This window comes from Vidua macroura, chromosome 7 (genome assembly GCF_024509145.1).
Source record: "Vidua macroura isolate BioBank_ID:100142 chromosome 7, ASM2450914v1, whole genome shotgun sequence".
Taxonomy (NCBI): domain Eukaryota; kingdom Metazoa; phylum Chordata; class Aves; order Passeriformes; family Viduidae; genus Vidua; species Vidua macroura.
Window position 1 is genome coordinate 5,649,280 of NC_071577.1, and position 285,135 is coordinate 5,934,414.

At 48.1% G+C, this 285,135-nt stretch overlaps 1 protein-coding gene across 5 annotated transcripts; it reads left to right on the forward strand.

The window, feature by feature from the left end:
- The first annotated feature begins 5,182 nt into the window (after positions 1–5,182).
- IKZF2 (IKAROS family zinc finger 2) lies at positions 5,183–122,670 on the forward strand. Of its 5 annotated transcripts, XM_053982173.1 has the most exons (9): positions 5,183–5,401; positions 6,787–6,822; positions 8,118–8,166; positions 8,874–8,978; positions 66,844–67,110; positions 76,986–77,153; positions 99,792–99,929; positions 107,495–107,638; positions 112,615–122,670. In XM_053982173.1, the coding sequence occupies exons 3-9, from the start codon at positions 8,133–8,135 to the stop codon at positions 113,337–113,339; spliced, it is 1,581 nt and encodes a 526-aa protein (XP_053838148.1). In that variant the 5' UTR covers positions 5,183–5,401; positions 6,787–6,822; positions 8,118–8,132; the 3' UTR covers positions 113,340–122,670. The 5 variants fall into 5 exon arrangements, with proteins under 5 accessions (XP_053838148.1, XP_053838147.1, XP_053838149.1 ...); XM_053982172.1 differs by lacking the exon at positions 6,787–6,822; XM_053982174.1 differs by lacking the exon at positions 6,787–6,822 and having other exon boundaries at positions 66,844–67,032.
- Positions 122,671–285,135: the final 162,465 nt, after the last annotated feature.

Consider the following 285,135-nt stretch of genomic DNA (forward strand, 5'->3'; position numbering starts at 1 on the left):
TGGTTGTTTGTCACTGAATGTTCCCTGGTACTTTGCAATACTCAACATAATTGATACCTGTCATTTTGCCAAATTTTGAGTAACAACTGTCTCTCTGCCTAAATGCCTCCAGCAGCTCCAGTAATTTAAATAGATCCAGCACGCTTCTGTATTGGCTGCTTCAGGAGCTTCATAATTCTGTGGTGTTCTCTGTGCAGTATGGGATGTATATAATTCTGTTGGTACTGTGTTTTCCAGCCATAAGCAGAGCAAGAGTTAATTCTTATTTTTGTTGAAGTACTAAGTGGGAAGCTAGGTCATGCATAAATCCTCATTGTGCTAGGTGCTGTACAAGCAACGAATAAAAATGATCCCAGGCTCAAGGATTCTCTGTTAGTAGCTTGTGTCATAATTAAATTTTGTTAGGACACTTTAGAATTTCCCTTCCTCATAAATGAAATATCCATATACATTTATAGCTCTATAATAAAAGACAAAATCTGTACACTTTTATTGTGGATGATAAAAAAGAAAATATAATACTGTTTTCCAAGTAACTTGGATATAGCAATTGGAATATGTGAGGGTGAGGGAAAAGATCTGTTTCTTGTATACTTCTGGGTTATATATGCCTAAAGTTGTCCACTTTATAGAGAAAGGAAGAAGTATTTGTTGTAAAAATAGCCTCACACGGAGCACACTGAATTCAGGTGGAGAGCACAGAGCAGGAGTTGGTGCCCTTTTAAGAATCAAATATTGTGTCTTCATGAATAAAGCTCTGACAGTAAAGATAGAAGAAAATACAGGAACCATGTGATATATTAGCAGAATGTTTTACAAAGTCCCCCACAAAGCATCCGCTGCTCTTGAAAAGCCTAACCAGCCCAAGTGAGAAACTATTCACAAATTTAGTATTCAGATTACATACTCTGCCTTTTCAACTGCTCTCTGTACAATGAATGCCTGTACAACTACACTAACAGACACAGATCTACAGTTTCTGTGGCCTTTGAGCTAATATGAGTATTATGCTTCTCCATAAATTACATCTGCATGTCCTGAAAATACCAACTGTTTTAATAGGAATTAATCTATAGGCTTTTATCTTGGTGAAATACAAGGGGTACAGTATGTTGCATCTCTTTCAAAATTAATAGAGTATGCTCTGAAGGTATTCAAGGATGTTCATTATTTTCTTTATAGGTCCATTTATTGATACATATAAGCATAAAACAGTGCTTCATTGTAGGGAAGAGGAGGAGATGGAATAACGAATAGATTAGTGCTTATATGGTTTTTAGATTGCCCAATGCACAGTTAAGCAAAGAAAGGTCTGTGTTTGTCCTCTTCACAGTATATTGGGACTGGATCCAGTTTGTCTTCAAAGTGCCCCTTCTGTGGGAAGGGAAGAGAGGGCTCAGTCCAACAGAAGAGAGCTGATGCAGGGGTCTGCTGCTCCGCCTGCTCAGCGCTGTCCAAGGCAGCAGAGTGGCAAATCATTCCCTTCTAATTTGCAAAGTATACGTAAGTCTGGAGCTTCCGCTGTGCTGAGCTACTATTTATGTGAGCACCCAATAGAAGGTTTTGGGAGTGAATTCCTAGAGCACCTTGACCTTATACAGGCATGTAAAAAGGGAAAATTAGAAACTTTAAACCAGAATTTATATAAAAAGCATGATGGATGTTTTGAATAATAATTCTCACATGTGCATGTGCATATACACACATATATGGGTTAAATGTTTAAATATTTAGCTGAAAACAGGCTGAGCCCATCAAACCTATCAAAGCACATTGCTGTCAAATGATGAGAAATTAAACTCTCCTGTGAGACCAGGGAGCTCTGTTATCTACAGCACACAGGAGGGGAACCAGTGCTCAGGGAGAGTGAGCAAGCGCCAAGGAGGACATCACAGCTCTTGTGTAGGTGGTTGTTGGCACAGCCCGTGATCCTGGGGACAGCTGGACTTGTGTGGCAGGACAGTGTCCCAGGGCAGGCAGGGGTCCTGTGGATGGCAATGGAAAGGGGCTCCCAGGAGCTCCAGGAATGGCTCTTTCAGAGGTGTGCCAGAGGGACCTCTGTAATGTGGCAAAGCTGAGAGCTGCTCTTGGGACACTGCTCGGCAAAAGAAAAGCTCTCCTTGCATTAATTGCTGTGTTTCAGAAATGCGGAACTGAAATGCAGGGCGATAAGGGCTTGACCAAAATCATGCGGAGGCCCTCTGGTCATTGTTGGATGTGAATCTGGCTCCCTTGATCCCCAAGCCATCGCTTGGTCCTCAAGATCACCACAGCAGCTCTGCTGAGCTGGGCAATGTAAATCACTGTGGAGCTCTTGCTACAGCCCAGAGCCAAGTTCTGCCTTGAAACCAGTGATTCAGCCCAGTGTTGCTGTAGTGAGGATGCGCTCATCTCTGCAGCCCTTGGAGTCAGCAAGCTGATTTACAAAGCCAAGTCCTGCCACTTTATTCCCTGCCTCATACTCGTTCCTTGGTCACTCCTCCTTGTTTTCACAGCTTCATTTGGTTTCAAAAGCTTGCAGAGCAGCTTGATTAAAGAAATCAGAAAATATTTACTGTAGAGGATGGGTCTGGCTTTTCCCATCAGCTTCCATGGCTCAAGCAGGTTCCAGCAGCTTTGGGAGAAAAGCTGTTAGCTATTAAGTTATTACCTGTATGGAGAGCCAGCTGGAAGCTTTCAGTTTTCAACATTTTGATGAAAAGCACCATAAAAATCTTGACAACAAGACTTGTAGCATTTCAATGACATGTTTTGCATTTGTCCCTGCTTTTAATGGTCTGTAAAAGTGATCGAAGGCTTCAAAATGCTGCCGAGACCCACATCTCAGGAATTTTTACCCCCCAAAATGAAGAGGGGAAGGGGGTGGGGGGAAAGACAAAACACCAAGTGTGTGCTGTTGAGTGAATTAATTTGGACAGCTTTTGGGAATTCACTTTCCATCTGGAGGAGAGTGTCCGCAAGGAGAGTTATTTCGGCATAAACTGTTACGGTATAATTACCCAGCTCCAGCTATGCCAGTCTATTTTCTGGTGTAGGCAAGCCAAGTCTAGTTGTTGATACGTGGGCGTGGGAAACATGAAGTCTGCTTTCTAGGCTCAGCTCTGAGTGCTCTCTGTGGCCAGTCCCCTGACCTTTCAGCCTTCTTCCTATGCAAAATGAGAAGAGTAAAGTTAAACCCACTTCACAGATGTGGCATAATGACTAATTGGCTCAAATTTGTGGTGTTGGGGAGAGAGCTGTCAATTAACTGTAGTGTCTTGGGCTGGCTGAATAATTTAGCATCTTTTCCAAAGCGGGGCTTGTCTCCCTCTCTCAGGGTTGGGTGGCTCTGCTGCTATTCTACAAAGCAGAATCTCATTTGATGTGGAGTGGCAGTGCTAATAAAACCTGGGGTTCACCTTGTCTCTAACAACAGTATTGTGCTTGTGTGTAGTGAGAGCAAGAGTTAAGGCTTTTGCTTCAAGATTTTGTAGTAAAGATTTTGCCTCAAAGCAAAATTTTCCAGTACCTAGAGCCTTTGATATACAAAGAATGCAGGTATGCAGTGATGGTGGTAGTTCCATTGGCATCTGTCTGAAACTCAGTGGCAAAATGCAGGTGTTACTCTCCTTTGGTACCAATGAAAATCAAGGATAACTCTTCCCTTATTCCCATCAGTTGCTCTGTTGGGTCAAAAGGCTCAAGGGTGTATGGGCAGCCTGAATCTCAATCCTTTCTAGTGCTTACTTGCTTAATTTTGCAAATTGAAATTTCATATTGTCCCTGCATATCATGCGTGACAGACACAACCTCAGCTTCTCAATGGGCCGTGAACTCTGGTGCCTAATGATGGCATTACCAGGGTCACCAGCGCCCAGCAGTTCAAAGAGAAGAGAGCAGGACAATGCTGTTGCACCTGGTCCAGGACCCGCGGAAAGCAGGGAAAACTTCTGTGAGGAAGCATATCGAACATTCACCCTCAGACAAGTGTGTTGGGTCGGGGCAGCCCCTCAGTGGGTCTGTGGGGGTGTCTCCTCAGTGTGCGGATGTCCCCTCGCTGTGGGAAGTACTCGGGGCCGTTCCTTCAGCCTTGGCTGTAGGGCAGCGAGAGGATTTCCCTCAGGATATTAATGGTGGTTTTCACACTTTTCCCAGCACACCGACTTCTCGGGACCGGGGTGGAATGCCATATAGAGGCTTTACTTGCACCCCGGCCGTCTCCACGCCGAAACTCCGCTCACATCGGCCGTGAATGTTTAATTAAGTAACAACCCGGGCCGCCCCCCCCCCTCCCCCCGCCGGGCAGTTATAAATAGAAGTGCTGAATCATGACTCCGCCGGTCCCTCCGCCCGGCCGGCGGGAGTCCCTGGGCGGTGGCTGCCGGCGGGGAGCGGGGGGTGCCCGGCGCGGGGCCGCCCTGAGGGGCCGCGGCCGTGCCCCCGAGGGCGCGCGCGCCCGCCCGCCCGCCCGCGTGAGGCGCGGGGCGCGCACTGTGGCGGCGGCAGCGGCGGCGGCCGCACTTGTCCTGTAATCGATTGCCGAGCGCGCTGAGCGGCCTCGCGCCGGCTGCGGGCACCCGCCCCCCGCCGCGCCGGCCCCGCGGGGGCTGAGGCGCCGCGGGGCGGGAACGGGTCTGAAGGGGGGAGCGAGTGTGTGAGTGCGTGTGAGGCACTGAGCGTGAGTGTCTGAGGGACTGAGTGTCCGTGGGATTGAGTGTGAGTGCGCGTGTGTGTGTGTGTATGAGGGACTGAGTGCGAGTGAGGCAGCGAGTGTGTCCGTGTGAGGGACTTTGAGGGAAGAACTGAGTGTGAGGGAGTGCGTGTGCAGGGCTGAGTGTGAGTGAGAGAGTGAGAATGTGTGAGGGGCTGGCTGTGCGTGAGGGACAGAGTGTGAGTCCGTGGGGGGCGGAGGGTACTGAGTGTGAGGGAGTGAATGAATGTGTGTGGGTTTGAGCCTGAGGGAGGGACAGTGTGTGTCTGAGGGAGTGTGTGTGAAGGAGGAGGTGTGTATGGGTGTGAGGGAGTGCGCGTATCTGTGAGGGATTGTGTGTGTGAGAGGCAGGGTGTGCGCGTATCTGTGTGTGAGGGAGGGAAGGGAGTGTGTGAGGGAGGGAGCGAATGAGTGTGTGGCTGTGTGTGTGTGTCTGTGGGAGGGAGGGAGGGAGGGAGGGAGAGCGGCCGCCGCCGCCGCCGCCGGATCGGTTTCTCGGGGTTTGACCAGCTGTCCCAGGCTAACCCTCTGCTCTCTGAAGATGGAGGAAGTAAAAACAGGATTACCCTTAGCTACGGCTCCTCCGCCGCCTTAGTCCCCCCACAGCCAACTGCCGTGCACAAACACACCTCCACTGGGCAGAGGGAGCCGACACTAATAAACACACAAACAAAAGGGGGATGGAACTGACTCACTGCCTGCGCGGCTGAGGTAAATCTGCGCCTGGCTTCTTATTATTTCTTTCTTTTTCTTTCCCCCCTCCCTTCCTCCCCTCCTCTCCTCTCCTCTCCCTCCCCGGTCCCCCCTTCCCCGGCGGGAGGAGGGACAGCTCCGTTCCGGGGCCGGCGGGACGCGGGGCTCGGTCCGTCCGTGCGGGTCTGTGTGTGCGGAGGGTCCCCGAGCCGAGCGCGGCTGTGCAGCATCCCCGCGGGCGCCGATGACTTGTTGCTGTTAGACCGAAATATTAAAAAAAAAAAAAAGAAAAAAAAAAAAAAACCAACCAAAAAAAAAAACAAAAAAAAACCAAAAAAACCAGCCAAACGAAAACCCCCGCACGAAGACCAGAAGAAAGCAGGGGCAGAAGCCGCGGCGGGTCTCGCCGGTCCGTTACCCAGCCCGGCCCCGCTGCCATTTCCCTCAGCGCCCGCCGCCACCTGCGCGCCCCCGGGGGGCTGCGGCCTGCGGCGGGGAGAAGGGGGGAAAGGGAATAAAATGACAAGCGAGGCAGGACTTCCATGACTTTGACAGGTTGTGGCAGGGGCGGGGAGAGGCAGGATGAGCCTCGGAGCCCGGCGTCGCCCAGGGCCGGAGCGGCGCTCCGGGGAAGTTGGCCCGGGTTTGCTGCGCGGGGTGTGAGTGCGCCCACCGGGCCCCCCCCCTTCCCATCCCGCCCCTCATCCCCTCTTCTCATCCCGCCCCGCAATCCCTCCGCTCCCCCCGATCCCGTGGAATCCGTAAGGAACCGGTGGATCAAGTTTTCCTCTCTCTCTCTCTCTCTCTCTCTCTCCGCGCTAGTTAATCGCATTGCTGTAGCACCGGCTGACCTCCCTCCCTCCCTCTCCCTCTTTTTTTTTTTTTTTTTTTCGTTCTTCATCTTCCTTCAAAGTATGTGCCATTCCTGAGCGAGTTTCCCCGCCGGCTCATCCCGGGGCTTCCCGGCTCCGCATGCCCCACCTGTAAGTGGCGGGGGCGAGTTTCTCTCCCCTATCCCGCTCCCCTTCCCCGTCTCTCTTCCCCCCCCTCTTCTTCCCCTGCCTTTAAAAAAACCCATTTTTTAAAACTTTCTCCATCTTTCTGTGTCTTCAAACTCTCTCCCTCCATTCCTTGTGGAGAGGTCTCAGCAACTGGGATTTGCCATCACCAGCCTAAAAATGGTGACCAAACTTTTTCTTTTCCCTCTCCTCTTTCTCTCCGCATTGAAGAAATAAAAAAAAAAATAAAATTCAAGCTATGTTTTAATTTAGGTTATGGATGTTTCTGTGTTTCTTTTTGTCTTCCCTTCTCTTCCTCCTCCCTTCCTCCCCTTTCTTTCCTTCCACTTCATTGGCTGGGATGATCTTTCCCTGTTGCTTCTGATGTTTCTTTCTTTTTCTCAGTGTGTGCCTGCCTACCTGGACTAGGGGGAAGATAAGGTAATTTTGAAGGGCTTGAGGAAGTGGCTTACCTGTTCTGAAAACTTTTTTGCGTTTTTGTTTTTTTTTTTTGAGATTTCTTTTTAAGAGTTGTGAAAATCACTAATTGAAGAGAGTTTGGTAGCAGCTAGTCAGGTTGAAATTTAAGTGTTATGTGCTGAATGCCTTGGGAATTTGATCTGCTTTATACCAAAGAAGAGCACAGAGAAAAGTATTTATTTATTGGGGGAAAGGCAGGGAGTGGGGAGGGAGGGAAGGAAAGAGGGTTAAGGGAGGGGGAGGGAAGTGGTTTTGGAGACAAGAAGTGAAGCTGCCTGTTTTCCAGTAAGTAATGGAGAAATTCCAGGAGCCAGGGCTAAATATACTTGGCGATCAATACAGAAATGGCTCATTGTGAATAATTTAGCTGCCTGGTGCAGTGAGAGTTTTGAAACTAAAGGCAAAAAAGAGGCCATGGAGGGAGAGAGGAAATAAAATTTTCCTCTGGTCATGTCAGATTCTTAACTTTTCTACTTAAAAGAACATAGTTATGATTATTGATCTCTCCTTTTTTTTCCCCCCCCCCCACAATATATATCAAATGATAGCTAGGGGGTGTCATTCTATACAGTTACTTGGGTTTCGGGAAAGTAATAGCTTGTTCTGTGTCAGCAAAGTGCTTCCAGAAACTTTAAGATTGCTTCACACCACAAAATGCGTGATCTGGGAGTATGAAATGTGATGTTTGGCCTTTTGCTGTGGCAAATAAATAGGGTTAGAGTGAACAGGTGTGTATACAGGTGTGTGTGCACACAGAGGTGTGAGCCAAAGCTGGAACAACTGTGTCCAAGGGGAATGGACACGGGAGGGTTTATTCTGTTTAGACCAGGAGGCAGTCTTTTGTAGTGTGTGTGAAAAAAGCAATTGTTATCCATATCCTCGAAGTCTGTTCTGGCTGCAGATAGAGCAGATAATTGATAAAGCGTTACCATCCCAGCTTGAAGAAACAAGAAGAAAGTCAGGGAAGAGCTCTCAGATCAGGCAAAAATGTGAGTGGGGCACAGAGAGAGAGGTATGGTCAGACCAGGATGATCCAGGTGCCACCTGGCCAGGAGGCAGCTGCATGTCTACTCGCATAATTTACAGGAAGAGTTTGGTGATTTGCAAACGAGCACATGCAGTGCACTTGTGTGTTTCTCTAGGCAGTGGTTGCAACAGCAATAAAATGGGCAACTACTTAGGGCTTTAAGTAAGTTTAATCATTTAATGGTTGATACTGACAGGCGTCTCTGAGGGTGTACTTTTCTGCCTTGCAGCACTGCACTTTGACTATGGAAGCAGAGGCTGTTGATGGATATATTACATGTAAGTAATTATTTTGTTTGATTATTCTAAATTACTTTTCTTTTCCTACTCTCTTTTGTATAATGCAGAAACCTGAAAGTTTAGCTTCCTTGTGTACAGTGTCTGCATTGACGCTGAATTAGTAGCATTTAAATATAAAGTCTCTGTATGACTGAGAAATGTATGGGGATGGGTGCATGGGTGATTATTTCTAGGTTTAAATATTTGCTGAGGGTGAATGAACTTTGCAAATGAGAGAGTTCCTCTCCAGAAATTCAAACTGCAGCCAAAAACTTTTAATGTCTTTCCCTATGTATTTTTCTTGTTTTCTGTGTGAGGGGTTGTGCTTTGTTTAACTGTCAGTTAACCCAGAGCTTTTGGGGGAGGTCTGTATGGTGAATTACTATTCTAGTCTTCCCTTGCCCAGCCTGGATTGTCCCTGACTGCTAATGGAAAAGTAATCCTAACTTACTTAAAACCAAGCAGCTGGGACAAGGTTTGCCACAGGAGTGTGAGTAAAAGACCGGTGACAGTAGCTTTGAGAGGACTCTTAAAATCAGCCAAATGTTTACTTGGGGCCACTGAGAGTCGAGATCTGACAAGGCTCTGGAAGACCCCATCAGTAAAGGAGGGAAGGGCAGGGGCGAGCGGGTTGTGGTTCTTAATCTTTGTGTATCTCTGCTGAAGAAGGGGATACAAACTTACGGGGACGTGTGTTGTGCTCGCAGGTGACAATGACTATTCGCCTGAAAGGGAGCACTGCGGCATGGCCATCGACCTCACCTCTAGCACTCCCAATGGGCAGCACACCTCCCCCTGTCACATGGCAGGCAGTAAGTCTCCTCTTAAGCTTGTTTCTCTCTAGCTGAGGGTTGGGTTGGTCTGGTCCTCCCTAGTCCTTGGTTTGCTTACCAGGTCTTAGCCACTGCTGTTGGCATTGCTAATAACAGAGGAGGACGGGGAAGATTTTCTCTTTTTTTTTGGTTCTTGTTTGTGCTGGTGTCTCATCCAAACATGAATGGGATTACTAGTCTGAACTATCCCAAGGTGGCATTTGAGAGCTGGTCCTTACCTGCTCCAGGTAGGAAAACACTAGGCTTGACATGTGCTGGTTTTGTTTCCTCAGGTTCTGAAATCCAAATAGAAATTATTGTTATTATTATTTCTATTACTTACTTTGCTTCCCGAAACAGCTTGAAGTAGCTTTATTTGAAAACAAACAAATTTTATTTACAAAACTATAGTTGATTCTAACAAACTGAAAGGAGTTTGCTTTAGAATGTCGGGTAGAAACTGAGAGTTTAGTGAGTCTGCACAGTAAGTCTCAAGAGCTGATGATAACACTTAGAGAATTATTTTCCTGTTATATATGGCAGGTAGATAAATGTAGTTTACGCAATTTCATAAAAGCAACAATCTTAATTTTCTGTGTGTGTGAGTACCCTACCTTGTTTAAGTGTTGCTTACAGTGTTACATCAAGATATTTACCTTAATGAAACCTCTGCACTTATAGTCCAGAAAAAATGTAGTGCGCTTTGCTTTCAACATACTTAGTGTTCCTCTCTATGTGATACTAATTTTCTTTCTGGTTTTTGTGTACTACAGATACATATTTCTCTATTTAAACCAAGGGTTAGTAAAATGCCCTACTGAAATCTGTGAAAGAAAGAGAGGGCTTCTAGGATTGCTTGCTTAAAAATGCACAGTGTATTGCCTTCAGAGTCTTTCTGAGAAAAAGATGTTACTCTCCTGTAAGAATTCTTTCCTCTTGCAAATTACGGGTAAAGCACAGTTTTATGAGCCTTTAAACTGAGGGTTATTATGAAGATCTCTCAATTATATACATGTTGCTGGAGAATATGATTTCTAATACCATGGACTGAACTTTATATGACAACCACCCATAATTCAGCATCTTTAGACAATTCCAATTGTGCTGCACTGGGATTCTGATATACTTTATTGTGTTGTAAAAGTTTTACTACTCACTTTCTTCATTTTCTTTGTTTCCCTTTTATTAATGGGAAGGCTTCATTGGAAGGGAAAAAAGTATCTGTGTTTTAAATCTTCTTTATAATCTAGACTGAAAACCAAAGTCAAATTAGGAATTAAAAGATCTAGAATGAAGTCATGCAAAAGGCTTGAACACACTCAGTATTTTCATGTTCATGGTGTTAACATTTTCAATGGTTTTTAAGCTTCATTAGTTCTTTGCAACACATATGTATCTGCAGCCTTGGTGAATATCTTAGGGTTTTTTTAAGAGGGGTTTTTTGGCCTGTCATAGGTGTTTCAAATGCTTTGAGATTCGGATGTGCTGCTCTTGAAAAATTAAGGGCTCTGCCTGGGTTTCCCAAGCCAAACAAAACTGAAGCTTCTTAAATTTATTGTAATTTATTTACTCTTTGCAGGCTTAGGATTGTTTTGCAGAGAGGAAGCTTGTGCTGCCTTAAACATGGAAGATATTGATCAGAGGTTGTCGGCTTTTGTGGCAGCTGTTACATTGGTTCATTTAAGGTTTTTGGCCAAATCTTGAATCTGACATGTGTAGGCTAAATTGCCAGGCTGGGCTTTTGAGCTTTCCACCTGTTTTGTGGGGCACAGGAAATCCTTTTAAAGGTTTGGTAACTCAGGGGCCTGCACCTCTTTTTAAAAACTCTTTTGGGTTTTTTTTTTTTTTTTTTGGTATTTTAAAAGGAAAGATGGAGGTGGAATAGCCATTTGAAATATTTTGTATGAGTTTAGTAGCTCCCAGTGGATTGACCCATCATCCATTGTTTTAGGTAGAGGCAGTGGTCATGTTCTATTTCAGACTGGTTTGATTTGCAGTGGGTTGCTGGAGATTAAGTGATGTTGGCTGCTGTTACAGCAAAGCCCAGGACGTGTCATCCTGGCTGGGTAGGACTTGGGAATGGAGGCGGTGATGCAGGGAGCAGACCCCAAATATTTCGTTTCCCGATTGGTCGCCACTCACTGCCAGAAGCGCATGGCCCTCTTTGGCTGTGTGCTCTGGATGTGCACCTGCAAGGTAGAGATCGAAGTTTTGACCTTTGTTCTTCTGGCCTTCTACTGAATTGTTTTGAACCACAGCTCTTAATTTAGTCAGAATTTGTGCCTGGCTCAGAAGGAGAAACACCGAAAGAAGGAAATTTCTTGGATCTGTGCTGAAATGACTGAGTAGTGCTCTCCCAGCAACAGCAGAATTATGTGCTGGGTAAAGAGTCTTCTATGTTCATTAGCCCCTGGCAATCTGTGTTAGTAGTTCTGTCTGGATTACTGATGTTTACAGGTTCTATTCCAAAAGGGTTTGGGTCGAATATTTTGGCTGCTGCATCCTTTAACCTATTGTCATTTTCAAGTGTCTAGATGGTATTTGTAGGTTATGGACGGGGATGACACTCAATTTTCCTTGTGAATGAGATGATCCTGAAAGATGAATCACACTAAATCACCTGTCATAGCTAACTGATGATCTTACATATACCTGCCTTTAGCAGAACACTGCATGTGTGTTGGCAGATGCTCTGTTCTAAAATACTTCACTGTAGTTTTATGTAAGCAAAGATTTAAAATACATGTAAATAGTCAAACTGTAGAGGTTGATAGATCATCTCACTTTTCTCTGCAGCAAAAGATGAATTAGTGTTACACCTGCTGAGTACAGATGATATATTTACATAGCCCCAAATCTGGAAGTCCAGATTTTCTTTTGATCTTCCGTAGGAAAACTCTTACAAAGGCTGACACCCAGAGCTGGGTGTCACAGGCTTGCTCAATTAACTTTGTGTTGGTACTAGAAAGTTCCCTGCATGGCCCTAAGCCCCCCCCCAGACCCCACTGAGTTCAAGGGAGTCTGTCTTGCTCCCGTCCGTGAATGTTGAACTGGGCTCTAAACGATCAGAAACCTCCGAATAGGAACTGGCATGCTAATTAAAGGCTAATGGGGAATCCTTATAAAAGAGGCTTTAAAAAGAAATAATTCCCAGTCACCTCCCCACAATGCCACACTGAGTTCTTACTACAGTTATTAGAGATATTTTTTTCCTGTAGGTTAAAATGGACTTAGAGGAATGTCTGCTTTAGAAACTGCAGGGGCACAGTTGTTCAATTAGTTGACTCAATCATTGCTTTGTATAGGATGAAGGACACTTCTCTAAGATCACTGGCCTGGTATCATAGGAAAACAGTAGCAGCAGCTATTAGCATCTGACAGTCAGCGACAAAGGCAATTTCCCCTTAAATTAGAGGCTTGACAGTGGGTGTCCCAGTTAACTTTCTTATCTTTGCTTTCATAGACAAAAGGAGCCCTTAAATGAAACAGAGTCAGAACAATCATAAATATCAAACCCAACATCTGATGTTTGAAACCGATTAAAATTGTGGTATGCTTTCAAGAGGTGTTTATAGCAGCTTGAAGCGTTATTAAGTTATGAGAATTAATTCATTAAGAGAATAAGTCACATCGGCTGACTCTGCTGCTGAAAATAATGAGGCGCTCGCGTTTTCTGCGTGGTGGGGAACGATCGCGCTGTCTGACGAGATCACTAATTGGGACAGCTGCACTAAGTGGGAATGATTTCAGCAGTGGTGTTTAAAGAGAACTTGGGCAAGGTTTTATTGTAATGTAGCCAATACTATATTCCAAGTGGTCAGGGTGGACTGTCGGTTGCACTTTTTTTTTGTGGCATCAAAGCCCCAAATCTTTCCTGATCACTTTGATTTTTCAAGCCTAAGTTGTCATAGGACTCCTGTTTTGTCACAGTTGTGTTGTCCTGAGCAGAGAGTTACGTGTACCACGGCTGTATTGGCACATCTGTAGGGATAAAGAAATGTAATTTTGAAGCCTGACTGTTGGACTGAAACCACATAAAGTTAAAAGTTGCTCCATGCCTCAGCTCCGTGGCAAACAAGTCTTGTCACCACTAGAATTTACTCCCAGGCATGTGAGGCTGAACCTTGCTCTGGGAGTCTTTCCTGGCTCAGTATGTGTTGTGGACTTTTTAGTAGGATGAGGTGATGGAAGCTTTCCTTTAGGGAGGGTGGTTGAAGCTGGCTGGGCTGGGCTGCAGAGGGGGACTGAATTAGTGCTGTGAGGCAGTTACTACTCCCCTGATGTGTGCACTGGGGCATGAAGAATTCTGGCAGCCAAACTGCTGTGCTATGAACTGGGGTTTCAGGTCTCCATTTCTTCCAAATATCTTGGAAAGTGCTAAAAACCCGGACCTGATAACCTCGAGATGCTGAGGAATCTTCTTTCCTCAGCAGCCTTTAAGGAGTACGGTAGGCAGCATTTATTGGTCTGGGTATCTCCTGCCTCAGTGCAGGGAGGTGGACTTTTGACAGTCACTTGAGATGCCCTCTAATCCTTTGTGTCTGACTTTGCAGTCTTGACACTTTGATTTTTTTAGAGCTCAGCTATGGAATTGCTTGGTGATGCCCAATACAGATGTACCTGTGGTTTGGCAGGTTGAAGGACAGTGAAGATGGACTTTGCCAAGATGAGCTCAGACATGAGGGATGAGCTCAATAAAGTGTGGCAGGGAACTGTAAGAAGTGAGCTCCTTGGGCACTTAGAAGAGCACGGTCTTTGCTTCAGTCTTTTATCCTCAGACTTCCTGAGAATTGCCAGGGCAGTAGTAGTAATCAAAGTTTTAGCCAATGCATTTAGCTTTCTTGGAGTTTAAGAAGAAAAATTATTAAATGGAAAGGCAGTCATCAGGATTTTAACAGAAATAGAGGGGTTTTCCACGCCTAAGAAACCAAAGCTCTGCAAAGTAGTGCTACACTGTGTTTCTTGAAAAAAACTACAACCCGATCAGAGGAAAGGGTTAACTGGAAACTAAGCATTTCCTGGGATGTACCTTGAATTGTTATAGCTTTATCCACATCAGCTCAGATTTTTCACACTGGTGTGGTTAAAATAATGAAATAGTTCCTCTGATACAAAAACCAGCACAGAGTAGCCACTGAAATGAGTTGGTGTTTGAGTATCCGTAGCCCATCTGCAACGGTGAAGGGCTCCCCTGTGTGTTTTTGCTATCTTCTGTCACAGTCCTGGCATTCCCTATGGAGCCGCATACTCGGCTGCAAAAACATTCCTCCCTCTCAGTGAGTGTTATAACGAGGGTGGAGTGAAATGATCAGTTAATCTCATTAAATAGGTTTTTATTCATTCTGTTGGAAGTCCCTTGAAAGGTCATCTGCCAGGGCTTTGTTGCAGCACACACCTTTCTTGGGAAGCTTCTGTTATTCTCTTGGACTGTCAGGTTCAGTTAACTTTCCCTGGTACACACCCTGTTACAACACTGTGCTCTTGCTAGCTTTGTAGTCAGCAAATTTTCAGTGTTTGCTTCTGGAATTTCAGTTCCTTTTCAGACATGCCAACGAAAAGAGCAGTCTTCATCTTCCATGAAATATTACACTTTGATAGCAGCTGGATGACAGATACCTGTTGGAGAGTGTTCTGTGTTTCCCATCCCTGAATCTGGGGGAAGGTGCTACTGTTGAAATCAGTGGATATCTTCTCTCAGGAAATTGGTTCAAAGGCTTGTTTCCAGTTCCTGTGGGCCACAGGCTGTGTCTAGTCCTTCAGCAAAGTGATGGAGGTTTCCAGGTTGGCAGGACTAAGTTTTAGAGGTGGAAATGCAGCTGCCTGTGCTACCTTTGTGCAGTACTGAGGGTGAGCAGTGTTTGTCCTTCCAGTACCAAGAGGCACCTTGAAGAAGTGATGCCATTCTATCTAGGAGGAAAAGGCAGAGCCTCCTTTTCTGCCTTTTGCTTCAGTAATCCCAGTGAATGAAAATCCTTGAAGAACCCACCTTGAAATAGGTCTAAAATTGACCTGTTCTAAAATTCTGTAGAAAATTGAAGAGAAGGCTGAGCCACTGCTCTGTGTAGTATCAAGACCTGTTACCAGCCCAGGTGAGGAGCCTGTGCCACAGCGTGTTGTCCCTTCCCTAGTGTAGCAGGTGCTTGTTTGGAGTCCAGGCAGCTGACTGCTGCATCCCAATGGAAGGAAGCAGAGCTGGATTATCACTGAGAAGCAAGGAACATGACAGATATGACTGTGGGCTAGGTTACCAGAGGCCCAGTTTTTCTCCAAATTCTGGTCATTGTAGGGAGTCCCTTCATGTTTCTGTGCTTTTTTTTTTCCCTCTTGCCTTTTATTTTCTGAATCACAGAAGCCATAGATCACTTAGGATGGAGACTTGGATGGTACATGTTAGCCTTTGTCAAAAGTAGGATTTTTTTACAATATCTTCTTTGCTTAGGGGTTATTTTGCATTTAATTTTTGCAGCCCCACAATGGGATGCATTCAGAAGTACCTTAATACCAGTGCAGCTTATTTCCTGTCCTGCACAGGAATAATTGTGGTGGTCCTAAAGTACCCTGTTGTGGTGTGATTACATTACAGCAACCACGGAATTTTAACTCTTCCCACACCACTGAGCATTGCCAGGTCTGCGTGTGGACGAGCCCCTATTCACACTGCCCAGCAAAATGTGCCCTTGATCTGGAGCCAGGTCTACATTACTGGCTTCTGCTGGCACTGCTGTGTCAGCCTGTGGCTTTCAAGAACTGTAATCCCTCACAGGCAGAGAGATGCTGGCAGAAGCTCCAGCTCTGAGCGTAGCCCTGGCTGGCAAGGTCACCTGCAAGTGCTGTTACAGGTGTTACATTGGAAAGGACCGTAAAACAGCAGACACTGTTCCTGGAAAAGCATGGGCTTGATTGATCCCCCTCATTTCTGTGCTGATAGGTCATGTCAACTTCTGTGAATTAGAATGTCTTTTCTGGGTTTTTAAAATGACTTTTGCTTTCTCTCTGCCTCTTACTTTCAAAAAATCTTTCCAGTTTGGGGGTTTATTCTTGTAGTGCTGTGTGGCCAAGGCATAGCACCACAGAGGTAGTGAGCTCTGCATGCATTGTATGAGCTTCTTTAGCTGCTGGTTGCTCTATGTTTGTCCTGTCCAGAGAGGTCACAGGGCTCTTGGTCTTCACTTTGGTGAAGCTCAGGTTGGTGGTCAGAGCCCTGTGTCCCTGTGTCTTATGGCTGCAGGCACACAGGGTGTGGTGATTGGCAGTGGGGCTGCAGCCCAGCCTCATCCCCCATGGGCACAGCTGTGAGAAGCAGGTGAGCAGCATTGACAGCAATGAGCCATGGAGTGCCCAGGTGCACTGAGCAACCACCAAAGGGAGCAGAGGGCACACAGGTGCACTGCATGAACAGGAGGGGTAGAAAAGGCTGGGCTGAAGGACAAGAAGGGCAGATGCTTGCAGCCTTGTGAAGTGCCCTGGTGTTACTCTGTATGGGCAGGTGCCTGAAGCCTTCTGCTGTGGTAAGGTGTTACTGTGTATGGGCAAATGCTTAAAGCCTTCTGAAACTCCTCTGTGTATCGTGGCTGTCTCAACTGTGACATGTGCTGTGACATGTGGGGGGGAGGTCAGTCCTGGGGCCAAACCAGGTTCCCTCCCCCAGTGTGGATGGTGTGAATATCTGTGTCTACCAGCTGGTAGTGAAAAAAAAGAGGAGTTGAAGTGTATCATTCTCCTACACAGGTAGAAGCCCCTCTTCTTAGCAGACTGTGGGTTTTTCACAAGGCATGAGCCAAGGAATCTGATTCACTACAGACCTGTCTGCTCTCTCCACCATGGTTTCATGTTACTTGGAGAAGCTGCACAGACTGTTTTTTCTAGCCTCTTTTCCTGCTGTGGTATTGGTACCTATCACCTGTGAGGTTGCTCTGGGCACAGGTGTAGTCACTGCAGTAGGGGAGAGAGAAGGGGGAGATCAGTGTGAATATTCAGGTCCCTGCCCTGTCTCTGACTTGGAGAAGGCTTTTAGAGGACTTGGTGCTACTGTCCACCCTGAAACTTCATGCAGTGGGGTAGAAGATCCAGCTGTACCTGGGTGCTGCTGTTGTCAGGCCCTTTGTCCTGGGGGTTGGATGTCTCAAATGTTTTTCAAAGGAGGTAGGGCATGCTGAAGTACATAAACCTTGTTTATCCATTCACCTTGTTGCCTATCCCACCTATTGTCTTTTCTTGTTATGCATCTTCTCGTGTGAGGGGGTAAGGCGGGCTGTGTTTCCTCTCTGGCAAATGGAAGATCTGGGCAGGGCTTAAGGGAGAGATGCGCCGTTGGCAGTTAAACCGCATTCACGACAAAGCTTGACGTTCCGATGGGGGGATTTTCTTGTTTATCCCCTCTGTTCCTCCACTTGAACAAAACAAGTGTTAGACTAAAGGTATCCGTGCTGTGAACTTCAGCATCAGGCTGGAGTTTTCTCAGCTTCTTTTTAGTGATGTTTTCCTTGCATTCCACCCCAGCCTTTAAAACCTCCCAATTCCATCAGAAGAAAGTGATGTTGTCCTGGTTTTTCTCAAGGGGCATGTGTTGCCTCAGTCCATGAAAATTAATGTTGGTGAATGGCACAGAATGCTGGCTGCAGAGCCCTGTGATATGCTCAAGTCTATGGTAATTTTTCTCATAATTGTTCTTGGATTTGGGAATGCCTGTGTGCGAGTCTATGAGAATTCATACCTAATCTTTTCTAGACATCAACTCAGCTTTTGGACATTTTATGATTCCTTTTGCAAGCAAAGTTGCTTTTTTAGGTAATGATCTAGCCATGATGCATAAACTGAGAGAGTTTTTGGTAACTCTAGCTGTGCATCATTTAAACTTCAGCAGTGTGAATTAAACACCCGCTTTATTCCAAGGAGCAGCAAACAGGATGGTGTGAATTCCTTTATTTTGAAAATGAAAGAAGTTGCTTCTTTCTGTATGAAAACAGCAAGTCTTTTTACCCACAAGAGATGATGTTTATTCATTTAAGGGAGAGTAGCTGTTCTCTCAAAGTTGTGGATGGTTTAAAAGCTTCCAGGAAAGAGTGGCAGTAGACTGAAGACCTTGTTCTGGTTAGCATCCAGGTCTGTGATAGAGGGAGACAGCTCAGGCAAAAGAATAAAATGGTGTTTGGTTTTTAATCTTGCTTCTTGAGAAATTGATATCCTGCAGGGTTTGCCTTGTCAAGATAACGGCCCCTGAAGGAGAATAAATCTTATTAATTAGCAGTTTTGCATACTGCTTTTAATTGTTTGTTCCTAGGTACAGGTTTGTATTGCACATGCACTGTTGTGGTGAGGGGCCTGTCTCCTGCAGCCCTGGAGGGTCTACCTGAGTATAGAAATATTTCAGAATACACCATTGGGCCTTAAATTTATTCAGTGCCTTAATCCTCATCACCTTGCAGATTTAGGCATGTCCTAAATGCAGTTGTAAGTAATAGTTTTACAGTTTAATCTCCCAAAATTGGGTCAACCTTACCAGTTGTTTTGACCTTGTTACCAGCACAGGTAGTTCCTGAGTGAGTCAAATGCATCTTCGTGCAGCTGTGTGGAACAGTCTGGGGTATCAGCTTTACTTGAAACCCCCTGTTTGAGATTTTCCCCCTACCTTAAATACACAGGCCTGTCTCTCTGTCACTTATAGGGTATTATCCTTTGGATAATCTAGTCTTCTAGAGAGTAATATCACAATATTTCCTTGTTATATTGTGCTTTTTCAGTTTTAAGAGCTTTACGGAGGATACCAGTTGAAGAGATACAAATGAGTGGACAGAATTTTAGGCTGAAGAGGTGGAGAAAAAGTAGGGAAATTAATCTTAGAAGAATTGAGCTCCTGTAGGTGGAAGACAGCTTCATAATTAGTGTATGTGACTGCAAATTGTCAGAGTATAGGTATCTCTCAAGAGTTCAGAAGAATGATGTGCTAGTTGTGTATGCAAGGGTCAAGTAGTATATAACATTAGCAGACTGAGAGCTCTGTGAGTTTATTCTTGGCCTTCTATTAAATTTGTTTTCTACGAATTGCACAATTTCTTTTGCCACAATCCCGCGTACCTACATGTGAAATGCAGAGTGTTCTCATAGTCTAAATGCTATGACCCATCAGCTGCCCCCAAATTACCTAATATCAAGTAGAGAAGGTTGGCAGCCAAAGAAAACGATAGGAAAATGTGTCCAGCCCTGGTTTCTGACAAGCCTGTACATGTGCAGTGGAGTAATACAAATGGAAGGCACTTAGAGAGGGCTTCAGCCACATACAGCAGAGAAGTACAGGCTTGAAAAATTCTAGGAAAGTGCAATTCTTATGAAATGAGGAAGACAGAAAGAGGTATGGGAATTGTGCCTTGGCTGAAGGAAAAACTATTTAGCACCACCCTTTTCAAATGTCAAATGCATGGGAAAAAGTTGTTGGAAGCCAGTCTCTGCTGAGTTTGCTGCTTGCAAAACCTACTTTTTGTGAGATGTGTTGTGCAAAAGCACCTCTCTGGTCTGCCTGTGAGACCAGACATGACTCAGGCTATCAGCATGTAACATGGTTTCAGGTTGCTGTCTTACTGCTCTTGGTCTAAAATGCTGGAAAGGAGTGTTTGCTTTTTTTCTCACTTTTCAAGTGCTTCATTCATTTAATGTCATTAGTGCTATTGTTACTTAAATTTACCTTCTGACTGGTAACCATTAAATATTTATAGAGAAATCAATAGTAGTGAGATTTTTGCTCAAGTAAATATATATCACATATGTACTCAAAACCAAAGCAAACTGCAGTGCATTCCAGGAAATAATCTATAGTGCTGCTCTGTAATGTTCTTCCTCATCTTCATGTCAGGATGTTTTATCTGTGTCCCAGCTCACCCGTTCCTGCCTCAGAACTCTGGCTGTTCTTTTTAACAGCCTAGATCAAGGGAGCCTTAGGAAAAGAGTAGAAGTGTTTTCACAGTAGAAATGTGAATGATAATTGCCATAAAATTATCCAAGGTTCCTTAATGACTGGATGCAGGGAGATCCTTAGCTTTGATGATATGTCTGGTGGACAGCGCCCCAGCCAGAGACTGCTGTACTAGAGGAAGAGAATGGAACTGGCTGGAGGCAAACCCAGCCCTTCCCAGCACTTGGAAAGGGAAGAGTATTTTTGAGAGAAGGTGGTGATGTGGCAACGGAAGATGATGGTTTAAAACCATTTCAAACCAATGCCTCATAAAAAAAATAGGACTGGGCTGAAAGTGGCTTTGGAACCAGGCTTAAGTTTGTTGGAGGGGAATAGACAAAGGTGTGATATAGACAGCACAGCCAATGTGCACAGGGCAGTTTATTCTCCATATTGGGTCTCTGCAGCATTTTCTTGTGCAACTGTAGATGGAATAAATCTTTGTAGACCATCCAAGAGATGACCTTAATCAATTGTTCTGGCCAGGTGTTTTGGAAGGGGGAAAGCTTCCTTATGAGTCAGTGATGAAATTTCAATTTATAATTATGACTGTAGTTTATAATAATAATTCTAATTATATATATAAACAGTTTAACCTACTACAATGTAAAATGGTAACATTTGCTGAGCTTTGGCTGCTTTCAGATGGTGAAAATGTGCTGGTGGTTGTTGGCTGGATTTCAGAAATATTTGTCAAAATTTTGTGTGCTATGTGAACAACAAAATTTTGTGTGGATTAAGCAATTATTAATTCTCTCCCATTATCCGTCAGATAAAACTACAACTAGCTCATTAACCAAAATTAATTGTAAATAAAGCCGATCTGTTGTTGAGGAACCTAGTTAGAATGGTAATTGGGTAATGATGATGCATTTAATTTCAAACTGCAGATTTAAAAGCTACTCCTTTTGGCAGTGATAGAGCAAGGTGTTCTGAAATGAAGCCCGGTGCTTGTCACTGCCATTGTCCTCTTAATTAATGCCACCAGGACTGCCTGTGTTTTGAATCTAATTAGTGTCCCCTGCAGAGCACTTGGAAATGTCCTGATTCTGCTCACACTGAAGCCAGTGGTTAAACTATTTTGTGACCCCTGTGGGCAGGAGGTAACACAGGAGGCAGTGTGGAAGTGGTGGTGTAGGACATTATGCACTGCTGGCTTCCCTCCTGCAGCAGCACATCCTCATGTCTGAGCTCTGGGAATATTGGCTGTGCTTTGGGATTTGCTACTCACTTGCCATGGAGATAGATGTGGAGTTTCAGGCCAACAAAACTGAATTGTGACTCAACGTTTTAAAAATGATTGAGTGAGTAATTTTCTATGCAGCTTCATTACAGTATCTTTTGCCCCAAGGATTATTTACTGTAGAGTAACTTCCAGCATGTTTTCGCTGCTATTTGTAATGTTGAATTTTAATAAGAAAGGGCTTGTTTAAATAGAATAATGTTTTTATCCCAAATTGTCCAGTTCTAATGGTAAAATTGGCTTCACAAGTAAAATCAGCAGTCGTACCTGCTGGCTTATGTGCACAATTTCTTGATGATTTTTTTTCTCTGTTTTCAAAATTTATTAAATGCTATTATGAGATGAGCACAGTGTGTTTGAGTTTAGCCAACTACAATTTCAATCATTAACAAAGAAATGGGTATTGGAAAAAGAACATATCATTCAGGAGGGCCACCAAGTTGTTCAGAGGGATGGAGCACCTCTGCTATGAGGAGAGGCTGAGAGAATTGGGATTGTTCAGCCGAGAGAAGAGAAGGATTTGGGGTGACCTAGTTGTGGCAAGAAAAATTGAGAGGGACTATTTACAAGGGTCTGGAGTGACAGGACAAGGGGGAATGACTTCCCAGTGCCAGAAAGCAGGGTTAGATTGAACATTAGGAACAAATTTCTGACTGTGAGGGTGGTGAGGTCCTGGCACAGGTTGCCCAGAGCAGCTGTGACTGACCCTGGATCCCTGGAAGTGTCCAAGGCAGGTTGGAGAGGGCTTGGAGCAAGCTGGGCTAGTGGAACGTGTCCCTGCCCATGGAAGGGGGTGGGATGAGATAGGTTTTAAGGTCTCTTCCAACCCAAACCATTCTCTTATTCTCCTTGTCCTATCATTTGTAATCACTCTACTGATTTTTTTTTTTTTCCTTCTGACTTGGTTTAGAGGGAATTACAGAACTAAAGCATTGACTTAATCTTTAATGTTCCTACTTACCAGACATTAAGGGAATATAGAATAAATATATTTTACCTGTTTTATTTTTAACTTTTTCTCTGTGAGGTTTTTTTTTTTTCTTTTGTGCTTCCTAGTCCACGGGGAGAAAAACCCTTCAAGCATGTTTTAGTTACATCACTAATATTAGAACTGAGTAATCGGGTGGCTTTGGCAGCAGTCTCGTTTATAAATTGTTGGTGAGCAGATGGCTCACCAAGTTGGCATGCCAGCTCCAAACTTTCACAATCATGAGTCAAGTTTTAAATCCCAAGATTGCCTTACATACCATGAGGGTTTTTTTTATTTTTAATGTGTGTTTGTTTAATAAATGTAACTCTCGATGGGTCTTCTCATTCCTGAGCTGTGTTTTGCACTGAAGCATGGCTTTTCAGCAGTTTCTGGCTTTGGGAATGCCTTTTTTTTCTTAATTTAATGAAAGTGGAGACTTTTTAGTCACATATCTGAAAATCTTACTGCTAAGAAAAACTAATAAATGACAGTGTAAGGGACATAAAAGTGAGACTTGTCAGTTCTGGCTAACGTCAAGCAGTTCAAATGATTGAGATCATTCACAAATGAACGTATAACAACTTTTGGTTTGTGTGCACAAGTATTTTTTAGGAATAATTTGCTGGTATCTGTTATCCTGGGTATGCAGTTCTATGCCAATTTGTTTGTTTACTGAGTGCAGGGCTTAAGTCATTAGGCAGCATGGAGTACAAGTGTTACATTTTGAAATGCAAGAGTGAATATTTTCTGTAAGCAAAATGTAGCAATAAGGAAACTGGGCCGAGCAAGAGCGCCCAGACATTCGCCTTGTGCGCACAATGAAGTTCCAAAAGGGTCGGATCTTGATCCACTTGAGAATTTGGACTAATATTACTGGAAGGATTTCTGCTTTTTTTCTTTTTTCCTTTTCAAGCTATTCCTTTAAGTAAAATTAATATGCTATATGTGGGTTATAATGCATTGTGGGACCTGTTATGAAATGATAATTAGACCTTATTTCTAAATGATTCCACACAAAGTGTGCTGTTGTAAATGCTAAACAACTGTGTTTCATCCATAATCATGTAATTGGTGTGTGCAGCTAATTAGTGTGTGTTCAGTTTAGGCCCAGATTTTTTGGAAATGTCTCCTGTTCTGGTCCTGATTTAGCAAAGCTCTTAAACAGATGATTAACTTCCATTGGCTTTAATAGGACTTAAGCACATTCTTAATCAGGGCCATTGTGTCAAATCATGTCTCTTGGTGACAATCAGAACAACCTGCCAGGGCTGTAGTAAAAATATCTGTAGGTCCTTCTTAAATTTAGATTAATCATTTCTTTAATTTGTGAAGCATTTTGTTTCAGAATCTGAAACTCTGTCTAGGTACCTTTCTCTCTCTCTCTTTTTAAGCAAATGGTTATTGTCACAATCTAATTGTATGTGTAAAGTTTAAAGATTTAAACTAGCTTGGCAGGCTGTTTACATCAAATCTGTTCAATACACCTTTGAGATGGAGAAGAAGAAAATAGGCATCTGAGAGTGCCTCACTGGAATATAAATGTCAGTGCTGATAGATATCTATGATAGAAAATTTGTGTGGGAGTAATAATTTAGTAATAAAATAGGTCAAATTAATTTTTATGCTGAAGGGGATACCTTACAATAACCATTTTGTAATTTTATGTTTGACAGTTTGCTCTGCATTATGTGGATAGGTGGAGCTGAGATAATGTAATCCATTTCCAGTTGTAAACAAGATTGCTTTAAGAGCTGCAGTAGTAAGATGCATGTTGGCTGACTTTAAGCTGAAAGGTAATTGCCTCTGAATATTAATGTGCATGTGGGGATTTTGTTTTTAATTCTGGGATTTCATATTTGCCCTATAGCAGCTCTGAAGAGGCCCTTGTTTTCCTAAACCCCACTTTGCTGCTAATTGAAGCTGATGGCAAGTGTTGAATTTTGGGTCCTTTGCTTCTATTTTATGTGGCCTGTGTTCCTTGGAGAACGCTGCTTTCTTTGGCTGTTACTTTTTTTTGTGTAGCCACCTTTCAAGTTGAGGATTTTTGGAGATGCTCTTGTTGTCCTACAGCAGCTATGAGTAGTTCCTGGCACGGAGGAGGAAGGATGGAATTGTAGGTTATGGAAAAGGGGAGAAGTTGCTGCACTAACTAAATTGGAGCCTCTTAGAGAAATGAGAGTTAAGGTGCTGATCCATGTGCTCTGTAGCTGGCAAGCTTTCTCACGAGTAATTTAGGACCTATCCAAAGCCCACTGTACTCTGTGGGCGATTCTCTGATTCCACACACTAGTGGAGCAGACCCCTATCATGGGGACAAGCTGTAGGTAGTGACAGGCACGGTCTGGGGGAACATCAGCTGGGCTGTGTTTGTATTTGAAATAGTTTTAGTCATGGAAGGCTACAGCCAGATTTACAAGCAAGCTGTACCTCTGCTTTCCATTTAAATTCCAGCCCTTGGCTTGTACAAGCTGTTCCATTACCACTGCTTACAGCAAGGCCCAGCACTGGTAACAGCAGGATTGGTGTTGAGCAGGGTGTAACTGCAGCTCTGCTCTGGAGCAATCTGCAGCTGAGCAGTGCTGCAGGAGCTTGGAAATCTGTTGTGTGCAGGGTTTTAACCTGCACATGTTTTAATTGCACCAGGTGTGTGGGCTGTCATTAGTTTGGACTGTTTAAAGATGTTATAACTGGCAGGTGCCCCAGATGCCCTTCTAGCTGAGATGACTGTTCTTGAGACAGGTATTCAAAGCAGAGTTCAGCATTCCTTCTTCTCTGTGGCAATGCCAGCAATTTCTTCTAGAAAAAGAAAAGCCAAATAACAAAAAGGGGTATTTTTAGCTTGGATCGATTTGCTGATCCAGTTTAGTGCACGGTCTCACACAGTGAGAGGGTGGTGTCTGAGCAGGGATGGGAGCTCCTAGCTCTTTTTCTGTTTCTGCAGAGGCAAAGGCACTGAGCTGCGCCGATACCTCACACAGGTCATCAACTGTGTGGTCAACAAGGCAGGCAGTTGGCTTTTCTGCTGCCTCTAACCCAGTGCAAAGGGTGGTTGCCTCTTGCAGAGGGATGGGGCCAGCAGCTCAGAGGTGCTGGGTTCACAACCGGCCCTTTCACAGGTTGCCTTTATCTCACAGCTCACATTGGGACTGTAACCTCATATAACACCTTTAGTTAAACAGTGGTGGTGGTATGAGTGGGAACCACTGAACAGAGACAGACTTGAATCTTCCACACTCCTGCACCTTGCACAAACTTTGGGGTCTTGAGCTTTTTGGCTCAGAATGATTTTTTAATTTCCGTAGTGCCCCATCTCCAGTGATTTGGTCTGACACTTCCTGAAGTTCAGGGGAGTCTTGGTGGTATTTCAGTCATTTTTGCAACATGATGCTGCTTGTAGCAAAGCTGTTCTATGGATGCCTTTGCTAAAAAATTACTTAGCTACAGAAACATTTGACTGTAGGCTGGAAAGCAGAAAAAGTGAGGGTGTGTGGGTTTGTGAATGTATGTTGCCCATTAAGGAGTCTCACTCAATGCTGGGTGCTTCATTACAATGAGAAAAATAACATAAAAGGATTCTAATAGCTAATTAACTTGTTCACTAATGGATCAGACACTGTCTTAAGGGCAGTAGTTTAAAAGAGTCTGTTTAATGAAAGTTGACTGGAGGTATGTCCTGTGGCTATTACAAACTTTGTTTTATAATAGCATGTATTTTTCAGTAGCTCCTTGCCATGCTGTAATGTGGTTGGAGTGGGAGAAATTAGAAAACTGACCATTTCCCGGCAGATAGCGATAAGTTTCTACTCAGTCAGAATGCTCTATACACTGTGATAGGTTTATAATTATTATCCTAAGATTGATGTTTTTAGGGGGGAGTGTAAATTTGTGCAGCAGTAATCCATTAAGAAATCAATAATCATTTCATCCTGAAATGCAGTTTCTCTGCAACATTATAAATACACACCAAAGATTTGAAACTCTGCTGGTTTCCCCTTCTCCACCCCCCTCCTCCTGCTTCCCTGAACTCCCAAGTTCAATGCCCTTTGTTGTGTTGGAGAAGCAGTTCTGTGGTGGGACTCTTCTGTCAGGAAAAACAAGGCTGATGGTATCAGCAGGACCCTGAGAGCCAGTAATGCTTTTTAGTGCAAACTTTCTTTCCCACCAAAAGTACCCTTTTTATCTTAGGGAAATTCTCCCTCTCCTCTGCCAGAATTTCATCCCTGCTAGATGGGGATGATGAAGATTCATGCCTTGTTCCTCTGCAGAGAACAGTGGAGAGGAAGTATTATAGAAGTGCAAAGTCGTTGTATGTGTACATTTCCTTTTCCTCGTTCAGACTTGGTTCTTCATGCAACAGTTCAGAGGTTTAGCTATCATAGACCAGCACATCCTGCAGGACTTCCCTTTTTGCTCTGAATTCTCCCTAGCTGGGCAAACACATTTTTGAATTGCTGCTATAAGTTATCCCCTGATATAGAGAGCTGGAAACATACTTTATCTAGGAGTGAGGGTGATTATAACTGATAAATAGTAGCTGACCGAGGAAGAGTGGGAGTATTATTTATGTTTCTTTGTGGAGGAATAAATTATATGGGGTGAGGTGCTGGGGCAGCCTGGTTTTGATCTTGCAAGGAAAATTGTGGATGGAGCAGGAAGATGCTATTGCTATAAGCCACAAAACATGGAGTATATCTAATATTACATTTCCATGTCTTTTATTATTCCTCTACTTTCTTTTTGTTAGAGCTCATTTTTCCATTTCAGTTTAAATTACTATTATTTTTTGCCAGCTCTGCTGTTGGTTGAAAAAAGGGGCGTTTGTTAATGACACAGTTGTTTTTTAAACCCATCATAGTTGTTTAGGCCTAAATTCCCTCTTCCTCATCTGCCTTCAAAAAAGCATGCTTGGCTTGGTATGGGTAACTCAGGTATGCCTTTTCCTCCTCTGAGAACACTGTCATCCAATTCATGGATGGTCACCAGCCTCTTCAGCTTTGAGAGGGAGAAGAAACAGTATTTATCACACCTTTGCTTTTCAGATTTGAGAATGTCAGGTTATATCCAGAGGTCTAACAAGTGTGAAGTGTGAGTTTTGACTGCGATTTGGTACATGTGTACCTTGGCTTATTTGTGAATACCCACATGAATAGAATCATACGTGTGTTTTAGTGTTTGCACACAGGGAGTGTGGGTGAGCTGGTGATGAACAAAACTGGACATCAGGAAGCCAAACACTGACTCTCACCTCTGTAAGTTGCTCTAGAATAATCCAAGGCTATTGTCATGGTAAATTCTCTCACTGTGATCCTGTATGGAAAGAGTTTTCACACATGGCTTGACTGTGGGGACGCTTGCCTTTCACTGCTTCTCACTGGAAAGTGCAAAGTTGGATGCTAATAGGAGAAGACCCAGATACCAGCAAAAGAAAGATCTTGTCAATTGTGTTCAGCAGATTTTCATTCAGCATTGACTTCTTGTCTGGTGAATTTGAGGTTTTTTTCTGTAAGGCCATGAACCCTGTACTGGGTACTTTCAATAAAGAATAGTTCTTTATTTGCCTAAAACTGTCCCTCTTGCTCAGATGCTGGTAGCAAGGACTGACACTTTATGGATTTTGACTGTTACTTCAATACCTTGTAACTGGCTTCACTTCTTTGGTCTTCACACCGATTAATGCTTTTATACATCACTAATACCTAATTTTGAAAAAAATTTTTTTCCTCTTTTCCATCAACTTGTGATACAGAAGCAGCAGCTGATTGACAGCTGATTTTTTCTGCAATGGTTTGCTGAAGAGTTCATGCCAGTGACATGTGGCTTTTCAGTGAAATAGAAAGACTTTATCACAACTTCTTGTTTTACCCATTACCTTTTTTTTCCAGTGGTTTACAGAACAGTGAGTGCTAAAAGCCCAGTATCAGCTCACAGGATGCCGAGTTTAACAGATAGAGCTTTATTAGCTCTCGGTTGCATTTGTCTTTACTTCACAAGTCTCTATTTAGAATTACCTGTAAGTGGTTATTTTCCAGTGTGGTTTTCAAAGACAAACCACTTTTTTTCTTATTGTTGTTGCTGCTGGGTTCTTTAACTGCTAAAAGCTCATCACCATGTATATAACTCTTATATGTCCCACTGATAGCTTGAGTGGCAAGTTACAGAAATTGGTGTAAGTGGCTTTTTGGAAAGAAAATTCTTCAAAGAGAAATATTAAACAAACTGAACAATTAAGAGATGCCATCTCAATCAATAAGTTAGAGTTAATTGGCTGTGTACAAAGCATTTTTAAATAACTTCCCTGAATAGTCTGTGTATTGAGCTTAGAGTGCCTTTCTAGTGAGGCTATTTTCAAAGGCTGATTTCTTCTAAAAAAGGGCTTGTTTTCAAGTTTGTTTTTTTTTTAATTTTCAGACTGAATGCCATCTTGCATATGGGTCTCATTGAGTGAATATAAGATTATTTAATAACAGCTTTTCATTTCTTCCTTTGTATGTGTGTGCTTCCCTAGGAGTATCCCACGTTCTAGTGACTGCAAACTGCGGGTCTAAAAAACAGTCAGCAGCTGCTCTCAGCCTGTGGGCAATAACAGCACGTCAAATGTGCTGTATTCAGGTGTCTGTGTTACCTCATTTTTCTATTTCTGTTAACTTTATCAAAGTCTCCCAAGTGTGAGACATTGACCACAAGCCACATGTTGGGACCAACGGTCTCAAACTGATAGTTCAACTTCATACTTATAAGAGGTATCATAAACCCTATTGGAATTAAAAGGAAAAAAACTCCAAACCCCCTTATTAGTACCCTCAGGTTATGGATACATTTCCAAAAGGGTATTTTATGCCAAGCCTTCAAAACCCTCTTCGATGATGAACAGACATCATTCTCTGAACCTTCAGAGACTGGAGGTGGAAGAAGAGCTTCCTGTCTCTTAGCAAGAGCTATCTGTCTCTTTGGAGTGCCTCCCTCGGGATGTTGTAGGCCTGACTTTTAGAGATGGCAGAGATCACTAGACCACGTCCGAGTGGATCAGGAATTTGTGCAGTTGGACACTGGAAGAGTTGGTCCAAGTGGCTCAGTCAGTGGCATGCGGTGAGACAGCACCCAAGCCTCACACCTACAGAAACGCCTGTCTTCTACCTAAGAGTTCATTTCACCAGACCAGTGTCTCTTGCTTTGTGGGTTGTGTAGAGCTGTTAAATGTGTTTAATGAAGCTGCCTCCCTATTTTTTTTTTCCTTGACCCAAATGCCACCTGTAAAAGTCAAGGTAAAGGGTAAGAAAGGAAGAAATTGCTAGCGTGAAATCTGGAGAAATAAGTAGTTCAAAGCAAAATACTTTCTTAATGCTTTTCCTGGAAATTGTTCTTCCCTTTTGACCCACAAAAGGTCTTCACTGTGACTTGTAAGCTAAAGGACTGTAATTCTGGGTAATAGTTCTCAAATAATTTGAGCAGTGCTGCATTCAGACGTTAACAGGTCTTGTTCAGGCTGATTCTCCCTTGTGCAGTTGGGTAAAGGAGTGGGGACTAAATCATTGAGTAGGTATATCTTTCATTCAGCAGGAGCTGCACATGATGGGATTATTAGTATTTCTAAACTAAAGCCCCTGACAGATCCTTGGATGCTTAAAGCTGTTGTGATGCTTTACCAGATGGTTCAGAAACTCAGACTGGAATATCTCATTGGCTGGTGCTAAACAATGACATTTCAAACCCACACGTTTGTTTGGATTTTAATTTTCAGGAGGATTAAAGCTTTTTGGGATATGGGCTGTCTCTTTCCATATATATGCTCAGCACCTTATGTAGTTTAGATGCTTTTGCAGTGTCTTTATAATTCATCATATTACAGAGTATTTGGAACTGTTGCACATTTTTAGCCATGTGGTCCAGCAAAGTGCAGACAGGGATAAGTGTGCAAGTTGTTTAATGCAATGAGCGTGATGACTGCGACTGCTTTGTCTTGTATCTGGTAATTGTGTGAGCAGGTGATTATGCTGAAATGTGCCACTTTTGATTCTGTATCCCTCTGTTCTTTTCACTTCTCAAATCTTGTCTTTGAAGCCTCTGTTCTGTAAATACTAATGTGTTTGCCTAACTTGTATTCAGTGCAGTGTTGATGCTTATTCCTCTTAGAGGTTGAACTGTTCAGTCCTGACTCTACTAAATACATTGAATGAGACCCCGCTGCTCTTGGGGAGAAGATCAAAGGAAATTGGTTGGGTTTTATTCCCTTTCAGTCCCATGACATTTTGAAAACTGGATGGAGTGTCCCTCTGGCAAAATCTAAAAAAAATTTAGGGCCTTCCAAATTAGGCAGTCCTGCCTGGCTGCCAACATGTCTGTCCTGGTTAAAACTATGATCTTTCTGCTACTTCAGAACTGCCTTGGAGCAGGAATGGAAATATTACTATGAAATTCCCTTCTTAATTCCTTAGGGCAAAGATTGCTGTTTTGTTGTGTGCAGATAATACTGGGTAGAGGCAGGCTACTATGTGAAAATGTGCACAGATAATTTTGGGATCAGGGGAAGGATTTGAGATAAGTGTTTGAGGAATGGAGGACTCGTTTATAATGCTTGTTTAAACAACAGTGTTGATGTACATTCTAGAGAGCAGTGAACCAGGATGCTTTGTTGACAAGTCTGGAAGGTTTGACCTTTTTTTGTCCCTCTCTTACCCTTAACAACTCAATTAAGAGAATAGCATCAGTGGGAAAAGAGTTCAGTTATGTTCAGAAGAAAATGGACGTTTGACATAATAATTTTTGTGTTAGACTGGTACGTTCTATCCCACTGTTCTCCATATGATTCATTCTATTTGTGCATGACTGTTGCACAGAATTAAATAATGTGCTTTTTTTTCTGTTAAACAAGTATTCCCCTAGCTTGTCTCAAAAGCTGACACATGTTCATTCTTCACTCAGGGAGTTCTGCATCTGTCGACACTTCAGACATAATCAGTTTAGATTTCAGCAGCTGATTAGTGCTCACCTCTAACCAAACTTAGAAGCTGTTCCTCCAAATGGTAACAAATAATATCCTAATTAGTCCTCTGCATAATGATAACAGGGGCCGTAGCTGAAAGCTACTGCTCTCCCAGGCCTTCCTGTTCTAGTCCATTGGCCTTACAGGCTGTTGGATCAGCATTTATGCTGAGCTTTTCTTCCCCCACCTTAAAATGCCTTGTAGAGCAATTAATTATGCACCTGAAGATAGGCATTCGGCACGCAGCAGTATTCCACACACAGCTATGAAGGCTTCATTAGAGGCAGGTAATTTCTGTGTGGTTATGAAAGCAGGAGCAGGAATGCTGGGCAGCACTCCAGGATTATCCTATAGCGCCTGGAGCCGGTGCGTGTCCCTGCGAAGCTGTTTGACCTGGCCGGCTGATGCAGCCGAGCGCGGCTCACGCTGCCTCAACACTGCCTTAAATACTGCCTTAAATACGGCCTTAAATACTGCCTCAAACAGGCGCCCGCCGAGTGCACGGAGCAGCAGCTGGAGAGGGGAGGACAGCGTGGAGAGAGACTCCTCTCTACTCCAGTGCCTGGCTAGTTGTGACAGCACCAAGTTTTACCAGGAAGTTTTGTATGGGTTTATGCTTTTCTGAGTCTGATTAGCTAGTTAGCAAAACATGCCCGTCCCTGTCCATTAAACTCTGTGTACTTCCTCTTAGCTAACACTTATTTTGCACAAGCCTGGGGATTTTTTTTTTTTTTTTAATAAATCTATGTCTACAGAGGCGTAATTTAATAAGTACCACTCACCGGGATGGTACAGTAGCCACTGGCATCTCTCAGAACAAAAGTCATGTGAGCAACTATAGCTGGATTAGTGTGACCTCAATAGTAGAGAGAATTGAGGAAAGAAAAGAGAGAGGATAAGGGGGAAAATGCCTTAAGATGCCTTCAGGAAGCTGTGCAACTAAAGTTGTCCGAAGGCAGGCTGAGCCAGCTGAATACCAGAGTACATAAATATCCGTTAGTTTAAAAAGGAAGTTTTAAAATGTCAATTGGATTTTCAGGTTTGATTCAATAACTTTTTTAAACCCTCCTTAACTTTGAAATTGAGAGGGTCTATTTTAAAACATAAATCAACAGTAACAGAAAAATCACTTAAATAACAGCAAAAGTGCTGCTTAAATATTTGCTGCTGAAATGTTAGAGTGTCTAGCTACTAAAATTGGGAATGTCACAAAATCAGCACCTAAAAGCAGAGCTTGTTGCTGAAAGTGCTTTATTACTGTAGCTGTTGCTTTTTCTGTTGGTATGGGGATATTTTCTTCAGTTTATTCAGAGTTCAGTCAAAGTGGGTAAGGCGGCTAGTAGGTGGAAAAGCAGAAAGATTTGTTCTCCTCTGCAAGCTGGTGAATAAAAACTGGTTTGAGAGGTTGAGGCCAATTCCATTTTGCATTCGGAATAAGGCTGACATGAGTGATGAATTTAAAAATCACTTAGAAAATGAAGCTGTTAATTATCTTTAATGTATTAACATGTAAAACAAATGTGTGAATAAATGAATGTTAAGCTTTTTAAAAAAGTGCAGTCTATCCCCTGAGGTAATAAAAAGTGCCTAATCTACTATAAAGCTTTCATTTATTTGCAAAATCACTGGTCTCTGTGGCTAATAGTTTTTGTTTAGAAAACAGCTGAGAAATCCAAATACAAGATTTAGCTACAGTATTTAAACTGAAGTTTCCTGGTTGCTTTATTAAACTCCAACTTTAAAAGATGATTACATTGCTTTGAGTATGAATTGATTCACTATGTCTTCCTCTTTTATAAAATATATTTATCTTGGAAACAAGGACTAGTGTACACCTAATCTATCTGTGTTTTGGTGCTGTAGCTGCTATGCTTTCCTGAGAAAGTTGTTAGCTTAACAAAGATAGAAACTGATACAGCTTTTTCAGAGTGCATGAGAAAATGTCTAAATGAAAGATTGTCGAAGGCTATAAAAGATAAAAAAAGGGACTACAAGGAGGTGGCAAGCTCCTTCAGTCCCAAACCAGATTTGTTTCAAATATTCATTAAGGAATTGCCATTAAAAATGGGGAGGTGCTTATGACTCTTCTAATTCACATCAAACGACAATATCAGTGTGAAAAAATCAGAAAATTGTACAGGAAGAGTTGCCTCATTTGGGCTGGAACACTGCAAATGAGATGAAACGTGGGAGTGCGTGGTGCAGGGTCAGAGGCTGGGGACTGAATTTCCACTGTAACCTGCATGGCTGGAAATGACAGAGGAGGAATAGGCTGGGTTTAGGTGATGTGAGATGTCTTTTGGGCAGCATCACGACAAAGTTAGGAAAAAGGCACGTGCTACGATGTGATCTTGCAGGTAAAGTGTTTCCAGTGGAGAAGGGAAATATTGATGCTGTTTCACCAGCCTGAGCAGCAGAGGAGCTTGGCCCACGCAGAGATCTGCGCTTCAGCCACGAGACATCTTCTGTTTCAGCAGCTCCCTTTTCAGACTAGTCTGGAAATCTCTCTGTCAGGAAATGAAGGTCTGTTCTGCCATGTCCAGTCCACCTGGTAAAGTAAACCTTTTGAAAGGGCATGGGGTCAGACCCACTGAGCAGTACAGGAAGGGGTAAATACCAGGCAGGGTGGCAGGTTATTTAAACGTACAAAATTGTCACGAGAAACAGCAGATTAGGAATGAAGCAGAGTTACCCTTTTGCTTGTGCCAGAATGTGGGCAGCAGTCTGACACATTTCTGAATGGGATCATATGGCACGATGGCCTGATGACAGAGGGCTGAGAGTCACGTAGGGCAACGAGGCACCTTTTACCTCTGTAGGGGTCACCAATTGTGTGCCTATCTGAGCCCTAGGCAACGCCTTCCTCATCTTCTCAAATTCTCACTCCAAGGCTGGTGGCAGCCCCTCTCTACTCTGAAGTCCAAGCCAAGGCCTGCAAAGGCTGTACACGTACACCAGTGCTCCCTTTGCATGGATCACAGCGTGGCTGTGCAGCAGCAGCAATGTCTTTTCCATGTTGTTTTTGTGACTTCGTGCAGCTCCAGCTTGAGTTTCCTACCCTGTTGATTGGCATGAGCTTCAGTAGGAAAACCAAGATTTTCCTTGGTAAGACCTATGCTAGGTCTATAGCAAAGAAGCAGTTGCCTACAGGAAGTCCTGGGATATGTGAAGGTATGGTTATGAACTCCCTTTAGTTGGATGAGCTGTTCTGTATTTTACTACAGAGCTGGGGTGGCTTGGAGTTAGTGAGGACTAAAAGTTTGTTCCTCTTTGCATTTGCTTTGCCACAAGGTAGCACAAAAGTGAGTCTTCAAACCTTCTGCATTTCAGATGAATGAGTAGCAGCAGCAATCAATGCTCAGACTTATGTCTGAACCACTGGAGATTTAACTCTCCCTTGGCTGAAATTCTCATGGCTATGAGAGTTTTGGCTGAACCACATACTATTTTTCATAAAACCTCCTGCAAGTTTTGTGTGAGTATGCTGGCAAGTGCGCTTTGATTTTTATCGAAGATGCGTGTAGAGATCAAAACCCCTCAGCTGGTGCCAAATTTTCATTTGGCATAAAGTGCCATAAGTATGGATCTAATAAGGGCTTCTGATTTAGAGCATCTGATATTCTAGTTTGCTAACTACTGGTTTTGGATTTTTTTAAAATGTGCAATCATTTTTATTTAATGTAAAGCTCCATGATAAAACTTGGTTTTGTTTCCTTTCCCATGTGCTTATCATAAGAGGAAAACAAATGCCATTCTTCTGTAATACCATTGAAATGATTAATTCACTCCAATGATCAAAATTCAGTTTAGTCATTCCTTCGCTGTGAATTCTGTCAGACAAACAAGGTGTGCTGCCCAGGTAGAGGGTGAGACAAGGGATTAATTGGAGCTGGCTACCTGGAATTTTCAGACAGTAGTTAGTAATTTCAGACAGTAGTTAATGTTTTTGAGATCTGGAAATGTGCCTCTTAATGCCAAAACAGCCTGGGATATATTTTCAAAGTACAGTTCACAAATCCTGCTATCAAATAATGGGATTTATGCATGTACCTCCCATGAGGTGCTTTGAAAACATACCTTTGAGTGTCAACAGTTTTCTGGATGCACATTTAAAACTTACTGAATTCTTTAATTGCTATGAGTAGGAATTTGCCAATGCCCTTGGCTTTGATCACATCTGAGGTACATACTGGAAGGAGCTACTACAAGAGAATTTTTGGTATATATGGCCTAGAAAAGCTGGGTTTTTCTAGGAGATGTATTTCTGTAGGAACATCTACCTATAGTGCTGTTCAGGAGAGGCCATTCCAACCACCCTTACGTCAAGATATCTTGTCTGTCAGACCCGAACAATACAAACTTGTTCATGGATATATGCACTGAATATAATTTGGTGGTTTGGTGGGTTTTTGAGGGCATAAGATTCACCACAGATTAGTACGTGCTCACCCTGAGATGGGCTCTTGGAATGTGATAATTCATTATCTCATGGGTTGTGTGACAAATGGGAACCAGTCCTTGCTAATTCATTTCCATGTCTACACCTATTTTGACTGTTGGGTTACTATCACTGCAAGGGCTTCTTGGCAAGAGGAAGGAAAAGTCTGGTTGAAAAATGTTGCTGACTTTTTACCTGCTTCCTTGGAATGGAAGACAGAGCATCACATATACTTTTTCTTCTTGTCAAGGAATTTGTTTCCTGGAGGCAGTCTGAAAAATGGCACCTGGTATCCCCATGTGCAAACAGACCTCAGTGTAAGGAAGCATCCTGTAAATACCACATCAGCAATACCTGGTGCCTTCAGGATTTTTCTGCAATAAAACTGGGGGAAAATAGAACAGTTGAGTTGAGAAGGATGTATTTTAAAGCAAAAAAACAGGGAAGTGTCTTCCTTTGTTCTCTTGGTAGTTCTGTGGAATAATCACTTTGGAAGCACCTGTGACACATTAGAGGAGCTCATGATTGCCATTTAGATATGGGATATTTTAAGAGACCAAGGGCTTTCCTAATATTTTGCTAGATATAGGACATGCTATGTGATAAGAATGGTAAATTTCCTGTTTTTCTTAAACCCTCTCAGTGATCTATAGCATTTGAGGTTCTTAGCTCAGTGCAAATCAGCAAAGTTGATGGTTTTGTCTGCTTGATAGTGGTGTAACTAGCAAAATTGAGGACATTTTAGGGAAAGGAGGAAGTCTTTGGAATAATTTTGTTTCTCACTTTTCTGAAAGGAGTATCAGGTGGCCTATACTCACTGTCTTTTATTCTTTCTGAGCTCCTGGATATGAAATTTTTGCTGTTGACTGGCTTTACAGCAGTGACTGGTCCAACACAAACCACTAGATCCAGGAGCTTTGGCAGATTCATCCAGGACTGCCATTTAGTAAGTCTGCTCTAAGCTCAGTTAAAAACTTCAGATTTCTCCTCCAAGTTACATTTGCCTGAGTTAATCAGGCATTGAAACAAATCTGTGTACTTCTGTTCTTCATTTTACACTGCTGCTTCATTTCTGGACCTTTTAGCCCTGTGAAACAGTTGGCGTGTGAACGATGTCTGTCCCTCCTGTACTGATAAAAAAACTCAAAAAGGTCTCCTCAAAATTGTCTCTGCTGCTGGGAATCAACCTGCCTCCATCAGTTGTTCTTGATAATGTGTAGGGTTTGGTATTTGGCACTCCCCTGAGTTTTTCACTGGACTGTTTCTGCAATGGTAATAATATGCCCTTGAGAGAGTGAATTGGGACTTGATACAAGTTCATCACTATTAGCAAATGTCTTGGATCTCATTCTGGAAACACACTAAAAGCAGCATGGGCAGAAGGGCGGGGGGGAGAATCTGTCCCTCTGTGCCCCCTCAGGGGTGAGACCCCACCTGTCCAGCACAGGAAGAACATGGCTCTGTTGAAGCCAGTCCAGAGGAAGCCACTGAGATGATCAAAGGGATGGAGGAGCTCTGCTGTGAGGGAAGGCTGGGAGAATTGGGATTGTTCAGCCTGGGAAAGAGAAGCTTTAAAGGAGACCTTTTTGCAGCCTTCCAGTTCTAGAAGTGAGCTGACAAGAAAGATGGAGAGAGACTATTTACTAGGGCCTGGAGTGACATGGCAAGGGGGAATGGCTGCAAACTGATAGGGGTTCAGATGGGATAGTGTGAAGACATTTTTCCCTGTGAGGGTGGTGATGCTCTGGCACAGGTTGTCCAGAGAAGCTGCCCCATTGTCCAGTGGCTGCCCCACTGGACATTCCTGGAAGCTGTCCCACTGCCTCATCCCTGGAAGTGTTCCAGGCCAGGCTGGGTGGCGCTTGGAGCACTCTGGGATAGTGGAAGGTGTCTCTGCCATGGCAAGGGGGTAGGAGCCACATGGTCTTTAAGGTCCCTTACACCACAAGCTGTTCTTTGATTATATGAACATTTATGTGCTTGTTTACCTTGGAGTAATGCTCTCCTCATTCCCCAGGGCTCTGAAGACACTAGCAAGACACTCTGAAGACACTCTTGGGCTGGTACCAGACTTGAGTGTGCACCTAAGAGCCTTCTGTTGAATGAAGCTTTCTAGATGTATTAACCCCATACTTGGCTTTTTTACTGGTTCCCATGTGTGGCACTGGCATTTCTCAGCCACGTTTCTGCCATGATCCGTGGTTATGAATGGAGGACCCTCACTGACCATAGTCCTGGAGGGGGCAACTCTGTATCAGTTTCCTTAAGCCCCATCTTAAACTTGGCTAGACTTTTGTCCTTCTCTCCTCTAAAAAGCAAACATCTTTACATAGTCTTGTGACCCTCATCTGGGTTTTTTGCTCTGTCTGGTGTGCTGAGCTGTGGTTTTGAGCACTGGTGCACACTAAACCCCAAGCATGAACAGTGTAGGCACATATGGCTGTAAACTGATGAAGCTATTTCAAGCTCACATCTATCAAACATCACTTGAGATACGATGGCTCTGTTCCTTCACTGATCTAGTCCTCTTTCAATTTAATTTCATTAGTTTGCTTTTTAGCAACTGTAAAATGACGTGCAAACATTACACACTGAAGCATGGTGAGGGGAGAGTGGACCACAACCACATCTTGGTCTTGCTATACTTCTGTCCAATACATAAATAGTCAAGAAGAGCTTTTCTAAGTAAATAACTACCTATATATTTTTAAATAGATGTTTAAACTGACTCCTGGAGTCATCTTGTTATTTCATGCCAACCTGAAATATTTTCACTTTTGGCACCCTTTGGCTCCAGCCCTTATCTCTATTTACTGTATAGGCTCCTCCTTAGATCTTCTTCCAAAATGTTTCACCTTAGCTGTTGCTGTCTGGTGCAGAATCTTCTGCTTTTTAGCACTCTGAGTATACAACATCCCGTGAAATTCCTTCATGTCACTGCAGTACCATCCCTGGGAATTCCAGAGGCTTTGCTAAGCATGACCTCTTCTGCCTCGGTCCAGCTGCCGCAGTCTTAAGCACATTGCTGTCCACATTATGCTAGCATTTCATTCCTGTGGCATGCAGTTTCCAAAACTTTCCCACCACAGTTCATTTTCTGCATTAGGGCTAATAATATTACTTCTTATCTCTTTACCAGATATAAAGTGATATTAAACTGAAGGCCTTTCTAACATAATTCACTGGAAATTAAGTCTGTGCTGTAGAAATTTTGGTAAGGGGTCATTTTTTTGACAGCATAATTCTTGTGATAGATGAGAGTTAAGCTCCTTTCTATACAATAGGTTATATTCCTTGTAAAAGTTTGATGTGAATAAAAAAGGTTTTGGGTTTGTTATTCATGGGGATGCAAGTTTGTGGCATTCCTTCTTTTTTTTTTTTTTCTTTTTTTGATGGTATTATCTGAAAACAACGTAATAGGATTATTTCTGGTTTGCAGAGAAGGCATTTTTAGTGCTAGCTGATAGTGAGCCAAAGTCTCTGAAACCTTAAAGTTGTGGTTAGCAGACAGCCAGTCTAGGAAATTAGGTCACCATTACCTCACTATTCTGTTTTCTTTTTTTTTTTTTTAATTCTGTAGTATATCCTGTAGTTGACACTGCTGCTGTCTTTCCAGAGACACCCAATATGGATTGGATCCCAAGGTGGCAGTGAGAAGGGACTGAAGGCAGAGTCTGAGGCTTCAGAGGGGTGAATTCAGAGTGTGAAATTGGTGCCAGGTGTGAAGAGTAGTGGGGGATGGCTGGCTTATTGCAGAAAGGTCTGGGCACAAACTAGGAGTGTCAGTGTTGGGTCTGGGGGATTACAGAGCTCAGGGCTGGAGCTGCTTCCCTGAGGACTGTGGCTGGGCAGGGAGGCTGGGTGTGATCCTGGTCCTTGGGGAGGCAGCTGTAGCTGCTCCTCCTGCCTGAGTGGGTATTTGCCCCTGCACGCTCAGCTGTCACAGCCTCCACTGCAGCAGAATCATCCCTGTGTGGGTTGGTGGGATGAGGTGGGAGCCAAAGTAACTTGAAAACCCATACCTATTTATATAAATATAAAAAAAAATTTGATTTTTCTTCTCTTAGAAATGCTATTAGCAGAGTCTGGGAGTAGCTGAAAGCTTTATCCCCATCTGTTACACTATGCATGGCTCTTCTAAGGTGTGACCTTATCAAAGCTGGAATCAAAACACACAGTAAAACTCAAGGCAGGCTTGATCTAGTTGAGATTCCCTTCAGTAGACCATGGCAATGGGGAACAATGGATGTTCATTCTTTCCTTAAGTGTGGTTTTATCAGCAATTAGTGTGTAAAAATACTGCTTCCTGGCTTCAGGATCCTTCTCCCTGCTTTCAAATTTGTATTTGCTCACTTAACCTAAAATAAGGAAGGTTTCTACACCAACTTCAGTAGTGACCGAGCCAGTGAAGTCACAGCAGCCACGTTAGAAGAACAGGTATTTGTTCCTTGTCAGTGGGATTATTTGTTAAGTTCCAGCTGCAGATCTTTTACTGTTGAGTTTTTTTCACAGGCCAGCAGGAGAACAATTTATTGTTGGATTAGTCTTCCAGGCCCAGGGCAAAAAACCTTTCCGAGAAACCTGACATATCATTATACAGGGCTGGATTTCTTTTTTTTTTTTTTTTTTTTTTTTTTTTGATTGCTTTTCAGGTGTGTTTTTCCTGCTTTGGGAGGGCTTTCATGACTCAGTGGGAATATTGTGACTAACTCAGTTCAGGATATGTTACAGGGAGAGAAGAGACTGGAAAGGGGAAAGAGAGATTCAGTGGTCAGACTTTGTACTTGTCTCTAAGGCCCAGGCTCCAGCAGAGGAGCAGATGACTTGAGCAGATCAAAGCAAAACTGGCATCTCCCCCCTTAACCTGAGTCTCTTAACCTGACTTAGTGCCTAGGGAGAATGTTCAGCCATGCAGGTTTGGGTTTTTGGGAGGGCTGGTTGTTTTTGGGGGAGGCAGTTCCTCACACAAGTTGAAAGGTGGGAACTGTAATTTATATATTGTTGAATTAGCTTGCAGGATTTTAATAAATACTACAGCATCAGCTTTTTTTTTTTTCTCTCCTCCTTCACCTGTGACAGCTTCAGTTTGCAGACTCTATTCTTCTTGTGGAAATTTTATTGTGTGACCGTTTCCTTGTTTAGTAATACAGTGGCTTGGGAGGAAGCAACTTTATACTTTTGATCTAATTTTAAAGCCTCAGAATAGGTCATTCACTCCTCCAAACAATTTCTGAAGATTTTCAAATAAGGCATAACTTGATTTAGAAGGTGAGGAGTAAAGTGTCAGGGCCAAAACTTTGAAGGAGCTTTTATGTGTAACCTTATTGGGATTTTTAATGGGCTAAATACAGCACTGTAGGCAGAAGCTGTAAGTTGAGAAGCCCTCCATCTCAGCAGATCCTTGGGGATATGCCCTTGGGAGGGTTTCAGACTGCAAGAAAATGTGGAAAAACAAGAAGATTGCTCTGCAGGGATGGACATAATGTAGGGAGAGGTTGGGAAAGATAAATCCTTCTGGCCCCCTTCATTATGAGAGTAAAACGACACTTTTGGCTAGAAGCCAGTGAAACCTGGGAGATCTAGGATGGTGCAGACAGGACTAGCAACAAGTTTTGTCAGGGAATGGATTGGATGAGTGCAGATCTGCCTCAGCTCTGTGGTTTTTGTTCTGAATACAGAGCATTAACCCCTCTGTTCCTGCTGCTTTCCAGAAACAGAAACACGGCCGAATCCCTCGGAGCAGATGGGAAAAAAACTGCAGTGGATTTTAATTAAACTTGGAAAAACAAGCGGAGGTAGCGGAATGCTGTGACAGGAGGTGTAGGATTGCTGGAGGAGCATGTTGTTGTGATGCTGACCCTATGATACAGAGGTTAACAGCCATCCCATCTTCCCCACGCAATCAAAATTCAGCAGCAGCGTGGAGAGGGAGGGGGCTGCCAGCCAGATTGGCTCCCGCATAAGGAGCATTAAAACAAACAAACAAAAAATGTATTTTTTTAATCAAAAGAAACTGAAAATTATTTTCAGCAAGAAATGCTGCACTCTGGTGTCCCAACAGGTGATTTTGATTTAAAAATTTGACATTTTGGTTGCACCTGTGTTGGCCCACCAAGGTATGGCTGAGATGGTGTTTTCAAGGAGACAGGAAAAATGCCAGTCATCTTGAAAGCCTTAACTCTTAAATTAACTGAAGTGCAGCACATTCCTTATTTCTGTAGAAACACATTTTTCTGTAACTGCTAATTTATCAGGCCTGTGATAGGCACAAAGTTTGACTTTGAAGTTAGACTTCAAGGGCTAGTTTTGAAAAAGCTTTTGGGGTTCTTCTCCTCCATGAATGAGGCTTCTGGGCTGGCTCTAAATGAGCTGGTGTGTATGGGCAGGGAGGGCCAGCAGTGCACAGGTTTTGGCTATCAACCCTCCCAGCCCAGGGCAGCCCTGGCACTGCAGCTGTGTCCCAGCACCCAGGAGAGCAAGGGAGCAGCAGACACTGCTCAGAGGAACCTCCAGGCTGAACATGCTCAAGAGCCTGTGGGCACTTGCACAATCCCATGATCTTCAGGGGATGGTATTTAATTTTTTTTATGGAAGTTGCATGTAAACAAAACAGGGAAGAATTTTGACCTGTAAATAGGATCTATTTGGGAATAAGCCTTTTCCAGAGGTATATAATGATAGTTTTCATTTCTTCAGTTAGAAACAAATGAGGGCCACAATCCTAAAAAGGCTCACGTGGAGGCTTTATTTAAGATACACCAAGTACTGAAATTAGCCTGTAACTTCAGGGCTCTGAAGTTCAGTGTGCTCTTTTTGAGAGCCTCTGACCATGGAGTGTTTCACCTGGAAATTTTTGTGCTAACTGCTGTAAGTCCAGCCATGATATCTTTTTTGTTTCTAGAACCTACAATTTAGTGTCAAGTCCAGCTTTTTACAGCCAGGAGTTAGCAAGGAGCATTACTTTATAATGATACGAGGTAGAGCTGTCAAGTTTATTAAAATGTCCTTTTTCTAACATGGAGGAATTAGCAGTTGTGTTTTAGAATAGGAGGTCAGAATGATGAAAACACCCACGAAGGGTAACTCTGAACAGCCTAATGTCATTGAAGCTTTCGGCAACCAAAACCCCTAGAAAATACTTTACAAGATTTAAGGACACCAGGCATTTAATTTTACATCCCTTGGGATTTTGCACTGGCAATGCCCTAAGGAATGATACCATTGATAAAATTGGGATTTTTTTCATGAAACTTTTTCATGAAACTCATAATCTTTTGCTGCATAGGAGACAAAATATAGGGAAAGGGTGCTGAGGTGTTGACTGTTGTAGTACCAAGGAATCATGAATGAAATCTGAATTGCCTTGTGTCTGAAGGCTTCTGAGGGCACTGGGAAAGTGTGAAAGGAGTTGCTGTTTGCAGTCAGGTCATCACACTTAGAACAGCATCTTAGCTCCAGTTCTAATTTTATGCTCTTACTTTGCTTGCTTTCAAATATTATCAGCCTCTACCATTCCCAAGGTGCTGGTTATAAACCACACCAGACCTTTGAATCCTTGAGTCTCTTTTTCTCTATGGCTTTTCCTCCTCTGGGGTATGAACTACATGAGTGTTATCTGCCCACCTGGAGCAGATCTGAGAGGTGCTGTGGTCTGCAGGAATGAGAACTGGGTTGGAAGGCAGGAGGTGGTGAAATCTACTTCTGGATCGCAGGGCGGACTTAAGCTGCTTCACCTTTCTGTTTTATTTTCCTCCCCAAGGAAGTAAAGGGGTAAGGATGTTTCCCTGACTGCCTCCAGGATGGGTGGTGGGTAGACAGTTATTAAATCCCACCTGAATCCAGGACAGGAATGTCCTTTAGAGGCAGTTAATAGTGGCCTGGTACAACCACAGTGATCTTTCCATGTGGTTGCTCTGTGTGCTGTGTGTGTGATCTGTGCTTTCTGCATTCCTGACCATGTTTACTTGTGGGTCTGGAGAAGGAGATGTCACAAAGGTCAGCCAGCTCTGTGCATTTTCACACAGGCATCTCCAGCCCCTGGGTTTCTTGTGGGGTGCCCAGGTGCTCTGAGGACACTTCCGTGGTTAAACGTGGTCAAAAGCTGTGTGTCCACTGAACACCAAAAAGCCACTTACAGGAATCCTGCCTCTCGTTTTTGGCTTTTCATCTGCAGTTTTACTTTATGAGCACCTTTCCTCCAGTTGGGGGAAAGGCTGGGAAACAAACACACTCTCACCTGCCAGCAAGGACCACACCTTGGCCTTCCTGAGAGTCATAGCAGTCAATAATTTATTGCAGGGACTACAAATCTGTTTTCCAGTTCTGCTCAGGCAGCAACCAAAGAACTCAAACCAATTGGTGATAATGTCTGTTAGAGTAACCTCTAACCTGAGAGCAGCCATTCTTATTAAAATCCAACTAGTCTTTTCTTTTTTGTATTTTTTAAAATTCCTTAAGTAGTACAGAAAACCTGTTGATCCTTCACAGTTTTGCTATAGGAAGAAGTGATTGTTTCTCCCTCCCTTTAGATAAGGACCTGGGCTCGCATGGTGTGTTCCATTCCTGGCAGCAGGGAAAGGAAAGGATAGGACAGGACCCTCATCCTTTGCCTGCTTGTTCTCATGTCCTTGCTGCCACAGGCTGTGTGTTCCTCTTCTTCAGGTTGAGTGGTGTGACCAGGCTGGGCTTCAAAAATCAGATAAAAACCTAGAGCTGTGAAAAACCAAGAGTTCAAAAGCTAAAATTGTTTTCTGCAAGAGGATTTCTTAATTTTCTCATTTTTATGTGGCTGTTCTGGTTTAGAACCAATACATCTCTCTTGAGCAGTAACTAGCTTTTATAAAAATTACTTAAGAATCTTTTAAATTTAAGAAAGTGATTTTTCTCCATTACTTTTCTTAAATTTTTTTAAAGTCCTAGAAAATTTCAAAGCACGTGTTTCTTCAGGATATTTTCTTTTGTATTTTTTTTTTCCCTTTCAGTAAACCTGTAGATTTTCTTTTCTGTTTCAGTTCATAGGTCTTTGAGAAGATTGCTTCTTTCAGGGAGGGTGGGGAACTGTATGAGTCAGCCTGCAGGACTTCAGCCCTAGCAATACTTGTGGAGTAAGGAGGAACTCCAGCTTCTGTTAATCCATTCTTTTCCAGCAGCATGCTCTCATGCACACTCATAACCTGGGATTAAACCTGGCCTTGCTCAGTGTCCTGGCTGGAAGCTTGATGGGAAGGAAGGCTTTGCATGATGGATGACCGAGTGCAGCCCTGTGTCCTGGCATTTTCAGGGCAGATCACAACATGCCTGTAACAAGCCCTGAGTTAATTACCGTGGTCACACCGTGGGAGCTCAGGCCTGCCCCCAGAAGAGCAGGGTGTATGAGAGGGCCTGTTGTTTACTAGGCAGAGAAATGAGCTGATCAGAAAACCTTCAAGCCCCTGTCTTCAGTGGAGACTCTGTCAGTGCTTTAGGGAAAGGTAACAGGCAACAAGCTGTGGCTTCTGTGCAAGCATGGACAGGAGTCCATGGGGACAGGTCAGACCAGGAGATCCTAACAATCTCTCCTTGTCCTAATGTGTCCAAATCCTGCCATTCTCTGGACTCCTTAAACCATCCTATCCCCTTCATTAGTGGTGTTTTTCCTTTTGCTGTTACAGGGAGTTAACAGTAGGTTCTGCCTTGCTGTAGGATGCTCTGCATGAATGCACGTAACCTTGTTGTAAAGCTGTAGTATCTGGAAGCTTTCCTAGCTTAGTCTGTCTCTCGCTGACTTTCCCCTCCTGCTGTTTTTCTGTAGTTGTTTCTCTCATGGGAATGGGGGAGAGAAAAGGGTCAGTTTTTACCACTCTAGAGCAGAAGAGTGGATCTTGGGCATTACAAAACAGCATCAATGGAAAGATTTTGACTGTATGTGAAAGACAAGTGCATGTTATCTTTCCTTCTTCCCAGCTTGAGTTTGTATTTTTTTTTCCAAGAATCAATAAAGTAATTAAGATAAGTACAGGATTTTCTTCTCTCATAAATTAATCTGTAAAAGGGAGTTTTGTATAAGCAATTCCAGTAACATAAAACACTCTTGACTAAAACTTTCTCAATGCCAGACAAGGCTTATAATATTGCAAGAACATGACTTGAACATCACATGTAAAACATGGAAATGAAGGCACAGGTAAGCCATGTAATTTTAGGATTTTTGAAGGATCAAAATAAGCAAGAAAGTAGAACGGGGGTGGTGGGCCATCTGAGTGTCCCCCCACAAAGCTGGGGAGGCATAGCAATATGGTCCAGCTTTACTTGTCTGCCAAGAATGACTTGCTCTGGAGATGATTAAGGACCATTGTCTTAGTAATAAATGGTTTCAGCTGGAATGGCTGATAAAAGAATTTCCACCTTCTATGTGGAAGGATCTGTGAAGTTCTGCACTGAATAATGCCATCCACGTGGAGTTCATTTTGAGGAACTTCAGCCTTGCAGAGGTGAGGTGTCTAGTCCAAACTAGTAATTTTATCTTGTATTGTAGGCTTTTCCAGAAACCATCATCTCACAGAACAAGTGGGATGAAGTTATTTGCCCTCTGGAGACGCTTATTTCTTTGGATTGACTTCACAGGGAACCTAGACAGTGCCAGCAGGGACTTGGATAACTAACTAGCTGTTAGATCTGTAAAACTAGGTGGCATAAACTTGCTCTTGCAGCAGTAAATGGTGAAGTGATGGTTTAACTCCCCATGGGGAAGGACCAAGAGAGGTGGGAATGTGTGCCCAAAACCATTTTGGAATTTGAGTATGGTGAGGCCACCTCTCATGTTGGTTACTTGAAATGCAGTGGTTTTGATATATATGCTCATAACAGTAAGCATCTTTGTAGCAGCATCCAGGGTGCTGTCTGCTAGTGGAACGCTTGTGCTCTAGAGTGAGGAATTTGGTTAAATATACACACCACCAGATGATTATGTCTGAGATTAAACTGGGGATAAAAATGACAGACTTCGGTATGTTTGCTCAAATAACAGAGATATAGTGACTGCTGTACAAGCTTGATAGTACTTTTTATTCCTTCTGGTATGACTGTGGTACCTGGAATCCTTACCGAGGAGCAAAGTCCTGAGAATATTTACGGAACTCATAAATATGAAACACTTTCACTTTCCTCTGCTTATTTTGCTGATATGACAAACTAAACTAACCAACTCCACTGAAACATTAGCACTGCTTATGCAACACTTCACTCAGGCTTATTGCTCTCTGTCTCCCATTGCTCATCTCCATTCTGATTACTTCTTCTGTGGACTTTATGGAGTTTTGTGTGACTTTTACAGAATGGAGAAAAGGATCTCAGTCTGGAAAGTACTTCAACTTGCATCATGGTTAGAATTATGTCAAGGATCTTCCTTGTTCTTAGGTGGAAGAACACGTCCCTGAGTAGGAGTAGTGCCAGCTTTCATCTCCTTGCGGAAGTGACTGGACCAGCATCACACCCTTGGTTAGAACAGATACTCATCCACAGCTCGACTGAGTCACACTAGCTTTAAGCTTTGAGGCTTCACTGGCTGCCTCTGGACCTGTCCTTGGGCAGCACAGCTGCTTCACAAAGGGCTGGCTTCACTCGAGGAGCCTTTGTGGGTTAAGAGCCAATTTAAGATTTGCGAGGTTGTCACCAGTGATAGTACAGCCTGACAAACAGCATAGTGGATAAAAGGATGCAGTCCCTCTACTGCAGTTCTCTGCCCTAGATGAGGTGCAGAGTCCAATTTTGAAGTTACTAGGTCTGAAGCTTCTCTTGATCACATCTTGATCACATGATCATTCTTTTGAACATTCTTGCAAAAGAGCTGTTCAAAAAATTCAGGGCATATAAGGTTTTGTTTAAATGCATCTGAGGTGTTGCCTCGGTCTCCCCCTTTTTCTGTTTATCCAAGAGGGATTTCAGAGGGTGAAGTGTTGTCTTAATGATTGCTTGACTTGTGGGAGAGTATGGAATGCCAAAGGTGTGCCGAGCACCGTAATCCATTAAAAATGTGGCTAGTTTTTTCCCTGTCAATACAGAAAAACTGAAGGTAGCAGGATGTAGGGGATGTGTAAGACCTGCCAGTGCCAAATCTGGGCTTGTGAGTGCTGCTCCTGAGTGTGAATGGTAGAGAACTTGCTTTATATTAGCTCATAATAGTGTCTTGCTTTCTGCTGCCCATAGCTGTTGGGTTTTTTTGGGTTTTTTTTAATATGGAATTTTGTCTGAAAACATGAAAAGTTTGAATAAACACTGAAATATGAGGCTGGTCTGTTATCTTCAGTGTGTTCCCCACTATCTATGTTGTATCTCCAGATACATAATATTGCAGGCTGACTAGACCTTTCCTCCCCCCATGCTCCCTAATCTATCAAGCCACATCCAGACTGCTACAATTCTGAAGTTTTCTGTTATTGTTCGGTTTGTTATTTTGGGGTTGTTTTTTTCTTTTTTCTTTTCTTTTTTTTTTTTTTTTTTGAAATATGAACAAGTCGATATATTCAGTAACAAATGCCCTGATACCCAGCCAACACAAGTATAGAGCCCTGGCTACTGGTTATTTACCATTGCTTGTCAACTATTTTTTAGCAAAGTTCCCTCACTAGATCCACAGTTAAGAGAGCAACTGGGTGTTAATCCAGTAAGCAAAAGGGTGCAGAGAAGCTGCTGCAGCCTTTGACCAGCAAGGAGCAGTCCTGATAGCATCTGTTCTGCGAGAATAAGGACTGGAAATGACAAGGCCAGTTTTGGAGCAATGGTATCCGTGTTTCTCTACCCTTGAGGACGAGGGGGACAAGTGCCTACATGTGTTGGATTTTGTTAGCTGGATCCAGTTGCTGTGTTGAGTTAATGAAGGTCATGCTATTCTGTGGAATGTTGGGAAAGCAGGAGAAGCCGAAACCGAGCTGGCCCATCCCCAGGCAAACTGGTTTTAACCAGGAAAAAGTCAGAGAATGCTAAGAAACTTCTTGTACATCACCTCAGGCGGTTATGTATTCTGTTTCCTAGTTACATTTTTTTTTTCCTGGTATCAATTCCAAAACAAACAAATGGAGAGAGAGAGAGAAGGGAGAAAGAGAAAAGCATTCCTTAAAATAACCCTTTAACATCTTGGGCCAAATTCTCTTCTCCTCGGGCCTGAAGATGCAGCCTGTCTGTGCTGATACTGATAGGGAGCACCCCAGATCTGTGCTGCAATGGTTGTAAAATTAAATACTGATCCCTTTTTCTTCATTCAGAAGTAGTGCCATAGGGCTGTGGCCCATCTAAGGCACTACAGTAAATAACAGCACAGATGAGTAGGCAGTGCAGGTACAGACTTCCTGACAGACCTTTCTTCTGTCTCTTGGGTAAAACAGCACTGGGCAGGAAGGAACCCTGGCACTGTTTAGGATTTGCAGGCACAAGCTTTGATGTTCTAGCAGTAGCTTGGGTATTCAGAAGTAGTTGTTCAGCACTAGTGTTTCCTGTTGGGCTTACTGGGAGAAATGGCACGACCAAAGGGCACTCCCAGAGTGCTGCAGTTCACTGCCCTGCCTTGGGAATGCTGAAACCTCAGGCTCCAGGGCTGACTGCACATTTTCACTTCACTGGGGCATTTGCATTGCATGATTGTCATACTGCAATGCTTGAATAAACCTTCTTTTTTTGTCTGTGGGTGAGCACATCCACTTCCACTCCTACTCTGTGTTATTCTAGTCTTTCAGCTAACTTTTGCCTCCAAAAAGTTAGGGAGTTGATCATGCCCCACTTTGGAACTGACCATTTGATCTGCTTGAGAGCAAAAGAAGAAGACATTTCTCAACTTCCCTGCACCACTGCCCTCTGTGTCATCCTGTTTTGAGCTCCTCTATACAGCTCTTCAAGTGCTATATAAGGTTCTGAAAAGTATCACGTTGCTTGGCTGGGTGCTGGAGGCAGGAGGGCACACAGTCTCTTTGGCGTGCTCCAGCAGCCAGTGGAAACAAGGGTAAGCCAGCTCGTGTATGTCTTAGCTTTGGCAGGGATGATCAGAGCCGTAGCTCAGCAAGAAATCAGCATTCCCTCTGCAAGTGAAAGGTCAGGAATGCAGAAAGCTCACTGCCTTTTTAAGAAGGTTGAAAGTTTTGAAAGTTTGCCCTCTGTTTTTTTTTTCCAAAAAGAGAACGAATCGGAGGATAGCAGTCCCATTTTTCTGGTGTATGTTTGGCTGAGAATGTGTCATCTAATCTGCTTAAGAAATGGTCGCATGTAATATTTTGAAAAACTGGTAACCTCTGGGTCAAATCCATTCCATTCAGCCCTGCTGCTTGCTTGATGATTGACCAGTGGCCAGTGATGTTTGGTATCTAGCTGACATCCAAGTCCTTTCCTGAATTCTCCTGCCAACAGTTAAAGGTACAGTAAAAACAAAAGCTATCGGCAGATATTTCCTCATTAAAACCTGTGCTGCTGGGCTCAGGGCAGACTGATGAGTTCAGGCTGCTGCAATGTTTTTCAATCAAGGACATCCAAACCCAAGCTAAGAAAAGAGCAGAGCTTCACCAGCAGCAGCACATGTATCTGCATTTATATATGTGTGTGTGTGTACCTCTTCTATCAAAAGCACTGGCACAAATGCACTGTTATCAGTCTTGCTGTGAGAGTGGGTGGGAAACTATTCAGAGCAGCTTTTTCCCACTGGAAGCCTTTGGTGTCTAGAAATCAAAGCTCTCTGCAGATGTGTGTGAGTCTTGATGAGATCTAAATTGAGAATTCTAAAATCCAGATGGAATTTGTGATGAAAACAGATGCGTGATCAACACCCTTGCCAGCTTAGAAGGCAGAGGCTGCAGCAGTGCCATGAAGAGCTTGGGCTCCATCAGCCTGAGTAAGTGCTCAAAGTGTCTGGCAGATGCCAAAGGGAAGCAGAGGTTCTTCCTTCCACCTGAATCAAGGTCTGCTTCATCTTCATGACTTTCACAATATCAGCCTTGATATTTTCTGTTCGTGCAACCTCTCTTTAAAGCTGGTGCTCGTCATGTTGTTTATAGAGGATAAAATGGATTGAATTCTAGATAAGATTTTGTTCCCTGTCTCTTCAGAGGAATGCTACTTTAGCGGATGTTGTTTCTTCTTTCCAAATTACTATTAATTACCTATTTTTCCTTGAATCAATCCAGATTCTGTGTGCTTTAATCAATGTATTCTGTTTGCGATATAAGAAAAAATTACTGTAGTGACACTAAATAATTTCCCTTCTTAGTATGGTACCCAGCCATACTTTTAACATTGGAAATAATGAGTCATGGAATCAACAGCACGTGATGTGGTCTTTGTGAAAGACATCTCAACTGGCATGGGGTCATATTGTAAGGCATCAGCCTTAGAAATTTCTTCCCACTCACTCAAACAATTTCTCTATTGTGCAAACATATGTGAAGTCCTGCCTGCCTTTCTCTTCCTTGCAGCCTGTGTTAAACTTCAGTTGTCACTTGGATTTATGTTCCAAGGTTTTCTTCATCAAATTCATTGAAACCAACAGTAGATAATTTAAAGGCTGTACAGAGATATTTTTTTCTGAAGGGCTCATAAAAGAGGCAGACTGCTACTTCTAGCTTGAGCCAAAATATATGGAGTGAATATTGTTCAAGTTTCTTTGCAAGCAGATGTATCTTGTCCGTGACAGAGAAGGCACTGGCTTTACAAATGCTGGGAGTCATGTAAGTGCTCTATGTCACCCTGAATTAGGATTTGTTTCTGCTTCCATTGACTTAAGCACATGAACATTAATCTCTAACGTTAATCAATTTATTGTCTCTGAACCCCCATAAGATAAAGAATTACAGTCTCTATTTTGCAGATGAACTGAGTTGCAAGGAGATTTAGATTCCTGTTTAAACATGTGTTTAGGCACCTAAGGATGCAACTAGATGCCAAGTAAGATTTATGAAAGTGTCTTAACTGATCTTGAGTGGAAGTTTAGAGAAGTGAAGGGATTTATAAATTCAGTAAGGCACTGAAGTATCTATAAAAGCCTCGTGCTGACTTCCCTGGTCTCACCTGTGTCTGGGAGCAGAGCTAGAGCTGGGTCCTGGAGGAGCCTGAGCCCTGCGCTTGAGCACTGCTCACACCGACACACACAGACTTTTGTTCCCAGCCTTGTCATTCCATCACTGCCCACTTGCCACCCCAGGGTAATTTTCAGATGCTTTCTCTCCAGGCACAGCAGAGGGTGCAGCTCCAGGACCATGGAGGTGTAGTGGCTGCAGAGCTGCTTTGTTCTGTTGTGCCTGGGCAGCCAGTGAAGGCCTCTGAATGAACCACCTGTGCTGAAGAATGGGATAGGAGGCTTAGCTGTATCACTCTCCAAAATATTATGTAATTATCATATATCGTATAGTTAAGGACGTGCAGAGGTTTCAAATGTTTGCTTTTTTTATTTTTTAATTAAAAAAAAAAAATACTTAAACAATGCCCATTTCAGAAAGACTTCCTTCGCTCGTGATGCAGAAGACTGACTTGAGACTTGTTTGCATCCTTACAAGCTCATTCCTGCTGGGAATGAGCTTGTTGTGGAAACCACTAGGTGGAAATGACAAATAATAAATTTGTTGAAAAAGGCAGCTTGTAAGCAGGAACCAGAATGAAATTTGAGTCAAGTTAGATGAAAACGTTGGGGGAGAAAATGTTTCAGCAACACTAAAATGGCTTTTGATGTTTGAAAGTAGAAAACATTTCCATGTTTGTTTCAAAAATATGTATTTCAGCTCAAAAAGGCCAGCACTAGAAAGGGGGTGGTGACAAAACTTGAGAAAGGTTTTATTTTCTTTTTGCCCAAACAAATTTCTTGAGTCAACTCAAATGATTTTCATAGCAAATGAAACATTTCTGTTTGTTTGACCCATATGATTATTTCTTTGTGTTTGTAGCACTGTGAAAACTCTGTTTTCCCTATGTCTCCTACCAGAACTGCAAGTTGGAGACTGGAATATTCCACCTCCATGCGTGCGGGGTGCAGCTGCCTGAAATAAATCTTTAAGTTTTAAACATCTCAGGCTCTGCCTCGTGGTAGATGCTGTATTCTTACCCTGGAGTGAGAATCCCCTGTTGATGCTATCTTTAAGGAAGCTGCTGATCCCAAAGCCCCAGGCCAGAAACCTGGCAACAGAGTAGTAACAAGGCATTGTTATACGAGCAAGTCACTTTGTGCAAAGAATCTTTAGCATATATGCACGAATAAAAGTGGTTGTGAATGTTCCAGAACTTTAAAAGAAGTCAGTGAACTCACCGTGCACATGCAAGCAGATAAATCATGGCATGTGATATAGAAAATTATATGTCCCTTCTGGGAGTACTCACACTGCCTTCCTGAACCCCTCAGATCAGATTTGCCACAGGGGTAGTTGAATCTAACACGGCTGTGACTGTAGCCTTCACAACTAGAATTGTGCAGGTACATACACTTGATGGGAATGTGGCAAGGGAAAATTGAAGGTAAAGTCTACTAGACAGCCAATAAATTTCCTTTATATCTTTATCTTTTCCTTGCTTGGCAATTATTTCAGCAGGTGCTGAACTACTTTCTGCCTGCTGTAAATGAGGGGGACTCAAACGACCTACTGTAAATTCTTGATATTTCCTGTACTTATGAGAAGACATTATCATCTGAAGAACTTGTATATTTAGTGTGGATTTAGGTGATTTTTAAATAATGCCTTTTTTTTAAGCCCAAGATTGGTCATAACTAGTGTTAGGTTGCTTAGTACTCTATAACTGAGATGTGTTCATATTGTCACCAAATAGGTAACAATCTATTTTTAAAATGGTAGGGTGGAGTTGCTGCTCAGGTCGTTCCACATTATTTGTTGTAATTCAGTAGCCAGTTAATGACAGCATATCACTATTAGGTTATAGCCCTCCTAGGTTATGGTTTTTAGAACCGTAAAGCAAGAGTTGCAGGGTTTTGGGGGTTGATTACAGAGAGGTTTATTGTTATTTCTTACACTTAAATCTGCTAGGTAGGTTAAAACATCCAAGTAGGAGATCTGGAATAGCAATGATGTGCAGTTAAACACTGAAAAATGCCTACCTCTTCTACAGAGTAGGGCTATTAAAGTATTGCTTATTGTACATTAGTATTCTGTGTTCGTTACCTGCAGAGCTACTACAGGCAGTAGAGTGAGCAGGCTGTACCATTTGTGACTTCATGCTACAGCATTCTCGCTTGCCTGCACAGTTGACCCGATCCTGTATGTCATCAGGGAGGAGATGTTTAACTTGTGACACTGCTAATCCTTTCCTGAAGGCTTTTCGTTCTTCCTGCACATTGTCCTTTCGTTGCTTTTGTGAGCTGGAACATGCTTGCTCAGCCCAGTGATGAATTCATGTAATTACCTATGGATGTACCGAGGTCCTGTTGACTTTAACATTAAAGATCAGTGATTGCCTAAGTATTGCACTGAATCAGGACCCCCAGGCATTTTCACATGCGCAGGCTAACTTGGGAATTGGTGCACCTTATTGTAGTCCTCCACTGCTGGGAAGGGAGAGCAGGCTGGGGACAGCCAGGAGCACAGCAGCCAACAGGGTGCTCATCTCGCCCAGGAAATCCCCAGTCCGCACAAGTGGGATGCATGGAAACAAATTGTGATGTTAGACAATGTTCAGAGTGTGTATTTGCTTAATGCAGTTCTAGAGAGTTGGGCTGCGTGCAGCTGGGAGTTCACAAAGGCACGTGTCCCTGCAAGGAAGCTGCAGGGTACTGCTGTGTGTGTAGTGTGTACCTCTGCAGGACCCCCCTTTGCGGGAGCTCTGGGGGACAGGGCCCTTCCTGGCTCAGCCAGGTTCTCATGCAAGGGTAGGGGTGATTTGTAGGTGCTCTTGGTAAATGTGCTTGTCTCCATGTTTGTATTTTGCTGATAGAAATGCAGCTAGTGAATGCATTGAGATAGTGCCGTGTTTTACAGGGAACGTTTCAGTACTGTCAAGCCCGAAGAGTCTGGGTTGAGCTTGGTATGTGGAGGCATCAAGCCTTTTCAGAGAAGATGATTGTCCTCAGGTGGACTGACTGACATTCCTGGGAATCACAGTTATAAAAAACCTTGAGTCTCCAGTTCATGTATTGTTCCAGCCCAGTGGACACATTATATATTCCCTGCAGGGGCTCATTTGATCCTTTCTGGTACAGTTTGCACTCACAGAGTGCTCGCCCCTTAACAAGAGGGGAGATGTTGCTGTTAGAGCAGTTCCAGCCTGGGCCTCTGCTGAAGCTCTGTGGCATTGTTTTCCCAAGCTGGTGATGGAGGAGTGGACCTTTCCTTTCTCCATCCCTTCAGAAGCCATCCGTGCTGCTTCCTTAGTGCTTTGATATTCTGCCAGCTGAGGGAGGGAAGAGCCATTTATAAATATTTCTGGTAATACAGTAAGTACTCTCACATGTTTTGCTCACTCATTTTCCGTATCCAGAAATCTATCCGACCAGAATCAGTTCACTCTCTTTTATTAGCAGAAATAGATCCACAACAATTAAAATTGATTTAAAAAAAAAAAGAAAAAGAGAAGCAGCAGCAAGCACATCATATTGACTGTGTGTGTATTCACACTGCCTTCCAATCCATGGATAATTACCCCTCAGAGATTGTGTACTATGTACAGTATGATGATGGAATTATGCACTTTAAAGAGCTTCAGTGAGCCTCTTAGGATGCCAATTTCTTTCCCTTTTTCTTCTTTTTTTCCCCTTCTTTTCATTGCAGTGAGTAATGATTTTTAAGTGCACATGACCTGTCCTCAAAACCAAAGTAAGTCATGTCAGTGATGTTTTGTCTCTGGGTCTGACTTTCCTTGAACTGACGCAGTGGAGGTGTACCCATGAGATGAAGTTGCATGGTCAGGGAATCTCTTGGGATTGCTGATCCTCATTAGTGAGGGGAAAGGCAAGTGGAACTTAGAAGTGCTCATTCTGTTTAGCAGCAGGCACCCAAATTGCACTTCCTGGAAGAAAAGAGGGCTTGAACGAGGCTGTGGGTACAAATCCATAGGAAAGCAGGATTTGTTATTTTGGTTGATTGTGGGTCATCTGACCTGAACACTAAGAACCAGGGGTAGTGGTTTCTCTGAACTGGTCAGAGCCAGTTCAACTGTTTTGATTTGCAGTTTCACACACACTCACAAAATTAAAATATTGTCTATACATTTCAGCCTAACTTGTTTTTGGCAAAGTGATAAGCAAGTAAAAAACAGGGCCTCATCGTAGGAAGTGTCAAGCCATCTTAATTTTAGGCAGAAATACCAGCTCCTCCTAGAGGAAAAGAGCCAGTCTGTAAATAGCTCCCAACAGATCCTTTACCCAAGCAGACAAAAGGGTGTGACGTGCAGGAATTGCTGCCAATGCCAGATTTCATCTTTCCACTGGTAATGTGTCACCTGGGTTTGAGTTTGTCTAAGGTGTGACTTGGTGTTCGGGCAGGAGTGTTCATTGATACTCAGTGAACAGCTCCCCAGATCCTTTGCAGCTCTTGGGAGAACATCTCCAAAGGAGTTGAAAGGGGAGGTACCTATTGAACCACAGCCATGGGGACTGAGGTTGCAGGGATACTGGTCTCTGTGTTCTGTGACTGCAGCTCTATTTACAGATTTTTATCTTTTGTTGACATCTTTAATAAATGTTTGGTAACAGCAAGTGGTGCTGCATCCTGTTCCTCCAGCCTGGACCAGCGGGCTCTTGTGTTAAAGGGAGAGTTCCCAAGCACAATTTATTGCCCAAAAAGAGTCTTTTTAACTGGGACTAGAGCAGCTGTGTTGTCCTCACAGCTGCCCCACTCCTGTTCAAGGATGAATGAAGGGGAGCTTAGGAGTGCTCCCAGGAGTAGGCTGGTGTGTACAAGCCAGCCCTCTCCTGCCATCCCTCCACCCAGGGCTCTGTGTCCCAGGAGGTGCAGTGTCCTTGCTGTCCCACTGTAACCCTTGCTTCTTGCAGAAGCCAGAACTTCTTCCACCATCCACCAGAGCCTGTATGTGTGGCTCTGTGGGCTGGTTGGACACGTGGCTCCCATGGAGCAGCTGAGTTTATGGGACACGTTTGGGAAAGGCCTGAGGAGGTATCAGGTGCTTCAGTGTACACAGCTGTATGTCTCTAACTTCCCGATTCCCCTGGGTAATGGTGAGTGGTGCTCAAAGGCACTGACAGCACCTTTCCATGTGCTTGGTGATGGCCTGAGCTCCTCAGCAGCCTGAGCTGTTCCACCTCAGCCTCCAGTCCTGCAGTCCCTGCTCTGTCTGGGCACTGCAGTCCATGGGGCATCTGCTCAGGGCTCCTGGGTGCTCTGGTGAAAATGGGGGGGGCTTTTTGTGCTTCAGTGGGCAATAGGAGAAAATGTTCCTGTTTGTGTCCCTATTGTTATTGTTTTAATCTAACTTGGGGAGTCATTCCTTACTCATTAGAGATGTAAATTTTAGGTGCCTAATTACGTGTTTTACTTGCCAACTCTCTCCATCCCCTTTCTTCCATGATCCCACTACCCTCTTCCCTTCTCATTCCCTTCAACGTGTGTACATGATGAATAGCAAATCTTCTTTATAGAGTTCTTCAGGAATCTTTAGTGTAGGGTTTTGCTTTTGTTTGCTTTTCTGGTGACTTGGAGATGGCATGGTGAGAAAAGAAACATGTGAGCTAAACCTGTTGGTTTGAACATTGTGTCAGAAAATATCCATAAATTGCAAGTTACTACACAGATGTATAGATTTAATGAGACTGTGTAATGCCATTTATTTATGCTAAAGAATCTGACACATACGGTACTGAAAAAAGTTAATACTCTAAGAGTTATTTTATATTTTTCCATTGCCATCTGTCACTGCCTACATAATAATGATACAGGTGAAAGCCTAGCACTGCTTTAAAAAAAAATCAGAATGAATAGTCATTTAAATGTCTTGCTGCTTTAATAGCTGGTGTGTTTTAAGTTGTGGGAAGGAGGCAGCAGAGATACCCTCCCCCTGTTTTTAGTATATTAAAATTTGAGTTTAAACAGATTTGGATTCTTGAAGTGACTTATAAAAACAGAAAATGACTATAAACTCTACTGTCCTTTACATGTGGAAAAGTTAAGGGATTAAGCCAGATGCTGCCATCCTTGTAACATACCATAAGTGGTTCTTGGAGCAGCCCTTTCATGTGCATCTTGAGATGTGGGTGAATTTTTATGCTCTAAGTTCTGCCTTAATGGGCTGAACTCAGTACTGCTGGGATCTCTGAACTGTGAGCAGGTATTTCCAGATCCCTAAATCCTCATCCTCACCTTCCATCTCAAATAATTAAAAAATAAACCATGTAAGGACATAGAATTTTTTTTTTTCTTTAGCTGCCTCAGGTAAAAATACATGTTTCAAGGCAGCACCATGCTGACAGAAGTCAGCATTTACAAATACACTGGCTTTTAAGAGGTCTCCTTGAACATTGTGTAGTCATACTGTGGCTAGGCAGAGCCGCTTTCCCTTTTGAGTCGCGCAGGACTCCAGCGCGGCGGTGGCTGTGAGGTGCACGGGGAGAAATCCCTGTGCTCAGGCCTTTGCAGAGATCCAGGGCTGCACATGGACCTGGGGACCTGCCCATTGCTTTGCAGCAGCCACCTGCCTCCCAGGGTGCAGACAAGGTTTGGGCTCAAACAAAAACAGGTTTTGTTGTTCGTCTGCTTTTTACAATATAGTGACAAAGACAGAAAATATTTTTGTGGCAGGTGCTTATCCTATAATTTTCCATGGGTTGATGAGTTGGGGAGGTGCCTTATTTAGAGGAGGAGGACATGGCTAGGTCAGGTTGCATTAAGATGATTTAGAGTTTATATAATGAGAAATAAATAAAACTTTTCCTGAAAGCTGTGAATGATGATGTATAACTTGGTAATGAAAGCCTTTCACTGATTTAAGATAATGTCTTTAGTAGTAAAAATGCCAGAAAATGAAGCAAGGTCCTGACCCAGAGAAGTGATTCCACTGGCTTCAAACAATTTCTTCAGGTGTATTTTCAAATATAGTGTAGATTCCTAATGGAAAATTCCTTATAAATGAAATAATCATTACTGTTACAATTATGACCCTTTGTGTATGCTGGAAAGCATTTTAGGAAGTCCTGCACTTTTTAAGCAGAGACAACCATGAGTGAGCCAATAGGGTTTTGGTCTCTTCAAATGGATGTTATCACTTTATTTTTGTTTATAAGGGATGATCCATATATAGCTGTAGTATGTCAGCATTTTCCATTACAAACTTCTACTTTTTGTACCATATAGAGCGCTCAGCAGCCTTTAGGGGTGAATGTTGTGTCACCCCTCAACAAGTGTTTCTTCTGCTCCCCCATTAGAATCTGAACTGGGCTTAAAAAAGTGTTCATGGCTTCATGTTTTGAGAGACAGCGTGGTTCACTACAGGGACTGAGCCTTTATTTTTCCTCCTCTCTCTGCTTTTCTGTGTGCATCAGAAATAGCTCTACTGAAGTAAAGAAGAGCTGTGGTAGGAGAGGAGACTGGCAGTATTTAACGTACATGGTGCAGACAGTAAGAGACGCTTTCGGCCGGCAAGGGAAAGGCTGTGGGAGACCACCCACAGCACCAAACCTGCCTCCTGCACTGCACAGCCCCTGTGACATGGAACTGCACAATGGAGGGGGCCCTGGAGAGCACCTGCTGGGCACCACTGCCCCCAGCATCACCTGCCCCTCGGAAACAAGTGGGAAATCATTCACACAAAGGCACAAAGTCCCAATGGCTGCAGCATGCAGGAGGAGAGCAGGGGAGCACAAGGGCTGGGCAGGTCTGTGTAAAGACAGAGTTTGCCAGATGACATTGCTCCAAAAAACCATGTCTTGTACAACAGCAAAAGGAGAGAAAAAAGAAACATCCTGCTGCCTCTCACCCCATCAAAAAAGAAAAAAGAAGGGTAAAAAAAAAAAAGGCAGAACAATACATTGGATATAAAGATACATCCAACAATTGCTCCTAGTTTGACCTTAGGGAAAAATCTGAGTCCAAGACTATAATCTGAGTTAGCTTGAGCATCTGTAGAGGGGGCAGCAGCTAGGAGCACGGTCCTGCTGTGTTCACTCACCTTGCATAGGGATCAGGTTCTGGCCCTGCAGAAGGGACGGGGGAATGGGAAAGGCAAACTCTTCCTTGCATCTATGGGGAATTGGCAGAAACCTTGTGTTATGTTAAGCACAATATTTGTTGCACTATATTGCTTTGTAAGTACAGGCACAAAGGGAGGGGGAGGCTGGGTCATCAGGAGTACTTTTCCTACCCTGGGATATGAATACACGACTCCGGCTTGTGTAAGTGCCGCTTGCGTAGATGCATTTGTGGGTGAAATTTGGCCTGAGGTCTTTCTGGAGAGGAATCTTGCGACACTGAGCAATCATATATATTCAATTAGGATTTCATACTCTTGCCAGATGGAGGTATGCAGCATGGGTGACTTGTGGTGAGCAAACAGTCATGCCTGAAGGCTGGTCATCTGGGGAAGATTCTGGGCTAGGTACTGCCATGTTTACTTATGCCAGGGAACTCCTTACTCAGTGTCCCAGCCTTTGGACTTCAGCAGGAATCTCACTGAATGTGACCTTGTGGGAGACTGGAAGGATTGCTGGCTCAAAACATTTCTGGCATGTGTGTTACTGAAACCATCAAGATTGGGCCCTGTGATAAAAAAGATATCTCAGCTCTTAATGCTGCTCTTGCTGGGATGCTATTTGCTTAAATCAGAGCCCTTCCATCTTTAACTGTGGTCTTTTCAGCTTCATATTTGCATAAGCTTGTATGGCCATTTGAGCTTAAAAGTTGTTTCATGCATTTTAATGCTGTAGTCTTCATTCCTTGTGTCTGGCCATGGAGACCTGCGTTGGGAGAAGCCACCTGGTGATTTAGAACCATTGCTGCTGAAAGTGTGTGGTGACATCGGGGTGCTGCTCCACGTGAGCCAAAGCTGGTTGTTGTGATGGCACAGTGCGCCTGGTCAGGAGCCTGATGCAGCTGAAAAGGGTTGATTTTTCTCAGGAAGATTGGTTTTCAACCAGATTGGTGTAGCACCCAGTTCCATGATCACTGGTGCCAGTATAAAAGATGGAAGGGGTGGAGACTGAGGGAGGATGGCAACCACAGTTTGTGTCAGCTAAAACCTGACTGAAGCTTGGCTTAGCCATGCAACAGCATCCTAATTTAAACTAAACTTGGGTGTAACAGACCTGTTAGTCTACACTTACTGCACATACCACCTCCAGAAGACAAGAAATAAGTCTTCTGTTGCATTTAGTGAGAGTTTAAATTGACTTCAGAGGTAGCAGGCTTAAACTGAGATTCTTCAATGTGAAAACTAAAAATTTCTAAGGATCCCTAAATAAGCCGATCAATTCTCACTGAATTTCTGGCGCATTAAGCACCTCCTTGTGGGCTTGAAGAATCCCGTTTGTGGCATGCAGAAAAGGACTCGGCACAAAGTTTCTGAAACATTCCTTTCTCTTTTTTATTAGTTGTGAACGATTTGGTTTGATTGAACTGTTGTGAATGAACAGAACCCTGCAGAGGTCACTCATGACAAGATGGTATCACCATCTACCGTCGCCCTGGTTCGGTGGCCAAAAGCTAAATCTTTAGAGCTCTCAATAAAGAAATTTGACATCCAGCATTGGGAATGTCCGTGATCTTACATTTTGGTACTTGAGTCAAGAAAAGAGTTGGGTAATTTCCCTCTTTTGCAGGTGACATTCACCCTCATTTGTTCCATCCAGATTCAGCTTTACTTCTCTCTAAGCCTCCAGAAAGCTTCAATCTACTGTGAAAGCAAAACTGGCTCCTTTGAAATACACATTTCTGACTCTTGACTGAAACGTCTTCCATTTCAGTGTTGGAAGGACAGCACTGCCCACAGGTGCCATTGAAGAGATGTCTTCCTTTCTCCTGAGCAGCAGATGTGCTGCTGGTGCCTTGAGCAGATCTCACTGTGCTTATTCCTCAGCATCACAGCTTTGGAGTGATACCTGTTCCTCAGGTACCTGCTCATTTCTCAGGAACTAAATAGTATTTGCTAAAGCTATTTGTTTTTTAATGTCAACCTGTTAACTAAGTACTTTGTGGCTATGAGGTGACAACAGAGCTGATTCTGTGCCCTGTTCTGCCGCTGCTTGGCTGGCATTCTCACCCCTTGTGTGTGTGCCTTTTTAAAAAGGGGAGACTTGCTGGTGCTCCCTTGTTTACACATTTAATAGCTCACAGTTAAGCTGAAATAAGCTTGAAAAGAGTCGTTAACTAAGGCCCAAATTCTATCAGCAACAAGAAACTCAAAGATTAAGTTTTCTTTTACTCAAGACTATTTTGTACTATTTCAGGAGGAAAGTGTGTTTGAACATGCATTAAAGTCTCACTACACTTCTGGAGTGATGTAAACACCCTCTTTAAGGACCCTTTTTGCTACCAGAGTGCTCTTAGATTGAACAAGAGCCAGGGATCATTGTTTCCAACTTCTGGCATTCCCTACCTTGAACTTTCAAAATCCATCAAGATAGAAGGGTTCTCCCCCTTCTTCCTTTAATTTTCATCTTACAAAACACTCATCGGTTTGCCATGCCGGTTCTTAAAATTAATTGTACTACACTTACCCTTGCTGAGTGCTTTTGATAGTGTAGAAACAGGGAGTTTAATAGTATAGGGACACACCAACTCCAAGCCTTGTGATGTGTAAGAATTGGGTTCAAAACCTGTTAGAAAGTGGGTCATTTTCTGTTTGTCTGTAGCTGCCAATTAGCAATGTCATTAATCCGCTGCCTAGGAGAAGTGCATGATTAAAATAGACAGTGTCACTGACCACTGACAGGACCATGTGCACAAGGCTGTGCTGTAGCTGCCTGTCATTGTGCTGCTGTAGGTAGAGGGAAGTAACAATTTCATAATTTCTTTGCATCTGGGTGTAAAGACAGACACATCATCTGGGCTTTGAATGCTGCTTTTTGTTGTGTTCTGGACAGGGAACCTGGAGCAGACCCTGGGATTGCTGGTGCCCTACCTGGCACCCACTCTCTGGCCCCTTTGGGTAGGGAACACATTGTGTCTGTGGATGTCCTTCGCTGTGTTCGCCCACGGAGCCATCCAAGGCTCCTCGGGGGCGGCAGGTTTGAATTTTGCCTCCTCAAGGATGAATATCTGAAGCTGGGCCAAAGCTTTGTTTCCTGCTGGTGAGAGAAAGGGCGATGGGGGAAGAGGTGTGGGAGGCCTTGAGGGGTCTGGCTTGACTTGCTGCTGCTCCAGGGGCAGCAGGAAGGGGCTGGTGGTGCATGGCTGCTGCCAGGAAAGGCCAACCTCCAGCTGGAGACCACAAACCCTCGGTGACAGTGGCCAGCCTGGCTTTCCAAGGCCACAGATAAAATAAGCATTGACCTAGGACAGCAGACAGTGGAGGAGACAGAATTCCTGCTGCCTTCTCCCTGGTGTGTTGGACAGGAGGAATTTTGTTTCTTAGTGGGAATTGCGCTCTTGTTGCTTGCTTAAGAAGATGTCCAGTGCTTTAATTTAAGCTCCACCTGAGGATCAAATCTCTCAGCAAGACAGAAGGGTTTTTTTTTCCCCCCATCTCACTTTTGTGGGAAGAACATTCCATGACAGAGGATGAAATACCAGGAATGTTTTTTTTAGGTGAATCTTCCAACTTCTGGTTTGTAGCCACAATAATTTGTGGGTGAAGGAAATATTTTTATACTGAAAATTTCCCAGGAAACTGTTTAACAGGGAATTGGAGTTTAATTGGCACTTATGAGACATTAACAATAATTGTATTCAATTTGGCCACTCAGGAAAAAGTGTGATTCAGGATCAGCTGATTTATGTGCTGAACAAAAAGGGGAAAAAACAACCAAACAAACAACCCAAAAAATAAATTAAAAAGAAAGCAACTTGAATGTGTGGACTGGCAAATACCTGCCATTAGCTTTGTATTCCCAGGTAGAAGCTTTGTTGTGCTTGTCATATGTTTTTCCCCTCAAGGTGTTTTGCTGGACTGGAAAAAATAGAAGGAACGTGTATTAGCTGGAGGGAAATGGTTTGACTTCAAGTTCATGCTTTTGCAGTGAGCTGGATTACAGTTTTATCCCTGCTATCTCTTTTGCTGTCATTTTTTTTTTTTTAGGAATGTCCCAAAAACTTTAAAAAACCCCAACAAAATCCATTTACTTGTTTATGCTTTTATCAAGCATGTGAACAAGAAAAGCAAGGGAACACAGGGTGAAATTTGATGTGGGGCCTTGTCTATGATGCAGGATAGCCATCAACATCCCTTGAACATTTATTTTTCCTTTGCAGCAGAGTTCATTGTGCACCCTCAGTGCTGTAGGTGAAAACAAAGACAATGCCACTACTAAATGATTGCAGCTTCTGAGGCTGGCTGAGAACAGAGAAAACAAACTATATGCAATTTAAGTGCCTGTTTGTTTGCAAGCTGCCACACAGCCTAATACATCCCCTCCTTGGAGACCTGGTCCCAGCTGGAGGAAACTTTTCTGCAGCTACCAGAGGGTTTCTGAAAATGGCAGTGGCAGTGCTCCGTGTGCATGAGGGTGAGGGAAGGAGGAAGAGCAAACAGCCTGCACTGCTCATGGAATAGCTGGGATGTTTTGAAGGATGTAGCTTGAATTCCTTGGGCTTTGTGAGCTCGGTGTGCGTGGGGAGGCTGTGCTTCAACAAACGGCTCGCGCCGCTTGGTTGTGCTGCTTATCCTGTTGCATGAAAGCATCATTCAGCAGAAAGAAGTGCTAGGGGAAGGAAGATAAAGTAAGTGGTCTTCCCATTTGTAAGCTCTCCCAGCCTTGTTCTCATGTGTGCTGAGCAGGCAGAGCTCTGCAGCTGTGAATGGGAAGTCGTGGTGCTCAGCACTAATTGCATTCCAGTGTTTATTACTCCAAATCAGAGAAACAGACAAAAATTTATGTATGTAAGAAGACACATAAGATCCAAGACTTTCTCTTGTGAGTACATGCACAGTTATTATGTGGTTTTTGGATATTTCGTGCAGGACTGTGCCAGGACAGTGTGCAGGCTCGTGGCAGCAACCTGGGGTTTTAGATGAGGAGCCCAGGGCACTATTTCTGGCTCTGCTGTAGCTACTTGTGTGGCCGAGTGTATTAAATCCTGCTCCTAAAGCCAGCGAACCGTTTCTTTGGGCTTCATTCTCAGACTTGCTGAATGCCCCGAAAGGCTGCTATTATTAGAGGGAACTGCCATTCCTTTGCTCTGAAAGTGGGCTGTCCATAAATCACCAGTGTGTGCTTTCCATGGGGAGGTGGGTCTGGGACCTCAGCTCTCTCCCTGACAGCCCACGGAGCTGCCAGAGCTCCTGCTCTTCCTCCTTTCTGCTCAGCCCCTCCACAAGGGTAGATCCTCCCGGTCAGAAGGCTGCTGGCTGTGCCACTTGGGCTCGGCACCAGGGCAGGATGGCTTCCCATGGCTTCTCTTGCTGCCCTGCTGGGGCCAGTCCTCTCCTGCTGCCCCATGCAAACTGCCTCCTCTTGACCAGGCACTGCCTGGGGCCACATCCTAGCTGACCTCTCAGTTTGGGCTGTTGTTTACTCTTTTAAGAACAACAAATGCATCTCTGTGGCAACAAAAATATTAATTCCCTCTGTAAGTGATGCACTCAAATGTTTTGTAGTTACAGACCATTTGGATGGTGGCGCCTGTGCTGATACTGGTCTGTTGTGATCTGATGCAGCAGTGTCCTTGCTCTGGATGGGCTTTGCCATAATAGTACTTTCTTTTCATTTCTTAGCTCCCATTAGTGCTTTGATGAGTAGTGGAAGACGTTTCAACAGTTTTATGATTAAAAAGAAACATCTTACCATTGCTTGGTCTCTGGTTCCTTTACTCTGTTCATTATGCTTTCCCTGGTAGTAACATCAGTGATTTAGAATTGCAGTGTCAACATCAGTCTCTGAACCCTGTGTTTTCTGGGAGGGGAAGAAGGGAAGATGAAGGAGGAACTCTAAATAGTAGAGTTTTTTCTTCTGACATTTCCAGGCCAGCTGTTTGAAACTGTGATGCCTCAGAGTTTACTTAAAATTCTGTCATTGGGTTCGTGTATGGGGACCCCTTGGCAATTGCCAAGGAGTACATGTGGCCAGAGTTTGGTGATGCCGGGCAGGCCCAGGGCGCAGATTTGTGCTCCAGGTCCGCTGCAGTCTTTGGCACTCGTGCCAATGGCCTTAGTACAGAGGTCAAAGACTGCTTAGATATGAAGGCTGAATCACCTCCTTGTTAAACCCCTCAGCAGGATCAAGGCTTAGGGAAGCAGACACGTGGGCTTGCCTTCTGGCTGACACTGTGGATGGAGGCTCTGACTCTGGGACGGGCCTTCCAGCAGGTTTGACCAACTGTTGAGGCGTTAAAATGGGGGCATTTGGTGATTAAAACACCCCTGCACTGACACCCCTTTGTGACAATCCCAGTACATTTGTTTCCTTTAAAGACTTGCTGATCCCACAAGATCTCAATGGTTAGAGGAGGTTTATCCTGTCACCTGAGGATCTCAGAAATCAGCAGTGAGCCTGCCAGTCTTGCCAGGCAGATGTGAAAGTTCTTCAACTGCACGTATTTCGCTTGCAAATATAAATAATCCAGCAGTGTAGGCTTTGCTGCAGCCCTGTTTGCCTTGGCAGTGTCCCATTGGCGTGAATCAGAAGGTGGGAGCAAAAAAGCACTGGAGGCTCATCCTGAGACTGGTCTCCCCTCCATCAGGGAACCTGTCTGTGCAGGCAGGGTGATTGGGAGATTACTGGCACAGCCCACAAGCCTGGCTTCACTAGATCTTTGCGTTTGGAGCAGTCCTGCTTTGTTTCCTTGTGCTGTGCCTTTGGGAACCTTGCCTCTTGGGGCACTGGGCAGGAGAGGCCTGGAAGGAGCAGCTCTGGCTTTGGCCTTTGCTCCTGTAGCTTTGGCTCCTTGAGAAGAAGGCAACTCTCATGGTTCAAGTTGAGAAGCAGGAGGTTGGTTCTTAATCCTGCTGCATCTCTGCAACTTTTGGCAGGTGTCTGGGTCACATTGTACCCGAGTTCTTAAGATTTAAAATAGGGATAGAAATTAGGAATTGGAAAAAAAAAACCCAAAACAAACCAAAAGCTTAAAGAAATAGGCAGTTTTAACTTGTGATGCCATCACCACCATGAGACTCATGATGGTTTGAGCTTCAAGGCTGTGATTTAATATTGATAACAGTAAAAAGTTTATCATGGTATTAGTAGTTGGGAATGTGGAAAATACATGGGCTTAACTTCTTTTTTTTTTTTTTTTTCTTAATTTCAGCAAATTCAGTAAAGCTAGAAATGCAAAGTGATGAGGAATTTGACAGGAAGCCCCTGATTCATGAAGATATTATCAGAGCTCACGATGGAGGAAGCAGCCTGGAAGATCCCTTCATTGGGAGTAACGAGATGGTGGATAACAGAAAGATGCAGGAGCTATCAAGCGAGGGAGGAATCCGGCTTCCGAATGGTAAACTGAAATGTGACGTCTGTGGCATGGTTTGCATTGGGCCCAATGTGCTAATGGTACATAAAAGGAGCCACACTGGTAAGCAGCTGAAAGAAAATCTGTGGCGATGTTGATGTTACCTGACAACTCTTATCTCTTCTCTTTTCATTCTTGGGGTAGCAGGAGGCTGGGGAGGGGGGAAATGGGCTTCATTGGTTTTGTTTTTCTTCCTGCTTTCCAAACTCTGGTGCTGCTCTCTTGCTGGCAAGCACGGTGCTTCCTTTACTTTGATTTCCAGCCTTTTGTACCTAAAAACAGTGCAAAAGTCTGGAAATTGCTTTTCTTACTGTTCTTGACTAGAGCAAGGTGGTGGGAGTCATTCTCTGGCATGGCGTCGGGTGGGTCGTGTTGTTCATGTGTGTGCAGTGCAAAGCTTTTGAGCCTTTAAGAGGAGTCTTAGATGTTCTTCCATTGGAGGTGCTCACAGGTGGACAAGACCAGCAGCTTCCTGGGGATCTCACACTTCTTTTGGAAGTGGCTGGGCCTGGGATGAGCAAACCCTGGAGGGGACACTCATTACCCAGTGATCCTGATGCCAGGGTGGGCTTGCTGCTCACTGTGTGACAGCTTCCTCCGGGAGATCTAGATCTCAGCTGAACTCTGCCCTGGCTCCCTCACACTGTCTCAATACCATTCTGGAGGAAAGTTTCAGTGCTTGGTCCCAGCACTTGTATTTTTATTATTTTAAAATTATTCTTATTATTTTAAAATTACATTTTTTCCCAGCACTTGTATTTTTATTATTTTTAAACAACAGGCTTGTCGGTTTGAGAATTTAAGAGGCAAAGCAAACTTCTGCAGTATGCTGATTGGGCGGATCTTTGTGGTTTGAAAAATGAGGCCCTGAGCTTAAACTGGGGTATTTCAGGGGACTTATGGCTAATGTGGAAAAATGGTGTGCCCAGGAAGCTGGTACTCACTCCCCTGTGCTGCCCACTCCTCAGGTGGGAGCAATAGTCACCTCCAACAGAAGTACAGATGGTGCCAGAAGATGATGTTCTGTGGTCTTGCAGCAGTCTACCTTTGATTCAAAAAAGTGCTTAAGCTTGTGCTTAACTTTTATGAGATTTAAGCGCATGTAAGTCACCTGAAGGGCTTCAAGATACGCTTAAGTTTGGATGCACACTTAAATCTTATTAAGGTTAAGCACAGGTTTTTGTGGTGGAGCCTCAGCAGGTGTTTGTTGTTTGTAGTTTTTGGATAGTTTGTTTTTTATTTTTGCTATTATTTAATGGGGTGAGAGACTCACACTGGCTGAGATCTGTGAAAATATAAAAAGAAAGGTGGAGTTTTAGAGTAGAGTAAGAAAGACTGTGTAATCCCTTTGTAAACTTGGTAGTTTGTAGTCCAGTAGTGTGCTCTTGATGAGTAAGAAATCAATAGAATTTCTGTACAGAGGAATAATAAATATATATTACATAGTTAATCTCCTGTATATGAGTTGTATTGATAAAAACTTGACCTAAGTGTGTAATGCAAAGCATGGCAGTACCGTTTATGATGTACTCATGATTTTAGACAGGAATTACGAGAGGGGAAAAGCATTAGCTGGAGAGTCAAAACCTTGATTAACAATTTGACGTGCTGTTACTAGAAGAGGGAAAGAGAAACAAGAATGTACCCGACTGAGTCTCCAGCTTTCAACCTCCCAAAAAGTTTTCACTGGTGCTTGCATGTATCTGAGCATATGTATTGTAGGTGCATCAGAGTCCATGTATTTGAACTCGAGCAGCTAAACTAGCTGTGCTAAATTTAGATTTAGGTACTTAATTAAATGGTCTGCATTTCTGAGATACTAAATAGCTGGTGCATCTTTTAAATACAGGCAAGCTGCCTTTTTCATGTTAAAAGAAAGATGTGTAAATTCAAAGTGAAAGAAACAAAATCTCCTCTGCGTGCGGGCAAGACGGCCGTCTGCGGGTGCATGGGCAGCAATTGCATAACTGGTAGCTTTTTCCTTCGGGCTACTGCTGGTTCCTCAGAGAGCTCTGACTCTTTTCCCATCAGAGCAGAGGAGCTGGGATGTGCTGTTCTATACAGATGATTTCAAGCATATAGAAATGGCATTTCTTTTAATGCGCAGCTCGGTGCTCTGTTCTCGGTAAACCAGTTGGCAAATTTTGCAGAGGATTTTTTTTCCCTCCACTTTGTTTGTTTGTTTTTTAATACATGCTGCTACTTTGCTGTCCACAACAGAAGGAGAAGTTTGCTTGGATTTCCACATCCTGGATTTTGAGATATATTTTTAACATACTGCTGGTATCTATCTTGTAAAGTGCAGTATTTTAAAATATATTGCCACTTCCTCAGCAGCCGGGCGTGATGGGCTGGCCCCAGCTCTGGAATGAGCCCTGACCTGTGGGTAGTCTGGTTTTGCAGCCCAAGGGAGAATGGTGGAGAGAAGGGAGGTTGTCCCTAGTGAGTGGAAACAGATGACATTCTTTATCAGCTAATCCAGCCGGCATGTACATCCCTACCTCTCAGACCAATTTAAGTATGTTTTGGGAGCTGAATCCTGCTTTACTCTCCTCTTTAACTGCACACAACCAGATCTGGCCAGTTGTTTGCATTGGCAAAAACTGAAGTGCTTTTCCCTTCCCCGAAAACCTGTCAGCATTTTATGTAAAATCACCCAAAATGCTGTGGTCCATAGCAGAAGCTGTAATTTGTGTGTGTGCTGGGATGAGTGCAGCTTTCTTTGCACAGGGGATCGAGTCTTGGCAAGAAGCTGTGCTGTGGGCTCTGGCTGTGCTATGCACAGAGAGGGGCATTTCTTCAGCCATTATTCCTTTGTTCCTGAAGAGCAGTTGTCTTCCCTGCCAGATTATGGTAGTTCAGTCAAACAGATACAGGGATGGGGAAAATAATCTGTGTCATGGATGAGGCCAGAGTAGGTGAGCTCAGTGTCCCATCTCTGATCCTGGTGTGCAGTCACCCCTTCCTGTGATAGACCAAGCTGGGGATTGCCCATTATCCCTCAGATCGTGGTCCAAGTGATGCTCTGGTCTGCGGCCCCTCCATCACGGGGCCCGTGGCACTGCTGATTGTGCCAAACACAGCATTTCTCTGAAAAAATGATAATTGAGGTGAAGTGGTTTTGTACTCTGCCTGGGCACCAGGAGAAGGCCTTTCTATTTATTTGTCATTGCTGACAGAAAATAAATAAAATGCTTGGTGTGGGAATTAAGTGTGATGCAATCCCTGCATTAGTGAGCAGGGTAACCCCCTCCCTCATGTGCCACATCCTTGTGTCAGAGAAATAGCAGGAGCTGGATTTATTTCCCTCTTTTCCTATACTGTGTTCTTTTGGTCCAAATTTCATACTCCCCAGAATATTCCTCAAGTTGCAGGATCTCTATCATTTTTCTGTTACTGCCTGAGATTACTTTGTCATATTGCCATTGGATACTCCAGAGATTTGTTCTTAGGGATGGAGAGGGAAGAGGGGGAAGGAGAAGAAGCAAATCATCTAGGCTTTCTGAGATCATGAGAAGGAACCTCTGTGATTTCTCACCTCTTTATATTTTCTGCTGTGGGTCTGAACTAAAATTTCCTTGCTCCTTGTTTCTGGTAAAGCAGGACCCATATTCTGCTGTAGGCTGTGCTGATACTTCTGTGTTCTGCGAGGTCCACATGTTGTTCTCCCTTTTGCTGTCAATTGTGATCCTTTTTAATTTTTTTTTCTCTGCTATATCCCTTATCCAGTTCAATTCTAGATTTTGAAACTGTCCTAGGTTGACTGAACCAGGACAGAAATGTTTTTTATTTCTAAGGGAAGGCTGGTATCATATCGTGGAATGATTTGGGTGGGAAGGGACCTTAAAGCTCATCCCATTCCACCCCCTGCCATGGGCAGGGACACCTTACACAAGCCCAGGTTGCTCCAAGCCCCATCCAGCCTGGCTTTGGACACCTCTGGAGACTGGGCTTCCACAGCTTCTCATCCTCATTGTTTTATGAAGCACAGAGGTTAAATGCTTTCTCTGTGTGGATGCAGCAAAGCACAGCCTGGGCAGAGGCAGTGGGGATGTCAGCCTTGCCCCACTCTTACTTTGGGCTGCTGGTATGTTGCTTTTAGGCTTTTTTTGGGGTGTTAGCTACAGGACAGTCTCAGATCTTTGCTTGGACTCCACAAGCAGTCTGATACCTTACGTCAGTGAAATGAGTGGTGTGCCCATGAGGGGATGTTCAGCCTCTGCTTTAGCACCCTTAGCATTACAATTGAACTTATGAACCCTGGAACTCTGAATGCAATTTAACTTTTTTTTTCCCATGCAGAGTTCAAGTTTTTAGGACAGAAGTAATAAATGAGGAAAAACCCAGTTGTGTTGTTCCATATAAAAAGCTTGTGTGCCTAAGCAGCTAACCAGGAGCAAATTTAAACAAATGGTCATATAAACACGTTTTGATGAACTCCACTGTACTGCCTCTCTCATTTTGCTGGCAGAAAGGGTTTTTTTGGTTTAATTTCTAATTTGTAACCTACTGCAGCCTTCCTGTCTTTTGCAATGTTAATAAATTTGGCACTGAATCAAAAAATTTAAGGCTAAATTTCTTAAAGTCCAGTTTTCTACTTAGGTTCTGAAGTCTAACTTTCTGAAAAGTCATCTCTTTTCCAACTTAAGCATAAGGAAGGGAAGCTGAGATTTTTGAAATTGCTCTGGGCAGAAGGATGTGTTTCACTTACAGTTCTCAATAACTAAATTCTTCTGATAGTTTTGCCAAGTTCACTTATAAGATGTCTCTGTCTTAAGGATGCAGTCATAAATTTTGCAGAGGACAATTGGAAATCACCCAGGATTTCCCAGGAATTTTTCACAAGAGATTTGTCATTGCTGTTTTATAATAAACTGCCTTATCGGGAAGCAGGTTTTTTCCAAAAAAAAAAACCCTACTAAAATCACTGATTTCGTGTGATGTGCAGGCTGTTGAATGAATCAGATAGAACAATAAGGAGGTAATTATGGTCCCTGGAATAACAAACAGAGAAATGGAGCAAAGTCTGCTGCTTTGTGTCTCACTTGGGTAAATGCAGGTTGGAGCTGACTGCTGTCACTGTGTTGGGAGCACTGCTGATAATTCTCTTGTGTTCTGGGACAGAGCAGAATCGCAGCATCTGCAGCATCTGATGGATTGGGAGAAATGTTCCATTTTAACAAAATTAATATTAACAAAAAGTCTATTGTGGAAGGATGAAAATCGGTATTGTTAGTAAGAGCAAATACTTTCTGATGGCAGCATGGGCACAGTAATTTTGTATTAAGAGGCTGGAAAGGAAAAATCCCGTTTGAGAAGTACTTAAGCTGTACTTTGCATATCAAAAGTATCTGCCACACAAAAAAGGTTGAGTTCCCAGATACACATTTAACCAGGAAAGATATTGAAGCCCCTCTGGACCTGGTTTTTATGTAGCAGGACTGCTGCTGTAGGAATACCCTGTGTTAATGAGAACCAGTGCATTAATTTGTGACTCACTCCCCATTTGATTTCAAAAGGACAAATGTTACCAGCCAAGGGCTAGGAAAATCCAAATCTCCTTGGTTGCCAGGTCTGTGGGCTCCATATCCTCAGACAAATTTCTGTTTTAATACAGAAAATATCTCAGCTTTGCAGCAAAAAGATCAGTGTTTTGCGCTGGTTTGAGATTCAAAGAAGGTTAACTCATACTGAAACTTCTGCACGGCACTTCCGTGCCAAGGCGGGAAAGGAGTGCTGTTGTGCAGGGAAGCTTCCAATTAAGCAGAAAAGGGAGTTGGTTTGCTTTTTGAAACAACATTTGACATCTGTGAAGTCTATTAGTAGGAAGTTCATCGGTTCATTCGCCTGGTTTCAGGTTGTATCAGCCAGCCAGCACTCGTAGCTCGTGCAGGGAAGTCTCCATCCAGCTGTCATGTCTGAAAGATACTGTGAAAGAAAGGCCCATGTCTAGTTTGTCCTGTCTTCAGGGGGCCACTTCACCATTTGTCTCAGGATTTGTTTACACGAGAGCAAGTTAACCTGGGCACTTCAGATATTCATGTAACTCAAGAGCAGTAATATTTCATTACTATTTATTCATTATTAGTTTTCCTGGAGGAGACACAGCATGTTAAACAGTGAACTGTGAGATTTCACCAGTATTTTACTGTAATTTCAAGGTAAATATTGAAATAATACCTTTTAATTAATATTTTGGTTTACTGTACAATGATAAAACTCTATGGATGTATTTATTTATTAATTTAATTATTCCCTGGCACAAGCCCCTCTTACAAAGCCTTTAGGAAAGATAATACTTGGCTGCTCTGGCTTATCTTGCTTTGTCCATTCCTGAAGTAACTTAGGTAATTAAATTCCCTCTGCTGGAGAGCAAGGGGTTTTAGACATTCCTGGTTTTGTCTGGCTTTAGACTCTAAATCTGGAGTTGAAAAGAAACATCTTTTTTGTTTGGTTGGCTCTCCCTCCCCCTCTTGCCGCTCTGAAAGTCACTGAGTTGGAGGCATTTCTGCACTGGTTTAGCTCAATAATAGAGAAGAGCTTTAACACTTAAAGTAGACGAAACATTTTTTGTAGTTACGTTGCAGTCACATAGTTTCCAGTGCTGAAAAGCACAAAGCTTGCTTCTGCAAAGTCGCCTTTCAGCAGAGTTCTTTTTTTATTAAATCAGTGTAAGTACATAGAGTCAAGCAGAAAATACTTAGCCGTAAGTGATGAGGAAGCACGCCGTGCTTATAATTGTCATTACTCTCTTGGAGTCGTGTGTGCTACCTTTAATGGGTCCATAGTTCTGGGTATGTCTGTGTTAGCATCACCTCCCAAAAACACTCTAAGCACAGTCAGGGGTCATCATGTAGAGAAAAGCTTTGTTTAAAGACTTTTTGTGAGTGGATGTTTAGTTTGAAGGATGATTGATTTCAGCTTATGGATGAAACCTCTGAGTTTTCACAGAAAAGTGAGGGAGGTGAATAAGGATGTCAAAGTTGTTATGTTGTTACTGGTAAGTAATAATTCTGGAGAACAGTTCACAAAACTACCAGGAAAAGGCAGCAGGAGAAATAATCGGAACGCAGTCTTTTTAAGGCATTGAAGTGATAAAAAAGGCTTGTTTGCTAGTATCTGGGGTGGGCATCAGACAGCACAGTTCTTGGAAAACCAACAGAGAATCTTCTTGCTATGCAGTCGTTACTTCTCTGTGCACCCTTCTATTGGATAATAGCCTCTCAGATTAGCTGTGCTAAATGTAAAAGCTGCTAATCAATAGCACGAAGGTGTGACCAAAATTGCATCCCTCAAGCCTGCGGCTTAAACAAGGAGCTGGAATCGAGTGATTGGACAAAAGTGTAACAAACACATCAAAGCAGCTATTTACCCAGAATGAAGCCAGTAGGAGAAATGAATTCAGGCTGCCTTTAAATAGATCCAAAGGTTATTTAAGGTAAAGTGTGCTATTGGAGCGGATCTGTCTGTTGCAAGAGAGGAGCAGACTACGGGTGATTTTGTGGTGAGTGTTTTCATGTCGTCTTTGCCATCAAACTGTGGTGCAGTGGCTATTTGAATTCCTGACTGAAAGCTTTCAGCATCTCTAGAGCAGCCAGTTTTTGGAGGAGTAATACCTGCTCATATGTGGCCTCCAAAATGTCAGAGATAAGTGGGTGATGTACTGGGTAAAACGCAGTAACTGCATAATTTTAAATACAGCAGGAGTAAAAGGAAAGACTTTAGACTTGGTAAGAAACGTGCTACCTTCTTTCATGTTGTCATCCTGAAACTGAAGCTATCATTCCAGAATACTCAGAAATGTGTCAAAGGAAAGGGTTTTGCCTGTTTTCTCAGACAGTGAAAGCAAAACAGAAAAGAAAAAAAAAGAAAACCCATGTATTTTTCTACTGCAGTCTCTTTACAGATCTCTGTTATGGACATTTTGAAATGATAGAAAAGAAGATAATGGCTAATCAGATCATTTAAGTACAGTGTGGGAGTTTGAAAGGGAAACCACAAACTCTTTATCAATTCTAATGAGCTCGTGTTCAGTGTGTTGGAAGAAGAGCTTTATGCTGTGATTTTTTTTATTATTATTACTCCATAATGTTCTCGGTGAGACTGTAGGAACCTTAGCAGCTCCTTGAGTACCTCTGCGGCGGCCTCAGATGTGATTTCCATCTCCCACATGTGAAATAAAGTTGCAGAGTATGGCATATACTGGCACACCTTGTGCTGCCCTCCTGGCAGCATCATGGTTCTGGCAGTGATTTGAACCACTAACACAAGAATTGCTTGTGGAAATCTGTAAGAGCTCTCTCCCTGCCTCTCTTTGCATTTCAATCTCCAGATGTGTTTTGGACTTCACCCTAGACAGACACATGAACTACTTTGATACAAAGGTAGCATTCATTTTGTCCAGCGAGGGAGTAATTGTTTTAAAGCAATTGTAAAAGGCTTTGAAGAGATGTGAGGGATCACAGAATGTGTTTGTTTTTCACAAGGTCTGTGCTTCAGGCCACTGAATTCAAACTCAGAAGGTCCCAGCAGGATTTGGTCAAGATTCTATAATAGGTGATACACTGAAAAATGTGGATGAGGTTGCTTATATCTGAAATCTGATGATCAAGACCTTGTTGAGCTGGGGCCCTGCTTAGTGTAGACATTGGGTAATGCTTTAAATTGGAAGAGGGTAGATTTAAATCAGGTGTATATGGAAGAAATTCTTCCCTATGAGGGAAGTGAGGCCCTGGCACAGGTTGCCCAGAGAAGCTGTGTTTGTCCCATCCCTGAAAGTGTTCAAGGCCAGGTTGGATGGGATTTGGAGCAATCCGGGATAGTGGAAGGTGTCCCTGGCCATGGCAGGGGGTCGAGCTGGATGGGCTTTAAGGTCCCTTCCAACCCAAACTGTTCTGGAATTCTATGATCTAAAGTCCAGCTGCACTAAGGCACTTGGATAAGTGGCTAGCACAAGTGTGTGCTTGTGTTCAATTGATCTGCTCAGCAGGGCATAAGCAGGTGATTAGAGCTGACTGCCTGTGCAAGACTGCTGGAACAGTCTGACAGTCCTCAACAATGTTGATAGAGAGTATGGTTTTGATAATGTTCCAGAAGGCCTGTGTGAATTCATCAGGGGTTTTCCTCTAAATAATTTTTTTTAAGAAAAGGTGGGGTTTTTTAATGGACCCAATCCCCACTGGCTAAGGCAAATATGAAGGCTTAACATAAAAATAAGCTTTGGATGTGTGTGAGAGTGTGTGTGAACGCATGGGATGAAGTGATAGGGTAAGGTCTAGGGTTTCTGTTAGTTTTTCATCAAATCAGTCTTTTTAATTTGTTTTATGTAGAGTGCAAATTTGCTTGCTTTACAGTTTAATGGTATAAGACTTTTCTCAACTTTCAGTACTGCCCAGAGCTTGCAACCCTGATCCTCACTCGCATCCATGCCCTCCATGTCACTCTAGCAATGCAAAGCAGCCTTTTGAAAAGGGCTGTCAGTTATCAGTTAAAGTATAACGCAAGCGAAAGGTTTGGTTTGAACCAAAGACCTTAACACCTTTGCTAAGGTCCAGTTGTTATGATCAGTTCTGAATACTCATATGGATTGGACCTATATTAAAAATAAGTACAAAACCATAGAAGTAAATACTGCAAAACCACAGCTATGGATCTAAATTTTCAGCAGAGCTCATCTTTTATGAAGGATAGAAGCTCTGAGGTGAAGAACTTTCAAGAAAACCAGGAAGCATTGCTCACCTCAAGGAAAGAGCCTCAAGTCACTATTGGAGGCTTTGCCCATTGTGCAAAAGAAACGGCCTCTGCCTTTAGAAGTGCCGTGCGATGGTGGTGGTGGGGACTGTACCCATGTGCAATGGCACTGGTACAGAGTGGGAAAGTGGCCTCTGTGCATCCTCCGATGTGTGTTGACAGCTCTCTCCCTTCCCCTTCCCTTCCAGGTGAACGCCCCTTCCACTGTAACCAATGTGGAGCTTCTTTTACCCAGAAGGGGAACCTGCTGAGGCACATCAAGTTGCACTCTGGGGAGAAACCGTTCAAATGTCCCTTCTGTAGCTACGCCTGCCGGCGGAGGGACGCCCTCACAGGACACCTCAGGACACACTCTGGTGAGCCCACCTTGGCTTCTCCTCACACCTCTTCCTTCCTTTATCACTACCGTCCCAGTGCAGCAGGTAGTGAAAATAAAGTGTAGCTCTGGGTCTGTACCATCCTCTTCAGAGAGTGCAGCTCTCAACTTTGGGAAAGCCTTGATGTGAATCAGAAAAGTTGTGGTTCAGCCACACCTCTCCTTTTGTGTAACTGAGCTCCTCTGCTGATGCTATCACATTTCCCTCTCAGTGTCTCCTTGGGTGTATCCCGGCTTCACTGGCAGATTGTTTTGACATTCTGGGCCCCAAAGTGGCTGTGAAATTCCAGAGATCACAAAGAATAACTGTGGGCTCTTGGAAGTCAGCTTTGCAGTTCATACCCATTTCTTCATCTAATAAATGCCATATGCTGGTTGAGTTCAAACTTGTTCATCTCTCAAAGCCCTCTAAATTGCATTTTTGATTCAGTTAGATCTTGCTGTAAAGTCCTAGCTCATGGCAGCCACGGCACTCACCCTAGAGCTGAAGGTGCTCAAGAGAGACTGGGTTTCTCTTTCCTTGTTAAGTCTTAGGATCGTGTCTGTATCAAGTCTACATGCTATAGTTCCTTGAGAAGTTGTTCAGAGATACCTGTCTCATAGCTGCGTGCTGGTAGTCGTGTTGGAGCCCAGCAGTCAGGATCAGCTGTGGTTTTTGTCCCTGTCCCTGCACTAGGGGCTGCATTCTGCCCATCCACTCATCTGTGCAGGATTCCTGAGTAAGATCTTAACTTGCTGTATTTGTATCTCCTGAATGTTCAACTTGTGTGTTTGGGCCATTTATAAGAGGCTGTGTGTTTAATTGTTGAATGAGCAGAGATAATTGGACTGGTTGCAAGTGGCAGCATTACAGATAAACTTCTTTGAGGTGTTAGCAAATGTGTGACTACTGAAATACAGTGGTGGAAGTACAACTGCAGGCAGAAATCCTGCATGAGTTTCCTGACTCTTTACATGTATTTCTTCTCCAGAGTCAGCCTCACCTCAGTAGGTGTTTCTGTTTTAGGAGCATTGAGTTGGTCTTAGGATACAGAGTTGCTTTGACATTTCCAATAGGAAAGGGTAAGCTAGTAAGCTTCTTCAAGTAGATTTGGGAGCATGCAGGATGCTGTATCGATGGAAAATGCTGACAGAAAGCTTTCAACTTCCAGGGGAGTACAAGAGTTGGGACTAGGCTTTGAGAGAATTGCTTAAGCTGGATTTGATCTGAAAGTCAGTAGGGAAAATGTCTGTGGAACTGTGACATTTTCACACATCTGACAATAACTGTAGTTTCAACTGGAAATTTAAAAAGAAAACAGAACACAATGCAAATGTTCACAATTAAAACAAAAAGGGAGTTGTGACAAAAGCATATCCCATATTACCACACACAAACGTTGCAGTTGAAGACCTCACAATATTAATATACATTTTGTTACCTAGATACTGCCATTGACAGAGATTGTTCTTCCTGTGGGAAGAACACGTGGCTGATGGTTCTGTGTTTTGTGTGAGGATGAAATGTAAAGGTGTGGGATTTTCAGAAGGCACCTAAGCTGCTTGGCACGAGTTCCCCTGGAGCTCCTTCCCTAACTGACTTAGCCATGCTCAGTTTGTCATTTTAGGCTTTGTTTTCAGTGGAGAAAGTGTCACCCCTCTAAGCACTCAGATACAGCAGCTCTCAGCACAGGGCCAGCAGGAACAGACAAGTGCTCTCGCAATACTCTCCAAGGCAGTTCTTAGAATTCTTAGCATTCACAGGTGAAGAGTTAAAACCTGGATTACTACCCTAAAACCTGGTATCCCCCTGCACAAGGGTGAAATGCCACTCTGGCCATGGGCATGGAAATTAAGGTGTCTGTCCCTGCCATGTAAGCAAGCTGGGCTGGCTTATGCACACCTGGATCATGGAGAAGATGGGTAGATGTCCCCAAGGGACTTTAAACAGTTTGATATCAGTGTGCTCTACAAGCATTCTGCACTTTCATAAAGGACACATCAAAGTCTGTATGTAGGCCTGGAAGGTGGAGCAGCTGTAGTGAAGGTCTTTTTCAACCCAGATGATTCTGTGATTCTGCCAATGTTTACATCTTCTGCTATTTCTGACAAGAAAAGAGGATATCTGATAAAATATAGAAAGAAGAGGTTGAAAACTGTTTTGAAATATGAGACTTCAAGCCAGTTTCAATCTGGTACACTTAGTATCTACATTGAGGTGAGTCTGAATATATTTTTGTAAGAGGAAAGCTCTTTAGATCAGATCATTAGCTGGCGGAGATTGGAATACATCCTCTGAGTAAGGAAAGTACTTCTGTTTTGCACCAGCTGAGAATCTGGTGCACAATTTCATAAATGCAACACCAATTCCCTTTTTTGTTAATGTATGTATATTCTTTTCCTACTTAAATAAGAGTTCTGTTAATTAAAAAAAAAAAAAACAACCAAAAAACAAAAAACCCAAGCAAAACCCCTTGATCTTTTCTCCTTCCCAAGAAGGTTTAAAATACTATGGAAGGCAAATTATGCAATAAAGGCATTGAAGAATTCTGTCTTATCTCTTTTTTTCTCAGTTAGTTTTAGTTTGACTTGTGGATTTCAGAGCACTTTGCTTGTGCCACCACTTAGTCAGTGACATCTCACTGCTGCTTTTTAGTCAGTTCTTCCTGTGCTTAGTGAAGTTTTCACACAGTACAACAGGAAAGGTAAAAAAATAAGGAAATGTAGATACAAATAGAAACTATCTATTTGTATCTACATGAACTATGAAGCATCTCTGAGATATCTGAAGTAGCCAATACTTACTAGTAACTTAAAAATAATTACTTTTTTTTTTTCCTCTGGATTGATGTTTGTTCATGCTTTTTAATGTTATTTCCTGTTAGTTTGAAAATGTTTCTAAGCATCACAATCTACATTTTGCCTCCTCTTCTTGTGCAGAATCGTATCTTATTGTGTAAGTGTTCCCAGGTGAAGTGGTTAACAAAATACTGCTTTGTATCTGTAATGCTGCTACTGCTGTTCAGCCCTAAATAATTAAGGACTTATCTTGCAGTGATTTACTCCTGCAGTTATTTACCTTTTACGGACATACAGAGTTCTGATGAACTTTGTCTGTATTTTCCTCCCACATGCAGCTGCTTTGGTTTCAGGAATATAATGATGCCTTGAGGACATCGGTAGGATAATGCCTGGGGAGAGATTCATGCGCAGAATTACACTAAGAGTGGGCATGTACCTCAAGGTACTTATAGGACTTTCAGGTGTTGTTTTCAGAATTAACTCCATAGTTACACAACCCAGCTAATGTAAGAGAAGTGCCAGAGGGGGCTTCCAGGATGGGAATGTAAGGCTGTGGAGTGCTGGGGCAGAAGTTGGTAGCCCCTTCCTGCAGGATGCACTGGATAAATCAGCAGGGATTGGCTTCACCTTGCCTGGCTTTTGCTGTGTTAAAGGGAAAAACATCCAGGCAAAGCCAGTCTGCTGATGGCATTCATAGAGTACCTGCTATCTCAGCCTGAGACATGCCTGTCTTCTCCATCCCCTTTGGAATTGCACATCAAAACAATGGCAAAGACAAACTGTATGAGAAAAGTTCTGCTGTGGGCAGTTAATGAGCAAGTTGTTTTAAGAAGTTTTAAGGAAGGCAGCCGAATCTGACAGTCAATCTGATGGTTAAAGCCATCCAGATGTTGACCTCCCTACTTTGAAAGGTATGACAGCCTGATGCTGTTTTACCCCAAAAAGCCAGGCATCCTCAGATGGGCACATAAACTTAGCAGTTAGGTTTTGGCATGGGTTTCTCTTGTGTCTAAAATGGAGCTGAGTCAGCCCTCCCCTCATAATGCTATTATAAACATAAATGCTCTGACAGTGCTTGAAAAAGTCAAGGCTGCAGTGATGAGCATTGTGGAAGAGCCCAAAGCAAACACTGGCACCTGAGTTTTCAGAGCAGGACTTGAGCAGTAAGTGAGAAATGAGGGATGGGCTCACTTGCTAAGGAGAAAACAAAACTCAGAATCGGTTTTGACTAAGTGAGAATTATCCATCCATTGCACTAAGGATGGTCCTGTGTGCCAATTGTATAGTGCTTAAAAGGCTGTCTCATCATGTTTGTCCACACAGACTGTCCACATGGACATTAATTCTGGAATTTCCTGATTTTTCTTTTTACTTGGCAGTTTCAGTCATGTTCATTACTGTGGGAGTATGTAAGTGTTTTTCATATATGAAAGCAGTTTTACTGTCTATTTCTTCCTAAAAAAATGGGTAGTCAAATTATTTTTTTTTCACAGAAGATTGTCCTCACAATACATTTTAAAATTTGCTTTGAAGCTACTACTTTCCTGTTCAGAAAGTGTCCCCTCCAAACAATTTTTTTGCTTTTAAGAAATATTTTCTTCCCCATCTTCCTCCTGCATTGCTGCGGCATGTTGTTTGTTTCTGCCCAGCTCTCCAATAGCACTGACCTAGTGGTACCCCTTTATTTACAAAAGAAAAGCAGAAAGCCTTTGTTTTGAAAAGGAGGGCTTAGGCAAAAACTCCCAAAAGCATAATCTTAGCAAACCATGTACAGTGTGCAAGATGAAAGGCACGTATAATTAAACAGAAAAATGCCCCGTTCACAGGAACTCCTTCCGTATTTGTTGGTTAGCAAGTCCATCTTTGTCAGGTCTTCTTGTCCATGAGGACTTTCCTTTCAACCCTGCCTGGGTGGCAGTGAGCCATCCCAGGTGTGCCCACCATGGAGTTGGATGGCAGACCTGCAGAGGAGTGCAATCTGTGTGTGCAGCTGTGCTGGGAGGTAGAAGGAACCTGGTCCCCAATCCTGATGACATGCCTGCCTCAATACATGTTTGGGAGAGCCCCACTTCTGAGCAGCTCATTTTGGCTGAAAAATTGGATGAACAAGTGCTGGAATACACAGTGCTGTCCATGAGTTCCCCCCTGTGAAAAGACAGAATTACCAAAACAGTAGCAAGGATGGTTATTAAGAATAATGAAGTCAATGTTTTAAACTGCTCTTTTTCATCTTGAGGGAACTTTTGCCACTATTAACATCTCCACTCTTAAAAGGCCCAGTATCTTCTACTCTGTGACCATGTTTTTGAGGATGGGAATGTCATAATTAGATGAATCTTGTGATCTGAAGTTCTCATTACACTCTGAACTGGACTGACTCAAACACTTTGTGAATGGAGAATAAAATTCAAAGCAGACACACAGGATACTCTCTGAAAAATCAAACATGTATGTGAAGAGGCAAGGGGATATTCTGCATACAAATGCCATTTCTCCAAATGGGTTAGCAAACAGCATCTTCCCTCAGTTGTGATGAGCTGGTGGGTATTTATGCTGTTGATCTGATACTTGGAGCTCTATTTAATCAGGCAGAGCTGCTCTTCCTCTCAGGTTTTCTTATGCTGTTTCAGTTAAACTCAGTGGAATTACCCTCGTCACAAAATCATTTGGGGTTTTTCTTATCAGGCTGCGGGTTCCAAACCGCTGTGAGCCTGTGTGCAATCCTGCAGCAGCTCTGCTTCTCATTACTGCTTCCAGCACCTAGAGGCCTTCACTCCATGCTGGAGAGAGTCTAAAATCTCTGATATTCTGCTTTGCTTTTATTTGTGTGTGCGTTTTTAGAGGTAAGCTCAAAATGTGTACGGGGTAGGAGTTTGCTATGCCAGGGCTTTATGCCCTGGGGATCCTTGTATAAAATTGAATCCTCTGTGGAGCCCTCTTGTATCCCATGCTTTGCTAGAGCCCCACCTGGACCTGATCCTTGGAGTGGAGGGGTCTTCATCTCCAGAGCAACTACTGTGATAAATACTGGTATTGACTCTATGGAACGATTATCTTTTATGCTCAGGATTATCTCAGTATAGAAGCTTGGTCTTTTCTACAGAGCACTGAGAAATCACGAATCAAAGAAATCTTTGATTTAAAGATGCTGTAGGATCTTGATCATTCCAGGAGGAGTACATTTGGTCTTTGTTTTCAGGGCAACTTGTGAAAAGATATGGTTCAATCCAAAGCCAGGAGTGTTCACTTTTATGTTTTGGTCTTGAAATTCCATGAAGATTCCCTCTTATCTGCTGTAGTTTTGGAATCAGTCTTTAACTCTCGAATGCAGGAAATCTGCTTCTAACAGACAAAACAGAGAAACAGGAGGAGTGGTCCTGGCAAACAAAGGTAGATGGGCTGTGTACCAACCTCATGAATCCCTCTCTCTCTTAGGACTAGGTATCAGCTTTTCTTTTCCTCCACTCCTGTCTGGAGTGTGTGATTGAGCAGCAGGAGCAGATGCCCTGCAGCTCCCTGTATCTTGTGGGTGCCCAGGTGCAAGCAGATGAGGTGGTTTAGGCAGGAGCATCACAGTGTAAGATTCACATGGGGTTATCTCTCATTAATTGTGACCGGTTCATTCCTGATGAAATAGCCACGCAAGGATGGAAGCTTGTCTTTGGGATGAAACTGCTGACATCAGTTTTTTGTGTGTCTCCTGTCTCCCCTCCACGTTAGCAATTCACATCCTGGCATCTTTACCCGGGTTTGTTCCTCTCTGTGTTGCCTCAGACCACATAAAATGGAACAAAGCACCTGGTCCTGCCCTTCTGGGGTACAATTTGGAGAGCACAGAGGCCCCTCTCTGCTGCTGCCAATTCCTAGGCCAGCCTTGCTGTTCTGGCACAGCAAAGACAGTGCTTTCTTTTTCCCCTGGGCTTTTATTCTGCCACAGTGCTATATGTGGGATTTCATTGGCATCAAAAAAGCATGAATGTGGTAAGACTTCTGCATATAGAGCAGCAGTGCTTCTAAACACCATACCTAACCTGTTTTTTAAACATCCAGAGAGACTGTTTCTGTTGCCTCCCTAGGGAGACAATTCCACTTCCCATCTGCTTTTTATAGCTGTGACTCTCATCCTGATATTTAACCTTAACTAGTCTTTATTTTGGTGCAGATTATTGCTCTTTCTAACACTGTCTTTTGTGACTGTAATTCCTGTGCTCAGTTTCCACTATGATAGGCTGTACTCATACGTCTAGCATTGATTCTCTTCTAGTCTGTCTTTATCTTCCAGTCCTCTAGTCTCTTTTTTATTACTAATTTTGAATGTTTTTGCAACCCTTATTCACTCGTTTATGAGGGAACTAAATTACAAAGTCATTGGATGCTTTGGATACGGGGGCCAGTACAGATGCAGACCCCTTAACCTTATCTCTGCCTCAGTTGCCTGCCAGTAAAATGGAAATAAAGAGCATTTCTCCACCTAGTTGAGATGGTGAGAGGGCAGCACGTGGGAATTGTGGCAAGGTACAAATGTATTGCTGTGATGAAGGTCATGTGAGTACATCGTACTCAGTGGTGCTGGTGCCCCAGCTGCACAGTGCTGTACATGATCTCCTTAGGTTTACTTAGCCTTTGTGCAGTAGTGAAACGAGATAATTACAAAGTGGAAGGAATAATAACTTTGTATTGTTACCATAACCACTGAGGTATTAGACCCAGATACCAGTGTGATTATCTCAGACACAATAGTAAGGTGATTATTAATAATACTAAAGGACTTACTACTTAGCCTACAATTTTTGCGTCATTTCCTTAAAAACCTCTATCTATTCCATCAGCCCCAAGCCTGTGTGAAGTTGGTATGAGTTGTTGCCTCCTTGTTATCTGTTTTTCAGTGATGAGAAAATGAAGCAGGAAAACCCCCATGAGACCCAATTTGCAAATTCAGGGACCTAAGTACCAAGGTAGCTTTGTGTGCATCACTTGTCTTTGTGCACCAGAACTGCTGCGGACAGGCTGGCAGGTGAGACTCTAGTAGCTCAGGTATTTAAAGATCTGTAGTCCTTTGCTCCTTTCAGTTCCAGCTAGAAACAGTTCCCTTGTTTTTCTTGTCACCAGGGTTTGTTTCAGAAATGCAGTATTTTTATGCTCAAGTTAGCACATGTACATACAAACCCAGAATTTAAGGTGCAGGTGCTGCATCTGCAAGGATTTGGGTGTCTCACTGTGTTAGGATAAGCTGGAGGGACATGATGCAGCACACCAGGAGCCCTCCTATTCCAGAGCCAGCCACTGAGGTATCTGTAGTGGGTTTTGCAGACAGAGATTCAAGAGGTGACAGAGAACTTTTCTCATGCAATTGAGATGTAAACATGGTTTAGACTTGACCAAGGCACATCTCAGCAAAGCCAAGACCACTTCTGAGCAGCAAATATCACAACAGCTCTAAGGAGCAAACAAGTGCTGGGTTCTTTTTTCCCCCCTGAGAAAATTATTTTCAAGGTCAAAAAGCTTCTGCATATCGTCTCTGGGGAAATGAGATAGAGCATTTGGAGCTGGCCTTTGTCAGTTCTTGAAGGAGTTTGTGAAACCTTTCAGCTTGAGAATGTTTGAGCTTGGAACCCAGCAGTGGTGTGAGGCCTTCTTTCATTGATATCTTAGAGCTGTGTTACAGGGCAGTGTGACAGGGAGAACCACCCCTGGCATTTTTGACAGCATATGTTTTAAGGTGTAAAGAGGTATTTTTGCCATCTGGAAAGGAACCCAAGAGAAACTAAAGGGGGACAAAAATAACCCATAACCCACGCCACAGCAGAGTTGAGGAAAGCTGCTACTGATATATTCTCTTGAGCTCTCAGCAGCCTGTAATTATGAATTGGCTTACAGCTAAGATATTGATGGATATCACTCAAGAAGGAAAATGAGAATGTCTAGATTTTTTTACAGTGAACCTGTACTGAACTCTGTGTGACTCTCCTCCTATTTATAACCCTGTGTGAAGTTCAAGGAAACTTGTCCTGGAGGTTTCCCATGAGAGGGAACTGTGTTTTTACCTGACTAAAGCTCTCTGGATATTTTCCCATTTTTTATTTGATCTAAGTGTGAACTTTCTCCACCCTCTGCCCCTCCTTCCCTTCTGGAGTGGTTAGAGAGGTTGATTGCAGCCAGGATTACACAAGAGATGCCAGTTGCATACATGTTTTGCATAACTGTGCTGTGTTGATTTCAGACAGGGTGCCCCAAGTTCCCTCCCTGCCTTGCAACAGCAAGTCAAGATCTCTATCTTCATTCCTGAAGCTGGAGAAATGCTGGTGAGGCCCTGACTATTGAACCTTTGACAAAGAGCACCTGGATGGGACAGAGCTATCCCTGTGGAAGGGCCTCTACTTAGAATTTGTTTGGGCTCTTTGTATCAAAGGTGCAAGAGGTACTGCCACTGGGAAGGGCTGCAAGTGATCTGTGCCAGCTGCTCTGTGTTAAGGGAATGTGCTCCCCAAGCACATGTTCTTTCCTTCTATTCCAGCAAGAGGCATAAATGTTCTCATGTGCTCTGAGACAGCCAAGGACCTCTCTTAGGGAGAATCCTGACTGGAAAATTAAGACAGGCTCATCCCAGTGCTCATTCTGGGACTAGTTCAATGTGGCTTTTATCTTTAGAAGCAGTGAGGTCTGCTTGATTTCAATGAGAATTAGGAGCTTTGACAGCCTAAGCCCTAGCCTGTGTTCCAGTTCCTTTTGCCAGGAAATAGGTAGATACTTTCTTCCTCCTGCCTCATTTATTTGGAGTGCAAGTCGAGACCAGACTGGATGGGGCTTTGAGCAACCTGGTCTAGTGAAAGGTGTCCCTGCCCATGGCAGGGGTTTGCAGTGGGATCATTTTCCATCCCAAACCATTCTGTGATTCTGTGACAACAGCACAGGGTCCCCCCAGCCAAACAGAGCTGGGGCTGTTCCTAACAGGTGTTGCCTCGTGGGACAGAGCTGGCCTCACAGTTGGCCAGAGCCCAGATGATTTAAGGGCTTCAAGGTCTTTCTAAAAAAGAAATCATATGCAAAAAATACACTGCGGAGAATCTGATGTTGAGATTTTGTGTAGAAAAGTGACATGGGCCATAGACTCTCTCTCACTTGGATACCCTTCATGTGCCTGCTTTTTTGCTCGTTTCCTTGGAGACAGTGTCTTGTCTGAGAGCAGTTAGCCTTGGCTAAGAAAGGCCTGACATTTCTGGTTTGTGGGATAAAGCTGTGCTGATGAATTTTCCAACAACCACAGAGGCAGGATTTGGTACAGACATAAGCAGTTCTGAGCAGGGTTGTTATGTAGGCATCTCTAATACCTCTCTGGGGACACCAGTGAAGTCCCTGGTGGGAAAGCAGGGTTCAAAGATCCTCGAGGAGAGCCCAGCGATCCCTGTCCCTCAGGTATCAGAAACGTTTGACAAATTTCTCCCTTCCCTTTCCTTCTTCCAAAGAGCTGAGTCAGCTGGACTGGCATGTCTGGAACTCTGTGGCACCGGAGCAGGCAGTCTGCCAGCAGCATTACACACTGCATCCAAAGGAACACGTCACTCCTCTCTCTCTCTCTTTTTTTTTTTTTCCCTTTGCAATCCCCACCCTCTCCCTTTTATTTTTCCTTGTTGATCCGTGTAGGTGAGTCAGAGAAACCTGCTCATCCACAGCCTGTTCCTTCTTGCCAAATCCTGGAGCAGCACTCCCAGTTCTTGCTGGGTGTCAGGAATAGGTTATGAAAACAAAAACTGATACAGTCAGTGTACTGGGTATGGAGCCCATAGTGTAAATGCACACTGAATGTGCCACTTAGAATGGCTTCCTAACCTTGTATAGGAGACACCTTATTCTGTGATTCATATATAATATTAGTTTTATTGCTATAAAACACCAGGATGGAACAGGGAGATTATTTAAGGCATAAATTGGAGAACATCCATCTTAATTCTGAAGTTTGAAGCAATGGAAGAGTGGAAAATTTCAAGCAGGAAATCAGGTAGTTCATGGAAGTGGTTTTGACTGATGTTTTGGTATCAATTGTAGTTTTACTAATCTGAAGAAATTCCATGGATATTGCCACATTTCCTTAGAGTTTGCACTATTGATGAGTATCTGACCCCAGGAATTAAAACATCACGATTCTGGGTTCCCATATCAGATACTTACAAATAAGAGTGCAAGGTGATAAATTGGCCTTTTTATTTACCTTACAATATTTATTTAATGAGTGGGAAAGGACTGAGTGAGCAAACATGCAAGGTAACTTTTCCTCTTTGGTCAGCTGACTCAGGAGCCGGGTGTCTAACTTGGGGTGAAACTGCAGGTGTTGGTAATGCTGTAGGGCCAGGTGTGTCTCACTATCCATAGCTACATTTCCATCAGGCAGCATCAAACCTTGATTTTTGGCGTCTCGTGCTGGAATGAAGCTGTTCAGCTGCAAAGAGTAAATCATTCACCAGGAAAAGTGCTTTGTTGGACTTTTACGTGCCATAGTAAAATGTCCATGTTTGCTATATTGTGAAAAATGTATCCATTATGTTCATATGGTCTTCTACAAGCAGCAAGTTTGTTCCAAGAGCTAAAAATGAGCCAACTATGAGAGGCTGCAAGTACAGTTCTGGCTGAGAAGCACAAGATTTCTGCCTTGATCAGCATGAAATGCTGGAGTGCAGGCCCTGGGACAGGATCACACCATGGTGAAGAGAAGGGAAAGGCCATTTTGTGATCAAGATGACTTTGTGTCAGGTCAGCAAGATGACTCTTGGTGAGATACAGTCATTTCTCTGAGTTCCAGCTCAAGAGAAGAGGAGAGGAAGGTTTACTGCCCAGCCACCTTCTGCAGGGGAGGAACCCAGAGGACCAAGAGAAAGGGACTTGACAAAGGCGAGACATCAGTGTCACAGGTGGGAATGAATCTAAATTCCCATCTGCTGACTCACTTACAAGACTTTCCACACAAATTAAAAGAATAGATGTAAAAAAAGATAATGATTTTTTTTCTTCTAGGTATTGAGGAACAAGAAAATGTACATCTTTTCACTCTTGATTCAGACTTCCGGGTGAAATCACCTATTTCAAAGAGCTTAGTGTAACCTTCAGTATGATTTTTTTTTCCTCATCAAATGTAGTTAAGTATATTCAGAGTTTCCTAAATTCCCTTCTTTTACAGGAAACATTTTTAAAGTATTTCTGGATGCTTAGAAAGCTATTTTCTCTTGTCCAGCTTTTCTGTCTTTACTTTCAGCCTAAGCAGCTGCTTTTTCTTCCCTTCTTTTCTTTTTCTTCCTTTTGGTTTAATTTCACACCCATATTTAATTCCCTTACATTTTGTCAACCTCCCTTTCAGTCACAATTAGTTTCTGAATCTGTCCAGGACTTGTAGTGCAAAGCTAATTGCACCAAAAAGGAAACATCCTAAACCCCCAAATCTTTCCTTCCTCCCTCCCTTTCTACTCATTCTCTCTGCTGAACAAACCTAAAAAATCCTGGGTATTAAGAAGTACTCTGAAATGGTTGTTTAGTTTGTTTTTTTTTTAATTGAAACAAACAACTAACAACCCCCCCCAAAAAAAAACCCACAAACAAACAACACCACCACATAGGAAAAATATAGAGACTAACAGGAATTGCAGAATTTTATTACTTAGAAAAGATTAATCTAGCTGCTATACCAGACCTCGATAGTTGATGTAGAGGTTTGTGCTGGTACAGAAGCTGTCCAGTATCTCAGATTCCTCTCTTAAAGGACCTCATCATCCTTTAAAGGATACCTTTACTGTTAATTTTGCTGTGCTGAGATCTGTTTTTACAAAATGGTCATGATTTCCTCCTGCCAAAAACTGTGGTTAATTTTGACTGCGGAACAGTAAAGATCACTGGTGTAGGTGAGAAAAGTCCCACCTTAATTTCAAGCTGCTCTGCTCTGCATTGTTGGTGATAAACACACATGTTGTGAGGCAGAGAGCAAGAGCAGGGGATGGGAAAGCTACACATGTGGAAGGAGAGAGTCAGCTCCCCTGCTGTTTGACCTCATTTGACCCTGGTGCAAGACATGGCAAAACTGCCTGCCTGAACAGCAGATCTTGATGAGGGTAGCACGAAGGCATGGGCCACGCTGATTCCTGGGCAGTTAGAAAAGTGTGAATCGCAATTTTCATGTCCCAAAGGAGCCCATTAGTTTCACAGCCTGACCTGCTTTTGGAAACAAGATTTCCTTCAATGTTGGCCTTGATCAAAATAAGTGCAAACTCCCAACATCAGTGGTGAGGAAAAGAAGAGGAGCTGTCAGTATTACTCTTCCCAAGTTGCTGTTATCTTCATGACAGCTTGGTCTTAATTGTCTGTTTCCAAAACTTTGTTTCTGACAGTGACAAGAAAAGGGAAAACTTAGAGGAAGGGGGTATGTTCTTCCTACCTGCTAATACAAGACATAAAACTGAAAGGTGCCAGGTGCTAAAAGATGCTTTTTCTCATGCAGGAGCATGTAGGTGGAACAGGGGAAATCATTGCCACAGGATGAGAAGAAATGAGTTAAAGGGCTTGCTCAGTGAGTTTATGCAGGAGAAAACTTAGTTATTGTTATAGTGAAAGCTAAACATGGTGTCTCTCTATGTTTATGTAGTATAGGATACCTGGTAGCACGCTGGCACTGCCTGCTCCAAATAATTCTTAGATTCTGTTGGCTTTGTAATGCTCAGGAGTTTCTGCAGGATATGCAAAGGGGCTGCACTTGGAATAAATGCAAACTCTGCACACAGCTGATATGAATTGGCTTCAGGTTATTGCTTCCATAAAGAAATCGGGCCCAACATCTACATTTGTTTTACCCAAAGAGGAAACAAAAACCCCCAAACAAAAGCTCTTGTGAAGGGAGTGTTTGTCCAGCAGCATTCCTGATCTGCACTGAGGTGCCCACACCCTGCGCTGCCCCTGGGAGCTGTTCCTCCCCACCTGCAGTGGCAGCTGGGCTGCGATGGATAACGTGTGGATGTCCAGGCACCTCCTGACATTCCTGCTGAGCTGTGGCACTGACAGGGCAGAGAGGAACAACAGGCCAACCTAAACTTGTTTTCATTTTACCTTCTCGCTCTCTTGCTGGGGCAGGGTTAAAATGAAGAGAAGCCAACAAGCACGTTTTGGAAGGTTTGCCTTGTGAACCAATGAACACTCTTCTTTATCAAGTCAACTTTATATAATGTTAAATGTCTGGAGTGGAAAGTCACAGAGTTAAGGTTTAACCTCTTCCTTCAGCCTGTTCCCACCCACATGCAGATAGCATGGAGACATTGCAGGGTGGACTTTCCAAAGTCACCTCTTGTATTCCTTGGAAGGCCTCTACCCCTTTTAAAAGTTAGTGATGATAAACCTGGCTGCTTGTAAGTCACTTTGAAGCCAACCAGGTGATAAAACCTGGTTGGGATACTAATAATAATCCACCAATTATTTGGTGGACTTCCTAGTTTGTGTTAGTTCATCTCAGCACCAGAGTGCAATCTAAACAGAGTCCTTTTCTAATATTATTTAAACATTTCGGAATCCATGTAGAATTCCTAGCAACCCCTACAGTGCTGGGGTCTGGACCTTCTGGGACGTGTTGGTGTGGGACTTGGACAGTGCATCCGGGTCAGTGGCCTCACAGCATTAAGTGCAGAACATTTGCACTTGAAATGTTCAAATATATGTGGGGAGGGAAATCAGAATGCTTCGTTGGCATTAACATAAACCAAAAATTGAGTGTCAGGTTCCTTTTGCCAGATGTGAATGAAGGAAACAGTTAAACTGTGAGAAATACATGAGGAGAGCTTCTGTGTAGTAGAATATGTGTTTCTTGAGACATAGAATTGGAGCTTGTATCCATGAATTTCATCTTTCATAACTAAATGCAGCATTATTGTCCCTATCTGTGTTTTCCTTGATTTGGTGCATAGTTTATTTGCATGTTTTCACATAGACAGGTACATTTTCCTTTGTTTTTTGCACATACACAGATACAACATACAAACCTGCAAAGTGAACAGGTGCTGCAGGAAAAAAAATATGCTGCATCTTCTGTGCTGCAAAGGAAAAAAATGGGGTGTAAGATTCTTGCTTTTTCTTGGTTTGAATGGGTGCTGCAAGATTGCGGCAGGAGCCTTGTGAATATTTGGACAATTTAGAAGATTTCAGTAATTCTGTGACTGTGCCAATGAAATAGGAGTCTGTTTGTTTATTTGTTAAACTTCTGGCACAAAAAGGGCACCTATTTATTTATAACCCCCGTGGCAGATTGAAACATTGTTTTAGCTGTAAAATTCTGCAGATTAGTTAATAAGTAAATACAATCTAATGAATCATATAACACAGCCACTAATAGCTGGAGAATAAATTGAAACATCTATTAAAGTAATAACAGGCTACAGGCAGAACCTCTTGAAGGTACAGATAAGGACCCAACCCCTTAAGTGCTTTACCTGAGCACTGATATTTACAGATTTACTCTAGATTCTGACTGTGTGGTTCCTATAGACAGTGTAAGGATAGGAAAAGTTTCTCCTGAATAGTGCATTTACTTCTAGCCAAGCTGTAGCTTGGATGAAGTCCTCAGGGCTTATGTATAATCTGGTGTTCAGCACTGCTTGTTGTGGCATATTGAGGGAGAGCTGAACACTGGTACAGTACTCACTGCTTGCTGCTTATTTGACAGTGCTGTAAACAACTGGCAGGTGGATGCAGGTGTCAAGCTGAAGGTTTGTGCCCTGGAGGTGTTTACAGGAGAGGCAGGCATGTCTAGAGAGCACCGGGCTTGGAGGTGTGATGTTTTGCTGTTGTTTCACTGGGTGCTGCTGTCCCACATGTATCCAGCTGTGTTTCACTGCCAGCTGCAATAGGACGTGGTAGCTGTCGACAGAAATTGTTTATCATTGACTGCCACTGACTGTGCAGAAAGTCAGGACAAGCTGCTTTTTGTTTGCTGAGAACCTCACAAAATGTTGTGGCTGTTGAACAGCCACGTATATATCAATTGCAATTGATAATAATGTTGACTGAGAGGCATTGGGCCATGAGGTCATGAAGTCAGTCAAGTGCTCTATTGTGAGCTCCAAGTCAAGACCTATATGTAGGCTTCTCCTGTTGCACTGCTACATTTTAAGTTTTGAACCTTTTGAGGTGTCCAGAAACCTTATTAAGAGCAAATCTACTTGTGTGATTTTCTCTACTGTATGATCTGGTGACCCAGCCCTTTACCACATGGCCTCATGAACCCTAATACTTGGCCCAAAATATGTTAATCTAAAAGGTCCTTGTGAAATGGAGACATCAGAATTCCACCAGGTCCAGAAACATATCCACATCCCTTGAAACATACCCCAGGTATTGCTGCTTGGTCTTGGACTGGGAAGATCAAAAAATTAATGTGAAGTTTTCATAATATGACTAGAGATTTTGTTCTTCCTGAAAATTAGATTGCTTTAAGATGTCGCAGGTTGGGCCCTCAGGAGAGGATGCACTTGACAGTATGTCCATGTGTTTGTGTGCTCTAGCCTTTATTTCAGATGTATACACGTTGTGACTTCTGCATGCAGGTTGCCTTGGACAGTCTTCTACTGGCTGTGGGACTTGACCTTATTTCTGAAGTCCAGTGTGTATGAGTATTGTATGTGTGTGTGTAATCTCACAGGCAAAAAAAAAAAAAAAAAAAAAAGGCAGCGCATCAAAGAGCCCCCATGAATTTCAATTAACACATTTACAGTCATTAAGCACAGCAGTGAGATACAGCTTCAGAGTGGGAGGCAGTTCCCTTTGCAAAGCTACGTGCTGCTCAGAGCCAGCATGGGCTTAGGTCTCACTCTAATTTTTTTTTTGTGATTAGTTCGTTCAGGGGTCTGTTATTCATGTAAATATTTTTGTGTGTGAGACTTTGAGCCAGGCAGCTCTAGACAAGCCGAGGTGCAGTGTTTAATTACAGTAGCGAGGCACAGCCACCGTGTTGCGTCTCCAGAGCCTCAGCCCTCCTGCTGCAGCCTCAGCTCTGCCTCGGCCCTCTCTGGCTCTCAGATCCTTGCCACGGGGAGCTGGAGGTGGCAAGGACAACCACAGCTTTTGTTGCCACCTTCCTGCAACTATTGCACCGTCTCTTTTTTGTCCCATGTGGGGTAAATGTCATCAAGCTCAGGGCATTTGACATCCCCCTGCGCTGTTTCCCAGTTTGAAAGGACTCTGTGCAGCACGTGGCCTCACAATGCCACATGCTGTTTTAGTTCTGATTTGATTTTCTTATTGTTCCTCTGTTCTGTGCCATCCTAAGTATCTCCTCCCGCTCTTTAATGTTCACTCCCATATCTAATATAATCACAGTGTATTATTAAGTCCTTAGTTTCTCAGTAGAGGTACCAGTGCTATTTTTCTGTGTCTCCCTGCTTGTGAGTGCTCCACTAAATTAGCCTCTGTGCATCTGGCAAAGTGCACAAGTTCATTTACATGCTGTGAAGAAGGGAATTATTACCTTAATCATATGTATGAATAATTGAAGCCCAGGAAATCAGAATAACTTGCCTGCAGTCACAAATTTGTAGTGTAACCAAGAGGTGAACTGTATGCTCCCTTGTCCCAACCCAGTGCCTTAAATCACATTTCCTACCTCTGTGCTAAAGCTGATTGTGCTCTGATAAGTCCCATTCAAGGCAAAGGGCTGCTTTGTAGGCACTGTGTAACTGCAGAACAGTTCCCTTCACTTAGGCACCTTCCAGTTTGAGGGAAGACAACGATTAGTGAATTAATAAAGGTTATGGTTATGATGGGGGAATCACTGATATGTTGAGATGCTCAAATGCATCCAGGAAAGGGCAACAAGGCTGGTGAAGGATCTGGAGCACAAGACCTGTGGAGGAGCTGGAGTTGTTTAGCCTGGAGAAAAGGAGGCTCAGGGGAGACCTAATTGCTCTCTAGAACTCCCTGAAAGGTGGCTGTAGGCAGGTGGGAATTGGTCTCTTCTCTCAGGCAACCACTGATAGGACAAGAGGACACAGCCTTAAGCTGTGCCAGGGGAAGTTCAGACTGGACGTCAGGAAAAAATTCTTCACAGAAGGAGTGATTGAGCATTGGAATGCCCAGGGAGGTGGTGGAGTCACTGACCCTGGAGGTGTTTAAAAAAAGATTGGACGTGGCACTCAGTGCCATGGTTTAGTTGATAAGGTGGTGTTAGGTCATAGGTTGGACTTGATGATCTCAAAGGGCTTTTCCAACCTAGCTCATTCTGTGATTCTGTGATTCCGTGAAGTATCAGCTCAAAAGAACGTTTTAACTTTAACACTGCTCCAGAAAGCTTCAGTCAGAGAATATTGGTGTTTGCTCCAGATCTGGGTGCTGGGGGCTGAGCAGGAGTTCAGATTTTGCAGAAGTAAGTCCCACTCAGTGAACTGCTGTCAGAGGGTCTCTTGGTCTGAGCCAAAAGTAGCTGTGTTAGATGGCCATGCAGTGCACAAGTCCTGGCTGGCTCCACTTCCACAGTCTGGCCGGGGCAATAGAGCAAAAGTAATGGAAATCTGGGGCAAACCTTGCTCCTTGGACTGGGCCAGCCCATGTCACACTGACAGCGGGGCCCAGCCCTGCCCGAGCAGGACATGTGAGTGCTCGAACTGTGGCCATGGGCATCAGTGAATGGACAGGGAGGAATTCTGCTCTGCTTTGCTGCAGAGGACAATGTGCTGCCCAAACCAGGGAGTGTAGTGTCAGTGCTCTTAAAGGGAGGCAGGATTTTAGCTCACTTAAGTGCACTGCAGCTCTGAAGCCATTCCATAAGCCTTTCTCACTCTCTATGCTTGTGGCAAGGTGGTACCTGGGATGCCTTGTTGTTTCCCTTTGACTTACTTTATATTCTGCTATTCACTCCCATCTCTTTTGAGAGCAAAATGCTCTGTGAATGCCTTGCGGGCTCTTTCTCTTTCACTGACCTTTTTTATGACTGTAAAGAAGTTTCCTTAGGCCCAAGTCTGCTTTCTGTCTTGAATATTGACCTTAAGAGTTACACCATCTCGTTGTCACTGCACGCAGACTTCCCAGCTATCAAAGTTCACCCACAGGACTCAAAGTATTCCTAACTCAGAAACACCTATCTTTTATGTCCTCCTCCTCTTTCCCCTCCTCCCTCCACATGAGCATTTTAATTTCACAAGCAAAATCCATTTTGCTGTGAATTTTGATGAGTGGTTCACCTGTTTCCAGGGTAAAAATTGTACTTCAAATTTAAATGTCTTTTTCACTGTGACTGTCATAATATTTTCCATTTGAGGCTGAGATTCCACCGTGGGTTTTCTGTGCCATGTTGTCATCTGTCCAAATCTGAGCTTAAATGTGTGGAAATTCTGACATTTCAGTAAGAAATATAAAGTGGGTTTTTTATGTTCTTCAAGTTAGCTGTTTCATAGGTGTGGCCACTGGGTTTTGCCCAGCACTCTGGTCTTTCCCAGTTCAACAACAGATCGAAGATTTCTCAAGATTTCTGGGCTTGTTTGCATTGACTACGCCGTGTCATTTTTGTGAGAATAAGTGACGGTGATTTTTTATCTGATTGTTGATCCTGAAAAGCTGATAACAGGCTAATTACCCCAAACCAGGCATTTCCAGCCTGACTTTGCTTGGCAGGAGATGGTTGCGTGTGACGCCGAATGTGGTGTCCCTGTACGTGCGGATCTTGGAGAAGGCAGTTTCAAATCAAGCACACTTGGAGCTGTTTCCCAATGAAAATCGCTCTGTGGTAGAAAGACCCATCTTTAGTGGGGGTTTTGAGAGGGGTTTGGTAGGTGTAGTGCTGTTGGACTCCTTCCCCTCGAGTCAATGCCCTTTAGTCAGACTGCTTATGCCCAGTAGTCTGAGCTACATGTTTTGGGGCAAATTTTGAATATTGCTGTTTACCTACACTCAAGTATTTGACGAAGGATGAAATATTTTTTTGTAAGTCATGTGGTTTTGTGTCAGGTTGTTACGTGGAACAAAGTATGCTGTTGAGATTATCACTGAAATTGAATTCTCTAAAAGGTTTTTGCAGCTTTCTATCAAGTAATATGAAATACATAGAAATGTACACCCACTGGCAACATTCACTTCCTTTTTTTTTTTTTTTGTCATTAACTTCTTTGAGAATACAAGGGGATATTTGCAGCTGTTTCAGTGGCTTGACATTTGTCACAATGATACAATTCCTAAAATGTTGACTGTAATTGCTGCCTCAGCTCACTGAACCTCTTACCAAACAGGCTGTGAGAATTGCTGGTGACACAAACTCCTGCTCTCAGAACTGATTCCATTGTGGTCTGACCTGATCAATTGCTCTTTAACGCAAGTCCCAGTCACTCTGTGTAATTCTATAGTGTAAATCTCTGTGTAATTTTATAGTGTAATATTTTACACCTTTGGGGCTATGATGTGATTACACCTCTAGAGCCAGGGGGAAATTAACCCAAGGGAGTTGTGCTTGATACTACTCAGCTGGTGCTCACAAACTTCATTCTTTGCAGCTGTGTGTTAAGCAACATGACCAACACTTGCCACATGTTGTTTATTCTCTTATCTTCCCCCCAAAGAAGGGAACATGTCTACTGGGTCTATTTCTTTCCTTAAGGAATTATGTTCCTTAAATCCCATATTGCCTGTAGAAATCATGTCTTTATCGTTAACTTTTATCCTGTCTATTAACTTTCAAATTTTATGGAATTTTGGTAGCTGACCATCCAAGATATCGTTGGAAAAGCTCTACCATGTTTTATGTAAATAGTTCCTGAAATGGTTGCAATGCAGGGAGCAACCATTTGAAGAGGTCTAATAAAACCTCTTTTTTGACTGTTAATTATTAATTTTTTATGATATGAGCTTGTAGCAGAATATTTCTCTCGGTGTTAAATGATAATAATGTAATTAATTGTAGCTGCCTAAAATAGCTGCAAGCAATCACCCCTTTTCTTTCTGTCTTACAGTTTATCTAAGTTGCTTGATAGCTTAGTGTAGCCAAACTGGGTGGGCTAATTCAGCCCTGCTTCAGCTCAGTTAACATAATTCCTTCAATTGCACTGCATTTTTTTATTGGACACCACATTAGCTTCTAATGAAGGTGTCAGACTGACAGACATTGATGCCCTCTAAATGCACAATGAAGCATTGTAATGGTGATTATAGAAGCCTCTCCATCCTGGGGAACCTCTGGTGCGTTTTCCTGAAGGTGCCTCCAGAATGAACTGGCTGGTTTATGTTTAAGAGCTGGGTCTCGATCCAGATCATTCACATCAAGGGCAATTATTGTGGGAATGATAATGAGTCTCACACTGGGCCTCCACTGAGAATTCCATTACCAGCATCAGTTATGGCAACAGTGTAAGCAAGCGAGCAAACTAAAATGAAGACCACAACCACTCTGGTCTAAGACACACTTTCTTGAGGATAAGCCTTATCTCGAAACAAAGAAATCCACAGTTTGGATACTTACTAAAAGCAGGGGTTTTTTTCCCTTGCTGGAAGACTTGGTTGTGCCACTAAAATGTGCATACGAACTTTTTGGGAAAACCCGAAACTTTCTGCAAGCATGTTCTTTTAATCAAATTCCTTTTTTCATGTTTGAGCCCTCTGCCCAGCTCATTCTTGGCTGTGCCTGTCCCCCCACAGCTTCCTTGCGTTTTCCCATCCCAATGGTGACGATGCAGTTTGGCTGCAATTAGTACAGCTCAGATTTCATTAAGTAAATGACTGTGAAAAGCTTTCAATATTGGGACAAACCCAACAGAAACATGTAGATTACCCAACAGAGGATGTTCTCCATTTCTTTGGCCAGAAACTAAAAATCTTACCTAAGATTTTCAAAACTCTGGAAGAAGTTTGACCTTCCCCTTCCTTCAGCCAGCTCTGAAGTTTGCAGCCGATGGTGTTTTACTAGACTTGCAGCACTGACTTAATAGCTCTTTAGTTATTAGAGGATAAATGTTCATGTTCTACAAGTTTAAATTATATTAAAAGCCTTTATTAGCACCACTTGGCAAAATACCTTCTGGCTAGCTCTCTGGCCTTGGGCTAGGCCATTCTTGTGGTTTCTTAATGACATACTATGAAATGGATATAATTTATGAGAATTTGGTGCCAGGTTTTGCGTGTATTAAGAAGCATTTGCCATTTGTGCTTAATGCTGCTGAGCAAAATGAAAAAGATTAAAAACTTGAGTTACGTCTTGCATTCATCTGGCTTGATATTCATTGTACATGGCCTTTTGTATTATTATGTATATATATTTATACTATATATTTTTTTATATTATCTGCTCTCTGAATTACTGGTGCTTTTTCAGTTCTGGCACATAGCAGTGCTATTACCAAAGTTACTTTCAATTTATTTTCCAACCCTCCCTGAGTAATTTTGGCAAAGTATTCTCAATGAAAGAACTCTGAGCCACATAATTGGTTTCCCCACAGTTGGGAGAAGAATTAGGCCACTGGGGCAGCTCATTTTTGTGACAGCAACTGTGCCATGGGCCAAAGGCCTCAGAAGTTTCTTCCCCACGAGACTTGGTGCTGGGGTGTGATTCAGCTGGTTGGTATTTTCCCCCTCTCAGCATCTGTTTATTTGCTTTGCCACCAAGGCCGCCTCCTTTTCCTTCTGCTGATACAGCATCAGTGTGAAAAACAGATGGGGCAAAGCACCGGGCGGGTGGGAGGAGGCGTGTGCTGTGGGAAAACGGGCCTGGGAGAAAGACCTGGGGCTCGAGTAACCTTTCTTAGGTGTCTTTCCATCACAAGAGTTGTTTGAGGCGGAGGTGTGAGCTTTGGTGATTGCAGAAGAGGGCTGCCGTGGATCTGACCCGATGCTCTCATTCTTTCCGCAGTGGGGAAGCCTCACAAGTGCAACTACTGTGGCCGGAGCTACAAGCAGCGCAGTTCTCTGGAGGAGCACAAGGAACGCTGCCACAACTATCTGCAGAATGTCAGTCTGGAGGCTGCTGGGCAGGTCATGAGTCACCATGGTGGGTGCAAACCGCCTCCAGAGCTCCCTTGGATTTGGAGCGTCTCACGCGGGTTTCTTTCCATCTCCTTTTTCTTCCTTCCTTTCGTCTTCGCATCGCTTCCGTCTTAGAGGTTGCTTACACTCAGAGAGGCAGGAGGAGAAAAGATGGGCTGAAATCCTCACTCTGTCCAGTTTAACAGCCCTATTTGTGCTTATTTTGTTTAAGTCAGTATTTCATTTTTTAGTATGTGTACATAATGCAGGCATGAAAATAAAGCCAAGTCACCTGTTCAAATTAACCCAAAAAATCATGTCATAGAATCATAGAACAGTTTGGTTTGGAAGGGTCCTTAAAGACCCTCCAGTTCCACCCCCTGCCATCAGCAGGGACACCTTCCACTACACCAGGTTGCTCCAAGCCCCATCCAATCTGGCCTTGGACACTCCCAGGGATGGGGCAGCCACAGCTTCTCTGGGCAACCTGTGCCAGGGCATCACCGCCCTCACAGGGAGGAATTTCTTCACAATGTGCCATCTGTCCCTGCCCTCTGGCAGTGGGAAGCCATTGTCCTTTGTCCTGTCCCTCCATCCCTTGTCCCAAGTCCCTCTCCAGCTCTCCTGGAGCCCCTTTAGGCACTGGAAGTGCTCTGAGGTCTCCCTGGAGCCTTCTTTTCTCCAGGTGAACAGCCCCAGTTCTCCCAGCCTGGCTCCAGAGCAGAGGAGCTCCAGCCCTTGGAGTATCTCCAAGGCTTCCTCTGGACTCACTCCAACAGCTCCATGTCCTTCTTATGTTGGGAGTCGAAGCCATGTATAAAATGTGTGATTCTCCTCCCCTTCCTTTCTGATAGTGAGTGATAATTAGAAAAAATAAGGATGGCAGAGGTATTCAGAAGTAATTTTTTCTACCCTCTGTAATACTATCTTATTCCTCCAAAAAATGGAGGGATGGATGTAAAAATCTCTAGAGCAGTATGGAATTCAATAGTGTTGTAGAATGTAATTATAACAAAAAAAAATGTTTGTATGCATTTACATTTGCTAGTATTAATATGTTAACTAACACTGCATGTGTTAATATACATAAGGGCTGAAGATTGCCAAAAAGATTGTTGAAAGCAAGAAATGTCAAACTCTGTGAATTTGTTTTCAGAAATTTCTGGAGCTATTAGTATGGATAATGAGCATAATGTCTCAGACTGCAGGGTTGAAGGCTTCTCTGTAGCACTATATGCTAAGTGGTAGCTGTCCAAAAACAGTTATAATTTTATTCAAAATTAGTGTCTCACAAACTCTTCTAAAATGGAACTTCTTTTAACTTTTCAAAGTTGTCTTTAGATGTTTGATATTTGAAAACTTTAAATTTTTTTACTATTCAGAAAGTATAAAAATGGAATGCTTTCCATTTTGATTTAAAATTACCATATACCTATAAATACCAAAGGAAGTTAGTTTATGGGTAAATGAAAAGGCAAAAGAACACTTTCTTTTTTTTTTTCCATTTTGCTTATCATGACTGAGTGGAGACACAGGGCTTCATCTGGAAATAATTTCTGTAAAATCTTTTTAAAACCCTGAAAATGCGAGCTGAAATAAAATCTATTCAGCATTGCTACTATAGGCTATATTGTGGTGACAGAAATCTCCAAAATTTTTTAAATAGTACTTTCCCATGACCAATTTAAGCCTATAAGGACACATTAGACAGTTTTAGTACACGTTGCCAAAATATTCATACAGCTCTATTAAGTAATTGCTCTCTTTGTAGACACCCTGGAGACTAAAGTCAACATTTAAAATGTCATGGATGTTTTAAAGATATTGACACGAGTGATAATGTGCCTGAGGTGGCTTTTTTCTGGTAAAAATCAGTGAAAAGGCAGATTTCAGGGCTTTGCTCTTTGGCAGTACCTGTTGTGGGCTTGGTCAAGGAGTGGGAGGCTTAGGCAGAAATTGAATCTCTGAATTGATTCCCAACAAAATACCCACTCCTTGTGCCTGTCTTGTTAACCAGGGAGGGATGCCTTCAGTCAGCCTTTCCTTAGGGAATAACAGGAGCCTGCCCATAGCTCTGACAGCCAGGATGTTTGAGATCCTGTTGTGGAGGAGCTTCCCAAATGCCGCTCAATGTCTGGCTTTATTAGACAGTTATTTATTAAAATATTAAATCAAATTAATTAAAATTTCTGAGGAGATCTAAATCTTTTTCTAAGCTGCCTAATGCCATGACAAGAAGGGTAAGTCCTTAACCTTGTGTGCCCAAAGAAGCTGCAGTGATTGACCTTGCATTGATTTTTCTACCACCTGAAGTTAAACCAGTGCAAATCCCATGTGGACAGTTCTTTTATTTACAGCCTGACTGACTTTGCTTGGGCTTAAAATAGAAGTGTTCATACAACCACTTCACTTTTCTCAACAAAATTAGCTTAAAGCAGCACTTTGAATTCAACTAGTGCCTCTTTCTCCTCCGGGCAAATATGTCTGTGCCTCCCCTGGTGAATGTTTAAGGGGATGTTTGATCCACTGTCTTCATTTAGTTGTTTAGTGAGGGCACAGCGAGGAAAGGCAGCGACAGGGAGCTCCAGATTCAGCTGGGACCAGTCATAAATCTCAGCTCCCACCCCAGCACCACTCACATCAGTGAAGCTCAGCATGAGGGTCATGAGCACCAACCTCTAGAGGTCTGCAGCAAAGTCCTTTTTCCTGAGACTGTAAAGACACCAGGGAAGAGTACAAAAATGGTTACCCAGCTTAATGTTAGGCCTTCTACTAACCCTGAAAAAACTGTATTCGTTTCCTTGTCTCCCATGTCACACATGGAAATTATATTCCTGAGGATGACTAAGAGTATGTTTTGGAGACTTTTATTTTGCATCCCACTGGGGTGAGCTTTCCTAACTCTCTTTCCAAATTCTTGGTGTTTTGTTTTTGCTGGGCGTTTTGAAGCACTGGACTGCATTTTGGTGTGACTCCTGCTCACAACTTCACCATTGTACACAGAACAGGGAGACGTGGGGATTTTCTGATCCCTACCAACATCTTGCTCCTCCTGCTTTTAACAGCACCAGCATTGGCCAACACTAAGCATTGATCCAAATTATTTCTGCAGAGACTAATTGTTCCAGAAAACTGGAAGCAGCCCCTACAGGGTTTGGATTTTTTTCAAGCATTGTGCTCAAGCCCATCAGTTTATAGGCATGCTACAGACATCTACTTTGGTGCTTTCAATTATCTCTGTCTTGCAGATGGCTGGGTCACCTGACTGAAGCCACAGAGGGAAGCAAGAGAGGAGGAAGGAGGGCTAGTTTTTGGGGGTGGGTAGGAATATACAAATCTCTGGGTCTTGCTCCATCCTCTTGCTGGGTGCCAGTTGCTTGTTGAGCTGCCCCTCCTTGTGTTCCTGTTCCCTGCTCAGCAGGACAGATGCTGCAAGAGAGATCCCATGATTTTGTTGTTGAAATTTTTCAGCTAAGCTGTCCTGGCTCTGGAAGGAGAAATTAGTCTCTAGTCTCCTAGCTCACAGTGTGTTGGGGGTGACAAAAGGGGCAGTCCCTGAATGCCAGGAACATGCCCTTTGCAGGAAAGAACAGGGAGAAATGTTGAAGGCTAGCTATGGTTTACACCCAGTTATGTCTTCTTCTCCACTGCCACAAAGCCGAAAGTCCAGAGAAATTCTTCCAGGAATGGAGAAGGGTACTCTTTTCAGGAGAAGGAGAAAGAAGCCTAGCCCTAGGCTGTGTGAGGCTCAAAGGCCAGCTCCACATAAAACACACAATGGCCTTGTGTCTTTCCCTCTTACATAGTTGCTTAAAACATCGTTAAAATGCTGGTCCCACAGGACACTTCTCACCAGGGTCCATGGGAATATTTCCTGTCATTTCTCTGCACACACACACTTCTTTTAAATAGCAATATTGTGAGCCTTAGAAAGGAAATTGAGGTTGATGGAGTAATACTAATTTATACCAGCTGAGACTTAGCCCAGTGTCTGGTGTCCGCACACAAAATATTTATCAGCAAAACACACACTGGGTAATTTTTTTGCTTCTCTTTTTTCCCCTATTCTTTTCTTACTGGTACAGCATAAATTTTTTTAATAGTTCATGTGGTTTCTTACAAATTAAGAAGTAAAAAGTTAAGGATACTCACTATAATTGAAAAAACAATGTCTTCAGGAAAAGAAAGATTGTTCTGAAGACTATCCAAGTTCATGAATTAAGAGTTTAGCTCAGAAACAATTCTTTGTATTAACTACAATTGAGTATTGGCAGTGTCAGAGGCAGTGAACTCTTCCATGGGCAGTCCAGGAGCACACCCTGACAGGTGATAAAGAACATCCCTGAACAGAAACATACTCAAGCGTGGGGTTTTCCTGGGCTGGAAGTTTGATTTTTAGAATAAAAAAGTCTTCCTGAGCTGAGACTGTAAATGTTCAGCATAAAATGAGTTGCTGTATCTGTGTTAGTTATATCTTGTCAGCTGTTCAAGGTAATGAAGTAGGATGTACTACAACAAAAAAAGGAATTGCATTTACTGCTGAGTAAATGTGTACACGAGCTTCTACTACAGAGCAGCTGATTGTTGAGAACTGGTAGTTGTGTATGATCAGTTTGTTTTCCCTCTTTCCTACTTTGTTTTTCCTTAAAAAAAAAAAAAAGCAGGCTGGGCTATGTGTCCTTTTTTTGTGTGTTTTTAAAAGTGAAATGAAAATGAATGTATCTAGAATTGTCAATGTGATATTTAACTTTTTGGGTTTCTGAAATGTGACGTCTCATCTGTTTGGTCCAGTTTTGTGTACTGTTTAAATGATTTCAGAAACTAGACTATTTCCTTCTTTCCCTTCTCCCAGGAAATCTGCATAAAAACACAGTCTGGTAACGTATTTCCATCATAACACAAATATTGGTGTGATTCAGTGATTCTCTTGCAAAAGAGAAGTGCCCTGGATTATAGACTTAGGTTCTGAGATGGGAAAAAGTACCTTCAGCGTGAAAGATAGAAAAGAAAATGTTTTTATTGTTGATGATTTTAGTTTTAAAATGAGTCCAAGCAGGATTTTTGCCTGACTTAGAGAAGAGCAGATGTCTTTTTTAGCACTATTCATTTTTCATGGAAGAAAGGTTTCAAATTATGTGTAGGAAATTTTACACACATATGCCCAGCAGCAGAATTATTTAATTATTACCTAATTGTTATAAGACCTTACAAATGTCACTACATTTGGGGCTTATTCAGATGGCTTTTAGAGTAATCAGGAGCTTTGAACTGGTTCAGGATGCTTTGCACAGGTGTTCCTAGGAGGGATTGAGCACCTTCCTAGTACCACACCACCAGCCTTGTGTGTCCTGTGCACCAAGGGCTGGAAATCCTTGAAGTTGCACTCAGGTGGACATAGCCCATGGCAATCACATCCCAGGATTCACACCCTGTGTGCATGCATCCACTGAGCCTGGGGAAACCAAAAAGGACAGCAAGATGCCAGTTCCCAGTGAAAATCAGCAGGCATCATCTTTTCTTTCCTTGCTAAATACTTGAGTAGTGCAGATAGCTCCTGACCAAGTACAGTATTTAATTAACCTTAAAACTTTACCCTTAGCTATTAAAGTATTCCAAGCCTCCCAGTCTACACTGGGCATTAATTAGGTCACTTGAACACTGCATCCCATTTTGTTGCAACATTAGATTCATTTCATATTTATGCTTTTTTCCCCTCCCTTTCAGTGATGCCAGCAGGACTGCCTTGTAAATGAGAAACCATTGTGTTTCTCAGGGGGAGCATCCTGTACAAATAAAAAAGCAGCAGAGTAAATCATTTTACAGCATATGGTAGATTCTAAGCCTCAAAGTACTCAGCTTTCCATAGCAGCAGAGGCTCAAACGGAATCAAATGAATAAATTGCCATGTTTTCTTATTATGATGATGTCTGAATTGAGAAGTTCACCTGAGCAGATACTCTGTTTTGTAATTGCCTCGTATTTGCTCTTCCTTGCTAGAAAGAAGGCAGAGACAAGGCTTTTATCACCCCATTTTTAGTGTATTATGTGCTAGCAAACAGCTGTGTTTAGGAACAGAGGGGTGATTATTCCATGCCAGGATCCTGGAGGTAGTGCAGTTCCACGGGAGGAAGGTGGGCTGGTGGTGTTCATTTATGGCACTGTCTGGGAGAAGGTGTCTGTGACACAAAAGGCTGCCATGGTGAGAGACCGGAGGAGGGCTGGCGGAACACGAGGGTGCCAGGCCTTCTCTGCCACCTCTGCAATACCCAGCACTTTGCTGGGAGCCTGATCTAAGACACACAATGCAATGGGTTCCTCTCAGTTTACAAACTGTAGGAACTCTATGCCCCAGCACCCCGGTTTCTGTTTTTCTGCCACCCATTCTTTATAACCCAACCATCCCATTAGCACATGGCCTAGTGGCTGATCCCTCTCAGGTTTTTCTTGCTACCTTCTGAGGATGAATGCAGGGACAATTAGGCCTGGTATTAAACTCATAACAGCAGAGCAGAGCTACACACTTGATAAGATATTGCAAATGACTGGGACTCTCCAGGCCTTCTCCACAGTCTGGTACTGCTGATTAGAAGAAGATGCTCAACAAAACCAAAGGACTTTATAGGTGCTTAAGAATGACTATATCAGCAAGAATGACTGTGCAAGTGGCTCACTACCCTGGTTAGAAGCCTGTGCAATTCCTACATTTTAGTTTTAGCACCTTATTCCCTAAACCAACAAATTACAGGACTGAAATGAGTAAAGACAGAAGAAGTTACTGATTTTTTTGGTTTTGTCTCAAATACAGTATATGAGCATTCCCCCTGATGTAGTTAGCACAGGAATGCTCCCTGCTGATCCCTGCTCCCTGATGATGTGAAGTAAGATGCAGAAAACCTCTGTTTGCAGACCGTTGGCTCTGAGGGGATAAAATATTAATCAAGAAATGGGTAGTTTCTGGATCTGATTCTGAAGGGAATTTCCATGTGATGTTAATCTTGTAATTCCAGTACAGTGTGTGTTGATTTTACAGTCTCATTACAGTGTGAAGAGAGGAAATATGCTTTAGCAAACCGATCCTTCATTTGAGAACCCTTTGTCTTAGGGAACACACAGCCAGGCCCAGCAAACACGACTCATCAATGCCGTGTGTGATTTTTAATCATTGAGATTAGTGCAAAAAGATAATACTAAGTGTAATTATGCTGTATGTGTGAAGGGAATACACAAAGAATGATAACTAAAGATTTACATTGGTGACAGGTGACCATATTGAAGAGTAATGAATACAAAATGTCACCTAGAGAGTGAGTTTTCAAAAGTGTCCTCTCCTCACTGGTGATCTTGAGTGTCCAGAATAAAACAGGCCCTTTTATAAATGCTAAAATTTGGGTTTCTGCTAAATAAGATGTTCCCGGGGAGGGATGTTTTGTGAATGTGGCTCTGCTTACAGGTGATTGCTGTCTTGATGCCCAAAGTGTTCTCACACCTTGCTTTATGTTGTGTTGCACAATCAGCAGGGCTCAAATTATTTGTGTTGTCTGTGAAGTTTAGACCAGACCTGTCTGATACCATTTTTTTGGTTTTATGTAGTACCTGCTCTGGAAGATTGTAAGGAACAAGAGCCTGTGATGGACAACAATATTTCTGTGGTGCCTTTTGAGAGACCTGCTGTTATAGAGAAGCTGACGAGCAACATGGGAAAGCGTAAAAGCTCCACCCCACAGAAGTTTGTGGGTAAGCTGGAAATGAGCCTTTTATTCTTTTATGTGCTATTTGTAATAGCCAGAAGAACAAGTGGAAAAGTGGCATTCTCACAACTTGTTTTTTATACAGCATGGAGGTGGTTAAATCGCAGCAAGAAATCATGATAATTACTGAATTCATTTTACCAGTCCAGAGAATTCAAAGGTGAAATCCACTATCATGAAATGCCTCAGAAAACCTTTAGCTTTTAACTTAATGCTGGTTTTTTTGTGTTTTTTTTTAAACTTCTCTCTAGCCCTTTTGAGATTTAGACTTGTCATCTTCTCTCTCCTTGCTCCAGAAAAACAAAAACAAGCTAAGACTGTCATATAATTATCTGTCTCCATATGTGTTAAAAAAATAAACAACAAGTATCTCAAGACTTCTAATTTGTATTAAGTTTCTGGCACTTGGCAACAACTGGTCTGATAACACTGGAACAAGGAAGTAAATCACATCCCTCTTGTTGGAAGAAAAAGTTCTTGCTTCAAGTGCAGCACTCTGCACACAGTAAACTTATTAATGCATGAATACGAAACAGCATTGGGTGGCTTTTGGTTACTAGATTTAGAATCCTAGGTCAAGAATCCATATTTTGCTTTGTGTCTTGACATATTAAAATTATTTAGCTTGTAACAGGTGACAGTATGGAGAATTTTACTTGGTTTGAGCTGTAACTTAAAGCTTCTTTTTACTGCTGCTGAAGCAATGCAAAACTTCTTAGGAGGGAAGCTGAAGCAGAGATTTGTTTGGGGGAAGTGTCAGAGTCTGAAGTCACGTAATAGGTGTTTTCCTTTCCACGCTCACTCCCTGAAGGGCAGTCACACAGAACTTAAGGGTGTCTCATTCTGCCTACACTAAGGACCCTTACAGAGAGCATCACAGGACTGTAAGTAATTAGCACAGCCATTTAGAAAAATTGTTGCCCCTCAGCTAGATGGAGATTCAGATGGATTTGTTAAATCACCCCTGCAGGTGGCTGTAAGTAAGCTGCATGGCTTGGAATAGCAGGGGGCCAGCAGTGTGTAGCAGCTCACCTGGGGGGACTGACACACTGACCTGGCTGCTCTCAGTCAGCTGACCATTCCCAAATACCAGTGCTGAGCCGAGGTTAGGCCAGCAATGATCCATCCCACATGGGGAATATTGGGAGACGTCAGTATCTCCTATGATGTTATATATTCAGACCAGAAAGGTGATTTTACTTGTCCACTCATGCACCATTGACCATGTGTTGTTCTTGTGTTCGGAGGTAAATTTACTGATTGGAAATCTTTGCCTGAGAGATGCTATACTACATTATTATTATTCTCTTCAGCGGGTTATACTACTTTGTTGTTAGATAAATCTGTTTTTTTCTATAGGTGTAACATATCACTATCCATATGTAGGAAAAAAAGTACCCCCTTTCATATTTACCATATCTTATTTTTCTGATCTTTAGTGGCATCACAGTGTTTAGATTAAATAACAGCAGTCTTCACTTGGCTGCCTTTCTTTTTTTTTTTTTTTTTTGTCCCCTCCACCATGACCTCACTTTTCTTCCCAATTAAATATTGTTCAGCTCTATCAGGAAGAATGTGTAATGGTTCTGTTGCTTGCAGGAAATTTTCCTGTGCATACTGCAAGCATGGCACCTGTCCAAAACAACTTAATGGTGTTTATGAGAAGGTCATGTAAGCATAAGCTAAAATCTTTGCATGCTACATCTATCAGTGCTTTACTGCTCTTTCTGATCAGCAATCTCCAAGGGACTGTGGTTATGGACCACAGTCTCTCCTATGGCTGACTTTTCAGGAGGAAAGGAAGCAGCAGCAAATAGAATGAATTCATTTCTGAGTGAGAGACTTGGTTATATATCTGCTCTTGAGGTACTAGTCTTACCAAACCAGCTGAAACAGTGCAGGCAGAGAGTACAATTTGCAATGTGCAGGAGTGTGAGTACTTCATTTTGCTTCTTGTTCAATGAGGGAGAGGCAGACACCAGTTAAATTAAAAGCAGCCGTCTTCAGGCTGGTCATGTGGAGCAGACTCACATATTTTCAGTTGGAATTTGGAGCTTCCTCTCAGAATGTCACCGAGGTTAAGAACTGGCAGGATGCAAAAGGAGACATTTATGTGGCTTACGATAAGACCATGGTTGTTAGAGTAAGAATTAAAAATACACGGGCGTCTCAGAACAGATGAAGATCAGCCGGCTGCCAAATTACACTCAGCTTCTGGTTAATGGGGGTCAGGGAGAAACTTCCCCAGGGGTGAATGCTGGAACAGCTTCCTCCAAGGTTTCTTGGAGCTTTCTCCCAAGCGTCCAGCATTGCAGCTGCTTTAGATACTTGATGAGATGAACTACAGGTATCACAGGACAGCTGTGTCTGTGTGCTTTGATCTAGCTTCAAATACCTGTTTTGGGGTTTATTTGAATGTCATGTAGCCAAAGGGAAGGAAGTTTTTTCTTCTACTACACTAATGTAGGGCAAGGATAAATAGACTTCGAGCATAGTTTAAATGAAAATTCAGAATGATTGGTCTGATTAGCTGATTTTAAATATAGAATTGGCTAAAAAGGCATTTAATTTGGAAACTACATTGTACTGGTCTGGTATATTGGACTGTTTATTGGTTACTTCTGAGCTCTGCGTTTTACACCCTCTCCTTCCCATGTTATCATTTATTTTGCTTTTTTATGTCACACTCCATTTCTCAGGCTCTGACATCTTTGGAACTGGTTCATAATTAAAGGAATAAATAATTCAGGTCACTGGCAATTTACAGCTTTCTTTGCTGTCTGTGCTGGAGTAACTAAACATGGATGATGAAAGGAATCAAAATAAGGTTTGCATCATTTATCCAAGTAGCCCGTAACAGATGGGTAATATTTCTTCATCTGTAAAGCCTACAAAGGACTGACAGTGTGTTTGGCAGCTGGATCAGACCCTCACCAGATACATTTCTTTATCCAAACACAAGAATGACACAGGAGGCCAGAGCAGGTGACAGGTACCAGTGGGCACCAGACACACTTGCCTCCTCGAGCTGTCCTCCAGTCCCCCTTTGGCCCTACTTGGGAAGGGGCTGCACTGTTTCACAGGAGGCTGGAGCCACGTCCAGTTGCAGAGCTGTCCATCCTGTCTGTGGCAGCACAGCCATCACAGGCTGCCAGACCACAGCAAAACACTGAAAGGAGGATGTTGGATGGCAAGAATCATCCAGCAGTCGTGTCAGATTACCAGGACCATCATTGGGTACACATCAGAGGTACACACACATGCTATGGTGTCCAGCCATGTGAACAGTATTGCTGAACAGAGGAGGAATATCCATGTGCTTCACTTTAGACTTACATTTAATTACCTTGATAATCAGGGCTAAGTTCCCCAGCAGAAGTGATGCATCATCATCTCTAAGGACATCATGGTTCTTCTCTATGCATCACTTTAGAATAAGTCATGCTAAGTGGAATGAATTATTATAGTCAAAAATAAAATGCTGAGTGATAGCTGTGTTGAAATGTACTAATGCAATTTGGAAGAGATTTGGGATTACAGTTCTGTTTCTTATAGTGGTTTATACACATTGTGTTCCAAACAATTTTGGCAAAAGGTGATAGAAGAAGCTTCTTAAGTAATTTAATTCTTGAGTAGCCAAACCACTTGTAAGTAGTGACTTCTTGAATATATTAACTTACACTACTGGGAAAAAAGTCTGGTTTTATGGACCAAGGAAGTGAAGTAACAAAGACAATGAAAACCAACCAACATTATTTATCAGACTTCATAAAGTCAGCTTTAAACATTAGCTGTCAACAACCACATAATTGCATGTGTGAACACATAGGAGCATGTGCATCTTATATCATATACATATAACCTTTCCTGTTTAAAAAGAAGTTATTCCATGAGCTTTGCCTGTCCTGACTCTCCAAAGCCATCACTGAAAACGCAGTGCTGCTGAGCTGAGCCCTGGTGTAAGCAGTGGTCAATTTGTTCACCTCCAAGGAGAGCTGTGATGTGTAACGTGGTGCCCTGTGGCTGCCATAACGTACCAGCATGTGGTTCTGGTTTTGCACATCTGTCATGCCATTGATGTTAAAAGGTTACAAGGATGTGAGTTAGGATTCACAGTGATGAACCAGCCAGCTTCAGCATCATTAGGTATAAATGTATCCTGTGTCAGTGAAAGGTGCTTTTGTCTTTTGCTAAGTGAAACAAAGCTATACACCTGGTTTCTCTATTTGTTTTCTTACCTAATTAAACACTGGGAAGGGAGCGGTGTGTATGTCTTTTTTTTCTTAGTCCAAAAAGGATAGAATTTTTTTTTTTTTGAGGAAGGAAAACTGCAAATATCAGCCTCCACTGCTCCTGTAAATGGCTTTATTCTTGGCCACATGCACTCATTTAATGTTTGGGGGTTTCTTCTGCTGGTTAAAGGATTTACATATTGTGGCTCTAAAGGTGCCACCATAACAAGCCCCCCTACCTGTTGTTTGGGTTTCTCACTGTTCAGCCCTGTTGTAAGGTAGGTGTGAGGCACCTCAGATTGCGGGCCACATGTGAAATGGTCCCTTGAATTTTGGGGAGAATATGTCTAACGGTATACTCTGTCAGAACTTCAGTGGCCTCAATATTTCAATCCAGTTAACATGTATTTCCTAACTTGAAGAGTGAGCACAGTCAGGCTCAGTTGAAGATTTGGAATTGCTCTGGAAGTTGCTGCAGCCACATGTTTCACCTGGAATAAATTAAAAAAAAAAAAAAGAAAGAAGAAAGCTCTTGGTGAGGTTACTGTTTTACCCATTACAGGACAGGAACTTTACAGGAGGTCAGTAATAAATTAGAAGGAGGTAAACTTTAGACTCTAGAATAATTTCACCCCAAGTCAGGGGGTTTCTGTCCCTCCCCACCCCTTTTGCAGTGAAACATTGCAGTGATTATGTTGACTTTACTCATGGATTTGCTTTTATCTCTTAGGTGAAAAGTTCATGAGATTTGGCTATCCAGATATCCCCTTTGATATGAACCTAAGCTATGACAAGGAGGCTGAGCTGATGCAGTCTCACATGATGGACCAAGCCATCACCAATGCAATCACCTACCTTGGAACTGAGGCACTTCACCCCCTGATGCAGCACACACCGAGCACAATTGCAGAGGTGGCCCCGGTCATCAGCTCAGCGTACGCTCAGGTCTATCATCCCAGCAGGATAGAGAGGCCCATCAGCAGGGAAACAGCCGACAGCCACGAGAACAACATGGATGGCCCCATCTCCCTCATCAGACCAAAGAGTCGAATCCAGGATAGAGAGGGCTCCCCCAGCAATAGCTGCCTGGATTCTACTGACTCAGACAGCAGCCACGACGACCGCCAGTCCTACCCAGGAAACGCTGCCTTAACCCCCAAGATCAAGCCAAACCCGGCTTATGTGAAGGAAGAGGCCAAGCCTTTGGATGTCACAAAAGCTTCTAAGGGCTCTTTAAAGGATATGTACAAGGTGATCAACGGAGAAGGGGAGCAGATTAGGGCTTTCAAGTGCGAGCACTGTCGCGTCCTCTTCCTGGACCATGTCATGTACACCATCCACATGGGCTGCCACGGCTACCGGGACCCGCTGGAGTGCAACATCTGTGGCTACCGGAGCCAGGACCGCTATGAGTTCTCGTCGCACATAGTCCGTGGGGAGCACACATTCCGCTAGGCCTTCTCATCCAAAGGGGACTCGTATGAAGTAGAAGAACTGCACATGAAGAAATACTGCACTTACAATCCCACTTTTCCTCGGACATTGAGACGCCTATTTTGTTGTTGTTGCTGTTGTTGTTGTTGCCGTTGTTTAATTATTATTATTAACCTTATTTTTTGTGGACCCAACCTCATTTGCTCTGCCCAGCTTAAGAATGGAAAGAAGGAAGGGAATGGATAAAAGAGGGGTTTGTTGTGGCAATCAGTTTTTGGGGAGTGACCCGCCTTGCTTTCTGTGGGAATTGGAAGGCAGTCCGTGTCCATCTCAGTCAGTTGTACACCATGTCCTCTTTTGGGATGTCGCTCAACCATGCCAGGTGCTTTCAAGTCCCAACAAGATGCCACTCATTTGGAATTTCAGAGGAATAGGTAGAAACATTTCAGAGGAGAGCCTTTTTCTAATGTGAACATATGGTACGAGCTTTTGGTGGCTGGAGGAAAGGGGGGGAACTTTGTGCTGCAGAATGAACAATTATTTTTAAAGCAAAACTGGTAGGGAGTTAGGAGCATGAAGCAAAGTCAATATTCCTCTCAAAATTACTTTCAAGGGTGAGCTGTTTTCCTGGGGTCAGTGTGTATTGCCTCTCTAGAATGTAAATAAATGGAAAAAAAAAATGTATGTCTTAACACTGTACCACATTACAGCAGTTTAGTTTCATAAGTCTGAGGGCCTTCTGTGGTAAGTTTGAGGCTTTGTGTTTTTATTTTTCTTTACTTATGAAGCACCTTTTTTTAGAATTGTTGATATTCTGTTACTCCATGCCTATGTGTTGTCTCACTGGCTCCTTAGAGACCCTTGGGAGCCTTATTTCTTTAGTTGCACCCTAAGTTTTAAGAAAGAACATTTAGAAATAACATTTAAACTTGCTTCTAGGACAATAAGTGGCCTAGGAGTGGATGAGAGTCTGTAGTTTACTCTGCTGCTCTTCAGAAACACTTTTGGGTTAAAATTATGGATTTAAAAATTACAAAAGTACTAGTAGCAAAATTGTTCTTTAAATATAGGTATATATAGATACATAATTATGTAAATACTTTTTCATTCTACTATCACAGTGTTAACCTCTTGGCAACAGCCTAAACTAAGACTTGCAGCTGGGAAAGCGTTAGGAGCCAGATCCTTGGCCAGCATTAATCCTCTTGGCTCCATTGAATTTAATGGAACTGCCCCAACTACTTCAGCTACATCAGGATCTGAACCTTGACTGTTTTTTCTTTTGTTGACTCCTTACTTGGTAATTTGTTTAAACCACTGACTTCCTTTTGTTTGTATGTCATCAATTCTGCTTAATTTAGAAGTGGAAGTATTAGCAGGTTTTGCTGGAGAGCCTTGGCTCCTGGTGAGCACAGAAGCCTGGCAAGTCAACAGGTCACATACAACCATCCCTACTTTTTCAGAGAGAAATAAGTGGAGATGTAGGTGCTGTGTATTGGACTTAAAGATTTCATTTTTATTCCTAATTTAATAATTTCCCCATAGGGAAAGCAAATGGAGAAATACACTCTGAAGAGAGTCCTTGACCTACAGACTGGACAAGAAAACAAGTCCACTGATATGTTTTGTTTCCTTTCTTTCTCTCTCAGTAAATAACAAAGCCAGCAACTACCCAGCAAGTTGCATCAGTAAAAACTGGGCTTAAACCTACAGGACAGATTGCCATTGAAACCCAACTGTTTGTACCAATCACAATTGAAATGTTGTTGTTTGGCAACAAGAGCACAGCTTGAGAATGGAAAGATCTGGATGGGTTTAACCCCCTCAGCACACACGGTCTCCATGCGCTTGGGGGGACCTTTTCCAAAGGATAAAGTTACTAAAGTATAAAAGAGAGAGCAAGATCAGGCCATAATGAATTCCCATCTGCTCCCTCCAATCTGTGCACTTGATGCATATGCCAGTTTGCTGTTCGTTTTGAGGGTACTGGATTTTTTTCTTCTTCTCTTCCTAGACCTGGAGCATTTGAAAGTAGGAGCTGAAAGGTATTGATTGAAATCTTTTTATGGTGACATTCTTGGCAGCTAGAACCTGTGTTTAGAAAGAATACAGTAGATCATGGCCAGATTACCTGATGACTGCTTCCCAGCACTGCAATGCTATTAAGTAGGAGCTGGTAAAGTCTTGCAGTAGCCTATTAATTATAATACAATATGGAGAGAAATGTCATCTTGTGTAATGTGAGACCTATCAAGGCTGGGAATATGCAGGCTTTGGAGAGACAGATTTAAAGATCTATTCCCAACATTGTTCTTAATGTCCTTGGGTTCCTCCCCCTCCTTCTTTCTTCACCCTAATGTAGAAGAAACTGGGGCAAATGAACCGGTGCCATCCTCCAGACCATTCTTCTTGTCTTGTGCCTGGTGCAGTCAAAAGAGTTTGTGCAGGAGAAAAGCAGGGAGATGCTGGAGGGCATTGCTTTTATTCTGTGTGGCTGATTCTCTGCAGTGAGGAAGGTGGGCTTAGGAGGCGGGTGGCTGTGCTTTGTGTCAGGATGTGCCTGGAAATGAAGAAAAGAAAAAAGTGGTGATTTGCTGAGGCAGGAAACGTCCTTTAAGAACAAGGTGGAAAGAGAAAGGTCTTGGGCCTTGAGGGTTGCTGGGCTTTCCTGGGCCTCCAGAAAAACACATGCCCAAGCTAGAGAGAAAGGTTGCCGGCAAATCCCTTCAGTCTCTGGGGGAAGCACTCCGTTCTCCCCTCTGTGGTCAGTGAAAGAACATTGGGCTGTGGTTTCTTGGAATAGCTAGCACTAGGGAAAAAGTGTTTAAAATGTCTGCCTTTGTTTGGGAAAGCACCAGAATACGGGAAAGGTAGAGACTCTCTTGTGTATCCACAGATCAGTTGGCTGCAATTACATCTGCAGTTGGTTAGTGTGCACTTGGGCTCACTGATGACTCACTGATGCCTCCGGTAAGGTGTATTCTGTGGCTGTTCAAAGGATCACATGGGGAGGCCCACTGATTTTGGACCTGGCTTCAGTCAAGTCCAGCTTCTTGATCTAATGGTAGCAGCTGAGGTTTGGATGTCCTGGTATCACAGGCACAGGGAACTGGGGAGGCACTGGGGAGTTATCTTAAAGAAACTACATTTTTTGGAGAGGAAGAAACTTGAGGGGTCGTATTGATTTTTTATTATCAATGTCCTTTTCTAAACATTTACAGAAGACTTTTATCCTAGAGTTAGGAAAAGAAGAAAGATTAAATTCTAGTTCAAATTTTGAACAAAATTTTGAATTATCATGTACTTTAGAATTCACTTCCTACTGCAAATTATTAGAGAGTTTTATGTAATGCAGTTTGTTCCTTCATAAAAGTGAGCAAAATGGGGCAGCAGAGATTTCTTTGGGTGTTTTTTCTTGCTTGCTCTCTGCAAGAATTGGATTTCTAAGAAAAGCTCTTGAGTTTCGTCAAGTTCATTAGTCATTCATAGTGTACTAGGAATTTCAGTAGCTAATCCTTGGCCTCTAAATCCGTTTGTTCTGAGTATTCGGTGCTGGAAATCGAATCTGGCTGATTTTTATTGGACTCTTTTGAAATTCTTGGAATCAGGTTTCCGGTTAGAAACATGCATTTGCAAATTTAGAGTTGGCTTCCTGTGAGCATTCCCCATTTTCATTTAAAAAAAAAAAAAAAATCTGTGCGCTTCTCTGCCAGTAAATCCTTTTGCTTCTTTTACATCAAAAATGGCAATATTCTGACTTAGTTTAGAGGATTACAAGCCTATTAATTTAAAGAGAAGTGTGACTGCTTATTCTGCTCTTGGTGTGATCCATATCCTTGGAGCAAAGGGCATTATCTATATATCTGCAGTTATGACTGATTAATTTTACAGCCACCTCTCTTTGTAATCTGTTAGGAGTGCACATCAAAATATACTGCATTTTTCAGTAAAGCCTGCTCTTTAGCCAGTAACTTATGGGATTAAAATAATTTTATTCTCTTTAAAAAGTGCTTTCATCTATGATGTGATGTGAAAGGTGTCTAGGCATTAACCTGTAGTGGTCTGTAGCAGAGAGGAAGATTTTCAATGGGTTAATGGGACTGATTTTTAGTGGTACTGGTTTCTACAATGTTAGGACCCAGCTCACAAAGTAGCCATGTGGACCTAAAGTATGTTTATTCAAGGTGAAGAGATTCTCAATTGTCAGAGTTCGCAAATTTCTTTCTGTTTACAAGGGCTTCCGTAAATTTGTGCTGTCAGGCAGGAGGTCAGTAATGAAACCCAACCCTTCAAAACTGGGCTTTCATGGGGCATTATTACTGTTGCCCAGGCCCTGGGCTAGCTTGTTCTGATTTGAAAGAAGCCAGACAACAGACACTCCTTCCTCCAGAGAGAAACTTTGGAGATAACTGCAGCAAAGGTGCTTATTTCAGCCAAGGGCAGGAGCTACAGTAATGCAGCTCCCTCACTGGATAAATTCCTTTCCTTAACTCTTGCTGTGCTTTTTAATGTAATGAGGGGGGACGGGGAGGCTGCCAGAGTCACCTAAAGTCAGTGTGGGATTTTAGGAAAAGGGTGATGAAATTGGCTTTTCTGATAGTAATTCACATCTTAGCTTGGCTTAATAGCATTTAAAAACAAAAGTGGATGGCCTGTGGTCTGGGGCAGCTGGAGAGCTTGAGAAAGTACATTTTTTTATATATATATATATGGTATTGTGTAGTTAGAGATGTGCTTTATTGTATATGTGCCTTTTCCAAATGCATTTTGGGAGATCCTGATGTCGTTTGTGATATCCTACCAGACCCTTTCAGAATGCACAACAAAAACCAACCCAAAGGAAACATCCCTTCTCCTGCTCTGCACCCTCCTTGGCAGCTTGACCCGGAGAGAGGACCCTATTCAGTACTTTGCTGTGACATTTCCTGGAGTCAGACAGCTTTTAGGAGTGGGAAGGGCTGAAAATTACCCCAGCAAAGTACATTCCAGCTATCCAGCCAGAGCTGGTCTGTAGCTAGTCCCAGGGAGCACGGCATCCCCAGCACAATGCCAGGACTTGCCGTGGCAGCCCCCAGCTGCACCGTGCCCTACGGAGAGCCAGGGAAGCGTCTCCTGTTTCCTCCCTCTCGGCGCTTTAAGTAAAGCACCCTTGGAAGTGGATTTTGCTCTGCTTTAGAGTTCCCACTTAGGTCTGGGAGCAGACTTTAAAGCACTTGCTTCTTGCTTCAGCCTGGAAAAACAAATGTGGCGAGTCCTTTGGAAGTGGTTTGCAAGTTTGCCTGTCACGCTGCTGCCACCGCAGGAATTGGCACAGAGACCAGAGAAGCTCATCCGTAGGAGGCGTTCAGGGGGCTCACGAGGTGGAGCACTGTGGTGACGAGCACAGTGCCGGTTCTGGGACTTTCCCAGCGGGTTGGTGACCTGGTTTCAGGTGCAGTTGTTCCCCCTGCAAGGCTGCAGAGCTGAGTGTGCCAGCACAGCCAAGGTAGGAGGGCCACCGTGGGCAAGGTGGCTGGGCCAGCAGGCTTTGGGCAGACCCTGAGCCCAGCAACAGCCCAGAGCCACCCCCTTGGCAACGCTCTGCTGAGCCCAGGCCAGAGCAGCCAAAGAAGGGTGGTGAGGGGAGCAGTTAGGTAGAAAAGAGCTAGAATTTGCTTCATAGTGAATAGATTCCCTTATATCCAATTGATGTGTTCTGAGATAAAAGCAAAGAACCTCGCTGGTTTCCAATTTAGTTTCTAATTTGACCTCCTACAACAGCACCTTAAAAGGTGGGTTGTGTCCTTCTTGTACCCAGCTCTGAAATGTGCAGAGGACAGTCAGGAGAAGGGCTGGGCTCAGGCTTTGCCATGCTGCATGCTTATCAGGCCAAGAAAACAGAAAAACCAGTCTCTGTTTAATTCACCTACCTTCCCAGTTGATCGTGCAGATTCCTGGTTCCTGTTCGCTTCCAGCCTTTGGAAAGGTGTTTATCAGTGTGCACACTTTGAAGATAACTTTCCATGCTATCTCCTTCTATACAAACTTCTCCTTTTCATCTTGGAGCCTAATTAATCAGTGGACAGAAATGACCATTTCAACAGAAACCTGCATAGTTGTAGTTAAACTAATATTTTTTTACCGTTGGAAAAAAAAAAAAAAAAACCACAAAAAAACTGTGATATTTTGACTAGCAGTACGTGAAGTATTTCAACAGACTGAATGACAGTGAAGTTAATCAGATCATGTCTTGAGAGGGGCTGGTACCATGTGGACCCTGTTGGGAGAAAGGAAGCAGCCTGGCCAGAGCTGGGGCCAGCTCTTCCTTTCCATAGCGGGTGCTGGTTTAGGCAACTGCACTGCAGCCCAGGAAAACATTTGAGCACCATCAGCCTCGTGCCATCCCTTTGGCTGGAGCTGGACGTGCACAGGAGCTTTGCAGCTGGCCATGTGTCTGGTCACTCCCATCACCTGCGGGATCAGGGTGCAGCACAGCAGCTCTGGGCAGGCCTGGGTGGCGGCGCTGAAGGCATTCCCTTATTCCACGTAGCAGCCTTAATCCCTGGCCCTCGGAGGTACCTGGGTAGCCACAGCCTCTGTCTCTGTCACCGGGCTGGGTAAAGGACAGGGGGGAGCACGGCTCCTTACGGGCACAGCGGGGCCACTTTGCAGTAAATTGGGCCATTTAGTTTTACCTCAAGTGACATCGAGTAAGAAAAGCTTCTTGCAGGGGGTGGAGGTCACTGAGTCCCTACTATGCACTTACTGGGATTTGACACTGCTTACTGGAAATGGATGTTCGTTCCTGAACACACTGTAACAAGGGAAGGACTTTTTTTGGTTGTTTTTGTAGTCGTTCAGATTCTGAAACTGTGATCAATTATTTGACGAATTGTCAAGTGTCCTCAGAGCTTGAACACGTTCACTTCCTCACCATGTAGCAGTCTCCTCTGGCTTTCTGTGCTTTTCTCTTTCCCTCTTTTCCTTCTCGGAGCTTTAAGTCTGGGCCTGCTCTTATCTCCTGTAGCTTTCGGCTGTCTAGGGGTTTGGGGGGGGTGGTTTTGGGGGTTTTTTTGTTCATTGGCTGTACAGTCTGTTTACATATTTTTGTACTCAAGTGTAGTTTTTTATTAAAAACAGAAAAAAAAGAAAAAAAATAAGGTACATACTCTTTGTAACACTTTAAAGATCTAGGGTACCTTCGAGATGACTCTACAGTGATGTAATTATAATACTGTATATTTGCCTTCCTTTTTAGTTGGTTTTATTTTCTGTTTTGTTTTTGTTTTTTTTCCTAAAATATATATCTTTTTATGAGAAACTGGAAACTTTTAATGCAAATGTTTAGAAAGATTTAAAATTGTAAAGTTAAAAAAAAAAAGTCATATAATTTTTTTTTCCTGTTGGAAAAAATGCTTTAAAAAAAGTTTTACTACTGTTATATTCCAGGGTGGGGGTTACCAACCCCAAGTTTGCTTCTTATGCTTCATTCTTGGATCCTGCTTTCTAAAAGTGATCATTGCAGACATGGATGATTTGCTTGTATTAATTCTAAAAACAAACATCACCAACATTTGGGTTATTTTTCTGTTCAAGTGCAATACTTACCCTGACATCTTATTAATATACAGTGGTTTCTGTGTTCCTTCCTCAGCCCATACAAATCAGTGAAACAAAATGCTCTGCCCTAAATGCATTTAAAGATATGGTTCAAGTAAACTGATTGCGACTGACAAAAGATGAGAAACTGTAAATTAAGGCTAAAGCCCCTAATTTACCTCCTGCTTGTCGCTGGCATTGAAACACATCCACATCCAGAATTAAGGACATACCTGTTCTTGACTCTTCCTTCCTCTTCTTTTCTAATTGCAGCTTTTTTAAGAAAAGCACTTAATATTGGTGTTTATTAAAAATGACAAAAAATAAAAAAGATCTTTTGGTCTGATCCAAAACCCACTCAGTGGAGTGTTGGCTTTGACGATGGATTTTGGATTAGGCCTAATCTCTTAGCTAGGGCAAAACTGCCATTTACTCTAGGGAGAGATTTGCCTGCGTAAGAATTACAGGACTCATGTCCTTTATCTACCTGAGAGACCAGAAAAGCTTCTTTAGAGTTGTCCTTGTCTTATATAAGTTTAGATGGGACTTGTTTTACATATGATACGTATTTATATATAGTGTATTTTTAATGCCTTCCCTCCTGCCCCCCAGTAGACTGAAGCCGCTGTTGTGTAAATATGTATTTAGGTACGTAATAAAAAAAAGGAATAAAATCCCATTGAGATTTCTTGGAAAGGCAGTTACTGCGCATGCACAGTAGCCACTTTTGTCTTTTAAATTTGTATTTAAGAGATTTCTTTTTAATAATAACAAAGGCGAGGAGACTGCCTCCCCTTCTGATTGATTGCCAAAATCGTTGCCCAGCCCCTGGTGTCTGAGCTGAAGAAGAACAACGCGTTCCGTGGGCGACTGTGGCGGTGCCCGCTGGTCTCACCCCTTGGGCCAGATTTTGGGAGCCCCCCGTGGGCGGCTCGGCTCCTGCTGCTCACGGGGCCCGCGCTGAGCAGCGGGACCCGGGCAGTGCCCGGCCGGGCAGCGGGGCTGCGGCTGCGCCCGCTGGTCACGGCATCTCCCCCGGCCGCTCTGAGCTGCGCTCTGCCCTCCTCAGTGCTCTTTTCCTGACCGCAGCCGGCCGACTCACCTGGGAAATTACCCCTTTTTTTCCTCCCAGGTGTAAGAATTTTTAGTTCTGTGATAGATCTTCTGAGCTCAAATTGAGGAATCTTTTAAATTTAAAAAAATATATACAAATAAAATTTAAAATTACATCAGAGTTTACTCGAAAAGCCAGTGAAGACACTGGGAATTGTCTCACTTCTTTATGTGTTCATTGGAAGGTGCTCTTATAAAAGGAGTTCAGAAACAATCCCTTTGACAGTGGTGCATGTGAGCAACCCTAATGTAAACCTGTATCCCCCTGCTAAAAGAGTTTTGCCGCTATAGACTGAACTATGGGACTTGTTGTTATTTTTATTTTCTTCTTAGCATACATGCATACATATGGTTGCACATCTGTATGTGTGTGCTCTGTACCTGTGTGAGTGTTGTACAGCCATGTGAGAGTGGGAGTCCGTGTGTGTGTGCGTGTATAAATAAAAGAAGCTGCAGAAACTTTGTAATACTTTGTGAAAAGGATTATATTATAAAGGTTTGTACTGTCTTGAGTGCACAGCTACTGGAATACATGTAGGGAATCTCAGGAACAAGCATATAATTTGTCCAAGAATTATTTCTTCTCAGAAGTGTAAGTGCAGTTTTTAATTCTGTATATTATTTAATATTTTACCAATAAAAATAAACTTCTGACATGAAAGGGTTTTCCATTCAAGCTTCCTGGACACATTGGTGTATGCATACACTTTTCTTTCTTGCAGCAGGAAACACACGTGGTGGTTTGGCCCCTCCCAGGAATCGTATTTCTACCTGCTCACAAATCCTGTTAATTAGCTAGAGAGACTGGCTGTGTTATGGGTTGGGGTTCTGGGCATGGGTTATGAGAGAGGGGAGTTGAGCACAGATCTGCTTTTAACGCTCATTGGAGCTAAAGAAATGCCTTCCATCGGCTTCAGCATCCGTGAGAGACGTGTCCACGAGGGTCCTACTGTGTCAAATGGTGGCACCAGTCACCTGCCAATGGCTCTGTCATGTTTTTGAAATGAATTGGCGGCCTAAGATTTTTCTGGAAATACTTGGACTGCACACACATTTCCTTTGAACCCTTCCCTCAGCATGGGGTTTTGGCTGAGTTGGCTCTGTCATATCCAGAGATGGTGTTCCCAGTAGGGATTTGTTGGGCATTTCACATTGCCCAGCTTGTCCTTCCTTTCCTAACGCAGCTATCGACCTGGTAGCATTCGCAGTACAAACTCTTCCGACTAAATGGAAGATCTCATGAAGCTTCATAAATTGTTTGCTGTTTGTTTTACAAATCTCTTGTAAATTCTTGGTTAAAGATTAACCAGCCTCTCCCCATAATAAAAGTGTTCATCATTCACATGAGAATGGAAATTCCTTAAGATATCATCTGAATAAAAGTTAATCTTCCTTTAAGTCATGTTTGATGTATGTTGTCTCCAAGGAATGCTTCCGTTCAGTGAGCAGAATTTCCCGATTCCTTTCACACAGGATTGCTGGATTACTGATTTTGCTTCAAAAAGCCTTCAAAATTCAGTTAATGGGACAGTCTGAATCCTTAGTGCATGGAGCAGAAATCCCATTGTGCCATTGTAGGACGGAAATGACTGGCTTGATGGACTCGGGGTCCTGTCCCAAAACTTATTTGGGATGGGTGATGCTCTTTTCATCGACTTTAGCTAAGGGTCTGAGATGATCAGGGAAGAGCTCATAGGCAGGAATTAAGTGACTTTATAATCCTTAGGACTGCTGAGTCATTTTCAGGGGTGAGACTGTGCATGGCCTCGCATTATTAAGAGGCTTTTAGAAATCTCCAGGCCTTGATTCAGTGCCAGCATGGTGATGTGCCTTGTCTGGGCAAGAGTCACACCATGAGGTGCCATTGCCTTTCCCTTTAGATCACCCTGTCAGCAGCTGCAAGCAGAGGGCAGGTTGACCTCACCCATTCAACTCTTATCTAGGCAACAGGGAATCATGTCTGATCCCTCCTCTGTATGGCTTTTGCTGGGAAACTCTTGCTGTATCAAACCCAGCCTTTTCCTCTTTATAGCAACAGATGCTTTAAAATTACTCCAGTGACCAGTGTCAGCAATGCTGCCATCACCCAGTCTTCCTTTGGTCTATGGGAGGCCGGTGGTTTAAAAATACTGAATTATTTTCTTTGCTGCCACATCAAATGATGCACCTTCAGCGGTCTTTGAACTGCAGCATCACACCTCACATTGATAACTGGATCAGTCTTGTAGCCAGGTAAGTGTTTGTATTTCTGATCTACCAGTCCAGCCCTGCATTCTGCCAGTGGCCTTCTCCAGCTTTACCAAAACCTGTATCATTTTCCCAGTTAATAAAGGTTATGCCTTGTTTTCTGGCTTTGGCTTCTATAGCGCTAATATTTTTATTTTTATGCCGTACTTTCAAGAACTTACTGGAGTTTCTTCTGAGGGTGAGTTTGTTTTTAAAACGTGGCGAATCAAAGCACGTTTTCCTCCATCTCTGTGCTCAAATGTCAAATCCCAGCCCTGCCATGAATCATTTCCCACCATGACACTGTGGAATATATAACAGAGCCCTTGTTAATGGGAGACAACGCAGGGCCTCAAAATCCCATTATGAAACTCGCAATAATCGAGGGACTAAAAATAAATTTTGCTTGGATTGCAGTTTGAACATGCTTGGGTTGTTTTTTTCTTTCTTTTGAGTCGATTCTAATGTAGTTAGTCCTCAATAAACCCAGCTTTACCCTTGTGCCCTTCAGTGCTTATTTTTGTCTCCTCTTGGTGCATCATATAAACATTGTCATAACTTCCAGCATGCAATTATAAGTGTTTGTTTTGGGCTTTTTCACAGCAGAGTACCTCAGGAGCCACAATGACTTCTGGATTCAATGAAATATGAGTTGAAAGGATTACTGTGTAAATGCAGAGTCGCCTAAAATTTTAGACTAAGAATGAAAGCTCTTTTCAAAGGAATATACTTGTGAAATAGCCTTTGTGTTTCCTGTTAATTCCTGGTACAAAGATTAGGGATGGAGTCCCAGAGTACGGTATTTTCCAGGGATTTCTGTCAGTGGAGAAACGGAGCCCTTGTAATGAGACTATAGAAATGCTCAATATTATCTCATTATTTGCCATTAATCCACGCACAGCAGCCCGCCTCCGCACGCTGTAATTCCATGTTACCACCCATGTTCACATTAAAATAGGAACAGATTATTCAAGACTCCCACACAAATCGTGAACCTCTATCCCTTCTGATCTGTCACCGGCCATCCCTGAGACAGAGGAACCTCTTCCCTAGGCAAGGAGTCATCTTTAAACCTGGCAACCCAGCCCTTCTGAGCTAAATGCCTATTTTTATTCCTGGCAAATGCTCCTGTGGTATCCAACATCTGAGCCTGGATGAAACTACCCTGTCAGAACTGATTTTTAACAGAAAATTGCTTTTCAATGAACCCATTCTCTATGGAAAGTGTATGCTTTTCATAGATTTGGGGGATTTGGGGATTTTTTTCCCTCAATAAGAAAGCCTGAAACTCTAAACCCTTGGAAGGTTTCTGTACTATTTCTTTTTTTTTTTTTTTTTTTTTTTTTTTTTTTTTTTTTTTTTTGGTTTCAAGAGGAAATACTTCCCTGCCCTCAACTCCTGTTTTCATATCAGTTCAAATAATGTCAAGACACTCTTTGCTGCTCTTTCCCATTATTTTTGTTACTTTTCCTGTTTCAGGCTGCCTGCGTGTAGTTGATAGGGTGTGGTGAGGAATGTAAATTATTATTTTCATGTAGGTGTGGTAGCTATTCAGTTGTAAATCCTGTTTTCAATCCTTCTGACTATTTTATTTGTGATCTGTAATATTGATTTGTCTTCTGAGCAGAGAATGCTGCAATCTATCAGGAGCAGGGACATTTTATTCCTTGCTAAAATAATTCAAAGCACTCCCAGAAATCTGCAAGATAGGGAAAAAAAGAGATCTTCCTTGAAGCTTTTTTTTTTTTTTCCCTCTTTGAAATGAGTTGAGGAATTTGTTTCTGCGGTTGATTTGTTTTTATCAGTTAGTTGCAAAATCTGACCAGCCTCTCCTTTCAAACCCATCTCCCGTGATAACCTGCCACTGGCTGTCTCTTGATAACCGATTTTAAAAAAAAAATAAAACAAGTTAAAAGGTTCGCATCCGAACGCAGCTCAGGCTGGTGGAGGAACAGGGCTGAGCTACAACAGGCAGCTCTGCAGTTGCTGTTGGAGTCGAGTGAAGATGTCAAGCTGTTCCAGTTCCACACAAGCCGTAGCAGCCGTGCCTGGAACACAGCTGTATTTTCCCACAAGCTGTGAGGGCTCTTTGGCAGCCGCAGGCCACGGGACCGCAGATGCTCCGGCTCTCCAAAGCCTGTCCAGCTGCTCCTGCCTTGGGAAGGAGGAGCTGCTGGCTCAGGCACCAGGGGTACCTCACCCATGGAGCCGACCCTCTGCCTGAGCAGCCTGGAGGGAGCTGAGCTGATCTGCCCCATCTCTGCCACTGATGCCTCAGGTTTTAGCTCTTATATTTTTCAGATTCTGTACTACTTTAGCGTGTGGGTCTGAGCTTCATATTAGGGGATGGTGAGCTCTCTTCACAGAGCAGGGAGACAAAACAATTCCTTTCCTAGCTTGGGACCAAGGACAACCAATCCAAATCTCAGGCCCAAGAGCATAAAGAATGGTGAATTGAAGAGAGAAAAACAAGAAGGATGGGACTTCATGGACTAAAGCTGTAATTGGACAATTAACTCCAATATGCAAATGGAGCAGAACCTGTAAAAGCGAGAGACCCTGTGACTGGTTGTCCATTTTGTGACCATTTTGGTTCATCTTGGGTGTAGCCCTGGCTGGGCTCTTGTGCTGCCCAAGGTGGATCCATTGAGGCCTTTTAATAAATCCCTGCTTTATTCTTTAACTCTGTCCAGCCTCTGCTCTAGGTCAGCCTTCTCAGGCATCACCAGTGCTGCTCTCAGCCCCAGGGATGCTGCATGAGCTCCTCTGGCTGTGCCCTCCTCTGGGCCCAGCCCCTCCTGAGTACCTGTCCTGGTAACAGCTATTAGAGCCAAAACCATTGTTACAGCTTCTGCCTGTGTTAGTGCAACTTGGCTTCTAGCTGTCAGTTCAGTCTGTCTCATTTTGGGATAAATCTGGAACCTAGGAGTAAAATCACTGCTGATTTTTAAAAATTATTTATATTTTTATGGCTAGCTTTAGGCCTGTAGCATTCTTGTGCCCGAGGCTGACTAGCAAGAGTTGATGGTGTCTGTGAAAACTGAAGTTTAGGTGTCACATGCTGCACACTCAAAGCTGATGGCCTGTTCTGGCCAGTGTACTACGAAAAGCCTGGAATGCAGTTGTCCTTAGATACCTCTGCATATTGTTCTCTATCAAAAAGATCTTTTGAAGGCTGACCTGAAAACAACCCATGTCCTTGCAGCTTGAAAGGCTTCTCCTTTCCCTGAAGTGGCAGAAGTGTGCAGTGTTTGGGCACAGGTTGCATTTCCCAAGCAGTGAGTGCGTGGTTGGGATGTCTGCAGCACACACTGAGTGCTATGCTGCTGCTGTGTGGCCATCAGGAGGCAGTTAAAGTGCTTTTTCTTGGCAGTTCTTTTCAAAAATTTATTTCTTTGGTCAAGTGTTCTCTTTATTTGTCTTCAGCTTTCCTCCCCATTTCTTCCAGTAAGAAAACAGAAGTTGTCACTAGATATTAGAACACAGCAAGCTTTAAGTCAGGGTGGGTTAATGCTGATTATTTGTATGATGTTTGTTTCTAGAAGCCCTTCTGAGCTAGGTGGTGTTCTAGCACTGAGCAAAAATAAGTCCTGGCTCGCACTAATGTATTTAGCATCTAATTATAAAAAGAAACCAAGCTTCTTCTCATTTTCAGAAGTCCAAAGACCTTTCTGTAATGCTCCTTTCCTTTATTTGTCCGAGCCTGGTTATCAGATTTGGAGACAGTATTCCCATAACTGTCCCTCTGGCATTTTGCTGCTCCTTGAGACTATTCCCTTTGTAGCTCCGTATGGCTGTACACAGAGATGGATCTCCTTGTGTCCCCAGAGCAGCTCCACAGGATTGTGGAGCAGTGAGCTGAGCTCCCAGCTGTGCCCTGGGTAGCTGAGCTCAGAGCCTTGGCTCCATCCCTGCTCTCAGGGCACAGCTCCCTGCCCATAACCAGCATCGCTTGGGTGCCGGATCTGGGGCCGGGATGTGCTGAAACACGTGCTGCTCAAATGAGTCCAGCTGCCCAGCAGATCCGGATGGCTTTGGATAACTGACATCCTGATCTCTATCACATCTGCCTCATCTCTGAACGTTACCGGCTCTGTTTCTCTGGGGTTTTTTTGTTAGATCTTTTGATAAGATATTAAATTATCTGGGTCTAAACCAGATCTGCGTTGCTCAAAACACTGCAGCTGGATGATGTCCTGGTTGTCGGTCCTAGGTGAAACTCACTGGTAGAAAGATCCTTTTAATATGTGAACACTGATTTTTTGTTTTCTCCAAAAGCAAAAGAGAGGGGCATGCACTAACAGTGTCAAACAGATGCCAGTTTTACCCTGGTCATATCTGCTGGAAAGGAAATCTCTAAGCTGAAGCTGGTGTGATGCACCCTGTACAAGACACTTCAGCTGCTCTTAGGAGACAATTTTATGTAAGAGGAAATGTAAAGGACTTTCAGCGTTTGATACAGACTCAGTTATAGAAGAAACCCTAAGCTCTTAAGGAAGAGGAGGTTTTGAAGAAAACATCCCTAGCCAGTTGGTTCAGCCTCACATGAAATTGCTGGTATTTTAGTGATCTCTGGCTCACCTGTTCTGGCAGATTGAGATGATGGTAAAACTGCTCACACACTTCATTTCACTGCACAAATTACTGCCTTGCCAGGACTTCTTTGAGAGCCAGGCTGCCAATAGAGAAACCTTTGCTGTTATTTCAGGCCGATCTGTGCATGCCTAGGCAAGGCTGAATAAACCACAGATGACCTCTGATGTAATTTTACCTTTAGTCATCTGCCCCATTCCACTGCCAAGCTTGCTCACACAATCTCCTAACCTGGAGATTCTTTTTGGGGCAAAATAATGGTGGGATGAGCCAAATGGGGATTTTCACAGCACGGTAATTCTCACACCGCTGCCCTGACAGGGTACCCTCTAATTCATCATTCCCAGAGCCTTTGCACCACTTGGCTTATGCCTGAGCAGAGGGTTTAGTGCAGGCACTGCCTATCTGTGTCAGGAGGTATTTGGGCAGGAGTATTCCACAACAGCTATTTTGGGCTATTTCCCCACATTGAGAAGCTCTAGTGCTTATCTCAATGGAACGAAAGTCAAGCCTGTTCTTCTAGATAAAATGCTTTCCCCTCCAACTGCCTGATGCCTTATCTCTGGTCTTGCAGCATCACCCATAACCCCTCTCCTGACCCACTTAACTTTCTGCTTTCAGCAGAGCTGGGCTGGGGGCAGGGAGATTGATTAATGAATAATATTCACTTTCTTCTAATGCGAAAACTCTTCAAATGGTCCATGCTCATGTAATTAGGAGAGAAATCTCTATTCTTAATCAGCTGATAAATTATCTATGGGCAGACCTTTAAGAATGTATTTCAGGTAGCTTTGGTTCACATGAGTTGCTGGGTTTTAAGCATTTTTCAGAATCTCCTGACAAAGAAAAGAACTTTAATGATATTATTTGACACTCGTCACCTTGTTTTTCTTTGCCTGTTTAAAAAACAAACCAAGACTGTGTTATCTCTTTTCCATATCCGAAATAATTTCTACAAAATCAATATTTTTGCAAGCATAGTAATAAGCTAATGCTTTCCTCTTGAGCTGCAAAAATTAGATAGGGACTGAATATAGGCAGTCAAAGCAGCGAATGTGTTGACTCTTACATTCCAATTTCAGCAGCAGGTACAGCCAAGGTAAGGTTGTTTGTTAATTTATTTGGAATTAAGCTGATACTTTAAAGCCATTTCCTAGTGAATTATTTTCTATCAAAATGTTTTTATCAACTGGAACTGACTGATGTTCATTCAGATAGTTTCTTGAAGAACCAGCGTGTGTGTAGTTAAACAGAATTCAGTCTAGTTTCCTGTTTGAATTTTTTTTTTATTGCCTCCATTCTTTGCAGTGTGGCAGGGACTGCTCAGAAAATGCTCTTCTCCCTGAATGTATATGCAAAGAAGTCCATTGGTGTGAACAATCCTGTTCCTTTGTTGCCACTGGATGGTGGAACCAGGAAGGATAAAAATTCTGGCCGTTGTGGGTAAGATTGCTAAATGTGGGGACTCTGGCACTTCCAGGATGGAGTTCTGGAGAGGACACCATGGACACTGCAGTTGCAAACATGATCAGGTGGGACTGACATAAGGGCCTTCCCCCTCCTCCCCACACCAGTTTAGGGCACTGGTGAGTGCCTTAGAGAGGCTGAGCCCTGCCAAGGTACAGGTGACCAGACTCTTGCTTGACTTTATCGTTTCAGCTCCAAGAAAGGGGTGTGATCCCTTTCCCACATCCAAGAGTTGTCACTGGGTTCTGCTATGGCAAAAGCAGCAAACAAATCAGTTAATGGAAGTCTTCACAGGGCACACAGCCTCTCGTGCTCTTGCCTTTGCCTTCATGGCTGCCACTATGTGAGGTGTCACTGTCTCACCTGCTGCCTCCCAAGGACAATTTCACCACATCACCTCTGGTTTTTGAATTTTTTCCCATGCATTCATTCACAGGTGGGGAGGAAGAGTGAAGTCTGCCATACTTGGCCAGCATGGAGCTATGATTTCACTGTGCTGGCATATTGCGTTGCAGCCATGTGTCACAGATCTTTTGCTTGTCATGTCCCATGTTCTCACTATTCCCTGTCACTTTAAAATTAATTCATTGTTAATCACTTACTCCACCCAGATGATACCCATATTCTTCTACTTGCAAGGCACCACCTGATGCTTCATTTGGGGAGAATGGAGGGAGGGACAAACAAAGGCTGACAATTGCACTGTGAAGCAGTAGAATTAATTTGTCCCATATGCAAAATGTAATTTGAACAGTATGAATAATGAAGCTCTTTGGTCAGAGCACTGCTTCTCCAGATACCGCAGTGCAGTTTTTCTATACAAGGGAACAGAAAGACAAAAGGAGTGAGATCTTCCTTTCCAAGTTTGTATGGGACACTGCACTCCCAGCTCTTGGTGGATGACTGGGGGAAATTCGCATTAATCACAGAATCACAGAATCACAGAATAATGAGGTTGGAAGAGACCTCTAAGATCATCAAGTCCAACCTATGCCTTAACACCTCAACTTGACTATAGCACCAAGTGCCACGTCCAGTCTTTTTTTAAACACATCCACAGATGGTGATTCTACCACCTCCCTGGGAAGACAATTCCAGTACTTTATTATTCTTTTGGTGAAAAATTTCTTCCTAATATCCAACCTGTACCTTCCGTGACGTAATTTGAGACTGTGTCCTCTTGTTGGCTGGTGGAAGAGACCGACCCCACCTGTCCACAGCCTCCCTTCAGGGAGTTGTAGAGAGCAATAAGGTCACCTCTAATCATGGTTATTTTCAAGGGTAACCATTTCTCAGTGCCCCAGCCTGAGTCACTTCTGGTAGAATCACAGAATCATGGCATGGTTTGGGTTGGAAAGGACCTTAAAGTCCATCCAGTTCCACCCCCCACCATGGGCAGGGACACCTTCCACCACACCAGGCTGCTCCAAGCCCTGTCCAACCTGGCACTGGACACTTCCAGAGATGGGCAGCCACAGCTTCTCTGGGCAGCTGTTCCACTGCCTCACGCCCTGAATAAAGAATTCCTTTCTACCATCTAATCTAAATCTCTTCTCTTTCCGTTTGAAACCATTCCCCCTTGTCCTACCACTATCTGCCTGTGTAAAAAGTCACTCTCCCTCTTTTTTACAGCTGTGCTCTGAGTCAGGCAGGAATTTTCTGAGTCACAGAATGCTTGAGGTTGGCAGAAACCTCAAAAGATCACCTGGGACAACTCCATCCTCAGGCAGGGCCACCTAGGGCAGGTTGCCCAGGGGTTTTGAATACCTCCAAGTGTGGAATCACTGCCACCTCCCTGAGCTGCCCGTGCTGGTGTGTGACCACCCCCAGAGTTGCAAACACGTTTTTTCTGGTGCAAAGCTCCCGTTGGGAAACAGGATGTCAGTGTGGAGCAGGGCAGGTAAGATCAGGGCAGAGTTCCCCCCTGTCTTGGCCGGCCTCTGGGCTCCAAGGAGCCACCTCATCTGCCAGCCCCCAGCAAGGAAGCCTCAAACCAGGGCTGGGAACATTTTGAAACAGATTTTTGTCACCCAGCATTGTGGGGGGAGAATAGGCCCTTGTAGCTGTGAACCAGTGATGACAAGATAAAGGCACCCAGCTCATCCTCTGTACCTGTCCAAGGAATTTCAATCCCTTCCTTTCAGGATGTGGTGGAAATGGGACATTTCTCTTTCACAGCTCTCCTCACTCTTTTGTTTCCTAATGTAATGTATATGCACACCTATTTTTTAATGTGTGTATATGTAGAGGGTCTGGCAAAGTGGGATGTGCTAAAATAGTGATTTTTGATGCACAGTTTGAGGAAACACAGCCATGAAAGTCTACAGAAGGATTCCTACTGCGTTGTGTGGTTCATCTCAGGTACCATTTAGAGCCCAGAGCTTTGCTGGGCTTGGTTGATGTTTGACATCAAGCCAAATCCCTTTGTACCTTCCTCAGCTCACAGGAGGCCTTCTGCTGGCAGAGGAGTTGCAGAAGAACACAAGAGTCACCAGGTGCCCAGAGAACGCCAAGTGTGGTGCAGGAGGGGTTCTTCAGGTGGCAGCCTGGTGATCTGGTGAGTGATCAGGCAATTGACAGCTGGTCTCTGCCATCCTCCTTGGAAGAAGGGACTAAGTGTTTAATCTCTCTGGAGAACGGAAGGAAGGGAAGCCAGAAAATCCCCCACAGGTGGAATGAGATCATATCAAAAGCTGCAGAATTCCAAATGAAATTGATTCACTTTGCTCCCAAATGAGCATCTGAATCGGTATGAATCAATACAAATGGCATCAATAAATATATCTTGTTTTCTTCCAGTTTAACATCTGTTTTCAGAAGGTGTTCAGAAAGCATTTGGATACATCAGTGCATGAAATACTGCTGTCAGATAAATTCAGATTATCCTGGACCACTGCATACTTATATCACAGAATGAAAAGAAAACAGGCAGCAGAGATATAAAAGCAAAGAAACTGTTAGTGCTGATTTCTTGGGAAATGTCAGAAAGGCTGATTTGAGAAGGGGTGGTGTTTGAATCCCAGCACACACTAACATTAGTTTTGCTGCTGTTTGCCCTGAACTTCTGCAGCACAAGCAGAGAGAGCTCGGTCTCCAGCAACACCAAATAATACTGTTTTATACAATTTTGTGAATTTTACCAATAAATAAGAAGTATGACTTGGGTTTTTTTTCAGAATTTAGTAATCTCTGGCGTATCTGGCACTAGTTCTGTTTTGAAAAAGGCGGTATCGTTACCCAAATTGTAATGACTCCTGAATTCTTTGAAACCTAATTGCAGAGTATGTTAATCTGGTTTTTAAGCTGTTTTCTAACATGAATTGGTGTTGGTGCATGTTTCTACCCAATACGTGATGTGTGCCACCCAAAAAATATGAAGTTAACATGAAAACCAACCAAAAGCTGGAGTAATGAAAAGGTCAAATACATTATTAAGCATTAAAATTCTGAGAAGTGCCTGTTGTGCAGGAGATCGTAACAAGAAGAGGAAACAGCACAACACGAGCGATCTCTTGTGATAAAGATCTGGTGGGCAGAGAAGAGCAGAGGAAGTAGAGCATGTGTGGTGATTCCTGTTACAGGACGTGGCCCTCCTCCTCTTCCCCATCAGGTGGTGTGCTCAGGGCTTTGGCTGAAATATTCTGGAATTTGGTTGAACTCTAGAAATAAGGTTACGTTTTTGTTTATTTCGTCAAGCGAGTGGGAACCCTTGTTTTTATGGTTCTAGAAAGGCATCTGAGGCTGAAGTTGTCCCATCCCAGTAAAGCACCCTCTTCTCCTCTGCCTCTCAGGTCTGAGCTGGAAGGAGATGGTGCCACGCGTGCAGGGTCACTGTCGCTGTACCGTGCCTCGTGTGTACCTCAGACACCTGTGCCCTGAGACCTGGGATGGGCCTCACTGTCCCATTTTGACACCAAGCAGGTCCCCCATTGCTAGTGACAAGTCAGACTACAACAAAGACCCCTATGAAGCTCTTGTGAAAAGCTGTACATGTCTTGAAGCTTCTGTTGCCTCTTTAAAGGTTCTGTAAAGCTTGAGCAAGTTGGTGGTGTTGAGATGCACCACCTAAGGGATGAGCAAAAGTTGGCTAAATTTCCTCAATTATAAAGAAGTAAATTTTTGTTCCTGTCACTCAGTGTAATCTGCTGTGTGCCTCCACCATGAAGGCTTGGTTTTTGTGTCTCCTAATCACTACCCTCTGCCTTCACCCACAGGTAAAGCCGGTGAAGAGGGGGAGATGCCAGATGTTCCCCGCGTCCCTCTGTGCTGCTGCTCATCCTGGAGCATCCCGATGTCCCAGAGGATGAGAGTGAGAGAGCATCTCTTGGGATAGCCCGCCCCAGCCGGGCCCTGTGCCCTAGAGTGGGTCACTGGATGTGCTCCTCCGATGAGGGGCAGGAGCAGGATGCTTTTCCCCGTGCCTGCGGGTGCTGGGATTGCTGCCGGGCTCTCGCAGCACTGCTGAAATGCAGAGCAGCAGAGGGGGCATCGGTGTTTCTTGGTTTTATCTCTAGTGTAGGCACGCAAAGACAAGAAAAGAGAATTGAGGAGAGGAGGAAAGCCGTGATTGACAGCTGGGAGCGCTCAGGCAGATTGGGTGGGGTTTGCTAATTCAGCCATGCGTGCAGTCACACCGGGGAGGGGGTGAGGAGAGGTGATGGCATGGGAATGTGTCATGAAAGTCACTGAGGGAGTGAGGAGCCAGGGGAAAAACCTGCTCTGCGCCAGGAGAGGACGGGCATCACGTCAGCCATTGCGTTTGGGAAGTGCTGCTGCACGTACAGAGATGCAGCCAGGAGCCCACGTTGGCTCAGGGGAGTTTTTGACTTGACTAAAATCACTCTATAACTTGATCGACCAAAAAATAAAAGGCAAAAAAAAATACTTCACCAGCTTCACTCCCCACACAAGTTTTATCTAGCTCCACTAATAAGTTAGAAGCACAGAAGTACAGACCTGAAATGGGCTGTAGGAGACCAAGCAGTCTAAGAACACCACACAGAGACAAGAAGTTTAACTGCCATGGTAAAAAAAATAGCTTAAATCAGGGTAATATTTATTCAAGTCTTCATGCAGATCATATTCATGTATTAGTGTGCAAGGTAGGTGAGACCCATCTCACCCTGTCCTGGCTCAGGTGGAGATGGTAAATTCTGGCCGTGTGTGCTTCATCTCCCCAGCTCCCTGAAGAACACCTGGTCCCCTGCTCTGTGTCTCCCCATCCTGCCCCAGCAAAGGCAACTGCTGCAGGGCAGGAGGGGTGGCTCACCCGCCTGGCCCCGGGCTTCGTGTTAGAGCCAGCACGCAGAAGGCTTGGGATAACACAAACGGCTACTTTCGGTGCTGTCATGCTAATTAGTCAGCACTCATCAAGATAGGTGGTGGAAAACTAATTTTGCAGATCGTATCAGAGTAGTTTGTGGTTGGCTTGAACTGGTGCTTTATTCTGCAGATACAGAAATCTGCAGCATTTTTAAAAGGCCGGACTTTTAAGTTTTCTTTTTTCCCATTTACCACCAAAAGGAACAAAAAAAAAAAAAAAAAAATTCCAAATAAAAGCCTTATCAGTGCCTGTTGATTTGCTTCCTTCGATGGCTTTATTTCTCCTTTTTGCTTGCTACCTGGTGTTTTCCCTGTCTTTTGAGATCCCTGTGAAGCAAAAGGGGCAACGAAACTGGCAATGCAATATTTTCTAGCTACGCTTTGCTGTGCTGATATGAAAAGATAAAACTTCAATCCAGCCCTGAGATGTTCCTGTTTCAGGCCTCCAAATAATATTCTAACCCTCTTGCAAGCACGGACAGCAATTCCTTGCTTTGTGTGTAGGTAGCAAAGAAATGATCCTTTGCTGGCTGTACTGTGGGAACCTCTCAGCTGATGCTGTTCTACCCCTCATGCAGCTGGTTTGAAAATCCCTGGGATTTAGTCTTGAAAAAAAAAAAAAGAGCTTCCTTTTAACTCCTTCTGACTCCTTTCTAACAAGGGCTGCTTTTTGCTCAAGAACCTGCCTCTATTTTCAAGCAGAAGCTTCTCGGGAAGGATTTTCAAATTTTTTTTTTTTTTTTTTTTTGTCCCCCACCCCCCCGGATGAACGATTGGACTAATTCAGGAACACTAAAATATTATTACTCTTTTTTTTTACAGAAGCACACCTGTAATTTCTCACGGAATACGCTTTGCGGCACAAGAACCGCGTCCCCTCCCAAAGCGTATCGTTATGTAAGGAGCAGCTCAAGCTCGTGTTTCTTGCTCCATCAGACCGGCGGCTGTACGGAAACGCCTGGCTGTTTGTTTGTGTGCCGGTGCTTAATGCTCATTAGCAGGGAGACTTAATAGCGCTGCCTGGAGCCAGGCAAAGTGCGAGGCGCTCTCTGCGTGCATTTCCCCAGCTGGATTTGGCAAGCGCGGCCGGCGCTGAACCTGCGGCACCGCTGCTGCTCCTCCTGCCCGTGCGAGCCCGTGCCGAGCTTGGGTGCAGGCTGTAGGACGGCATCTCCCTGCTCCAAAGGCTCTGGGGGCTGCGTGGGCTGCTGCTGTCCAAGGGGCAGTGATGGAGCCCCAACAGTCCGGCTCCAGCTGCGTTTCCTCTGTTTCTCCAAGCCGTGATCCCCTCTGCTGTCGGCTGCTCCCCCCAGGCATCCCCTGCTCCGTTTTCTTCAGGTTTTGCTGGCTCATTTCTCCCCTAGCCTCTGGTTTGTTTTTTTTTTTTTTCACTCAGGGGATTATCAGTGTGTGACAGCGAATGGGAAACTGAGGCATCTGGCTGCAGAGTGTGTCATGTGAAATATGTCAGCGGTGCTGTAGTGCTAAACGGGGAGAAAGTATCACCAGACTGGCAGCTCAGAGGGAGATCAGGGTGCTGATAGCTCTCCTCTCTCTCCAAGCAAGAGAGATGGGCCAGAGCTAAAAATCTGACACAGCCCAAGGGACAATATGGGTTTCCCCAAGTCTTTTGCACTTAGAGAAAAAATTCAGTTAGGGAGAAAGATGAGAATCACGGAATAATGAGGTTGGAAGAGACCTCCAAGATCATCAAGTCCAAGAAGAATCACTGCTTAAGTTTGATTCTGGAGATAAACAAGGTTTAGAGGCTCAGAATCAGTCTCCCCCCAAGAAATGGTACCTGTGAAGTTGAGGTGTCTGTTGAGCTGGCCCGTGTCTGTCGGTAAGCCTGAGACTGGCTGCATCACAGGTCTGCAGAGACAATGCCCAGGGGATGTGCCTTATCCAAGGCACTGGATCCCAGCTCTGACAGCTCTGAAATCACCTTGCCAGCTGCACTGGGTGGGGGGAAACGCAGCACAGACCTTGCAAGGAGATAATATTTTAGGTGGTTATCAAGGAAGGAACCAGGCTCCAAATGGAGTCACTCATTTCTAATGTTGGCATTTTATTAGCGTCGTCCTGTTTGGGCTTAGCAAGATCCAAAGTCTCTCCCGTGGCAGGAGTGATGGCAGGTGTGAATGGCCAAGGCTGGGGTCTGGCTTTGAAGGTAAAATACGGTGTGGTGCTCCCTGCCATGGCTGAAGACTTCCCAAGGAGGGGAAGGGGGACATGGGGACACAACTGCAGAAGGGCCTGGACAAGGGATGGCAGTGTAGTGCCTTAGTGGAGAGAGGGCTGTGCATCACTTGGAACCAAGGAGAGCTTTCCTCCAAGATCCCTTGGGAGGAGAAGAGCCAAGGTGGGGGTCTTCACTGAGGTTTTGGGTGCTGCAGTTTGGCACAGAGGAACGTGGATGTGGCAGGGAAGCTGCCATGACTATGCTGAAGAGGCCAAGCTTTGGTCCAGGCATGTGCAGAAAACCGTGCCTGGGTAAATGTCTGGTAATAAAAAAAAAAAAAAAAAAAAAAAAAAAGCCAATTAAAGAAAAGGTAATAGGTCTTGGTGGGTGTGACTGGGGATTCTGCCACTTGTGGAGCATCTGGCTTTAAGTCACTTGGGAAAAAATCCATCACACTTTTCCCTTGTAGAGAGAGGAAGATCTAGAGTCCAACAACACAGTCTCTGCTGGATGGTCACACACATGAGGTCTGAAGAGGAGTGTCCTCAAGGCTTTTAGTTAAGCAGTGGTTAAAATGCAGAGTGTTTGTAGGCCGTGCTCATGGCATCCATAGGGTATTTCCATTCCAGCACCCATAGGGTGTTCCTCTGAGAAGAGTGTCTAAGGGACTTGGCCACCACAGGTTCACTCGTTTTTTTTCTGACAGCTTTGGGCTCCTCAGCTTCTGCAAACATTGCCATCATTTGTCTGGATGATGAGTGCTCATGTCCCATGTTAGACAACCGAGTCTCACCGAGGGATGGTGGCTCCTCAGGAAAAGCAGCCTTTTCTCCTGGATGAGATAGTCTCAAGTGACAATTTCACTCTGCAGAAAAGATTCACCTCATCTTCTGAAAGAGGCTGAAATTAGGTCCCATGTTGGGTAAAAATACCTTGACCAATGAGATACTGAATTAAGGCTTTTGGTTTTACTTTCTCCTTCTCCTTTTTTTTTTTTCTTTTTCAAAGGAGAAATTCTTCAGTACCCAAGTTCTTGATTTGAAAGATCAAAGTGCTGCACTGAGGAGCGAATGCAGACTCACGGGGAGGTAAGATAAGACACCTCCATCCTCATCATTCAGTGACGGTTTCCTGGTCCTTTTGTTGAGCTGGGGACACTTCCCCTCAGTGTGATGCTTAAAATTACCTTGTCTTAAGATGGGCAGCTCTTCCTACCTGTTCACAGCCCAGGGAATACTCCATCCACTCCACAGGTTTCTGCTATGGAGATCAGCCTTTTGGGAGCTCCAGTAAGTCTCAAGGCTGCAGCCCTTCAGCCTCTTTTCAAGAGCCTGACCTAGTAAAGTCAATTAAAGTGTAGCCATGGCCCATGAGAGCCTTTGGGCACACACAGATATAAAACAGAACCATAAAAACTGATGCACTGAATAAAATATAATAGCACTCATTCTGGAATAGAAGCTGATTTATTTTAACTTGACTTAATACATTTTCTTATTCTAACTTAAGAGCATCCAGAAAAGTTCCTCTAGTCAATTTTCAAGTGTCAACAAGCTGTTTTTCTTGGTCTCACAAACTCATCTTTGAAATGGGAATAACTTAGTCTCCCATATGGTGTTGAAAGCTACTTCATAGCGGAAATCTCCTGTATATTCATACAAAATTTTAGAGGAGCAGGTGGAAATTATCTGGCAATTAAAGTTAGTGCTATGGAGCTAGGACTTGGAATGACACAGCCAATCTATTCAAAGACCTCATCTCCTACTCTCAGCAGTTGGTTACGTGACTGTTCATGGTGCTGCTCCTCATGGGGGGAAAAAGCCCTTGAGGGGGTGGCAGAAGATTTCAGCTGATTTCTGATAACTGGGGTTGAGCCGATCGTGACATCTATCTGAAAGGAAATGGTTAAAAGCAAGTCTCTAGCAGCTCTGGTTCTGACATCGTTCTGCAGACTTATTGGGGTATTAATGAAGAAAAGTACGTTCTGTGAATGCAGGAAGTGGCCTCCAATAAAGTTTGCAAATTTCACAGAAAAAGGGACATAAAAAGGTCAAGACTCTCCTCAGACATTTTGTCTAATTTTATTTTGAGCAGTAGATTTCTCTACTCACTTAAAATACTCAGGTCTGAGCAATAGCACAGGATGGTTGCCACCATCCTGTGGTGGCACCAAGGGGAAGTGTTCACCACCCTCTTGCAGCAGCAGTCCAAGGTTTATCCCTCACCATTTTTCAGAATTGCTCAATATTTTCTTGACTGTTCATAGCTGGCATTAGATCACCAGCTTTTCCTCCATTGCAGAATTTACAAACTTCAGGGTTTTTTTTGTTTGTCCGGCTTTTTTCAAATTATGCAGAACTCTCCTACTTCCCTCAAAGGGTTTGCTCAAACATTCTAAATTTGACTGGAAGACCTGATTAACTATTTTACCTCCAAAGTGCATGGTAGGGAGGTATAGGCATGTGTAAACAGCTGCTTGGGCTGAAAATTTATTTGAAATATTGTTTCAAATATATACAAAAATGAAACCCAGCACTTCATGGAGACACTGTCAATGGAGAGGAATATCTGCAGCCTCTTTCTTTTAGACACTGCTCCTGTTTAAATTTCCCTCTGATGTTGAGGTGAGGAGCGTTGTGGCATTGCTGTGAAATCTCTGCTGTGCAGAGAGAATCCCAGGTGAGACCAGCTCCCTGTGAAGCAGATGCTCAGGTGACATTCCAGAGCCATTGAGGGCCTGGTGCTCAGGGAGCTTTCTCCATCCTGCTGAGGCCAGGAGGTGAGCAGGGAATTCAGTGCTTGGCATGAGCACTCTTGGAAGAGGGGTGAGCTCTGCTACTTTAAAATTAAGCAATCAGAATTAAAAGGAAACACGATTGACCTCAGCTGGAAAGTTGGTGCATTTTAAATAAGGGATGGTGCTTTTTTGCAACCTGCCTAAGAAGTTTGCTAATGCCCCTGATTTATTATAGAGGCTGAGAGAAACAGCTTTGCACAGCAGGATAAGCATGCTTTTGACTTGGTTCCAGGTATGACAATAGCTGAGAGCCATCAAAAGTAGGAAGAAAATAGCTGCCAACAGTTCTGTCTGACTTGGATGATCCTGATTTTCCTCTTGCTCTGTCAAACCCTGCTCGCTCAGTCCTTTCTGATGGAATTGAGGACGGAACGTCCTTCTGAGAGCAGCTTTTGTTGCTGTCAGCATTTAACTGTGCTTTCTCTGTAGGATATGCAGAGCCCTGGGAAGAGAACTCTCTCCTCTGCCTTCCTGTGCTTCTCCAAGAGGGAATGCTGGGTACTGAGCACAGACAGTGGGTTGGACCTCCGAGTTTCACAGAATGCCAGCAATATTCACAGACAGCAGCAATATTCAGAGACAATATTCAGGAAAAAGGTTTGCCATTGGAAGTTGCTGAAGAAATATTGTCTCCTGCTCCCGACTATGGCAACTGGAATTAGCAATTTCTTCCCTTTTCTCTGAAAAGGACAGTGGGAGGCCAGGTAAGCCTTCACCAAACCTTGGCAAGGAAATACCTGAGCTGGGGAAATTAGCTGGAAAATCATGCTAGAAAATGTGGAGTATTAGACTACAGGATTCTGGTCCGAAATAAAGCCAGAAGCAGAGTTTTGGAGGTTTTGTGACACTGGAAAGGAGTATTTTTGCAATGTTTGTGAGGGGGCTGATGCGTGGGCTGTGCAGTTGTAGAGTTTTGTTTCACATGCTCACGTGCCACTGCAGCTTCAGCTTTACAGAGCTTGTCCTCTTCTTCTGGGAGAGGTAAAGGACACATACCTGTTTGGATGACCAAATAGGTAAGGTGGTGTATAAAACAAGATTGGAAAATATGACCTTCTCACTGAAAAATTACAAACTTCAGGCATTCGGCCACTTTCCTAGTCCTTTTAGAAAACTTGGAAGCAAATGGTTAAAAGTCAGCTAAGAATATTTACCTCTAGCCACAGATTAAACAAAATGTCATTTTTTTTGCCTGTTTTTCCCCATCATGCTGTTTAAAACTGCTAAGAAATTAGTTTTGAATGAGTTTTCATGCATAATTTGGGTTGCACGCAAAGGGTTTTTTTTCCTTCTAATATGTAAAATAATTGGGTTTTGAACAATGTTGTATGTTTAAAGCTAGTACTACATGCAACTAATGGGTATGAAATTTGAAGGAGGGTGCAGATCATTCTTTGAAGGTAAAGATGCCACAGTTTGCATAAGTTCAGTTCATGTGCTTTGTCAGCTGCAGCTTTTGCTCTGTCCTTTGAATTTCCAGGACACCACCTTTCTCGGAAGGCTTATATTGAAACTGAACAAGCAGTCCATGATTTTGAAGGAGAGGATGAGGGCTTTTTCCCTTACCTGAGGAATCTGCTCTTGAACTGAAGACCACAGCCTTTAAAAGCCTGGAGTGGTGATGTCTGTCTTTCAGAAATCTATGCAGGTGTGTAACTCATTACTTTTGTACCCAAAGGCATTTCTCCATGTGTTTCTTCACTAAGACTCAAAAATTCCACACTGGAATGCAATAATATTGCTTAAGGAAACTGGAGATTGCCTTGCCTTGAAATAAATCCTGTCCCCTCATTGCTAGAAGTGCCTGAAGGCATGTGCACTCCCTGTCCTTAGAGTCACAAGCTGTTTAATCATAAACCATAGGTAGTGATGAGTAGCCATACACAACTTGGATACACTAAAAACCGCGGAGGTGGAAAGGATTGGAAGTTTCAGGAGGGCAGAAAGAGGAGTCCATGCTTAGGGCCACATCTGCCCTGGTACCCACGGACGTGCTGGAGGGGAAGAGGGAGCTGGGAGAGAGGCCCCAGCTGGGTGGAAGGCTGGGGCCTCGGGGTGCTGCTGCCCTGGCCCCTGGCTGCTGCCCAGCTTCAGCAGGGTCCAGCTCATTTGCTGCTCTTTGAAGGTCTGTGTCAGTTTTGGAGGGGATTTTTCCAGGCAGTGCAGAGTGTGAGGGTGGCTGGTTTTTTGTTGTTAAGGAGGGCAGCTTGTGTTTGTTCAGCAGCTGCTGACAGCTCTGTCTCAGGGCAAACAGGGAGGGGGACAGGACGTGTGAGTTTGGGGGATGAATCCCTTTCCAGACTATCCTGCCTTGGCCAGCAGTTTCTGTAGTTTATAGCAGGTGTAGAGTGTGTGAAGGGGTGGGGGGTGTGGATTCTTTTCCCTTCTCCCCAGCAAAATCCATCTGTCTCCAACTCCTTTCCCCTCCAAAAATCCTTGTGCTGCACTCACCTGCCCTGCACTAGGCATGTGGGGTCTGGCACTTTGCAGCCCCTCACTTTTTCTCCCTCCACACCTTTTCAAGGTGTCTCAAGTTTGGGACATAGCTCTCTTTTTTCCCTCCCCTCCTCTCCTGTGGTGGATTCATCCCAGTTCAAAGCTGGAGCTTGGGGTGGCACTGAGGTGGGCACAAGGAGACTGAACTCATGGCCCTGTGGGTCAGATTGGGCTGCCTGACAAATGTGAAGTGTCCCTGGGACACTGCATGTGCTGGCTGACAGGGAAGGGGGGACAGGTGATAAACGAGTCCCAAAAATGCTGTTCTGAGTGCACAGTAAGTGCCACAGGGCTGCAGAGTAGATCTGAAAACACAACCACTGGGTTCATGCAAGCTGTCTCTCCCGAGGCTGGGAGCAGCTCCTGCTCTCTGGCAGCCCAGAAGCAGCTGGGGAAGATGGAGTAGTCACAGTCATTCCTTTATGGCATGTCAGTAAAACTCCTGTGGGAAGAGACAAGCAGGCTGCCCAGCTTTTCACCCATCAGTGCTCTTAAAAACACAACATCCTCTTCTGAGGCCCCAGCAAGAGGGTCTGCACACCTTTTCAGGTGCTTGTCATTGGTCTTGAAGATGCAAATTGGCAGTAAGTGAGGAGATTTTGTTTTTCCTGAGGTTGGGAGTGTTGTGTCAACTCTAAATTAAGACAGGTTTTGTCTGGGCGGTATCTGACACACAGCTTTCCACTTGCTAAATCTGAAATTAAGATGTTTGGACCAAAACAAATTCCCCTTATATTGAGATATTTTAGCTCTGTTGTCTTCTGTAGGATACTGAATAGAAGCTGCTATTTAAAGGTATTTTAGTGGGAAGCATCCATGGATGCTGATGGCAGCTCTCTCCACTATCTGCTTATAGGATGCAGACATTCTTCTTCAGCTTCTAGACACTACATCTGTTTGTTAAACTTAAAGACTGGCTTTTTCTCGAGCCTTTTCGGTCTGACTCACATTGCTCAGGGATCATGGTGCAAATGCTGCTCCCTTTTGTGCAAGATCAGAGCTGGCTGTGCTCTGAACCGAGTGGTCACACTGCTCCTCCCCGAGTGTCGCTGTCCCGTGGCAGAGATGGATTAGGCTCCTTTGGGTCTTGGTGCTGACAGTCCATGTTACCCAGTGGCCACAAGGTTTGTGCAGGAGTGTTTCTTTGCTATCTAACCACACTTTTAAGGAGAGTCCCCGGGGCTTGCAGTTCACACTTGATGTTTGCTTATTTTCAAATGCAACACTTCAGCATGAAGAGGAGACCCTTAATATGGAAAAAGTCAAATTCCAGTGAATGCAACAGTGGATCTGGCCCAGATTTCTGGCCAGAAACTCTGATCAGAGTGAAGTAGCTATCCTGAAGTTCCTGCTCTCCAATTAGGAAGATGTTACGGCTAAGCAGCATTCTGGTAAACTTAGGGATGTTTTTATTAAACAGCTTTGGGACGCAGAAGTATTTACACTGACCTTGTTTTTCAACTCGTCAGAGGGCCAAGGAGGAAGCTGGAGGTTGTGTAGGAAATAATCCTCCTTCATTATATTGCTTCCCATCTGCTTGGTTAGTTTTTAGGGTTTATATGTATTCTTCTCTCAGGGAGCACTGGGGGTTTCACAGGCAGGAAACTTTATCAGGGCACTATCTCAGAGCACTTCTGTGTGGCATGGAGAGGAGCTCAGTGCCAGGTGAGGGGGTTCCTGGGGGGCCAACAAGCTCACCCCAGTCCTGTGCTGTACCACAGAGCACAGATGGATGGGGCAGGAGGGTGAAGTGGGACCTCAGGTCCACGTGCAGGGAAGTCAAAGCCTTTGTGCTGCACGAGGAAGGAGAGGTGAGCCGAGTTCTCCCCTCGGTGTCTATGGTGACAGCTTCCCAAAACCATCATCCACAGTTGTGATTATGTGCAGTGGTGGAGAGGATGACAGGCAGTCAGTACTCTGGTGGTGTCACCAGTCCTAAGCCAGGATAGAGGGTACAATTTCCCCAAGCACTTGAGAGACTCATCATTTCCACTTGGATCCTATGATAGCTCAAGGGGATGTTTCCCATTTTCCTTTTTGGTGCCCAGTAAAATGGGCAGTGAGTTAAAGCAGGAGCACCCACCACATCTGAAATGCAGAGTGCCACATGTCCACAGCCACACGGGGCTGTGAGTCAGATCCTGACAGGATCAGGTGGGCAGAAGGCTGTGAGGAGCAACCCGGGCTCCCAAATCTGGTGTGGCACTAAGCAGGATGACTTGCAAGAGGTGAGGTGACACCAGGCTTGACAGGCAAGCACCTGGTGGTTCGTGTGTGCTTTAATGAAACTATTTATAACCTTTTGGAAAATGTAATTAAAAGTGAAATCACCCATTTGACTTATGGTTTATTGGTCCCATCTAATTCAAGTGGGAGAAGAATTTCCAGGAGAAAAGTGCTGCGGTGAGTGCAGGTGGGATCCCAGTGAAATGGGATAAATAATGCTGGCTGCAGGAAATGGGTGGAATGGTTTCCTGTCACACCCAGCATGCTTCTCCTCATTGCCACCCCCAGTGAGTGGAGGCAGGGTCAGGGTAGTGCTGCACTCATGATGTGATCCTTGGGCCATTCTTGGAGCTGGCAAACACGTTTTTGCCACCCTTCTGCTCAAGGGACAGTGACCTGTGTGTGCTGCAGTGTTCTTGACCTCTTTTATTGAAGGACCTTGAAATGAAGGCAATGCTGAGTCCTTTAGCAGTAGACCTATGTGAGTTAGGAAATAGCCTCACAAAAGCAAAAAATCATATGCATCCCATTCTATAGCGTTCCCTACTCAAACTGGAATACATTATAGGAGTTTAAAGGAACAGGGAAGCACATGGTGTGGAGCCATGGAAATTATGTTCATCAGCCTTTTCCTATACAACCTTTGCCTATCTGGCCACAAATGCCATGCTGTTGCAACAGGGGAGCTGGGCATCACTAGAACAAACTAATTTTCATTTCAGGATTGCCCTCACAGGGGTTTTTTCTGCTCTGCCAGTGCCTGGTGTTTCACCCAACACCTGGCTCCAGATAATTTATGGAGCCTGGAAGATTTCTGCTCCCGTTTGGAAAGCTTGGGTTTGTTAAGGTGGCTGCAGCGTCACTTGGCACGAGTGAAAACCTTGCTAAAGCAGGAGACAAGTAACCTCTCTTGCCTGGTTCACGAGTTTCAAGGCGGTGTTGGACTCGCTGAGGAACAAGGGGTTTGTTAGCTCTTACTGGCAAAGAGAGTTACTCCATTCTGTGCCCATCTTCTCAGAGCCAAAGCAGTCATGGCACCTCATCCTCCAGTACCAAGCCATGTTTAGCCTTTCCCATGGCTCTTCCCAGTTCTCCGTGGGCAGGCTGCTCCAGACTAAAGCAAAGCTTGGAAGGAGCGTGAGGGAGGGCTCTGCAAAGCTGCCGTGGCGGAGCAGGGAGAGCTTTCCTTGTGCTTGCTGCAGAGCTGGGCTCCTGGCACCCCCCTCCATTAACCCCTGCTCTCACACCTGTTCTCGCTCAGGAGACACTTCTTGCACCTCCCACAAGTGCACATGCTTGGGCTCCAAGAGCCTCCCTGGATTTCGGACCTTCGTGTGATCGGAATGAATTAGACTTGGCTGAGGGATGGGATTATTGCAGACCTGTCACTTCACAGTATGTTCCTGTTACAGCCCACACTCGTGTCTGCTAGTATTTTAAAGTAAACTTTAATTAGCATTTTCCCAAGAGTGTGAATAAATTGTTTTATTGTTGTTTTGGTGTTGGTTTTGTTTTAAGGAAAAGAGTGTTTACTCACCAAGGACATGTTTCCAAACTCTCCATCCGCACCGGTCCTGGTTTTTATGGTATCTCATCACAGATGCCTGGAAAGCTCTGCGTGGGGCTGGTGCTGGGAGCAGGGCTCCTCAGTGGTGGGGTAAGATGTGCCCTGGAGGCCCATGCAAGTGCTGGAGTATTTCTGAGTCATGTTGGAGCAATGCTGTCAGACTCCTGATGGCCATGTCTCACCCATTTACTAGCAAATTTCAGGGGAGTTTCTCCAGCCTAAGTAAAGCTGTGTCTGCCTTGGTTTGGTTACCTGTGGGCTTGGCTTGGGCTCAGTGACCTCAAAAGTCCTGATTAACTCCTGTCTAACCGAACCCAGCAGCGCTGGGCAGATCTCCTCTTATGGTAAATAACATCTGAGATGCTCTTTGCAGGGGATGTTGAGCATGTTGTTTTCCAGCCCTCAGTCCAGGAAGGGTGAAGCAGGTGCCTGATATGGTCCAGAGATCTGCTCAAAGACAGCAAAGGAATGGAAAGGACGTTTTGTGCGTGGCTGAATTCCTGCAGAATTACTTTACTGCTGAAAATAAGCACACTAATAATGTGTGAAGGTTTCTACCCACCCATCCCATCTATTGGATGGAATTTGTGAAAGTGGTGGAATAAGGGATGAGCTACAGACCTGTTTGTCCTCTTTGTGGGGAGAGTGTTAACAAAGGGCTGGGAAATGGAGCTGGGGTGTTACCTGTGAGTGCTGGCACAGACTGGGATCCCCAGCCCATCCCACCAGTTTTAAAAGGTGCTGTGAGGAAGGTAAACCCACTGCCTGGAATAATAGAGGCAGGGAGAAGTAAACCAGCAACTGGGGAAAAAAAAATAAAGAGCAAATTTAAAAGCCTGGGTGGTAAGGAAAAAGTTTTGGAGGGAAAAGGGTGCTGCCTTGGGTGAGCCACGAGAACTCCACTGGCTTTTGCATTGCAGGAAAACACACTTGAGCAAATGTGCTGGTGTGAAGTGTTCAGGCACAGAGACTGACTCCTTTTAGCTTCACCCATGCATGGCTTCGGTTCCACCCATCTTGTTTAAACAAATACACTCGCTGGGGATGAGGCAAGGAGAATCCTGTTCTCCGCTCGCGTCTCTTCTTCCCTCTGCTCCTCCAGCAGGGACACTCAAAACACAGATGGAGATCAAGGCGTTAGGTTTTAACAGATCCAAATCAATTTGATGTGTCCTTAAAAAATCCCACAGTCATTTCCAGTGGCATCGGCAGAGCTGCTAACAGCTGAGCGTGTGCCCAGTCACTTGTTGCTGCATGTACTGGTTTTTCTCATCATGAAACCATTCTTTCCCTGCCATGTGAAGACTCCAAGTGTGGCTTTTTGGTGGCAGCAACACAGGAACGTCTTTAGAAGTTGCAAAGTGGGTCATCTGGAGTGTCACCATGGGAGCAGCAAAACCGGGTTGTCATCTTGTGCTTCTGCACAGGCCTTGTTCCCAGCTGCCTGGTGAGACCTCTGTCAGGGAGTGCCACGTACAAAGGCTCCATGCAGGTGATCAAAAAAAGGATCATGGATAATGCCTGGGAATCGAAACACCCAACTCTCTGACCTGTCAGTAGTGAAAATGGGCTGCTCAGGCCCTTCCAGCAGCTCTCCAGAAGGCACAATCTACTTATCAAAGGAGACCCCTGTGCCTTCTGGGAAGGAGCTGGCCCCCATTGCTTCCTCATATGAGACAGGGGATGCAAGAGAGCTGGCAGCCCACGCTGCACTTACCCACTGGTGTGTGGCAGTGACCTCATTTGTGTGAAAAATACATATTTGGTGACTTGCAAAATCCCGAGAGGCTTCAAAATAGGAAGGATTATTCTTTTTATGCCACTTTTCCTTTATTCCATCCCCTAGGGCCTCATAGTGGGATGGTGGGAACAGATCTCTGTAATCCAAACTCCCATCTGGAGCAGGACTGTCTCCAATACCAGTTCACGTCAGCTGTGGCTTTGGCTGCCCAAAGCCTGATCACTGCTGTGGGTGTGGATGTCACCACTTTCTGGGTAACCTGTTCCAGCTCTGTCTACCCTCCTAGGCCATTTTTTTTTTCATAATATCCAATCTGAACCTCATAAGCCACAATATGTGGTCATTGCCCTTACCTGCCAATTCCAAGAGCAGTGGCCCTCTCATCATGACACCCCCCTGTCAAATCCAGTGGGCAGGAACCTGTAGAATTTAGCTCCAGTTTTCCTTTTTTACTGCTTTTGTGTTCAGGAATCACTCCTTTTACTCCTGGGCATTGCTACTGAAGGAGAAAGGGGTTTCCTGTGGCCATGACCTCCCCAGCTGGGGAAGAGCAGTGTCAGGCTCAAGCCCTGAGGAGAGGTGGGAATGTCCAATCCATGCAAATCCATAGGGCAAGCTGTTTCTCTGAAGAAAAGTTCATTTGCTTTTCCCTGTGGCTTAGCCTACCAAAACTGAAGAGAGAGAATTCAGAAGTTATTTGCATCAATTTTTAGTATAAAAGATTACAAGGGACTGAGTGCTGATGCACATTCCAGGTCTCTCCTATTATCTTACCCTTCTCCTGACTCGCCTGGTCTGGCTGCTTTGTGTTGCTCCATCCTGGGAGAAGCAAAGCACTCAACACGTTGCTCACCTCTCCTGTGACCTCTCTGATGCCACACCTTTGTTGGATGACAGCAACAAAAACAGCACAGAGAATTCCCAAAAGGGTGAGGACTCCTTAATCCCTTCAGAAAACCAACCTGATACTTCGTGGGTGGGTCCCTGCTAGTCTCAGGGTAAATTAAAATCTCCTTCCTCATCCACAGCTCCCAGCCTTTCAGACCACACTGAATGCAAAGGCCAATCCCATGTGCCTCTGGCCCCTCTTGCCTCCTTGTTTGCAGAGGTGGTGCTTCATGGGCACAAGGGTCTCGCCCTCTTAAAATCCCAGCTGTCTTCCCTTTTCCTAATTCCACACCTGCCTGTCTAATCCATGGGTCAATTGTTTGCCTGGAAGCCAGCAAGACAGTCCCCTCATGTCCACCAGCTTAGCTCAGCTGACAGTTTTGCAGCTTCTCCAGTGACCTCCCTCCATGTTTTCCACAACTCTGTTTCTCTCTGGACTGAATTCTTTGTCTATTTATTTAGCATCTTTCTTCCATCCTGTGTTTTGCGCAGACACATCACCATGGTACCGAGGTTCCCCGTGGTCAGTATTAGATATTAATCATTGAAATGTTGGAGGATTTGTCTCCATTTTCAGAGGAAAAGGATAAAAGAATTCAGTTGTCTGTGTTATGGGATAGATTGTGAGTGAGACCAGCCCCTGTTCCTGTCTAGTCAGGCCATCCTTTCCATTTGGGGCTTAAAGAAAGACACATTCCATAGGACAGACCCCAAACCCTATGTTATGAAATCTTGATGTTTTCCTGGCTTCCCTGGATTTGTAAGGCTGTGATTTATCAAGCAAGAACACAGCAAACCAACACCTTGTTCTACAGCCTCACTGCAGGGATGATTCATATGGGCTGCTGATGGCACCTGAGACTGCATTTTGGCTGCTCTTCTGGAAACAGTGAGCCCTTTGTGGATATCTGGTCATTAGATGCTGAATTTTTGTTTGCTCCCACCTGAGCTTACTTCAGGCTCAGATGCCACACATCTTCATTAATCCTCTTAGCCCTCCCTGATTTGGTTGCACCTTGTTACCTGAACGAAAGGAATTTGATAATGCACCGCTGGAATGAGCTGCAGTGATCTGACATCCCAGCCCAGAAACAAACAACACTTTCTCCAAAGAAAAGCCCCACCAATTTCTCTGTCAGTTGTATTTACCTGGCACACTCCCAGCCCATCCCAAGGCTGGGACGTGTGCTGGGCAGTGCCCAGTGGCTGCTGGCATGGACTGGGGGCACACAGAGGGGCTTCTGTGGGGCTGGATGGGGCTGTGGCAATGCTGAGGAGCAAAGTCTCCAACGCACAACAGCCACAAAATCTGTCTGAGTTCAGCAAAGCACATTCTGAAAGCTTGGGCTTATTTAATGGGGAAAAAAAAAAAAAAAAAGGGAAGAAAAAAAAGAAGGAACCTGCTGGAAAAGAGGGGTTTCCAGGCTCCATGGATGTGGGAGGTGCAGACAGCCCAGACCCCATCGTGTCATGGGATTCCCCACAGGGATCCTTTCTGCCCTCGGCACACAGTCAGTGGTCAGGGCTGTGCCTTCACCTGCAGCACCTCAGGGATTTCAGAGAGAGGCCTTTACCCCTCTGAATTTGATGGCTTAATGGTTATGGCTTGCTTAGGGTTTAATGATATATAATGATGTAATACTTCTCAGTTTTAACAATTTTCCCTGAAAGGCAGGGGTGACAGTAAATACATTTTGCTCTCAGCTTCTACGGCACGGCAGCTGGTTGTAGCCTGCATGATAAAGCCTGTCCCAGCCCTGTCTCCCAAGGCATGGCAGGGCTAACCTGTGAATCCCCAGTAGGGAATTCCCTGCTTGTCCAAAGGAATTGGGAATTTCTGAAGGATTTTAGGTGCATGTGAAAGGCATATGCACAAACAGGAATTCACCGAGGTTCTTCCCAGCAATCTCCTTAAACCTTTCAGAATAAGTGAAACTTCGGTGCAGCAATAGGAAAAATGCAACTTTTTCAAAACTTTCTGCAAGGCTAGCAAAAATTTGTCCTTTCATAACAAACCAGCTGCATCCTTAACCATTGGAGAGCCTGTATCCCTCTGTTTTGGTAACTAATATCCCATCCCTGGTGTGTTGTTTCCATCTTCCCAGCTGCCCAGAAGCCAATGCTGCTGCAGAGTCTGAGGGCCAAACCTTGGATCAGCTTGGCTTGGTATCACACACACCAGACATGCAATGGCTTTTCCTCATCATGACTCATGAAAATGGGTGTGCCCTCAACTTCTTTTGGAGCACTTAACTGGAATAACTCAAATGGAGAGGGAACACCTTGTACCTTGCCTTGTGTGCTTGTGCTGGTCTTGCCACAGCCCTGGAGGAAACCCAGGGTTCTTGTCCTGCCTTAGAGAGATCCTGGGCACAACATTTGTAGGTTTTCAAAGTGCCACATCCATGCCCTTCTGGATCATAGCAACAGAATATCTTATGTTGGAAGGGGCCCTCAAGGATCAGAGAAGTCCTGACTCTGATGTGGTGAATAGCAAAGTCCCCATGAAGCTGAGATTTCACAGGACTCTCCCAGAAATACAGCTCATCAGATTTATGGTGTAGCTTCTTCTTTTCCTTTGGTGCAAAGCTGGGGGGGGATTTCACTAAAAATTACCTTTTCCATGTGCACATCTGCCTTCTACCCCAGATCTTGGGATTTATGTATCAGGCTACTGACAACCAAGCTGCTCTGGCTGAAAACCAAAGTATTTTTGTGCAAACAGCAATAGCATTTCCCATGGGAACTGTGGTTTTCCAGTACCTTCTGCTTCCATTCTCCTTTCAGGACCAACTTTTGTTGCAGAACAACCTGCAGCTCCCAGGGTGTGCTCCCAGCTTTCCCAGACAGAGAGTGGCTGTGCTAAGCTAGGAAAGTCTTTAGATTTCGAGGTCTTATGAATTTGGGTGAAAAAAACTTAGGCTGCAAAACAAAATGTGGAAAACATAAAGGCTTTAAAGGACAAGAACTGAAGACCAGTAGCACATTTTTGAGCCATGGTATTCTGCTGAAATTTTTTTTTCTCCTGTGTGGAATTCTGATAAAACCAAAACTGTGTATCAGCACTTTCTGAAGGAAAATGCCTTTTCCTCCTAATTTCAGTCTAGTCTATTCCTATAACAAGAAGGAAGTTTTCACAGTAGTTGGCTTATGTGGGATTTTAACAACCTGACCAAATGCACCAAAAGCAACTTTTTAAAATTTCATTTTTTTAAAGAGATAATTTTAAAAATCTATTTGTTGCCACAGTAGTATTAACTGAGTTTTGTAAATGATAGCACCTCTGCTGACGTACTGATAATTGGGTGTATTCTAGTCCGCCTAAGAAGAAAACGGGCTTTTTTTTTTTTTTTTTTTTTTAGTTGCAAAGTTCCTCCTGGAGTCAGAAAACAATGCGCCCAGCTATGCCAATCCATGGAAATCACTGGTTGTGTTTATCCAGCAATTAAAGGGGGATTACAGCCGCTTCAGAGCTCGGCATCCCGTCCCCTCCCCTGCACACACCGGGAGCCTCAAAGCCACATTGTTCCCGCAGCCGCCAGCGCCAGCCCCGGGACAAGGCGGGCCGCGGGACGGGAGAGGGGACAGGGGACAGGGGACAGGGGACAGGGGACAGGGGACAGGGGACAGGGGACAGGGGAGCTTCTGCCGGGGAGCGGCGGTACAGAAAACCAACAAACAGCGAAAACAAAGGGCAAAGGGCGGGGGAAGGAACCAGAGTCACGCTTTCTTCTTCCAGAGGTGCTCTCCGTGCCCGTCCTCGGTACAGGGCAGCAGCAAGGGAAACGTCCCTGCCGAGCCCCTCCCGCCCCCGGCAATCATCCTGCGGGGATGTGCCGGGCAGGGCTTGTCCCGGTGCTGGGAGCGCTCATTTAGCGGGAAGGGCTCCCTTTGGAGGTGGCATCCCCAGGGCCAGGGCCCCTGCTCTGCTCGGAGCTCCGGCTGGGGCGAAGCAGAGGCGAGCGTGTGTCCCTTTGAGCAGGATTCCTTTGAGCAGGAGCCACAGTGTGAGCGGCATCCCCGGGCTCCTGCGGCCACCAGCGGAGCCGGATTCCTGCTCCCCATGGAAACAGCCTCCCGTAGCGCCCGTCCCTGCCCAGACAGCCCTAATCCTCCCTCTGCAGTCACCCCGAGCAGCCTCCGGCTCTCTTATCGCCGAGGATCTTCTTTTGGCAAATATTTACACGCGGCTGCATTGCGGAGGGGGCAGTGAGCCAAGGAGGGTGACGGCGGCCCACGGTGCTGGCAGGGGCAGAGTGGGGGGCATGGCGTGGCCGTGGGGTCCCTGCAGCGTGTCCCCTGCCGCCCTCCTGTGCTGGGGAGACGTGGCCGTGCTCCCACAGGTTGCAGAGGGAAGCAGGGGACGAGGGACAAGGTGCTGGGGACAAGGACACAATGCACACACAGTGCCACCGAGTGCCACAGCGTGGGACTGTGGGAAAAGCCCGAGCGAGCGACGAGAGCTGGATGATCCCGCCAGGAGAGGCGTGGGCACACCAGGAGAGCCCAGGGGAATCAGGAGGCGCTTCCTGCCCTGCCCCTCCATGGAGCTGCAGCTCCAGCTCCCGGAGCTCCCTCGCTCCCAGGGCTCCCAGAAACCCGTGCCTGCCCCGCCCGCAGGGACACAACAGGGTTTGGACAATCTCTGCAAGAAACAGAGATCTGCAAAGCAATTGAAAAAGAAAACAGCACCGCCGAAAAATTAAACCCAAGCCCCCCACCAAAACGGGCTTCGTGAAGGTGAAGTGTTCTGTCCCTGCTCTTGGTTTGACCTTGGTCATGGCCACAGCTGCACCAAACCCGAATGCCTCACTCCTCAAAATGACAGCACCCAGGGCCAGAAGTTCCTCTGCACACAGGTGTAAGCTTACTTTTCCTTTCTTTTCCCTCCGTAGCATGGAGCCAGTAATTCCTCATGAAGGAAATTTGAATGCAAAAGCTGAAGGGCCTTCGTTACCCTGCTAATGGTACATAAAATATATGGGGGCCTGAGAAGCATTGAGCTGGGAGCAATAATCAGCCCATGTGATAACATCCCACTCCCTGGGCAGGCAGCAAAAGCATCTGTGGGAATGAGGTGATGCTACACCATGCAAGAAAGGATATCTGAAGCCTTTTTCAGCATTTGTTGGCTTTTTCTGTCTCCCTGTGTGGCTCTTCTGCACTGTAAACTGGCCAGTGAAGGAGATGTGCACTGGCACGGGGGCAGATCAAAGGCCGTTGGGTCTTGGATTGGTTCTGAATGTTTTTTTGCACACCCATGGGATCATGGATTAGTCTGTGTTGGAACAGACTCTGAAGACCATCTAGTCCAATACCATCCAGGCTGCCCCGAGCCCAGTCCAACCTGACCGTGGATGATTTCAGGGATGAGGTGATTGATGATGATGATGATGATGATGATGATGATGATGATGATTCCATCCATCACCACTGTGGGCCGTCCCGTGTCCCTTGCTATAACACGGCAGTGCTGGTTACAGAGGTAACACTTGCTGCCAAAACCCCTGGCAAAGAACAGACTCCATCTTTTCCTTGGGTTTTGCCTCAGCTTTGTCTCTCCTGCCTGCGGCAGCCGGCACTGCCCAGCAGACTGCGTGGCTTGCAGGGGCATCTAGTGGCCGAACGCTGCAGGAGAGATCCGGGCAGTGCAGAGGTGCCCGTGCCCTCTCCCACGCAGGGGACTGTCCCACAACCAGCGCCCGCAGAAATGCTGCCAGTAATGCGGTGTAAAAGAGACCCGTTTTCCCCCAGCCCTTGCCAAAACACCTGTTTTGGAGAAGCAGCACAACTTTGCAGGTGGCATCGATCCTCCTTGTGCCGAACACGTGGCACTGATGCTTAGTGACAGTGGCACCCTGCCCACATCACTGCGGCTTCCTGGGTGCAAAACAGCACTTTGGAGGGGGCCTGTACCACTCCACGAGTTTTGGTTGGGTGATTTATTTAGCTCGGGCATATCTCAGCTTAAAAAGACCAAAGGAATCTCAGAGTTGGGTGGGAGGAAGAAAAACCATCCCGTGCTGTTTTGCAGAGGCAAAAATTTCCTAGTGTGGTGCAGGTGACCAGAACTGAATCTGCTGCTGGCCAGGGTGATGTGGGCACAGCCCGGCCTCAGGAATGGGAGGGGGACCGGGAGGAGCCAGGCACACTGCAGTGACACCAAGCACTGTCTTTAAATGTTCAGAGAATGATACCTTTGTCAAAAACTCCTTGAAAGTAAAAGTGCAGTATGGTGTATTGGAGGCTGATAAACAAGGCTCTTTTTTAAGGCCCCGTGACTCATGTCTCCTGCATTTATAGGAAAATGCACATAAAAGCAATTACTGGGGTGTGAATTATTTAGTTTCTTAATGGCCTGACAGCTTTGACAGCTCCTAGCTTGTTATCTAAGCTGTTATCACAAACCCTCTTGATCTCCCAACTTTAACATGACTTTTAATTATGCTTTCTTAAGAGTAAAAGGACAGACAATCTGCAGTCTGGTTTCCATTCAGTCAAACTTACTTAAACGAAAGAAACTTTTCCTCCTAGTGAGTAAAAAGAGTGATTTGGATGTGTAGAGAGGTTTAAATATATGTCTAAAGAGATGTCTAAAAACAATTGCACAAATAGGTTAGAGTCTATTCTTTGTATGATTGCAGGATGGAAAAAGAAAAAAAATCAAATTTAAGAGAACTTGGCAGCAATAGTGATGGACATAGTATACACTGAGAGATGTGAGCTGGAAATACAGGGTTAAAGTTAGGAAGGTTACACTAAAATTACAGTAAAAGACAAAATGAACAACGTTACAAAGTAAGTTTTCGATATTCTTCCAGCTCAGTCATCAAACAGGTGGGAGGGCCCAGGTTAGGGGTGTTTGTACAACCTATTTTCTTTCTCCCCGTGCATGTGCATTGAAACACATTCCTTAATGCAAACATCATATATTTATTTTTCTATATGACCTATTAGAAGCATCTCTTATTGGAAAAGAGCAGCCTATATGACCAGAAGGGCTCTGGAGTTGCAGAGGTATTAAATAGATCCCATACATCAGTTGTTTGCTGGTCTGTCCAGTGACAGGCTGCTGTTTATCTTAAGGTAAAACAGCATGTTAGGGAAATGCCTCTCTCAACTGCATTTCTATGGAAAATGTTTTTGTAGAGGGAAAATACAAGGAAAAGGTAAGACGAGAAAAGGAAAAAAAAAAAAGTAACTTGAGAAATTCAGGGCAATAAATCAGCACACCAGATGGTATTCATCTGCAAATGCCGTGCAGAGCTACCAATTTATAAAAACTGCACGGGAGTGTGCCATTAAAATGCAGACATAATATCTGCCCAGTCTCACTGCCCTTCCTTGTGGTGCCTGGGCAGGTACAAGGCGACTTGGTTCTACCTGCCCACATCTCCAGCTGTCTTCAGAGTCCACTTGGCATCCCCACTGCAGCCTTGGAAAATGTTATGTGTCTTGGAAAATACGTGTCTGTTTACTGCCTAATTCTCTTCATTGCAGCGAGGAAGTGCAACTAAGTGTGTTCTGAATAATCTCCTTGAAATCCAAGAGACTGACTTGCAATGCTCTTTCTGCCAGGTGACACTCCTGCAGAGGAAAATGCTTTGTGTTGAGCTCACATGCCTTTCACCCTGGGTTTTAGACAGCTTTTGGATGCCTTGGCCCTGTGTAGAGCAGAGAGCTCGTGATCCACCTGCACGTGGTTCTGAAGGTCAGCAAGGGAGTTTCATGTTGCTGTCAGTGTGTGATCCAGCAGTGTGTGATCCAGCAGTGTGTGATCCAGCAGTCTGTGATCCAGCAGTGTGTGATCCAGCAGTGTGTGATCCAGCAGTGTGTGATCCAGCAGAGGCTGCTCTTGCTGTCAGGGCCACTCTGCAGACCATCCTGGCCATGCTGAGTGGGGCTCTACAGGTAATTCTCCAGGCTGGGGTGCACTGGGGGTGGGAAATAAATGGCTTAATCCAGTTTTGGGTCTGCAGCACAGGGGATCATTATGAGAGAGCATTCCCAGCTGGTTGGAGGGAGCTGCTTGCACTCCCAGGGAAAAATGCCAAGTAAGGACCAAGCTGTAAAATACTGGGAAGGTGCACTCAGTGTGCCAGCTCTGAGGAAAACAACACCCTTTTGTCTAATTTGGGATTTTTAGCAATTCTTTGAAAGCAAAATAATCAGAATAATATGTGAAAAAAGGATAGCAGGTAGATTACAAAATCCATATTGAGAGCTTGGGAAATTGCAGCCTGCACAAACTGGGAGGTCAGTGACATTAAGCAAACCCCCCCGAATCCTATTTTCACTCTTCCTTGCCTTGAGATTAAATTCTGCAAAAGTGTGAAGCTGTAGCAGGTACACAGGTGCATAAGACAGGGGACTCTTTCAGTTTGGGGATGAGCCACACATAGTTCCCCTCTTTTAGATTAAAGGGAGATGCTGGCTGTGAGTCCTGCTTAGAATATATTCAGAGTGTGGGTACCTTTTTTTTTATACTTAATTAAAAAAAAAAAAGAACAGAAAGTGTTGTTTCATTCTCATGTCTGAAAATTATGATTTGTAAAGAAAAGAAAATTGATTCAAAGGCCACAGAAACAAATTGAGGGGTCAATTTTGATTTTAATTCCAACAATTAATTAAAGAACTCTTCTGGAAAGGTTTGTAAAATTAATATTGATCTCAGATACCAGGCACTCTGCAGTCATGTCTCCATCCTGGTTTCAATCCTCCCATTTGGATTAATGGATGGGCTTTAGCAGCAGAGAGCTCTGTGACAGGGCAGCTCAGCAGTGCTGTGCTGGGACTCATCCCAGGAGCACAGAGCTCATCCTGACAGCAGAGCTGGCACATTTCAGCCACATTTAGCCACACCAGTGTCATGTTCAGTGGGTGCTTTGGTGGCCAAGTGTCTAATCCTGCTGTCCTGCCCCAGCTCACCCTCCTGGCTTCTAGTAAACATCCATCTGAACAATATTTTTATCTGTACAGCGGTGCAAAATGAACTAAATTCTGCATTGTTGGGAAGGCAAGAGCACATTTGACACTTGAAGAAGCAGAAATAGTTGGTAGCCACTTGGAAGGGCCTGGAGCACAAGTCTGATGAGGAAGGACAGAGACAGCTGGGAGTGTTCACCATGGAGAAAAGGAGGCTCCAGGTGGACCTACAACTCTGCAGTTCCCTGGAAGGAGGTTGCAGTGAGGTGGGGGTCGGTCTCTTCTCCGATGTGACAAGTAACAGGACATGAGGAGACAGCCCCAGGTTGCACCAGAGGAGGTTTGGGTCAGGTGTTAAAAATATATCTTCTCCCAAAGGGCTGTTGAGCACTGCAACGGGCTGCCCAGGGCAGTGGTGGAGTCACCATCCCTGGAGGGATTTGGAGGATGTGGCACGTGGGGTCATGGCTTGGTGCTGGCATCTCAGTTGGCTCGGGATGATCTCAGAGGTCCTTTCCAAATGTAACGATTCAATGATTTTGAAGGAAAATTGTCTGTAGAAGGATTGCCAGAATTGCTTCACGTTTTTTGAGTTGTTTTGGGCAGCTGAGCTGGGATTCCCTCACAGGCTGGGGTCTTTCACCACCAGGTATCTCTGATGGCCGAAGAAGAGATGCTCAGTGTAGGTGCAGGGGCCAGAAAGGCTCCTCCTGCTAATGGGCTTTGCTCCATCTGGGTGTCCTGTTCCACAGGCTAGGCACTGCAATGGGCAGAAGTACAGCCCTCACTCCCTGAGGAATGTGCCTTTTCCTGCCAAGATCTCATCCTACCCTGTGGTAATAAAAGGGAAAATCCTGAAATACTTACAGAAAATTGAAAAAAAAAGATATCTCATAGGTGATATTTTCTCTTTTGCTCTCTTTTCTTTATTCTCTCTTCTTCCCACTCCTTATGAACACTTGTTTTAAGCCGGCAGATTTCAGAGGCACGGAGATGGGTGAAGGGCACAGTTCTGCTTCTGACCTCTGCTGTGCCATAAACATAAAAATTTAGGAAGGGTCAACCTGAACAGCTGCCCATAGCACTGCCCCAGTTCCCCTTCTCCTCGCAGAGGCTCTTTATACCGACTACAAACCACACATTTCTCCAGCTGTGTGGGAAGAGTTTGCCAGGAAAATCACCTCTGTCCAGGGAGTTTGGTGAGACAAAAACCACCTCAGTATTTGCAATCCTACAGTGACAATAAATGGATTTCTAGTGTCCCCTGGAACTAAACCAAATAGCATCAGCTTAAACAACATCACTGAATGTACAAGCCTGGGAAGTGAATTTCCAGCCTCAGAAAATGTTTCTACCTGCTCAATATTAGTCATGTTCACTTTATGAGAGGGTAGTCACATTAACAGGTGAGAGGTATTTAGCATAACTTTAAGAGATTAGGTGTAATTCTAGTCACAATGTAGCATGGAAAACAAAAATCAAGGTTTTCAATGTTGGGAATTGCTACATGGCTGAAAAAGTATCCCTGACAATGAAATACAGCTGATATTTAGTGTCTTATTGTTTTATTTACTACTGCCTTTACAGCACACCCAGCTAGTTAGCCAGCTACTTATAAAACATATTTAATGTTTGGAGACACTCAGTACAGCTATAAAATTATTTTTAAGGGCATGCAAACATCGTGTTTTAATGACTACAGCCACACTCGAGTTCCCTCTGGAAAAAAAAAAAACAACAAATAAGCCCCCATTTTCTGAGCAGACTCAATTGTGTCATCCTGAGTTTTGCAGATGAGCTACACGTCTCAAACTGGTTGACTTCCCGGCACTTGATGGGAACCATTTAAAAGGATAAACGTGGAGAGATCAATACCCCTCACATACTGGAAGTGATGCAGCACCGAGTACTCAAGGGCTGTTAAAACCCTGTCGTGAACGACTGCTCAGAAATCAAACGAGAGGGCAACAACGCTGCACTGTGGTTTTGGGGACTTAGTCCCATTCTGTTGCACGGGGGTTTTACTTGCAGAGCTGGTGGTAATCTCTCAGGCAGGTTTCCCTTGGTTTTATTCTCAGTTTGCAGGAGATGGAGGGAAGACAGTGTCCTAGTGAGCAGGCAGAGATGGGAAGAGGCAGCCGTGTGTGTTTATCTGTTTGTGGAAATGGGGAATCCAGGGGCAACAATCCTAGTGAGCAGGCAGAGATGGGAAGAGGCAGCCGTGTGTGTTTATCTGTTTGTGGAAATGGGGAATCCAGGGGCAAACAGGTTCAGCAGTCCCTGGGTGCAGGTAATTGAAAGTGAGTGCTGTTTCATGCTCCAAGGGTTAATACTCTTCTGGGGCACTTCAGACCAAGCTCCTTTGAGAGCCCACATGAGATCTCCTGCCTATCCTTCAGCCATTACTTTGTTTCTCCTTTCAGTAAATTCTGATTATTCAGGACAGGGTAGGTTTTTTTGTGTTTTTTTTTTTTTTTTTTTTTTTTTCCATGGCGGACTCATGCTGGCTCACCCTTTGCATTATTATATTCATCAAGAGGCTCTACTGCATTCCCTAAGGATCTGTGCTTCTTCCTGGTAGTGTGAGGAGGGACTGGGAGTCTTGGGAGAACCATTAGTTCATTTTGAAAGGATTGATATGGATCTGGCCTTCTTCCAGTGCCTCCACTGTAGAAATTATAATTTATCATTGAAAAGCACACTTTTTTTTTTTTTTTTTGTTGGCAGATCAGCTACTTCAGTCTCAACTTTTCTGGACGGGTGCCATGGAAACCCAAATGATTTATTAGAATTTAGAGGTTGGGATTGAACAAGCACCTCTTTATCTCCCTCTGTACATCTCCACTGACTCTGAGCTGTCCTGTGGCATGTAGGAACACTCCATGTGCTACACCAGGGAATTTATAAACCAGAGTAATGCTACAGGTGTGCTGCTGCCTCTCATCTGCAGCTACCTGTGGGCAGGTAATGTGTGGCACTTGTGAAGCTGCCTTATGTTATCAGCAGGGTGGCCAAATAATACAGGACAGCAAACTTGCTCTCCTGTGATTATTTTACTGGTGCAGATACCAAGACTGACATTTGAAGGAGAAGATACATATCCCTGAGGCTGAACATAAAATATTTATATGAAGAGGCCGTGGACTAATAAATTTCAGTTATAAATGTTTACAGCTGAAGGTAGTAATAAATAACCTTCCAAAAGCAATATTTCAATTTGCACTTATTGGACTTTACTACACTTTATATTTTCAGGAAACAATAATAACTATAACAGGACATGGAATTAGCTCATGTTTAATGAATGATTACCCAGTTTAGCTGTGATCTTTGTAACATCAGGGCACAGTTAAAACTGGGAAATGTTGTTTATTCTGGAGAGACATGGGCCTGTATCTCCGTGTATACATCCAACCAATGCATAATTAGTTCATTAAATTGGGACTGAGGTGGGTACACTTTAATAAAATTGTCAGATGACTCCCCAGCTTCAGCTGTGCAGGCTTCCCATGGTCTTTAGCAACAGAGGGTTAAAGCCAGGATAAAATTTCACCTTCAGTGACCTCAGTGTCCATCTCCTACTGATTTGCTAGAACCCAGCATTCTACTCTGTGTTCACTGCACCCAGCCTGGCTGCTCTCTCCTCATTCCTTAGGGCAGTACTGTTGTCATCTTTAACCTGTGTGTGCCTTGTACCTTTGCTTCGAGTTGTCACCTTGCAATTAAATGTTTGGGATGGGTTTCAAAGAAAAATACCTTACCTGGTGGCATGGATGGAAATGCTGCATTGACATCTCTCTTGGGTTGATTCAGCCTTGAGTGGTGCAAGTGGAGTGGTTGATACTGCCTAAAAATGAGTCACTGGGTGCAAAGCAAGCACCTGCTAATAAATTTGATTGTCTGTCTCATCTTATGGTGACAAAGCTGTGTTGTGACAGGGACCAGTAAGCTCTGCCCAGAAGGGGAGAGCTCCTGGGTTGTCTGTCTGGCACATCAGCCTCAGACAGGAGGGAGATAATAGTTACAAATAACTGGATGCTGCCTTGGCATGCAAGCTGGACGACTCCTGTCTAACCCAAACCCCTGACAGATGGGCTTCACCTTGTCTTAGGAGGGGCAGCTGTACAAAATCGTTCAATACAAATTGTTAAATCCTGTGGCCAATGCAGACACAGGGAGAGGCTTCTACTAAGGATAATGTCACAGAACGACAGAATATTTTGAGTTGGAAGGGGCTCATAAAGATCATCAAGTTCAACTCCTAACTGAACGGCCCATACAGAAATCAAACCCACAACCTGCCATTCTTAGCAGCCCCTGTGGCTGTTTACCTCACCCTTGTCACAGGGAGCTGTGCCTCTCCTAGGGGAGCTTCTTACTTGTTGCTGACTGTGGCCAGCCCTCTCCAGTGGCCTCTGCCTGGCTTTCACTCAGCAGGCAGCTCTCCTGTGCCTAAACATGGTGAGATGACATCTCTCTTCTCTAATGTTTCTGATATCCTTCAAATGAGTGGCTGCTCTCTAGCTACACACTGTGTTAATTTTTCCTCCTCTGTTTCTTTTCTGTCTTTCCTCTGTGTCTTTCTGCCTTTCTCCAGCCCACATGTCTCTGTGGGAAAAAGACTGACCTTGGCAGGAAATGTGGTCTTGGCCTTTCCCAGGGAGGACATGACGTACTGCAAGGATAGACTGGAGCTGCAGCCAGGCTGAACCACGGTGCAAGATGCCTCCAAAGCTCTCTACAGATAAGTCTCAGAAATGTTTTGGCCAGTGTGGTATTCAGGGAACCCCTGGGAATATGGAGATGCCCGTGGGGTGATGCCTTAGATGAGAAGCACCTCTGTAACATCAAGGCATGAGTCTTGCTGGTGGTGCTGCCACTGTGCTGGTTGGAAGATCTGGGTGAGACAAGGTCTGCAAGGAGCAGGCAGTGAAATGAACAGGCTGCCACAGCCAGCAGGAGGAAACAGAGGAGCCTTGGGCCTTGCCAGCAGAGAGCAGAAACAGCTTGTCAATAAAACCTGCACCTCTCAGTGCTAAGTGCAAGCTGAGTTCCTCCATGTCTGGTTGGATGAGCTGAGGGAAAACAGGATGGGCACACGTAGAGGAGAGGGTTGATTGGCAACATGGGAGGTGCCAGCCTTTTATTATCTTTGTACTGGACAGCTGGACAACTTTGTACTGCTTTTTCCACTTAATAAATGAAAGGAGTGTTTCCCAGCACTGTCTAGCCCCACTTGGCAGGTGTTGGACTCCTTCACCTGCTCCTCCTGAAGGTTGGCATCCACGGGAAAGCTGTCTGGAGTTGGGAAGGGGCAGCACTGGAAAAACACTGAGACAGAGTTCACTTTTCTTAGATTCTCCCTGGCCTGATGTGCTTGGTGAGCTTCCTTGTGTTATCCTTTTCTTTTCTAGGGAAGGGGTATGAGAAATTTGACAAATTCCCCTCTCATAGTTTGCAAATCCCTGAGAGGAATTTAGCTGGGAAACCAAACCGGTCGGGTTGGCTTTGCAGGAAAGCAGCCCATCTGGAGGCTTTGATCTCCACTGCAATGCTTGGAATGTGCAAGAGACAGAAAAAAAGAGAGCTGGGCAAATACTTGAAGGCCCTCTGTGACAGCTCCCTTTAGCAGGCACTTCACCCAGGAGCTCTTTGGAGAGCTTGCAGCTGCTTTGTCTCAGGAGTGGCCCTTAAATGGGCAGGGGAAGACAGCAAAGGCAAGACTGAAAGTAAGGAGGTGGCTGCTAAGGATGCACAGTGTTTGCACGCTGCCCTCCACACTTCTGGACAAGCTCTTGTACAAGATTGTCACCCTCGCACCCAAAAATTGTATTTCAGACAAATTTTTCCCATTGTGAAAGCAGGAGGAGTATTTCCCAAGGCACGTGGGCAGCTCTGCTGCTCTTGAAGTCAAGAGCACAGTTGAGCATTTCTGTGTGTTGGCACCTTGGAGTAGATTTGAGATCCTGTGCTCTGCAGCTGCCCTCAGGAAATGCATCACTTCGGGCTCCTGCTCACCTGCTTTGCAGGAGTCCTGTGCAGGACAGCCAGACAGATGGAAAAATGGGCAAAAATGATGAAAAATATTCATACATATTAAGGTTCCCATTAATTATTGAATACCAATTCACTTATTGAAGAATAATTATTAATATTTATAGGATCCAGATTGCTGATGATAGATTAACTGTGATGGCATAATTTAGCAAATATTTTTAAAATAAAACATTTAACAAATAACATTTCCACCATTTTTCCATCTTAAAAAAAGTGTGAAGGCCTCATGAATATATGCAATCCTTTCTGATTTTAAAGCATGCTTTTGAATATTTTATTATTATTATGGATTGCTTTATTGCAGATTTTATCCTCAGGTTGTTTCCCAATGAACTTCTACACTCTAAGGCAGAAAGAAACCTATGGCAAAATAAGCTTATGGTAACAGCACTATAAATCCACTGTGTAAGTACAGTAGTAAGTAAATGCATTATATGACTCCATTTCATTCTCCTGATTTCTCTTTCTGAAGTCTCTAGAACAATAATTGATGTATATGAAAACCATTTAGCACATATTAAACCGGGGAGTCAAAATATTATTTCAAAATTTTCCAAGATGCATTGATTCAAATTTATGTCAGAATCTCCTGAAAGGTTACATCGGCCCATGTTTTGCAGTATTCATTTTTCATTGTAAAAGTTCCTATGTGATATTGCAGTAAAATCTAACATAAATACGGGTGCCAAAATGCAAAATTCCACAAATTTCAGAAACAAAACAACAAGGGAAATTTGCAGGTTTTTTGTAAATGTCAGATTTGTTAAGGCTTGTTTGGGCTTCTTTGTTAAAAATGATTTGCTTGTATTTTTATCCCTGAAAGGTTTATTTTATTGGACAAATGGTTTTGGAGCAGATCTTTCCACCTGATCTTACAACAAGCCTATGCCTGCCATATTCTTCAGGCAGGATCTTTTCCACCAGATGTTTGCTGTGAGTGATACTGTAATGTTTTCTCAAAAGTACTTAACTGCAGTTCATCAGGAAAAAAATGATTCCTTGGCTTCCTTCACAAAAACATCGTGTCAAAAATAGATGTGAGATCTCGTTATTTATATTGCTGAAGTGCTGAATGGCCTTGCCTGAGAACAGACTGTTCCTGCATCAGGAACTAGGCTGGGAGATGGCCTTCCACTGAAGAACCAGCTCTTGAAGGAGACAAATGGAGCATCCTAAAACTGCTGCACAGAAGTGCTGGTGGAATACCAGTGCTGTTTCCAAGAGAATCCCACCATTTTCTGTTCATTCATCTCTCCTCCCCATCCTTCTGGCAGCCAGCATGGGCCTGAGACATGCTCCTGGTGAAAAGAGATAGAAAATTCCTACTTTGCTTAAGTGTTTGTGCTGAAAAAATGAGCTTTTTAAGGAAGCAGATCGAGAAATGTCCCGGGCTGTACCTTGTGGCTCAGCTGAAGATGAGCTGATAGGCAATGAGGATGACTAAATTTATTCAGTCAGTGGGTGGACATTCCTGTCTTGCAAAACCATGATGACTGATCCATCACAAAACGTTGGGCTATCAAATCGCTATTCAGCAAATACAAACTGAAAAACCCCCTCGTACGTCACACAAAAGATGCCTCCCTGCAAGGTGTGAGGGTCCAGCTGCCCCACCTGCCCATGGGATTGCTTTAGTTACCACTTCATAGGCATGGCTGGTCCTTTAGGAGGTCATCCACCCTGAAGCTCAAAAAGGAAGCTGGCTTGCAGGTTCACATTGTTTAAATGTGTCTGTTGTAATTTATTTATTTAGGGTAAAAAAAGAAAAAGAAGGAAAAAAAAAAAAAAAAAAGAAAATGTGCAGTTTTTCCAAAGCACTGGAATATGTTGCTAATTTCTTTGTTAGTGCCCTTTTCAAGGTGCAGGTGCCACTCCACGAGACTGCTCTGGACATCAATTTCTTCTGCCCAGGGTCATTTTGCAGCTGTAATCTCCCTGCCATTCTTTTTTTTTTTTTTTTTTCCTGGGGAATACGTAGAGTTTGCAAATAATATTTCCTTGCCTTAAAGAGAAGACAGTGCTTCTTTAGTAGCTGCTGTTCTTTGAAGTGTGTGCAAGGGCTGTGCCATCAAGCAAGCTCTCTTTGGGATTCTGCTTCCTCGGGTGTATCAGAGGCTATTTCTTGGCATGAAGTAATTGGAGGCGAGGCAGTTTTACAGCGGGAGGCAGGGGGCTGCTCGCTGATCGCAGCCTGCTCCCCGCTCGAGTGCTGTGCCTGCTGACAAAGCCCTGCTTGCTGGAGGCACTTGTGCTCGGTGGGGCAAATCAGGTCACCGGGATGTGCAGCTGCCCCGTGGCTAAAGCAATCAGCTGGAGCTCCAGGAGACGGGAGCCAGGACAGCGCTCACCGCGGGGGGATGCGGGCACCCTGCGAGGGCAAGGTGGCCACTGCCTGCCCACCTGACAGAGTCCGGGGGTGGGAGCTGCTCTGCCAGGCTGCTCATTTGCAAATAGATGCTTGTGCTCGTCCAGGTGTGAGGAGAGAATGGGCGATATCTTCTCTGGAGCAAGAGGCTTGCCAGCAGAGGTTAAAGGTAGGTGAACTTTCAGTGTCCGAGCACCCGCAGAGGGGAGACAGAGCCATGAGAGGCTATCACACGTCCCACGGACAGCGCCGGCGTTCCTCAAACCACTGAGCATTTTAGAAACACCTCTGAATGACCAGGGTGGTGATTTCAAGTCTTTTTACCCATGAGTGTAAATGCAAATTGAGATTTTCGTTGTACAGGATACAAGTGAAACTCAGATGCGATGCACTGAGCGTCTGAAAAGCCTGACCTATTTATCTCCCTCCGCAATTCAGGTCATGGTGATCTTCCAAAAGCAAAGCTGTTCTCATTCAGACATGCAGAGCTTGAAGCTGCTGCTTGTGTCAGGCACAGGACTAGGATGGGTCTGTGTCATGCAAAGAGCTTGTTTTCTGAGAAGCAGGTGTTGGGCAGATACAGCTTCTCCAAAGAGACAGCAGTTCCCTTTCTCATCTTTGTCACCACAGCTGGAAGCCAAAACGGATTATTTCAATTTTTCCAAGTCTTAGGTTGGAAAGGAGATTCAAGTGGAGCTTCACGTGGTGGGACTTCTGCCTCATTTTAGGTTTTCCATGGCTTATCCTGCTTCCCTACTCACACCAAGGTTGCCGGTGCAGCACTAGGGTGTGGCTGATGGATGGAGCTGTCATTCAAGACCTGCAGTTCCTCAAAGGCTGCTGCTCAGGGGCAGATGCATGGCAGAACAGAAGTTTCCTTTGGAAGTGGGGGAAGGGAGACGGGCACACGTGGTGGCAGTGGCATAGCAGGCTTTCCTGCTTGCACCTGTTCTTATTCTCAAAGTTAAAATCTACCATCTTTGCAGGGGGAGCAATGCAGGACTGAGCAGTGCCTTATCCTTTATTGGTGGAGTCACACCTGGTGAGGAGGGGAACCATCAACAAAATGGTTTTCCTGGAGAAAAGATGTCTTCCTGGCAGATGGCTTGGCCAGCCAGCAGGGATTACAAACCTCTCTGGGAACCTTTTCTTTATGGCTAGTGAGAAGGTGATATTGCTTGTGACAGCGCAGAAAGATTGGCTGAAATAAAATAAAGAGGTTTCCATGGTGATCCCTTCATATTGCAGTAAATTTTCATCTTGCAGTCAGCTGGGTTATGCTTCTTCCCCCAGAGGAAGAGTCCTTGGCTCCCCCTGCATTATTAGTTCCTGCTGGTGCTAAGGGAAGGCTGGCAGGCCCTGAGTGGAGCCACTGACATGGACAGCTCTGTGGTGGCCTTGTTAATTATCCTAAAGAGGTGGGGCTGCCCAGACAGCCTGCAGGTGCTTCAGAAACAATCCTGTTTTCTGGCTTGAACTGCAAATAGATAAGGAATAGAGGTAAAGATGTAGCTGTGGCTAAAGGTAACAGGAAGGAAGTAGGTTTCTTCCCATTTTACAGCTGGGGAAAGAACCACAGTCAAATTGGGTGACTGCCCCAGAACCAGAGCCCAGGTGCTGTTAGAGGAGGGAATTGAATGTGTAATTCCCAGATGGCACAGATGACACCTTTCCTCCTGAGGTTAATACCAGGGAAGGCACTGACCTGCAGAGGGTGGGAAGGGAAGGGAAAGGAAGGGAAGGGAAGGGAAGGGAAGGGAAGGGAAGGGAAGGGAAGGGAAGGGAAGGGAAGGGAAGGGAAGGGAAGGGAAGGGAAGTTCTTTGCGAGATCTCCTGTGGGAACACCACAAAAGGAAAAGGCAAGGGATCCTTGCAGGCTGTGGCTGACAGGGGTGAAAACTGCCCAGCAAAAGAGTGACCTTTCATTTCAGGAGACAGGGAAAGCCCTTCAGCTCTGGAAGGCAGTGACTCACGGGTTCCCCATAAGTGTGATCTCTCCTGCCGTGCCGCAGAAATGAGCAGCAGCAAGACGTGTCTCACTGTGGGTAGGCTCAGCAGAGACTTTCCCCGCTCCTTCCCGGGCTGACGGCATCTTTCCATCTGCATCTGAACTTGAGAGTCATGCACACAGTGCTAGTCAAGCTCTGCCACCCAAAACATGCTTAATATGAAAAGCGTTTCCCTGAGAAGGTGTGTCATTGAATGCAAATGAATGCTGCCTTGAGATCCTGATAATTTATGCTACAGAGCAAAACTCTCCTGTCTGCTTCAAGCACCACAAAGCCAAAATAGCCCTGACCCACCCGTGGCCTCACCCAAACCTCCTGTTGTTGTGTTTTATATACAGCTCCTAATGGGCTGGAGACTTGAGAAGCAGGAGGGATGCTGTGATTGTGGCTGCCTGGAATGGTCCAGGGTGTGTGGGCACCCTTGGGAGAGCAGAATGTGGGGATGAGTTGCTCCTAAACTTCAAAATTGCTAGGGTCAGCCACCTGCTCCTGTTCTGCTGGGAACTCATCACATAAAATGAAGCCTCTGAAGACTGTCTCCTTATTTCCCTTGAAGTCATTATTTCTTCCAGAGCTTGGGAAAGCTGAGATTTTTTTGTCTTTGGGAGGACACAGGACAAAAGGGACGGCCATAAAGTAGCCACTCTGAGCAAGAGAGTCATCCCATTTCCTGCCACTGCCAGTGCAAACTTGGGCTCAAGCCTTTAGCTTGGTAACTGCAGTAGGACAGCTATAAAAGCCTGTTTGGCAGCCAGCATTTAATGTGCAAGCAGTGAGGTTCTTATTATTAAGTTAACAAAAAGCTGTGATTCTGTAAAGGAAGGAGCTATTAATAAGAAAACAAAAAAACCCCACCAAAACAAAACAAAAAAAAACCAAACCAAAAACCAAAACAAAAACAAAAACAAAAAAAAAAAAAAAAAAAAAAAAAAACAAGAAGAAGGGGAAAAAACCCACAGAGAGATCACAAGCTGACTAACTCTGCAGGGAGAGGTTGAGAAAGTCTCATTTTTTTACTAAGAAATAAAAAGACATGTAAGAAAATAGAAGACATACATTGGAGGCAGTGCTGTTGAGCTGCAGTGCCTCAGGTCCCAGGTAATCTGCTTGGGGTGATTGCCCCCATCTTCCCAGGAGTGACACGTGGGGTTTTGCCAGGGTAAATTTGCTTTGCAAATCGCTCTGTGTCTCTGGATTAGCTTTATTTACTCAAGAATTCTGGAGGTAATGTGGAGGAATATTCATGGTTCTGTTAGTTAAAAATCTTCTCTTCTTGTTAACATCATTTCAGCGTGTCATTCAAGGCAAGCACCTAAAGCAGATATTTTGGGGATTAGAAATACATTTTTTTCCTGTGTTTTCAAATAGTTTCTCTCCAAGTTAGGTATTTAGTTGCTTAGCTTTGCCAGAGAAGCCTTGTTATGCTCTGCCATCATCCAGTTTTATTCCAGCAGAAAGGTTTATAATATATTTCTTTATTTAAAGCAGAGTGGAAACTCCTTTCTGTAGGAATTTTTACCTCAGACCAACCCTGCCTCACATCTGCTGCACATCCCAATTACCCTGGACAGCCTAACAACGTCAGCACGTTGCACCTTGTAAACAGGATTTTCCATCAAAGACCACAGGCACAGTCAAACACACTGAAATTGCATGGAATGGTGACTTCAGAGCTCAAAACTATCTTTGGCTATGTGGCCAAAACTTCATCTTTTTTACCAGCAACACTTGCTGAAGATGGGCTAGAGCTCTGTTTCACCTGTTGTGCAGGTCACAGGCACTGCAGGGCACTGCTCCCTGTGGGATCCACCCAGCAGAAGGCACTATGCTCAGAAATCTCATTGAGGCAGGCAGCCACCAGCTCCAACGACGTGGCAGCTGCAGGAATTTGTTACTCTTTATTAAAAAGAAGCGGAGGAAATTTTTTTTTTTTTTACAATTCCCGTTTGTTAAAAAGCTTGCAAGCACCTCATTAACTCCGATGGTGTGGTATTTTTGGCTGGTTGCATTGCTGAGCATGTGTTAAGCGCCCATGAAGTGCAAGAAATTACCTTTGTAACAGCAGTGGTGTCTTCCGAATGCAGTTATCACCTCCCCAGCGCTGATAAGGTGTGAAAAATGATCTTCCCATCTACAGTTGTGTCAACTGAATGCAATTAGCACCTCTACATGTGTTTAAAATCATGACCGCAGGTTATAAGTTTGCAATACATTAGCACTTAGTCCCATCTTTGTGAATTGAGGGGGGAAGAGAAATATCTCGGCAAAACTGGTGCAGTGAATACAATTAAGTACCATTAACATTCCATTAACTATTCTTAATGAAGTAAATCCAGCCCCAGATGAGTGAAGGATAGGTTAGGGACTTTCCGTAGCCCAGGACAGGAGTTGCCTGCTATATAGACGTGTGTCAGAGGAGTCTCTTTACTCCTGCTAGGTTAAACAGCTCCGTTAAGCTGGAGTGGACAAGCCAGGCTTTTCCCTTTGTTCTTAGGCGAGAGGCACAGCAGGATCCTGCAGGATGTGCCTTCTTAAAATGCTGCCTTCTTTGAAGGGAAAAAGAGAGAGGAGTAGGCAGAAAAAAACCCAGTAAGTAGTTTTTTCCTTTGCTGCAAGTAGCCAAGTCCCAGTGTATTGATCATTTATTATATCCTTCTCAGGGTATTAATCTCTAACTGCACTAAGAGAGAGCCTGACTATGTCTCTGTATGGAAATCTCTTCTGGGGGAAGTAATTATTGCCAGCAGTCTCCAAACTTCTTGTCTTGCTGTTTTCCTTTCAAGTTTGACTGAATAAAACATATGGACGCTCAGTGTGACTTACACAAGAGCTTCAGTCATGCAAACACGGCATACAGAATGGTCATCTTCAGACACCAAACACTTGCACTTTTCATAGGAATAATTGAAAGGTGCAGATAAGAATCAGTGCAGACACACCCCTCAGTGGGACTGAAAGATGTGCTTTGGTGATGTGGAGGAGTCCAGACCAGTCTCTGTGCTTGGACTTGTCCAGCCCTCTTTGCCCAAAGCCATACTTTTCAAGAAGTTTTTCTGGTATCACTGACAACGCTCCACAACAGTGACAAATCCCCATGCTGGGGCTTGGGATGGAAGATGGATGCAACAGCATCAGCTTCTCTATCTCACCTCTATTTATTTTTTTAAAACTATTGATTTTTCACTTTCCAGATGGATCTGGAACAGCTGTGACTTTTTATTTTTATTTATATTTAAATTTTATTTTCCTTTTTCACTAAATTTGTAATTGAAAGTGTTAGGAATGAGACACTTGACTCAGCTAATTCATCAAGCAGCCATTCAATTTATTAATTAATATGGTGACGTATGAGCAAAGGCAGCGCTGGGTGCCATGGTGGGGGTTTCTCCTCCAACTGCACACCGGTTGTTTGGCTTGCTGGTATTTATCGATCATATTCATGCATATTCATAATCTTTTCCCAGTTTCTACGTGAGCTTTCGACAGTTTCCATTTCAACCTTTAACATCACAATTCTATACTCCAGGATCATAGATCTGTGATGGTGATGTTTGGTTCTTTTCCAATTTCTATACTCTATTGTGTATATCCCAGGATGTGTGTCCGGATGGTGGGGTCCAACTTCTATTTTCTGGGATCATTAACCTATGGTAGTGATGTCCAACTTCCCCTTTTGAAGTCACTAATCAGCAGTCTTGATGTCCATCTTCCTTCTCCAGGAGCTTGAGATAGGGTCCCTTCCCTTTCTGTTTAAATCCTTTGTACATTCTAAAGCTACAGTTTAAAATCTTTAGTACTAAGCAACATTCTAAGGTTATAATTCAAAAGTCCTTATTAAAAACCAGCTTAAGACTTATACATTCTAGAACTACAGTTTAATATCCTTAATACTAAAGCAACATTCTAAAGTTATAATTCAAATTTCTTATTACAGAACAGCTTAAGACTTGCAATTGTTATTTGCAAACAAAAGACTGGTTCAAAAGCCTTCTTCCTCAGCTGTTTATTAGAACTCATCCTTATAGCTGTCCCATGGCCGTGTTCCACACATTCCATAACCACAACTACACAGGTTGTGTTTATTTACCTGACACGAAACACAACTTTGCATTTCACAAAAGGGACAGATGCTCATCTGGGACACCTGACAGTGGATGTACAGGGCTCCTCCCGTTGCTGGCAGCAGTCCCATGCTGGTACAGACCCTGTGTCTTGTTAGGGTAGAAGGGAACCCCATGGCCAGCTCGTTTCTCCCCCTACATCACACAGGACATAAAGTTTTACTCGGTGATCCCTGCACAGAGCCAAATAACTTGTGGCTGAACTCGGGCATATCTTTGTGAAAAAAATACTCAATCTACTACTGACCTTGCCTTGTTTTCTCTGATTTCCACACTGCAGGGCAATCTGCACAGCCATAACTGCTCTGAGAATGATGAGCACCTGCAGAGAGCTCTCTGACAGTGATGTTGGCCTGGTTCTTAACCAAAATCCAGTCCAAGGAAGCAAGAGAGCTCGGCTGTCTGAGTCAGTGCATCAGTGGTTAGGTCTGGCTGGGGATGGCTTTGCTGTTGGTTTTTTTGACTGTCTGGTCATATGAAATCTACAGGTCCCAGCATGAAAATTGTCTGTTGGGGATTCACACCTGTACTTTTTCTTTTATTAAATCATGTCTTTTAGTAGTTCCCATAGTTCATGGGGACAAATGCCTCTCTGCTATATATTGTCCACACATAGCAATACTCCACAGTGCCTCAGCCCTGTTTTTCACTGGCCTGGCACTGGTGAGAGCTGCAACATCAATCTGCTCCTTTTCTCAGGGCAATTCCTGCTGGCTCCAGGCTCTAGGAGTCCCTCTGGTTGTCTCAGTGGGAGCTGCCAGCAGGAAACAGCATCTAGACAAGATGTGGGCAGAGCAGAGCACAGATCCTGCTGGCTGTGGGGGAATCCGAGGGACAAAGGGGCAGTGCTGGGTGGTTGCCTCCTCTCTGAAAGGCACTGACACGTGGTGGGCATCAAAGCGGGTCAGGAAGGAATGAATGTGTTTGAAGGAAAAGGCTGAGAGCCGGGGGTGAGAAGAGACAAAGCAGGGTTATTAGGAGTGAGTGCGTTTGGGGCCGGAGCCGGCGCGTCCTGCGGCGCTGCTTGGGAGGACGCGGCGCTGACAGCCATCCATCCTGGAAATTAAATTCCACTCCCTCACCGGCCTGGCCTGCGGCCCCACGCTCCCCATGGAGGATTGCTGATGGTGCACATTGCTGCAGGCTGAGTCCCAAACCTGTGAGATCAGCCAGAGAGGCTTCAGCAGCCCCGGCAGGGAGCTGGGGACTCCAGGAGTGGGGTTCAGCTCATGTGGACATGAGGGGTGCTGTGGCACACAGGGTGTGGTGGTTGGGGCTGTGCTGTGGCACACAGGGTGTGGTGATTGGCAGTGGGGCTGTGCTGTGGCACACAGGCTGTGGTGATTGGCAGTGGGGCTGCAGCCCAGCCTCATCCCCCATGGGCACAGCTGTGAGAAGCAGGTGAGCAGCATTGACAGCAATGAGCCATGGAGTGCCCAGGTGCACTGAGCAACCACCAAAGGGAGCAGAGGGCACACAGGTGCACTGCATGAACAGGAGGGGTAGAAAAGGCTGGGCTGAAGGACAAGAAGGGCAGATGCTTGCAGCCTTGTGAAGTGTCCTGGTGTTACTCTGTATGGGCAGGTGCCTGAAGCCTTCTGGTGAGGTAAGGTGTTACTGTGTATGGGCAAAGGCTTAAAGCCTTCTGAAACTGTGTGGTGATGCTCTGTGCATTGTGGCTGTCTCATCTGTGACAGGGTGGGATGAAACTGAGGTCCTTCCTTGGCTGCTAGAGGGCTGCAGGTCAGCCTATAAACCATGGGTTGTTGTGGGGTGCAGGAGCTGATCCTACTGTCCTGCTGCTGTGAGGACAGGACAGGTAGTATTTCCCTGGAGCCTGCCTGGCTTCTGTTTTCATTCATCCCAGCCTTTCCAAAAGGGCTGAACAAATGGACCATGGAGCCCAAAACATCTTGTGGAAGCAATGGGAGGGGGCTGCAATCAGCCACAGGGTGAAGTGTCCCTTCCTGAGCCAAGGTGCAAATCCTCCCTACAATCTCCTATCTCAGTGAGCTGAGCTCCAGGTTTCTGAGGGGAGGAGAGGAAAAGGTGCCCAGTTAACTGAGGCTAGGAGAGTACTTCTGTGTCAGCAGGGTCCTCCCCCTCTGAGGACCTCCTGGCCTCAGAAGCAGAAAATTCCAAAATCAAAAAGCATGATCCTTGCTTGTGAGTCCTGCTGGGTTTTCTGGTGGTACGCTGGGGAAAACCAGTTCATTTAGGTTAATTGCACAATGCAGATATTTATAAATGGTATCTGTTTAAACAGAGGAATGTGCCTTTGCCCGATGAGGTCTCTGCAAAAACAGCAGTGTGTCACTTGACCCAGGCCTTTAACTGGAACCGTCTTGGCAATTTAATGAAATTAAATGGCTGGACTGTGGGGAGTTCATTAGTAAGTAATCCAAAGGCTAAAGCTCTGTGAGCTAGTTCAGCTCTCAAGTGCTTATTTGTGTTTGCCAGATCCAGTAAAGTGAAACCCCTTAATAGGTGCTGGCAGTATTTGTAACATACTCTCCTCTGGCCTGGAGACCTTCACACAGGCACTGGTGTAATTTCTTGTTTCTGCATGATTTTTTTTTTTTATGAAAAGCACCTCCAGGACAGCCACAGGGTCCCCTGTGTGTCGGGTGGCTTTGCAGAGGCACTTCTGTTCCTGATGGCATGAACCTCTTGCTTCTGGCAAAGCAAGCAAGGGAATCTCATTTCTTTCCAAAAAAGCTTTCAGAGGTGGCTGCTGCTGCCAGCAGTGCAGTGCTGAACCTGAGAGGAGCTCTGGCTTCCTTGTCATGCTGGGCCGTGGCTGGGATTGTGGGCAGTTTTATTTTGTGCCGTTTGCCCAAGGGTGGGGACCAGGGATGTAAAGTGCCTCTGGGATTCTGGCAGGTTGTTTAAAAGGATGCTGAATTGCTGCTTATTTCTTGTGAGTAGGAATTTAGAGGAGTGAGGAGGGTATGGATCTTCTTCCTGCTGTGTAAAGGACTTCTGGGTTTCCAGAAGAGAAGGTGCTAAAGTTTCACTCTTTAATTCACCAGATATAAGCAAGATTTACAAATGACTGAACTGTGGCACCACTAAAAGTTTGGCAGAGAGTTCACTGAAGGATGTTTTAGATAGTCAAAGGAAGATCCTAACTCCAGGATACCTGAATTTATTTTTCATCCAAACTCTGTGCTGGCCTTTAAGGCGCATCCACCATGAAAACCCTCAGGGAAGGTTCTCTACCCCACATCCTAGAAGCAGCACTTAGTTTTTAAAAAACTGTTTAAAACTTCTTGGTGTGAATTTGGTACAAGTCCAACACTATCATGTGGTCAAGCACTTGGGTTGGAGTTTAAGGGCTGTGGATTAGATCCATGCAGGAAAATTTCCCTGACCTGAAATCCTACGAAAATGTGGGGTTTTCATTAATGAACAGCATTTTGTTTGAAAATTCCTGCTGGGGTTTACTGTAGCTGCTGCATGAGTTTTTTAAAAGTAAATAATGTGATTGGACAGGTGCTCCTGCCAAAGAAATTGAATATTAGAAGGTATGAATATTAGAAAGGAAAAAAAAATCAATCTGAGCAATAGATACCCCAAATATTGTCAGATCAGCAGCACAGTTTTTGTCCTGGAGTGTGTGAAATGCCTCTGGAATCATAGATTTTGAAAGGATGGTCACTGCCACACATGTAGGAGACCTGTGTCTGGTTACTTGGCAGTCCCAAAAGAGCTGCTGCTAAATTAGGCATTGCCAAATGTAATTTAAATTTACACCATGGAAAACGACTGGAGATTTTATCTGCAGATGGATGTGGAAGGTCCCGTGGCAGCTACAGGAGATTTCAAGTTCAGCTTTAGCCCTTGTAACAATCCTGTCTTGTCTTCTCTTTGTGGGCTTGGGCCAGCTGCTGACCTTGACCTCTCCTTCTCCTCCTGGCTCAGCGAAGTTCAGGAGCTGATAAAGAGACAGAATTAGCCACAGCTCTGAAAATCTCCATTTCCAGTGTGGTGCTGGGAAGAGCATTGCTGTGCCCCTCCCCACGGTGCTGCACAGCTTCCAGCTACAGCAGGAGGCAGCTGGGGCTTTATCCCTGAATGCTGCTTTCCACATGAAGCAGCACCCCGGCAATCACATCCAAGCAGTCTGTGTGTGCTGGCAGTCCTGCTCTCGAGGTCCAGCCGGGACAAAGTCCGCACAGAGCCCAGCTCGTGTCTCAAGTCCTGCGTGTCCAGGCACGGGGGGACCCACGGACTCTCGCTCACACACGGGGACGAGTGGTGAGAGCAGAACGTGGGTGCTTCCCTCGCAGGCTGGTGTTTTAGCAGGAGAAACCTGCCCAGAGCTGTCGGAGGAGGTGTGGCGCGCTCCTGCTGCGGTTTGGGTGGGAAAGGTGGAGCTCTTCCCAGCGAGGGAAGCAGGGATGGGCAGGGGGGACAAAAGTAGCACAGCAACGACATCTTGTGCTGCACGGCGACGGCTGCATGTGCCTGCCAGGAGAGCCGAGCGCTGCTCCTGGGAGGGCCTTTGTCCCCCTGCCCAGCTGTGGCAAAGCCCTTGTCCCCCTGGTGTTCCCACTGTGGACGGGGGATGGAGCCGACAGAGAGGAGCCTCGTCCGCAGGGCAAGGAGTCCAAGAGGCAGCAGCAGATGGGGAGGGGAGTGAAAATGCTACGAAGGAAATGTCTGTGTATTGCACTCTATTTTTCCATTTTTCTTGTACTGTGGCATTGCTGCAAAGCAATGGAATATCCACTGAGTGCGCTGTGGAAACCTGTGCCTCACCCACCTGCAGATATCAGGTATGCCAGCAACATTCAGTTTTCTTGCAAGAAGCTTGTTAGTGCAAATATTCTGTCATATCTGAGGATCACTGTGGCTGAAGACCCATTTTGAGGATACAGACTGGCATTTCATCCCAAACAAGGGCAGTAGTACCCATCCCTCACCACTTTGACTGCACCAAAATTCCTCCAGACTTGCACCCTGGGACTCAAAATTCAAGGTTTCTAGTGGAGAGGGGCAGCAAAGTGTGAGAGCAGGTTGGGTTGGTGCCTCATCCCTGCCCCTGCCCAAGAGCAGCCTCTGTGAGGTGCCAACCCAGCTCACCAAATGGACAGTTCATTCTGAGACCCCTCAGTTGCAACCCTCGTTGAATTGTGACCGTGTTTATACTGAATTCATGCCAAATCAGCCAGTTTTGGGACAATGGTGGATGAATTTCTTTTTGAAGCTTTGTCTTTGCCCACACCGGTGCCTCTTTGCAGAGCTTGCCAGAGGGAGGCCATGCTCCAAGATGTGTCAGATGTAAAAAAAAAAAAAACTTGGCATGAAATCCTGCAACATCCAACTGCTGTGCTGAAGGTAGCCACGAGCAGAAAGCAGCCCCTGCCCGGCCTGTGCTGTGTTATGTCTCTGGGCAGGATTTTTGGAGACGCCTGCAGCACGTAGCAGCAGAATGGCTGCCCAAAGTCAATGAGACTTTGTTCAGAACAGCCTCGGGTGCTTTTGAAAGGCTTGGCCTCTTGTGGGCCTCTTTAAAGACTTGTAAATTACAGTTAATTCCTGTGGCTTAGGTGTATTAGTTGATACAGCTGAGGATTACATTCCTGTCCTCCTTAGGATCCCAACTAGACAGCCTGGCTTGAAGGGTTGACAGGGTTCAGGAGCAGCAGCTCCTGCCTTTAACTTCAGTGTTCCATTCCCCAGCCTGAAGGGACAGGTCTGCCCGCTGCAGCTGGGACAGTGCTCCTCCTGCACTGCACAAGAACTGAAATTAACTCAACATAACTGATTGGGGGACAAAATAGAGTCCATTGAGATGTGTTCATCATCTTCCAGGTCACCTCCAGCTGAGGAATGGGGCTATTGGGAGGGCATATGCAGGGAAAAAAAAGAGCAGCTGTGGTTTTATGTGGTTTGTCATGCCAGTTTCTCTCTTTCCTGTGGAAGTGGAGGTGCCTGTTGCACCCAAGCTGAAAGGAAAGCCAGGATTGTACCCAGGCCACCTGCCCACAGAGCCACCATGCCATTACATGGCTGTGAGGGTTTTCTCACTGACTTTGATTTGGTGTTTTTTTTAGGGAATATTGGTCCTTTCCATGTTGTTTATAGATCATCAGGAAGAAGCACCCCCCCCAGTGAGTTAAAAAACCTGACAAGTGCCTGTCTGACCTGTTATTCATTTTGGAGCAACTTCTGGAATTGGCTGTGGGTATTGAACCAGCTGCAAGGTTTAATCTGCTCCGTCGCTGGGTTTTCCAAATTATTCTGATCAGAAGGAGCTTGTTGCCTCCTGTAGTCAAGGCTGTTGGCTTCAGGGGCAGATTAAATAATCTTGGCCTATAGGTCAGGCAGGTAAAACGCAGTCTGCAAGAAACAGTAGAGGACTCTAGAATATGGAAGGTGTGTGATAAAAGGATTTTCAGAAAAATCACTGGTTTGTCCAAAAACCAGTGTCACAGCTCAAAGAACTGTAGACAATGGATGGTATTTTCATCTAGCTGCTTGTGCAGCACCTTGCCTGTGGAGCCATGAGATTCTATGATTTTTGTTTTGGTGTTGGGCTTTGGTGCTGGACTCCATCAAAAAGGAGGCACAGTTGTGCCTGTCCTCTGGATCTGATGGGAATATTCATCTCCCAGAGACCATTTTCAGTGTTGTGACAGCACATCTCAATTCTGCTGAGATCTCATAGAAAAGAAAAAAAACTCAGAAGAACCTTGTCTGCCTCAATGTCTTCTCAGGCAGGTTCAAAATGGAGACCAGGGTTGTCCTCTTTTTGTGTAGTGCAATAAAAATTATATTCAGAAATATATCCAGGTGGTTTGCTGCTCTGAATCTTCCTCTGCTGGACTGGAAAAAGGCCTGTGTAGTTTAATTTGCAGTGTCTTGGGGAGCTCAGAGTAGAGGGTGCTGAGCAGAAGACAAGGGGCTCCTGTCTATGTGCTGGGCTGTAGACCAGCAGCCCTGAAGGTGACACTGTGTAATGGAGCTGTAAGTCAGCACTGCCATCAGATCCTGGTTTGGAAACTCTTTTGGAGGCTGCCTGACCACTGCCTTGGCCAAAGCAGAGGGAGACCAATGGCCATGGCTGCTCCCTCTTTAGTTTTCACTGAGGATGTTTGAGAAGCTGTGGCTGCTCCATCCCTGGAACTATCCAAGGCCAGGTTGGATGGGGCTTGGGGCAACCTGGGCTCATGGAAGGTGTCCCTGTCCATGGCAGGGAGTGGAGCTGAGTGGGTTTTAAGGTCCCTTCCCACCCAAACCATTCTGGGATTTTTTTGCTCACCCCAGACAGTGGGTTGGGTGAAATCATACTGGGGATGCAGCGTGTCAGAGGTTAGCTATGTCAACTTCTCTTTCTGGATCTCTGCACACAGACAGCCTGGCTGCTGGTGAGCCAGGGAACAGTGACTGAGAGTAGAAATAGCTTTGCACCAAGAAGAAGCCAATACTGTCTTCACTCTGCCCACACTGAAGGCTAAAACCTTTCCACTGAAACTGGGAAGGATGGTTGGATTGCTCTTAGTCATCTTCAATGCCTGTGTGGATGGGGGCAAGGATGGGTGACAGGTGTGATTCTTTCCTTTTCTTCTTTTTAATGATTTTTCTTTTTCCCTTGCACCTGCAGATTGAAGTGTCTGCAGTGTTGTTGCTCACAGCAGCTCAAGGGCCACCTCAGAACAGTGCTGGGTGGTCCACAAGTGCTCAAGCTTGCTCTTGGGGCAGCAGGGAAATAAATGAAGGAAGGCAGGAGAGCAAGAAGTAAAGCTGTGAGTGCACAGAATGTTGTGGAACAAAAGGGGGCTTGGCTGACCCTGGCATGCTTGTTGAGGAGATGCCTATATGGGTGCAGTGTAAAAAAAAATTGCCAAGTGAAGTACTTGTGAACTATTTTAAAGTGGTGGTGGCATTGTTCATCTTACAATATAACTGAAGTGTGAACCCCCTTGAGTATTTTTAATCCCTTAAAGTCGCTCTTTAGGTGCTGGGTATGCTGCTAATCGATGCACAAAATGATGTTGACATATAATACATCAGCTAATATCAAAGAGAGGTTGTCTGTTGAGTACAGCATTTGTGCCACAGCTGCTGGTATGATTTCTGTGAACAAGGAGAAGTCTTGTGTCTGCATGAAACCTCTCTGTCATTCTCTGGGCAGACGTGAGCTCCGTGGCTGATCTCTGTCCCATCCCGTGGTTCCTCCAGGCCTTGTGAGGGGATGTTGGCAGAAGGAACACTCCCCAGAGTAAATCCCCAGGGAGGGACCAGCTCCTGGTACAGAGTTTCCAACACTTTCAGCAGCACATTTAAGCAGAGGAGAGGAGACTTCAGTCATTTTGCTGCTCGTGGAACCCCCTACTGAAACTGCCCGGGAGAACAAGCCCTCTCACAGCTCTCTGTGCTGACTGCCATCTATAAAAAGATCTTGACAGCCTCTCCTGTGAAAAGCTCTCACACCTCCCCTCTGCAGCATGCCTTCGATGCTTGAGCAGGAAGGTAGTCCTCAGGCTCCTGAAGTGCCTTTCCTTTGTCTTCCACGCTGCTCTCTTCCTGCCCACCGACGTGTGGCTCTGTGAAAGTGGCAGGGGACCCCCTGGAAGTGTTGGAGCCCTCACTCTCAGGGAGCAGGAACAAGGAGGTGCTTGAAAGGTCCTTTTTTTGCTTGGATGCTACAGGTTAGTCAGTTGTGGTGACTATAATCTGTAGATCCTCAGATTTCTGGGAAAAGGAAGAAGATACTTAGCACTGGAACTAAGCTTGGGTCAGATCCTCCATCCTTCCCCAGGCAGGAGTTCACTCCCTTCTCTTGTCCCCAGCTCCTACTTCATATTTGACTGATATAAAGGAAAAATCATCCATTGGTGTAATGGGATCACAGAAACCCAATGAGGCATGAAATTATTTTCCTTCTTTCCCAGATAAATCCCTTGCTGTAAATTAAACAGTTTACCCATTTAACTACAGGTGGATCAATGTCTGTGTCAGTCTGCTGTTAATAAGGAGGGAGATTATCCAGGACAAACTTGCAGACCTCTTGGGTCTCTCTTGCTAATGATGAAGGAATTTTCTTCACAAGTTGTGTTACCACCAAGATCCTGGGGAAGCTGGGAAAGGAGCACAGTGTCAGTAGCTTTCAGGGTGGGGGATCTGCATGGAGTGATATCCCCACACTTTGGGTTCTCCATGCACAAAAAGAAGCTTCCATTCCAAAGAAACTTGAGTTTAGCACAGGATCGAGTTGTCCGTGCTGGTAGACCTTGGAGCAGGTGGAAAGACAGCTATCCTGAGCCAACAGGAGCAACCTCTGTGCCCTCTGGACAGGGTATTCTTTCAGGGGCTGTGCTGAGCAGCCTGGCACAGGGAGCTTTGTATTTGTGAACCTCCCCAGCAAAATCTGAAATTGCATCCACGCTATAGCAAAAGCAATCAAGTATAGTTAAGCCAACTGAAAGACAGGACTCATCTGGATTTTCACTGAATTGTCTTTCCAAAATGATTTTGAAATACTGTTTGTTTCACACTGTGGATATAAATTATTTTTCAAAGGGCTTGAAGCCTGGTGAGAGTTTTATTTCCATGCTTTATCCCCTGAGAAGGCTTGATTGTGTGATAGGAGGAGTAAGTGATGGGAAACTTAATAGTAAGAAGAAAAAGAGTTGAGCTGCTCAGACTGCTGAGTGCAGGAGTCACTGAAGGTCGGATGGGGTTTGGAGGAACCTGGTCTAGAGGAAGGTGTCCCTGCCCATGGCAGGGGGTTGGAACAAGATGATCTTTAAGGTCACTTCCAACCCAAATAATTCTGTGACTCTATAAAAGCCATTTTGAGTCACAACAGGCCAGGAGAGGTCTGGGTACAGGAATAAAACATGAACCTGTTACTTCCATCACCCTGCTGCTTGCATCTTCTTTGTTAGGACCCTGTTAATATCTGACCAGTTAGAATCACAGGGAAAAAAAAAAAAGATTAGTTTGGGCTGGAAGGGACCTCGAATATCATCTTGTTCCACCCCTCTGCCATGGGCATGAACACCTTCCACAAGATCAAATTGCTCCAAGCCTTGATCCGCCTGGGCTAGACACTTTCAGGGATGTGACATCCACAACTTCCCTGGGCAGCCTGTGCCTCACTGCCCTCATAGTAAACAATTTTTCCCTCGTATCTAATTTCAACCTACTCTTTTTTCAATTTGAACCCATTGCCCCTTGTCCTGGCACTGCAGGCTCTTGTAGATAGTCTTGCCCCATTTTTCTTGCAAGTTCCCTTCAGGGACTGGAAGGCCACAATTAGGTCACTCCTGTACTGCCCTGTCCTGCTCGCTAGGCTCAGGGCAAGGTGGTTGGATTTGCTCTGGGCAGTGTCAGGAGAAACAACAAAATTCTGAGTATTCAGGAGTATCATGCTCACAAGAAACAGGATGCCAAAATCACAGCCTTCTCAGGGGTCACCCACTCCCTCTCTGCTGAGGCAACATCTGTCAGAACAAACATCCACCAGGGATGGATGAAGAAGGCTCCTCACCCTCCACAGCCACCTGGTTTTTCTCATCATCAATCTCCTTGATCTAAGCTTAAACCTCTGGATACTTCCACCATTCATGAGCATCTTGAAGAAATGTCAATAGAAGTGATTTCTATATTGCCTCCTCTTCCTCTACTCTGATCTTCCACTCTCTTCTCCTGGGTCCTGTCTTCTGGACATGTGCTCTTGCCTGTGCTCTTCTGCAGTCCATACCTTTGCCTTAAAGTCAATGCAGCACTTATCCAAGGACTGCTTCATTTCTTAATGATGACATTTAAGCTGCAGTAATCCTGCAAGGGCTTCTTCTACCTCATATCAAAGGCAAATTGTTCAAATTTTGATCCTCTTGTTACAACCAGCCTCCTCTTCGACAAAAGCTGCAGTCAGCATGAGAGATTTAAGTTAAGCGGCACTTTTCCTATTACCTAACACATTTTAACTTTGGACTGGGAGTAGAATTAGTTCTGCAGTTATCACTAAAATAATGTAATCTTTCTGCCTAAGTTAGCAAAAAAAACCTTATTAGTGCTCTAAAAACTGGCTGAGTGCTTATAACTCATGGTCATGGTTGGCAGGGCTCAGATGCAGCTCTGTAAAAAACTGTAGGGAAAACCCTGCCCCACTGCCTCTGACTGCATTCAGATCATTCCCCTCATCTCCAATTTCATTTGATCTAACTAGAGCTCGCTGGCAAATGACAATTCATAGCTCCCAGATCCACGTTGGATCTGGGAGACATCCCCAATCATTCGGATATTTTGGAGGTGCCCAGACGCTCACAGCCACTGGCCCCTGGAGACAAACTCCGGCCATTTTCCCTGGGACAGAAAAGTGGCCAGCCCAGGTTCCTGATGTCAGTTTGTAGGATTCCCTTGGCACTGTCAGAACAGCACAGGTTTGTGGTGGGGACAGCTTGGATCTGGGAGACATCCTCGATCGTTCCGAGTTTTGGGGGTGGCCGGCAACTGAGGGTCAGAGGCCCCTGGAGACAAAGAACGGCCCTTTTGTCTGGGAAATAAAAGTTGCTAGCCCAGGTTCCCAATGAGAGTTTGTAGGGTTCCATTGGGACTGTCCAGGTAGCACATGTTTGAGGTCAGGGCATGCTGGGTCTGGGACATATCCTCGATTTTTTGGGGGCAGCCGGCCACCAAAGGTCACAGGCCCCTGGGGACAAATTTTGGCCCTTTTCCCTGGGAAAGAAAAGTGGCCAGTCCAGGTTCCTGATGTCAGTTTGTAGGGTTCCCTTGGCACTGTCAGAACAGCACAGGTTTGAGGTCAGGGCAGCTTAGGTCTGGGAAACATCCTTGATCGTTTGGATTTTTTGGAGGTGTCCGGCCGCTCACAGCCACAGGCCCCTGGAGACAAAGACCGGCGCTTTTCCCTGGGAAAGAAAAGTGGCCAGCCCAGGTTCCTGATGTGAGTTTGTAGGGTTCCATTGGGACTGTCCGGGTAGCACATGTTTGAGGTCAGGGCATGTTGCGTCTGGGACACATCCTCGAATGTTTGGATATTTTGGGGGCGCCCAGCCACCAAAAACCCCGGCCCCTGGAGACAAATTTTGGCCCTTTTCCCTGGGAAAGAAAAGTTGCCAGGCCAAGTTCCTGATGTCAGTTTGTAGGGCTCCATTGGGACTGTCAGGGCAGCACAGGTTTGATGTGGGGGCACGTTGTATCTGGGAGACATCCCCGATCGTTCGGATTTTTCGGAGGTCTCCGGCAGCTCAGAGCCACAGGCCCCTGGAGACAAAGACTGGCCTTTTTCCCTGGGAAAGAAAAGTGGCCAGCCCAGTTTCCTGATGTCAGTTTGTAGGGTTCCATTGGGACTGTCAGGGCAGCACAGGTTTGATGTGGGGGCACGTTGGATCTGGGAGACATCCCTGATCGTTCGGGGTTTTTGGAGGTGTCCGGACGCTCACAGCCACTGGCCCACGGCGACAAACTCCGGCCCTTTTCCCTGGGAAAGAAAAGTGGCCAGCCCAGGTTCCTGATGTCAGTTTGCAGGGTTCCCTTGGCACTGTCAGAACAGCACAGGTTTGTGGTGGGGACAGTTTGGGTCTTTGATACATTCTTGATCATTCGGATTTTTTGGCTGCGGCCGGCCACTCAGGGCCATAGGCCCCTGGAGACAAATTTTGGTCCTTTTCCCTGGGAAAGAAAAGTGGCCAGCCCAGTTTCCTGATGTCAGCTTGTAGGGTTCCATTGGGACTGTCCGGGTAGCACATGTTTGAGGTCAGGGCATGTTGCGTCTGGGACACATCCTCGATTGTTTGGATTTTTTGGGGGCGGCCGGCAACCAATGGTCACAGGCCCCTGGAGACAAATTTTGGCCCTTTTCCCAGGGAAAGAAAAGTGGCCAGCTCAGGTTCCTGATGTCAGTTTTTAGGATTCCCTTGGCACTGTCAGAAGAGCAGAGGTTTGTAGTGGGGGCAGCTTGGGTCTTTGTGACATCCTTGATCGTTTGGATTTGTTGGGGGCTGCTGGCCCCTTAGGGCCACAGGCCCCCGGAGACAAATTTTGGTCCTTTTCCCTGGGAAAGAAAAGTGGCCAGCCCAGTTTCCTGATGTCAGTTTGTTGGGTTCCATTGGGACTGCCTGGGTAGCACATGTTTGAGGTCAGGGCATGTTGCGTCTGGGACACATCCTCGATTGTTTGGATATTTTGGGGGCGCCCGGCCACCAAAGATCACAGGCCCCTGGAGACAAATTTTGGCCCTTTTCCCTGGGAAAGAAAAGTGGCCAGCCCAGGTTCCTGATGTCAGTTTGTAGGGTTCCCTTGGCACTGTCAGGGCAGCACAGGTTTGTGTTGGGGACAGCTTGGGTCTTTGAGACATCCTTGATCGTTCGGATTTTTTGGCTGCGGCCGGCCACTCAGGGTCACAGGCCCCTGGAGACAAAGACTGGCGCTTTTCCCTGGGAAAGAAAAGTGGCCAGCCCAGGATCTTGATGTCAGTTTGTAGGGTTCCCTTGGCATTGTCAGGGCAGCACAGATTTGAGGTGGGGGCAGCTTGGGTCTGGGACACATCGTCGATCGTTCGGACATATTGGAGGTGTCCGGATAGTCAGAGTCACAAGCCCATGGAGTCAAACTCCGGCCCTTTTCCCTGGGAAAGAAAAGTGGCCAGCCCAGTTTCCTGATGTCAGTTTGTAGGGTTCCATTGGGACTGTCCGGGTAGCACATGTTTGAGGTCAGGGCATGTTGCGTCTGGGACACATCCTCGATTGTTTGGATTTTTTGGGAGCGGCCGGCAACCAATGGTCGCAGGCCCCTGGAGACAAACTCCGGCCCTTTTCCCTGGGAAAGAAAAGTGGCCAGCCCAGGTTCCTGATGTCAGTTTGTAGGGTTCCATTGGGACTGTCAGGGCAGCACAGGTTTGATGTGGGGGCACGTTGTATCTGGGAGACATCCCCGATCGTTCGGATTTTTTGGAGGCGTCCGGCCGCTCACAGCCACAGGCCCCTGGAGAAAAAGACCGGCCTTTTTCCCTGGGACAGAAAAGTGGCCAGCCCAGGATCCTGATGTCAGTTTGTAGGGTTCCCTTGGCACTGTCAGGGCAGCACAGGTTTGTTGTGGGGACAGTTTGGGTCTTTGAGACATCCTTGATCGTTCGGATTTTTTGGCTGCGGCCGGCCACTCAGGGTCACAGGCCCCTGGAGACAAAGACCGGCGCTTTTCCCTGGGAAAGAAAAGTGGCCAGCCCAGCATCCTGATGTCAGTTTGTAGGGTTCCCTTGGCACTGTCAGGGCAGCACAGATTTGAGGTGGGGGCAGCTTGGGTCTGGGACACATCGTCGATCGTTCGGACATATTGGAGGTGTCCGGATAGTCAGAGTCACAAGCCCATGGAGACAAACTCCGGCCCTTTTCCCTGGGAAAGAAAAGTGGCCAGCCCAGTTTCCTGATGTCAGTTTGAAGGGTTCCATTGGGACTGTCTGGGTAGCACATGTTTGAGGTCAGGGCATGTTGTGTCTGGGACACATCCTCGATTGTTTGGATTTTTTGGGGGCGGCCGGCAACCAATGGTCACAGGCCCCTGGAGACAAATTTTGGCCCTTTTCCCTGGGAAAGAAAAGTGGCCAGCCCAGGTTCCTGATGTCAGTTTGTAGGATTCCCTTGGCACTGTCAGAACAGCAGAGGTTTGTAGTGGGGGCAGCTTGGGTCTTTGTGACATCCTTGATATTTTGGATTTGTTGGGGAGTGCTGGCCCCTCAGGGCCATAGGTCCCCGGAGACAAATTTTGGTCCTTTTCCCTGGGAAAGAAAAGTGGCCAGCCCAGTTTCCTGATGTCAGTTTGTAGGGTTCCATTGGGACTGTCCGGGTAGCACATGTTTGAGGTCAGAGCATGTTGCGTCTGGGAAACATCCTCGATTGTTTGGATATTTTGGGGGCGCCCGGCCAACAAAGATCACAGGCCCCTGGAGACAAATTTTGGCCCTTTTCCCTGGGAAAGAAAAGTGGCCAGGCCAGGTTCCTGATGTCAGTTTGTAGGGTTCCATTGGGACTGTCAGGGCAGCACAGGTTTGATGTGGGGGCACGTTGTATCTGGGAGACATCCCCGATCGTTCGGATTTTTTGGAGGTGTCCGGCCGCTCACAGCCACAGGCCCCTGGAGAAAAAGACCGGCCTTTTTCCCTGGGAAAGAAAAGTGGCCAGCCCAGGTTCCTGATGTCAGTTTCTAGGGTTCCCTTGGCACTGTCAGGGCAGCACAGGTTTGTGTTGGGGACAGCTTGGGTCTTTGAGACATCCTTGATCGTTCAGATTTTTTGGCTGCGGCCGGCCACTCAGGGTCACAGGCCCCTGGAGACAAAGACCGGCGCTTTTCCCTGGGAAAGAAAAGTGGCCAGCCCAGGATCCTGATGTCAGTTTGTAGGGTTCCCTTGGCATTGTCAGGGCAGCACAGATTTGAGGTGGGTGCAGCTAGGGTCTGGGACACATCGTCGATCGTTCGGACATATTGGAGGTGTCCGGATAGTCAGGGTCACAAGCCCATGGAGACAAACTCCGGCCCTTTTCCCTGGGAAAGAAAAGTGGCCAGCCCAGTTTCCTGATGTCAGTTTGTAGGGTTCCATTGGGACTGTCCGGGTAGCACATGTTTGAGGTCAGGGCATGTTGCGTCTGGGACACATCCTCGATTGTTTGGATTTTTTGGGGGCGGCCGGCAACCAAAGGTCGCAGGCCCCTGGAGACAAACTCCGGCCCTTTTCCCTGGGAAAGAAAAGTGGCCAGCCCAGGTTCCTGATGTCAGCTTGTAGGGTTCCATTGGGACTGTCCGGGTAGCACATGTTTGAGGTCAGGGCATGTTGCGTCTGGGACACATCCTCGATTGTTTGGATTTTTTGGGGGCGGCCGGCAACCAATGGTCACAGGCCCCTGGAGAAAAATTTTGGTCCTTTTCCCTGGGAAAGAAAAGTGGCCAGCCCAGGTTCCTGATGTCAGTTTGTAGGGTTCCATTGGGACTGTCAGGGCAGCACAGGTTTGATGTGGGGGCACGTTGTATCTGGGAGACATCCCCGATCGTTCGGATTTTTTGGAGGTGTCCGGCCGCTCACAGCCACAGGCCCCTGGAGAAAAAGACCGGCCTTTTTCCCTGGGACAGAAAGGTGGCCAGCCCAGGATCCTGATGTCAGTTTGTAGGGTTCCCTTGGCACTGTCAGGGCAGCACAGGTTTGTGGTGGGGACAGTTTGGGTCTTTGAGACATCCTTGATGGTTCGGATTTTTTGGCTGCGGCCGGCCACTCAGGGTCACAGGCCCCTGGAGACAAAGACCGGCGCTTTTCCCTGGGAAAGAAAAGTGGCCAGCCCAGGATCCTGATGTCAGTTTGTAGGGTTCCCTTGGCACTGTCAGGGCAGCACAGATTTGAGGTGGGGGCAGCTTGGGTCTGGGACACATCGTCGATCGTTCGGACATATTGGAGGTGTCCGGATAGTCAGCGTCACAAGCCCATGGAGACAAACTCCGGCCCTTTTCCCTGGGAAAGAAAAGTGGCCAGCCCAGGTTCCTGATGTCAGTTTGTAGGGTTCCATTGGGACTGTCCGGGTAGCACATGTTTGAGGTCAGGGCATGTTGCGTCTGGGACACATCCTCGATTGTTTGGATTTTTTGGGGGCGGCCGGCAACCAATGGTCACAGGCCCCTGGAGACAAACTCCGGCCCTTCTCCCTGGGAAAGAAAAGTTGCCTGCCCAGGTTCCTGATGTCAGTTTGTAGGATTCCCTTGGCACTGTCAGAACAGCAGAGGTTTGTAGTGGGGGCAGCTTTGGTCTTTGTGACCTCCTTGATCGTTTGGATTTGTTGGGGGGTGCTGGCCCCTCAGGGCCACAGGCCCCCGGAGACAAGCTCCGGCCCTTTTCCCTGGGAAAGAAAAGTGGCCAGCCCAGTTTCCTGATGTCAGTTTGTAGGGTTCCATTGGGACTGTCCGGGTAGCACATGTTTGAGGTCAGAGCATGTTGCGTCTGGGACACATCCTCGATTGTTTGGATATTTTGGGGGCGCCCGGCCACCAAAGATCACAGGCCCCTGGAGACAAATTTTGGCCCTTTTCCCTGGGAAAGAAAAGTGGCCAGCCCAGGTTCCTGATGTCAGTTTGTAGGGTTCCATTGGGACTGTCAGGGCAGCACAGGTTTGATGTGGGGGCACGTTGTATCTGGGAGACATCCCCGATCGTTCGGGGTTTTTTGAGGTGCCCGGACGCTCACAGCCACTGGCCCATGGCGACAAACTCCTGCCCTTTTCCCTGGGAAAGAAAAGTGGCCAGGCCAGTTTCCTGATGTCAGTTTCTAGGGTTCCATTGGGACTGTCAGGGCAGCGCAGGTTTGATGTGGGGGCACGTTGTATCTGGGAGACATCCCCGATCGTTCGGATTTTTTGGAGGTGTCCGGCCGCTCACAGCCACAGGCCCCTGGAGAAAAAGACCGGCCTTTTTCCCTGGGACAGAAAAGTGGCCAGCCCAGGATCCTGATGTCAGTTTGTAGGGTTCCCTTGGCATTGTCAGGGCAGCACAGATTTGAGGTGGGGGCAGCTTGGGTCTGGGACACATCGTCGATCGTTCGGACATATTGGAGGTGTCCGGATAGTCAGAGTCACAAGCCCATGGAGACAAACTGTGGCCCTTTTCCCTGGGAAAGAAAAGTGGCCAGCCCAGTTTCCTGATGTCAGTTTGTAGGGTTCCATTGGGACTGTCTGGGTAGCACATGTTTGAGGTCAGGGCATGTTGTGTCTGGGACACATCCTCGATTGTTTGGATTTTTTGGGGGCGGCCGGCAACCAATGGTCACAGGCCCCTGGAGACAAACTCCGGCCCTTTTCCCTGGGAAAGAAAAGTGGCCTGCCCAGGTTGCTGATGTCAGTTTGTAGGATTCCCTTGGCACTGTCAGAACAGCAGAGGTTTGTAGTGGGGGCGGCTTGGGTCTTTGTGACATCCTTGATCTTTTGGATTTGTTGGGGGGTGCTGGCCCCTCAGGGCCACAGGCCCCCGGAGACAAACTCCGGCCCTTTTCCCTGGGAAAGAAAAGTGGCCAGCCCAGGTTCCTGATGTCAGTTTTTAGGGTTCCATTGGGACTGTCCGGGTAGCACATGTTTGAGGTCAGAGCATGTTGCGTCTGGGACACATCCTCGATTGTTTGGATATTTTGGGGGCGCCCGGCCACCAAAGATCACAGGCCCCTGGAGACAAATTTTGGCCCTTTTCCCTGGGAAAGAAAAGTGGCCAGGCCAGGTTCCTGATGTCAGTTTGTAGGGTTCCATTGGGACTGTCAGGGCAGCACAGGTTTGTGGTGGGGACAGTTTGGGTCTTTGAGACATCCTTGATCGTTCGGATTTTTTGGCTGCGGCCGGCCACTCAGGGTCACAGGCCCCTGGAGACAAAGACTGGCGCTTTTCCCTGGGAAAGAAAAGTGGCCAGCCCAGGATCCTGATGTCAGTTTGTAGGGTTCCCTTGGCACTGTCAGGGCAGCACAGATTTGAGGTGGGGGCAGCTTGGGTCTGGGACACATCGTCGATCGTTCGGACATATTGGAGGTGTCCGGCTAGTCAGAGTCACAAGCCCATGGAGACAAACTCCGGCCCTTTTCCCTGGGAAAGAAAAGTGGCCAGCCCAGGTTCCTGATGTCAGTTTGTAGGGTTCCATTGGGACTGTCCGGGTAGCACATGTTTGAGGTCAGGGCATGTTGCGTCTGGGACACATCCTCGATTGTTTGGATTTTTTGGGGGCGGCCGGCAACCAATGGTCACAGGCCCCTGGAGACAAATTTTGGCCCTTTTCCCTGGGAAAGAAAAGTGGCCTGCCCAGGTTCCTGATGTCAGTTTTTAGGATTCCCTTGGCACTGTCAGAACAGCAGAGGTTTGTAGTGGGGGCAGCTTGGGTCTTTGTGACATCCTTGATATTTTGGATCTGTTGGGGGGTGCTGGCCTCTCAGGGCCATAGGCCCCCGGAGAAAAATTTTGGTCCTTTTCCCTGGGAAAGAAAAGTGGCCAGCCCAGGTTCCTGATGTCAGTTTGAAGGGTTCCATTGGGACTGTCTGGGTAGCACATGTTTGAGGTCAGGGCATGTTGTGTCTGGGACACATACTCGATTATTTGGATTTTTTGGGGGCGGCCGGCAACCAATGGTCACAGGCCCCTGGGGACAAATTTTGGCCCTTTTCCCTGGGAAAGAAAAGTGGCCTGCCCAGGTTCCTGATGTCAGTTTGTAGGATTCCCTTGGCACTGTCAGGGCAGCACAGGTTTGATGTGGGGGCACGTTGTATCTGGGAGACATCCCCGATCGTTCGGGGTTTTTTGAGGTGTCCGGACGCTCACAGCCACTGGCCCATGGCGACAAACTCCGGCCCTTTTCCCTGGGAAAGAAAAGTGGCCAGCCCAGGTTCCTGATGTCAGTTTGTAGGGTTCCATTGGGACTGTCAGGGCAGCACAGGTTTGATGTGGGGGCACGTTGTATCTGCGAGACATCCCCGATCGTTCGGATTTTTTGGAGGTGTCCGGCCGCTCACAGCCACAGGCCCCTGGAGAAAAAGACCGGCCTTTTTCCCTGGGACAGAAAAGTGGCCAGCCCAGGTTCCTGATGTCAGTTTGTAGGGTTCCCTTGGCACTGTCAGGGCAGCACAGGTTTGTGTTGGGGACAGCTTGGGTCTTTGAGACATCCTTGATCGTTCGGATTTTTTGGCTGCGGCCGGCCACTCAGGGTCACAGGCCCCTGGAGACAAAGACTGGCGCTTTTCCCTGGGAAAGAAAAGTGGCCAGCCCAGGATCCTGATGTCAGTTTGTAGGGTTCCCTTGGCACTGTCAGGGCAGCACAGATTTGAGGTGGGGGCAGCTTGGGTCTGGGACACATCGTCGATCGTTCGGACATATTGGAGGTGTCCGGCTAGTCAGAGTCACAAGCCCATGGAGACAAACTCCGGCCCTTTTCCCTGGGAAAGAAAAGTGGCCAGCCCAGTTTCCTGATGTCAGTTTGTAGGGTTCCATTGGGACTGTCCGGGTAGCACATGTTTGAGGTCAGGGCATGTTGCGTCTGGGACACATCCTCGATTGTTTGGATTTTTTGGGGGCGGCCGGCAACCAATGGTCACAGGCCCCTGGAGACAAATTTTGGCCCTTTTCCCTGGGAAAGAAAAGTGGCCTGCCCAGGTTCCTGATGTCAGTTTTTAGGATTCCCTTGGCACTATCAGAACAGCAGAGGTTTGTAGTGGGGGCAGCTTGGGTCTTTGTGACATCCTTGATATTTTGGACCTGTTGGGGTGTGCTGGCCCCTCAGGGCCATAGGCCCCCGGAGACAAATTTTGGTCCTTTTCCCTGGGAAAGAAAAGTGGCCAGCCCAGGTTCCTGATGTCAGTTTGTAGGGTTCCCTTGGCACTGTCAGGGCAGCACAGGTTTGTGTTGGGGACAGCTTGGGTCTTTGAGACATCCTTGATCGTTCGGATTTTTTGGCTGCGGCTGGCCACTCAGGGTCACAGGCCCCTGGAGACAAAGACTGGCGCTTTTCCCTGGGAAAGAAAAGTGGCCAGCCCAGGATCCTGATGTCAGTTTGTAGGGTTCCCTTGGCATTGTCAGGGCAGCACAGATTTGAGGTGGGGGCAGCTTGGGTCTGGGACACATCGTCGATCGTTCGGACATATTGGAGGTGTCCGGATAGTCAGGGTCACAAGCCCATGGAGACAAACTCCGGCCCTTTTCCCTGGGAAAGAAAAGTGGCCAGCCCAGTTTCCTGATGTCAGTTTGTAGGGTTCCATTGGGTCTGTCCGGGTAGCACATGTTTGAGGTCAGGGCATGTTGCGTCTGGGACACATCCTCGATTGTTTGGATTTTTTGGGGGCGGCCGGCAACCAAAGATCACAGGCCCCTGGAGACAAATTTTGGCCCTTTTCCCTGGGAAAGAAAAGTGGCCAGCCCAGGATCCTGATGTCAGTTTGTAGGGTTCCCTTGGCATTGTCAGGGCAGCACAGGTTTGATGTGGGGGCACGTTGTATCTGGGAGACATCCCCGATCGTTCGGATTTTTTGGAGGTGTCCGGCCGCTCACAGCCACAGGCCCCTGGAGAAAAAGACCGGCCTTTTTCCCTGGGACAGAAAAGTGGCCAGCCCAGGATCCTGATGTCAGTTTGTAGGGTTCCCTTGGCACTGTCAGGGCAGCACAGGTTTGTGGTGGGGGCAGCTTGGGTCTGGGACACATCGTCGATCGTTCGGACATATTGGAGGTGTCCGGCTAGTCAGAGTCACAAGCCCATGGAGACAAACTCCGGCCCTTTTCCCTGGGAAAGAAAAGTGGCCAGCCCAGTTTCCTGATGTCAGTTTGTAGGCTTCCATTGGGACTGTCCGGGTAGCACATGTTTGAGGTCAGGGCATGTTGCGTCTGGGACACATCCTCGATTGTTTGGATTTTTTGGGGGCGGCCGGCAACCAATGGTCACAGGCTCCTGGAGACAAATTTTGGCCCTTTTCCCTGGGAAAGAAAAGTGGCCAGCCCAGGTTCCTTATGTCAGTTTGTAGGGTTCCATTGGGACTGTCAGGGCAGCACAGGTTTGATGTGGGGGCACGTTGTATCTGGGAGACATCCCCGATCGTTCGGGGTTTTTGGAGGTGTCCGGCCGCTCACAGCCACAGGCCCCTGGAGAAAAAGACCGGCCTTTTTCCCTGGGACAGAAAAGTGGCCAGCCCAGGATCCTGATGTCAGTTTGTAGGGTTCCCTTGGCACTGTCAGGGCAGCACAGGTTTGTGGTGGGGACAGCTTGGGTCTTTGAGACATCCTTGATCGTTTGGATTTTTTGGCTGCGGCCGGCCACTCAGGGTCACAGGCCCCTGGAGACAAAGACTGGCGCTTTTCCCTGGGAAAGAAAAGTGGCCAGCCCAGGATCCTGATGTCAGTTTGTAGGGTTCCCTTGGCACTGTCAGGGCAGCACAGATTTGAGGTGGGGGCAGCTTGGGTCTGGGACACATCATCGATCGTTCGGACATATTGGAGGTGTCCGGCTAGTCAGAGTCACAAGCCCATGGCGACAAACTCCGGCCCTTTTCCCTGGGAAAGAAAAGTGGCCAGCCCATTTTCCTGATGTCAGATTGTAGGGTTCCATTGGGACTGTCAGGGCAGCACAGGTTTGATGTGGGGGCACGTTGTATCTGGGAGACATCCCCAATCGTTCGGGGTTTTTGGAGGTGTCCGGACGCTCACAGCCACTGGCCCATGGCGACAAACTCCAGGCCCTTTTCCCTGGGAAAGAAAAGTGGCCAGGCCAGGTTCCTGATGTCAGTTTGTAGGGTTCCATTGGGACTGTCAGGGCAGCACAGGTTTGATGTGGGGGCACGTTGTATCTGGGAGACATCCCCGATCGTTCGGATTTTTTGGAGGTGTCCGGACTCTCACAGCCACAGGCCCCTGGAGAAAAAGACCGGCGTTTTTCCCTGGGACAGAAAAGTGGCCAGCCCAGGATCCTGATGTCAGTTTGTTGGGTTCCCTTGGCACTGTCAGAACAGCACAGGTTTGTGGTGGGGACAGCTTGGGTCTTTGAGACATCCTTGATCGTTCGGATTTTTTGGCTGCGGCCGGCCACTCAGGGTCACAGGCCCCTGGAGACAAAGACTGGCGCTTTTCCCTGGGAAAGAAAAGTGGCCAGCCCAGGATCCTGATGTCAGTTTGTAGGGTTCCCTTGGCACTGTCAGGGCAGCACAGATTTGAGGTGGGGGCAGCTTGGGTCTGGGACACATCGTCGATCGTTCGGACATATTGGAGGTGTCCGGCTAGTCAGAGTCACAAGCCCATGGCGACAAACTCCGGCCCTTTTCCCTGGGAAAGAAAAGTGGCCAGCCCAGTTTCCTGATGTCAGTTTGTAGGGTTCCATTGGGACTGTCCGGGTAGCACATGTTTGAGGTCAGGGCATGTTGCGTCTGGGACACATCCTCGATTGTTTGGATTTTTTGGGGGCGGCCGGCAACCAATGGTCGCAGGCCCCTGGAGACAAATTTTGGCCCTTTTCCCTGGGAAAGAAAAGTGGCCAGCCCAGGTTCCTGATGTCAGTTTGTAGGATTCCCTTGGCACTGTCAGAACAGCAGAGGTTTGTAGTGGGGGCGGCTTGGGTCTTTGTGACATCCTTGATCGATTGGATTTGTTGGGGGGTGCTGGCCCCTCAGGGCCACAGGCCCCCGGAGACAAACTCCGGCCCTTTTCCCTGGGAAAGAAAAGTGGCCAGCCCAGTTTCCTGATGTCAGTTTGTGGGGTTCAATTGGGACTGTCAGGGTAGCACATGTTTGAGGTCAGAGCATGTTGCGTCTGGGACACATCCTCGATTGTTTGGATATTTTGGGGGCGCCCGGCCACCAAAGATCACAGGCCCCTGGAGACAAATTTTGGCCCTTTTCCCTGGGAAAGAAAAGTGGCCAGCCCAGGTTCCTGATGTCAGTTTTTAGGGTTCCCTTGGCACTGTCAGAACAGCAGAGGTTTGTAGTGGGGGCAGCTTGGGTCTTTGTGACATCCTTGATATTTTGGATCTGTTGGGGGGTGCTGGCCCCTCAGGGCCACAGGCCCCCGGAGACAAATTTTGGTCCTTTTCCCTGGGAAAGAAAAGTGGCCAGCCCTGTTTCCTGATGTCAGTTTGTAGGGTTCCATTGGGACTGTCAGGGCAGCACAGGTTTGATGTGGGGGCACGTTGTATCTGGGAGACATCCCCGATCGTTCGGATTTTTTGGAGGTGTCCGGCCGCTCACAGCCAAAGGCCCCTGGAGAAAAAGACCGGCCTTTTTCCCTGGGAAAGAAAAGTGGCCAGCCCAGGTTCCTGATGTCAGTTTGTAGGGTTCCCTTGGCACTGTCAGGGCAGCACAGGTTTGTGTTGGGGACAGCTTGGGTCTTTGAGACATCCTTGATCGTTCGGATTTTTTGGCTGCGGCCGGCCACTCAGGGCCACAGGCCCCCGGAGACAAACTCCGGCCCTTTTCCCTGGGAAAGAAAAGTGGCCAGCCCAGGTTCCTGATGTCAGTTTGTAGGGTTCCATTGGGACTGTCCGGGTAGCACATGTTTGAGGTCAGAGCATGTTGCGTCTGGGACACATCCTCGATTGTTTGGATATTTTGGGGGCGCCAGGCCAACAAAGATCACAGGCCCCTGGAGACAAATTTTGGCCCTTTTCCCTGGGAAAGAAAAGTGGCCAGGCCAGGTTCCTGATGTCAGTTTGTAGGGTTCCATTGGGACTGTCAGGGCAGCACAGGTTTGATGTGGGGGCACGTTGTATCTGGGAGACATCCCCGATCGTTCGGGGTTTTTGGAGGTGTCCGGCCGCTCACAGCCACAGGCCCCTGGAGAAAAAGACCGGCCTTTTTCCCTGGGACAGAAAAGTGGCCAGCCCAGGATCCTGATGTCAGTTTGTAGGGTTCCCTTGGCACTGTCAGGGCAGCACAGGTTTGTTGTGGGGACAGTTTGGGTCTTTGAGACATCCTTGATCGTTCGGATTTTTTGGCTGCGGCCGGCCACTCAGGGTCACAGGCCCCTGGAGACAAAGACTGGCGCTTTTCCCTGGGAAAGAAAAGTGGCCAGCCCAGGATCCTGATGTCAGTTTGTAGGGTTCCCTTGGCATTGTCAGGGCAGCACAGATTTGAGGTGGGGGCAGCTTGGGTCTGGGACACATCGTCGATCGTTCGGACATATTGGAGGTGTCCGGCTAGTCAGAGTCACAAGCCCATGGAGACAAACTCCGGCCATTTTCCCTGGGAAAGAAAAAGTGGCCAGCCCAGTTTCTTGATGTCAGTTTGTAGGGTTCCATTGGGACTGTCCGGGTAGCACATGTTTGAGGTCAGGGCATGTTGCATCTGGGACACATCCTCGATTGTTTGGATTTTTTGGGGGCGGCCGGCAACCAATGGTCACAGGCCCCTGGAGACAAACTCCGGCCCTTTTCCCTGGGAAAGAAAAGTGGCCTGCCCAGGTTCCTGATGTCAGTTTTTAGGATTCCCTTGGCACTGTCAGAACAGCAGAGGTTTGTAGTGGGGGCGGCTTGGGTCTTTGTGACATCCTTGATATTTTGGATTTGTTGGGGGGTGCTGGCCCCTCAGGGCCACAGGCCCCCGGAGACAAACTCCGGCCCTTTTCCCTGGGAAAGAAAAGTGGCCAGCCCAGGTTCCTGATGTCAGTTTGTAGGGTTCCATTGGGACTGTCCGGGTAGCACATGTTTGAGGTCAGAGCATGTTGCGTCTGGGACACATCCTCGATTGTTTGGATATTTTGGGGGCGCCCGGCCAACAAAGATCACAGGCCCCTGGAGACAAATTTTGGCCCTTTTCCCTGGGAAAGAAAAGTGGCCAGGCCAGGTTCCTGATGTCAGTTTGTAGGGTTCCATTGGGACTGTCAGGGCAGCACAGGTTTGAGGTGGGGGCACGTTGTATCTGGGAGACATCCCCGATCGTTCGGATTTTTTGGAGGTGTCCGTCCGCTCACAGCCACAGGCCCCTGGAGAAAAAGACCGGCCTTTTTCCCTGGGACAGAAAAGTGGCCAGCCCAGGATCCTGATGTCAGTTTGTTGGGTTCCCTTGGCACTGTCAGAACAGCACAGGTTTGTGGTGGGGACAGCTTGGGTCTTTGAGACATCCTTGATCGTTCGGATTTTTTGGCTGCGGCCGGCCACTCAGGGTCACAGGCCCCTGGAGACAAAGACTGGCGCTTTTCCCTGGGAAAGAAAAGTGGCCAGCCCAGGATCCTGATGTCAGTTTGTAGGGTTCCCTTGGCATTGTCAGGGCAGCACAGATTTGAGGTCAGGGCATGTTGCGTCTGGGACACATCCTCGATTGTTTGGATTTTTTGGGGGCGGCCGGCAACCAATGGTCACAGGCCCCTGGAGACAAATTTTGGCCATTTTCCCTGGGAAAGAAAAAGTGGCCAGCCCAGTTTCTTGATGTCAGTTTGTAGGGTTCCATTGGGACTGTCCGGGTAGCACATGTTTGAGGTCAGGGCATGTTGCGTCTGGGACACATCCTCGATTGTTTGGATATTTTGGGGGCGCCCGGCCACCAAAGATCACAGGCCCCTGGAGACAAATTTTGGCCCTTTTCCCTGGGAAAGAAAAGTGGCCAGGCCAGGTTCCTGATGTCAGTTTGTAGGGTTCCATTGGGACTGTCAGGGCAGCACAGGTTTGATGTGGGGGCACGTTGTATCTGGGAGACATCCCCGATCGTTCGGATTTTTTGGAGGTGTCCGTCCGCTCACAGCCACAGGCCCCTGGAGAAAAAGACCGGCCTTTTTCCCTGTGACAGAAAAGTGGCCAGCCCAGGATCCTGATGTCAGTTTCTTGGGTTCCCTTGGCACTGTCAGAACAGCACAGGTTTGTGGTGGGGACAGCTTGGGTCTTTGAGACATCCTTGATCGTTCGGATTTTTTGGCTGCGGCCGGCCACTCAGGGTCACAGGCCCCTGGAGACAAAGACTGGCGCTTTTCCCTGGGAAAGAAAAGTGGCCAGCCCAGGATCCTGATGTCAGTTTGTAGGGTTCCCTTGGCACTGTCAGGGCAGCACAGATTTGAGGTCAGGGCATGTTGCGTCTGGGACACATCCTCGATTGTTTGGATTTTTTGGGGGCGGCCGGCAACCAATGGTCACAGGCCCCTGGAGACAAATTTTGTCCCTTTTCCCTGGGAAAGAAAAGTGGCCTGCCCAGGTTCCTGATGTCAGTTTGTAGGGTTCCATTGGGAGTGGCCGGGTAGCACATGTTTGAGATCAGAGCATGTTGCCTCTGGGACACATCCTCGATTGTTTGGATATTTTGGGGGCGCCCGGCCACCAAAGATCACAGGCCCCTGGAGACAAATTTTGGCCCTTTTCCCTGGGAAAGAAAAGTGGCCAGCCCAGGTTCCTGATGTCAGTTTGTAGGGTTCCATTGGGACTGTCAGGGCAGCACAGGTTTGATGTGGGGGCGCGTTGTATCTGGGAGACATCCCCGATCGTTCGGATTTTTTGGAGGTGTCCGGCCGCTCACTGCCACAAGCCCCTGGAGAAAAAGACCGGCCTTTTTCCCTGGGAAAGAAAAGTGGCCAGCCCAGGTTCCTGATGTCAGTTTGTAGGGGTCCCTTGGCACTGTCAGGGCAGCACAGGTGTGTGTTGGGGACAGCTTGGGTCTTTGAGACATCCTTGATCGTTCAGATTTTTGGCTGCGGCCGGCCACTCAGGGTCACAGGCCCCTGGAGACAAAGACCGGCGCTTTTCCCTGGGAAAGAAAAGTGGCCAGCCCAGGATCCTGATGTCAGTTTGTAGGGTTCCCTTGGCATTGTCAGGGCAGCACAGATTTGAGGTGGGGGCAGCTTGGGTCTGGGACACATCGTCGATCGTTCGGACATATTGGAGGTGTCCGGATAGTCAGAGTCACAAGCCCATGGAGACAAACTCCGGCCCTTTTCCCTGGGAAAGAAAAAGTGGCCAGCCCAGTTTCTTGATGTCAGTTTGTAGGGTTCCATTGGGACTGTCCGGGTAGCACATGTTTGAGGTCAGGGCATGTTGCGTCTGGGACACATCCTCGATTGTTTGGATTTTTTGGGGGCGGCCGGCAACCAATGGTCACAGGCCCCTGGAGACAAACTCCGGCCCTTTTCCCTGGGAAAGAAAAGTGGCCTGCCCAGGTTCCTGATGTCAGTTTGTAGGATTCCATTGGCACTGTCAGAACAGCAGAGGTTTGTAGTGGGGGCGGCTTGGGTCTTTGAGACATCCTTGATATTTTGGATTTGTTGGGGGGTGCTGGCCCCTCAGGGCCACAGGCCCCCGGAGACAAATTTTGGTCCTTTTCCCTGGGAAAGAAAAGTGGCCAGCCCAGGTTCCTGATGTCAGTTTGTAGGCTTCCATTGGGACTGTCCGGGTAGCACATCTTTGAGGTCAGAGCATGTTGCGTCTGGGACACATCCTCGATTGTTTGGATATTTTGGGGCCCCCGGCCACCAAAGATCACAGGCCCCTGGAGACAAATTTTGGCCCTTTTCCCTGGGAAAGAAAAGTGGCCAGGCCAGGTTCCTGATGTCAGTTTGTAGGGTTCCATTGGGACTGTCAGGGCAGCACAGGTTTGATGTGGGGGCACGTTGTATCTGGGAGACATCCCCGATGGTTCGGATTTTTTGGAGGTGTCCGGCCGCTCACAGCCACAGGCCCCTGGAGAAAAAGACTTGCGCTTTTCCCTGGGAAAGAAAAGTGGCCAGCCCAGGATCCTGATGTCAGTTTGTTGGGTTCCCTTGGCACTGTTAGAACAGCACAGGTTTGTGGTGGGGACAGCTTGGGTCTTTGAGACATCCTTGATCGTTCGGATTTTTTGGCTGCGGCCGGCCACTCAGGGTCACAGGCCCCTGGAGACAAAGACTGGCGCTTTTCCCTGGGAAAGAAAAGTGGCCAGCCCAGGATCCTGATGTCAGTTTGTAGGGTTCCCTTGGCACTGTCAGGGCAGCACAGATTTGAGGTGGGGGCAGCTTGGGTCTGGGACACATCGTCGATCGTTCGGACATATTGGAGGTGTCCGGCTAGTCAGAGTCACAAGCCCATGGAGACAAACTCCGGCCCTTTTCCCTGGGAAAGAAAAGTGGCCAGCCCAGGTTCCTGATGTCAGTTTGTAGGGTTCCATTGGGACTGTGCGGGTAGCACATGTTTGAGGTCAGGGCATGTTGCGTCTGGGACACATCCTCGATTGTTTGGATTTTTTGGGGGCGGCCGGCAACCAATGGTCACAGGCCCCTGGAGACAAACTCCGGCCCTTTTCCCTGGGAAAGAAAAGTGGCCAGCCCAGGTTCCTGATGTCAGTTTGTAGGATTCCCTTGGCACTGTCAGAACAGCAGAGGTTTGTAGTGGGGGCGGCTTGGGTCTTTGTGACATCCTTGATATTTTGGATTTGTTGGGGGGTGCTGGCCCCTCAGGGCCACAGGCCCCCGGAGACAAACTCCGGCCCTTTTCCCTGGGAAAGAAAAGTGGCCAGCCCAGTTTCCTGATGTGAGTTTGTAGGGTTCCATTGGGACTGTCCGGGTAGCACATGTTTGAGGTCAGAGCATGTTGCATCTGGGACACATCCTCGATTGTTTGGATATTTTGGGGGCGCCCGGCCACCAAAGATCACAGGCCCCTGGAGACAAATTTTGGCCCTTTTCCCTGGGAAAGAAAAGTGGCCAGGCCAGGTTCCTGATGTCAGTTTGTAGGGTTCCATTGGGACTGTCAGGGCAGCACAGGTTTGATGTGGGGGCACGTTGTATCTGGGAGACATCCCCGATCGTTCGGATTTTTTGGAGGTGTCCGTCCGCTCACAGCCACAGGCCCCTGGAGAAAAAGACCGGCCTTTTTCCCTGGGACAGAAAAGTGGCCAGCCCAGGATCCTGATGTCAGTTTGTTGGGTTCCCTTGGCACTGTCAGAACAGCACAGGTTTGTGGTGGGGACAGCTTGGGTCTTTGAGACATCCTTGATCGTTCGGAATTTTTGGCTGCGGCCGGCCACTCAGGGTCACAGGCCCCTGGAGACAAAGACTGGCGCTTTTCCCTGGGAAAGAAAAGTGGCCAGCCCAGGTTCCTGATGTCAGTTTTTAGGATTCCCTTGGCACTGTCAGAAGAGCAGAGGTTTGTAGTGGGGGCGGCTTGGGTCTTTGTGACATCCTTGATCTTTTGGATTTGTTGGGGGGTGCTGGCCCCTCAGGGCCATAGGCCCCCGGAGACAAATTTTGGCCCTTTTCCCTGGGAAAGAAAAGTGGCCAGCCCAGGTTCCTGATGTCAGTTTGTAGGGTTCCATTGGGACTGTCCGGGTAGCACATGTTTGAGGTCAGAGCATGTTGCGTCTGGGACACATCCTCGATTGTTTGGATATTTTGGGGGCGCCAGGCCACCAAAGATCACAGGCCCCTGGAGACAAATTTTGGCCCTTTTCCCTGGGAAAGAAAAGTGGCCAGGCCAGGTTCCTGATGTCAGTTTGTAGGGTTCCATTGGGACTGTCAGGGCAGCACAGGTTTGATGTGGGGGCACATTGTATCTGGGAGACATCCCCGATCGTTCGGGGTTTTTGGAGGTGTCCAGCCGCTCACAGCCACAGGCCCCTGGAGAAAAAGACCGGCCTTTTTCCCTGGGACAGAAAAGTGGCCAGCCCAGGATCCTGATGTCAGTTTGTAGGGTTCCCTTGGCACTGTCAGGGCAGCACAGGTTTGTTGTGGGGACAGTTTGGGTCTTTGAGACATCCTTGATCGTTCGGATTTTTTGGCTGCGGCCGGCCACTCAGGGTCACAGGCCCCTGGAGACAAAGACTGGCGCTTTTCCCTGGGAAAGAAAAGTGGCCAGCCCAGGATCCTGATGTCAGTTTGTAGGGTTCCCTTGGCATTGTCAGGGCAGCACAGATTTGAGGTGGGGGCAGCTTGGGTCTGGGACACATCGTCGATCGTTCGGACATATTGGAGGTGTCCGGCTAGTCAGAGTCACAAGCCCATGGAGACAAACTCCGGCCATTTTCCCTGGGAAAGAAAAAGTGGCCAGCCCAGTTTCTTGATGTCAGTTTGTAGGGTTCCATTGGGACTGTCCGGGTAGCACATGTTTGAGGTCAGGGCATGTTGCATCTGGGACACATCCTCGATTGTTTGGATTTTTTGGGGGCGGCCGGCAACCAATGGTCACAGGCCCCTGGAGACAAACTCCGGCCCTTTTCCCTGGGAAAGAAAAGTGGCCTGCCCAGGTTCCTGATGTCAGTTTTTAGGATTCCCTTGGCACTGTCAGAACAGCAGAGGTTTGTAGTGGGGGCGGCTTGGGTCTTTGTGACATCCTTGATATTTTGGATTTGTTGGGGGGTGCTGGCCCCTCAGGGCCACAGGCCCCCGGAGACAAACTCCGGCCCTTTTCCCTGGGAAAGAAAAGTGGCCAGCCCAGGTTCCTGATGTCAGTTTGTAGGGTTCCATTGGGACTGTCCGGGTAGCACATGTTTGAGGTCAGAGCATGTTGCGTCTGGGACACATCCTCGATTGTTTGGATATTTTGGGGGCGCCCGGCCACCAAAGATCACAGGCCCCTGGAGACAAATTTTGGCCCTTTTCCCTGGGAAAGAAAAGTGGCCAGGCCAGGTTCCTGATGTCAGTTTGTAGGGTTCCATTGGGACTGTCAGGGCAGCACAGGTTTGAGGTGGGGGCACGTTGTATCTGGGAGACATCCCCGATCGTTCGGATTTTTTGGAGGTGTCCGTCCGCTCACAGCCACAGGCCCCTGGAGAAAAAGACCGGCCTTTTTCCCTGGGACAGAAAAGTGGCCAGCCCAGGATCCTGATGTCAGTTTGTAGGGTTCCCTTGGCACTGTCAGGGCAGCACAGGTTTGTTGTGGGGACAGTTTGGGTCTTAGAGACATCCTTGATCGTTCGGATTTTTTGGCTGCGGCCGGCCACTCAGGGTCACAGGCCCCTGGAGACAAAGACTGGCGCTTTTCCCTGGGAAAGAAAAGTGGCCAGCCCAGGATCCTGATGTCAGTTTGTAGGGTTCCCTTGGCATTGTCAGGGCAGCACAGATTTGAGGTCAGGGCATGTTGCGTCTGGGACACATCCTCGATTGTTTGGATTTTTTGGGGGCGGCCGGCAACCAATGGTCACAGGCCCCTGGAGACAAATTTTGGCCCTTTTCCCTGGGAAAGAAAAGTGGCCTGCCCAGGTTCCTGATGTCAGTTTGTAGGGTTCCATTGGGAGTGGCCGGGTAGCACATGTTTGAGATCAGAGCATGTTGCCTCTGGGAGACATCCTCGATTGTTTGGATATTTTGGGGGCGCCCGGCCACCAAAGATCACAGGCCCCTGGAGACAAATTTTGGCCCTTTTCCCTGGGAAAGAAAAGTGGCCAGGCCAGGTTCCTGATGTCAGTTTGTAGGGTTCCATTGGGACTGTCAGGGCAGCACAGGTTTGATGTGGGGGCACGTTGTATCTGGGAGACATCCCCGATCGTTCGGATTTTTTGGAGGTGTCCGGCCGCTCACAGCCACAGGCCCCTGGAGAAAAAACCGGCCTTTTTCCCTGGGACAGAAAAGTGGCCAGCCCAGGATCCTGATGTCAGTTTGTAGGGTTCCCTTGGCACTGTCAGGGCAGCACAGGTGTGTGTTGGGGACAGCTTGGGTCTTTGAGACATCCTTGATCGTTCAGATTTTTGGCTGCGGCCGGCCACTCAGGGTCACAGGCCCCTGGAGACAAAGACCGGCGCTTTTCCCTGGGAAAGAAAAGTGGCCAGCCCAGGATCCTGATGTCAGTTTGTAGGGTTCCCTTGGCATTGTCAGGGCAGCACAGATTTGAGGTGGGGGCAGCTTGGGTCTGGGACACATCGTCGATCGTTCGGACATATTGGAGGTGTCCGGATAGTCAGGGTCACAAGCCCATGGAGACAAACTCCGGCCCTTTTCCCTGGGAAAGAAAAGTGGCCAGCCCAGTTTCCTGATGTCAGTTTGTAGGGTTCCCTTGGCACTGTCCGGGTAGCACATGTTTGAGGTCAGGGCATGTTGCGTCTGGGACACATCCTCGATTGTTTGGATTTTTTGGGGGCGGCCGGCAACCAATGGTCGCAGGCCCCTGGAGACAAACTCCGGCCCTTTTCCCTGGGAAAGAAAAGTGGCCAGCCCAGGTTCCTGATGTCAGTTTTTAGGATTCCCTTGGCACTGTCAGAACAGCAGAGGTTTGTAGTGGGGGCGGCTTGGGTCTTTGTGACATCCTTGATCGTTTGGATTTGTTGGGGGGTGCTGGCCCCTCAGGGCCACAGGCCCCCGGAGAAAAACTCCGGCCCTTTTCCCTGGGAAAGAAAAGTGGCCAGCCCAGGTTCCTGATGTCAGTTTGTAGGGTTCCATTGGGACTGTCCGGGTAGCACATGTTTGAGGTCAGAGCATGTTGCGTCTGGGACACATCCTCGATTGTTTGGATATTTTGGGGCCCCCGGCCACCAAAGATCACAGGCCCCTGGAGACAAATTTTGGCCCTTTTCCCTGGGAAAGAAAAGTGGCCAGGCCAGGTTCCTGATGTCAGTTTGTAGGGTTCCATTGGGACTGTCAGGGCAGCACAGGTTTGATATGGGGGCACGTTGTATCTGGGAGACATCCCCGATCTTTCGGGGTTTTTGGAGGTGTCCGGACGCTCACAGCCACTGGCCCATGGCGACAACCTCCGGCCCTTTTCCCTGGGAAAGAAAAGTGGCCAGCCCAGGTTCCTGATGTCAGTTTGTAGGGTTCCATTGGGACTGTCAGGGCAGCACAGGTTTGATGTGGGGGCACGTTGTATCTGGGAGACATCCCCGATCGTTCGGATTTTTTGGAGGTGTCCGGCCGCTCACAGCCACAGGCCCCTGGAGAAAAAGACCGGCCTTTTTCCCTGGGACAGAAAAGTGGCCAGCCCAGGATCCTGATGTCAGTTTGTAGGGTTCCCTTGGCACGGTCAGAACAGCACAGGTTTGTGGTGGGGAATGCTTGGGTCTTTGAGACATCCTTGATCGTTCGGATTTTTTGGCTGCGGCCGGCCACTCAGGGTCACAGGCCCCTGGAGACAAAGACCGGCGCTTTTCCCTGGGAAAGAAAAGTGGCCAGCCCAGGATCCTGATGTCAGTTTGTAGGGTTCCCTTGGCACTGTCAGGGCAGCACAGATTTGAGGTGGGGGCAGCTTGGGTCTGGGACACATCGTCGATCGTTCGGACATATTGGAGGTGTCCGGATAGTCCGAGTCACAAGCCCATGGAGACAAACTCCGGCCCTTTTCCCTGGGAAAGAAAAGTGGCCAGCCCAGTTTCCTGATGTCAGTTTGTAGGGTTCCATTGGGACTGTCCGGGTAGCACATGTTTGAGGTCAGGGCATGTTGCATCTGGGACACATCCTCGATTGTTTGGATTTTTTGGGGGCGGCCGGCAACCAATGGTCACAGGCCCCTGGAGACAAACTCCGGCCCTTTTCCCTGGGAAAGAAAAGTGGCCTGCCCAGGTTCCTGATGTCAGTTTTTAGGATTCCCTTGGCACTGTCAGAACAGCAGAGGTTTGTAGTGGGGGCGGCTTGGGTCTTTGTGACATCCTTGATATTTTGGATTTGTTGGGGGGTGCTGGCCCCTCAGGGCCACAGGCCCCCGGAGACAAACTCCGGCCCTTTTCCCTGGGAAAGAAAAGTGGCCAGCCCAGGTTCCTGATGTCAGTTTGTAGGGTTCCATTGGGACTGTCCGGGTAGCACATGTTTAAGGTCAGAGCATGTTGCGTCTGGGACACATCCTCGATTGTTTGGATATTTTGGGGGCGCCCGGCCACCAAAGATTACAGGCCCCTGGAGACAAATTTTGGCCCTTTTCCCTGGGAAAGAAAAGTGGCCAGGCCAGGTTCCTGATGTCAGTTTGTAGGGTTCCATTGGGACTGTCAGGGCAGCACAGGTTTGAGGTGGGGGCACGTTGTATCTGGGAGACATCCCCGATCGTTCGGATTTTTTGGAGGTGTCCGTCCGCTCACAGCCACAGGCCCCTGGAGAAAAAGACCGGCCTTTTTCCCTGGGACAGAAAAGTGGCCAGCCCAGGATCCTGATGTCAGTTTGTTGGGTTCCCTTGGCACTGTCAGAACAGCACAGGTTTGTGGTGGGGACAGCTTGGGTCTTTGAGACATCCTTGATCGTTCGGATTTTTTGGCTGCGGCCGGCCACTCAGGGTCACAGGCCCCTGGAGACAAAGACTGGCGCTTTTCCCTGGGAAAGAAAAGTGGCCAGCCCAGGATCCTGATGTCAGTTTGTAGGGTTCCCTTGGCACTGTCAGGGCAGCACAGATTTGAGGTCAGGGCATGTTGCGTCTGGGACACATCCTCGATTGTTTGGATATTTTGGGGGCGCCCGGCCACCAAAGATCACAGGCCCCTGGAGACAAATTTTGGCCCTTTTCCCTGGGAAAGAAAAGTGGCCAGCCCAGGTTCCTGATGTCAGTTTGTAGGGTTCCATTGGGACTGTCAGGGCAGCACAGGTTTGATGTGGGGGCACGTTGTATCTGGGAGACATCCCCGATCGTTCGGATTTTTTGGAGGTGTCCGTCCGCTCACAGCCACAGGCCCCTGGAGAAAAAGACCGGCCTTTTTCCCTGGGACAGAAAAGTGGCCAGCCCAGGATCCTGATGTCAGTTTGTTGGGTTCCCTTGGCACTGTCAGAACAGCACAGGTTTGTGGTGGGGACAGCTTGGGTCTTTGAGACATCCTTGATCGTTCGGATTTTTTGGCTGCGGCCGGCCACTCAGGGTCACAGGCCCCTGGAGACAAAGACTGGCGCTTTTCCCTGGGAAAGAAAAGTGGCCAGCCCAGGATCCTGATGTCAGTTTGTAGGGTTCCCTTGGCACTGTCAGGGCAGCACAGATTTGAGGTGGGGGCAGCTTGGGTCTGGGACACATCGTCGATCGTTCGGACATATTGGAGGTGTCCGGCTAGTCAGAGTCACAAGCCCATGGAGACAAACTCCGGCCCTTTTCCCTGGGAAAGAAAAGTGGCCAGCCCAGGTTCCTGATGTCAGTTTGTAGGGTTCCATTGGGACTGTGCGGGTAGCACATGTTTGAGGTCAGGGCATGTTGCGTCTGGGACACATCCTCGATTGTTTGGATTTTTTGGGGGCGGCCGGCAACCAATGGTCACAGGCCCCTGGAGACAAACTCCGGCCCTTTTCCCTGGGAAAGAAAAGTGGCCAGCCCAGGTTCCTGATGTCAGTTTGTAGGATTCCCTTGGCACTGTCAGAACAGCAGAGGTTTGTAGTGGGGGCGGCTTGGGTCTTTGTGACATCCTTGATATTTTGGATTTGTTGGGGGGTGCTGGCCCCTCAGGGCCACAGGCCCCCGGAGACAAACTCCGGCCCTTTTCCCTGGGAAAGAAAAGTGGCCAGCCCAGTTTCCTGATGTCAGTTTGTAGGGTTCCATTGGGACTGTCCGGGTAGCACATGTTTGAGGTCAGAGCATGTTGCATCTGGGACACATCCTCGATTGTTTGGATATTTTGGGGGCGCCCGGCCACCAAAGATCACAGGCCCCTGGAGACAAATTTTGGCCCTTTTCCCTGGGAAAGAAAAGTGGCCAGGCCAGGTTCCTGATGTCAGTTTGTAGGGTTCCATTGGGACTGTCAGGGCAGCACAGGTTTGATGTGGGGGCACGTTGTATCTGGGAGACATCCCCGATCGTTCGGATTTTTTGGAGGTGTCCGTCCGCTCACAGCCACAGGCCCCTGGAGAAAAAGACCGGCCTTTTTCCCTGGGACAGAAAAGTGGCCAGCCCAGGATCCTGATGTCAGTTTGTTGGGTTCCCTTGGCACTGTCAGAAAAGCACAGGTTTGTGGTGGGGACAGCTTGGGTCTTTGAGACATCCTTGATAGTTCGGATTTTTTGGCTGCGGCCGGCCACTCAGGGTCACAGGCCCCTGGAGACAAAGACTGGCGCTTTTCCCTGGGAAAGAAAAGTGGCCAGCCCAGGTTCCTGATGTCAGTTTTTAGGATTCCCTTGGCACTGTCAGAACAGCAGAGGTTTGTAGTGGGGGCGGCTTGGGTCTTTGTGACATCCTTGATCTTTTGGATTTGTTGGGGGGTGCTGGCCCCTCAGGGCCATAGGCCCCCGGAGACAAATTTTGGCCCTTTTCCCTGGGAAAGAAAAGTGGCCAGCCCAGGTTCCTGATGTCAGTTTGTAGGGTTCCATTGGGACTGTCCGGGTAGCACATGTTTGAGGTCAGAGCATGTTGCGTCTGGGACACATCCTCGATTGTTTGGATATTTTGGGGGCGCCAGGCCACCAAAGATCACAGGCCCCTGGAGACAAATTTTGGCCCTTTTCCCTGGGAAAGAAAAGTGGCCAGGCCAGGTTCCTGATGTCAGTTTGTAGGGTTCCATTGGGACTGTCAGGGCAGCACAGGTTTGATGTGGGGGCACATTGTATCTGGGAGACATCCCCGATCGTTCGGGGTTTTTGGAGGTGTCCAGCCGCTCACAGCCACAGGCCCCTGGAGAAAAAGACCGGCCTTTTTCCCTGGGACAGAAAAGTGGCCAGCCCAGGATCCTGATGTCAGTTTGTAGGGTTCCCTTGGCACTGTCAGGGCAGCACAGGTTTGTTGTGGGGACAGTTTGGGTCTTTGAGACATCCTTGATCGTTCGGATTTTTTGGCTGCGGCCGGCCACTCAGGGTCACAGGCCCCTGGAGACAAAGACTGGCGCTTTTCCCTGGGAAAGAAAAGTGGCCAGCCCAGGATCCTGATGTCAGTTTGTAGGGTTCCCTTGGCATTGTCAGGGCAGCACAGATTTGAGGTGGGGGCAGCTTGGGTCTGGGACACATCGTCGATCGTTCGGACATATTGGAGGTGTCCGGCTAGTCAGAGTCACAAGCCCATGGAGACAAACTCCGGCCATTTTCCCTGGGAAAGAAAAAGTGGCCAGCCCAGTTTCTTGATGTCAGTTTGTAGGGTTCCATTGGGACTGTCCGGGTAGCACATGTTTGAGGTCAGGGCATGTTGCATCTGGGGCACATCCTCGATTGTTTGGATTTTTTGGGGGCGGCCGGCAACCAATGGTCACAGGCCCCTGGAGACAAACTCCGGCCCTTTTCCCTGGGAAAGAAAAGTGGCCTGCCCAGGTTCCTGATGTCAGTTTTTAGGATTCCCTTGGCACTGTCAGAACAGCAGAGGTTTGTAGTGGGGGCGGCTTGGGTCTTTGTGACATCCTTGATATTTTGGATTTGTTGGGGGGTGCTGGCCCCTCAGGGCCACAGGCCCCCGGAGACAAACTCCGGCCCTTTTCCCTGGGAAAGAAAAGTGGCCAGCCCAGGTTCCTGATGTCAGTTTGTAGGGTTCCATTGGGACTGTCCGGGTAGCACATGTTTGAGGTCAGAGCATGTTGCGTCTGGGACACATCCTCGATTGTTTGGATATTTTGGGGGCGCCCGGCCACCAAAGATCACAGGCCCCTGGAGACGAATTTTGGCCCTTTTCCCTGGGAAAGAAAAGTGGCCAGGCCAGGTTCCTGATGTCAGTTTGTAGGGTTCCATTGGGACTGTCAGGGCAGCACAGGTTTGATGTGGGGGCACGTTGTATCTGGGAGACATCCCCGATCGTTCGGATTTTTTGGAGGTGTCCGTCCGCTCACAGCCACAGGCCCCTGGAGAAAAAGACCGGCCTTTTTCCCTGGGACAGAAAAGTGGCCAGCCCAGGATCCTGATGTCAGTTTGTTGGGTTCCCTTGGCACTGTCAGAACAGCACAGGTTTGTGGTGGGGACAGCTTGGGTCTTTGAGACATCCTTGATCGTTCGGATTTTTTGGCTGCGGCCGGCCACTCAGGGCCACAGGCCCCCGGAGACAAACTCCGGCCCTTTTCCCTGGGAAAGAAAAGTGGCCAGCCCAGGTTCCTGATGTCAGTTTGTAGGGTTCCATTGGGACTGTCCGGGTAGCACATGTTTGAGGTCAGAGCATGTTGCGTCTGGGACACATCCTCGATTGTTTGGATATTTTGGGGGCGCCAGGCCAACAAAGATCACAGGCCCCTGGAGACAAATTTTGGCCCTTTTCCCTGGGAAAGAAAAGTGGCCAGGCCAGGTTCCTGATGTCAGTTTGTAGGGTTCCATTGGGACTGTCAGGGCAGCACAGGTTTGATGTGGGGGCACGTTGTATCTGGGAGACATCCCCGATCGTTCGGGGTTTTTGGAGGTGTCCGGCCGCTCACAGCCACAGGCCCCTGGAGAAAAAGACCGGCCTTTTTCCCTGGGACAGAAAAGTGGCCAGCCCAGGATCCTGATGTCAGTTTGTAGGGTTCCCTTGGCACTGTCAGGGCAGCACAGGTTTGTTGTGGGGACAGTTTGGGTCTTTGAGACATCCTTGATCGTTCGGATTTTTTGGCTGCGGCCGGCCACTCAGGGTCACAGGCCCCTGGAGACAAAGACTGGCGCTTTTCCCTGGGAAAGAAAAGTGGCCAGCCCAGGATCCTGATGTCAGTTTGTAGGGTTCCCTTGGCATTGTCAGGGCAGCACAGATTTGAGGTGGGGGCAGCTTGGGTCTGGGACACATCGTCGATCGTTCGGACATATTGGAGGTGTCCGGCTAGTCAGAGTCACAAGCCCATGGAGACAAACTCCGGCCATTTTCCCTGGGAAAGAAAAAGTGGCCAGCCCAGTTTCTTGATGTCAGTTTGTAGGGTTCCATTGGGACTGTCCGGGTAGCACATGTTTGAGGTCAGGGCATGTTGCATCTGGGACACATCCTCGATTGTTTGGATTTTTTGGGGGCGGCCGGCAACCAATGGTCACAGGCCCCTGGAGACAAACTCCGGCCCTTTTCCCTGGGAAAGAAAAGTGGCCTGCCCAGGTTCCTGATGTCAGTTTTTAGGATTCCCTTGGCACTGTCAGAACAGCAGAGGTTTGTAGTGGGGGCGGCTTGGGTCTTTGTGACATCCTTGATATTTTGGATTTGTTGGGGGGTGCTGGCCCCTCAGGGCCAGAGGCCCCCGGAGACAAACTCCGGCCCTTTTCCCTGGGAAAGAAAAGTGGCCAGCCCAGGTTCCTGATGTCAGTTTGTAGGGTTCCATTGGGACTGTCCGGGTAGCACAGGTTTGATGTGGGGGCACGTTGTATCTGGGAGACATCCCCGATCGTTCGGATTTTTTGGAGGTGTCCGGCCGCTCACAGCCACAGGCCCCTGGAGAAAAAGACCGGCCTTTTTCCCTGGGACAGAAAAGTGGCCAGCCCAGTATCCTGATGTCAGTTTGTTGGGTTCCCTTGGCACTGTCAGAACAGCACAGGTTTGTGGTGGGGACAGCTTGGGTCTTTGAGACATCCTTGATCGTTCGGATTTTTTGGCTGCGGCCGGCCACTCAGGGTCACAGGCCCCTGGAGACAAAGACTGGCGCTTTTCCCTGGGAAAGAAAAGTGGCCAGCCCAGGATCCTGATGTCAGTTTGTAGGGTTCCCTTGGCATTGTCAGGGCAGCACAGATTTGAGGTCAGGGCATGTTGCGTCTGGGACACATCCTCGATTGTTTGGATTTTTTGGGGGCGGCCGGCAACCAATGGTCACAGGCCCCTGGAGACAAATTTTGGCCCTTTTCCCTGGGAAAGAAAAGTGGCCTGCCCAGGTTCCTGATGTCAGTTTGTAGGGTTCCATTGGGAGTGGCCGGGTAGCACATGTTTGAGATCAGAGCATGTTGCCTCTGGGACACATCCTCGATTGTTTGGATATTTTGGGGGCGCCCGGCCACCAAAGATCACAGGCCCCTGGAGACAAATTTTGGCCCTTTTCCCTGGGAAAGAAAAGTGGCCAGCCCAGGTTCCTGATGTCAGTTTGTAGGGTTCCATTGGGACTGTCAGGGCAGCACAGGTTTGATGTGGGGGCACGTTGTATCTGGGAGACATCCCCGATCGTTCGGATTTTTTGGAGGTGTCCGGCCGCTCACAGCCACAGGCCCCTGGAGAAAAAGACCGGCCTTTTTCCCTGGGACAGAAAAGTGGCCAGCCCAGGTTCCTGATGTCAGTTTGTAGGGTTCCCTTGGCACTGTCAGGGCAGCACAGGTGTGTGTTGGGGACAGCTTGGGTCTTTGAGACATCCTTGATCGTTCAGATTTTTGGCTGCGGCCGGCCACTCAGGGTCACAGGCCCCTGGAGACAAAGACCGGCGCTTTTCCCTGGGAAAGAAAAGTGGCCAGCCCAGGATCCTGATGTCAGTTTGTAGGGTTCCCTTGGCACTGTCAGGGCAGCACAGATTTGAGGTGGGGGCAGCTTGGGTCTGGGACACATCGTCGATCGTTCGGACATATTGGAGGTGTCCGGATAGTCAGGGTCACAAGCCCATGGAGACAAACTCCGGCCCTTTTCCCTGGGAAAGAAAAGTAGCCAGCCCAGTTTCCTGATGTCAGTTTGTAGGGTTCCCTTGGCACTGTCCGGGTAGCACATGTTTGAGGTCAGGGCATGTTGCGTCTGGGACACATCCTCGATTGTTTGGATTTTTTGGGGGCGGCCGGCAACCAATGGTCGCAGGCCCCTGGAGACAAATTTTGGCCCTTTTCCCTGGGAAAGAAAAGTGGCCAGCCCAGGTTCCTGATGTCAGTTTTTAGGATTCCCTTGGCACTGTCAGAACAGCAGAGGTTTGTAGTGGGGGCGGCTTGGGTCTTTGTGACATCCTTGATCGTTTGGATTTGTTGGGGGGTGCTGGCCCCTCAGGGCCACAGGACCCCGGAGACAAACTCCGGCCCTTTTCCCTGGGAAAGAAAAGTGGCCAGCCCAGGTTCCTGATGTCAGTTTGTAGGGTTCCATTGGGACTGTCCGGGTAGCACATGTTTGAGGTCAGAGCATGTTGCGTCTGGGACACATCCTCGATTGTTTGGATATTTTGGGGGCGCCCGGCCACCAAAGATCACAGGCCCCTGGAGACAAATTTTGGCCCTTTTCCCTGGGAAAGAAAAGTGGCCAGGCCAGGTTCCTGATGTCAGTTTGTAGGGTTCCATTGGGACTGTCAGGGCAGCACAGGTTTGATGTGGGGGCACGTTGTATCTGGGAGACATCCCCGATCGTTCGGATTTTTTGGAGGTGTCCGTCCGCTCACAGCCACAGGCCCCTGGAGAAAAAGACCAGCCTTTTTCCCTGGGACAGAAAAGTGGCCAGCCCAGGGTCCTGATGTCAGTTTGTTGGGTTCCCTTGGCACTGTCAGAACAGCACAGGTTTGTGGTGGGCACAGCTTGGGTCTTTGAGACATCCTTGATCGTTCGGATTTTTTGGCTGCGGCCGGCCACTCAGGGTCACAGGCCCCTGGAGACAAAGACTGGCGCTTTTCCCTGGGAAAGAAAAGTGGCCAGCCCAGGATCCTGATGTCAGTTTGTAGGGTTCCCTTGGCACTGTCAGGGCAGCACAGATTTGAGGTCAGGGCATGTTGCGTCTGGGACACATCCTCGATTGTTTGGATTTTTTGGCTGCGGCCGGCAACCAATGGTCACAGGCCCCTGGAGACAAATTTTGGCCCTTTTCCCTGGGAAAGAAAAGTGGCCAGGCCAGGTTCCTGATGTCAGTTTTTAGGATTCCCTTGGCACTGTCAGAACAGCAGAGGTTTGTAGTGGGGGCGGCTTGGGTCTTTGTGACGTCCTTGATCGTTTGGATTTGTTAGGGGGTGCTGGCCCCTCAGGGCCACAGGCCCCCGGAGACAAACTCCGGCCCTTTTCCCTGGGAAAGAAAAGTGGCCAGCCCAGGTTCCTGATGTCAGTTTGTAGGGTTCCATTGGGACTGTCCGGGTAGCACATGTTTGAGGTCAGAGCATGTTGCCTCTGGGACACATCCTCGATTGTTTGGATATTTTGGGGGCGCCCGGCCACCAAAGATCACAGGCCCCTGGAGACAAATTTTGGCCCTTTTCCCTGGGAAAGAAAAGTGGCCAGGCCAGGTTCCTGATGTCAGTTTGTAGGGTTCCATTGGGACTGTCAGGGCAGCACAGGTTTGATGTGGGGGCACGTTGTATCTGGGAGACATCCCCGATCGTTCGGATTTTTTGGAGGTGTCCGGCCGCTCACAGCCACAGGCCCCTGGAGAAAAAGACCGGCCTTTTTCCCTGGGACAGAAAAGTGGCCAGCCCAGGATCCTGATGTCAGTTTGTAGGGTTCCCTTGGCACTGTCAGGGCAGCACAGGTGTGTGTTGGGGACAGCTTGGGTCTTTGAGACATCCTTGATCGTTCAGATTTTTGGCTGCGGCCGGCCACTCAGGGTCACAGGCCCCTGGAGACAAAGACCGGCGCTTTTCCCTGGGAAAGAAAAGTGGCCAGCCCAGGATCCTGATGTCAGTTTGTAGGGTTCCCTTGGCATTGTCAGGGCAGCACAGATTTGAGGTGGGGGCAGCTTGGGTCTGGGACACATCGTCGATCGTTCGGACATATTGGAGGTGTCCGGATAGTCAGGGTCACAAGCCCATGGAGACAAACTCCGGCCCTTTTCCCTGGGAAAGAAAAGTGGCCAGCCCAGTTTCCTGATGTCAGTTTGTAGGGTTCCCTTGGCACTGTCCGGGTAGCACATGTTTGAGGTCAGGGCATGTTGCGTCTGGGACACATCCTCGATTGTTTGGATTTTTTGGGGGCGGCCGGCAACCAATGGTCGCAGGCCCCTGGAGACAAACTCCGGCCCTTTTCCCTGGGAAAGAAAAGTGGCCAGCCCAGGTTCCTGATGTCAGTTTTTAGGATTCCCTTGGCACTGTCAGAACAGCAGAGGTTTGTAGTGGGGGCGGCTTGGGTCTTTGTGACATCCTTGATCGTTTGGATTTGTTGGGGGGTGCTGGCCCCTCAGGGCCACAGGCCCCCGGAGACAAACTCCGGCCCTTTTCCCTGGGAAAGAAAAGTGGCCAGCCCAGTTTCCTGATGTCAGTTTGTAGGCTTCCATTGGGACTGTCCGGGTAGCACATGTTTGAGGTCAGAGCATGTTGCCTCTGGGACACATCCTCGATTGTTTGGATATTTTGGGGCCCCCGGCCACCAAAGATCACAGGCCCCTGGAGACAAATTTTGGCCCTTTTCCCTGGGAAAGAAAAGTGGCCAGCCCAGGTTCCTGATGTCAGTTTGTAGGGTTCCATTGGGACTGTCAGGGCAGCACAGGTTTGATATGGGGGCACGTTGTATCTGGGAGACATCCCCGATCTTTCGGGGTTTTTGGAGGTGTCCGGACGCTCACAGCCACTGGCCCATGGCGACAACCTCCGGCCCTTTTCCCTGGGAAAGAAAAGTGGCCAGCCCAGGTTCCTGATGTCAGTTTGTAGGGTTCCATTGGGACTGTCAGGGCAGCACAGGTTTGATGTGGGGGCACGTTGTATCTGGGAGACATCCCCGATCGTTCGGATTTTTTGGAGGTGTCCGGCCGCTCACAGCCACAGGCCCCTGGAGAAAAAGACCGGCCTTTTTCCCTGGGACAGAAAAGTGGCCAGCCCAGGATCCTGATGTCAGTTTGTAGGGTTCCCTTGGCACTGTCAGAACAGCACAGGTTTGTGGTGGGGAATGCTTGGGTCTTTGAGACATCCTTGATCGTTCGGATTTTTTGGCTGCGGCCGGCCACTCAGGGTCACAGGCCCCTGGAGACAAAGACCGGCGCTTTTCCCTGGGAAAGAAAAGTGGCCAGCCCAGGATCCTGATGTCAGTTTGTAGGGTTCCCTTGGCACTGTCAGGGCAGCACAGATTTGAGGTGGGGGCAGCTTGGGTCTGGGACACATCGTCGATCGTTCGGACATATTGGAGGTGTCCGGATAGTCCGAGTCACAAGCCCATGGAGACAAACTCCGGCCCTTTTCCCTGGGAAAGAAAAGTGGCCAGCCCAGTTTCCTGATGTCAGTTTGTAGGGTTCCATTGGGACTGTCCGGGTAGCACATGTTTGAGGTCAGGGCATGTTGCGTCTGGGACACATCCTCGATTGTTTGGATTTTTTGGGGGCGGCCGGCAACCAATGGTCACAGGCCCCTGGAGACAAATTTTGGCCCTTTTCCCTGGGAAAGAAAAGTGGCCTGCCCAGGTTCCTGATGTCAGTTTTTAGGATTCCCTTGGCACTCTCAGAACAGCAGAGGTTTGTAGTGGGGGCAGCTTGGGTCTTTGTGACATCCTTGATATTTTGGATTTGTTGGGGGGTACTGGCCCCTCAGGGCCATAGGCCCCTGGAGACATATTTTGGTCCTTTTCCCTGGGAAAGAAAAGTGGCCAGCCCAGGATCCTGATGTCAGTTTGTAGGGTTCCCTTGGCATTGTCAGGGCAGCACAGATTTGAGGTGGGGGCAGCTTGGGTCTGGGACACATCGTCGATCGTTCGGACATATTGGAGGTGTCCGGATAGTCAGGGTCACAAGCCCATGGAGACAAACTCCGGCCCTTTTCCCTGGGAAAGAAAAAGTGGCCAGCCCAGTTTCTTGATGTCAGTTTGTAGGGTTCCATTGGGACTGTCCGGGTAGCACATGTTTGAGGTCAGGGCATGTTGCATCTGGGACACATCCTCGATTGTTTGGATTTTTTGGGGGCGGCCGGCAACCAATGGTCACAGGCCCCTGGAGACAAACTCCGGCCCTTTTCCCTGGGAAAGAAAAGTGGCCTGCCCAGGTTCCTGATGTCAGTTTTTAGGATTCCCTTGGCACTGTCAGAACAGCAGAGGTTTGTAGTGGGGGCGGCTTGGGTCTTTGTGACATCCTTGATATTTTGGATTTGTTGGGGGGTGCTGGCCCCTCAGGGCCACAGGCCCCCGGAGACAAACTCCAGCCCTTTTCCCTGGGAAAGAAAAGTGGCCAGCCCAGGTTCCTGATGTCAGTTTGTAGGCTTCCATTGGGACTGTCCGGGTAGCACATGTTTGAGGTCAGAGCATGTTGCGTCTGGGACACATCCTCGATTGTTTGGATATTTTGGGGCCCCCGGCCACCAAAGATCACAGGCCCCTGGAGACAAATTTTGGCCCTTTTCCCTGGGAAAGAAAAGTGGCCAGGCCAGGTTCCTGATGTCAGTTTGTAGGGTTCCATTGGGACTGTCAGGGCAGCACAGGTTTGATGTGGGGGCACGTTGTATCTGGGAGACATCCCCGATCGTTCGGATTTTTTGGAGGTGTCCGTCCGCTCACAGCCACAGGCCCCTGGAGAAAAAGACCGGCCTTTTTCCCTGGGACAGAAAAGTGGCCAGCCCAGGATCCTGATGTCAGTTTGTTGGGTTCCCGTGGCACTGTCAGAACAGCACAGGTTTGTGGTGGGGACAGCTTGGGTCTTTGAGACATCCTTGATCGTTCGGATTTTTTGGCTGCGGCCGGCCACTCAGGGTCACAGGCCCCTGGAGACAAAGACTGGCGCTTTTCCCTGGGAAAGAAAAGTGGCCAGCCCAGGATCCTGATGTCAGTTTGTAGGGTTCCCTTGGCACTGTCAGGGCAGCACAGATTTGAGGTGGGGGCAGCTTGGGTCTGGGACACATCGTCGATCGTTCGGACATATTGGAGGTGTCCGGCTAGTCAGAGTCACAAGCCCATGGAGACAAACTCCGGCCCTTTTCCCTGGGAAAGAAAAGTGGCCAGCCCAGGTTCCTGATGTCAGTTTGTAGGGTTCCATTGGGACTGTGCGGGTAGCACATGTTTGAGGTCAGGGCATGTTGCGTCTGGGACACATCCTCGATTGTTTGGATTTTTTGGGGGCGGCCGGCAACCAATGGTCACAGGCCCCTGGAGACAAACTCCGGCCCTTTTCCCTGGGAAAGAAAAGTGGCCAGCCCAGGTTCCTGATGTCAGTTTGTAGGATTCCCTTGGCACTGTCAGAACAGCAGAGGTTTGTAGTGGGGGCGGCTTGGGTCTTTGTGACATCCTTGATATTTTGGATTTGTTGGGGGGTGCTGGCCCCTCAGGGCCACAGGCCCCCGGAGACAAACTCCGGCCCTTTTCCCTGGGAAAGAAAAGTGGCCAGCCCAGTTTCCTGATGTCAGTTTGTAGGGTTCCATTGGGACTGTCCGGGTAGCACATGTTTGAGGTCAGAGCATGTTGCATCTGGGACACATCCTCGATTGTTTGGATATTTTGGGGGCGCCCGGCCACCAAAGATCACAGGCCCCTGGAGACAAATTTTGGCCCTTTTCCCTGGGAAAGAAAAGTGGCCAGGCCAGGTTCCTGATGTCAGTTTGTAGGGTTCCATTGGGACTGTCAGGGCAGCACAGGTTTGATGTGGGGGCACGTTGTATCTGGGAGACATCCCCGATCGTTCGGATTTTTTGGAGGTGTCCGTCCGCTCACAGCCACAGGCCCCTGGAGAAAAAGACCGGCCTTTTTCCCTGGGACAGAAAAGTGGCCAGCCCAGGATCCTGATGTCAGTTTGTTGGGTTCCCTTGGCACTGTCAGAACAGCACAGGTTTGTGGTGGGGACAGCTTGGGTCTTTGAGACATCCTTGATCGTTCGGATTTTTTGGCTGCGGCCGGCCACTCAGGGTCACAGGCCCCTGGAGACAAAGACTGGCGCTTTTCCCTGGGAAAGAAAAGTGGCCAGCCCAGGTTCCTGATGTCAGTTTTTAGGATTCCCTTGGCACTGTCAGAACAGCAGAGGTTTGTAGTGGGGGCGGCTCTGGTCTTTGTGACATCCTTGATATTTTGGATTTGTTGGGGGGTGCTGGCCCCTCAGGGCCATAGGCCCCCGGAGACAAATTTTGGCCCTTTTCCCTGGGAAAGAAAAGTGGCCAGGCCAGGTTCCTGATGTCAGTTTGTAGGGTTCCATTGGGACTGTCCGGGTAGCACATGTTTGAGGTCAGAGCATGTTGCGTCTGGGACACATCCTCGATTGTTTGGATATTTTGGGGGCGCCCGGCCACCAAAGATCACAGGCCCCTGGAGACAAATTTTGGCCCTTTTCCCTGGGAAAGAAAAGTGGCCAGGCCAGGTTCCTGATGTCAGTTTGTAGGGTTCCATTGGGACTGTCAGGGCAGCACAGGTTTGAGGTGGGGGCACGTTGTATCTGGGAGACATCCCCGATCGTTCGGATTTTTTGGAGGTGTCCGTCCGCTCACAGCCACAGGCCCCTGGAGAAAAAGACCGGCCTTTTTCCCTGGGACAGAAAAGTGGCCAGCCCAGGATCCTGATGTCAGTTTGTTGGGTTCCCTTGGCACTGTCAGAACAGCACAGGTTTGTGGTGGGCACAGCTTGGGTCTTTGAGACATCCTTGATCGTTCGGATTTTTTGGCTGCGGCCGGCCACTCAGGGTCACAGGCCCCTGGAGACAAAGACTGGCGCTTTTCCCTGGGAAAGAAAAGTGGCCAGCCCAGGATCCTGATGTCAGTTTGTAGGGTTCCCTTGGCATTGTCAGGGCAGCACAGATTTGAGGTGGGGGCAGCTTGGGTCTGGGACACATCGTCGATCGTTCGGACATATTGGAGGTGTCCGGCTAGTCAGAGTCACAAGCCCATGGAGACAAACTCCGGCCATTTTCCCTGGGAAAGAAAAAGTGGCCAGCCCAGTTTCTTGATGTCAGTTTGTAGGGTTCCATTGGGACTGTCCGGGTAGCACATGTTTGAGGTCAGGGCATGTTGCGTCTGGGACACATCCTCGATTGTTTGGATTTTTTGGGGGCGGCCGGCAACCAATGGTCACAGGCCCCTGGAGACAAATTTTGGCCCTTTTCCCTGGGAAAGAAAAGTGGCCTGCCCAGGTTCCTGATGTCAGTTTGTAGGATTCCCTTGGCACTGTCAGAACAGCAGAGGTTTGTAGTGGGGGCGGCTTGGGTCTTTGTGACATCCTTGATATTTTGGATTTGTTGGGGGGTGCTGGCCCCTCAGGGCCACAGGCCCCCGGAGACAAACTCCGGCCCTTTTCCCTGGGAAAGAAAAGTGGCCAGCCCAGTTTCCTGATGTCAGTTTGTAGGGTTCCATTGGGACTGTCCGGGTAGCACATGTTTGAGGTCAGAGCATGTTGCATGTGGGACACATCCTCGATTGTTTGGATATTTTGGGGGCGCCCGGCCACCAAAGATCACAGGCCCCTGGAGACAAATTTTGGCCCTTTTCCCTGGGAAAGAAAAGTGGCCAGGCCAGGTTCCTGATGTCAGTTTGTAGGGTTCCATTGGGACTGTCAGGGCAGCACAGGTTTGATGTGGGGGCACGTTGTATCAGGGAGACATCCCCGATCGTTCGGATTTTTTGGAGGTGTCCGGCCGCTCACAGCCACAGGCCCCTGGAGAAAAAGACCGGCCTTTTTCCCTGGGAAAGAAAAGTGGCCAGCCCAGGATCCTGATGTCAGTTTGTTGGGTTCCCTTGGCACTGTCAGAACAGCACAGGTTTGTGGTGGGGACAGCTTGGGTCTTTGAGACATCCTTGATCGTTCGGATTTTTTGGCTGCGGCCGGCCACTCAGGGCCACAGGCCCCCGGAGACAAACTCCGGCCCTTTTCCCTGGGAAAGAAAAGTGGCCAGCCCAGGTTCCTGATGTCAGTTTGTAGGGTTCCATTGGGACTGTCCGGGTAGCACATGTTTGATGTCAGAGCATGTTGCGTCTGGGACACATCCTCGATTGTTTGGATATTTTGGGGGCGCCAGGCCACCAAAGATCACAGGCCCCTGGAGAGAAATTTTGGCCCTTTTCCCTGGGAAAGAAAAGTGGCCAGGCCAGGTTCCTGATGTCAGTTTGTAGGGTTCCATTGGGACTGTCAGGGCAGCACAGGTTTGATGTGGGGGCACGTTGTATCTGGGAGACATCCCCGATCGTTCGGGGTTTTTGGAGGTGTCCGGCCGCTCACAGCCACAGGCCCCTGGAGAAAAAGACCGGCCTTTTTCCCTGGGACAGAAAAGTGGCCAGCCCAGGATCCTGATGTCAGTTTGTAGGGTTCCCTTGGCACTGTCAGGGCAGCACAGGTTTGTTGTGGGGACAGTTTGGGTCTTTGAGACATCCTTGATCGTTCAGATTTTTTGGCTGCGGCCGGCCACTCAGGGTCACAGGCCCCTGGAGACAAAGACCGGCGCTTTTCCCTGGGAAAGAAAAGTGGCCAGCCCAGGATCCTGATGTCAGTTTGTAGGGTTCCCTTGGCATTGTCAGGGCAGCACAGATTTGAGGTGGGGGCAGCTTGGGTCTGGGACACATCGTTGATCGTTCGGACATATTGGAGGTGTCCGGCTAGTCAGAGTCACAAGCCCATGGAGACAAACTCCGGCCATTTTCCCTGGGAAAGAAAAAGTGGCCAGCCCAGTTTCTTGATGTCAGTTTGTAGGGTTCCATTGGGACTGTCCGGGTAGCACATGTTTGAGGTCAGGGCATGTTGCGTCTGGGACACATCCTCGATTGTTTGGATTTTTTGGGGGCGGCCGGCAACCAATGGTCACAGGCCCCTGGAGACAAATTTTGGCCCTTTTCCCTGGGAAAGAAAAGTGGCCTGCCCAGGTTCCTGATGTCAGTTTGTAGGATTCCCTTGGCACTGTCAGAACAGCAGAGGTTTGTAGTGGGGGCGGCTTGGGTCTTTGTGACATCCTTGATATTTTGGATTTGTTGGGGGGTGCTGGCCCCTCAGGGCCACAGGCCCCCGGAGACAAACTCCGGCCCTTTTCCCTGGGAAAGAAAAGTGGCCAGCCCAGGTTCCTGATGTCAGTTTTTAGGGTTCCATTGGGACTGTCCGGGTAGCACATGTTTGAGGTCAGAGCATGTTGCGTCTGGGACACATCCTCGATTGTTTGGATATTTTGGGGGCGCCCGGCCACCAAAGATCACAGGCCCCTGGAGACAAATTTTGGCCCTTTTCCCTGGGAAAGAAAAGTGGCCAGGCCAGGTTCCTGATGTCAGTTTGTAGGGTTCCATTGGGACTGTCAGGGCAGCACAGGTTTGAGGTGGGGGCACGTTGTATCTGGGAGACATCCCCGATCGTTCGGATTTTTTGGAGGTGTCCGTCCGCTCACAGCCACAGGCCCCTGGAGAAAAAGACCGGCCTTTTTCCCTGGGACAGAAAAGTGGCCAGCCCAGGATCCTGATGTCAGTTTGTTGGGTTCCCTTGGCACTGTCAGAACAGCACAGGTTTGTGGTGGGGACAGCTTGGGTCTTTGAGACATCCTTGATCGTTCGGATTTTTTGGCTGCGGCCGGCCACTCAGGGTCACAGGCCCCTGGAGACAAAGACTGGCGCTTTTCCCTGGGAAAGAAAAGTGGCCAGCCCAGGATCCTGATGTCAGTTTGTAGGGTTCCCTTGGCACTGTCAGGGCAGCACAGATTTGAGGTCAGGGCATGTTGCGTCTGGGACACATCCTCGATTGTTTGGATTTTTTGGGGGCGGCCGGCAACCAATGGTCACAGGCCCCTGGAGACAAATTTTGGCCCTTTTCCCTGGGAAAGAAAAGTGGCCTGCCCAGGTTCCTGATGTCAGTTTGTAGGGTTCCATTGGGAGTGGCCGGGTAGCACATGTTTGAGATCAGAGCATGTTGCCTCTGGGACACATCCTCGATTGTTTGGATATTTTGGGGGCGCCCGGCCACCAAAGATCACAGGCCCCTGGAGACAAATTTTGGCCCTTTTCCCTGGGAAAGAAAAGTGGCCAGCCCAGGTTCCTGATGTCAGTTTGTAGGGTTCCATTGGGACTGTCAGGGCAGCACAGGTTTGATGTGGGGGCACGTTGTATCTGGGAGACATCCCCGATCGTTCGGATTTTTTGGAGGTGTCCGGCCGCTCACTGCCACAAGCCCCTGGAGAAAAAGACCGGCCTTTTTCCCTGGGAAAGAAAAGTGGCCAGCCCAGGATCCTGATGTCAGTTTGTAGGGGTCCCTTGGCACTGTCAGGGCAGCACAGGTGTGTGTTGGGGACAGCTTGGGTCTTTGAGACATCCTTGATCGTTCAGATTTTTGGCTGCGGCCGGCCACTCAGGGTCACAGGCCCCTGGAGACAAAGACCGGCGCTTTTCCCTGGGAAAGAAAAGTGGCCAGCCCAGGATCCTGATGTCAGTTTGTAGGGTTCCCTTGGCATTGTCAGGGCAGCACAGATTTGAGGTGGGGGCAGCTTGGGTCTGGGACACATCGTCGATCGTTCGGACATATTGGAGGTGTCCGGATAGTCAGGGTCACAAGCCCATGGAGACAAACTCCGGCCCTTTTCCCTGGGAAAGAAAAAGTGGCCAGCCCAGTTTCTTGATGTCAGTTTGTAGGGTTCCATTGGGACTGTCCGGGTAGCACATGTTTGAGGTCAGGGCATGTTGCATCTGGGACACATCCTCGATTGTTTGGATTTTTTGGGGGCGGCCGGCAACCAATGGTCACAGGCCCCTGGAGACAAACTCCGGCCCTTTTCCCTGGGAAAGAAAAGTGGCCTGCCCAGGTTCCTGATGTCAGTTTGTAGGATTCCCTTGGCACTGTCAGAACAGCAGAGGTTTGTAGTGGGGGCGGCTTGGGTCTTTGTGACATCCTTGATATTTTGGATTTGTTGGGGGGTGCTGGCCCCTCAGGGCCACAGGCCCCCGGAGACAAACTCCAGCCCTTTTCCCTGGGAAAGAAAAGTGGCCAGCCCAGGTTCCTGATGTCAGTTTGTAGGCTTCCATTGGGACTGTCCGGGTAGCACATGTTTGAGGTCAGAGCATGTTGCGTCTGGGACACATCCTCGATTGTTTGGATATTTTGGGGCCCCCGGCCACCAAAGATCACAGGCCCCTGGAGACAAATTTTGGCCCTTTTCCCTGGGAAAGAAAAGTGGCCAGGCCAGGTTCCTGATGTCAGTTTGTAGGGTTCCATTGGGACTGTCAGGGCAGCACAGGTTTGATGTGGGGGCACGTTGTATCTGGGAGACATCCCCGATCGTTCGGGGTTTTTGGAGGTGTCCGGACGCTCACAGCCACTGGCCCATGGCGACAACCTCCGGCCCTTTTCCCTGGGAAAGAAAAGTGGCCAGGCCAGGTTCCTGATGTCAGTTTGTAGGGTTCCATTGGGACTGTCAGGGCAGCACAGGTTTGATGTGGGGGCACGTTGTATCTGGGAGACATCCCCGATCGTTCGGATTTTTTGGAGGTGTCCGGCCGCTCACAGCCACAGGCCCCTGGAGAAAAAGACCAGCCTTTTTCCCTGGGACAGAAAAGTGGCCAGCCCAGGGTCCTGATGTCAGTTTGTTGGGTTCCCTTGGCACTGTCAGAACAGCACAGGTTTGTGGTGGGCACAGCTTGGGTCTTTGAGACATCCTTGATCGTTCGGATTTTTTGGCTGCGGCCGGCCACTCAGGGTCACAGGCCCCTGGAGACAAAGACTGGCGCTTTTCCCTGGGAAAGAAAAGTGGCCAGCCCAGGATCCTGATGTCAGTTTGTAGGGTTCCCTTGGCACTGTCAGGGCAGCACAGATTTGAGGTCAGGGCATGTTGCGTCTGGGACACATCCTCGATTGTTTGGATTTTTTGGCTGCGGCCGGCAACCAATGGTCACAGGCCCCTGGAGACAAATTTTGGCCCTTTTCCCTGGGAAAGAAAAGTGGCCAGGCCAGGTTCCTGATGTCAGTTTTTAGGATTCCCTTGGCACTGTCAGAACAGCAGAGGTTTGTAGTGGGGGCGGCTTGGGTCTTTGTGACGTCCTTGATCGTTTGGATTTGTTAGGGGGTGCTGGCCCCTCAGGGCCACAGGCCCCCGGAGACAAACTCCGGCCCTTTTCCCTGGGAAAGAAAAGTGGCCAGCCCAGGTTCCTGATGTCAGTTTGTAGGGTTCCATTGGGACTGTCCGGGTAGCACATGTTTGAGGTCAGAGCATGTTGCCTCTGGGACACATCCTCGATTGTTTGGATATTTTGGGGGCGCCCGGCCACCAAAGATCACAGGCCCCTGGAGACAAATTTTGGCCCTTTTCCCTGGGAAAGAAAAGTGGCCAGCCCAGGTTCCTGATGTCAGTTTGTAGGGTTCCATTGGGACTGTCAGGGCAGCACAGGTTTGATGTGGGGGCACGTTGTATCTGGGAGACATCCCCGATCGTTCGGATTTTTTGGAGGTGTCCGGCCGCTCACAGCCACAGGCCCCTGGAGAAAAAGACCGGCCTTTTTCCCTGGGACAGAAAAGTGGCCAGCCCAGGATCCTGATGTCAGTTTGTAGGGTTCCCTTGGCACTGTCAGGGCAGCACAGGTGTGTGTTGGGGACAGCTTGGGTCTTTGAGACATCCTTGATCGTTCAGATTTTTGGCTGCGGCCGGCCACTCAGGGTCACAGGCCCCTGGAGACAAAGACCGGCGCTTTTCCCTGGGAAAGAAAAGTGGCCAGCCCAGGATCCTGATGTCAGTTTGTAGGGTTCCCTTGGCATTGTCAGGGCAGCACAGATTTGAGGTGGGGGCAGCTTGGGTCTGGGACACATCGTCGATCGTTCGGACATATTGGAGGTGTCCGGATAGTCAGGGTCACAAGCCCATGGAGACAAACTCCGGCCCTTTTCCCTGGGAAAGAAAAGTGGCCAGCCCAGTTTCCTGATGTCAGTTTGTAGGGTTCCCTTGGCACTGTCCGGGTAGCACATGTTTGAGGTCAGGGCATGTTGCGTCTGGGACACATCCTCGATTGTTTGGATTTTTTGGGGGCGGCCGGCAACCAATGGTCGCAGGCCCCTGGAGACAAACTCCGGCCCTTTTCCCTGGGAAAGAAAAGTGGCCAGCCCAGGTTCCTGATGTCAGTTTTTAGGATTCCCTTGGCACTGTCAGAACAGCAGAGGTTTGTAGTGGGGGCGGCTTGGGTCTTTGTGACATCCTTGATCGTTTGGATTTGTTGGGGGGTGCTGGCCCCTCAGGGCCACAGGCCCCCGGAGACAAACTCCGGCCCTTTTCCCTGGGAAAGAAAAGTGGCCAGCCCAGTTTCCTGATGTCAGTTTGTAGGCTTCCATTGGGACTGTCCGGGTAGCACATGTTTGAGGTCAGAGCATGTTGCGTCTGGGACACATCCTCGATTGTTTGGATATTTTGGGGCCCCCGGCCACCAAAGATCACAGGCCCCTGGAGACAAATTTTGGCCCTTTTCCCTGGGAAAGAAAAGTGGCCAGGCCAGGTTCCTGATGTCAGTTTGTTGGGTTCCATTGGGACTGTCAGGGCAGCACAGGTTTGATATGGGGGCACGTTGTATCTGCGAGACATCCCCGATCTTTCGGGGTTTTTGGAGGTGTCCGGACGCTCACAGCCACTGGCCCATGGCGACAACCTCCGGCCCTTTTCCCTGGGAAAGAAAAGTGGCCAGGCCAGGTTCCTGATGTCAGTTTGTAGGGTTCCATTGGGACTGTCAGGGCAGCACAGGTTTGATGTGGGGGCACGTTGTATCTGGGAGACATCCCCGATCGTTCGGGGTTTTTGGAGGTGTCCGGCCGCTCACAGCCACAGGCCCCTGGAGAAAAAGACCGGCCTTTTTCCCTGGGACAGAAAAGTGGCCAGCCCAGGATCCTGATGTCAGTTTGTAGGGTTCCCTTGGCACGGTCAGAACAGCACAGGTTTGTGGTGGGGAATGCTTGGGTCTTTGAGACATCCTTGATCGTTCGGATTTTTTGGCTGCGGCCGGCCACTCAGGGTCACAGGCCCCTGGAGACAAAGACCGGCGCTTTTCCCTGGGAAAGAAAAGTGGCCAGCCCAGGATCCTGATGTCAGTTTGTAGGGTTCCCTTGGCACTGTCAGGGCAGCACAGATTTGAGGTGGGGGCAGCTTGGGTCTGGGACACATCGTCGATCGTTCGGACATATTGGAGGTGTCCGGATAGTCCGAGTCACAAGCCCATGGAGACAAACTCCGGCCCTTTTCCCTGGGAAAGAAAAGTGGCCAGCCCAGTTTCCTGATGTCAGTTTGTAGGGTTCCATTGGGACTGTCCGGGTAGCACATGTTTGAGGTCAGGGCATGTTGCGTCTGGGACACATCCTCGATTGTTTGGATTTTTTGGGGGCGGCCGGCAACCAATGGTCACAGGCCCCTGGAGACAAATTTTGGCCCTTTTCCCTGGGAAAGAAAAGTGGCCAGCCCAGGGTCCTGATGTCAGTTTGTTGGGTTCCCTTGGCACTGTCAGAACAGCACAGGTTTGTGGTGGGCACAGCTTGGGTCTTTGAGACATCCTTGATCGTTCGGATTTTTTGGCTGCGGCCGGCCACTCAGGGTCACAGGCCCCTGGAGACAAAGACTGGCGCTTTTCCCTGGGAAAGAAAAGTGGCCAGCCCAGGATCCTGATGTCAGTTTGTAGGGTTCCCTTGGCACTGTCAGGGCAGCACAGATTTGAGGTCAGGGCATGTTGCGTCTGGGACACATCCTCGATTGTTTGGATTTTTTGGCTGCGGCCGGCAACCAATGGTCACAGGCCCCTGGAGACAAATTTTGGCCCTTTTCCCTGGGAAAGAAAAGTGGCCAGGCCAGGTTCCTGATGTCAGTTTTTAGGATTCCCTTGGCACTGTCAGAACAGCAGAGGTTTGTAGTGGGGGCGGCTTGGGTCTTTGTGACGTCCTTGATCGTTTGGATTTGTTAGGGGGTGCTGGCCCCTCAGGGCCACAGGCCCCCGGAGACAAACTCCGGCCCTTTTCCCTGGGAAAGAAAAGTGGCCAGCCCAGGTTCCTGATGTCAGTTTGTAGGGTTCCATTGGGACTGTCCGGGTAGCACATGTTTGAGGTCAGAGCATGTTGCCTCTGGGGCACATCCTCGATTGTTTGGATATTTTGGGGGCGCCCGGCCACCAAAGATCACAGGCCCCTGGAGACAAATTTTGGCCCTTTTCCCTGGGAAAGAAAAGTGGCCAGCCCAGGTTCCTGATGTCAGTTTGTAGGGTTCCATTGGGACTGTCAGGGCAGCACAGGTTTGATGTGGGGGCACGTTGTATCTGGGAGACATCCCCGATCGTTCGGATTTTTTGGAGGTGTCCGGCCGCTCACAGCCACAGGCCCCTGGAGAAAAAGACCGGCCTTTTTCCCTGGGAAAGAAAAGTGGCCAGCCCAGGATCCTGATGTCAGTTTGTAGGGTTCCCTTGGCACTGTCAGGGCAGCACAGGTGTGTGTTGGGGACAGCTTGGGTCTTTGAGACATCCTTGATCGTTCAGATTTTTGGCTGCGGCCGGCCACTCAGGGTCACAGGCCCCTGGAGACAAAGACCGGCGCTTTTCCCTGGGAAAGAAAAGTGGCCAGCCCAGGATCCTGATGTCAGTTTGTAGGGTTCCCTTGGCATTGTCAGGGCAGCACAGATTTGAGGTGGGGGCAGCTTGGGTCTGGGACACATCGTCGATCGTTCGGACATATTGGAGGTGTCCGGATAGTCAGGGTCACAAGCCCATGGAGAGAAACTCCGGCCCTTTTCCCTGGGAAAGAAAAGTGGCCAGCCCAGTTTCCTGATGTCAGTTTGTAGGGTTCCCTTGGCACTGTCCGGGTAGCACATGTTTGAGGTCAGGGCATGTTGCGTCTGGGACACATCCTCGATTGTTTGGATTTTTTGGGGGCGGCCGGCAACCAATGGTCGCAGGCCCCTGGAGACAAACTCCGGCCCTTTTCCCTGGGAAAGAAAAGTGGCCAGCCCAGGTTCCTGATGTCAGTTTTTAGGATTCCCTTGGCACTGTCAGAACAGCAGAGGTTTGTAGTGGGGGCGGCTTGGGTCTTTGTGACATCCTTGATCGTTTGGATTTGTTGGGGGGTGCTGGCCCCTCAGGGCCACAGGCCCCCGGAGACAAACTCCGGCCCTTTTCCCTGGGAAAGAAAAGTGGCCAGCCCAGTTTCCTGATGTCAGTTTGTAGGCTTCCATTGGGACTGTCCGGGTAGCACATGTTTGAGGTCAGAGCATGTTGCGTCTGGGACACATCCTCGATTGTTTGGATATTTTGGGGCCCCCGGCCACCAAAGATCACAGGCCCCTGGAGACAAATTTTGGCCCTTTTCCCTGGGAAAGAAAAGTGGCCAGGCCAGGTTCCTGATGTCAGTTTGTTGGGTTCCATTGGGACTGTCAGGGCAGCACAGGTTTGATATGGGGGCACGTTGTATCTGCGAGACATCCCCGATCTTTCGGGGTTTTTGGAGGTGTCCGGACGCTCACAGCCACTGGCCCATGGCGACAACCTCCGGCCCTTTTCCCTGGGAAAGAAAAGTGGCCAGGCCAGGTTCCTGATGTCAGTTTGTAGGGTTCCATTGGGACTGTCAGGGCAGCACAGGTTTGATGTGGGGGCACGTTGTATCTGGGAGACATCCCCGATCGTTCGGATTTTTTGGAGGTGTCCGGCCGCTCACAGCCACAGGCCCCTGGAGAAAAAGACCGGCCTTTTTCCCTGGGACAGAAAAGTGGCCAGCCCAGGATCCTGATGTCAGTTTGTAGGGTTCCCTTGGCACGGTCAGAACAGCACAGGTTTGTGGTGGGGAATGCTTGGGTCTTTGAGACATCCTTGATCGTTCGGATTTTTTGGCTGCGGCCGGCCACTCAGGGTCACCGGCCCCTGGAGACAAAGACCGGCGCTTTTCCCTGGGAAAGAAAAGTGGCCAGCCCAGGATCCTGATGTCAGTTTGTAGGGTTCCCTTGGCACTGTCAGGGCAGCACAGATTTGAGGTGGGGGCAGCTTGGGTCTGGGACACATCGTCGATCGTTCGGACATATTGGAGGTGTCCGGATAGTCCGAGTCACAAGCCCATGGAGACAAACTCCGGCCCTTTTCCCTGGGAAAGAAAAGTGGCCAGCCCAGTTTCCTGATGTCAGTTTGTAGGGTTCCATTGGGACTGTCCGGGTAGCACATGTTTGAGGTCAGGGCATGTTGCGTCTGGGACACATCCTCGATTGTTTGGATTTTTTGGGGGCGGCCGGCAACCAATGGTCACAGGCCCCTGGAGACAAATTTTGGCCCTTTTCCCTGGGAAAGAAAAGTGGCCTGCCCAGGTTCCTGATGTCAGTTTTTAGGATTCCCTTGGCACTCTCAGAACAGCAGAGGTTTGTAGTGGGGGCAGCTTGGGTCTTTGTGACATCCTTGATATTTTGGATTTGTTGGGGGGTACTGGCCCCTCAGGGCCATAGGCCCCTGGAGACAAATTTTGGTCCTTTTCCCTGGGAAAGAAAAGTAGCCAGCCCAGGATCCTGATGTCAGTTTGTAGGGTTCCCTTGGCATTGTCAGGGCAGCACAGATTTGAGGTGGGGGCAGCTTGGGTCTGGGACACATCGTCGATCGTTCGGACATATTGGAGGTGTCCGGATAGTCAGGGTCACAAGCCCATGGAGACAAACTCCGGCCCTTTTCCCTGGGAAAGAAAAGTGGCCAGCCCAGTTTCCTGATGTCAGTTTTTAGGATTCCCTTGGCACTGTCAGAACAGCAGAGGTTTGTAGTGGGGGCGGCTTGGGTCTTTGTGACATCCTTGATCGTTTGGATTTGTTGGGGGGTGCTGGCCCCTCAGGGCCACAGGCCCCCGGAGACAAACTCCGGCCCTTTTCCCTGGGAAAGAAAAGTGGCCAGCCCAGGTTCCTGATGTCAGTTTGTAGGGTTCCATTGGGACTGTCCGGGTAGCACATGTTTGAGGTCAGAGCATGTTGCCTCTGGGACACATCCTCGATTGTTTGGATATTTTGGGGGCGCCAGGCCACCAAAGATCACAGGCCCCTGGAGACAAATTTTGGCCCTTTTCCCTGGGAAAGAAAAGTGGCCGGGCCAGGTTCCTGATGTCAGTTTGTAGGGTTCCATTGGGACTGTCAGGGCAGCACAGGTTTGATGTGGGGGCACGTTGTATCTGGGAGACATCCCCGATCGTTCGGGGTTTTTGGAGGTGTCCGGCCGCTCACAGCCACAGGCCCCTGGAGAAAAAGACCGGCCTTTTTCCCTGGGACAGAAAAGTGGCCAGCCCAGGATCCTGATGTCAGTTTGTTGGGTTCCCTTGGCACTGTCAGAACAGCACAGGTTTGTGGTGGGGACAGCTTGGGTCTTTGAGACATCCTTGATCGTTCGGATTTTTTGGCTGCGGCCGGCCACTCAGGGTCACAGGCCCCTGGAGACAAAGACTGGCGCTTTTCCCTGGGAAAGAAAAGTGGCCAGCCCAGGATCCTGATGTCAGTTTGTAGGGTTCCCTTGGCACTGTCAGGGCAGCACAGATTTGAGGTGGGGGCAGCTTGGGTCTGGGACACATCGTCGATCTTTCGGACATATTGGAGGTGTCCGGCTAGTCAGAGTCACAAGCCCATGGAGACAAACTCCGGCCCTTTTCCCTGGGAAAGAAAAGTGGCCAGCCCAGGTTCCTGATGTCAGTTTGTAGGGTTCCATTGGGACTGTGCGGGTAGCACATGTTTGAGGTCAGGGCATGTTGCGTCTGGGACACATCCTCGATTGTTTGGATTTTTTGGGGGCGGCCGGCAACCAATGGTCACAGGCCCCTGGAGACAAACTCCGGCCCTTTTCCCTGGGAAAGAAAAGTGGCCAGCCCAGGTTCCTGATGTCAGTTTGTAGGATTCCCTTGGCACTGTCAGAACAGCAGAGGTTTGTAGTGGGGGCGGCTTGGGTCTTTGTGACATCCTTGATATTTTGGATTTGTTGGGGGGTGCTGGCCCCTCAGGGCCACAGGCCCCCGGAGACAAACTCCGGCCCTTTTCCCTGGGAAAGAAAAGTGGCCAGCCCAGGTTCCTGATGTCAGTTTGTAGGGTTCCATTGGGACTGTCCGGGTAGCACATGTTTGAGGTCAGAGCATGTTGCATCTGGGACACATCCTCGATTGTTTGGATATTTTGGGGGCGCCAGGCCACCAAAGATCACAGGCCCCTGGAGACAAATTTTGGCCCTTTTCCCTGGGAAAGAAAAGTGGCCAGGCCAGGTTCCTGATGTCAGTTTGTAGGGTTCCATTGGGACTGTCAGGGCAGCACAGGTTTGATGTTGGGGCACGTTGTATCTGGGAGACATCCCCGATCGTTCGGATTTTTTGGAGGTGTCCGTCCGCTCACAGCCACAGGCCCCTGGAGAAAAAGACCGGCCTTTTTCCCTGGGACAGAAAAGTGGCCAGCCCAGGATCCTGATGTCAGTTTGTTGGGTTCCCTTGGCACTGTCAGAACAGCACAGGTTTGTGGTGGGGACAGCTTGGGTCTTTGAGACATCCTTGATCGTTCGGATTTTTTGGCTGCGGCCGGCCACTCAGGGTCACAGGCCCCTGGAGACAAAGACTGGCGCTTTTCCCTGGGAAAGAAAAGTGGCCAGCCCAGGATCCTGATGTCAGTTTGTAGGGTTCCCTTGGCACTGTCAGGGCAGCACAGATTTGAGGTGGGGGCAGCTTGGGTCTGGGACACATCGTCGATCGTTCGGACATATTGGAGGTGTCCGGCTAGTCAGAGTCACAAGCCCATGGAGACAAACTCCAGCCATTTTCCCTGGGAAAGAAAAAGTGGCCAGCCCAGTTTCTTGATGTCAGTTTGTAGGGTTCCATTGGGACTGTCCGGGTAGCACATGTTTGAGGTCAGGGCATGTTGCGTCTGGGACACATCCTCGATTGTTTGGATTTTTTGGGGGCGGCCGGCAACCAATGGTCACAGGCCCCTGGAGACAAATTTTGGCCCTTTTCCCTGGGAAAGAAAAGTGGCCTGCCCAGGTTCCTGATGTCAGTTTGTAGGATTCCCTTGGCACTGTCAGAACAGCAGAGGTTTGTAGTGGGGGCGGCTTGGGTCTTTGTGACATCCTTGATATTTTGGATTTGTTGGGGGGTGCTGGCCCCTCAGGGCCACAGGCCCCCGGAGACAAACTCCGGCCCTTTTCCCTGGGAAAGAAAAGTGGCCAGCCCAGTTTCCTGATGTCAGTTTGTAGGGTTCCATTGGGACTGTCCGGGTAGCACATGTTTGAGGTCAGAGCATGTTGCATGTGGGACACATCCTCGATTGTTTGGATATTTTGGGGGCGCCCGGCCACCAAAGATCACAGGCCCCTGGAGACAAATTTTGGCCCTTTTCCCTGGGAAAGAAAAGTGGCCAGGCCAGGTTCCTGATGTCAGTTTGTAGGGTTCCATTGGGACTGTCAGGGCAGCACAGGTTTGATGTGGGGGCACGTTGTATCAGGGAGACATCCCCGATCGTTCGGATTTTTTGGAGGTGTCCGGCCGCTCACAGCCACAGGCCCCTGGAGAAAAAGACCGGCCTTTTTCCCTGGGAAAGAAAAGTGGCCAGCCCAGGATCCTGATGTCAGTTTGTTGGGTTCCCTTGGCACTGTCAGAACAGCACAGGTTTGTGGTGGGGACAGCTTGGGTCTTTGAGACATCCTTGATCGTTCGGATTTTTTGGCTGCGGCCGGCCACTCAGGGCCACAGGCCCCCGGAGACAAACTCCGGCCCTTTTCCCTGGGAAAGAAAAGTGGCCAGCCCAGGTTCCTGATGTCAGTTTGTAGGGTTCCATTGGGACTGTCCGGGTAGCACATGTTTGAGGTCAGAGCATGTTGCGTCTGGGACACATCCTCGATTGTTTGGATATTTTGGGGGCGCCAGGCCACCAAAGACCACAGGCCCCTGGAGACAAATTTTGGCCCTTTTCCCTGGGAAAGAAAAGTGGCCAGGCCAGGTTCCTGATGTCAGTTTGTAGGGTTCCATTGGGACTGTCAGGGCAGCACAGGTTTGATGTGGGGGCACGTTGTATCTGGGAGACATCCCCGATCGTTCGGATTTTTTGGAGGTGTCCGGCCGCTCACTGCCACAAGCCCCTGGAGAAAAAGACCGGCCTTTTTCCCTGGGAAAGAAAAGTGGCCAGCCCAGGATCCTGATGTCAGTTTGTAGGGTTCCCTTGGCACTGTCAGGGCAGCACAGGTGTGTGTTGGGGACAGCTTGGGTCTTTGAGACATCCTTGATCGTTCAGATTTTTGGCTGCGGCCGGCCACTCAGGGTCACAGGCCCCTGGAGACAAAGACCGGCGCTTTTCCCTGGGAAAGAAAAGTGGCCAGCCCAGGATCCTGATGTCAGTTTGTAGGGTTCCCTTGGCATTGTCAGGGCAGCACAGATTTGAGGTGGGGGCAGCTTGGGTCTGGGACACATCGTCGATCGTTCGGACATCTTGGAGGTGTCCGGATAGTCACGGTCACAAGCCCATGGAGACAAACTCCGGCCCTTTTCCCTGGGAAAGAAAAAGTGGCCAGCCCAGTTTCTTGATGTCAGTTTGTAGGGTTCCATTGGGACTGTCCGGGTAGCACATGTTTGAGGTCAGGGCATGTTGCATCTGGGACACATCCTCGATTGTTTGGATTTTTTGGGGGCGGCCGGCAACCAATGGTCACAGGCCCCTGGAGACAAACTCCGGCCCTTTTCCCTGGGAAAGAAAAGTGGCCTGCCCAGGTTCCTGATGTCAGTTTGTAGGATTCCCTTGGCACTGTCAGAACAGCAGAGGTTTGTAGTGGGGGCGGCTTGGGTCTTTGTGACATCCTTGATATTTTGGATTTGTTGGGGGGTGCTGGCCCCTCAGGGCCACAGGCCCCCGGAGACAAACTCCAGCCCTTTTCCCTGGGAAAGAAAAGTGGCCAGCCCAGGTTCCTGATGTCAGTTTGTAGGCTTCCATTGGGACTGTCCGGGTAGCACATGTTTGAGGTCAGAGCATGTTGCGTCTGGGACACATCCTCGATTGTTTGGATATTTTGGGGCCCCCGGCCACCAAAGATCACAGGCCCCTGGAGACAAATTTTGGCCCTTTTCCCTGGGAAAGAAAAGTGGCCAGGCCAGGTTCCTGATGTCAGTTTGTAGGGTTCCATTGGGACTGTCAGGGCAGCACAGGTTTGATGTGGGGGCACGTTGTATCTGGGAGACATCCCCGATCGTTCGGGGTTTTTGGAGGTGTCCGGACGCTCACAGCCACTGGCCCATGGCGACAACCTCCGGCCCTTTTCCCTGGGAAAGAAAAGTGGCCAGGCCAGGTTCCTGATGTCAGTTTGTAGGGTTCCATTGGGACTGTCAGGGCAGCACAGGTTTGATGTGGGGGCACGTTGTATCTGGGAGACATCCCCGATCGTTCGGATTTTTTGGAGGTGTCCGTCCGCTCACAGCCACAGGCCCCTGGAGAAAAAGACCGGCCTTTTTCCCTGGGACAGAAAAGTGGCCAGCCCAGGATCCTGATGTCAGTTTGTTGGGTTCCCTTGGCACTGTCAGAACAGCACAGGTTTGTGGTGGGGACAGCTTGGGTCTTTGAGACATCCTTGATTGTTCGGATTTTTTGGCTGCGGCCGGCCACTCAGGGTCACAGGCCCCTGGAGACAAAGACTGGCGCTTTTCCCTGGGAAAGAAAAGTGGCCAGCCCAGGATCCTGATGTCAGTTTGTAGGGTTCCCTTGGCACTGTCAGGGCAGCACAGATTTGAGGTCAGGGCATGTTGCGTCTGGGACACATCCTCGATTGTTTGGATTTTTTGGGGGCGGCCGGCAACCAATGGTCACAGGCCCCTGGAGGCAAATTTTGGCCCTTTTCCCTGGGAAAGAAAAGTGGCCAGGCCAGGTTCCTGATGTCAGTTTTTAGGATTCCCTTGGCACTGTCAGAACAGCAGAGGTTTGTAGTGGGGGCGGCTTGGGTCTTTGTGACGTCCTTGATCGTTTGGATTTGTTAGGGGGTGCTGGCCCCTCAGGGCCACATGCCCCCGGAGACAAACTCCGGCCCTTTTCCCTGGGAAAGAAAAGTGGTCAGCCCAGGTTCCTGATGTCAGTTTGTAGGGTTCCATTGGGACTGTCCGGGTAGCACATGTTTGAGGTCAGAGCATGTTGCCTCTGGGACACATCCTCGATTGTTTGGATATTTTGGGGGCGCCCGGCCACCAAAGATCACAGGCCCCTGGAGACAAATTTTGGCCCTTTTCCCTGGGAAAGAAAAGTGGCCAGCCCAGGTTCCTGATGTCAGTTTGTAGGGTTCCATTGGGACTGTCAGGGCAGCACAGGTTTGATGTGGGGGCACGTTGTATCTGGGAGACATCCCCGATCGTTCGGATTTTTTGGAGGTGTCCGGCCGCTCACAGCCACAGGCCCCTGGAGAAAAAGACCAGCCTTTTTCCCTGGGACAGAAAAGTGGCCAGCCCAGGATCCTGATGTCAGTTTGTAGGGTTCCCTTGGCACTGTCAGAACAGCACAGGTTTGTGGTGGGGACAGCTTGGGTCTTTGAGACATCCTTGATCGTTCGGATTTTTTGCCTGCGGCCGGCCACTCCGGGTCACAGGCCCCTGGAGACAAAGACCGGCGCTTTTCCCTGGGAAAGAAAAGTGGCCAGCCCAGTTTCCTGATGTCAGTTTGTAGGGTTCCCTTGGCACTGTCAGGGCAGCACAGATTTGAGGTCAGGGCATGTTGCGTCTGGGACACATCCTCGATTGTTTGGATTTTTTTGGGGCGGCCGGCAACCAATGGTCACAGGCCCCTGGAGACAAATTTTGGCCCTTTTCCCTGGGAAAGACAAGTGGCCAGCCCAGGTTCCTGATGTCAGTTTTTAGGATTCCCTTGGCACTGTCAGAACAGCAGAGGTTTGTAGTGGGGGCAGCTTGGGTCTTTGTGACATCCTTGATCTTTTGGATTTGTTGGGGGGTGTTGGCCCCTCAGGGCCATAGGCCCCCGGAGACAAATTTTGGTCCTTTTCCCTGGGAAAGAAAAGTGGCCAGCCCAGTTTCCTGATGTCAGTTTGTAGGGTTCCATTGGGAGTGGCCGGGTAGCACATGTTTGAGATCAGAGCATGTTGCGTCTGGGACACATCCTCGATTGTTTGGATATTTTGGGGGCGCCCGGCCACCAAAGATCACAGGCCCCTGGAGACAAATTTTGGCCCTTTTCCCTGGGAAAGAAAAGTGGCCAGCCCAGGTTCCTGATGTCAGTTTGTAGGGTTCCATTGGGACTGTCAGGGCAGCACAGGTTTGATGTGGGGGCACGTTGTATCTGGGAGACATCCCCGATCGTTCGGATTTTTTGGAGGTGTCCGGCCGCTCACAACCACAGGCCCCTGGAGAAAAAGACCGGCCTTTTTCCCTGGGACAGAAAAGTGGCCAGCCCAGGTTCCTGATGTCAGTTTGTAGGGTTCCCTTGGCACTGTCAGGGCAGCACAGGTGTGTGTTGGGGACAGCTTGGGTCTTTGAGACATCCTTGATCGTTCAGATTTTTGGCTGCGGCCGGCCACTCAGGGTCACAGGCCCCTGGAGACAAAGACCGGCGCTTTTCCCTGGGAAAGAAAAGTGGCCAGCCCAGGATCCTGATGTCAGTTTGTAGGGTTCCCTTGGCATTGTCAGGGCAGCACAGATTTGAGGTGGGGGCAGCTTGGGTCTGGGACACATCGTCGATCGTTCGGACATCTTGGAGGTGTCCGGATAGTCAGGGTCACAAGCCCATGGAGACAAACTCCGGCCCTTTTCCCTGGGAAAGAAAAGTGGCCAGCCCAGTTTCCTGATGTCAGTTTGTAGGGTTCCCTTGGCACTGTCCGGGTAGCACATGTTTGAGGTCAGGGCATGTTGCGTCTGGGACACATCCTCGATTGTTTGGATTTTTTGGGGGCGGCCGGCAACCAATGGTCGCAGGCCCCTGGAGACAAACTCCGGCCCTTTTCCCTGGGAAAGAAAAGTGGCCAGCCCAGGTTCCTGATGTCAGTTTTTAGGATTCCCTTGGCACTGTCAGAACAGCAGAGGTTTGTAGTGGGGGCGGCTTGGGTCTTTGTGACATCCTTGATCGTTTGGATTTGTTGGGGGGTGCTGGCCCCTCAGGGCCACATGCCCCCGGAGACAAACTCCGGCCCTTTTCCCTGGGAAAGAAAAGTGGCCAGCCCAGGTTCCTGATGTCAGTTTGTAGGGTTCCATTGGGACTGTCCGGGTAGCACATGTTTGAGGTCAGAGCATGTTGCGTCTGGGACACATCCTCGATTGTTTGGATATTTTGGGGGCGCCCGGCCACCAAAGATCACAGGCCCCTGGAGACAAATTTTGGCCCTTTTCCCTGGGAAAGAAAAGTGGCCAGGCCAGGTTCCTGATGTCAGTTTGTAGGGTTCCATTGGGACTGTCAGGGCAGCACAGGTTTGATGTGGGGGCACGTTGTATCAGGGAGACATCCCCGATCGTTCGGATTTTTTGGAGGTGTCCGTCCGCTCACAGCCACAGGCCCCTGGAGAAAAAGACCAGCCTTTTTCCCTGGGACAGAAAAGTGGCCAGCCCAGGATCCTGATGTCAGTTTGTTGGGTTCCCTTGGCACTGTCAGAACAGCACAGGTTTGTGGTGGGCACAGCTTGGGTCTTTGAGACATCCTTGATCGTTCGGATTTTTTGGCTGCGGCCGGCCACTCAGGGTCACAGGCCCCTGGAGACAAAGACTGGCGCTTTTCCCTGGGAAAGAAAAGTGGCCAGCCCAGGATCCTGATGTCAGTTTGTAGGGTTCCCTTGGCACTGTCAGGGCAGCACAGATTTGAGGTCAGGGCATGTTGCGTCTGGGACACATCCTCGATTGTTTGGATTTTTTGGCTGCGGCCGGCAACCAATGGTCACAGGCCCCTGGAGACAAATTTTGGCCCTTTTCCCTGGGAAAGAAAAGTGGCCAGGCCAGGTTCCTGATGTCAGTTTTTAGGATTCCCTTGGCACTGTCAGAACAGCAGAGGTTTGTAGTGGGGGCGGCTTGGGTCTTTGTGACGTCCTTGATCGTTTGGATTTGTTAGGGGGTGCTGGCCCCTCAGGGCCACAGACCCCCGGAGACAAACTCCGGCCCTTTTCCCTGGGAAAGAAAAGTGGCCAGCCCAGGTTCCTGATGTCAGTTTGTAGGGTTCCATTGGGACTGTCCGGGTAGCACATGTTTGAGGTCAGAGCATGTTGCCTCTGGGACACATCCTCGATTGTTTGGATATTTTGGGGGCGCCAGGCCACCAAAGATCACAGGCCCCTGGAGACAAATTTTGGCCCTTTTCCCTGGGAAAGAAAAGTGGCCAGCCCAGGTTCCTGATGTCAGTTTGTAGGGTTCCATTGGGACTGTCAGGGCAGCACAGGTTTGATGTGGGGGCACGTTGTATCTGGGAGACATCCCCGATCGTTCGGATTTTTTGGAGGTGTCCGGCCGCTCACAGCCACAGGCCCCTGGAGAAAAAGACCGGCCTTTTTCCCTGGGACAGAAAAGTGGCCAGCCCAGGATCCTGATGTCAGTTTGTAGGGTTCCCTTGGCACTGTCAGGGCAGCACAGGTGTGTGTTGGGGACAGCTTGGGTCTTTAAGACATCCTTGATCGTTCAGATTTTTGGCTGCGGCCGGCCACTCAGGGTCACAGGCCCCTGGAGACAAAGACCGGCGCTTTTCCCTGGGAAAGAAAAGTGGCCAGCCCAGGATCCTGATGTCAGTTTGTAGGGTTCCCTTGGCATTGTCAGGGCAGCACAGATTTGAGGTGGGGGCAGCTTGGGTCTGGGACACATCGTCGATCGTTCGGACATATTGGAGGTGTCCGGATAGTCAGGGTCACAAGCCCATGGAGACAAACTCCGGCCCTTTTCCCTGGGAAAGAAAAGTGGCCAGCCCAGTTTCCTGATGTCAGTTTGTAGGGTTCCCTTGGCACTGTCCGGGTAGCACATGTTTGAGGTCAGGGCATGTTGCGTCTGGGACACATCCTCGATTGTTTGGATTTTTTGGGGGCGGCCGGCAACCAATGGTCGCAGGCCCCTGGAGACAAACTCCGGCCCTTTTCCCTGGGAAAGAAAAGTGGCCAGCCCAGGTTCCTGATGTCAGTTTTTAGGATTCCCTTGGCACTGTCAGAACAGCAGAGGTTTGTAGTGGGGGCGGCTTGGGTCTTTGTGACATCCTTGATCGTTTGGATTTGTTGGGGGGTGCTGGCCCCTCAGGGCCACAGGCCCCCGGAGACAAACTCCGGCCCTTTTCCCTGGGAAAGAAAAGTGGCCAGCCCAGTGTCCTGATGTCAGTTTGTAGGCTTCCATTGGGACTGTCCGGGTAGCACATGTTTGAGGTCAGAGCATGTTGCGTCTGGGACACATCCTCGATTGTTTGGATATTTTGGGGCCCCCGGCCACCAAAGATCACAGGCCCCTGGAGACAAATTTTGGCCCTTTTCCCTGGGAAAGAAAAGTGGCCAGGCCAGGTTCCTGATGTCAGTTTGTAGGGTTCCATTGGGACTGTCAGGGCAGCACAGGTTTGATATGGGGGCACGTTGTATCTGGGAGACATCCCCGATCTTTCGGGGTTTTTGGAGGTGTCCAGACGCTCACAGCCACTGGCCCATGGCGACAACCTCCGGCCCTTTTCCCTGGGAAAGAAAAGTGGCCAGGCCAGGTTCCTGATGTCAGTTTGTAGGGTTCCATTGGGACTGTCAGGGCAGCACAGGTTTGATGTGGGGGCACGTTGTATCTGGGAGACATCCCCGATCGTTCGGATTTTTTGGAGGTGTCCGGCCGCTCACAGCCACAGGCCCCTGGAGAAAAAGACCGGCCTTTTTCCCTGGGACAGAAAAGTGGCCAGCCCAGGATCCTGATGTCAGTTTGTAGGGTTCCCTTGGCACGGTCAGAACAGCACAGGTTTGTGGTGGGGAATGCTTGGGTCTTTGAGACATCCTTGATCGTTCGGATTTTTTGGCTGCGGCCGGCCACTCAGGGTCACAGGCCCCTGGAGACAAAGACCGGCGCTTTTCCCTGGGAAAGAAAAGTGGCCAGCCCAGGATCCTGATGTCAGTTTGTAGGGTTCCCTTGGCACTGTCAGGGCAGCACAGATTTGAGGTGGGGGCAGCTTGGGTCTGGGACACATCGTCGATCGTTCGGACATATTGGAGGTGTCCGGATAGTCCGAGTCACAAGCCCATGGAGACAAACTCCGGCCCTTTTCCCTGGGAGAGAAAAGTGGCCAGCCCAGTTTCCTGATGTCAGTTTGTAGGGTTCCATTGGGACTGTCCGGGTAGCACATGTTTGAGGTCAGGGCATGTTGCGTCTGGGACACATCCTCGATTGTTTGGATTTTTTGGGGGCGGCCGGCAACCAATGGTCACAGGCCCCTGGAGACAAATTTTGGCCCTTTTCCCTGGGAAAGAAAAGTGGCCTGCCCAGGTTCCTGATGTCAGTTTTTAGGATTCCCTTGGCACTCTCAGAACAGCAGAGGTTTGTAGTGGGGGCAGCTTGGGTCTTTGTGACATCCTTGATATTTTGGATTTGTTGAAGGGTACTGGCCCCTCAGGGCCATAGGCCCCTGGAGACAAATTTTGGTCCTTTTCCCTGGCAAAGAAAAGTGGCCAGCCCAGGATCCTGATGTCAGTTTGTAGGGTTCCCTTGGCATTGTCAGGGCAGCACAGATTTGAGGTGGGGGCAGCTTGGGTCTGGGACACATCGTCGATCGTTCGGACATATTGGAGGTGTCCGGATAGTCAGGGTCACAAGCCCAAGGAGACAAACTCCGGCCCTTTTCCCTGGGAAAGAAAAGTGGCCAGCCCAGTTTCCTGATGTCAGTTTTTAGGATTCCCTTGGCACTGTCAGAACAGCAGAGGTTTGTAGTGGGGGCGGCTTGGGTCTTTGTGACGTCCTTGATCGTTTGGATTTGTTGGGGGGTGCTGGCCCCTCAGGGCCACAGGCCCCCGGAGACAAACTCCGGCCCTTTTCCCTGGGAAAGAAAAGTGGCCAGCCCAGGTTCCTGATGTCAGTTTGTAGGCTTCCATTGGGACTGTCCGGGTAGCACATGTTTGAGGTCAGAGCATGTTGCGTCTGGGACACATCCTCGATTGTTTGGATATTTTGGGGGCGCCAGGCCACCAAAGATCACAGGCCCCTGGAGACAAATTTTGGCCCTTTTCCCTGGGAAAGAAAAGTGGCCAGGCCAGGTTCCTGATGTCAGTTTGTAGGGTTCCATTGGGACTGTCAGGGCAGCACAGGTTTGATGTGGGGGCACGTTGTATCTGGGAGACATCCCCGATCGTTCGGGGTTTTTGGAGGTGTCCGGCCGCTCACAGCCACAGGCCCCTGGAGAAAAAGACCGGCCTTTTTCCCTGGGACAGAAAAGTGGCCAGCCCAGGATCCTGATGTCAGTTTGTAGGGTTCCCTTGGCACTGTCAGGGCAGCACAGGTTTGTTGTGGGGACAGTTTGGGTCTTTGAGACATCCTTGATCGTTCAGATTTTTTGGCTGCGGCCGGCCACTCAGGGTCACAGGCCCCTGGAGACAAAGACCGGCGCTTTTCCCTGGGAAAGAAAAGTGGCCAGCCCAGGATCCTGATGTCAGTTTGTAGGGTTCCCTTGGCATTGTCAGGGCAGCACAGATTTGAGGTGGGGGCAGCTTGGGTCTGGGACACATCGTCGATCGTTCGGACATATTGGAGGTGTCCGGATAGTCAGGGTCACAAGCCCATGGAGACAAACTCCGGCCCTTTTCCCTGGGAAAGAAAAGTGGCCAGCCCAGTTTCCTGATGTCAGTTTTTAGGATTCCCTTGGCACTGTCAGAACAGCAGAGGTTTGTAGTGGGGGCGGCTTGGGTCTTTGTGACGTCCTTGATCGTTTGGATTTGTTGGGGGGTGCTGGCCCCTCAGGGCCACAGGCCCCCGGAGACAAACTCCGGCCCTTTTCCCTGGGAAAGAAAAGTGGCCAGCCCAGGTTCCTGATGTCAGTTTGTAGGCTTCCATTGGGACTGTCCGGGTAGCACATGTTTGAGGTCAGAGCATGTTGCGTCTGGGACACATCCTCGATTGTTTGGATATTTTGGGGGCGCCAGGCCACCAAAGATCACAGGCCCCTGGAGACAAATTTTGGCCCTTTTCCCTGGGAAAGAAAAGTGGCCAGGCCAGGTTCCTGATGTCAGTTTGTAGGGTTCCATTGGGACTGTCAGGGCAGCACAGGTTTGATGTGGGGGCACGTTGTATCTGGGAGACATCCCCGATCGTTCGGGGTTTTTGGAGGTGTCCGGCCGCTCACAGCCACAGGCCCCTGGAGAAAAAGACCGGCCTTTTTCCCTGGGACAGAAAAGTGGCCAGCCCAGGATCCTGATGTCAGTTTGTAGGGTTCCCTTGGCACTGTCAGGGCAGCACAGGTTTGTTGTGGGGACAGTTTGGGTCTTTGAGACATCCTTGATCGTTCGGATTTTTTGGCTGCGGCCGGCCACTCAGGGTCACAGGCCCCTGGAGACAAAGACCGGCGCTTTTCCCTGGGAAAGAAAAGTGGCCAGCCCAGGATCCTGATGTCAGTTTGTAGGGTTCCCTTGGCATTGTCAGGGCAGCACAGATTTGAGGTGGGGGCAGCTTGGGTCTGGGACACATCGTCGATCGTTCGGACATATTGGAGGTGTCCGGATAGTCAGGGTCACAAGCCCATGGAGACAAACTCCGGCCCTTTTCCCTGGGAAAGAAAAAGTGGCCAGCCCAGTTTCTTGATGTCAGTTTGTAGGGTTCCATTGGGACTGTCCGGGTAGCACATGTTTGAGGTCAGGGCATGTTGCATCTGGGACACATCCTCGATTGTTTGGATTTTTTGGGGGCGGCCGGCAACCAATGGTCACAGGCCCCTGGAGACAAACTCCGGCCCTTTTCCCTGGGAAAGAAAAGTGGCCTGCCCAGGTTCCTGATGTCAGTTTGTAGGATTCCCTTGGCACTGTCAGAACAGCAGAGGTTTGTAGTGGGGGCGGCTTGGGTCTTTGTGACATCCTTGATATTTTGGATTTGTTGGGGGGTGCTGGCCCCTCAGGGCCACAGGCCCCCGGAGACAAACTCCAGCCCTTTTCCCTGGGAAAGAAAAGTGGCCAGCCCAGGTTCCTGATGTCAGTTTGTAGGCTTCCATTGGGACTGTCCGGGTAGCACATGTTTGAGGTCAGAGCATGTTGCGTCTGGGACACATCCTCGATTGTTTGGATATTTTGGGGCCCCCGGCCACCAAAGATCACAGGCCCCTGGAGACAAATTTTGGCCCTTTTCCCTGGGAAAGAAAAGTGGCCAGGCCAGGTTCCTGATGTCAGTTTGTAGGGTTCCATTGGGACTGTCAGGGCAGCACAGGTTTGATGTGGGGGCACGTTGTATCTGGGAGACATCCCCGATCGTTCGGGGTTTTTGGAGGTGTGCGGACGCTCACAGCCACTGGCCCATGGCGACAACCTCCGGCCCTTTTCCCTGGGAAAGAAAAGTGGCCAGGCCAGGTTCCTGATGTCAGTTTGTAGGGTTCCATTGGGACTGTCAGGGCAGCACAGGTTTGATGTGGGGGCACGTTGTATCTGGGAGACATCCCCGATCGTTCGGATTTTTTGGAGGTGTCCGTCCGCTCACAGCCACAGGCCCCTGGAGAAAAAGACCGGCCTTTTTCCCTGGGACAGAAAAGTGGCCAGCCCAGGATCCTGATGTCAGTTTGTTGGGTTCCCTTGGCACTGTCAGAACAGCACAGGTTTGTGGTGGGGACAGCTTGGGTCTTTGAGACATCCTTGATTGTTCGGATTTTTTGGCTGCGGCCGGCCACTCAGGGTCACAGGCCCCTGGAGACAAAGACTGGCGCTTTTCCCTGGGAAAGAAAAGTGGCCAGCCCAGGATCCTGATGTCAGTTTGTAGGGTTCCCTTGGCACTGTCAGGGCAGCACAGATTTGAGGTCAGGGCATGTTGCGTCTGGGACACATCCTCGATTGTTTGGATTTTTTGGGGGCGGCCGGCAACCAATGGTCACAGGCCCCTGGAGGCAAATTTTGGCCCTTTTCCCTGGGAAAGAAAAGTGGCCAGGCCAGGTTCCTGATGTCAATTTTTAGGATTCCCTTGGCACTGTCAGAACAGCAGAGGTTTGTAGTGGGGGCGGCTTGGGTCTTTGTGACGTCCTTGATCGTTTGGATTTGTTAGGGGGTGCTGGCCCCTCAGGGCCACATGCCCCCGGAGACAAACTCCGGCCCTTTTCCCTGGGAAAGAAAAGTGGTCAGCCCAGGTTCCTGATGTCAGTTTGTAGGGTTCCATTGGGACTGTCCGGGTAGCACATGTTTGAGGTCAGAGCATGTTGCCTCTGGGACACATCCTCGATTGTTTGGATATTTTGGGGGCGCCCGGCCACCAAAGATCACAGGCCCCTGGAGACAAATTTTGGCCCTTTTCCCTGGGAAAGAAAAGTGGCCAGCCCAGGTTCCTGATGTCAGTTTGTAGGGTTCCATTGGGACTGTCAGGGCAGCACAGGTTTGATGTGGGGGCACGTTGTATCTGGGAGACATCCCCGATCGTTCGGATTTTTTGGAGGTGTCCGGCCGCTCACAGCCACAGGCCCCTGGAGAAAAAGACCAGCCTTTTTCCCTGGGACAGAAAAGTGGCCAGCCCAGGATCCTGATGTCAGTTTGTAGGGTTCCCTTGGCACTGTCAGAACAGCACAGGTTTGTGGTGGGGACAGCTTGGGTCTTTGAGACATCCTTGATCGTTCGGATTTTTTGCCTGCGGCCGGCCACTCAGGGTCACAGGCCCCTGGAGACAAAGACCGGCGCTTTTCCCTGGGAAAGAAAAGTGGCCAGCCCAGTTTCCTGATGTCAGTTTGTAGGGTTCCCTTGGCACTGTCAGGGCAGCACAGATTTGAGGTCAGGGCATGTTGCGTCTGGGACACATCCTCGATTGTTTGGATTTTTTTGGGGCGGCCGGCAACCAATGGTCACAGGCCCCTGGAGACAAATTTTGGCCCTTTTCCCTGGGAAAGAAAAGTGGCCAGCCCAGGTTCCTGATGTCAGTTTTTAGGATTCCCTTGGCACTGTCAGAACAGCAGAGGTTTGTAGTGGGGGCAGCTTGGGTCTTTGTGACATCCTTGATCTTTTGGATTTGTTGGGGGGTGTTGGCCCCTCAGGGCCATAGGCCCCCGGAGACAAATTTTGGTCCTTTTCCCTGGGAAAGAAAAGTGGCCAGCCCAGTTTCCTGATGTCAGTTTGTAGGGTTCCATTGGGAGTGGCCGGGTAGCACATGTTTGAGATCAGAGCATGTTGCGTCTGGGACACATCCTCGATTGTTTGGATATTTTGGGGGCGCCCGGCCACCAAAGATCACAGGCCCCTGGAGACAAATTTTGGCCCTTTTCCCTGGGAAAGAAAAGTGGCCAGCCCAGGTTCCTGATGTCAGTTTGTAGGGTTCCATTGGGACTGTCAGGGCAGCACAGGTTTGATGTGGGGGCACGTTGTATCTGGGAGACATCCCCGATCGTTCGGATTTTTTGGAGGTGTCCGGCCGCTCACAACCACAGGCCCCTGGAGAAAAAGACCGGCCTTTTTCCCTGGGACAGAAAAGTGGCCAGCCCAGGTTCCTGATGTCAGTTTGTAGGGTTCCCTTGGCACTGTCAGGGCAGCACAGGTGTGTGTTGGGGACAGCTTGGGTCTTTGAGACATCCTTGATCGTTCAGATTTTTGGCTGCGGCCGGCCACTCAGGGTCACAGGCCCCTGGAGACAAAGACCGGCGCTTTTCCCTGGGAAAGAAAAGTGGCCAGCCCAGGATCCTGATGTCAGTTTGTAGGGTTCCCTTGGCATTGTCAGGGCAGCACAGATTTGAGGTGGGGGCAGCTTGGGTCTGGGACACATCGTCGATCGTTCGGACATATTGGAGGTGTCCGGATAGTCAGGGTCACAAGCCCATGGAGACAAACTCCGGCCCTTTTCCCTGGGAAAGAAAAGTGGCCAGCCCAGTTTCCTGATGTCAGTTTGTAGGGTTCCCTTGGCACTGTCCGGGTAGCACATGTTTGAGGTCAGGGCATGTTGCGTCTGGGACACATCCTCGATTGTTTGGATTTTTTGGGGGCGGCCGGCAACCAATGGTCGCAGGCCCCTGGAGACAAACTCCGGCCCTTTTCCCTGGGAAAGAAAAGTGGCCAGCCCAGGTTCCTGATGTCAGTTTTTAGGATTCCCTTGGCGCTGTCAGAACAGCAGAGGTTTGTAGTGGGGGCGGCTTGGGTCTTTGTGACATCCTTGATCGTTTGGATTTATTGGGGGGTGCTGGCCCCTCAGGGCCACAGGACCCCGGAGACAAACTCCGGCCCTTTTCCCTGGGAAAGAAAAGTGGCCAGCCCAGGTTCCTGATGTCAGTTTGTAGGGTTCCATTGGGACTGTCCGGGTAGCACATGTTTGAGGTCAGAGCATGTTGCGTCTGGGACACATCCTCGATTGTTTGGATATTTTGGGGGCGCCCGGCCACCAAAGATCACAGGCCCCTGGAGACAAATTTTGGCCCTTTTCCCTGGGAAAGAAAAGTGGCCAGGCCAGGTTCCTGATGTCAGTTTGTAGGGTTCCATTGGGACTGTCAGGGCAGCACAGGTTTGATGTGGGGGCACGTTGTATCAGGGAGACATCCCCGATCGTTCGGATTTTTTGGAGGTGTCCGTCCGCTCACAGCCACAGGCCCCTGGAGAAAAAGACCAGCCTTTTTCCCTGGGACAGAAAAGTGGCCAGCCCAGGATCCTGATGTCAGTTTGTTGGGTTCCCTTGGCACTGTCAGAACAGCACAGGTTTGTGGTGGGCACAGCTTGGGTCTTTGAGACATCCTTGATCGTTCGGATTTTTTGGCTGCGGCCGGCCACTCAGGGTCACAGGCCCCTGGAGACAAAGACTGGCGCTTTTCCCTGGGAAAGAAAAGTGGCCAGCCCAGGATCCTGATGTCAGTTTGTAGGGTTCCCTTGGCACTGTCAGGGCAGCACAGATTTGAGGTCAGGGCATGTTGCGTCTGGGACACATCCTCGATTGTTTGGATTTTTTTGGGGCGGCCGGCAACCAATGGTCACAGGCCCCTGGAGACAAATTTTGGCCCTTTTCCCTGGGAAAGAAAAGTGGCCAGCCCAGGTTCCTGATGTCAGTTTTTAGGATTCCCTTGGCACTGTCAGAACAGCAGAGGTTTGTAGTGGGGGCAGCTTGGGTCTTTGTGACATCCTTGATCTTTTGGATTTGTTGGGGGGTGTTGGCCCCTCAGGGCCATAGGCCCCCGGAGACAAATTTTGGTCCTTTTCCCTGGGAAAGAAAAGTGGCCAGCCCAGTTTCCTGATGTCAGTTTGTAGGGTTCCATTGGGAGTGGCCGGGTAGCACATGTTTGAGATCAGAGCATGTTGCGTCTGGGACACATCCTCGATTGTTTGGATATTTTGGGGGCGCCCGGCCACCAAAGATCACAGGCCCCTGGAGACAAATTTTGGCCCTTTTCCCTGGGAAAGAAAAGTGGCCAGCCCAGGTTCCTGATGTCAGTTTGTAGGGTTCCATTGGGACTGTCAGGGCAGCACAGGTTTGATGTGGGGGCACGTTGTATCTGGGAGACATCCCCGATCGTTCGGATTTTTTGGAGGTGTCCGGCCGCTCACAACCACAGGCCCCTGGAGAAAAAGACCGGCCTTTTTCCCTGGGACAGAAAAGTGGCCAGCCCAGGTTCCTGATGTCAGTTTGTAGGGTTCCCTTGGCACTGTCAGGGCAGCACAGGTGTGTGTTGGGGACAGCTTGGGTCTTTGAGACATCCTTGATCGTTCAGATTTTTGGCTGCGGCCGGCCACTCAGGGTCACAGGCCCCTGGAGACAAAGACCGGCACTTTTCCCTGGGAAAGAAAAGTGGCCAGCCCAGGATCCTGATGTCAGTTTGTAGGGTTCCCTTGGCATTGTCAGGGCAGCACAGATTTGAGGTGGGGGCAGCTTGGGTCTGGGACACATCGTCGATCGTTCGGACATCTTGGAGGTGTCCGGATAGTCAGGGTCACAAGCCCATGGAGACAAACTCCGGCCCTTTTCCCTGGGAAAGAAAAGTGGCCAGCCCAGTTTCCTGATGTCAGTTTGTAGGGTTCCCTTGGCACTGTCCGGGTAGCACATGTTTGAGGTCAGGGCATGTTGCGTCTGGGACACATCCTCGATTGTTTGGATTTTTTGGGGGCGGCCGGCAACCAATGGTCGCAGGCCCCTGGAGACAAACTCCGGCCCTTTTCCCTGGGAAAGAAAAGTGGCCAGCCCAGGTTCCTGATGTCAGTTTTTAGGATTCCCTTGGCGCTGTCAGAACAGCAGAGGTTTGTAGTGGGGGCGGCTTGGGTCTTTGTGACATCCTTGATCGTTTGGATTTATTGGGGGGTGCTGGCCCCTCAGGGCCACAGGACCCCGGAGACAAACTCCGGCCCTTTTCCCTGGGAAAGAAAAGTGGCCAGCCCAGGTTCCTGATGTCAGTTTGTAGGGTTCCATTGGGACTGTCCGGGTAGCACATGTTTGAGGTCAGAGCATGTTGCGTCTGGGACACATCCTCGATTGTTTGGATATTTTGGGGGCGCCCGGCCACCAAAGATCACAGGCCCCTGGAGACAAATTTTGGCCCTTTTCCCTGGGAAAGAAAAGTGGCCAGGCCAGGTTCCTGATGTCAGTTTGTAGGGTTCCATTGGGACTGTCAGGGCAGCACAGGTTTGATGTGGGGGCACGTTGTATCAGGGAGACATCCCCGATCGTTCGGATTTTTTGGAGGTGTCCGTCCGCTCACAGCCACAGGCCCCTGGAGAAAAAGACCAGCCTTTTTCCCTGGGACAGAAAAGTGGCCAGCCCAGGATCCTGATGTCAGTTTGTTGGGTTCCCTTGGCACTGTCAGAACAGCACAGGTTTGTGGTGGGCACAGCTTGGGTCTTTGAGACATCCTTGATCGTTCGGATTTTTTGGCTGCGGCCGGCCACTCAGGGTCACAGGCCCCTGGAGACAAAGACTGGCGCTTTTCCCTGGGAAAGAAAAGTGGCCAGCCCAGGATCCTGATGTCAGTTTGTAGGGTTCCCTTGGCACTGTCAGGGCAGCACAGATTTGAGGTCAGGGCATGTTGCGTCTGGGACACATCCTCGATTGTTTGGATTTTTTGGCTGCGGCCGGCAACCAATGGTCACAGGCCCCTGGAGACAAATTTTGGCCCTTTTCCCTGGGAAAGAAAAGTGGCCAGGCCAGGTTCCTGATGTCAGTTTTTAGGATTCCCTTGGCACTGTCAGAACAGCAGAGGTTTGTAGTGGGGGCAGCTTGGGTCTTTGTGACGTCCTTGATCGTTTGGATTTGTTAGGGGGTGCTGGCCCCTCAGGGCCACAGACCCCCGGAGACAAACTCCGGCCCTTTTCCCTGGGAAAGAAAAGTGGCCAGCCCAGGTTCCTGATGTCAGTTTGTAGGGTTCCATTGGGACTGTCCGGGTAGCACATGTTTGAGGTCAGAGCATGTTGCGTCTGGGACACATCCTCGATTGTTTGGATATTTTGGGGGCGCCCGGCCACCAAAGATCACAGGCCCCTGGAGACAAATTTTGGCCCTTTTCCCTGGGAAAGAAAAGTGGCCAGCCCAGGTTCCTGATGTCAGTTTGTAGGGTTCCATTGGGACTGTCAGGGCAGCACAGGTTTGATGTGGGGGCACGTTGTATCTGGGAGACATCCCCGATCGTTCGGATTTTTTGGAGGTGTCCGGCCGCTCACAGCCACAGGCCCCTGGAGAAAAAGACCGGCCTTTTTCCCTGGGACAGAAAAGTGGCCAGCCCAGGATCCTGATGTCAGTTTGTAGGGTTCCCTTGGCACTGTCAGGGCAGCACAGGTGTGTGTTGGGGACAGCTTGGGTCTTTGAGACATCCTTGATCGTTCAGATTTTTGGCTGCGGCCGGCCACTCAGGGTCACAGGCCCCTGGAGACAAAGACCGGCGCTTTTCCCTGGGAAAGAAAAGTGGCCAGCCCAGGATCCTGATGTCAGTTTGTAGGGTTCCCTTGGCATTGTCAGGGCAGCACAGATTTGAGGTGGGGGCAGCTTGGGTCTGGGACACATCGTCGATCGTTCGGACATATTGGAGGTGTCCGGATAGTCAGGGTCACAAGCCCATGGAGACAAACTCCGGCCCTTTTCCCTGGGAAAGAAAAGTGGCCAGCCCAGTTTCCTGATGTCAGTTTGTAGGGTTCCCTTGGCACTGTCCGGGTAGCACATGTTTGAGGTCAGGGCATGTTGCGTCTGGGACACATCCTCGATTGTTTGGATTTTTTGGGGGCGGCCGGCAACCAATGGTCGCAGGCCCCTGGAGACAAACTCCGGCCCTTTTCCCTGGGAAAGAAAAGTGGCCAGCCCAGGTTCCTGATGTCAGTTTTTAGGATTCCCTTGCCACTGTCAGAACAGCAGAGGTTTGTAGTGGGGGCGGCTTGGGTCTTTGTGACATCCTTGATCGTTTGGATTTGTTGGGGGGTGCTGGCCCCTCAGGGCCACAGGCCCCCGGAGACAAACTCCGGCCCTTTTCCCTGGGAAAGAAAAGTGGCCAGCCCAGTTTCCTGATGTCAGTTTGTAGGCTTCCATTGGGACTGTCCGGGTAGCACATGTTCGAGGTCAGAGCATGTTGCGTCTGGGACACATCCTCGATTGTTTGGATATTTTGGGGCCCCCGGCCACCAAAGATCACAGGCCCCTGGAGACAAATTTTGGCCCTTTTCCCTGGGAAAGAAAAGTGGCCAGGCCAGGTTCCTGATGTCAGTTTGTAGGGTTCCATTGGGACTGTCAGGGCAGCACAGGTTTGATATGGGGGCACGTTGTATCTGGGAGACATCCCCGATCTTTCGGGGTTTTTGGAAGTGTCCGGATACTCACAGCCACTGGCCCATGGCGACAACCTCCGGCCCTTTTCCCTGGGAAAGAAAAGTGGCCAGCCCAGGTTCCTGATGTCAGTTTGTAGGGTTCCATTGGGACTGTCAGGGCAGCACAGGTTTGATGTGGGGGCACGTTGTATCTGGGAGACATCCCCGATCGTTCGGATTTTTTGGAGGTGTCCGGCCGCTCACAGCCACAGGCCCCTGGAGAAAAAGACCGGCCTTTTTCCCTGGGACAGAAAAGTGGCCAGCCCAGGATCCTGATGTCAGTTTGTAGGGTTCCCTTGGCACGGTCAGAACAGCACAGGTTTGTGGTGGGGAATGCTTGGGTCTTTGAGACATCCTTGATCGTTCGGATTTTTTGGCTGCGGCCGGCCACTCAGGGTCACAGGCCCCTGGAGACAAAGACCGGCGCTTTTCCCTGGGAAAGAAAAGTGGCCAGCCCAGGATCCTGATGTCAGTTTGTAGGGTTCCCTTGGCACTGTCAGGGCAGCACAGATTTGAGGTGGGGGCAGCTTGGGTCTGGGACACATCGTCGATCGTTCGGACATATTGGAGGTGTCCGGATAGTCCGAGTCACAAGCCCATGGAGACAAACTCCGGCCCTTTTCCCTGGGAGAGAAAAGTGGCCAGCCCAGTTTCCTGATGTCAGTTTGTAGGGTTCCATTGGGACTGTCCGGGTAGCACATGTTTGAGGTCAGGGCATGTTGCGTCTGGGACACATCCTCGATTGTTTGGATTTTTTGGGGGCGGCCGGCAACCAATGGTCACAGGCCCCTGGAGACAAATTTTGGCCCTTTTCCCTGGGAAAGAAAAGTGGCCTGCCCAGGTTCCTGATGTCAGTTTTTAGGATTCCCTTGGCACTCTCAGAACAGCAGAGGTTTGTAGTGGGGGCAGCTTGGGTCTTTGTGACATCCTTGATATTTTGGATTTGTTGAAGGGTACTGGCCCCTCAGGGCCATAGGCCCCTGGAGACAAATTTTGGTCCTTTTCCCTGGCAAAGAAAAGTGGCCAGCCCAGGATCCTGATGTCAGTTTGTAGGGTTCCCTTGGCATTGTCAGGGCAGCACAGATTTGAGGTGGGGGCAGCTTGGGTCTGGGACACATCGTCGATCGTTCGGACATATTGGAGGTGTCCGGATAGTCAGGGTCACAAGCCCATGGAGACAAACTCCGGCCCTTTTCCCTGGGAAAGAAAAGTGGCCAGCCCAGTTTCCTGATGTCAGTTTTTAGGATTCCCTTGGCACTGTCAGAACAGCAGAGGTTTGTAGTGGGGGCGGCTTGGGTCTTTGTGACGTCCTTGATCGTTTGGATTTGTTGGGGGGTGCTGGCCCCTCAGGGCCACAGGCCCCCGGAGACAAACTCCGGCCCTTTTCCCTGGGAAAGAAAAGTGGCCAGCCCAGGTTCCTGATGTCAGTTTGTAGGCTTCCATTGGGACTGTCCGGGTAGCACATGTTTGAGGTCAGAGCATGTTGCGTCTGGGACACATCCTCGATTGTTTGGATATTTTGGGGGCGCCAGGCCACCAAAGATCACAGGCCCCTGGAGACAAATTTTGGCCCTTTTCCCTGGGAAAGAAAAGTGGCCAGGCCAGGTTCCTGATGTCAGTTTGTAGGGTTCCATTGGGACTGTCAGGGCAGCACAGGTTTGATGTGGGGGCACGTTGTATCTGGGAGACATCCCCGATCGTTCGGGGTTTTTGGAGGTGTCCGGCCGCTCACAGCCACAGGCCCCTGGAGAAAAAGACCGGCCTTTTTCCCTGGGACAGAAAAGTGGCCAGCCCAGGATCCTGATGTCAGTTTGTAGGGTTCCCTTGGCACTGTCAGGGCAGCACAGGTTTGTTGTGGGGACAGTTTGGGTCTTTGAGACATCCTTGATCGTTCGGATTTTTTGGCTGCGGCCGGCCACTCAGGGTCACAGGCCCCTGGAGACAAAGACCGGCGCTTTTCCCTGGGAAAGAAAAGTGGCCAGCCCAGGATCCTGATGTCAGTTTGTAGGGTTCCCTTGGCATTGTCAGGGCAGCACAGATTTGAGGTGGGGGCAGCTTGGGTCTGGGACACATCGTCGATCGTTCGGACATATTGGAGGTGTCCGGATAGTCAGGGTCACAAGCCCATGGAGACAAACTCCGGCCCTTTTCCCTGGGAAAGAAAAAGTGGCCAGCCCAGTTTCTTGATGTCAGTTTGTAGGGTTCCATTGGGACTGTCCGGGTAGCACATGTTTGAGGTCAGGGCATGTTGCATCTGGGACACATCCTCGATTGTTTGGATTTTTTGGGGGCGGCCGGCAACCAATGGTCACAGGCCCCTGGAGACAAACTCCGGCCCTTTTCCCTGGGAAAGAAAAGTGGCCTGCCCAGGTTCCTGATGTCAGTTTGTAGGATTCCCTTGGCACTGTCAGAACAGCAGAGGTTTGTAGTGGGGGCGGCTTGGGTCTTTGTGACATCCTTGATATTTTGGATTTGTTGGGGGGTGCTGGCCCCTCAGGGCCACAGGCCCCCGGAGACAAACTCCAGCCCTTTTCCCTGGGAAAGAAAAGTGGCCAGCCCAGGTTCCTGATGTCAGTTTGTAGGCTTCCATTGGGACTGTCCGGGTAGCACATGTTTGAGGTCAGAGCATGTTGCGTCTGGGACACATCCTCGATTGTTTGGATATTTTGGGGCCCCCGGCCACCAAAGATCACAGGCCCCTGGAGACAAATTTTGGCCCTTTTCCCTGGGAAAGAAAAGTGGCCAGGCCAGGTTCCTGATGTCAGTTTGTAGGGTTCCATTGGGACTGTCAGGGCAGCACAGGTTTGATGTGGGGGCACGTTGTATCTGGGAGACATCCCCGATCGTTCGGGGTTTTTGGAGGTGTGCGGACGCTCACAGCCACTGGCCCATGGCGACAACCTCCGGCCCTTTTCCCTGGGAAAGAAAAGTGGCCAGGGCAGGTTCCTGATGTCAGTTTGTAGGGTTCCATTGGGACTGTCAGGGCAGCACAGGTTTGATGTGGGGGCACGTTGTATCTGGGAGACATCCCCGATCGTTCGGATTTTTTGGAGGTGTCCGTCCGCTCACAGCCACAGGCCCCTGGAGAAAAAGACCGGCCTTTTTCCCTGGGACAGAAAAGTGGCCAGCCCAGGATCCTGATGTCAGTTTGTTGGGTTCCCTTGGCACTGTCAGAACAGCACAGGTTTGTGGTGGGGACAGCTTGGGTCTTTGAGACATCCTTGATTGTTCGGATTTTTTGGCTGCGGCCGGCCACTCAGGGTCACAGGCCCCTGGAGACAAAGACTGGCGCTTTTCCCTGGGAAAGAAAAGTGGCCAGCCCAGGATCCTGATGTCAGTTTGTAGGGTTCCCTTGGCACTGTCAGGGCAGCACAGATTTGAGGTCAGGGCATGTTGCGTCTGGGACACATCCTCGATTGTTTGGATTTTTTGGGGGCGGCCGGCAACCAATGGTCACAGGCCCCTGGAGGCAAATTTTGGCCCTTTTCCCTGGGAAAGAAAAGTGGCCAGGCCAGGTTCCTGATGTCAATTTTTAGGATTCCCTTGGCACTGTCAGAACAGCAGAGGTTTGTAGTGGGGGCGGCTTGGGTCTTTGTGACGTCCTTGATCGTTTGGATTTGTTAGGGGGTGCTGGCCCCTCAGGGCCACATGCCCCCGGAGACAAACTCCGGCCCTTTTCCCTGGGAAAGAAAAGTGGTCAGCCCAGGTTCCTGATGTCAGTTTGTAGGGTTCCATTGGGACTGTCCGGGTAGCACATGTTTGAGGTCAGAGCATGTTGCCTCTGGGACACATCCTCGATTGTTTGGATATTTTGGGGGCGCCCGGCCACCAAAGATCACAGGCCCCTGGAGACAAATTTTGGCCCTTTTCCCTGGGAAAGAAAAGTGGCCAGCCCAGGTTCCTGATGTCAGTTTGTAGGGTTCCATTGGGACTGTCAGGGCAGCACAGGTTTGATGTGGGGGCACGTTGTATCTGGGAGACATCCCCGATCGTTCGGATTTTTTGGAGGTGTCCGGCCGCTCACAGCCACAGGCCCCTGGAGAAAAAGACCAGCCTTTTTCCCTGGGACAGAAAAGTGGCCAGCCCAGGATCCTGATGTCAGTTTGTAGGGTTCCCTTGGCACTGTCAGAACAGCACAGGTTTGTGGTGGGGACAGCTTGGGTCTTTGAGACATCCTTGATCGTTCGGATTTTTTGCCTGCGGCCGGCCACTCAGGGTCACAGGCCCCTGGAGACAAAGACCGGCGCTTTTCCCTGGGAAAGAAAAGTGGCCAGCCCAGTTTCCTGATGTCAGTTTGTAGGGTTCCCTTGGCACTGTCAGGGCAGCACAGATTTGAGGTCAGGGCATGTTGCGTCTGGGACACATCCTCGATTGTTTGGATTTTTTTGGGGCGGCCGGCAACCAATGGTCACAGGCCCCTGGAGACAAATTTTGGCCCTTTTCCCTGGGAAAGAAAAGTGGCCAGCCCAGGTTCCTGATGTCAGTTTTTAGGATTCCCTTGGCACTGTCAGAACAGCAGAGGTTTGTAGTGGGGGCAGCTTGGGTCTTTGTGACATCCTTGATCTTTTGGATTTGTTGGGGGGTGTTGGCCCCTCAGGGCCATAGGCCCCCGGAGACAAATTTTGGTCCTTTTCCCTGGGAAAGAAAAGTGGCCAGCCCAGTTTCCTGATGTCAGTTTGTAGGGTTCCATTGGGAGTGGCCGGGTAGCACATGTTTGAGATCAGAGCATGTTGCGTCTGGGACACATCCTCGATTGTTTGGATATTTTGGGGGCGCCCGGCCACCAAAGATCACAGGCCCCTGGAGACAAATTTTGGCCCTTTTCCCTGGGAAAGAAAAGTGGCCAGCCCAGGTTCCTGATGTCAGTTTGTAGGGTTCCATTGGGACTGTCAGGGCAGCACAGGTTTGATGTGGGGGCACGTTGTATCTGGGAGACATCCCCGATCGTTCGGATTTTTTGGAGGTGTCCGGCCGCTCACAGCCACAGGCCCCTGGAGAAAAAGACCGGCCTTTTTCCCTGGGACAGAAAAGTGGCCAGCCCAGGATCCTGATGTCAGTTTGTAGGGTTCCCTTGGCACGGTCAGAACAGCACAGGTTTGTGGTGGGGAATGCTTGGGTCTTTGAGACATCCTTGATCGTTCGGATTTTTTGGCTGCGGCCGGCCACTCAGGGTCACAGGCCCCTGGAGACAAAGACCGGCGCTTTTCCCTGGGAAAGAAAAGTGGCCAGCCCAGGATCCTGATGTCAGTTTGTAGGGTTCCCTTGGCACTGTCAGGGCAGCACAGATTTGAGGTGGGGGCAGCTTGGGTCTGGGACACATCGTCGATCGTTCGGACATATTGGAGGTGTCCGGATAGTCCGAGTCACAAGCCCATGGAGACAAACTCCGGCCCTTTTCCCTGGGAGAGAAAAGTGGCCAGCCCAGTTTCCTGATGTCAGTTTGTAGGGTTCCATTGGGACTGTCCGGGTAGCACATGTTTGAGGTCAGGGCATGTTGCGTCTGGGACACATCCTCGATTGTTTGGATTTTTTGGGGGCGGCCGGCAACCAATGGTCACAGGCCCCTGGAGACAAATTTTGGCCCTTTTCCCTGGGAAAGAAAAGTGGCCAGGCCAGGTTCCTGATGTCAGTTTGTAGGGTTCCATTGGGACTGTCAGGGCAGCACAGGTTTGATGTGGGGGCACGTTGTATCTGGGAGACATCCCCGATCGTTCGGGGTTTTTGGAGGTGTCCGGCCGCTCACAGCCACAGGCCCCTGGAGAAAAAGACCGGCCTTTTTCCCTGGGACAGAAAAGTGGCCAGCCCAGGATCCTGATGTCAGTTTGTAGGGTTCCCTTGGCACTGTCAGGGCAGCACAGGTTTGTTGTGGGGACAGTTTGGGTCTTTGAGACATCCTTGATCGTTCGGATTTTTTGGCTGCGGCCGGCCACTCAGGGTCACAGGCCCCTGGAGACAAAGACCGGCGCTTTTCCCTGGGAAAGAAAAGTGGCCAGCCCAGGATCCTGATGTCAGTTTGTAGGGTTCCCTTGGCATTGTCAGGGCAGCACAGATTTGAGGTGGGGGCAGCTTGGGTCTGGGACACATCGTCGATCGTTCGGACATATTGGAGGTGTCCGGATAGTCAGGGTCACAAGCCCATGGAGACAAACTCCGGCCCTTTTCCCTGGGAAAGAAAAGTGGCCAGCCCAGTTTCCTGATGTCAGTTTTTAGGATTCCCTTGGCACTGTCAGAACAGCAGAGGTTTGTAGTGGGGGCGGCTTGGGTCTTTGTGACGTCCTTGATCGTTTGGATTTGTTGGGGGGTGCTGGCCCCTCAGGGCCACAGGCCCCCGGAGACAAACTCCGGCCCTTTTCCCTGGGAAAGAAAAGTGGCCAGCCCAGGTTCCTGATGTCAGTTTGTAGGCTTCCATTGGGACTGTCCGGGTAGCACATGTTTGAGGTCAGAGCATGTTGCGTCTGGGACACATCCTCGATTGTTTGGATATTTTGGGGGCGCCAGGCCACCAAAGATCACAGGCCCCTGGAGACAAATTTTGGCCCTTTTCCCTGGGAAAGAAAAGTGGCCAGGCCAGGTTCCTGATGTCAGTTTGTAGGGTTCCATTGGGACTGTCAGGGCAGCACAGGTTTGATGTGGGGGCACGTTGTATCTGGGAGACATCCCCGATCGTTCGGGGTTTTTGGAGGTGTCCGGCCGCTCACAGCCACAGGCCCCTGGAGAAAAAGACCGGCCTTTTTCCCTGGGACAGAAAAGTGGCCAGCCCAGGATCCTGATGTCAGTTTGTTGGGTTCCCTTGGCACTGTCAGGGCAGCACAGGTTTGTTGTGGGGACAGTTTGGGTCTTTGAGACATCCTTGATCGTTCGGATTTTTTGGCTGCGGCCGGCCACTCAGGGTCACAGGCCCCTGGAGACAAAGACCGGCGCTTTTCCCTGGGAAAGAAAAGTGGCCAGCCCAGGATCCTGATGTCAGTTTGTAGGGTTCCCTTGGCATTGTCAGGGCAGCACAGATTTGAGGTGGGGGCAGCTTGGGTCTGGGACACATCGTCGATCGTTCGGACATATTGGAGGTGTCCGGCTAGTCAGAGTCACAAGCCCATGGAGACAAACTCCGGCCATTTTCCCTGGGAAAGAAAACGTGGCCAGCCCAGTTTCCTGATGTCAGTTTGCAGGGTTCCATTGGGACTGTCCGGGTAGCACATGTTTGAGGTCAGGGCATGTTGCGTCTGGGACACATCCTCGATTGTTTGGATTTTTTGGGGGCGGCCGGCAACCAATGGTCACAGGCCCCTGGAGACAAATTTTGGCCCTTTTCCCTGGGAAAGAAAAGTGGCCAGCCCAGGTTCCTGATGTCAGTTTGTAGGATTCCCTTGGCACTGTCAGAACAGCAGAGGTTTGTAGTGGGGGCGGCTTGGGTCTTTGTGACATCCTTGATATTTTGTATTTGTTGGGGGGTGCTGGCCCCTCAGGGCCACAGGCCCCCGGAGACAAACTCCGGCCCTTTTCCCTGGGAAAGAAAAGTGGCCAGCCCAGTTTCCTGATGTCAGTTTGTAGGCTTCCATTGGGACTGTCCGGGTAGCACATGTTTGAGGTCAGAGCATGTTGCGTCTGGGACACATCCTCGATTGTTTGGATATTTTGGGGCCCCCGGCCACCAAAGATCACAGGCCCCTGGAGACAAATTTTGGCCCTTTTCCCTGGGAAAGAAAAGTGGCCAGGCCAGGTTCCTGATGTCAGTTTGTAGGGTTCCATTGGGACTGTCAGGGCAGCACAGGTTTGATGTGGGGGCACGTTGTATCTGGGAGACATCCCCGATCGTTCGGGGTTTTTGGAGGTGTCCGGACGCTCACAGCCACTGGCCCATGGCGACAACCTCCGGCCCTTTTCCCTGGGAAAGAAAAGTGGCCAGCCCAGGTTCCTGATGTCAGTTTGTAGGGTTCCATTGGGACTGTCAGGGCAGCACAGGTTTGATGTGGGGGCACGTGGTATCTGGGAGACATCCCCGATCGTTCGGATTTTTTGGAGTTGTCCGTCCGCTCACAGCCACAGGCCCCTGGAGAAAAAGACCGGCCTTTTTCCCTGGGACAGAAAAGTGGCCAGCCCAGGATCCTGATGTCAGTTTGTTGGGTTCCCTTGGCACTGTCAGGGCAGCACAGATTTGAGGTCAGGGCATGTTGCGTCTGGGACACATCCTCGATTGTTTGGATTTTTTGGGGGCGGCCGGCAACCAATGGTCACAGGCCCCTGGAGACAAATTCTGGCCCTTTTCCCTGGGAAAGAAAAGTGGCCAGCCCAGGTTCCTGATGTCAGTTTTTAGGATTCCCTTGGCAGTGTCAGAACAGCAGAGGTTTGTAGTGGGGGCAGCTTGGGCCTTTTTGACATCCTTGATATTTTGGATTTGTTGGGGGGTACTGGCCCCTCAGGGCCATAGGCCCCCGGAGACAAATTTTGGTCCTTTTCCCTGGGAAAGAAAAGTGGCCAGCCCAGGATCCTGATGTCAGTTTGTAGGGTTCCCTTGGCATTGTCAGGGCAGCACAGATTTGAGGTGGGGGCAGCTTGGGTCTGGGACACATCGTCGATCGTTCGGACATATTGGAGGTGTCCGGATAGTCAGAGTCACAAGCCCATGGAGACAAACTCCGGCCCTTTTCCCTGGGAAAGAAAAGTGGCCAGCCCAGTTTCCTGATGTCAGTTTTTAGGATTCCCTTGGCACTGTCAGAACAGCAGAGGTTTGTAGTGGGGGCGGCTTGGGTCTTTGTGACGTCCTTGATCGTTTGGATTTGTTGGGGGGTGCTGGCCCCTCAGGGTCACAGGCCCCCGGAGACAAACTCCGGCCCTTTTCCCTGGGAAAGAAAAGTGGCCAGCCCAGGTTCCTGATGTCAGTTTGTAGGGTTCCATTGGGACTGTCCGGGTAGCACATGTTTGAGGTCAGAGCATGTTGCGTCTGGGACACATCCTCGATTGTTTGGATATTTTGGGGGCGCCCGGCCACCAAAGATCACAGGCCCCTGGAGACAAATTTTGGCCCTTTTCCCTGGGAAAGAAAAGTGGCCAGCCCAGGTTCCTGATGTCAGTTTGTAAGGTTCCATTGGGACTGTCAGGGCAGCACAGGTTTGATGTGGGGGCACGTTGTATCTGGGAGACATCGCCGATCGTTCGGATTTTTTGGAGGTGTCCGTCCGCTCACAGCCACTGGCCCATGGAGAAAAAGACCGGCCTTTTTCCCTGGGACAGAAAAGTGGCCAGCCCAGGATCCTGATGTCAGTTTGTAGGGTTCCCTTGGCACTGTCAGAACAGCACAGGTTTGTGGTGGGGACATTTTGGGTCTTTGAGACATCCTTGATCGTTCAGATTTTTTGGCTGCGGCCGGCCACTCAGGGTCACAGGCCCCTGGAGACAAAGACTGGCGCTTTTCCCTGGGAAAGAAAAGTGGCCAGCCCAGGATCCTGATGTCAGTTTGTAGGGTTCCCTTGGCACTGTCAGGGCAGCACAGATTTGAGGTGGGGGCAGCTTGGGTCTGGGACACATCGTCGATCGTTCGGACATATTGTAGGTGTCCGGATAGTCAGGGTCACAAGCCCGTGGAGACAAACTGCGGCCCTTTTCCCTGGGAAAGAAAAGTGGCCAGCCCAGGTTCCTGATGTCAGTTTGTAGGGTTCCCTTGGCACTGTCAGAACAGCTGAGGTTTGTGGTGGGGACAGTTTGGGTCTTTGAGGCATCCTTGATCGTTCGGATTTTTTGGCTGCGGCCGGCCACTCAGGGTCACAGGCCCCTGGAGACAAAGACCGGCTCTTTTCCCTGGGAAAGAAAAGTGGCCAGCCCAGGATCCTGATGTCAGTTTGTAGGGTTCCCTTGGCACTGTCAGGGCAGCACAGATTTGAGGTGGGGGCAGCTTGGGTCTGGGACACATCGTCGATCGTTCGGACATATTGTAGGTGTCCGGATAGTCAGGGTCACAAGCCCATGGAGACAACCTCCGGCCCTTTTCCCTGGGAAAGAAAAGTGGCCAGCCCAGGTTCCTGATGTCAGTTTGTAGGGTTCCATTGGGACTGTCCGGGTAGCACATGTTTGAGGTCAGGGCATGTTGCGTCTGGGACACATCCTCGATTGTTTGGATATTTTGGGGGCGCCCGGCCACCAAAGATCCAGGCCCCTGGAGACAAATTTTGGCCCTTTTCCCTGGGAAAGAAAAGTGGCCAGCCCAGGTTCCTGATGTCAGTTTGTAGGGTTCCATTGGGACTGTCAGGGCAGCACAGGTTTGATGTGGGGGCACGTTGTATCTGGGAGACATCCCCGATCGTTCGGGGTTTTTGGAGGTGTCCGGACGCTCACAGCCACTGGCCCATGGAGACAAACTCCGGCCCTTTTCCCTGGGAAAGAAAAGTGGCCAGCCCAGGTTCCTGATGTCAGTTTGTAGGGTTCCCTTGGCACTGTCAGAACAGAACAGGTTTGTGGTGGGGACAGCTTGGGTCTTTGAGACATCCTTGATCGTTCGGATTTTTTGGCGGCGGCCGGCCACTCAGGGTCACAGGCCCCTGGAGACAAAGACCGGCGCTTTTCCCTGGGAAAGAAAAGTGGCCAGCCCAGGATCCTGATGTCAGTTTGTAGGGTTCCCTTGGCACTGTCAGGGCAGCACAGATTTGAGGTGGGGGCAGCTTGGGTCTGGGACACATCGTCGATCGTTCGGACATATTGGAGGTGTCCGGATAGTCAGGGTCACAAGCCCATGGAGACAAACTCCGGCCCTTTTCCCTGGGAAAGAAAAGTGGCCAGCCCAGTTTCCTGATGTCAGTTTGTAGGGTTCCATTGGGACTGTCCGGGTAGCACATGTTTGAGGTCAGGGCATGTTGCGTCTGGGACACATCCTCGATTGTTTGGATTTTTTGGGGGCGGCCGGCAACCAATGGTCGCAGGCCCCTGGAGACAAACTCCGGCCCTTTTCCCTGGGAAAGAAAATGGCCAGCCCAGGTTCCTGATGTCAGTTTTTAGGATTCCCTTGGCACTGTCAGAACAGCAGAGGTTTGTAGTGGGGGCGGCTTGGGTCTTTGTGACGTCCTTGATCGTTTGGATTTGTTGGGGGGTGCTGGCCCCTCAGGGCCACAGGCCCCCGGAGACAAACTCCGGCCCTTTTACCTGGGAAAGAAAAGTGGCCAGCCCAGGTTCCTGATGTCAGTTTTTAGGATTCCCTTGGCACTGTCACAACAGCAGAGCTTTGTAGTGGGGGCGGCTTGGGTCTTTGTAACATCCCTGATATTTTGGATTTGTTGGGGGCTGCTGGCCCCTCAGGGCCACCGGCCCCCGTAGACAAACTCCGGCCGTTTTTCCTGGGAAAGAAAAGTGGCCAGGCCAGGTTCCTGATGTCAGTTTGTAGGGTTCCATTGGGACTGTCAGGGCAGCACAGGTTTGATGTGGGGGCACGTTGTATCTGGCAGACATCCCCGATCGTTCGGGGTTTTTGGAGATGTACGGACGCTCACAGCCACTGGCCCATGGCGACAAACTCCGGCCCTTTTCCCTGGGAAAGAAAAGTGGCCAGCCCAGGTTCCTGATGTCAGTTTGTAGGGTTCCATTGGGACTGTCAGGGCAGCACATGTTTGATGTGGGGGTACGTTGTATCTGGGAGACATCCCCGATCTTTCGGATTTATTGGAGGTGTCCGGCCGCTCACAGCCACAGGTCCCTGGAGAAAAAGACCGGCCTTTTTCCCTGGGACAGAAAAGTGGCCAGCCCAGGATCCTGATGTCAGTTTGTAGGGTTCCCTTGGCACTGTCAGGGCAGCAGAGGTTTGTGGTGGGGACAGTTTGGGTCTTTGAGACATCCTTGATCGTTCGGATTTTTTGGCTGCGGCCGGCCACTCAGGGTCACAGGCCCCTGGAGACAAAGACCGGCCCTTTTCCCTGGGAAACAAAAGTGGCCAGCCCAGGTTCCTGATGTCAGTTTGTAGGGTTCCCTTGGCACTGTCAGGGCAGCACAGGTTTGTGTTGGGGACAGCTTGGGTCTTTGAGACATCCTTGATCGTTTATATTTGTTGGGGGGTGCTGGCCCCTCAGGGCCACAGGCCTCCGGGGACAAACTCCGGCCCTTTTCCCTGGGAAAGAAAAGTGGCCAGCCCAGGTTCCTGATGTCAGTTTGTAGGGTTCCATTGGGACTGTCCGGGTAGCACATGTTTGAGGTCAGGGCATGTTGCGTCTGGGACACATCCTCGATTGTTTGGATATTTTGGGGGCGCCCGGCCACCAAAGATCACAGGCCCCTGGAGACAAATTTTGGCCCTTTACCCTGGGAAAGAAAAGTGGCCAGCCCAGGTTCCTGATGTCAGTTTGTAGGGTTCCCTTGGCACTGTCAGGGCAGCACAGGTTTGTGTTGGGGACAGCTTGGGTCTTTGAGACATCCTTGATAGTTCGGATTTTTTGGCTGCGGCCGGCCACTCAGGGTCACCGGCCCCTGGAGACAAAGACCGGCGCTTTTCCCTGGGAAAGAAAAGTGGCCAGCCCAGGATCCAGATGTCAGTTTGTAGGGTTCCCTTGGCACTGTCAGGGCAGCACAGATTTGAGGTGGGGGCAGCTTGGGTCTGGGACACATCGTCGATCGTTCGGACATATTGGAGGTGTCCGGATAGTCAGAGTCACAAGCCCATGGAGACAAACTCCGGCCCTTTTCCCTGGGAAAGAAAAAGTGGCCAGCCCAGTTTCCTGATGTCAGTTTGTAGGGTTCCATTGGGACAGTCCGGGTAGCACATGTTTGAGGTCAGGGCATGTTGCGTCTGGCACACATACTCGATTGTTTGGATTTTTTGGGGGCGGCCAGCAACCAATGGTCGCAGGCCCCTGGAGACAAATTTTGACCCTTTTCCCTGGGACAGAAAAGTGGCCTGCCCAGGTTCCTGATGTCAGTTTTTAGGATTCCCTTGGCACTGTCAGAACAGCAGAGGTTTGTAGTGGGGGCGGCTTGGGTCTTTGTGACATCCTTGATCGTTTATATTTGTTGGGGGGTGCTGGCCCCTCAGGGCCACAGGCCCCCGGAGACAAACTCCGGCCCTTTTCCCTGGGAAAGAAAAGTGGCCAGCCCAGGTTCCTGATGTCAGTTTGTAGGGTTCCATTGGGACTGTCCGGGTAGCACATGTTTGAGGTCAGGGCATGTTGCGTCTGGGACACATCCTCGATTGTTTGGATATTTTGGGGGCGCCCGGCCACCAAAGATCACAGGCCCCTGGAGACAAATTTTGGCCCTTTTCCCTGGGAAAGAAAAGTGGCCAGGCCAGGTTCCTGATGTCAGCTTGTAGGGTTCCATTGGGACTGTCAGGACAGCACAGGTTTGTGGTGGGGACAGCTTGGGTCTTTGAGACATCTTTGATCGTTCGGATTTTTTGGCTGTGGCCGGCCACTCAGGGTCACCGGCCCCTGGAGACAAAGACCGGCGCTTTTCCCTGGGAAAGAAAAGTGGCCAGCCCAGGATCCTGATGTCAGTTTGTAGGGTTCCCTTGGCACTGTCAGGGCAGCACAGATTTGAGGTGGGGGCAGCTTGGGTCTGGGACACATCGTCGATCGTTCGGACATATTGGAGGTGTCCGGATAGTCAGGGCCACAAGCCCATGGAGACAAACTGCGGCCCTTTTCCCTGGGAAAGAAAAGTGGCCAGCCCAGGTTCCTGATGTCAGTTTGTAGGGTTCCATTGGGACTGTCCGGGTAGCACATGTTTGAGGTCAGGGCATGTTGCGTCTGGGACACATCCTCGATTGTTTGGATTTTTTGGGGGCGGCCGGCAACCAACGGTCGCAGGCCCGTGGAGACAAACTCCGGCCCTTTTCCCTGGGAAAGAAAAGTGGCCAACCCAGGTTCCTGATGTCAGTTTGTAGGGTTCCATTGGGACTGTCAGGGCAGCACAGGTTTGATGTGGGGGCACGTTGTATCTGGGAGACATCCCCGATCGTTCGGATTTTTTGGAGGTGTCCGGCCGCTCACAGCCACAGGCCCCTGGAGAAAAAGACCGGCCTTTTTCCCTGGGACAGAAAAGTGGCCAGCCCAGGATCCTGATGTCAGTTTGTAGGGTTCCCTTGGCACTGTCAGGGCAGCAGAGGTTTGTAGTGGGGGCAGCTTGGGTCTTTGTGACATCCTTGATCGTTTGGATTTGTTGGGGGGTGCTGGCCCCTCAGGGCCATAGGCCCCCGGAGACAAATTTTGGTCCTTTTCCCTGGGAAAGAAAAGTGGCCAGCCCAGTTTCCTGATGTCAGTTTGTAGGGTTCCATTGGGACTGTCCGGGTAGCACATGTTTGAGGTCAGGGCATGTTGCGTCTGGGACACATCCTCGATTGTTTGGATTTTTTGGGGGCGGCCGGCAACCAATGGTCGCAGGCCCCTGGAGACAAATTTTGGCCCTTTTCCCTGGGAAAGAAAAGTGGCCAGCCCAGTTTCCTGATGTCAGTTTGTAGGGTTCCATTGGGACTGTCCGGGTAGCACATGTTTGAGGTCAGAGCATGTTGCGTCTGGGAGACATCCTCGATTGTTTGGATATTTTGGGGGCGCCCGGCCACCAAAGATCACAGGCCCCTGGAGACAAATTTTGGCCCTTTTCCCTGGGAAAGAAAAGTGGCCAGCCCAGGTTCCTGATGTCAGTTTGTAGGGTTCCATTGGGACTGTCAGGGCAGCACAGGTTTGATGTGGGGGCACGTTGTATCTGGGAGACCTCCCCGATCGTTCGGGGTTTTTGGAGGTGTCCGGACGCTCACAGCCACTGGCCTATGGCGACAAACTCCGGCCCTTTTCCCTGGGAAAGAAAAGTGGCCTGCCCAGGTTCCTGATGTCAGTTTTTAGGATTCCCTTGGCACTGTCAGAACAGCAGAGGTTTGTAGTGGGGGCGGCTTGGGTCTCTGTGACGTCCTTGATCGTTTGGATTTGTTGGGGGGTGGTGGCCCCTCAGGGCCACAGGCCCCCGGAGACAAACTCCGGCCCTTTTCCCTGGGAAAGAAAAGTGGCCAGCCCAGGTTCCAGATGTCAGTTTGTAGGGTTCCATTGGGATGGTCTGGGTAGCACATGTTTGAGGTCAGAGCATGTTGCGTCTGGGAGACATCCTCGATTGTTTGGATATTTTGGGGGCGCCCGGCCACCAAAGATCACAGGCCCCTGGAGACAAATTTTGGCCCTTTTCCCTGGGAAAGAAAAGTGGCCAGCCCAGGTTCCTGATGTCAGTTTGTAGGGTTCCATTGGGACTGTCAGGGCAGCACAGGTTTGATGTGGGGGCACGTTGTATCTGGGAGACATCCCCGATCGTTCGGGGTTTTTGGAGGTGTCCGGCCGCTCACACCCAGAGACCCCTGGAGAAAAAGACCGGCCTTTTTCCCTGGGACAGAAAAGTGGCCAGCCCAGGATCCTGATGTCAGTTTGTAGGGTTCCCTTGGCACTGTCAGGGAAGCACAGGTTTGTGGTGGGGACAGCTTGGGTCTTTGAGACATCCTTGATCGTTCGGATTTTTTGGCTGCGGCCGGCCACTCAGGGTCACAGGCCCCTGGAGACAAAGACTGGCGCTTTTCCCTGGGAAAGAAAAGTGGCCAGCCCAGTTTCCTGATGTCAGTTTGTAGGGTTCCATTGGGACTGTCCGGGTAGCACATGTTTGAGGTCAGGGCATGTTGTGTCTGGGACCCATCCTCGATTGTTTGGATATTTTGGGGGCGCCCGACCATCAAAGATCACAGGCCCCTGGAGACAAATTTTGGCCCTTTTCCCTGGGAAAGAAAAGAGGCCAGGCCTGGTTCCTGATGTCAGTTTGTAGGGTTCCATTGGGACTGTCAGGGCAGCACAGGTTTGATGTGGGGGCACGTTGTATCTGGGAGACATCCCCGATCGTTCGGATTTTTTGGAGGTGTCCGGCCGCTCACAGCCACAGGCCCCTGGAGAAAAAGACCGGCCTTTTTCCCTGGGACAGAAAAGTGGCCAGCCCAGGATCCTGATGTCAGTTTGTAGGGTTCCCTTGGCACTGTCAGAACAGCACAGGTTTGTGGTGGGGACAGCTTGGGTCTTTAAGACATCCTTGATCGTTCAGATTTTTTGGCTGCGGCCGGCCACTCAGGGTCACAGGCCCCTGGAGACAAAGACCGGCGCTTTTCCCTGGGAAAGAAAAGTGGCCAGCCCAGGATCCTGATGTCAGTTTGTAGGGTTCCCTTGGCATTGTCAGGGCAGCACAGATTTGAGGTGGGGGCAGCTTGGGTCTGGGACACATCGTCGATCGTTCGGACATATTGGAGGTGTCCGGATAGTCAGAGTCACAAGCCCATGGAGGCAAACTCCGGCCCTTTTCCCTGGGAAAGAAAAGTGGCCAGCCCAGGTTCCTGATGTCAGTTTTTAGGATTCCCTTGGCACTGTCAGAACAGCAGAGGTTTGTAGTGGGGGCGGCTTGGGTGTTTGTGACGTCCTTGATCGTTTGGATTTGTTGGGGGGTGCTGGCCCCTCAGGGCAAAAGGCCCCCGGAGACAAACTCCGGCCCTTTTCCCTGGGAAAGAAAAGTGGCCAGCCCAGGTTCCTGATGTCAGTTTGTAGGGTTCCATTGGGACTGTCCGGGTAGCACATGTTTGAGGTCAGAGCATGTTGCGTCTGGGACACATCCTCGATTGTTTGGATATTTTGGGGGCGCCCGGCCACCAAAGATCACAGGCCCCTGGAGACAAATTTTGGCCCTTTTCCCTGGGAAAGAAAAGTGGCCAGCCCAGGTTCCTGATGTCAGTTTGTAGGGTTCCATTGGGACTGTCAGGGCAGCACAGGTTTGATGTGGGGGCACGTTGTATCTGGGAGACATCCCCGATCGTTCGGGGTTTTTGGAGGTGTCCGGACGCTCACAGCCACTGGCCCACGGCGACAAACTCCGGCCCTTTTCCCTGGGACAGAAAAGTGGCCAGCCCAGGTTCCTGATGTCAGTTTGTAGGGTTCCCTTGGCACTGTCAGGGCAGCACAGGTTTGTGGTGGGGACAGCTTGGGTCTTTGAGACATCCTTGATCGTTCGGATTTTTTGGCTGCGGCCGGCCACTCAGGGTCACAGGCCCGTGGAGACAAAGACTGGCGCTTTTCCCTGGGAAAGAAAAGTGGCCAGCCCAGGATCCTGATGTCAGTTTGTAGGGTTCCCTTGGCACTGTCAGGGCAGCACAGATTTGAGGTGGGGGCAGCTTGGGTCTGGGACACATCGTCGATCGTTCGGACATATTGGAGGTGTCCGGATAGTCAGGGTCACAAGCCCATGGAGACAAACTCCGGCCCTTTTCCCTGGGAAAGAAAAGTGGCCAGCCCAGTTTCCTGATGTCAGTTTGTAGGGTTCCATTGGGACTGTCCGGGTAGCACATGTTTGAGGTCAGGGCATGTTGCGTCTGGGACACATCCTCGATTGTTTGGATTTTTTGGGGGCGGCCGGCAACCAATGGTCGCAGGCCCCTGGAGACAAATTTTGGCCCTTTTCCCTGGGAAAGAAAAGTGGCCAGCCCAGGTTCCTGATGTCAGTTTTTAGGATTCCCTTGGCACTGTCAGAACAGCAGAGGTTTGTAGTGGGGGCAGCTTGGGTCTTTGTGACATCCTTGATATTTTGGATTTGTTGGGGGGTGCTGGCCCCTCAGGGCCACAGGCCCCCGGAGACAAACTCCGGCCCTTTTCCCTGGGAAAGAAAAGTGGCCAGCCCAGGTTCCTGATGTCAGTTTGTAGGGTTCCATTGGGACTGTCCGGGTAGCACATGTTTGAGGTCAGGGCATGTTGCGTCTGGGACACATCCTCGATTGTTTGGATATTTTGGGGGCGCCCGGCCACCAAAGATCACAGGCCCCTGGAGACAAATTTTGGCCCTTTTCCCTGGGAAAGAAAAGTGGCCAGCCCAGGTTCCTGATGTCAGTTTGTAGGGTTCCATTGGGACAGTCAGAACAGCAGAGGTTTGATGTGGGGGCTCGTTGTATCTGGGAGACATCCCCGATCGTTCGGGGTTTTTGGAGGTGTCCGGCCGCTCACAGCCAGAGACCCCTGGAGAAAAAGACCGGCCTATTTCCCTGGGACAGAAAAGTGGCCAGCCCAGGATCCTGATGTCAGTTTGTAGGGTTCCCTTGGCACTGTCAGGGAAGCACAGGTTTGTGGTGGGGACAGCTTGGGTCTTTGAGACATCCTTGATCGTTCGGATTTATTGGCTGCGGCCGGCCACTCAGGGTCACAGGCCCCTGGAGACAAAGACTGGCGCTTTTCCCTGGGAAAGAAAAGTGGCCAGCCCAGGATCCTGATGTCAGTTTGTAGGGTTCCCTTGGCACTGTCAGGGCAGCACAGATTTGAGGTGGGGGCAGCTTGGGTCTGGGACACATCGTCGATCGTTCGGACATATTGGAGGTGTCCGGATAGTCCGAGTCACAAGCCCATGGAGACAAACTCCGGCCCTTTTCCCTGGGAAAGAAAAGTGGCCAGCCCAGTTTCCTGATGTCAGTTTGTAGGGTTCCATTGGGACTGTCCGGGTAGCACATGTTTGAGGTCAGGGCATGTTGTGTCTGGGACACATCCTCAATTGTTTGGATATTTTGGGGGCGGCCGACCACCAAAGATCACAGGCCCCTGGAGACAAATTTTGGCCCTTTTCCCTGGGAAAGAAAAGTGGCCAGGCCAGGTTCCTGATGTCAGTTTGTAGGGTTCCATTGGGACTGTCAGGGCAGCACAGGTTTGATGTGGGGGCACGTTGTATCTGGGAGACATCCCCGATCGTTCGGATTTTTTGGAGGTGTCCGGCCGCTCACAGCCACAGGCCCCTGGAGACAAAGACCGGCGCTTTTCCCTGGGAAAGAAAAGTGGCCAGCCCAGGATCCTGATGTCAGTTTGTAGGGTTCCCTTGGCACTGTCAGGGCAGCACAGATTTGAGTTGGGGGCAGCTTGGGTCTGGGACACATCGTCGATCGTTCGGACATATTGGAGGTGTCCGGATAGTCAGAGTCACAAGCCCATGGAGACAAACTCCGGCCCTTTTCCCTGGGAAATAAAAGTGGCCAGCCAGGGTTCCTGATGTCAGTTTGTAGGGTTCCATCGGGACTGTCCGGGTAGCACATGTTTGAGGTCAGAGCATGTTGCGTCTGGGACACATCCTCGATTGTTTGGATATTTTGGGGGCGCCCGGCCACCAAAGATCACAGGCCCCTGGAGACAAATTTTGGCCCTTTTCCCTAGGAAAGAAAAGTGGCCAGCCCAGGTCCCTGATGTCAGTTTGTAGGGTTCCATTGGGACTGTCAGGGCAGCACAGGTTTGATGTGGGGGCACGTTGTATCTGGGAGACATCCCCGATCGTTCGGGGTTTTTGGAGGTGTCAGGACGCTCACAGCCACTGGCCCATGGCGACAAACTCCGGCCCTTTTCCCTGGGAAAGAAAAGTGGCCAGCCCAGGTTCCTGATGGCAGTTTGTAGGGTTCCCTTGGCACTGTCAGAACAGCAGAGGTTTGTGGTGGGGACAGTTTGGGTCTTTGTGACATCCTTGATCCTTTGGATTTGTTGGGGGCTGCTGGCCCCTCAGGGCCACAGGCCCCTGGAGACAAAGACCGGCGCTTTTCCCTGGGAAAGAAAAGTGGCCAGCCCAGGATCCTGATGTCAGTTTGTAGGGTTCCATTGGGACTGTCAGGGCAGCACATGTTTGAGGTCAGGGCATGTTGCGTCTGGGACACATCCTCTATTGTTTGGATTTTTTGGGGTCGCCTGGCAACCAATCGTCACAGGCCCCTGGAGACAAATTTTGGCCTTTTTCCCTGGGAAAGAAAAGTGGCCAGCCCAGGTTCCTGATGTCAGTTTGTAGGGTTCCATTGGGACTGTCAGGGCAGCACAGATTTGATGTGGGGGCACGTTGTATCTGGGAGACATCCCCGATCGTTCGGGGTTTTTGGAGGTGTCCGGACGCTCACAGCCACTGGCCCATGGCGACAAACTCCGGCCCTTTTCCCTGGGAAAGAAAAGTGGCCAGCCCAGGTCCTGATCTCAGTTTTTAGGATTCCCTTGGCACTGTCAGAACAGCAGAGGTTTGTGGTGGGGTAATCTTGGGTCTTTGTGACATCCTTGATCGTTTGGATTTGTTGGGGGCTGCTGGCCCCTCAGGGCCACAGGCCCCCTGAGACAAATTTTGGCCCTTTTCCCTGGGAAAGAAAAGTGGCCAGCCCAGGATCCTGATGTCAGTTTGTAGGGTTCCCTTGGCATTGTCAGGGCAGCACAGATTTGAGGTGGGGGCAGCTTGGGTCTGGGACACATCGTCGATCGTTCGGACATATTGGAGGTGTCCGGATAGTCAGAGTCACAAGCCCATGGAGACAAACTCCGGCCCTTTTCCCTGGGAAAGAAAAGTGGCCAGCCCAGGTTCCTGATGTCAGTTTGTAGGGCTCCATTGGGAGTGTCCGGGTAGCACATGTTTGAGGTCAGGGCATGTTGCGTCTGGGACACATCCTCGATTGTTTGGATTTTTTGGGGGCGGCCGGCAACCAACGGTCACAGGCCCCTGGAGACAAAGTTTGGCCTTTTTCCCTGGGAAAGAAAAGTGGCCTGCCCAGGTTCCTGATGTCAGTTTGTAGGATTCCCTTGGCACTGTCAGAACAGCAGAGGTTTGTAGTGGGGGCGGCTTGGGTTTTTGTGACATCCTTGATGGTTTGGATTTGTTGGGGGGTGCTGGCCCCTCAGGGCCACAGGCCCCCGGAGACAAACTCCGGACCTTTTCCCTGGGAAAGAAAAGTGGCCAGCCCAGGATCCTGATGTCAGTTTGTAGGGTTCCATTGGGACTGTCAGAACAGCAGAGGTTTGATGTGGGGGCACGTTGTATCTGGGAGACATCCCCGATCGTTCGGGGTTTTTGGAGGTGTCCGGCCTCTCACAACCAGAGGCCCCTGGAGAAAAAGACCGGCGTTTTTCCCTGGGACAGAAAAGTGGCCATCCCAGGATCCTGATGTCAGTTTGTAAGGTTCCCTTGGCACTGTCAGGGAAGCACAGGTTTGTGTTGGGGACAGCTTGGGTCTTTGAGACATCCTTGATCGTTCGGATTTTTTGGCTGCGGCCGGCCACTCAGGGTCACAGGCCCCTGGAGACAAAGACCGGCTCTTTTCCCTGGGAAAGAAAAGTGGCCAGCCCAGGATCCTGATGTCAGTTTGTCGGGTTCCCTTGGCACTGTCAGGGCAGCACAGATTTGAGGTGCCCTGACAGATTTGAGGTGGGGGCAGCTTGGGTCTGGGACACATCGTCGATCGTTCGGACATATTGGAGGTCACCGGATAGTCAGGGTCACAAGCCCATGGAGACAAACTCCGGCCCTTTTCCCTGGGAAAGAAAAGTGGCCAGCCCAGTTTCCTGATGTCAGTTTGTAGGGTTCCATTGGGACTGTCCGGGTAGCACAGGTTTGAGGTCAGGGCACGTTGCGTCTGGGACACATCCTCGATTGTTTGGATTTTTTGGGGGCGGCCGGCAACCAATGGTCGCAGGCCCCTGGAGACAAATTTTGGCCCTTTTCCCTGGGAAAGAAAAGTGGCCAGCCCAGGTTCCTGATGTCAGTTTTTAGGATTCCCTTGGCACTGTCAGAACAGCAGAGGTTTGTAGTGGGGGCGGCTTGGGTCTTTGTGACATCCTTGATCGTTTGGATTTGTTGGGGGGTGCTGGCCCCTCAGGGCCACAGGCCCCGGGAGACACACTCCGGCCCTTTTCCCTGGGAAAGAAAAGTGGCCAGCCCAGGTTCCTGATGTCAGTTTGTAGGGTTCCCTTGGCACTGTCAGGGCAGCACAGGTTTGTAGTGGGGACAGCTTGGGTCTTTGAGACATCCTTGATCGTTCAGATTTTTTGGCTGCGGCCGGCCACTCAGGGTCACAGGCCCGTGGAGACAAAGACCGGCGCTTTTCCCTGGGAAAGAAAAGTGCCCAGCCCAGGATCCTGATGTCAGTTTGTAGGGTGCCCTTGGCATTGTCAGGGCAGCACAGATTTGAGGTGGGGGCAGCTTGGGTCTGGGACACATCGTCGATCGTTCGGACATATTGGAGGTGTCCGGATAGTCAGAGTCACAAGCCCATGGAGGCAAACTCCGGCCCTTTTCCCTGGGAAAGAAAAGTGGCCAGCCCAGGTTCCTGATGTCAGTTTGTAGGGTTCCATTGGGACTGTCCGGGTAGCACATGTTTGAGGTCAGAGCATGTTGCGTCTGGGACACATCCTCGATTGTTTGGATATTTTGGGGGCGCCCGGCCACCAAAGATCACAGGCCCCTGGAGACAAATTTTGGCCCTTTTCCCTGGGAAAGAAAAGTGGCCAGCCCAGGTTCCTGATGTCAGTTTGTAGGGTTCCATTGGGACTGTCAGGGCAGCACATGTTTGATGTGGGGGCACGTTGTATCTGGGAGACATCCCCGATCGTTCGGGGTTTTTGGAGGTGTCCGGAAGCTCACAGCCACTGGCCCATGGCGACAAACTCCGGCCCTTTTCCCTGGGAAAGAATAGTGGCCAGCCCAGGTTCCTGATGTCAGTTTGTAGGGTTCCCTTGGCACTCTCAGGGAAGCACAGGTTTGTGGTGGGGACAGCTTGGGTCTTTGAGACATCCTTGATCGTTCGGATTTTTTGACTGCGGCCGGCCACTCAGGGTCACAGGCCCCTGGAGACAAAGACCGGCGCTTGTCCCTGGGAAAGAAAAGTGGCCAGCCCAGGATCCTGATGTCAGTTTGTAGGGCTCCCTTGGCACTGTCAGGGCAGCACAGATTTGAGGTGGGGGCAGCTTGGGTCTGGGACACATCGTCGATCGTTCGGACATATTGGAGGTCACCGGATAGTCAGGGTCACAAGCCCATGGAGACAAACTCCGGCCCTTTTCCCTGGGAAAGAAAAGTGGCCAGCCCAGGTTCCTGATGTCAGTTTGTAGGGTTCCATTGGGACTGTCAGAACAGCACAGGTTTGATGTGGGGGCACGTTGGATCTGGGAGACATCCCCGATCGTTCGGGGTTTTTGGAGGTGTCCGGACGCTCACAGCCACAGGCCCATGGCGACAAACTCCGGCCCTTTTCCCTGGGAAAGAAAAGTGGCCAGCCCAGGTTCCTGATGTCAGTTTGTAGGGTTCCATTGGGACTGTCAGAACAGCAGAGGTTTGTGGTGAGGACAGTTTGGGTCTTTGAGACATCCTTGATCTTTCGGATTTTTTGGCTGCGGCCGGCCACTCAGGGTCACAGGCCCCTGGAGACAAAGACCGGCGCTTGTCCCTGGGAAAGAAAAGTGGCCAGCCCAGGATCCTGATGTCAGTTTGTAGGGTTCCCTTGGCACTGTCAGGGCAGCACAGATTTGAGGTGGGGGCAGCTTGGGTCTGGGACACATCGTCGATCGTTCGGACATATTGGATGTGTCCGGATAGTCAGAGTCACAAGCCCATGGAGACAAACTCCGGCCCTTTTCCCTGGGAAAGAAAAGTGGCCAGCCCAGGTTCCTGATGTCAGTTTGTAGGGTTCCATCGGGACTGTCCGGGTAGCACATGTTTGAGGTCAGAGCATGTTGCGTCTGGGACACATCCTCGATTGTTTGGATATTTTGGGGGCGCCCGGCCACCAAAGATCACAGGCCCCTGGAGACAAATTTTGGCCCTTTTCCCTGGGAAAGAAAAGTGGCCAGCCCAGGTTCCTGATGTCAGTTTGTAGGGTTCCATTGGGACTGTCAGGGCAGCACAGGTTTGATGTGGGGGCACGTTGTATCTGGGAGACATCCCCGATCGTTCGGGGTTTTTGGAGGTGTCCGGACGCTCACAGCCACTGGCCCATGGCGACAAACTCCGGCCCTTTTCCCTGGGAAAGAAAAGTGGCCAGCCCAGGTTCCTGATGTCAGTTTGTAGGGTTCCATTGGCACTGTCAGGGCAGCACAGGTTTGTGGTGGGGACAGCTTGGGTCTTTGTGACATCCTTGATCCTTTGGATTTGTTGGGGGCTGCTGGCCCCTCAGGGCCACAGGCCCCCGGAGACAAAGACCGGCGCTTTTCCCTGGGAAAGAAAAGTGGCCAGCCCAGGATCCTGATGTCAGTTTGTAGGGTTCCATTGGGACTGTCAGGGCAGCACATGTTTGAGGTCAGGGCATGTTGCGTCTGGGACACATCCTCGATTGTTTGGATTTTTTGGGGTCGCCTGGCAACCAATGGTCACAGGCCCCTGGAGACAACTTTTGGCCCTTTTCCCTGGGAAAGAAAAGTGGCCAGGCCAGGTTCCTGATGTCAGTTTGTATGGTTCCATTGGGACTGTCAGGGCAGCACAGATTTGATGTGGGGGCACGTTGTATCTGGGAGACATCCCCGATCGTTCGGGGTTTTTGGAGGTGTCCGGACGCTCACAGCCACTGGCCCATGGCGACAAACTCCGGCCCTTTTCCCTGGGAAAGAAAAGTGGCCAGCCCAGGTCCTGATCTCAGTTTTTAGGGTTCCCTTGGCACTGTCAGAACAGCAGAGGTTTGTGGTAGGGTAATCTTGGGTCTTTGTGACATCCTTGATCGTTTGGATTTGTTGGGGGCTGCTGGCCCCTCAGGGCCACAGGCCCCCTGAGACAAATTTTGGCCCTTTTCCCTGGGAAAGAAAAGTGGCCAGCACAGGATCCTGATGTCAGTTTGTAGGGTTCCCTTGGCACTGTCAGGGCAGCACAGATTTGAGGTGGGGGCAGCTTGGGTCTGGGACACATCGTCGATCGTTCGGACATATTGGAGGTGTCCGGATAGTCAGAGTCACAAGCCCATGGAGGCAAACTCCGGCCCTTTTCCCTGGGAAAGAAAAGTGGCCAGCCCAGTTTCCTGATGTCAGTTTGTAGGGTTCCATTGGGACTGTCCGGGTAGCACATGTTTGAGGTCAGGGCATGTTGTGTCTGGGACACATCCTCGATTGTTTGGATATTTTGGGGGCGCCCGGCCACCAAAGATCACAGGCCCCTGGAGACAAATTTTGGCCCTTTTCCCTGGGAAAGAAAAGTGGCCAGGCCAGGTTCCTGATGTCAGTTTGTAGGGTTCCCTTGGCACTGTCAGGGCAGCACAGGTTTGTGTTGGGGACAGCTTGGGTCTTTGAGACATCCTTGATCGTTCAGATTTTTTGGCTGCGGCCGGCCACTCAGGGTCACAGGCCCCTGGAGACAAAGACCGGCGCTTTTCCCTGGGAAAGAAAAGTGGCCAGCCCAGGTTCCTGATGTCAGTTTTTAGGATTCCCTTGGCACTGTCAGAACAGCAGAGGTTTGTAGTGGGGGCGGCTTGGGTCTTTGTGACGTCCTTGATCGTTTGGATTTGTTGGGGGGTGCTGGCCCCTCAGGGCAAAAGGCCCCCGGAGACAAACTCCGGCCCTTTTCCCTGGGAAAGAAAAGTGGCCAGCCCAGGTTCCTGATGTCAGTTTGTAGGCTTCCATTGGGACTGTCCGGGTAGCACATGTTTGAGGTCAGAGCATGTTGCGTCTGGGACACATCCTCGATTGTTTGGATATTTTGGGGGCGCCCGGCCACCAAAGATCACAGGCCCCTGGAGACAAATTTTGGCCCTTTTCCCTGGGAAAGAAAAGTGGCCAGCCCAGGTTCCTGATGTCAGTTTGTAGGGTTCCATTGGGACTGTCAGGGCAGCACATGTTTGATGTGGGGGCACGTTGTATCTGGGAGACATCCCCGATCGTTCGGGGTTTTTGGAGGTGTCCGGAAGCTCACAGCCACTGGCCCATGGCGACAAACTCCGGCCCTTTTCCCTGGGAAAGAATAGTGGCCAGCCCAGGTTCCTGATGTCAGTTTGTAGGGTTCCCTTGGCACTGTCAGGGAAGCACAGGTTTGTGGTGGGGACAGCTTGGGTCTTTGAGACATCCTTGATCGTTCGGATTTTTTGGCTGCGGCCGGCCACTCAGGGTCACAGGCCCCTGGAGACAAAGACTGGCGCTTTTCCCTGGGAAAGAAAAGTGGCCAGCCCAGGATCCTGATGTCAGTTTGTAGGGTTCCCTTGGCACTGTCAGGGCAGCACAGATTTGAGGTGGGGGCAGCTTGGGTCTGGGACACATCGTCGATCGTTCGGACATATTGGAGGTGTCCGGATAGTCAGGGTCACAAGCCCATGGAGACAAACTCCGGCCCTTTTCCCTGGGAAAGAAAAGTGGCCAGCCCAGGTTCCTGATGTCAGTTTGTAGGGTTCCATTGGGACTGTCAGAACAGCACAGGTTTGATGTGGGGGCACGTTGGATCTGGGAGACATCCCCGATCGTTCGGGGTTTTTGGAGGTGTCCGGACGCTCACAGCCACAGGCCCATGGCGACAAACTCCGGCCCTTTACCCTGGGAAAGAAAAGTGGCCAGCCCAGGTTCCTGATGTCAGTTTGTAGGGTTCCATTGGGACTGTCAGAACAGCAGAGGTTTGTGGTGAGGACAGTTTGGGTCTTTGAGACATCCTTGATCTTTCGGATTTTTTGGCTGCGGCCGGCCACTCAGGGTGACAGGCCCCTGGAGACAAAGACCGGCGCTTGTCCCTGGGAAAGAAAAGTGGCCAGCCCAGGATCCTGATGTCAGTTTGTAGGGTTCCCTTGGCATTGTCAGGGCAGCACAGATTTGAGTTGGGGGCAGCTTGGGTCTGGGACACATCGTCGATCGTTCGGACCTATTGGAGGTGTCCGGATAGTCAGAGTCACAAGCCCATGGAGACAAACTCCGGCCCTTTTCCCTGGGAAAGAAAAGTGGCCAGCCCAGGTTCCTGATGTCAGTTTGTAGGGTTCCATTGGGACTGTCCGGGTAGCACATGTTTGAGGTCAGGGCATGTTGCGTCTGGGACACATCCTCGATTGTTTGGATATTTTGGGGGCGCCCGGCCACCAAAGATCACAGGCCCCTGGAGACAAATTTTGGCCCTTTTCCCTGGGAAAGAAAAGTGGCCAGCCCAGGTTCCTGATGTCAGTTTGTATGGTTCCATTGGGACTGTCAGGGCAGCACAGATTTGATGTGGGGGCACGTTGTATCTGGGAGACATCCCCGATCGTTCGGGGTTTTTGGAGGTGTCCGGACGCTCACAGCCACTGGCCCATGGCGACAAACTCCGGCCCTTTTCCCTGGGAAAGAAAAGTGGCCAGCCCAGGTTCCTGATGTCAGTTTGTAGGGTTCCCTTGGCACTGTCAGGGCAGCACAGGTTTGTGGTGGGGACAGCTTGGGTCTTTGAGACATCCTTGATCGTTCGGATTTTTTGGCTGCGGCCAGCCACTCAGGGTCACAGGCCCCTGGAGACAAAGACCGGCTCTTTTCCCTGGGAAAGAAAAGTGGCCAGCCCAGGATCCTGATGTCAGTTTGTAGGGTTCCCTTGGCACTGTCAGGGCAGCACAGATTTGAGGTGGGGGCAGCTTGGGTCTGGGACACATCGTCGATCGTTCGGACATATTGGAGGTCACCGGATAGTCAGGGTCACAAGCCCATGGAGACAAACTCCGGCCCTTTTCCCTGGGAAAGAAAAGTGGCCAGCCCAGGTTCCTGATGTCAGTTTGTAGGGTTCCATTGGGACTGTCAGAACAGCAGAGGTTTGTGGTGAGGACAGTTTGGGTCTTTGAGACATCCTTGATCTTTCGGATTTTTTGGCTGCGGCCGGCCACTCAGGGTCACAGGCCCCTGGAGACAAAGACCGGCGCTTGTCCCTGGGAAAGAAAAGTGGCCAGCCCAGGATCCTGATGTCAGTTTGTAGGGTTCCCTTGGCACTGTCAGGGCAGCACAGATTTGAGGTGGGGGCAGCTTGGGTCTGGGACACATCGTCGATCGTTCGGACATATTGGAGGTGTCCGGATAGTCAGAGTCACAAGCCCATGGAGACAAACTCCGGCCCTTTTCGCTGGGAAAGAAAAGTGGCCAGCCCAGTTTCCTGATGTCAGTTTGTAGGGTTCCATTGGGACTGTCCGGGTAGCACATGTTTGAGGTCAGGGCATGTTGCGTCTGGGACACATCCTCGATTGTTTGGATATTTTGGGGGCGCCCGACCACCAAAGATCACAGGCCCCTGGAGACAAATTTTGGCCCTTTTCCCTGGGAAAGAAAAGTGGCCTGCCCAGGTTCCTGATGTCAGTTTGTAGGGTTCCATTGGGACTGTCAGGGCAGCACAGGTTTGATGTGGGGGCACGTTGTATCTGGGAGACATCCCCGATCGTTCGGATTTTTTGGAGGTGTCCGGCCGCTCACAGCCACAGGCCCCTGGAGAAAAAGACCGGCCTTTTTCCCTGGGACAGAAAAGTGGCCAGCCCAGGATCCTGATGTCAGTTTGTAGGGTTCCCTTGGCACTGTCAGGGCAGCACAGGTTTGTGTTGGGGACAGCTTGGGTCTTTGAGACATCCTTGATCGTTCAGATTTTTTGGCTGCGGCCGGCCACTCAGGGTCACAGGCCCCTGGAGACAAACACTGGCGCTTTTCCCTGGGAAAGAAACGTGGCCAGCCCAGGATCCTGATGTCAGTTTGTAGGGTTCCCTTGGCATTGTCAGGGCAGCACAGATTTGAGGTGGGGGCAGCTTGGGTCTGGGACACATCGTCGATCGTTCGGACATATTGGAGGTGTCCGGATAGTCAGAGTCACAAGCCCATGGAGGCAAACTCCGGCCCTTTTCCCTGGGAAAGAAAAAGTGGCCAGCCCAGTTTCCTGATGTCAGTTTTTAGGATTCCCTTGGCACTGTCAGAACAGCAGAGGTTTGTAGTGGGGGCGGCTTGGGTCTTTGTGACGTCCTTGATCGTTTGGATTTGTTGGGGGGTGCTGGCCTCTCAGGGCAAAAGGCCCCCGGAGACAAACTCCGGCCCTTTTCCCTGGGAAAGAAAAGTGGCCAGCCCAGGTTCCTGATGTCAGTTTGTAGGGTTCCCTTGGCACTGTCAGGGCTGCACAGTTTTTTGTTGGGGACAGTTTGGGTCTTTGAGACATCCTTGATCGTTCAGATTTTTTGGCTGCGGCCGGCCACTCAGGGTCACAGGCCCCTGGAGACAAAGACCGGCTCTTTTCCCTGGGAAAGAAAAGTGGCCAGCCCAGGTTCCTGATGTCAGTTTGTAGGGTTCCCTTGGCACTGTCAGGGCAGCACAGATTTGAGGTGGGGGCAGCTTGGGTCTGGGACACATCGTCGATCGTTCGGACATATTGGAGGTGTCCGGAGAGTCAGAGTCACAAGCCCATGGAGACAAACTCCGGCCCTTTTCCCTGGGAAAGAAAAGTGGCCAGCCCAGTTTCCTGATGTCAGTTTGTAGGGTTCCATTGGGACTGTCCGGGTAGCACAGGTTTGAGGTCAGGGCATGTTGCGTCTGGGACACATCCTCGATTGTTTGGATTTTTTGGGTGCGGCCGGCAACCAATGGTCACAGGCCCCTGGAGACAAATTTTGGCCCTTTTCCCTGGGAAAGAAAAGTGGCCAGCCCAGGTTCCTGATGTCAGTTTGTAGGATTCCCTTGGCACTGTCAGAACAGCAGAGGTTTGTAGTGGGGGCGGCTTGGGTCTTTGTGACATCCTTGATCGTTTGGATTTGTTGGGGGGTGCTGGCCCCTCAGGGCCACAGGCCCCCGGAGACAAACTCCGGCCCTTTTCCCTGGGAAAGAAAAGTGGCCAGCCCAGTTTCCTGATGTCAGTTTGTAGGGTTCCATTGGGACTGTCCGGGTAGCACATGTTTGAGGTCAGAGCATGTTGCGTCTGGGACACATCCTCGATTGTTTGGATATTTTGGGGGCGCCCGGCCACCAAAGATCACAGGCCCCTGGAGACAAATTTTGGCCCTTTTCCCTGGGAAAGAAAAGTGGCCAGCCCAGGTTCCTGATGTCAGTTTGTAGGGTTCCATTGGCACTGTCAGGGAAGCACAGGTTTGTGGTGGGGACAGCTTGGGTCTTTGAGACATCCTTGATCGTTCGGATTTTTTGGCTGCGGCCGGCCACTCACGGTCACAGGCCCCTGGAGACAAAGACTGGCGCTTTTCCCTGGGAAAGAAAAGTGGCCAGCCCAGGATCCTGATGTCAGTTTGTAGGGTTCCCTTGGCACTGTCAGGGCAGCACAGATTTGAGGTGGGGGCAGCTTGGGTCTGGGACACGTCGTCGATCGTTCGGACATATTGGAGGTGTCCGGAGAGTCAGAGTCACAAGCCCATGGAGACAAACTCCGGCCCTTTTCCCTGGGAAAGAAAAAGTGGCCAGCCCAGTTTCCTGATGTCAGTTTCTAGGGTTCCATTGGGACTGTCCGGGTAGCACATGTTTGAGGTCAGGGCATGTTGCATCTGGGAGACATCCTCGATTGTTTGGATTTTTTGGGGGCGGCCGGCAACCAATGGTCACAGGCCCCTGGAGACAAATTTTGGCCCTTTTCCCTGGGAAAGAAAAGTGGCCAGCCCAGGTTCCTGATGTCAGTTTGTAGGATTCCCTTGGCACTGTCAGAACAGCAGAGGTTTGTAGTGGGGGCGGCTTGGGTCTTTGTGACATCCTTGATCGTTCGGATTTGTTGGGGGGTGCTGGCCCCTCAGGGCCACAGGCCCCCGGAGACAAACTCCGGCCCTTTTCCCTGGGAAAGAAAAGTGGCCAGCCCAGTTTCCTGATGTCAGTTTGTAGGGTTCCATTGGGACTGTCCGGGTAGCACATGTTTGAGGTCAGAGCATGTTGCGTCTGGGACACATCCTCGATTGTTTGGATATTTTGGGGGCGCCCGGCCACCAAAGATCACAGGCCCCTGGAGACAAATTTTGGCCCTTTTCCCTGGGAAAGAAAAGTGGCCAGCCCAGGTTCCTGATGTCAGTTTGTAGGGTTCCATTGGGACTGTCAGGGCAGCACAGGTTTGATGTGGGGGCACGTTGTATCTGGGAGACATCCCCGATCGTTCGGGGTTTTTGGAGGTGTCCGGACGCTCACAGCCACTGGCCCATGGCGACAAACTCCGGCCCTTTTCCCTGGGAAAGAAAAGTGGCCAGCCCAGGTTCCTGATGTCAGTTTGTAGGGTTCCATTGGCACTGTCAGGGCAGCACAGGTTTGTGGTGGGGACAGCTTGGGTCTTTGTGACATCCTTGATCCTTTGGATTTGTTGGGGGCTGCTGGCCCCTCAGGGCCACAGGCCCCCGGAGACAAAGACCGGCGCTTTTCCCTGGGAAAGAAAAGTGGCCAGCCCAGGATCCTGATGTCAGTTTGTAGGGTTCCATTGGGACTGTCAGGGCAGCACATGTTTGAGGTCAGGGCATGTTGCGTCTGGGACACATCCTCGATTGTTTGGATTTTTTGGGGTCGCCTGGCAACCAATGGTCACAGGCCCCTGGAGACAACTTTTGGCCCTTTTCCCTGGGAAAGAAAAGTGGCCAGGCCAGGTTCCTGATGTCAGTTTGTATGGTTCCATTGGGACTGTCAGGGCAGCACAGATTTGATGTGGGGGCACGTTGTATCTGGGAGACATCCCCGATCGTTCGGGGTTTTTGGAGGTGTCCGGACGCTCACAGCCACTGGCCCATGGCGACAAACTCCGGCCCTTTTCCCTGGGAAAGAAAAGTGGCCAGCCCAGGTCCTGATCTCAGTTTTTAGGGTTCCCTTGGCACTGTCAGAACAGCAGAGGTTTGTGGTAGGGTAATCTTGGGTCTTTGTGACATCCTTGATCGTTTGGATTTGTTGGGGGCTGCTGGCCCCTCAGGGCCACAGGCCCCCTGAGACAAATTTTGGCCCTTTTCCCTGGGAAAGAAAAGTGGCCAGCACAGGATCCTGATGTCAGTTTGTAGGGTTCCCTTGGCACTGTCAGGGCAGCACAGATTTGAGGTGGGGGCAGCTTGGGTCTGGGACACATCGTCGATCGTTCGGACATATTGGAGGTGTCCGGATAGTCAGAGTCACAAGCCCATGGAGGCAAACTCCGGCCCTTTTCCCTGGGAAAGAAAAGTGACCAGTCAGGGTTCCTGATGTCAGTTTGTAGGGTTCCATTGGGACTGTCCGGGTAGCACATGTTTGAGGTCAGGGCATGTTGTGTCTGGGACACATCCTCGATTGTTTGGATATTTTGGGGGCGCCCGGCCACCAAAGATCACAGGCCCCTGGAGACAAATTTTGGCCCTTTTCCCTGGGAAAGAAAAGTGGCCAGGCCAGGTTCCTGATGTCAGTTTGTAGGGTTCCCTTGGCACTGTCAGGGCAGCACAGGTTTGTGTTGGGGACAGCTTGGGTCTTTGAGACATCCTTGATCGTTCAGATTTTTTGGCTGCGGCCGGCCACTCAGGGTCACAGGCCCCTGGAGACAAAGACCGGCGCTTTTCCCTGGGAAAGAAAAGTGGCCAGCCCAGGTTCCTGATGTCAGTTTTTAGGATTCCCTTGGCACTGTCAGAACAGCAGAGGTTTGTAGTGGGGGCGGCTTGGGTCTTTGTGACGTCCTTGATCGTTTGGATTTGTTGGGGGGTGCTGGCCCCTCAGGGCAAAAGGCCCCCGGAGACAAACTCCGGCCCTTTTCCCTGGGAAAGAAAAGTGGCCAGCCCAGGTTCCTGATGTCAGTTTGTAGGCTTCCATTGGGACTGTCCGGGTAGCACATGTTTGAGGTCAGAGCATGTTGCGTCTGGGACACATCCTCGATTGTTTGGATATTTTGGGGGCGCCCGGCCACCAAAGATCACAGGCCCCTGGA

Coding starts and splice junctions, on each gene's coding strand:
- IKZF2 (XM_053982173.1), top strand. CDS start 8,133: ATGGAAGCAGAGGCTGTTGATGGATATATTACAT. Junction 77,154..99,791: donor ACACCTCAGGACACACTCTG/GTGAGCCCACCT, acceptor TTCTTTCCGCAG/TGGGGAAGCCTCACAAGTGC. Junction 107,639..112,614: donor CACCCCACAGAAGTTTGTGG/GTAAGCTGGAAA, acceptor TTTATCTCTTAG/GTGAAAAGTTCATGAGATTT.